Source organism: Pseudophryne corroboree, chromosome 4 (assembly GCF_028390025.1).
Source record: "Pseudophryne corroboree isolate aPseCor3 chromosome 4, aPseCor3.hap2, whole genome shotgun sequence".
In the NCBI taxonomy this organism is placed as follows: domain Eukaryota; kingdom Metazoa; phylum Chordata; class Amphibia; order Anura; family Myobatrachidae; genus Pseudophryne; species Pseudophryne corroboree.
In genome coordinates, this window is record NC_086447.1 from 747640420 (window position 1) to 747928777 (window position 288358).

The 288358-nt window shown below is 45.4% G+C and overlaps 2 protein-coding genes and 1 pseudogene across 5 annotated transcripts; 2 read left to right on the top strand and 1 right to left on the bottom strand.

The window, feature by feature from the left end:
* Positions 1–45842: 45842 nt before the first annotated feature.
* Positions 45843–189175, bottom strand: SNX5 (sorting nexin 5). Its single transcript, XM_063918139.1, has 13 exons — positions 189009–189175; positions 124926–125030; positions 123238–123348; positions 122124–122245; positions 81728–81851; positions 78998–79093; positions 72699–72804; positions 64830–64905; positions 62376–62415; positions 62186–62272; positions 61935–62094; positions 61424–61509; positions 45843–46271 (listed from the first exon to the last, which is right to left on the bottom strand). The coding sequence occupies exons 1-13, from the start codon at positions 189045–189047 to the stop codon at positions 46221–46223; spliced, it is 1203 nt and encodes a 400-aa protein (XP_063774209.1). The 5' UTR covers positions 189048–189175; the 3' UTR covers positions 45843–46220.
* A 34-nt stretch (positions 189176–189209) lies between these two features.
* MGME1 (mitochondrial genome maintenance exonuclease 1) lies at positions 189210–232288 on the top strand. Of its 4 annotated transcripts, none has more exons than XM_063918142.1 (5): positions 189210–189311; positions 206963–207549; positions 207915–208137; positions 228774–228906; positions 231047–232288. In XM_063918142.1, exons 2-5 carry the CDS (start codon positions 207003–207005, stop codon positions 231191–231193), a joined length of 1050 nt encoding a protein of 349 aa, XP_063774212.1. In that variant the 5' UTR covers positions 189210–189311; positions 206963–207002; the 3' UTR covers positions 231194–232288. The 4 variants fall into 4 exon arrangements, with proteins under 4 accessions (XP_063774212.1, XP_063774214.1, XP_063774211.1 ...); XM_063918144.1 differs by lacking the exon at positions 231047–232288 and adding an exon at positions 230171–230298 and having other exon boundaries at positions 189220–189387; XM_063918141.1 differs by having other exon boundaries at positions 189222–189387.
* Positions 232289–260435: 28147 nt separating this feature from the next.
* LOC134912254 (5S ribosomal RNA) lies at positions 260436–260553 on the top strand (annotated as a pseudogene).
* The last annotated feature ends 27805 nt before the right edge of the window (positions 260554–288358 follow it).

Here is a 288358-nt window from a genome sequence, read left to right on the forward strand (position 1 = left end):
TCAGTGTCCTATCAGCGGAGATAGTGGCCATTAACCTCAGAGAGTTGGACACTACCCCTCCTCCTAAGTCCCACGAAGCAGGGAGGCTGTTGCCAGCAGCCTCCCTGTGCCTAATTACTCTTAAAAAATAAAATAAAACCAAAGAAGCTCTAGGAGCTCCCCTAGCTGTGACCGGCTCCTCCGGGCACATTTTCTAAACTGAGTCTCGTAGGAGAGGCATAGAGGGAGGAGCCAGCCCACACTATTAAAGTCTTAAAGTGCCCATGGCTCCTAGTGGACCCGTCTATACCCCATTATACCCCGTAGTACTAATGTGGACCCCAGCATCCTCTAGGACGTAAGAGAAAATGGCAATCATATATAGTTATGACATTATCTCAAGACCCACTTCACCAAACTCTCATCCTAACACTCTGTCCTATACTCAATATCTACCTCATCTGTGTCACCCCTGTCTGTCTGGCCCTGCCCTTTAGAATGTAAGCTCTCACGAACAGGGCCCTCTTCCCTGGTGCTGTTCTTCTCTTACTTAAGCCATCTTCTATTCCATACCCCCCTTTGTTAGCACCAAATCCATTGGTTTTCTGCCACCGTGATATTTATTTCAGTGTTGTCTGCTTATGCAGCTATGTTTATATACCCTGTACTTGTCCTATATTGTCTTGAACTGTAAAGGTGGGTACACACTGGAAGATATATCTGCCGATCAATTGATCGGCAGATATATCTATGGACGGATCGGGCAGTCTGTAGAGCATACACACTGGCCGATCCGTCGGGGACTGACGTCCTGAACTGGACAGGCGTGTACACACGCCCATCCAGTTCAGCTGTCAATCACTGCCGACTGCCGCAGCATGTGTACGGGCGGTCAGCTGACTGCCCGTACACACACAGCGACGCGCCAATATATCGGTAGATATATTGTCCGTCGGCTGTGCTGCGGGGCCGACGCGATATGTCTGTGAACGATGGAGTTCACAGACGTATCGGCCGTACACACTGGCCGACGGACCCACGATATATCGGCCTTTCAAGAGAACGGCCGATATAGCGGCCAGTGTGTACCCACCTTAAGTCACTGTTTTCTTGTTTTATTTATTATTATTTATTACGTTATTTATATAGTGCACACATATTCCGCAGCGCTTTACAGAGAGAATTATGGTCCATTCACATCATTGCCTGCCCCAGTGGAGCTTACAATATATGTTCCCTACCACATGTACACGCACACACATTCACGCTAGGGTTAATTTTGTTGGGTTCCAATTGACCTACCAGTATATTTTTGGTTTGTGGGAGGAAACCGGAGCACCCGGAGGAAACCCATGCAAGTATGGGGAGAACATACAAACTCCACACAGTTAGGACCATGGTGGGAATTGAACCCATGACCTCAGTGCTGTGAGGCAGTAATGCTAACCATTACACCATCCGTTTTCCTTACTTGTGTATCTACTCTGTAATTGGGCACTGCGTATCCCTTGTGGCGCCATATAAATAAACGATGATAAAATAATTATCTCCATGTAACATCAAAAATAATTGCATTGTAGCTTCAGGATTGAAGAGTCTCTTAGCAACAAATAAAAAACAAGTAAAACATTTTAAAAGGAAAAATGGATTATAGAGCCAGTTTCTTAGGGGGTGTGTTTAATTTGCCGACTGTCAGAATCCCCACGGTCAGGACTATTCCCACTCATAAATGTCCACGACACGCATAGAGGGGGAATAGAACCTGTGGCGAGTGCAACGAGCCACCAAGCCCACAAGGGGATTCTTTGCGTTTGCCCCGCTGCCGGCATTCTGGCGGACGGGATGCCGCTGTCGGGATATTGACAACTGGCATCCCATCCACCGGTCATCTGTACTGAATTCTTTCTTAGACCTCCGTATCACGGTTAGGCTTTGTGTTTGAGACCCTAGCATAACGTAGACCGAGCTTGTCATTTAGTATGTACAGTATATAAATAAACACTGGTAAACTGGTGTCACTTACCAGCAGCAAGACCCTTTTTTAGGCTCTTAGACAAAACCGCAAGACATATGCATAAGCTAAGGTTACCTTAGAATAGCATTTAGCAGAGATTTATTTAACACACATTTTATCTCTTGCGATTTCACGATTTGAAGTGAAAAAGTAAAACTTTTTGATTGGCAGCGGTGTTCACGTAGTATACTAAAAATAGCACACCTAATTTACAGTGGTCTAAAGTGTACCAATTAACCATTGCAAAGTGCAGGCATCTTAGGTACATCTAGCTTGCAGTCTAAACTAACATTCATTACTAAGTAGCCCAAGTTGGAATGTAGTCAAAAGGTCAACAATAATGATTTGACAGTATTAAAATATTGACAAGCATCGTGCCAGCATCCTCAGAATGTCCACAGGAGACAGAATGTTGACATTAGGGTTAGGCTGTGAGCGGGAGGGTTAGGGTCAAGCTGCAAGGGTTGGGGGAGGGGTATTAGGGTTAGGCACTATAGGCAGGGCTGGCAACAGAAATCTTGGAGCCCGGTACAGTGATATCTCTATGGCCCCACTCAGATTATATATGACACTCTTAACATGGGGAAAGACTCACCTGCGCTGCACTCCCCAGTAATTAGACCCGAACACCGCACAGCAGGTACCATGCAGCCCTCATATCCCACCAGAAGAGGCCGGCGCAGGGTGCGGGAATCCTGGCCAGGGGAGCTGCCATGTCCCATAACTGAGCTAGACCCGGAAGAGCGGGTGCACACTCGCGCCGCACAGTCATTGTGTGTGAGAGGCTCCTGTCACTCCACCTACAGCTCGCTGCCCTATTTGGACAAGACGGCTCACATCACTGCCGGCCACTAAATGGCGTATCCTTGGGGCCCCTCTTAACCTTGGGGCCCGGTACAGGTGTCCCCTTTGACCGCCCCTGTCGCCGACCCTGACTATAGGTAGGGTTAGAGGTAGGTATTATGGTTAGGGATGGTGGAGAAATATTTACCAGAACGCCAGAGGATCTGACCCAGAAGCAATGGTCACGTGACTTCTTGGACCCAGAAGACGCCCCTGCAGCCATTTGGAGAAGGTGCGTCACTGCTGGGCCACCAGAGACAATAATCTAACATGTCATCAGTGTCTACAAGGTGAAAGTTGACATACTCAATGTTGACATTACGGGGTAGAATTCAATTGGGTGCGAGGTTTAGCGAGGTAAAAAAGACCTTGTGTACCTCACGCCCAGTTTTGGATTACTGCAGGTATGCTCGCTTCTGATACCCACATTATCCAATTTAAAAATTAAATGGCTGCAGGGTTTTCAGCACTGAAACCCTGTGATACGAGAATATATAAAAAAAAAAGATACTCACTACCCTCCGGTGGTCTTTGCGGCTCCCAGTGGTCTCCCCTTTCCATCTTCCCACTGGGGAGGGTGCTGTTGGGAGTCTTGGGGCTGCTAAGAGGCTCAATGATTGCTAGTAGATTTAGTTCCCCCAGCGGTTGCATCCAGGAGGAAATGACACTCATACTGTGAGGGGGAGGGGTCACACACCAGGGGTCACACACACACTTACACACACTACAAACTCACTGCTACCGGGTACCAATGCTGGATGAAGAAGATAACACTTCAGAAGGTGAGTAATTACAGACTAATTAAGCTAATTGGAAACTTACAATTGCTTAAATAGTCCTCGGGAGGCAAACTCAAACTTGTTCTGGAGGTGCGAGAAAAAAAGAATCAGTAATTTCTATAGAAATCACTGCTTCCCATTTTCTGTCCATCAATAGAATAGCAATTTTTGAATTTCCCGTCCTCAATTGAATTCCCCCCTATGACTGCTGACATAGTGTACCCAACCAATCTCAGTTCACAAGGAACTAAAAAAGGGTTTTGATAATATCAGTGCCACAGCTACATAGTGTTTACGAAGACAAGCTAAGGGCTCTATTTACTAAGCCTTGGATGGAGATAAAGTTGCTGAAGATAAAGTACCAGCCAATCGGCTCCTAACTGCCATGCCACAGACTGTGTTTGAAAAATGACAGGAGCTGATTGGCTGGTACTTTATCTCCGTCCACTTTATCTTCATCCAAGGCTTAGTAAATAGACCCCTAAATTCTAAATATAAATTTACAAGATTATTTTAAATCTAAAACAAATTGCGGATATAAGTGGTCATTTATGAAAGGGTGTAGCGCACTCCCTGACCTTCTGTAGTTCTCCTGTTTTATGAATGTAGATTATTTTAATCTCAGATTTTATTTAATTAATTTTACTGTGTCTGTGATAACAATACATGGGAGAAAAGAAAAACAGTCAAAGAAATAAAAAGAAGCTCTGACAACCACCCATTCTTAGCTCTAACCCTCCTACATTCAGCCAATCATATGCTGTGTAAGACCGGTCTAAAATGTTTCATTGTTGTCATACAGCCAAGAATTTATTTTATCCTTACAGCAGGTTGAATATATAGGCCCTCATTCCGAGTCGTTCGCTCGTTCTTTTTTTTCGCATCGCAGTGAAAATCAGCTTAGAGCGCATGCGCAATGTTCGCACTGCGACTGCGCTAAATAATTCTGCTATGAAGAAAGGATTTTTACTCACGGCTTTTTGTTCGCACCGGCGAACGTAGTGTGATTGACAGGAAATGGGTGTTACTGGGCGGAAACACGGCGTTTTATGGGCGTGTGGCTGAAAACGCTACCGTTTCCGGAAAAAACGCAGGAGTGGCCGGAGAAACGGGGGAGTGTCTGGGCGAACGCTGGGAGTGTTTGTGACGTCAAACCAGGAACGACAAGCACTGAACTGATCGCACAGGCAGAGTAAGTCTGGAGCTACTCTAAAACTGCTAAGTTTTTTTTGTTCGCAATATTGCGTAAACTTCGTTCGCACTTTTAAGATGCTAAGATACACTCCCAGTAGGCGTAGACTAAGCGTGTGTAACTCTGCTAAATTCGCCTTGCGACCGATCAACTCGGAATGAGGGCCATAGTTATTACATTTAAAGTTTCTTACATTGTCCACCTAATCTACATATGAGTTATGTGTGCAGCTATTTTGGGAGTATTGGCAATGATCTGCAGTGAATTGAATGTGGGCTGCTAATATAATGATCCAGCTCCAGTTGGTGTTTGTGAAATATTTTAAAAAGGGATCATTATTGAAATGGGGAAATGTACAGTAGTAGAAGCAATATGTTACTGGATTTCATACATATAGTTAAACACTGTAGCAAGAAAATAAATGACCAAACACTTACATTTTTTTCATTATGCAAATAACATCATGTATTTCTGGCACATCAAATATTTACTTAGAAGGTGGTAAAGGAACCATTGTCACACACAAGAATCCGGTTAACTTTAAAATGAATGTAATAGTATTTAGATCACAACTTTAATGAACAAGTCAATTCTTGATACACGTATCTGATTGCAACATGAGGTGTAACGTTTTGTCATACAGCCAGTCTCCAAGCTGTCCTTGTTTAGGTGGGACATCTTAGAACTTAGATGCTTAAGGACTGTCCTGCTGTCCCACCAGTCAGGGCTTTTGTCCCAGTTGCTTTAAAGATGAGAAGAATATTCTGTTCATGGACATTGTGCAACTACTGTGTATATCACAATAATGCATTAAAAATCTAGCAGGTACATGACTGAAACATTTCTGCTGCCTAAGTTTCACATTTGGGCCATATTGAGCTTCAGTGAGCAAGAACCGGGGAGTGAGCTACCACTAGGCAAAGCACCTTGGTACTAATTCAGCATGGATCGCTATTCTGAGAAATTGCAAATGTATCGATTATCAAACGACTGCGCATGTGCAGTGTTCGTATTGAGCATGCGCGAGTGGTAATAGCGCCAGAAATTGCATCTAGATCATAATTGCAATGCAGCCGCTGTTCAACTGACAGGAAGCCGGCGTATCTCAGCAGGAATCCTGCTATTTTCTGGGTGTCAGAAAAAACGCAGGCGTGCCCAGGTATTTTTGTGGAGGGTCTCTGACCACTTCCAGGCTGTCTCAGTCGCAGATTAGTTGCAGCCTCAGACCTACTTACATTTGCTCCGACGGCAAAAAATCTTTGCTGTTCCAGAAATTGCGTATGCATCTGTGAATGGATAGCACTCTGCAATGAATTCGCAAACTTGCAGGGGGCGTTTTTTCTTCCTGTCGGAGCAGCGCCTTACGATCCATACTGAATTAGGCCCCTAAAACACTAAATGATTAACATAATCTTACCCATTCAGCGTTTCTCTTTTTCACGCAGAAACTAGCCATAGTCCCTTCATCACTGACTGACAGATGGACAAGAGATCGTGATTAATAATATAAACACTTTCTGTCTAGACCTCTTTATTCCCTACATTGCTCTACTTGTAAAAGGTCTCTTGGGTCACAAGATCATACTTATTACACTGCTTGCTGCTGCTCCTCCATATTGTATGCTGGGAGCATGAAGCAGTACTGTGATGTCCCCAAGCAGCATTATGTTCCCTGTCACTGACATGGAGGAGCAGTAACAAGCTGCATAATGTGTATATCACACTAGGGCGGGCTGTACTAAGCCGCTGCGGTAAATCCCGCCACTTACTGCATTGATACTAATCACCTACGTACTAACATATGCGAATAGTATCGCAAAGGACAGCTCTCCTGATAAGAGCTGCCCTTTGTGATAAGCTGCCAGCACTGAGCAGTACTTCCAAGGGAGCCCAGACACCAGCTGCACCCCAGTAGCAGTCCCCAGGGCTCAGCCACGAGAGGAGGGATGGACTTGTGTGCATGTGACGTGTCCGGCAGCCTATGTGGAGTAGATGAGTGTGCGGGTATATCCCGCCCAAAGAACTGCACACAGCTGACACTGGGGTACATAGAATTTCCAGGCTAAGTGACTGGTGAGTGATTTGGAGGGAAGACCATGTGGCAGTGTCAGCCCTTCCATGTACCTCAGGCAGCAGGGTGAGAAGAGGCACAGGGTGAAACTTCACCAAGGATGCAGAATAACCTAGTTCCATAACAACATAACACAAACTTCTAGGCCTGTGCAATTCTGCTTATCCTCATGGTAGACACAGCCACCAGCTCTTTCCTTCATATAATAGCTAAATGTAAATGATTATGTGACGGACAATCTCGTTACCTTCTTTTGTTCACACATTCCTTCAGGGATCCACCGACGGAAGGGGAGCTAATGTCTTTTCCGACGATCTTCACGGATTCAATACACTACTCCTCAATCGACCACGACGGCTTATTAGAGTCAAGAATTTACACCTGGTTCACCAGATAGATTTGTTTTATTAAACTGGAATCGTAGTTGCAGGTCTGGTGTCTTACTGATAACAACGCATGAATACAATACAACTTAACGTTATACTATTTACTTTACTCTGGAAAGATCAAGGGCTCTTTAACAATTATGGATAATAGCAATAACGATACTCTATACTTTCTAGTACTACCAGATCATTTCTACTATAACAAAATGCTATTTTACTTCTGCTCCCAGACCAATACCCCCCCGCTGATCAGCAATAGCTAACTTTCCTTTCCGCCAGCGCAACCACCCCGGTCCGTTTGTCCTTCCCCAAAGTTCAGCTGATTAAATGAACGTTGGTGCACGTTGGGTACCTTAGGTGGATGTCATACAAACAACAGGAGGCTCGTTTTTTTTGTTGTGGGAGTTATTAATAGGTAAAATCCCAACAGGAGTTGAGTATATGGACATGCATATAATATTCCGGGTACAATAAAGGCTTCAGGCTAAACTGTGAGCTATAATCCGCCGGATAGGCTAGGTCTATATGATAGGGTCAATGACAATCAGAACTTTCTATGCTGCGGGTATGGTCAGTGCTCACTACCACACACATTAATCGCTTGGTATCATCTTTTCCGTTTAGTGTTCGCGTTATGATGGAGAACCGGCTCGATTAATTACGTGACGGGATGCTACTGGAAGAAAGGAGTACCGGCAAAGGTCAGTCTATTCTAAGTAGCGGTTTCCAATATCAAGGCCACTCCACTCTACGGAAGCAACGTTCTGGATTCTCTCTCTCTCTCTCTCTCTTCACCCGAGCAAGGTTGGGTGTCACACTTAATAGCTGAGAGGGGTTATTAGATTAGCTGAGTCATACTTAAGCAGCTGAGAGAGAGTTAATTTTACTGAAGCAGCTGAGAGGTAGTAAGAAGCTGTTTGACTTCGTGTGCTGTCTCTTAATAACGGAGAGGTGTTATGTGAGTGGCTGAGTCAGTGTACTGTACTTAGGCAGCTGAGAGATATTAAGAAGCTGTTTAACTGTTTAACTCAATGTGCTGTCTCTTAGTAACTGCGAGGTATTAGGCTGCTGACTGACTCAGTGTGTGGGCTGTGACGATACAATCCTACCTCTCCTGCAGAGTCTCATTAATTTCTTGCTTTCATTTGCTCCGCTGACCTGGGCGTCACTTAGCGGCCACAACTCCTCCCTCTAACCTGTCTCTGTCCTGGGGGCGTTGATCCTGAGTGCTGCCGCCTCCCAGTCTCTGTCTGTGGCCACCTCCCGGTCTCCGCCTCCCGCACGTCACCGGACCTCTGTACCTCCGTCCTGCGAGCCGCCGCCGCAGCTTCCCCGCTGGTTCCTGACTACAGCGGCCGGGCGCAGCTTTATCCAAGGGGTAGACGAAGGGAATCAGAGATCACCGGCCGCCGATCACTGAAGCCAGGTACTCGATCCTCTCCTCCACTGCTCACTTCAGCTCCTGCTTCTCTCTCCTCAGCGGTTCTAACCGCTGCCGCCCGCTCCTCCTGTTTTTAACTGTTCTCTCCTAGTTCCCCGGATCTTTCCCGCCGGGGACACGAGCCACTCAGAACGGACACGCGGAAGGTGCTGCCGCAGTAGCCCCCACGTGCCAGCCCGCTTTGCCCTGTTCCCATACCGCGGCAATGTACAGTTCAGGGGCTATAACACTGGGGTTACCATTCTATTAAATAAACACTAAATAAACACTTATTTATTGAACATCCTGGGGTAATTCACTGTGAGGCATCACAATTAGACAGTTGATGTTACACGGCTAAATGATAGACGAACACTTACACTCAAAGAGGGTAAGTTTTACTAATTATTCAATACAGTGGATACAGTAAAAGTCCTAGATATCTTCCAGAAGAGTTTAGGAGGTTATACAATTGCCAACTGTCCCTAAATTCAGGTCCATTGCAATTGTCTTTTTTTCTGCACATTGGATGCGTTTGTCACTATTATTGTACTGTATGAATGCTTACAAAGACATAATTATTGGGTTCATAGTGCACCAAGGGTCTGATATCCTAGACCAGGCACGCAGAGGTGTCTCTGAAATTAATTTTAAAATATTCCTAACTAACTACAAGAAGGGCCACTTACCTGTACTAACTGGCATTACCAGTTCTGCTCTCTAGCTCACCGGGCATCAGGCGTGCAGATATTTGTGCTGGCATATTAAATAAGGGGAGTGGATACTTAGCAGAGACATCATATACACTAAAGCATTCATAACTGATTTTGAGGAGGTCATGCATATTTGGCAACCCACCACCAGCTTATAGCAATGCCCAAAAGACTATTGACTCTGATATTTTATAGGTAATAAAGAAGCTCAGTTCCACTTCATATCAAAGGTAAAGTCAGGAATCATATTTAAGGTTCATTTGACTGGGGTCTTTTTTTGTCATAATTATTTATGACCCACTCTTTTGGATGTCCTCAGCTTTAAAGTTTGCTTAAAGGCTAGAACAACCTACAGCCAATCAGAATGGTCACAGCAGCACAGGTTGCGAGAGACAGTGACCTGCTCACTAGTGTCATTGTATAATTGAAGGCATGGCGGAATCTCATAGGAGTATTGTCATCATGCATTGCCGTTTCTAGCGGTGGGTGAGCCGTGCAACCGCACGGGGCACCCGCCGCGGCACTTTGCAGGTCCTTTTCCCCCTCCTCCCCCTTCCCGAGTAATCCTGTTCGGGGGGCGGAGTTTCGCAAAATGATGCGGTTGCGTCGTGACGTCACGATGCAATCGCGTTATTCCGCGAAACTCCGCCACCCGAACAGGAGTACAGATGACAAGAGGAGGGGGAGCCAGCTGGAAGGAGGAGGCAGCCGGCACGGGCCGAAGAGCGGGAAGAGCGTCTTCATACTGTATGTAAGTATTCTCTCTCTCTCTCCCTCCCCCCCCCCTCCCTCTCCCTTCCTCTCCCCCCACTTGACACTTGCCTGCAATGCTGTGTAAAATGGGGACTCTTGCCTGCAATGCTGTGTAAAATGGGGACTCTTGCCTGCAATGCTGTGTAAAATGGGGACTCTTGCCTGCAATACGGTGTAAAATGGGGACTCTTGCCTGCAATACTGTGTAAAATAGGGACTCTTGCCTGCTGTACTGTGTAAAATGGGGACTATTGCCTGCTGTACTGTGTAAAATGGGGACTATTGCCTGCTGTACTGTGTAAAATGGGGACACGTGCCTGCCGCAATGTGTAAAATGGGGACACGTGCCTGCCGCAATGTGTAAAATGGGGACTCGTGCCTGTATACTGTGTAAAATGGGGACTCTTGCCTGCAATACTGTGTAAAATGGGGACTCTTGCCTGCAATACTGTGTAAAATGGGGACTCGTGCCTGTATACTGTGTAAAATGGGGACTCTTGCCTGCAACACTGTGTAAAATAGGGACTCTTGCCTGCAATACTGTGTAAAATGGGGACTATTGCCTGCTGTACTGTGTAAAATGGGGACTATTGCCTGCTGTACTGTGTAAAATGGGGACACGTGCCTGCCGCAATGTGTAAAATGGGGACTCGTGCCTGTATACTGTGTAAAATGGGGACTCTTGCCTGCCGTACTGTGTAAAATGGGGACACTTGCCTGCCGTACTGTGTAAAATGGGGACTCGTGCCTGCCGTACTGTGTAAAATGGGGACTCGTGCCTGCCGTACTGTGTAAAATGGGGACACTTGCCTGCCGTACTGTGTAAAATGGGGACTCGTGCCTGCCGTACTGTGTAAAATGGGGACTCGTGCCTGCCGTACTGTGTAAAATGGGGACTCGTGCCTGCCGTACTGTGTAAAATGGGGACTCGTGCCTGCCGTACTGTGTAAAATGGGGACTCGTGCCTGCCGTACTGTGTAAAATGGGGACTCGTGCCTGCCGTACTGTGTAAAATGGGGACTCGTGCCTGCCATACTGTGTAAAATGGGGACTCGTGCCTGCCGTACTGTGTAAAATGGGGACTCGTGCCTGCCGTACTGTGTAAAATGGGGACTCGTGCCTGCCGTACTGTGTAAAATGGGGACTCGTGCCTGCCGTACTGTGTAAAATGGGGACACTTGCCTGCCATACTGTGTAAAATGGGGACTCTTGCCTGCCGTACTGTATAAAATGGGGACACGTGCCTGCCGTACTGTGTAAAATGGGGACTCGTGCCTGCCGTACTGTGTAAAATGGGGACTCGTGCCTGCCGTACTGTGTAAAATGGGGACACTTGCCTGCCATACTGTGTAAAATGGGGACTCTTGCCTGCCGTACTGTATAAAATGGGGACTCGTGCCTGCCGTACTGTATAAAATGGGGACTCGTGCCTGCCGTACTGTGTAAAATGGGGACTCGTGCCTGCCGTACTGTGTAAAATGGGGACACGTGCCTGCCGCAGTGTGTAAAATGGAGACTTTTTTTTCCCTGTGGTGGGCATGATGATATCAGATGAGGCCACGCCCATTTTAATGAGGCCACACACCCTTTCCGGGAGCGCGTGCGCCTTTGGCGCTTGCTTGCTTTTTCTTTTTCTATCTATGGGGGGGGGGGGGGGCATATATATATTTTTTTAATGTCAATGGGTGGGGGGGGGGGGGGCGCATTTTGAAATCTTGCACTGGGAGCCAAATTGACTAGAAACAGCCCTGTCATCATGTGACTGTAGAGGGCAAGCCACTGACTGGCAGATACTGAGAAGGAGCAGGGTCACTGATAGCACTTCATGTCATATCGATGCAGGGAGAATGTATGAGCAAAGTACGTTCACCAGGCTTGTGTAATATTTTATCACTTTATATTACTGAATCCTATGAAGCATGTATGCGTTAACGCCAGGGATTTCCAAGTGCTTATATCTTACCCCACTCAATAACGTTATCTTGCTGTGTTTCTGTTCTTTTGCCAGCGCAAGACACCGAAAAGAGCAACATTCCATTTCTCCAGACCACCCATGACGGCCCCACTTCTGTTTTTCCTGGCTGCCAGCCCATTACACACAGTGTCTTTTTTCAGGAATTACAGACAGCTTCATATATTTTTTGTTAATGATAATTACAATTTGACAGTACATGTTTTCTCTAGACTGTTTAAATACCATGGCAAATCTTAGCTACACATGCAATAAAAGCTATGAGAAATAGAATTAGATTCAGTTTTAATATTTATATCATTTCCACAGTTACTGCTCAAGTATGTTATACTGTATGCACACTCAGGCTGGTTATTACATAGGGCATCATATTTAGCCAGCCATACTGTACATGCCTCCATTAGGACATTTGTGGCTCCATGTAAAAGCCTTTCTGGAGGTGCAGGAATATTGTGCAAGTCTGCCCTTTTTTTTTAAAGCAGCAATCATTTACTAGGCAAAAACTTCTAACAATTGGTTTATCTTGTTAGACAGAAGGAGGCTAAGAAGGTAATCAGATGTGCTAAGGCACAAGCAGAGGAGAAAATGTCCAAATCAGTAGGTAAAGGAGGCAATATATAAACGAAAGGTGAAAAACAAAAGGCGAAATAATAAGACTAAAGACAGAGAGTGGGAGTCTTGTTGAGGGAGACAATGTAATAATAGCAGATCATCTTCATAATTATTTGTGCTCAGTATTCACTACTGAAAGAGAGGGGAAGGGGCTACAGTATAGTTATAAAAATTAGGTAGAATCCAGTACATTTACAGAGGAGAATGCCCTAAAACTGAAAGTGGATAAATCAATGGAACCAGATGGTATACATTCAAGGATACTAAAAGAGCTTAAAGGGGTGCTGGTAGCACAAGTAACAGAATTATTCAACCAATTACTAGGTACAAGAGAAATTCCAGAGGACAGCAAAAGAGCGAACGTAGTCTCACTGCACAAAAGTGGAAGCAAGAAAGGCATGCAACTACAGACCAGTGAGCCTTACATCAGTAGTAGGTAAATTGATGGAAACACTCTTAAAAGAAAAAGTTGTAGAATATCTCAAATCCAGCAATTTACAGTATCCCAAGCAGCATGGATTTACTAGGGGGATATCATGTCAAAAATTTTTATTGATTTTTCTGATGGATGATAAAAGTAATAGATCAAGGGGGAAGAGGGCAAATATGTAGCTTATCTAGACATTATTAAGGCTTTTGACACTGTCCCACATCGCAGACTGTTAAATAAACTTGAAAGCTTGGGATTGGATTCCAAGATGGTTGAATGCATTCACTGAGGGAAAGGCTACCAGTTGAGTACCCCAGGGATCTGTACTTGGACCAGTGCTTTTTAATATCCTTATTGCTGACATGTCAGGAATCAGCGTTCAGTGGTATTTCACCAGCACGCTGGTGCGCGGGCCTATTGAGGTCATGACCCCAGCTTGATGCTGTATGTGTGCCCAGTCCACGGTGCACAGAACCCACTACCTCTGTGCACCCCTGAATTCCATCTGGCATGTGCCCCGCTGTGTTCTGCCATCTGCACTGCATGGGCACCACCATGACACTGGCGGTCAGCTGATTCAGTAACATCCAATCCTGCGCTGTGTCTGCACACGACTTAATCCTCCAATGGCTGCTGGCCAGGGGGTATAAAGCCAGAACACTGGCTCAGTATCATTGCCTTGAACAACACATTGCGTCCAGTGCATAGCATCTCCTGGCTCCTGTCTTCTGAGATTTCCTTGTGTCAGCTCTTCCGTGGAACTACAGGCACCAGCCATCCAGCTCGGCCACAGCTCCTTCTACCGTCTGCTACCACAACTATTTGCAGTGAGAGACTCTCTCCAGGTGCTGCCTTTCCATACTCACCTGTGTGTTATTACTCTGCATCAGCACTGTGCTATTCCACCTGCACTAAAGCATCCTGCTTAAAGCTACCAACTGTCTCCTGCAAATAGCTAAGCCTGGCTCTGTGGTTGTTATGCATTGCCAATTGACTGTGTGGTCCTGTCACATATTACTATCTGTTTCCAGGCCAATTATCAGTGTTACCAACTGACTGTACTATCCTGTTACAAATCATCATCGGTTTCCAGGCCGATTGTCTGTTGTACTACGTACCTGCAAATTATTGTTTCAAGTTGCCATTGGCTTCCAGGCCGACTATCGATATTGCCAAGTATCTGTGTAAAGTTCAGTTCATGTTGCCATCGGTTTCCAGGCCCACCATCGTTATTTGTCAGTTGTTATCAGTTTCCAAACCGACCGATTATATGTGACTGCTTATCTAAAGACTCTGTCAGCCTCCACGCTGAGATACACCTGTATTTGCCATTGCTCCAGTGATCATTACATTTTCTGTCTGCTCTCAATAAACCTCATTGCGCACATGCGCAGTAACTTATTGCACCATCTGTTATGAGCCACGGCTGTGGCTCATTCCTGTTTTGCAGTTCTGTTTTGTATTTCATGTTATACTTCTGTTTATGTTCCCCGTAGGTGTCATGGGGTGCTCGGAGCTCACCCTTAAGGAGGGGATACTGTAACTGTTATGAACCACAGGTAGTGGTTCATTCCTATTTTATGTTTATAAAGTTGTCTTGCATGCCAGGATTTCCTGTTGCTCTGTTTTAGAATACTCTTGTCTGCTGCCGCTGGTGAGTCTGTGTAATTGCAGCTTGTTCCCTTGTGTTCAGCCTCACCTGGCTGCTAATTGCATCTGGTCAGTTGGAATCATCAACAAGGCAGCTGCATGGGATTATTAATTAGGCCTCTCTGTTATATGCTGGCTGTTTGCAATTCACAGATGCTGGTGATATTCCTGGGTTTTCAGTCTGCTTGAGTTCTGAGCTTGGTTCCTGCTAGTTCCTGAGCTTCCTGTGTCAGTCCCTGTGTCGATTCCTATGTCTGATCCCGTGTCCTGCCGTGAGGCGTTCCTGTCCTGAGGTCCAGTACCTTTGCCTGTGCAAGTTTCTGGCTTCTTGGTGTCCACCGGTCTGTCGTTTGGGATTCTGCCTGTCCTCCAGTTCTGAGAGTCTGTGTCAGCAGCATTGGGAGTTCCTGTCCGTTTGCCAGTATTCGTAGCGGTTCCGTGAGTAGCGGCACAGCCGCGTCCGTTGGCGTAGGCCGCTGTATTCCCTTATTATTTCTGTCACTGGTGTTTTGCAGAGGGTTCTGCTTATGCTGTCACCGCCGGTACACGAGTATTGTGTCGGTGTGTGGTCAGCATTTCCTTTGTTGTTCTTTTCCTTTGGCGGCAAGCCGCACATACTTTGGTTTTAGGTTAAAAAAAAAAAAAAAAACAACAAAGGAAATGCTGACCACACACCGACACAATACTCGTGTACCGGCGGTGACAGCATAAGCAGAACCCTCTGCAAAACACCAGTGACAGAAATAATAAGGGAATACAGCGGCCTACGCCAACGGACGCGGCCGTGCCGCTACTCACGGAACCGCTACGAATACTGGCAAACGGACAGGAACTCCCAATGCTGCTGACACAGACTCTCAGAACTGGAGGACAGGCAGAATCCCAAACGACAGACCGGTGGACACCAAGAAGCCAGAAACTTGCACAGGCAAAGGTACTGGACCTCAGGACAGGAACGCCTCACGGCAGGACACGGGATCAGACATAGGAATCGACACAGGGACTGACACAGGAAGCTCAGGAACTAGCAGGAACCAAGCTCAGAACTCAAGCAGACTGAAAACCCAGGAATATCACCAGCATCTGTGAATTGCAAACAGCCAGCATATAACAGAGAGGCCTAATTAATAATCCCATGCAGCTGCCTTGTTGCATGATTCCAACTGACCAGATGCAATTAGCAGCCAGGTGAGGCTGAACACAAGGGAACAAGCTGCAATTACACAGACTCACCAGCGGCAGCAGACAAGAGTATTCTAAAACAGAGCAACAGGAAATCCTGGCATGCAAGACAACTTTATAAACATAAAATAGGAATGAACCACTACCTGTGGTTCATAACACCATCCTTGTTTCCTCCACCGCACCAACACTGACCCACTAGTGCCCCCTCCAGGAACAGACATAGACCTGACATGACATTGCAAGTGTTATTGAAGGATATTAATACATAGATTACAAAGATTGTACAAAGAATGGCAACTAAACTGGTGCATGGCCTACATCACAAAATTTACCCGGAAAGACTGAAACATCTTAATATGTATAGTTTGGAGAGAGAAGGGAAATAGGGGCTATGATAGAAACTTTCAAAAATATCAAAGGTTTTAACAAGGTGCAGGAGGGAGACATTCTTCAAAGGAAGAGAACTGATAGAACACGAGAACATGTACTGAAACTAGAGGAAGGTAGGTTCAGGGAAATTTGAGGAAAAATTACTTCACAGAAAGGGTAGTGGACAAGTGCAGAAAGGGTAGTGGACAAGTGGAATTACCCCCCCCCCCCCTCCCTACATCGGAGGTGGTAGAAACTAAATTTAAACATGCTTGGGATAGGCATAGGGTTATCCTTACAAATAAGGATCACATAGAATTTGAGGTAACAATATGGTTAAAAAAAGGGGCAGACTAGATGACGCAAAGTGGTTTTTATCTGCTGTCAAATTCTCTGTTTCAATGATGCATTTAATTAGAGGACTCAGGCCTGCCACAGCAGATCTCCAAGAAGGGTTTGAAAGTTCTAAATATTTATAATAAAGTCTTTAAAGATACTGAAAAGGCCTAGCTCCATATTTGTTGCAAGATTGCTATCATGGCACCTAAGTTTCCCTTTACAATGCTTTCCACAATCCTAATGCCCATATTTTTCCAAAATAAACAAAAAGTTAAAGGGTGTGCTAAAACAACATCTGAATCATCGAACATCCAAAGATGAGATGAGTATGATGCCAAACTAGACAACCTAAAAGTGAAATCTATAATTGTTCCGGATTTCTCATGAATAACTAACCTCTCCTTTGGTTTAGGAACTTACAGCTCTTCTGCAGCAATGAAAAAGAAGCTTGTCTTGGCCAGTGGAGTACTGATGATGAAGAAGGTCTTACAGACTACTTAATCAAAATGTGAAATCTTTGGTTCATCACGCAAGGCTTTAGTATACCGCCGAGTTGGCGAAAGGATGGTGCAGAGTTTATTTACTAAGCAGCGGTTTATAAAAGCCATCGCTTTCTGATGTGTTTAAGCCCAAATTTTAAAAGATCAATGATGTTAATAGCAAAACACCTCAGGCAGTACCATGCAATACTCACTGATCTACACCTGGTTGGTCATGGGTTCACTCTACAGCAAGAATATGGCCCAAACATACCTCCAGGTTGTAACAGAACTACCTTTAAGCAAAATAACAAGACAGCAAGCTTCAAATCACCCTCAGGGTGCCCGTTAAACCACGAGTCACAGAACTGGAGCAGTGAATACAGTAGGTTTATTGTGGGAAATTCCAATGGTATCAGACTGCAGGTAAACTTCATATGCAGACAAACCTAGAAAACACAGATTACTGGAAACTGCATGAATACTGGGGATGTGGGTACCTAAGCAATGCAGATATATTTGATGAACTTGTCTAGTCTTATAAACTTTGCAGAGCAGATGAGCCTGAAAACTTGAATAGTAATAACAGCAGCAGAGTCCAAAAACAAAAAGCAGAATGGTAACCTGATTAATGGCAGAGTTCCTTTAGCTTGGCAGCCACAGAAGCTCACAGCGACATACACAGGTGCATGTGTCCAGGAATCTTGGCAAGGCAAAACATGAAATAAAAGTCCAAACTGAAGTTTCTTGGCTTGGGAGATCCATAAAACATGAAGAGGTAGCACTAATGACCCACCCCTAAATGCTGGGCTCAGACAGACTAAATAGGCAGCTGCTAGGTGTAGTCCATGCTGGTAATGATAACATCCATTACCCAACACCTCAGCGCCGAACAGAGTCCAAAGAGCAGCACCTCTGGTAAGGATCGGTACTGCAGCTCACGTAGCAGGATCCTCTGGGAAACATACTGCCGGGAAAACACAATAAAACAGAAAGAATTCTAACATTAAACTCCATTAAGTTAATGTAGGATGAGCTGTATAGAAGGGTAACAGCACAGCAAACTACTGTACAAGTGCAGCACATTTGTAGGACCTACTGTAATAGTGTAGGAAAGAACTTACCAAACAGAATGTCACTAGTAGTTCCCAAACTCAGTCCGGAAAGTGCCATAACAGTGCAGCTTTTAAGAATATCCATGCTTGAGCGCAAGTTACTTATTTAGAATGTAAGCATTTACGAGCAGGGCCCTCTTCCCTCAAGTGTTTTTTTGTATCTTTCTTAACCTATCTTCTTTTCAATCCGCCCTTTGACGGCACCAAATCCCTCTGTTTTCTGCAGCCCTGATACTTATTTCAGTGTGGTCTGCTGACACAGCTATGTTCATATACCCTGTACGTGTCCTATATTGTATTGAATTGTAAGTCACTGTCTTCATGTTTTGCTTGTTTGTTTACTCTGTAATTGGGCGCTGCGGATCCCATGTGGCACCATATAAATAAAGGATAATAATAATAATAATTAGTACCTCTTTCAATTTCATTTAACCATCTGTGCTCAACCAAGGTTATCCTTAAAACCTGGACTGTCAGGATGCATTGAGAAGCGAGTTTGTGAACCACTGTGTTAGGTGGCTATACCTTCAAAAGGTGGCTACCTTGAGAAGTCAAAAATTTTGAGTAATTTTATTAACCACTTGCGTGGTGCAACCACACCAGACTGTGTGTTATCTGACCTGGTTGCAAACAATGTGACCAGTCTGAAACACATAGTAGCTGTCTACCGGAAGATAATCTTCCTGCAACCACCAGTCACAAGGGGACCTCCCGATTCCCCTCCATCCCTGCATTCTCCCCCCAGTGTCTGCCATGCTGCCGATCACTGCTGAATAGTCAGGACCTAGTGTGTACCTGGTAGGTACAGCCGCTGGGGAAATCAAAGTCGCAATGTTCCAGTGTTTGAAAAAACAATATTTTACAACTGTTCAAAATAATAATAAATTATTTTTTTAATAAAAATTATTTTGGAAAAGTTTTAAATATACGGGGCCGGATGTAATGCCACCCGAGTTCGGTGCTCGTGCGGGATGCCGGCCGAACTTGGATGTTTTTTTAAAGGGGCAATCACTAACAAGGCATGGTTTTGCCTTATAAGGGATTGCCCCTTTAAAAAAACTTCTGCGTTCGGCCAGCATCCCGCACGGCTGTCGAACTCAGGCAGCATGGTCTACCATTCTTATAAAAATACCCTGGACACTGCCAAACAAACATATTTCCAAACTCTTATCTCTGCTCAAGCCTCTAACCCCAAACGACTCTTTAATACATTTAAATCACTTCTGAATCCTCCCGCACCTACCACACCCGCCATTATCAAGGCACAGGATCTTGCTTCCTACTTCAAGGAGAAGATTGATAAGATCCGAGATGAAATGGTATGCTCTTCGGCAGCCAGTGACCTGCTCCGTTCTTTACCTGAACCCTCTGGCACTCTTTCTTCATTTGATCCCACAAGTGAAGATGAAGTATCATCACTCTTCTCATCCTGCTTCTCTACTACCTCTCCTCTTGATCCTTTACCCTCACAAATAAGTAAAGCTCTGTCTCTGGTGCTCATCCCTACCTTAACTAACATCTGTAATCTCTCTCTCTCTACTGGTATTTTTCCTTCACTCTTCAAGCATGCAGTGATTACTCCCATTTAAAAAAAACGAAATTCTGACCCTAATGCTCTCTCAAACTACCGCCCTATCTCTCAGGTACCTTGTCTCTCTAAGCTACTTGAGAGACTTGCCTACACTCGACTCACACACTTTCTTAACTCATACACTTTATTGGACCCACTTCAGCCAGGCTTCCGTTCCCAACATTCCACAGAGACAGCACTGACTAAAGTGGTTAATGATTTGGTCACTACGAAGTCTAAAGGCCACTACTCACTACTTATTCCTCTAGATCTATCTGCTGCATTTGACACTGTAGACCATTCTCTTCTCATACAGACACTACAATCCCTAGGTCTTAAAGACACAGCCCTTTCTTGGTTCCTATCGTACCTATCTAATCGCTCCTTCAGTGTTCGCTTCTCTGAATCTACCTCCTCTTCGCTACCTCTTTCAGTTGGAGTACCGCAAGGCTCAGTCTTGGGTCCTCTGCTTTTCTCTATCTATACCTCATCTCTTGGGAAACTAATCAGCTCTTTTGGTTTTCAGTATCATCTGTACGCAGATGATACTCAAATCTACCTATCCTCCCCTGACTTGTCCCTATCTGTACTGGACCGTGTCACTGAATGCCTTTCTGCCATTTCATCCTGGATGACATCTTGCCACCTCAAACTGAATATTTCAAAGAAAGAGTTAATTATATTTCCACCGGCCAATAGTATGTACCAACCTGATATCTCTATCACTGTTGAAAACTCGACTATCTACCCTACCCCAAAAGCTCGCTGCCTAGGTGACATCCTTGACTCTGATCTGTCCTTTGTTCCCCACATTCAATCTGTCTCAAGATCATGTTACATGCATCTAAAAAACATATCCAAAATACGACCATACCTTACACAAGACACTGCAAAAACTCTAATCCACGCTCTCATTATCTCCCGCATTGATTATTGCAATAGTCTCCTAACTGGTCTTCCCAAAACGAGACTCTCACCACTACAATCCATTATGAATGCAGCGGCGAGGCTCATCTTCCTCGCTAGACGTTCATCGTCTGCAGATCCACTCTGTCAGTCCCTCCATTGGTTACCTGTACTCTACCGCATTCAATATAAAATACTTTTACTCACACACAAGGCCACTAACCAAACTACACCAACGTACATCACTTCACTTATCACAAAATATCTCCCAACCCGACCTCTTCGCTCTTCACAAGACCTGCGTCTCTCATCCACACTCATTACTCGCTCCCACTCACGACTGCAGGACTTTCATCGGGCTGCACCCACTCTGTGGAATGCCCTACCACGCACAATAAGACTCTCCTCTAGTCTCCAAACCTTCAAGCGTTCCCTGAAAACTCACCTCTTTAGGCAAGCGTATCAAATTCCAGAACCGCCCACATAACTTTCATAAACCTTCCTATCAAATTGCATCCACTCTGTACAGTCCACACATATCCTCACATGTCTTCTCATTCTATGCAATAGATAGGCATATGTACACAAGGAAAGGTGCTATTTCCCTATAGATTGTAAGCTTGCGAGCAGGGCCTTCCTACCTCTATGACTGTTATCACCCAGTTTGTTATTGTTATTTCAAATTGTAAAGCGCAACAGAATTTGCTGCGCTATATAAGAAACTGTTAATAAATAAATAATAATTGTTTGACCTAATATACTGTAATCATAAAAAAATTACACTTTGAGTGTTTTTTGGGGAAAAAATTGGCAGTTAAGTGGTTAAATAAAATGATTCTACCATTTATCTTTTATATAAATTTGGTTATTTGTTCTATACTTTCATTTCAGAGGGCAATGAGGCATTGAACTGCGTAAATTTGAATAAAAACTAGAAAATGGGGGTGTCAGAGATTGGACCATATTACTAGCAATTTGTGGCCAAAGACATTGCAGATTTTAATTTGCAGCCCATAGAGTTAAACAAGGAAATGTATCATATCAGAATCAGAATCAGCTTTATTGGCCAGGTATACTTGCGTATACTAGGAATTTGTCTTCGGTTTGCTATACAACAGCCAAGTAGGTAACAGGTAAGCAGGTGTGTGTGTGTGTGTGTGTGTGTGTGTGTGTGGGGGCAAGTAAAGTTACACAGATAGGTATACCGTAGGGACACAAGTTAGTTACATGTACGTCTAGTCAGTCAATGTTCAGGAGTTCAGCAGGCGGACCGCTTGGGGAAAGAAACTTTTGAGGCTTCTGGTGGATCTGGCGGGGACAGCCCTGTAACGCCTGCCTGAAGGAAGCAAGTTAAACATGCTGTGGCCGGGGTGTAGCTGGTCTTTTACTATCTTCATTGCCCGCTTTTTAGCTCTGGACAAGTACAGGTCCTGGACTGAGGGAAGGTCGGCCCCGATGATCTTCTCTGTGGTTCTGACCACCTTTTGGAGCCTGCATCTGTCCCTCGCGCTGGCGGAGCTGTACCATACGAGTATCGAGGAGCACAGTACCGACTCCACAATCGCGGAGTAGAAGAGGAGCAGAAGCTTCTGTGGGATGTTGAACTTCCTTAGTTGCCTGAGGAAGAACAACCTCTGCTGCGCTTTCCCAACAGTGGTGTCAGCGTTGGGTCCCTGGAGATTGTGGTCCCTAGAAACTTGAAGGAGTCCACTAGCGATACCACACTGTCAGCAATCGTTAGCGGAGGTGCACTAGATGACTTCTTCCTGAAGTCCACTATCATCTCGACAGTTTTGAGGGGGTTGAGCTCAAGGTTGTTGTGGATGCACCACTGGGCCAGCCGGTCTACTTCCCGTCTATAGGCCGATTCGTCCCCATCCTTGATGAGGCCGATGACGGTGGTGTCATCGGCGAATTTGATGATCCTTACTGATTGCGCCTCTGAGGTACAGTCATTTGTGTACAGGGAGAAGAGCAGGGGTGAGAGGACACAGCCCTGAGGGGCCCCTGTACTAATGGACCGCGCTTGAGAGGTGAATTCCCCCGCTTTCACCACCTGTGTCCTATCTGTCAGGAAGTCTATTATCCATGAACAGGTAGCTTCTGGGACCCCTAGGTGAAGTAATTTTGGGTGGAGGATGCTGGGGACGATTGTATTGAAGGCCGAGCTGAAATCGACAAACAGGACCCTCGCGTAGGTACCGGGAATGTCTAGGTGCTGTAGAATGTAGTGCAGGCCCAGGTTGACTGCATCCTCGACACATCGATTCGAGCGATAGGCGAACTGCAGGGAGTCCAGTTGGGGGCCAGTCACAGTTTTCAGGTGATTCAAAACCAGACGCTTGAACGTTTTCATGACCACAGACGTCAGTGCTATCGGCCTGTAGTCGTTCAGGTTCGTGATAGTGGGTTTCTTGGGGACCGGGACTATAGTAGACCTTTTGAGGCAGGAAGGGACTTTCTGTAGCTCCAGCGATTTATTGAAGATCTTGGTGAATATGGGGGCGAGCTGACCCGCACATGCTCTTAGGGCAGATGGTGACACTCCGTCAGGACCCGGAGCTTTCCTGGTTTTGGCCCTTTTGAACAATGCCTCCACCTCTTCTTGGGTGACTTGCAGTGCCTGGGGTTGGCCGTCGGTGTTCGGGGCATCGTAGAGGTGATTGTTTGGGTTGCAGGGGACTTCTTTTGCGAACCTACAATAAAAGTGGTTCAGTTCATCTGCAAGGTCTTGGTGCATGGCGGTGGACTTTGATGTTTTCCTATAGTTGGTTATGGATTGCATTCCTTTCCATACAGATACGGGGTCATTGGTGGAGAGATCGTTTGTCAGCTTGTCCGAGAACCGCTTTTTTGCTAGCCTGATTCCTTTAGTCAGAGAGTTCCTAGTACGGTTGTATAGTGCTCCGTCACCGCTGCTATAGGCCTCCTCTTTGGCTCGACGAAGTTGCCTGAGCTGGGCATTGAACCAGGGCTTGTTGTTGTTGTAAATGCGGTAAGTCTTGGTAGGTACACACATGTCCTCACAGTAGCTGATGTAGGATGTGACAGTGTCTAAGTCAAGTCATTCAGGTCAGTTGCCGAGGCTTCAAAGACCCCCCATTCCGTGCAGTCAAAGCAGGCCTGGAGCTTCATCTTGGCCTCATTGGTCCATTTCTTAACAGTCTTAACGACAGGCTTAACTGCTCTCACCTTCTGTGTATAGGTAGGGAGTAGGTGGACGAGGCAGTGGTCAGATAGGCCGAGTGCAGCACGCGGGATAGACCGGAAGGCAGACTTGAGGGTAGTGTAGCAGTGATCAAGGGTGCGCCCTTCTCTAGTGGGACACGTGACTTGTTGTTTGTACTTAGGTAGCTCCTTGCTCAGGTTAGTTCTGTTGAAGTCACCCAGTACTATAAGCAGAGAGTCTGGGTGTTTTTGTTCTATGTCAGATACACATATGGCCAGGTGGTGCAGGGCTTCGTGCGCGCAGGCGAGGGGGGGGATGTACACTCCCACAAGGACAATTGAGGCAAATTCCCGGGGGGAATAGAAGGGGTTGCAGTTGATACTCAGCATCTCCAGGTGAGGGCTGCATGATTTGCCTATGATCGTGACATTGGTGCACCATCCATCGTTGATGTAGAAGCAGATGCCACCACCCTTCGTTTTTCCTGAGAGAACCTTGGAGCGATCGGCCCTGAAGAGACTGAAGCCCGGCAGAGACATCGGGTTGTCTGCAATATGGTCGTCCAGCCACGTCTCCGTAAAGCAGAGGACGGATGACCCTGTAATGCCTGACCCTGCGCTGCCCAGAAGGAGGGACAATTCGTCGAACTTGTTTGCCAGTGAGCGCACATTCGAAAGCAGGATCGCGGGAAGTGCAGACCGGTGCCCTCGCCGCCGCCGCCACCTCACTAGGGCGCCTGTGCGTCAGCCTCTCCTCTGAGTCCAGGTCCTTCTACTAGGGCCGACATGAGGGCCTCCGTCATTCTCTTTCCGGGGCCGGTGATCCATCCGCCAGTCGCCACCTGGGCTGCGGGGGGGCGCGGCCGCTCGGTCATCCACTTCGGTGTCCACAACGTCTGCATCCTTCCCACACAGGGCAGCGAGGGCTGCAAGGGCCGCTGATCCGCCCGCCGACAGGCCCGAATGTGTGGTAAGCACCTCAGGAGCGCCCCAACTTAGGAGGGCTTCCCTGCTGTATTTGGTCACCGGTGGGGTAGACAAGGCAAGGGAAAACAAGGGGAAACAGGTATTTTGGCTGAGCTGCGTAGCTCCGAGGCAGCCATCTGCGGCGCCATCTTAGATTGTAATCGCTATAATCGTTGTTGCTGTAACCTATTGCTGCTCCTTAATACAATGAGTATATTTAAAACAAGTGATACTGTAAATAAAATAATTTCTTTTTCTGTTGCTGATTTAGTCAAAAGCAGACTTGTGGAGAGGTGTTAGAATCCAATTCCTGATGTGTAGGTGTGAAAGATCTCAGTGTGAGAGGCCTTTGAAGTAAATTTCTTGTGGGGGTAGTGATAACATGTGTCCTTTGGAATGGCTCTTGCAAATTGAAGTGAGCAGTGACCCTTCAGTGATTCAGAGCCTGAATATGCTGTATATTAGTTGATTAATGCAAGAAGTCAGTTATTTTTTGCTCAGAGAACAGAGGTGAATGATGTCTAAGTGAGGGGCTGGATGGAGCCAAATATACAGTAGGTTGTAGTTCACAGTACCTTGTCCGGGATGTCCAATGCAGAGCACAATAGATTCCAAACTGAAGGACTTCTAAGTGGAGAGTTGCAGAGGTTTCAATCTAGTGTGTATCTCAGCGCAGGAATGCAATCCGTTGGTTTTGATCAGATGTCCGCGTAGAGTAGAACAAGTTAAAGGTAAGTCCTTGGATATTTACGATGATTTATAGGTCAATTGTGGTGAATTTCAGCTGTTTTATGGAGATGATCAGGAGCATGCAAAAGGTGATGCAGCCATCTTGGTGTTAATAGCTATCTAAATATAGCTCAAATGTAATTCTAGGCAATGTTGGATCTATACGAAAGGCCATATAGGCACTTTTATTTCAGACATAGGGCGGAATTAAATTAGCAGTGGTAGAATACCGCTGGATAATTGGTCTCCCGGGGCCATCCAATTAGCCCGAAAGCCAGTAGTTATCAGGAATTTTTTCACCTGCCTCGGGTCGATAAAAAATCCTTGATAACCATCAGGTTAAGGTGCCGCGGCCCTGTTAACGCACAAATCCGTGAGCTGTACATGGATTCTGTGTGTTTACATCCATTAACCTGTGTTAACGCCAATTAACACACTACTTTAATGAGTGTTAACAAAGCTATTAATCTAGAGTCCAATAGACTAGACCCAGGAGTTAAAGTCTGAGGCTACTTCCATTTTTTACACATGGTAATTGAATACCGGCTATAGTCTTCCAAAGAGGAGAGAGTCATATTTGCTTGGGCCAAGTACATTTAAAATCTTACGTCAAATAAAAACTCAATACAATATGTAAATCAAGGTATCTCACAAATAAAATTACCTCCTGGTGGCCACAGTATAACCATGGCTGCAAGCTTTCTATAACAAATCTGCTGATCTCACTTCCCAATGTACTTAAAGGGTTACAGCATTATAACACCCCCAGGAACTTTAGACCTGTCAATTCCATCTAGTTCAAGAATTATTATTGACATACTGTAGAATTTACTACGTTAGACAGTAACCGTTTCTTGGTTGAATAGTCCATTTTTTCAAGCCTTAAATTTGCTATACCAAATTCTGGGGTCTATTCATGAAACAGTGAAAAGTGTGGAGAAGTGTGCCTGTGGAGAAGTTGCCCATGGCAACCAATCAGCTGCTCCGTACAATTGTATAGTATGCAAATTATAAATATTACTTCAATGCTGATTGGTTGCCATGGGCAACTTCTCCACACTTTTCACTGCTTCATGTATAGATTCCGTAGTAAGTTATGCAGTTTGGCAAGGAGCAAGCTCATGCTGGCAAATTCCATCACATCTGGAAGTTCTCATACATAGCTGGAATAACTATGCACATTAGAATATCACTGTATTTTTCTGAATCCATCAATCCCTCAGTGAGAACAAGGTTTACAGTGCTGCAAAAAGGTAACAAAAAGAATCCTCAAGAAATTTCTCTTTCTATTTTACGGCCTGCTGAAGACGTCCATATTGAAAGGGTGTAGCGTTGCTCCTCCATACAACTTTTCTGTACCTTCAGCACAATGAAATGTTTTTTTATCAGATAACATTATTTGTCCAATTCTTATACTTTTTCACCCACTGCAAAGCATGTTTGCTTTTTAGTTGTAAGAAGTTGCTTTTTCTACGTCTTCTTGTATTTTTTCCCACCATACTGATGAAGTATCAAACAGTACAGCACCAGCTGCTTAGTAAGCTCTTACTTTATTTGGACAAATAACATCATTCTTTTTTAATCAGCCACAGACAACCTTCCCGGTCATTCCTTGAATCCACCACTACCTGTTATGTGGATAGAATGCTGGAAAACTATGGGCCTAATTCAGTAAGGATTGCAAATTCTGCTAATTAGCAGAATTTGCAATCCTTTGGATGGCATGCTGGAGGCCGCCCATTGCAGTGCAAGGCCGCCCAGCATGCTGACCGGCGCCTCCCCCAGTTCACCAAGCAAAAATTGCGGAGGCATCGCAATTCGTGCTTGTTAGCAGAAACTGTGGAAGCCTCCTGTCGGCGCAGCTTATTTGCGCCCGCAGGAGTCCCGCCGCCAATCGCGGCAGCTGCATGTAACGTCACGCAGCCACCATAATCGCACCCCAACACGCCCCCATTCATTCCGCACTGCCCCAGCAACGCTCCCTCTCCTCCCTGGAAATGGAGCAGCGACTGTATCTGCCTGATTGACAGGCAGAGGTGATCGCATTTTGTGCAGCCCCCCGCAGAAAAGCGCCCGCATCTTTTTCTCAAAAATTACGGTTGGATCGCACACTGCAATCCAACCTGAATTATGCCCTATATACGCTCATAGAGTTACTAAATGAAAAATTAGTAAATTTGGTTGGGTCTAGGTGCCAGGACATCTGTGGGTAAATTGAGATGGGTACATACAATATTAGCAAGGGAAATCGCTTTGCCATTTTTAATTACCCCTGTATTGACAAGAATATAAGCCATTCAGAAAAACCTAAAATTACGTTATGGGCGGGATGTAATGCCACCTAAGTTCGGCTGACGTGTGGGAATCTGGCCAAACACAGATGTTTTTTTTAAAAGGGCAATCACTTACAAGGCATGGTTTTGCCTTGTAAGTTATTGCCCCTTTAAAAAAACGTCGAGTTCGGCCGGAATCCCACATGTTGGCTGAACTCGGGCAGCATTACATCCCGCCCCACGTCAGTAACTAATAGGAAAAAGGTTAAACATCAAATGAAATTTACTAAAACAAGATTTAAGTACGGAGTGAGAATGTTGCATAAAACCTCAGCTAATGCGCAGTTTTAAACTATTGTATAAGTACTGTTATTTTAGTGTTCTCAATTTAACCATCTGTCTCTCATTACAAATTATCAGACCCATATGGAATGTGGACTCCATGAAATTTTATTTTTGATTTTTACTCTTTACTTGGAACAGCATACATTTTTTTAAATATATTAATGGTACATTTCCTCTACAAGTCTGGAATCACTTTACACTGTACAGAAAGTGACCCAGTACAGTTACTGCAGCGTTGACTGCTGCTAAGCTGTTTATTTTTTTAGGTTCTTGGTACAAAATCTCTTCTATAAAGGAATGGAAAATCTATTATATCGGCAAGCTGTAATAAGGAGCAACCAAATGGAAGCGGTCCTCTAGCACATGTGCGCTACCACTGACCACGCATGTGCGGCTATTGCCAGGGAGGATTCCGGAGAAACCCTCTGCTGGCTACTTATGTGAAGTGTATCTCATAGGCTATGTATAACGGGCCTCACATTCCGGAGCTTGGTCAATCTGGCAGCATTGCATCCCCTATAGAGACCTATGGGGACTGCAGCTGCAGTCAGCAATGGAGAGATCGAGTCATAAATTAGGGGATACTAAATATTTGTGGTTCCCCCTTTTTGGGGACTAGATCACAAATATTTAATGATAAATGGGCCGCTCAGCACTTGTCCTAATGCACCCATCTCCCTGTACACTACACCCTCTGAAGTCCTCCCTGACAAAGCAGCCCCAGCCATTTCACATTGTCTCCAGCATTCCAACCACCACCTGAGTTCAAACTCGCTACCTACAAAGTACTCCCGCTCTGCCCAGTGCTAATGGAGATCTTACGCTCACTACAGTACATCCACATGCCGGTGATTTCTCTACTATGCATGGGGATATCGCTGGGAAAATGGTGCCAGTTCCATTTTCCTAGTGATTTCTGCAGCATTTGCGGAAAGGAAAGTATAGACTACAGATGCATATTTAGAAGAGGGGGCGCCCTTTACTCAGGGGCCCTTGTGCATTTAACTCCTTGCACCCATTATAGATACACCCCTGCGTTTTGAAATATCCTCCTGAGTCCCAACATTACTACCTCCTCATCTCCCTACCTCACTCTACTTTCTTCCCCATCTCTTTCAAACTCTCTTCCAATCTATTCCTTCTAGCATCTGCCACTCCCAATACTTGCCTGCACTTAGCTCACCTCTTCAAGTTATCCCTCTCAAATAGCACCTGCTAATCCTTCAAACATGCTCCCATATCTCCTTTTCTGTAGAAAAATCTCTAGACTTTTTAAATTGCTTGTCTACATTCGTCTGACCCAATTTCTCTCCACCAGTTCTAGGCTCCCTTCATTCTACTGAAACTGATCTCACTGAAGTGTCTAATGATCTACTTTTAGCCAAGTCTAAAAAGCTAGTTACATAGTCAGTGATTTTTTGATTGTACTGACAATCGGCACTGTTTGTATGTCAATGGAAGGTCCCAATATCGTTGCTACACACTAAGCAATTTTATTTGACCGTTTTCTGACACACAACACTTAATTTGCATATGTCCGCCCACAAGGAAAATTGAGTATTCTGGAGTAATTGCAGGAAATATTGGAAGATTATTGAGAATGGCCACACATTGTACGATAGGACCTTTGGCTTCTTTCTTCTGGCATGTCTGACTGATTCGATCATTGAACCTAACCGTTTCTGCCCATTTCTGGACTGTTTTATCTACATTTGGACAAAACGGTCATGCTACACACTACACCAAAAACTTTCAGATCACCAGATTCTTGACAAATAAGTCCAATAACTGTATAGTGTGTACCTAGCATAAGGGTTACCTCTCTATGCTCATACTACTGTACTTGACTTCCCTGCCGCTTTCAACACTGTTAATCATCTTTAACTTCTTAACACCTTTCCCTCCCTTGCCCTTAGCAGCACTGACTGACCCAGCGGTGTCTCTTCTTCTGACTCACGCTCCCCTACTCTTCCTCTGTCTGTTGTGGTTACTCAACACTGTACTTGCCACTCTGTTCTTCTCTCTGTACACCCCTTCTCTGGGTAAACTCAGACTCATTTGGACTCTTCTCTTCTTTCTTATCCCATGTGTCATCTGCCTCTCTTTATGTAGCTCTCACCACCAGGTCCTCTCCACCCTATACTGTATGTGCTACTTTTGTAATGGTGTTTCTATAATTAGTACATGACTAGAATGTACATGTTTTGCCATTTAGTTTAATTCATATTCATGCAATTTGTACTTTATGGCACCATACAAAAAAGTAGTTCGGGTTTTATGGGGGCTGCGCTTACACTTGGTGGTTATGAAAAGTAGCTGCTATGGAGAACTTAAGGTTTCCACTGATCTTAGAAGTACAATGTTGCAAAAAGTTAATACCCCCAGTGCTCACTCTTTACATACTCATAAAGGCAAATTAAATTTCAAAAAACGAATTTATTTACTCTTAAAATACAAATATATCAGGGATGTTGTATATAAATAGTATAAAATCCTAATACCGGTATATACATGTAATAATGCAGTTGACAAAACACAAAACAATGTGAAATTTGGAAGAGAGAAAGAGAAAGAAAAAATGAAAAAGAAAAAAAATGGAAAAATAGAAGCAGAGGGAAGGGATGAAGTGGATAGATACGCTAGTGCGTTTTACTCTGTCCACCGCTGGCAAGATTTATAGAATCAATTGTCTCTATTTTGTGAGCTTGGTGTTTCTAAGGCCAATAATGGTTATGTTGGCTGAGTAGAGTTCTCTCTGTTCCTCTAGTGCAATCTCTGCATAAGCAGCTGATGAGATGGATATAGTCACAGAGTCTCAGTTCAAAAAAGTATCAATGGAGGTTGTAACTCACTGACTTGTTGGTTACAGTCAGAGGTGCCTGTCTGCACTGGTCCGGAGTGAATCTCTGTACACTGTGCTTCAGCTGGCTTGCTGTCACTGCTGGAGGTGCATTGACGTACTTGTCCAGGGTACGTGGTTGTCTGCCGGCAGACTGAATGGAGCTGTGCTGCGGGGGGACAGTGTGATCTGTGTCCAACGTTGCCGCTGATCAACGCGTTTCACCTGCAGTCTCAGGCTTCGTCAGGATGTCCATTCCTTCCGTACTCCGTCTTTTTATCCCCGGTTTGCCCTTCCTTGTGAGTTTAGTGTGATGCATCACTTCCGCCCTCGCTTGGTGCTTAATCATACAGTTCTCAGTTATTACCCTGTTAATTCTTATATCTTTCATTTTCTGCAAGTGTGCAGAAAAGAAACACAGTTAAATATATTTAAATAAATTTAAATACCTGGTTCAGTTTAATTGCTATAAACTCTTGCTATGGGTGTTCGTGTCATTCAGAGAAGTATTTTAATTTTCTTTATAATTGCTAGTGGGACGCTAGTCACAATTGCCTTCCGATTAACCTAGTTCATCCGAAAGTTATTGGACTCATAATAAATATATAGAGATATAAATTCCAACTTAATTATACAGATTGAAATTATAAGGCTCAAGAATCAACTGCAAGATAAATACATATAGTAAGAATAAAATACATATATAATAAAAATACATCTATCCGTTAAAAATAGATAGTCTCAGATAGCGCACGTTAAAACATATACAGCACATATAGCATACTGGAGAGTGGAGATTACTGCAGCCTTCTTTGTCTAATGGACTCTCAAGTTTTTAAAAAGGGATGCAGTTCGAAATCAGCATTTAATCCCTCTGGTATCAAAGTGGCTAGTTCAAAAATAAGTTTTGATTCCTCCTTCAACAGATTTATATCCCAATAACCACCTCTCCAGGGTTTCTTTATAGGTTTGAGACCTGTAAAAATTTGTGTTGATGGATCGCTTCCATGTTTAAGTTTAAAATGCTTGGGGATACTGTGATTTTCTTTTTCATTTCTAATGTTGTTTAAGTGTTCATTAATCCTAACATACAGTTTGCGAGTGGTTTTTCCTACATATTGTAGTCCACAGGAGCAAGTAAGAAGCTAAATTACTCCTGTGGTATTGCAGGTAATCTTATCTTGTATTTTGAATTATTTGCTGTTACTCTTTGATGAAATGCTTTTCACAGGTTTAGTGGTTGTTGTTTTAGTTTTTTATATGCTGCACAATTGTTGCATCCGTAGAAGCAAGGTACTCCATATTTTAGCCACATATTATCATCTTTTGGTTCTGTTTTAAGATGGTTCTTTATTAGACTCTTCCCTATGGTTGGGGCACGTCTGTAAATAATTTTTGGTCAGGGTGATAATATTATTTTCAGTTCTTTATCAGTTGTAAGGATATGCCATTGTTTTCTTAGACTTGCTTCTATGAGTTTCCTTTGTCCATAGTAGTTGGTGATTAATAATAATTCCTTATTCATTTCCTCCTCCTTCTTGATGTTATATTGTAGGAGATTATTTCTATTTATGGCTTCCATTTCACATTTATCTTTTTCCAGTTTTTATTTCGTATAATTCTTTCTTTTGAAGTGGTTCATAAGTTTAATTGTCTGATTGTCGCAGTCTTCTTTCCTGGAGCAATTTCTTCTGATGCTCCTCATTTGCCCTTTGGGAATATTGGAAAGCCATTGAGGATGATGGTTACTCCTGGCATCCAGATAGTTGTTACAGTCTACAGGTTTCATGTAGGTCTTGGTTTCAATACAATTGTTATGGATGAAGATGGTCAAGTCAAGGAAGTTTATACTGTTGCGGCTTATTTCGTGTGTGAATGTTAAGTTGTCCATATTCTGATTGATCTTTCCCAGAAACTCTAGTAGAAATTATTCTTCACCATCCCACACTATTATCACATCGTCTATATATCTTGCCCATACCTTCAAATTTGGAAGATATTCGTTGTTCGTCCGTATCTTTTAGTTTTCCCGATGTGCAAGGAACAGATTGGCATATGATGGTGCAAAATTAGTCCCCATCGCGGTCCCTTGTGTTTGGAGGAAGAATTACTCCCCGAACCAGAAATAGTTGTGGGTCAGGATGAATATGATTACTTCTATAATGAAAGTGACTTTCATTATAGAAGGAATCAGTTCTTCTTTAAGGTTTGACTCTTCTATTAAAATTCTTTCAACATTTCTGCATCCATCTTCATGTCTAATGCTGGTATATAAAGATTTTATATCACATGTTGCCAAGATGTACGAGTTCTTCCAAGTTAGCCCATTTAATAAACTGAGAACTTGTGAGGTGTCTTTCAAGTAGTTCCGTTGTTGTGCTACTAATGGTTTCAAAAAATGATCTATGTAGCAGGGAAGATTTGAAGTCAGAGTTAATTCCTGCTACTACCGGTCTCCCTGGTGGGTTTTGTTGATCTTTATGGACCTTAGGTAGGTGATAAAATATGGGAATTATGGGATGATCCTGTTTCAGGAAATTTTCTTCTTTTGCTAGTATTTTATCTTCCATGGCCTTTTTCAGTACATCTGTTAATTCTTTACTGTATTCTATGGTGGGGTCCTTCTTGAGGGGTTGGTAGGTTTGGTCATCTCTTAAGAGGTTCCAAGCTTCTTCCTCATATTTTTCTCGATCCATGATAACTACACCTCCACCCTTGTCTGCTTGTTTAATAACAATTTCATTATTTGCCTTCAAGCTTTTCAAAGCGTCTTTCTCTTTTTTGATAGATTCTGTGTGTATTTGGATCCTAGATTCTCAGGAATCACATTGTTTTTTGTTTTGTCAACTGTATTATTACATGTATATACCGGTATTAGGATTTTATACTATTTATATACATCTCTGAAATATTTGTATTTTAAGAGTAAATAAATTAGTTTTTTTAAATTTGGTAAAGAGTGAGCGCTGGGAGTATTAACTTTTTGCAACACCATACAAATAAGAGCTGCTGACAAAGGCCTGCAATGCTCTACTATGTGTGCAAGTGTTCCCTCTTATCCAGCAAGCACCATGGCTAGCCTTGCATGTAGGATAAGTATACCCTGCTACCATTTTAGGACCAGTATCTTCATTAAATGTAACTCTTAGATTTTTCTCTAAATTACTGTTGGAGTAAGCCTAATTTACAGTTTGAAGGGACTTTGTGGTTGTACAGAATGGGGCAGTTTATCTAGTGTAGAATGTGCTTTTCTGTACAACACATGCACACAACAGTAGGAGTGTTTTTATGCATGTATGTTGTTTTGTTTACATCTGGCACTTGTACGTCATACAACCGGGGAGTTGGGGGCTGGGAAATGATGGTAAGGCAGACCCACACATAAGGGGAGATGTATTATTCCTGCAGTTAAAGTTTGTTAAATGCATGGCCCTGCTACAACCCTTATGACGGAGAAGCAGGGCCAATTACATTAGTGTTGCATTATAAAAACATTTGCTGAAGAGGGAGAGTGTTAACACATCTCTGCGGTGAATTGCACTCTCCCTCTTTCAGCATCTTTGACTAGCACTTGCATTGAACCTACGCAAGTGCCGGTCTAATCTACCTTGCGGCACCTGCAGCTGACATGTTAGGATATGGCGTGCTCTGTACCTGTCTCCTTCTATGTACCAGTCTATGGGTGCATCCTCTAGTGTCAGATCTCTAGTGACAGGAGGTGGACTTATATGATGTAGTTCCTGTTCGTCCATCTCAGAGAGAGGGAGGAGTGTGTGACACAGAGAAACTGAGAGACAGAGTTCTGTGTATACAAGTGTGCAGAGCGGAGACTGGGAGCAGATATCAGCTACAGAGACTCACAGATTTCCAGTGCATGCATCATCTTCTCTAAAGTGGGAGTGAGACTGCACAGCTGTGCAGTCCTCCGTACTTTACCACCACAGACATCTTCTGATAAGTACCATTATCTAATGCTGTTACCTTGTGTGATATATGGGCTCCTGATTACAGCTATTAGTGTTACATCAGCGTCACCTATGTACACTAAATAAACCTGCATTACTATTAAAGTCACTAAGCGTGTGGACTGACGTCACTGCACCAGATGGCCCAGAACACTCTGCCAACATGACAAACATTGCTTGCACACAGGAGCGGTTCTAGGCACGGGCAAGCGGAGTGGGAGCTAGGGGCGCTGCGGCAGGCGGCTGCAGTCATCCCGCAGGCACCTGCCACCCACCCGCACCCCTCATCCTGCACCCAGTTCCCGGCTGCAGCAGGCACCGTGGGCTGTGTGGGCGCCCGCTGCAGCCAGCTCAATCATCAGACACTAGAGGTCATAACTGACCTCTAGTGTCTGTGCGGCGCTGCTATGGGAGAGAGGTAATGAGAGAGGAGCTGGCGGAGCCGCAGCGGCAGCAGAGATGGAGCAGCAGCAGTCGGGAAGCAGGAGCGGGGCTGGTATTGGTTTTTTTTTTAGCATTTGTTAGCGACAACACCAGGGGGCACAGCTACTCTGGGCACAACTACAGGGGGCAAATCTACAGGGGCACAGCTATGCACCCTATGAAGCCACACCCCTATTTTTTGGCATGCACTATGTTCGACCTGGGGGGGGGGGTGCTGAAGGAAACTTTTGTCCTAGGCGCCACGAAGTCTACAACTGTCCCTGCATGCACAACTCCTGGCTGAAAATCCAGACAGCCAGGGACAGCGCTGTGTGTGTATGAGAGCACCAGCCGGAGCTGGCGTAATGGATAACCACGATCGGCAAAATGTTTGGTGCGGCTGACCATTTGTAACTTGCAAAACAAGATTGGTACCCTAATTAGTTAACAGTGGCACCAATACTGCTGGAATATTACATAGAGGGAACCTGTAACTGCAGAACACAGCATGCGCCGTAACCACAACTACATAACACATCTTCATACATCTGCCCCATAAACAGAAATAGGCCAGTCAGTAGCCTTACCACTTATGCCTTTACTACTTTTCAACAATTTATGAATGAGATGTACTGTATTTAGAGTTTTGTTGGACCGCTTTAAAGTAGCATACATGCATAGGCGTGTACAGATGCTGACACGTGGGTGCTGCTGTGGGACTTCCGCCATCCGCTGGGTAACTGACCACCTCCTCCGCCCCTTCATGTGGGACATAGACTGCTTACCTGGGGAGCCCAGGTGATCAGTCTATGTCCTGGACTGGGGGGAAGGGGAGGAGACCATAATGCAGTGGCAGAGGGTCCCAGAGTAGCACACCTGTGTTTGGTAACTGCGAACGCCTATGCATAAAACAGGATTTTAATTACCTACCAGTAAATCCTTTTCTCGTAGTCCGCAGAGGATACTGGGGTTCCATTTAGTACCATGGGGTATAGATGAGTCCACTAGGCGCCATGGGCACTTTAAGAATTTGATAGTGTGGGCTGGCTCCTCCCTCTATGCCCCTCCTGCCAGACTCAGTCTAGGAAACTGTGCCCGAGGAGACGGACATACTTTGAGAGAAGGATAGATAAGGATAGTGGTGAGATTCCACACCAGCACACACAAACAAGAGGAAAGCCATGCTAACCAAACTTGAAACAGGAACAGCAACAGCTGAACCAAACAACAATACTTAACCAAGTAACAGTGCAGGAAGAACGAAGCACCGGGCGGGCGCCCAGTATCCTTTACGGACTACAAGAAAAGGATTTACCAGTAGGTAATTAAAATCCTATTTTCTCTTACGTCCTAGAGGATACTGGGGTTCCATTTAGTACTGCTCCCAAACCGGGTGGGAGAGTGCTGAGGTTCCTGCAGAACTGATTGACCAAACTGAAGGTCCTAAGAGGCCAAAGTATCGAACTTGTAAAACTTTGAAAAACGTGTTCGAACCTGACCAAGTAGCTGCTCGGCAGAGCTGTAAAGCCGAGACACCCCGGGCAGGCGCCCAAGAAGAACCCACCGACCTAGTCGAGTGGGCCTGAACAGATTTCGGAACCGGCAAGCCTGCCGTGGAATAAGCATGCTGAATAGTGAGGCTGATCCATCATGCAATGGACTACTTAGAAGCAGGACACCCAATTTTATTGGAATCATACAGAACGAACAGCGAGTCGGATTTCCTGTGACGAGCTGTCCTCTTTATATACACCTTCAAAGCCTTCACAACATACAAAGACTTTAAAGGAGCAGAGGTGTCCATAACAGCCGAAACCACAATAGGTTGGTTGATCTGAAATGCAGACACCACATTAGGAAGGAATTGCTGATGAGTTTTGAGTTCAGCTATGTCCTCATGGACTTTGTGAGACAATGCCCCTAGCTCCGACACGTCTTCAAGAATCCAAGGCCAACACTGTGACTGTCTTCCACGTAAGATATTTAACATCTACCTCCTGTAATGGTTCAAACCAGTCTGATTGGAGGAACTGCAGCATCAAATTAAGATCCCAAGGTGCCATAGGAGGCACAAAGGGAGGTTGGATGTGCAGAACACATTTCAAGAATGTCTGGACCTCAGGAAGAGAAGCCAATTGTTTCTGAAAGAAAATGGACAAGGCCGAAATCTGGACTTTTATGGAGCCCAGACGTAGGCCCACATCCACACCCGACTGCAGAAAAAGCAAGAAATGACCCAGATGAAAATCCACCGCAGAATATTTTCTGCTCTCACACCAAGAGAAACGTATATCTTCCAAATACGGTGATAATGTCTAGATGTTACCCCCTTCCTTATTTGGATCATAGTTGGTATGACTGTCATAGATGCCTCTCTTGGCAAGAATCAGCCGTTTAACTTCCATGCCATCAAACGTAGCCGTGGTAAGTCCTGATAAACGAACGGGCCCTGTTGCAGAAGATCCTCGTGAAGAGGTAGAGGTCACAGATCTTTGAGGAGCATCTCCAGGAGGTCCGCGTACCAGGCTCTTCTTGGCCAGTCCAGAACAATGAGAATTGCTTGAACCTTTTCCTTTTTTATTATTTTCAGAATTCTTGGGATCAGAGGAAGTGGAGGAAACATGTACACCATCTGATAGACCCATGGAGTCGTCAGAGCGTCCACTGACACTGCCTGTGGGTCTCTCGACCTGGAACAATACCGCTTGAGCTTCTTGTTGAGACGAGAGGCCATCATGTCGATTTGTGGACATCCCCATCTACTTATCGAAAACCTGAACACCTCTGGGTGAAGGCCCCACTCCACAACACATCTTCATACATCTGCCCAGTCGAGAATTCTTGACATCTGACATTGCTGCTCTGCTCATTGTTCCACCCTGTCGGTTTATGTACGTCACTGCCGTCATATTGTCTGACTGGACCTGAATGGCCTGATCTTGAAGAATATATGAGGCCTGCAGAAGGGCGTTGTATATGGCCCTCAGTTCCAGAATATTGATTGGAAGGACAACTTCCTGCCTTGACCATCTTCCTTGAAACTGCACCCCCTGGGTCACTGCTCCCCAACCTCTGAGGCTTGCGTCCATGGTCAGCAGAATCGATTTTGAATCCCGAACCTTTGGCCTTCGAGCAGGTGAGAAGTCTGTAGCCACCACAGAAGGGACAGCCTGGCCTTTGGTGACAGACGGATCCTCTGATGCATGTGAAGATGCGATCCAGACCATTTGTCCAGCAGACCGAGTTGGAAGGGTCTTGCATGAAACCTTCCGTACTGGAGAGCCTCATAAGAGGCCACCATTTTCCCCAGAAGATGAATGCACAGGTGCACCGATATCAGGGTTGGCTTAAGGACATCCCGGACCATCGACTGGATTACCAATGCTTTTTCCATCAGAAGAAAAACCTTCTGCAACTGTGTGTCCAGTATCATTCCCAGAAATGGGAGCCTCCGAGTTGGCTCTAAGTGAGACTTCGGAAGATTCAGAATCCAGCCGTGATCCCGGAGTAGTTTGGGTGTGAGGCCAATACTGTTCAACAACTTCTCCCTGGACAGAGCCTTTATCAAAAGATTGTCCAGATAAGGAATTATGTTCACTTCCTGCCTGCGAAGGAGAAACAACATCTCTGCAATCACCTTGGTGAACACCCTCGGTGCCGTGGAAAGACCAAAAGGTAGGGCCTGGAATTGGTAGTGACAGTCCTGTAGTTCAAACCGTAGATCAGCCTGGTGAGGCGGCCAGATCGGAATGTGACGGTATGCATCCTTGATGTCCAGACACACTAGGAATTCCCCTTCCTCCAAACCCGAGATCACCGCTCTCAGATACTCCATCTTGAATTTGAACACCCGTAGGTACGGGTTCAATGATTTGAGATTCAGTATCGGCCTTACCGAACCATCTGGTTTCGGTACCACAAACAAGTTGGAATACTATCCCCTGTTGGGGAGATGAGGTGGAACTGGAACAATGACCTGCATTTATACCAGTTTTTGAATGGCATCTTGTAAAGTTATACTTGCCTCCTGTGAAACTGGTAAGCCTGATTTGAAGAATCTGTGAGGTGGGAGTTCCTGAAACTTCAGTCTGTAACCCTGGGAAATAAGATCTATGACCCAGAGATCCTGGCATGTCATCATCCAGATGTGACTGAAACTTTTTAGTCGGGCTCCAACCTGCCAGTCTTCCAGGCATCGTGGTCCACCATCATGCTGAAGGCTTTGAGGAAGCAGAGCTGGAGCTCTGTTTCTGAAAACCGGTAGTTGCTGGTTTGCATGGTTTACCTCTAGCGCCTCTGTTGGCTGTAGAAGATCCTCTGGCTTTGCCCTTAAACTTGGCAGTCCGAAAGGACTGTCGAGTAGGTCCTGAGTAGGTCTTCCTGGTTGGGGGAGCTGCAGAAGGAAGATATGTGGTATTACCCACAGTAGCTTTGGAGATCCATTTGTCTAGTTCGTCTCCAAATAAGGCCTCACCTGTGAAGGGTAGGCCTTCCACGCCTTTCCTGGAGTCCGCAGTCCACTGGCGTAACCATAGGCCCCTGCGTGCTGACACCTTGCCATAGCCGTGGCGCGTGCATTAAGCAAACCCACTTCTTTTATGGCTTCCACCATAAAGTTCGCAGAGTCCTGTATATGTTGCAGGAGTAAAATGATCTCACCCCTAGGTAAGGAATTCAACCCCTCAATTAGGTTACCTGACCATCTAGCAATGGCTTTAGTAATCCACGCACATGCTATAGTTCAGGGCTGGCCAAACCGGTCCTCGAGATCTACAAACAGTTCATGTTTTCCAGGCCTCCTGGAGATCTGTAGAATGGTCAGTTAGTAATGAATGCAGCACATCTTAATTAGTAATTACTACACCTGTGCACCAGCTAGGAGGTCAGGAAAATGTGAACTGTTGGTAGATCTCGAGGACTGGTTTGGCCAGCTCTGCTATAGTTGGTCTCTGGGCCACCCCAGCAGCCGTGAATAAGGATTTGAGTGTAGTCTCAATCCCGCAATCAGCCGTATCTTTCAGGGAGGCTGCACCAAGGCCAGGCAACACTATTTTCCGTGACAGCCTGGATACTGATGCATCCACTATCTGTGGATTTTCCTATTTTTTCCTATCCTCCGGAGGAAAAGATGAGATTAAGCTTTAGTGATCTGAAATTTCTTATCAGGATTAACCCACGGTTCTTCAAACAGGGTATTCAATTCCTTTGACACAGGCAAAGTGACTGAGGATTTCTTTTTTACATTAAACTAAGATTCCTCACACTCCTCTGCCACTTTATCAGGAATTTGCAGAACATCTCTGATAGCTTCTATAAGAGCATCTATTCCCTGTGACGGAGCAGCGTCCCCCCCCTTCTAAATCCACCTCACCCTTCTCCATGTCTGACCCCTCAGCATCAGAGTCAGACTGCAGGATATGGGCCAGTTCGCTTTTGTAGACAAATGGCAGGGGACTGAGACGCTTGTTTGGGGGCTGAGTCTCTATGCATAATCTCATCCACAGACTGTCTTAAATATTGCGTCTCTTTCTCATGGTGAGACAATTTATTAGATATATTGGAAGTCATTCCTTTAATGGAATCCAGCCATGCTGGTTCAGCCCCGCTAGCCTGAGAAGGTGCACTACATGGAGTACATAGAAGTGAGCTCCCTGGGGAAGAGGAACACTCCGCCGTACATGAAACACACTCTTTGCCTGACATAATGTAAATGTGACAGCACACAGGAAAGGTTAAAAGCACAATTAACCCACAAAGAGCCCTTCCAGGGAGACACAGAGCATGTTGGAGCCAGCCACAGCGCCCTTCTTGGACTCAGACCGGAGGAGCTGCACGTCCCTGTCAGTCAGCGTCTGTGTCCACTGCAAAGGGAAAATGATGCTGGTGAGCTGCTAGATCCTCTCATAGTGAAGCCCCGCCCCTTCAATGGCGCGCGGTCTTCCCGCTCTTTTTATACTGGCTGAGGGAATTTTTGTGCTTAAAATGGAGCAGATCTGTTTTAAGGCTGTGTTTGCCAGTTTGGGTACTGTGTACTGAAACGCAGTTGTGTACCGAGTCTGGAGACGCAATCCACCACGGTTAGAAGCCGTGCATCTCTGTACCCTCGTGCCACCATAATGGCCGGCGACCTGCTAGCCGGGACACCGGCTTAGTACTCACCACTCTTCTTACTTCTGGCTCTATTAGGGGTGGCGACGTGCTGCGGGAATGTACGCTCGCCGTGTTGGGGCTTGTGAATAATTCCCTCAGGAGCTAGCGTCCTGTCAGCGGGGAACGGGACCACTAACCCTTCAAGAGGCTGGGCCATCCCCCCCCCCCCTTAGTCCCACGAAGCAGGCAGGCTGGTGCCAACCAGTCCTACTTGAAAATATCAAAAATAAATGCAGAAAACTCTTCAGGAGCTTCCATAAGCGTGACCGGCTCCTCCGGGCACATTTTCTAAACGGAGTCTGATAGGAGGGGCATAGAGGGAGGAGTCAGCCCACACTATCAAATTCTTAAAGTGCCCATGGCTCCTAGTGGACCAGTCTATACCCCATGGTACTAAATGGAACTCCAGTATCCTCTAGGACGCAAGAGAAATAAGGTGTCCTACTCTCAAGTCTTTACCAGAGCGCATTCTGCAAGTTGTATTGACTTGTCTCCAGTATTATATTTTGCCAATCTAAGAAATTGTGCCTTTAAGCAAACATCTTTAGAATTCTGGCCACATCATTTGACCCACGAGATAAATAGAAATGGATCCTGTTAAAACAAAGACAATTAATGACTTGCCTAGCTATATAGCAAATAGTACAGTTTTACTTTTAACATCTACTTTCAATCTCTTCCTATCTGCATAATAACCTCACTGACGACCTATTATTGTGTTGAATCACCAATCACTTACTTGTTCACATTTGATCCCTGTTCTCCAACTTCAACTACTCTTAGTGGCCTTTTTATTAGGTACACATATAAACCTACTCATTGATCAGGTGGCAGCAGCTCAATGCACACATGGTCAAGAGGCTAAGTTGTTGTTCAGATCCAACCGCAGAATAAGGAAGAAACGAACTCTAAGTAACTTGGGTTTAGACGTATTAAGCCTTGGAGAGTGATAAAGTGGAGAGAGAGAGAGATAAACTACCATCCAATTAGCTCCCGTCATTTTTCAAACACAGCCTTAAACATGGCAGAAGGGAGCCGATTGGCTGGGACTTGATCACCGTGCTATTTATCACTCTCCAAGGCTCAGTACATCTCCTCTTGTGTGTGATAATTGTTAGTGACATATGGGGTGGTTTGAATATATACTGCATAAAACCTGGGATTTTACACTGAACAGTGGTCAAAACAAATATCTTCCAGTGAGCATCAGTTCAGTGAGGGGGAAAGTTCTTGTTACTGAGAGAGGTCAGAGGACTATGTAGCAGTCTGAGGGAAGAATTTGGGTCTGGTAAATGCGTATTGGAAACTGTAGACTTTGCTTGAGGAGGAATAATGATATGGGCTCTTAGTTCAAGTGAAGAGAGATCTTAATGTTACAGCACACAATCACATTCTAGAGAATTACGTGCTTCCAACTTCTGAGGCAACAGTTTGGAGGAGGCCCATTCCTGTATCACCACGTCAGTGCTCTCCTGCACAAAGTGAAACTTGGTTTGCCGAGTCTTGTGTGGAAGAACTAGTCTGTCCTGCGCAGAGTCAACCTCATTGGTTACCTTTGAGATAAATTGGCGTGGCAACTGCAATCCAGGCATAAATACAAAACATCACTGCCAGACATAATGCTATTGTGAGTGAATGTATGCAAATACCCACAGTTATGTTTACAAAACTGTCAGAAAGCCTTCCCAAAAGGGATCAGGATGACATCCCAGTGCACGGGATCCCTGTGTTCGAAACACCGACACTGGGATCCCGCTTATAAAAAAGCTGACCGGGGTAAGGGGTATACTCCCACCGCCCTTTTCCCCCTAACCCTCCATACCCGCAGCCTAACCTCCCACTGGTGGTGCCTAAACCTAACCTCCCCCATCCACACTGCCTAAACCTAACCCTCCCCCGTAGCCCAACCCTAACCTCCCCCTACGCGGCTTACCTCTTCAGTGCCGCGGTGTCTCTTTGTTCGGCATCCTGGCTGTCTGGATTCCGGCGCCGGGATGTTGCACCCATTCTGGATGTTGGTGTAGGCATTCAGAATGGCGTCGGGATTCTGACTGCCAATATCTAGACAGCTAGGAACCTGACTGCTCCCCTCCCAAAATAGTAAAGCATGTTAGAGAAGCAAAGGGAAGATTATTGGCCTAATTCTGAATTGGTAATAAAGCAAATAAGAATAAGTAATTGTGCATCTGGGCAAAACCATGTTGCAATGCAAGGGGTGCCAATGCAATTATTTTGTTATTTGCATGCAGAGTAAATAGTGGCTGTTTATGCATGTCGCCTATATTTTTACACAGTAATTTAGATTTGAGTTTGGACACGGCCCTCTCACATCAAGATCTCTCTGCACGTTACATCTGGCCCACCTGCAGTGCAACATGGTTTTGCCTAAGTACAAAGGCACCTGCTTCTTTTTGCTTTTTACATCCCCCTCAGAATCAGGCCCTAACTCCATATTAATACCCAACGTTTTGGAATCAGATGCTCAACAAGAACATATGGGTGTGACGTTTAGGTGCTCACATACTGTATGTTTGTCCGTGTACTTCCTATTCATTGTATAGCTCTCAACATGAGAAATATGGCTATGGCTGCTTAAATCTCCACTCCCATTTCCAAACTCTGGCTGTGTAGATAAAGCTCTCCCTTCTGGCCTTCCACAAAAAAGACAAAAAAAACTAGAAGATCATCCTGGTGCTCGCCATATGTTCCAGCTTTGCTGGAGTTGTCCATGGTAAGCAGTGTACAGACCACATGAAGTACAATTTACACCAGAATCAGTCTATCTGTATTGCTGCCGTAGAACTACAAGCCCCAGTACATTGAGCATAATGGACCTTGCAGATCAACAATAAAATATTCATGTTGCCTTTCATGTAGATATTTTTTTAATAGTGGCATGAATGCTAGGTTACACTAGTTAAAATGTATTTATGTAATGATAACCACACGCTTTGATAAGGGCTGTTGTCCAAACCCGACCTCTACTGTAACTGCTTAGCTTAACCAGATCGGCCCGGTATAGCGGATATGCTCCAATTCTGCCACCTGGGGGTATATACTATAATGTGTGCTTACAGAAGTTGAGATGTCGCCCATAGCAACCAATACGATGCTAGCTATTATCTTCTAGAAGGTGCTAGATAAATAAGTAGAATCTGATTAGTTGCTATGGGTATAAAAACCCGCACTGTGGGGCCAAATTCTACTCTGATCTAACAATTTGGCAACATGGCATCGTCAGAGCGATATCTTCTGGTTGACCCTGCCGCAGGGCCGATCAGAAGATGTCACCTGTGACCACGGGAGCATGCAAATCGGGCATACACACTTAAGGATATGACTGATATGTCGCTCCAACCTGTCCAGAAATGACAAATCGGGCCAATATCGTTCCAGTGTGTACCCACCCTAACATATAATCAGGTTATACTGTATATTATGTAGGTATGTTTAGCCATATGAGTAGGACCTGTCTGTAGGCCCGCCGGATTTATTTTATTATTTAAGCAGGTAAACTGTGGGCTCCTTTATTATGTAGTGAACTATAAAAAAATTGAAAAAAACCTCAAGACTACTTGACAAAGAAGGATGTGCAGTTCTTGCTTGTGAGCACAGGGCAATCTGATAGATGGTAGCGGAACTGAAATTATGCCAGTATAGAGAAAGCACATTACCATGCCAGCCGGCCAAGAAAACAAGATGCCCTTTACTAGGCAAATGGGACTTTTTTTTTTTTACTATGTACACAGAGGGTGATTCAAAGGTTGATGGTACTGCACACATCAGCTATGTCCCAAAGATGCAGCTGCTGTGGGAAAATATGCTAATGCCTGCAGGAGGTGTTTGAGTGAAAAAGACGCCTCCTGCCAGAATCTCAGTTACAAATGCTGCGTCTGCAGACACGGCATCGGATCACCATCGCGATATCGGCAGCAATAGCCGTCTGTGTATGCCTAAGCTTACTCGGACTGGCCACGCAGACACTGGCCTCACCACTCCCAGACAATGGGGCTGATACACTCCCGGTTTCTGGAAACACTGGCAGCACTGCTCCCACCTTGCCCCTAAACGGCCGCAGCTTTTGTGCATGCGCAGTCAGACATACATCGGAGATGTACTTAAACCATCAGGTTTATGTACATCTCTGAACCAGGCCTATAGTGTACAAGGCACAAAGTAGTAAATGAATAAAAGGACAAAATCCAAATGACGGGCTCTCTCTAAATTTGACCATTTTATTACTAGGTAAAGCAGTATTTTCAAAACAAAGGAATATAAATTTAGAACCTAGTGTATAGCTTTATATATATACAATGCAGAAAAACGTATTTCGCTGAAAAAATAGCTCAAGCGAAAAATACTTTGAAAATATCAGCGTAAACTTTTTTATGAAAAGATTAAAGAAAATATGTCATCTCTAGAAGAAGTAATTTTAGATTTTTCCATCTTTACAAACATTGACGAGTGGACTTATACCATGGTAATCTTCTAAGACACAAAGGTAAGATCACATGTAACTACGCAGCTGCTCTGCTCAGGATGGCGGAAGTGCAATTTGCTTCTTGAGGTCATCATCTCACTCAGTTTAGCTGTTCTTAAAGAGATCAATGCAGCTTTGTAATAAGGAGATGTTATTCTGTAACAAAGCAGATCAGTAACCAGAATTACATGTAGAAAGTAAGTTCACACTTAGCTATCCTTATGGATACGAGTAAAAAATATTAATAATATGGGTTTATTCAAACAAAAGTAAATATATTATACCAAAGCGTTTTTTTGTTGGTGGCTAATTAATTCACTAGTTTGAGATATAACCTGAAAAGAGACTGAGGCTAGACATAAAAAAAACTTCAGGGTCACAGATGAATGTAATATTGTTTCCACTCGAGACAGACCATTGACACTTTTGCAACAGAACAGTTTTATATATGGCTATCAACAGTAACCTCTCGTGTGTCCAGGTTTTCCCAAGGACAGCCTCAGTTTTTGCAATTAGAGAGGTTTACTACTTTTGGACAATTCCTTTTTAATTCCACCATCTATGGTGCAGCATCAGTGCCCACTAGCTACGGCAAAACTCAGGGCCGCTATCAGGGGGGTACTGGGGGCACAGCTGTCCCGAGCCCAGTCTCTCTGACAGAGAGGGGGGTGGGCCCAGGCCGCTCATGACGCCCTCCTTAGCCCCCGCCGCTGTTTGTCCCCATCCGCCGCAGCAATCTATTGAAAAAGTCCCTCCCAAAAATGTCCGCCACCACAGAGGAGACAGTTATTCAAGATACTAGAGGAGGCCTCCTCTAATATCTTTAATAACTGTCTACTCTGAGGCGGCAGCCATTTTAGGAGGGATGTTTTCAATAGTTTAAAGCTGGCAGAGGCGAAGAGCAGTCTAGGGGGCGGGGAATCCCCAGACAATGAGCAGGTACTGGGCATAATATGGTGACAAGGGCATTACTGTGTGGGGCAAAATATGATGACAGAGGCATCCAGTGACTGTGGGGGCATAATATGATGTTACGGTCATTACTGTGGGGACTTAATATGGTGCAAGGGGCATAATTTGGTGTTGCTCCATATGTGCAACATTTGTTCTTATAAAAATATTGATTCACAAATATATTGATAAATCAGTATTTCCACCCTGATCAGGACACACTAGGGGCAGAGCTGTGGGTGCAGGGGGCCAGGAGGTCCCCCTGGAATTACAATTTCTGACTGGTCGCATAATTTGTGACTACACCAGGCAAGTGGTTAACATGCCACCGGTCTGAAAACATAGGGGTCATCTCTGAGCCAACCCCATTAGGTGGTTCTAGGACACAAATCGCTCTTAATGTTGTTCACTGCATACAGCAACACAGCATTTCGCCACTTACAGACTTATCTTACACAATTATCCATATCTCTTTATTAGAACTCACTAAAACAGATATAGACGTTATGGTAAGAACTTACCGTTGATAACGTGATTTCTCTTATGTCCACAGGTATCCACAGGATAACATTGGGATATGCCGGAGCGACAGCGGAAATGGCACCAAACGGTCACGAGCTTTCTGGCCTCCCAGGATGCATCGGGGCTTCACCATATAATCCCGCCCACTGACTCAGTCAAATCAGTTCTTTCCACAGCAATTAGGCAGGAGCATCAGGTAGAAACCTATTCAGGCGATAAGAACACACATGCACACCCTTCCATACAAGAGGGAAGAGGTTTAGTGAGTGTAAGGATCCTCAAATCAGGTGCGTCAGGGTGGGACCCCAGTGGATACCTGTGGACATAAGAGAAATCACGTTATCAACGGTAAGTTCTTACCATAACGTCTATTTCTCTGGCTGGGTCCACAGGATAACATTGCTGAAGCACCCTGTTGTGCTGCCCATGAAGGACCTACCTTACGTGTAGAGTGAGCAGAGACATTAGCCGTAGCAGGGAGATCTGCATGAGAATAAGCTTCTGATATTACCATTCGGAGCCATCTTGCCAGCATCTGTTTACTAGCAGGCCATCCTCTTCTATGAAATCCGTACAGGATGAAGAGAGAATCTGTTTTTCTAATGGCACTAGTACGATCTATGTAGATTCTTAATGCTCGGACTACGTCCAGCGACGCTTCTCCCGCAGACAGTCCCGATACCTGAAAAGCTGGGACTACAATCTCTTCATTAAGGTGAAACTTTGAAACCACCTTCGGAAGATAACCAGATCTAGTTCTGAGAACTGCTTTATCTGGAAAAAAAAACTTAGGAAAGGAGACTTACACGACAGTGCTCCTAAATCTGATACTCTTCTAGCTAAGGCCATTGCCAGTAGAAAGAGTACTTTAGCCGTTAACCATTTAAGATCTGCTCTCTTAAGTGGTTCAAACGGAGGTCCCTGAAGGAATTTAAGAACTAGATTCAAATCCCAGGGAGCTGCAGGAGGAACAAATGGATGTTGAATATGTACAACTCCCTGAAAGAAAGTACGCACATCCTGTAAATCAGCAATCTTTCGCTGAAACCATACAGTTAATGCTGATACTTGAACTCTCAAGGAAGCTACTTTCAAACCTTTATCCAATCCTGCTTGAAGGAAATCCAAAATCCTGGATACTTTAAAAGATCTTGGATTCAAACTTTTTTCACTACACCAATGAATATAGGCTTGTCATATTCGATGATAAATACGAGCTGAAGAAGGCTTTCTTGCTCTAAGCATAGTTTGAATTACTTGTTTTGAAAATCCTCTAGCTTCTACGAATGAGGTTTCAACAGTCACGCCGTCAAAGACAGACGATCCAGATGGCTGTGACAACAAGGACCCTGCATTAGTAGATCTGGACGTTAAGGGAGCAGTATTGGTGCTTCCACGGACATCCTTAGAAGATCTGTGTACCAATGCCTTCTTGGCCAAGCTGGAGCTATTAGAATTATGGCTCCCTTTGCTTGCTTCATTTTCCTCACTACTCTGGGTAACAGAGATATTGGAGGGAACAGATATGCCAGATTAAATTTCCATTTTACTAACAGAGCGTCTACAAAGATCGCTCCGGGATCCTTTGTTCTTGATCCGTACCTTGGAACTTTGTTGTTTAGACGAGACGCCATGAGGTCTATCTCTGGTAGACCCCATCTGTTCACTATCGTCTGAAACACTTCCGGGTGTAATGCCCATTTGGTTTCCTGAATGGTGTGTCGACTGAGAAAATCCGCTTCCCAGTTCAGTACACCTGGAACAAACACTGCTGACAATGCTGGAAGATGGAGCTCTGCCCACCTTAGTATGGGAATTACTTCCTCCATCAATCTTTTGCTGTGAGTTCCTCCCTGATGATTGAGGTACGCTACTGCTGTTGCATTGTCTGAGCGAATCTGGACCGGTCTTCCTTGCAGACTGTCCTTTGCCTGAACTAGAGCCATATAAATGGCCCTTATTTCCAACAGATTTATCGGCAGGCGACGTTCCCTTACGGTCCATTTTCCCTGGAACCAAAGGCTTTCGAGTACCGCTCCCCAGCCTTGAAGACTGGCATCTGTTGTCAGGACTTGCCATTCCTTTATCCAAAAGGGTCTCCCCTTGTTTAAATGGTCTGCCTGTAGCCACCACGCTAGAGACCTTTTTACGTTTACTGGAAACTTTATCATCTGCTTTTTTATTGTCTGATGATTTCCGTTCCATTCGGTCAGAATAAGGTGCTGTAGTGGTCTGGAGAGGAATTGCGCATATTCTACCATGTCGAAGGTTGATACCATCAGACCCCACAGTCGCATTGCTGCATGGACTGACATTGTCTGAGTGTGCAACGCTTCCTGAGTCATGACCTGCACCGTGACTATCTTTTTCTCTGGTAAGAAAACTCTCTGTAGACCTGAATCCAATATGGCCCCCAAATGAACCATCCGCTGTGACGGATTCAGAGACGACTTTTCCCAGTTTATGAGCCACCCGTGTCTCTGTAAACAAACTACTGTCTGTTGAAGATGGCTCAAAAGTAACTCCTGCGAATGTGCTAGGATTAACAGGTCATCGAGGTATGGAAATATTCTTATCCCCTGCTCGCGGAGATAAGCTGCCATCACCACCATAATTTTGGTAAACACCCTGGGTGCTGTTGCAAGCCCGAAGGGCAAGGCTTGGAACTGAAAATGTTCCTGGAGGATGGCAAACCTGTGGTAACATTGATGAGACCTTGCTATAGGCACATGTAGGTAAGCATCCTGTATATCCAGAGATACCATGTAATCTCCCGGTTACATAGCCAACATTACGGAGCGTAATGTCTCCATGTGGAACCTTGGAATCCAAATGTATTTGTTTAACATTTTGAAATTGAGAATTGGTCGGAATGACCCATTTGGATTCTGAATCAAAAATAGATTGGAGTAAAAACTCTGTCCCCTTTGTGATGGAGGTACTGGGACAAACTGAAGCAGTTTTTGGACTGCTTCTTGTAGGGCATTGGCCTTTGACTCTATACGAGACGGGCTGGTGCAAAAAAATCTTTGAGGAGGCTGCCTCATGAATGGGAACCCATACCCGGCGAGATACCACCTTCTGCACCCAAGCATCTGTCGTCGACTGTTGCCATATGTGTGCAAAATGAAGGAGTCGCGGCCCCCAACCCTGGAATCCTCCGGGCGGAGGCCCGTCTCTTCAGGCTGATGGTTTCTGTTCAGGCTTGGAAGTTGGCTTTCTAGTAGCCCATTGCTTCCTACCCCTGGTTGATCTATTGAACTGGGGTTGCTTAGACTCCTCTTTAGCATTCGCTTTGCCTTGCCATCGAAATGGCCGAAACTTTGAACCCCTAGTCTTAGGGTTATAACTAGCCGTAAATCTGACCTTTTTGGATTCAGCTTCCGATTCTAGAATATCAGACAATTGTTTCCCAAACAATATATTTCCAATGAAAGGCAATGCTTCCAACTCTTTCTTGGATTCTGCATCTGCTTTCCAAGTGCGTAGCCAAACTGCTCTACGAGCGGCTACTGTCAAGGCTGATGCTTTAGAAGCAATCGTACCCATATAAATTGCTTCCAGCTTCCAAATATTGGGCAGCTTGTCTTAAACGTCCTAAATGATACTCCTGCTCCCTATTAGGAGGGGAGAGGCCATGCTCTAGTTCCTCCATCCATTCTACCATTGCCTTTGCCATCCAGGCTGAAGCCATAGCAGGCCTTACCACTGCTCCTGAGAGAGAAAATATATTTTTCAAGAAGCTATCTACCCTTCTGTCTGTGACATCATTTAAAGAGGTAGACGACAATGGCAAAGCAGATTTATGCACGAGTCGCAGTACATGCGCATCTACTTTAGGAGGAACTTCTCTTTTTGAACAATCCGCAGCTGGAAATGGATAATAAGAATCCCATTTTTTTCGGAATCTTATATTTTTTACTGGGCGTCGCCCAGGATTCTTCCATCATTTCCGTCAGATCCTCTGACGCTGGGAATTCAGTCTTAACTGTTTTTGTTCGTTTAAACACAGGTGTTTTAGATTTCGACACTGTTTTGGCTGTTTCCTCCAAAGAGAGAATAGCCTTCATTGCATCAATAAGTTCAGCTTCATCCTCTGAGCTGAAACTCTGCGATTGATCATCATACGGAGTATTTGAATATACTGTATCATCATCTGTTGTATCATCTTGTGTAGTCTGCAACATAGATGTATCTGTCTTAGTCTTACCTGTACCTTAGTTACTTGTAGAGGCTACTGGAACCAAACCGTAGGAAGGGAGCTGCATGTATGGGTTAATAGTGTAACCTATTCCCTGGGGTGGTGCTGCCGGAGTTAACCTGTCCGCTATTGAAGACAGTCTGTGCGAACATACTCCATGGTGGCTCTGCTGGTTGTTGAACCAATTCCTGTTTTTTACTTTGCTGAAAAGCAAAACAGTTTGCACATAACCCCTCATAAGTGACCAACTGGCCTATACCAATTAACCCTGTTTTACAAGATAAGCATGTTAGGGATGTAGGAGTGCCTGATAAATTCTCCTCGTCACTTTTGCCGCTCAGAGACATGGTAATATTCTGTATATGACTACACAATTTGTGACTGAAAATCACCTATATATAGATATATAGAAGTGAGATCAATCTGACCACAACCGTGCACCTGAATTGAGGTTCAGAACAGGACTGACAACATAAAAAAGTCAGCACACATACTAGCAGTCAGTCACATGTTAAAACATTAAACATTGTCATATGAGAATACAATCACCATCATAATAACTTACAAGTAAGTAGGAAAATTGTATTTCTGTTTTTAACTGTTTTTTTTCAAACATAACATGCAGAAACAACAGTAATATACAGGTCCCATATGCAATATGTACCAAAATTAACAATTCATACTAACAAGTAGAGAGAATTTTAGTACTGTATAACCCTTCTTCCATAGAGCGGGATACAGGGAGACTCGCCACACTTCCATATCCATCAATACGCTCGCAAGACGCTGAGTGGATTCAGACGCTACTGGTGTACACTGCTGTTTGATAACTGATGAAAAGACACGGACGCTCAGTGATTGCCACGTGTATGCAGACGCTAAGGCCTGCGACTCGGTCCGGCAATTTCTAGTGTACACAACACAGAGGACTCGTGGACACTCGCTCAGGTTAGAGGAGAGGAGATTCCGCACAATACGGCGTAAAGGCTTTTTCACGGTAAGGACAATACGTGTTTGGAATTCCCTGCCCGAGGGAGTTGTAATGGCGGAATCTGTCAACACCTTTAAGAATGGGTTAGATAAATTCCTATTGGATAAGGATATCCAGGGGTATGGTGCATAGTCATGCATTATAGTTACTATAAATAGGGATAAAATGCAATGGCTGACAGCAGCATCAGTCAGAAATTTTAGTCAAATCATCATGCATAGGACACCACAAATAGGTTGAACTCGATGGACAATTGTCTTTTTTCAACCTCAGATACTATGTTACTATAACCGCAGCGTCTAAGCTGCGACCGAGTACCCTCATGGTAGCGTCTGAGACGGAAGTGAGGTCATTCAGTTCACGGACGGGAGACACGCGGAAACTGGTCATGAACTTGGGGGAAGGGCGGCCAGGAGGGTCTAATTCCCCCTGTTGACTTAAACTCTAAGGATTGTGGCCTCAACCTAGTCCTGGCGCCTATGATCCCTAAAGCATAGCACTGTCGCACCTAAGAGTGGTCGGCGCATCAACACACTGTTTGTAGTCTCCACCAATACAGTGTAGCTGTGTCCGGAACCCCTAGTAAGAGGAAATCCATAGACTTACCTTCTCCCCATGCTCCGGCCACAGCCTGGTTATGCCTGCTGGACCTGCTAGAATCATCTGACACAGACGCCCGTCGAGACAGCACTATACCGCGAAGGTAAGCGTTGTTGCGACCCGGTGGGGAGTTGTTGGAGCGACTCTTTCTAATATGCGTTTAAGACGCTGTTTAGAAAAGTCACTCAAAAAAAACATAGTAAGACTATAAACATAAAATAAAAGCTTCAGGCTGCTTTATTAACAGCAGCCCAGTTACCATGGTTCGGCTCCTGCCGCACCAAACAAAAAACGGATTTGACTGAGTCAGTGGGCGGGATTATATGGTGAATCCCCAATGCATCCTGGGAGGCCAGAAAGCTTGTGACCGTTTGGTGCCATTTCCACTGTCGCTCCGGCATATCCCAATGTTATCCTGTGGATAACCTGTGGACCCAGCCAGAGAAAAAGACATTCAGTCCTGTGCTATATGGCTTGAGGTTATGAGTGGGAGCATCAGAAATTGTGGGGCCCAGGACTGAAAAAATAGGTAGGGATTCCTCCTCCCACATACACTGCCCCATAGCCATACTTCCCAGTCTGTCAATGACGCCCCCACCTCCACATCCCACTGTTTCTTAGTGACACCACCAAATTCCCCTCTGTCTCCCTGCAATTGCCTGTTTCTCAGTGACCCCTTCCTCCCCCAACATTCCACTCCTGTTGGTGAAATTAATATAAAAGTCCTCCCCAGGTGCAGGTGTCCGCAGCTTTCTTCAACCACAGCCAGCCCCTCAGGAAGATCTAGCCATGGGGTTGCCTAGGGTGGGGCAGAAATCAGGTTATATGAGTGTAGGCCACTCTCCTGGCTCTGAAACGTCTCGTTGTGGGGCTGGCTGGGAGCAAAAAATGAGGGCGGGGTTAAGCTGTGTCTGAGTTGGAAGATGAACTCAGTGCGGCCCAGCCAGGTGGTAGGTGTAGCATCAGCCCCCCACTCTATTCGGGAGTGGAGCTCCTCTCCCAGCAGTCCTCCCCTGATGGCGAACCTGCCTCCATGGTCCTGACTATTCAATTGAAGACATGGCAACATCTATTGTTCTATAAGCGAGATGGTATGGACAGATCTATAATGGGTGCAGGGTGTACAGTGAGGCCCACACCGCACACCCTACACCTATTCAAAACACTTCTCAGTCAGCGCAGCAGATATCTCTGGCAACATAGTGCAAGCGCCATGTATCCGGAGATCCGTGCAGCACATATCACCAGAAAAACACATAGGCATAATACTTCTGGAGAGATATGCATGTGCACTATATAAATCACAAAGAAAATGGTGTCCAAGACATTTTCACGGTGATCGGCACTTGCCAGGACTATACTGCAGGAAAAGACAGTGAAGGGGGTGTGGGAGTGGGGGTGGCACATGGGCCCTGCTCTCTTTTGATCCGCCCCTACAAGGCGGCATCCCATTTGAAGCCGCAATGTAAACAAACAGACCTTCCTGTTCCTCTTGTTACTAAAACTTGTTAATTTGATCTAGAAGGCAGCATCACACATATGCAGCTGTATCCATGTATTCTGCACCACACACAGGGAGCGGCATCAGAGTTCATGCAACTCCATCAATTCACTGGATAGAGATGTGGTGTATTCATTTAATTCTGTCATACGTGGCAGCTTGCAATTTCTGAGCATTTTTAACCCAGAAAGTTTAACTGCCAATCATGTCAAAAGCACAACATGGCTAAAATATTCGTAAATGTACTACTGATATGTTGCCTTGCAGTTCTGCACTTTATCGAACAAACAGAAAAGAAAAACGAGTTTTATGGTAAGAACTTACCCTTGTTAAAACTCTTTCTGCGAGGTACACTGGGCTCCACAAGTCTGGACAATGGGGTGTAAAGTAGGATCTTAATCCGAGGCACCAACAGGCTCAAAGCTTTGACTGTTCCCAGAATGCACAGCGCCGCCTCCTCTATAACCCCGCCTCCCAGCACAGGAGCTCAGTTTAGTTAACCAGCCCAATGCAGTAGCAGGAAAAGAGACAACGGTTAGTAGCCACATACACCACACTCTCACGACAAGAGAAGTGTCAGCGGCTAATGCCATATCAACCCAAAGAAGCTAAGTGCGTCAGGGTGGGCGCCTTGTGGAGCCCAGTGTACCTCGCAGAAAGAGTTTTAACCAAGGTAAGTTCTTACCATAAAACTCGTTTTCTGCTGCGGGGTACACTGGGCTCCACAAGTCTGGACAATGTGGATGTCCTAAAGCAGTTCCTTATGGGAGGGGACGCACTGTAGCGGGCACAAGAACCCGGCGTCCAAAGGAAGCATTCTGGAAAGCGGCAGTATCGAAGGCATAGAACCTTATGAACGTGTTCCCGGAGGACCACGTAGCCGCCTTGCACAATTGGTCAAGGGTCGCACCACGTTGGGCCGCCCAAGAAGAACCAACAGACCGAGTAGAATGGGCCGTAATGTTAACAGGAGCTGACAAACCAGCCTTCACATAAGCATGTGCAATCACCATTCTAATCCACCTGGCCAGGGTCTGCTTGTGAGCAGGCCAGCCACGTTTGTGAAATATAAACAAAACAAAGAGAGAATCAGGCTTTCGAATAGAAGCAGTTCTCTTCACATAGATACGGAGAGCCCATACCACATCCAAAGACCGCTCTTTGGAAGACAAATCAGGAGAGACAAAAGCTGGAACCACAATCTCCTGATTAAGGTGGAACGAAGAAACCACCTTAGGTAAATATCCGGGACGAGTCCTAAGAACCGCCCGGTCACGGTGAAAAATCAGATATGGGGAACTACAAAACAAGGCACCCAAATCCGACACTCTTCTAGCAGAGGCAATAGCCAGCAAGAACACCACCTTAAGGGAAAGCCACTTAAGGTCAGCTTGAACCAAGAGGTTCAAATGGAGGCTCCTGCAACGCCTCCAAAACCACCGACAAGTCCCAAGGAGCCACAGGCGGGACATAGGGAGGTTGGATATGCAACACACCCTGAGTGAAAGTATGAACATCAGGTAAAGTCGCAATTTTTCTCTGAAACCACACCGACAAGGCAGAAATATGAACCTTGAGGTAGGCCAGACGCAGGCCTAAATCTAGGCCCTGCTGTAGAAAAGCCAAAAGTTTGGCTGTACTAAACTTGGAAGCGTCATAATGGTTAGATGCGCACCAAACAAAGTAGGAATGCCAGACCCGATGGTAAATCCGAGCAGAGGCCGGTTTCCGGGCCCGCAACATAGTTTTAATGACCTCTTCAGAAAAACCCTTAGCTCTTAAGACGGAAGCTTCAAGAGCCACGCCGTCAAAGACAGCCGCTCTCGGGGTCCTGGTAGACACAGGGGCCCTGAACGAGGAGGTCTGGGCGTTGTGGAAGTAGAAGTGGACGCTCTGACGATAGGCCTTGCAGGTCTGAGAACCAGTGCCATCTGGGCCACGCCGGAGCTATGAGAAGCAGATTTCCTTTTTCTTGCTTGAACTTCCGAATTACCCTGGGCAGGAGTGACACCGGAGGGAACACGTACGGCAGCCGAAACCTCCACGGCACTGCCAGCGCATCCACGAATGCTGCTTCAGGATCCCTTGTCCTTGCTCCGAAGAACGGAACCTTGTGATTGTGTCGAGACGCCATCAGATCCACATCTGGAAGACCCCACCTTTCCACGAGGAGTTGAAACACTACTGGATGGAGGCCCCACTCGCCGGCATGAACGTCCTGACTGAGAAAGTCCGCTTCCCAATTCAGGACTCCCGGAATGAATATTGCCGGTAGATGGCGTTCTGCCCAACGTAGAATCCGTGAGGCTTTCTTCATTGCCAAATGGCTTCGAGTGCCGCCTTGATGATTTATGTAAGCCACTGTGGTGGCGTTGTCCGACTGTACTTGAACAGGACGGTTCTGAATCAAATGCTGGGCTAGGTTCAACGCATTGAAGACCGCCCGCAATTCCAGAATGTTGATCGAGAGGAGAGATTCCTCCTTGGTCCACCGACCCTGCAAGGAGCGCTGCTCCAGCACCGCACCCCAACCTTTTAGACTGGCATCTGTCGTCAACAGGACCCAGTTGGATATCCAGAAGGGACGGCCTCTGCACAATTGTCGGTCCAGGAGCCACCAGAGCAGCGACAGACGGACCTCCGGAGTCAAAGAGATCATGTGAGACCTTATCCGGTGAGGCAGGCCGTCCCACTAGAATCAGCTTCTGGAGGGGGCGAGAATGGAATTGAGCATACTCCACCATGTCGAATGCTGAGACCATGAGGCCCAGCACCTGCATTGCCGAATGTATCGACACTTGCGGACGAGAAAGGAAGCAACGAATCCTGTCCTGAAGTTTCAGGACTTTCTCCTGAGACAAGAACAACCTCTGGTTGTGAGTGTCCAACAGCGCTCCCAGATGCACCATGCTCTGAGCAGGGACCAGGGAGGATTTCTTCCAGTTGATGAGCCACCCGTGGGCTTGTAGAAACCGGACCGTCATATCCAGATGACGCAGGAGAAGATCTGGGGAATTTGCCAGGATTAACAAGTCGTCCAGATACGGCAGTATCCTGACCCCTTGACGGCGGAGTACCACCGTCATCACCGCCATAACTTTGGTGAAGACTCGCGGAGCCGTTGTTAAACCAAAAGGTAATGCCCGAAACTGGTAATGGAGGTTGCCAATAGCGAACCTTAGGTATTGTTGATGTGACACTGCTATAGGAATATGCAGGTAAGCATCCTGTATGTCCAGGGAGACCATGTAGTCCCCAGGTTCCAAGGCCAGAACTAGAGAGCGAAGGGTTTCCATACGGAACTTGGAAACCTTCACAAATTTGTTCAGTGCCTTGAGGTTGAGACTGGGCCGGGAGGACCCATTCAGTTTCGGGACTAGAAACAGCTGAGAATAGTACCCCCGGCCCCTCTGAGCAAGAGGCACCTGTACTATGACTCCTGTATCCAGGAGGGTCTGTACCACCGAATGCAGAGTGTTTGCCTTTGTCTGGTCCGACCGGACGTCTGTCTGGCAAAATCGATGAGGGGGTCGGTTTTTGACGGCTATGGCGTAACCTCGAGTGACGACTTCCCGTACCCAGGCATCTGAAGTGGTCTTCAACCATTCCTGGGTATACCCTAGAAGCCGGCTCCCCACCCTGGGATCCCCCAGGGGGAGGCCCGCCCCGTCATGCGGCAGGCTTATCGGTCTTGGCTGCTGGCTGACGGGCAGCCCAGGCTCTTTTGGGCTTCGGCTTACCAGGTTTGGAAGTGCGGGCCTGCTTATGGTACGCCTGACCTTTTGCTTTACCTGAAGGACGAAAGGGGCGAAAGGACGTGCCTTTGGCCTTCGACACAGAAGGAGCTGTATTAGGCAGACAGGCAGTTTTGGCAATAGCCAAGTCAGCCACTATCTTATTTAAGTCCTCCCCAAACAGAATATCCCCCTTGAAAGGGAGTACCTCCAGGGTTTTTCTAGAGTCCAGATTCACAGACCAGGATCTCAGCCACAATATCCTGAGAGCCAGGACTGACGTAGTAGAGGCCTTGGCTGCTAGGATACCGGCATCAGAAACCGCCTCTTTAATATAGCGAGAAGCTATGACAATATATGACAAGCATTGTCTAGCATGGTCAGAGGAGATTTCAGCCTCTAACTCCAAGGCCCATGCTTCAATAGCCTCTGCCGCCCATGTAGCTGCAATAGTGGGCCTTTGTGCAGCACCCGTGAGGGTGTAAATCGCTTTTAGACAACCCTTGACACGTTTATCCGTAGGCTCTTTTAGAGACGTGACGGTAGTGACAGGTAGAGCTGAGGAAACTACCATCCTAGCCACATGAGTCTACTGGAGGAGGCGTTTCCCAATTCTTAAACAGCTCTGGGGCAAGGGGATAGCGAGCCAGCATCTTCTTTTGAGGCACAAACTTCGTACCCGGGCTTTGCCAGGGTTCCTGACGTATATCCACTAGGTGGTCAGAGTGAGGTAAAACTTGTTTAATCACCTTCTGACGCTTGAACCTATCTGGTTTCTTAGGAGGAACGGATGGCTCGGGATCATCCGTAATCTGCAGAATTAATTTAATAGCCTCCAAAAGATCAGGAACATCCACATGTGAACTACCCTCCCCATCAGCCGTATCCGAGTCTGAACCTGTGGGGTCAGTGTATGTGCTGTCTTCATCAGATGAGGTGTCAGTGACAGCAGTGGATTGTGAGGAGACGAGCGCTCGCTTAGAGGACCTCTTGGACTTAGGCGAGCATTGGTCAGACTTTTTAATAGTCAAGGACTGGTTCAACTTCTTTAATTGAGCAGATAAATCGTCCGCCCACGGCGGGTTAGCTGCAGGGACCACATACGGTTGTACCGACATTGGGGGTCCCATAGGGGGAGTTAGTTTATGAACTAGCGTATGCAGAAGCGTGGAAAAAGCGGCCCACGGAGGGTCAGTATGTGCCTCCGTTGCCACAGTCCCACTGGGGGGCAAGGAGCCCCCAGAACCAGAGCCCACAGCTGCTATATTCTCCCCATATGTGCCTGTGGCTTCAGCAACACCAGCAGTGTGTTACGCCCCAGAACCCTTACCCTCAGAAGCAGACATGATATAACTTGCAGTATGAGGTAACACAGTACAATTATTAGCAGCACTATATCCCTAAACCCAAACACCTGTGCAGTGTAGTCAGCACCAGCAGAGATAAAGGAGAGATATGGTGACTAAATCACAGAGAAAAATACGTAATACAGTATATCTTTGTGAAAATCCTATATTAAATAACACCTGACGCACCAAGCCCCCTGAGGTTATAGAATATAGGGATAGCAAGTTGAGTGAAAGACACAAGATGGACACCACTCAGCTATCAATGCACACACAAATAGTCACAGTTTGTACAATGCAGAGGTTATTACAGACAATAATACTGTACTGGACTAGCTTACAAAGCTATATAGTCAATAGATATAACACTACACAGTAAGAAACTGGATGTATATCACAGGGTAATTGTACTATAAACCCCTGACTAAATGCACTCTTTCTTAACTAACACTGACTAAAAAGGCAGGTAGAATACTTAAGTGTCATGTAAAGTCACAGCACTGACAACCAGGCGGCTTTACATAGGAGGATTTGCCCAAGCAGTCCCAGGAACAGTGAGCTGAGGAGTAATGGCGCCACAGACACTGACAGGGAGTGAGGAAAGACAGAGATGCAGCTCCAGGGCAGGAACACTTGCTGGAAATGGTGCCCTGGGGCTGGGGGAGGGGCTTCAGGTTTAAGCCTTATCTCCCTTGCTGGCAAAACCAGCGGGTACTGTGGGCAATATTAAAATCGGTTTTAAGAGAAAACCTGACCTGCGCCCATGCCCTGGTGATCTAGTGGGATCGCCTGTATCCACTGCAAGCGCACGGCCCACCTCCCACTGACCGCGCCGGATCGCGATAAAGACCGTGTCCCGTGAGCGGGACCCACTTACCACCTCCCGAAGTGCGGCCACGCAATCCTGGAGAGCCCCAGCCATGTGTCCCTAATGTGAAGTAAACCGGAGCCTCCGCTGTAGGTACCCGGCAACCAGGGCTCGGGAGTGTATAGCGCCACTGGGGAGAGCTGGAGCTGCAGCAGAGAATGTCAGAAGACATTTACCCCTGCTGCTGCCCTTGAAGTCTTCACTTTTTACCTCATAAAAGGCTTTTCTTAGGGCTGCCTGGAGAAGCCCCTCTGTTAAGTGCCTGCTTACTGCAGCACCAACTGAAAAACTGAGCTCCTGTGCTGGGAGGCGGGGTTATAGAGGAGGTGGCGCTGTGCATTCTGGAAACAGTCAAAGCTTTGAGCCTGTTGGTGCCTCGGATTAAGATCCTACTCTACACCCCATTGTCCAGACTTGTGGAGCCCAGTGTACCCCGCAGCAGAAATGCATTTGCCTTCTTTTTTTTATTTTTACAAATCAATATATAGTAAAGTCTTGGGCAGCTGACTTAACCTGTTACTCAGCATTACAATTTGGAATCACATGGAGTAGAAAGCTAACGGTCACTGAAGCCGCAGCAGTAGTTACACGTACCTTGGCATGCTTGATTTCTAGTTCTGTCATCTCCACAAGGTTTTTCCGAAAGGCGGATACTCTCCTTCGTTTGAAGCTAATCAGCTCTGCAAAACACACACTATTCAGATGAGGCTTTAATGAAATTTACAAACAGCATAATTCACCTTATGTGTAAATTGTAATAATAATGGAAGAACACACAAAGGAGGTATACAGCTGAAGACCAGAGAACTGTATAAGGAAACTTATGTTCTCTACATAATATACCATACATAGGCAGGCTCTCTCTTATGTAAACATGTAGAGTAGATAGGTGTTTTTTTCCCACTGCTACTGTATCCCTCTATGTATTCGAAATCAAGGAGATGTTTGCCATAGGTGAGGTTGTGGACACACAAATTCACATTGCTTCGTTCTATGGGTATGAGCCACATTAATAATCTGTTACTCCAAACCAATTTCTATCCACTTATGGTGGCCGTAATGCCTTATTTTGGTCTGTTTTGTTCCTTTTTATTAGTTTGCCAACCTTGTTTCCCAGACTCTGAGAGCTTCTCAAACTTCTGGCAGCACTCTTGCTGATGCAACTCCGCCTGTTTCACGTCTTTGCTTTTCAACCTAGCTTTATCAAGAGCTTTGTTAGAATTCTCATATTCACCCAGTCTCTTTGTCCTTCTGTGCAACAGGTCCTGTAACAGGGCGAAGGGAAAAATAAACAAATACATGAAGTTTACTTAAACATTTTTTTCCCACTTTTGGAACACAGGTAAAACAATTTACCTTGGCTGCCTCAATATTGAGCACGTAGTATCTTAACAGTTCAGACAGTTTTAAGTCTTCATCTGATGCAACTCTGGCCTCTACTTTCTGAAGATTATGCCAAAAACATAAGACACAGATAAATACATTTAAAAAAAGCAAACTAATGAAAGAAATAAAATATAAAAATATAAAAAAATACAAGACTTACCCGGAGTTTTTCAAATAACTCTGCCAGCTTTAGTAAGTATCTGCAAAGAAGAATAAATACAAAACAAAGCAAAGCACACTTGTCAGTTTTTCTTTTAAAATAGATTAAAAGCATTTATGTAAAGTTAAACAAAAATGGCTGCTTTGGAATAGATTTAAGGAGTGCGTTATTAGATATCACAGAATCATTTCATAATAATAAACGTGTGTGTGTGAAGCTGCTTTCCTTTCATTTCACAAATTCTCTCAACACTTTGGGGAGATTCAATGAAGTGCGAGGTTCCGGTGCGATGTGCGACTGCACCCATTGCGGGTAATTACAGGAGGAAAACCTTAACCTTTTTTCATACCTTTGCCCGTCCCAAAAAGACCTCACAACTAATTAAGGGATCTATTCATGAAGTAGTGAAAAGTGTGGAGAATGAACCAGTGGAGAAGTTGCCCATGGCAACCAATTAGCTGCTCTGTATAATTTTATAGTATAAAAATTATAAATGTTACTTCAATGCTGATTTGTTGCCATGGGCAACTTCCACACTTTTCACTAATTCATGAATAGAACCCTATATCTAGCTCGTTGTCTGGTAATTTCTTCTGAAACGGCTACAGTCAAAAACTTGGAAAAAACAGATATTAAAGCATCCAACAAAGATTATGGTTTTTGTTTTTATGGCTTTGGTATTTATACATATTTAAATATACTTAACACATTTACAGGAACTGTGCGGATATGGACAAATGTACTATTTGCTCTGCCCTGGACTTTGTATTTTCGTGATGCTGATCAAACAGTACTGACTGGGTAATACACAAGTCTGTCTACGATAAATTGGTGAGGTCTCCAATACACACACGCTAAGAAATCATCATGGTAAATAGGATAGATAGAATTATTAAATTATTATACATATACCAAATATACATATTCCACAGTGATGCCAATCACTATGAATACCAAGGTGGTAATCATATTGGCTTCGTTGTTCAATGCGATCACACTGACCTCAAAGGGTTCCGCGTGTGGACAATTTCCGACTAGGCTAAAACAAGCACCAGTGTTACAAGTAAAATATATGTGCGCCCAACTTGGGTAATGTGTGGCCAGCTTACTGTACTGACAAAAGGAAGAATCACTTTGGTGAATGATTTAAAAAAGCAAGGAGACAGTGGCAGTAAGGATTTACTGTAAATGTTTGTTAAAGGATGACATATAAATGGAGTTGAGACTGATTGGGTAACACAGCAAGAACGTTACATGACATTTCAGGAGGGGGATGAGGTGATCTGTAATGTTCAGCCAATAATCTGACTATGTAAAGCAATAAATGCTGATGTTACACAAGTCAGGTGATGTATGGGGACCTGCGTCTCCAGTGTCCATGCAGATTCCAGGCACAAACGTGTTATGGGGCAGATGACCCTCGGGTCAAAAAGAGCAGTCCAGAGATCAGACAGATAAACGCGGGAAATCATCCCATACAGAGGGTGTCTGCGCCATGCATGCAGTGACAAGTGTCCTTTACTGACATATAAAACACAAGCGTTTTTGGAGAATTAAAGAATACACAAATTATTAAGGAACTATAATAATCAGGCACCGATATAGTGATGTAGACCAAAAACTTTAGGTCTGTGATTAATGATTTTGTTCGGCAGACTTGTAGTTAGAAAAAAAATAGATATTGTGAAAAGAAAATACTATTATTACCGTAATAATAATTATCATAACAGTAGTAGTAATAGGTCTAAATAAATTACATATATACAAACACAGAAATGCATATTTATAACGTGTTCATTGCAAATACTTAAATGTTGACAAGACCTCTATATATCTAGCTGCTGTTTTTGGCACATATTCATCATTCATTTTCCCACTTAGGTATTAGTCTACAAAACCTATGGTTACCACCTGAAAAATAAGGATAACTTTCATCTAAACTAAACTACAATCCCTCCTTTACCACGAACACTTTCACCATTACAGTTTCACCGAAATGCTGCTTCATCATGTTTGAAAATCCTTTTTTAAAGGTTCTTACAAATGTGTAGAAAACAGTATCTGTCATAATGATACAAGGGCCTATGGAACACTTGTGGCACTATATAAATAAAGGATGATAATAATAATAATAATAATAATAATACATTGGAAAACATGCTCTACTACATAACTTCAAACATTTTAAACACAACCACACAAGGGACAGAGAAGTGTAATTAAAAAAAAAAAAACAACAAACATAAGCAATGTCGCCCTCCGGTGGTGTATCTCAGATGACAGACATGCCTTTCAGGGCTCAGTCTAATCTATAGCACATGCACACACAGTGTGGTATTGTGAGAATGTGCGGGCCTCTGCTGAATGGAATGTGTTTACTCAACAACAGGGAAGTCATAAAATGGACTTCCTACTCCAAATTCTTTTCTGCCTACTACTGACAGTCACACTTACTTTCTAACTGGAGTGTTCTCCTCATCAGCTAGTGAGGTCAATGCAGCCGAAATATGGATGTAGTCATCAGCAACATCTATAAAAGAGCATTAACTGTAATATATGTAGTAATACAAAGGCTTTCAAGTTCAGGAGGACTGGTATATATGAACATTGAAGTTAGGATTTTTTTTTTTTTTTTATGTACTGTTAATGTAGATGCACAAAATGTAATGTGCAAGTACTCTCTTCACATAGATGTTGGTACACTATGGGGTGGGTATACACTAGAATGACATTGGGACGATTTGCCATACTGCAACGACAAATAGTCTACATCGTCTAGAGTGTACACACAGTTGCGTGCTCCTTCAGGTCACATCCAACATCATCTAGTTGGCCGGGTAGCAAGGTCAATCAGACAATACTGTATGCCCAGATGTTCAGTGTACTGAAGGACGGAACGAGGTATCGTTCTGTTGTTCATTACATTGTGTAGTGTGTACGGCCAGTCTCGCATGGCCTGGGCCAAATTCCATTGGGACGACTGCCTGTGTTGTTTTTTTGCAACAGTGAGATCCACTGATACTAGCTGGGTGGTCGGCTCATGCAGCATCATTTATCTATCATCTTCGCAGACACACATGGCGCGCCCGCTGTTCCTAACAAAAACTCCTACAATATGCAACTCTTCTGTTTCATTGGCCCTCATTCCGAGTTGTTCGCTCGCTAGCTGCTTTTAGCAGAATTGCACACGCTAGGCCGCCGCCCTCTGGGAGTGTATCTTAGCTTAGCAAAATATCGAACGAAAGATTAGCAGAACTGCTACTTAATAATTTGCTGTAGTTTCTGAGTAGCTCCAGACCTACTCCTAGACTGCGATCATATCAGTCCGTTTAGTTCCTGGTTTGACGTCACAAACACGCCCTGTTTCGGCCAGCCACTCACCCGTTTCTCCAGCCACTCCTGCATTTTTACCTGGCACGCCTGCGTTTTTTAGCACACTCCCTGAAAACGGGCAGTTTCCGCCCAGAAACACCCACTTCCTGTCAATCACACTATGATCACTCGAGCGATGAAAAAACGTCGCTCGACCTTGTGTAAATCTACAATGTTTTGTGTAAAAGTACTTAGCGCATGCTACCATGCGCATGTTTGCCGTTTTTTTACTTAATCGCTGCACTGCGAAAATCGGCAGTGAGCGAACAACTCGGAATGACCACCATTGTTCTTGTATTTGCTAATCATATGTTCATGTTGTACAGCCACAGTGTAAAACATGATAATAACCAGACATAGGATTTTTATTTTCACAAAAAATAGGATTTTGGTACTTACCAGGTAAATCTTTTTCTTTGAATCCATAGGGGGCACTGGAGTACTCTTGGGGATATGGACGCCTTTAGCAAGAACAGGGCACTGAATATTTAAATTTAGAACTCTCCATATCCCAGAGTACCTCAGTGTTTTTTACGGAGCCGAACATGAGCTATAGAGAGGTTGACAATGGAGAATTACATATAACATAACGGACAACAATAAAGTTGACACATCACGTTACGACAACTAAACAGTTGACACCATAACCGATAGAACTTGAAAATTTGAACCAGTCGGTGAGAGTGTGTTACCATAAGATCCCCTGAACTTACCACAAACCAGGTAAACTGCTCTGGGTGGGCGTCCAGTGCCCCCTATGGATTCAAAGAAAAGGATTTACCTGGTAAGTACCAAAATCCTATTTTCTTTTTCATCCACTAGGGGTCACTGGAGTACTCTTGGGACGTACCAAAGCTTCCCTCGTGGGCGGGAGAGCTGTTTGGCACCTGTAACACTAGGCGGCCAAAGCTAGACGCTGATGCCGCAAACGTATCAAACTTGTAAAATCGCACAAACGTGTGCACTGATGACCATGTAGCCGCACGGCAAAGCTGCGTCGTAGAAGCCCCACGACCAGCTGCCCATGAAGTTCCCACAGAACGTGTGGAATGAGCTGTTAATGATGTAGGCGGCTGTAACCTAGCATGAAGGTAAGCCTGACGTATGGTCAGTTTTATCCATCTGGATAAGGTCTGCTTAGAAGCTGGCCAACCCATCTTGGCAGCATCATAGAGAACAAACAACGTATCCGTCTTACGAACTGTAGACGTTCGGGATACATAAACGCGTAATGCGCATACCACATCCAAAGTTCCAGAATTTCCTGTTAACACAGGAACTACTATTGGTTGATTGATGCGAAAAGATGACACTACCTTTGGTAAGAAAGCGGGATTCGTCCGAAGAACCGCTCTGTCATCATGAAACACCAAATACGGTGGCTTGCATGACAAGGCACCCAAAACTGAAACACGCCTTGCTGAAGCTAAGGCTAGAAGAAAAATTGTTTTCCAAGTGAGAAACTTAATATCCACTTGTTGTAAGGGTTCAAAATATGAAGACTGTAAAAAAATCTAAAACCAGATTCAAGTCCCATGGCGCTGTAGGTGGAATGAAAAGGAGGTTGTACTCTGAGGACACCTTGCAGAAAAGTGTGCACAGACGGCAATAGAGCCAAACGTCTCTGAAAGTAAATTGACAAGGCAGAGACCTGTACCTTTAGTGTAGATAAACGCAGTCCTCCATCCAACCCTGTCTGTAGAAATAACAAAAGACGGGATAACTTGAAAGATGATGTCGGAAACTTCCGAGCTTCACACCAACCTATATAGGCACGCCAAATTCTGTAATAATGAGCTGCCGTAACTGGCTTCCTAGCACGTAACATGGTTGGTATAACCGATTCTGGAATGCCCTCTCTTCTTAAGAGGGCGGTCTCAACGGCCACCCCGTCAAACGCAGCCGCGCTAAATGGGGGTAAAGGAACGGACCCTGTTGTAACAGTTCCGGACGTAGCGGGAGCGGCCAAGGATAGTCTGCGAGTAGCCCGCAGAGATCCGAGAACCAAGCTCTCCGAGGCCAATGAGGCGCCACTAGTATGACTGTGGCGGACTCTCATTTGATCCGTTTTAGCAACAGAGGAAGCAGCGGAAACGGTGGAAACAGATACACGAGGCAGTACGGCCACGCGATTGTGAGAGCATCCACCGCCACTGCCTTTGGATCTCGCGTTCTGGACACATACTGGGGCGTTTGAGGATTGTGGCGAGATGCCATCAGGTCCACCTGAGGGTAACCCCACCTCTGGACCAACATGTGAAACACTTCTGGATTTAATGACCATTCTCCTGGATGAAAATCCCGACGGCTTAGATAATCCGCCTCCCAGTTGTCCACTCCCGGAATGAACACTGCCGACAATATCACTTGGTGATGCTCGGCCCAATTGAGGATTCGAGCTACTTCCCGCATTGCCATGCGGCTTCTCGTTCCTCCTTCTTTGTTGATGTACGCGACCGCTGTTGCGTTGTCTGACTGCACCTGGACAGTCTGAGACCGAAGCATGTGCACTGCTTGTCGTAGCGCATTGTAATTTGCCCGGAGTTCCAGGACATTTATAGACAGCAATCTTTCGTGATCCGCCCAGAGACCCTGGAGCTGACAATTTTGAACTACAGCTCCCCAACCTCTGAGACTCGCGTCCGTCGTTAGAATTATCCAATTCCAGGCGCCGAACCGTTTCCCTGCGGTTAGATTGTGTACTTTGAGCCACCAGAGTAGAGATACCCTGGCCCGTGGCGACAACCTCACCCTGTGGTGAATCTGCAGATGCGAGCCTGACCACTGTGCGAGCACATCCAGTTGAAAAGGACGTGAGTGAAATCTTCCGAACTGAAGCGCTTCGAAAGCCGCCACCATTGTGCCTAAGAGGCGAATGCACAATTGTACCAAGACTGTGCGTGGCTTGAGCACTAATTGTACCAGATGACGAATAATCTGTACTTTCTGTTCTGGTAGGTAAATTCTTTGATTTACCGTATCGAGAATCATACCTAGGAATTGAAGTCGTTGAGACGGAATTAGATGTGATTTCTTGAAGTTGACAATCCAACCGTGCTGAACTAGTACATTGTACGTTAGCAACGCATGTTGGAGGAGCATCTATTGAGACGGAGCTTTGATCACTCCCAGGGATCTGAGTTGAGCTATCATCACAGACATCACTTTGGTGAATACCCGAGGCGCTGACGAGAGGCCAAATGGTAGAGCCTGAAACTGGTAATGGTACTGCCGTATCGCAAAACGCAAGAACCTCTGATGAGGTGGCCAAATCGGAATGTGTAAGTACGCATCTTTGAGATCTAGCGCAATCATGAATTCCTGTGGCTCTAAACCTGCAATTACTGACCGCAGAGATTCCATCTTGAATCTGTAGTAAGTGACTTACTGATTGAGACCCTTTAAGTTCAATATTGGCCTGACGGAGCCATCCGGCTTTGGTACCACAAACAGACTGGAATAATAACCCTGACCTTGTTGGTGTACAGGGACCGGAATCAAAACTGCTGAATCCAGCAGGGACTGAATGGCAATTTGCAGAACCGCCCTCTTGTCGTCCGACAGAGGCAGTCCTGTCTTGAAAAACCGCAGTGGCGGGAGACAGTCGAACTCTATTTTGTAACCTTTTAACACTAAATTGCGGATCCACCCATCTGTGGATGTCTGGAACCACGCAAAATGGAACGTCTGAAGGCGTGCTCCCACAATTGGAGATCCGAGATGGGCTGGGAGCCAGTCATGCCACCGGCTTGTCGGTGACCTTAGCGTCCTGACGACTGGTGTTGGTTTGTTGGAAACCACGTCCTCGACCGCGTATACCAGCCGTGGCTGTTCCTCTACCACGGCCTCGAAAGGGCTGAGGTCTAAAGGATTTGAACGCCGGGCCAGAGTATTTCCGTCTAGGTACTGTTGGAGGCAATGGTAGGAAAACAGACTTTCCTCCCGTGGCCTCAGAAATCAATTTGTCCAATTCAGTACCAAACAACTTCTCGCCACCGTAAGGTAACGCTTCTATACCTTTTTTGACCTCTGCCTCCGCTTGCCAAGAACGCAGCCAGAGTGCTCGTCGTGCTGAAACTAGAGACAATGAAATGCGAGAAGTGAGCTGAAAGACGTCAGTAGAAGCTGTACATAGATACTCAGCAGCTTCACAGATTTGATCAGCGAGAAGTATAAGGTGATCGTCATTGTAGGGCAGACTTGAGTTCTGTTATCCATACCATTAGCGCCTTAGTTACCCAAATGCCAACCAACCCAGGTCTAAGCAACACTCCTGCTGCAATATACATGGAATTTAGCATAGCTTCTATTTTACGGTCTGAAGGGTCTTTAAGCGTAGTAGCAGTTGGTACTGGTATGGTTCATTTCTTTGTTAGTTTTGACACAGACGAATCCACCATTGGCGGATTCTCCCATGTACATGTCACAGACTCTGGAAACGGGTAACTAGACTTAAATCTGCGAGGTATAGAAAACCGTTTATCCGGATTCTTTCGTGTTTCTACTAACATCTTATTAAGAGATTCCGAAACAGGAAAACACATTGGAGATCTCTGTCGTTTAGTAAAGACGACTTCAACATTTGTCAGAGGCTCCTCAGTTTCCGTAAACTTCAGAGACTGACGCACCGCTCTGATGAGATTATCAATGCCTGGGCTGTCAAAATCTTCACTATCTGACTGCTGGGTCCACTTCGCCCTCCTCCCCCTCATCTTGTGCAGTGAGGTCTGGCATAGAATCGTCAGAATGCTACATAGCAGAAACTGGTAAATCATAAGACAAATGAAATTTATCCCTTCTACCCAAAATGGACTTGGACTTTTGGCAAGGCTGAGACCCCTCCGGTAGTTCTAGCGGTCTCACCCTAGACTCAGATCTTGCCGCTTCCCGCTCTTGTCGAGCGGCGGCCAATTCTAATTGCAATCCAGCCATGACATCTGTTAGCATAGCCCATGGAGGGTCCGGTACTGAAACCGGCTTTGAAACCGGAGCAGAAATTGTATTCGTAGCTGAATCCACAAAACATACTGTACATGTGGTAGATCCATCCGGTAACACACTCTTACAGACATAGCAGTGAAACTGCTTTTTAGTTTTTGCTGGTGCCTTACTCATTATGCAGACAGACAATACAATATACAAAGACAGACAACTTGCACGACTCAGTAAATTCCCACTAACACCCCTGCGCCATCCGGTGGAGTAGAGATGTAGGACAGGAATGTTCTGGAATCAGAAACAGAAAGAACAGGAAGCATGGTTAAAAATGGCCCCTATGCCATGCTTACAGTTAGAAACATAGTCTAGGTTATTTACACTGTTACTAACTCCCTGTTTAAAAAGCTGAACAGCCTATGACTTAATAACCCATGCAGCCTTGCTATATGGTGCTGCTGCTATGGGCATTTACTCCCCCTCACCCCCCCTGCAGCTGCGCTGCTTGTGAGGTAGCTTCTCCCCCCTACTGCTCCCCTCGTATACCTCCAGCGGACGGGAGTAGGTGCAGGGAGCCGGGGAGCGCTATGCAGAGCGCCGGGGAGCTGCGGTCCGGAAGAGCGGCCGGCGTCTCTGAGTGACATGCGGCCGCTCCGAGCGGTGTCCCCGTAGACAGCGGCGGTGTAGAGCGGCTGGCTCGGCCGGCCTCGTACAGCCGTGGCCGGGTAATCAGCGGCAGGAGCGGGCGCCTGTAAACAACAACGGGAGCGGGCGCCTGTAATCAGCGGCGGGCCGGCGGTAAAGGAGCACTTTCCCAACACAGCGGGGCAGCAGCCCTGACCCCCCAGCATACCTTGCTCGTTGTGCCGTATGTAGTGAGGGGCTATGACGGAGCTTCTTCTGTAAGCTCCGTCCAGCCTTTCCAGCAGGTGTGATCTGCGTGTGGCTGTGAGGGTGCTCTTTGTGAGGACCGACACGCCATGCGCTGCCTCCGTGCAGCGGCACTATCCCCACGTTTTTTTTTATAAACTGGGAAGGGATGTGCTAATTGCAAAAATAAAAAGTAAAAATGAAAAAGTAAAAATGAAAAATTAATAAAATATTCAACTAAGTGTGGGAGCTCCATACAAGCCTGTTAGTGCTGTGAGCACAGAAAAAACACTGAGGTACTCTGGGATGTGGAGGGGAGGAGAGTTCTAAATTTAAATATTCAGTGCCCTGTTCTTGCTAAAGCCGTCCATATCCCCAAGAGTACTCCAGTGACCCCTAGTGGATGAAAAAGAAATAGAATTTGACAGATACACTTGGCCCATCTAGTCTGGCCATGCACACACTTACACACTAGCAGTCCTGCATGTACTAAACTTCTGTATCAATACATTTTGATCAAACAGGACCATATCAGAGCATCGCCTTCCTTTGTTCAAGAGAAGATGGTTATTTCACAGTCTATGGATCAGCAGGCACATTGTTTTTTTATAGAGCATCTCAAAATAGTAACCAGCACTCAGGAGAACGTATGAACAGTGGCGTCACTATGGGAGTGTAAGCCGCACCCAGGTGTCATCCCCTGAGGGCGACACCAAAATGCCGGCTCCTCCTCACTCACAGGAGGCAGGTGCTGCACTGTAACATTACATGCTGCACTTGGCTCCTGTCACAGTGCTGGAGCTGGCAGTGCGGCCAGACAGTCTCCCAGTGCAGCCCAGTATGTCCGGGACCCCCAGAGTGATGAAAACAGGGGTCGGACCGCTAGGCCAAGCCCTAATTCCAGTGAAGCCATGCCCCTTTTTTGCTGGCATGAGCAGGGGAGATTTCAATCACAGCGGGTGTCCCATAGTGACGCCCCTGCTTATGAGGACTTTTTGGGCCCTACAAAGCTGAAAATCCTGCAATGAAATAGTGACTTGTGTTCATGAACCACCAATTTCTGCCCAGAATAGTGGATTACAACTACTTGCAATTCATGAAATTAATGAGAAGAGAAATATTGACTAATGCAGCAAAAATACAAACTTTTGTGGGATCTTGTCATTTTGTCAGCTTTAATACAGGAATCCTTGATCCTATTGTGGTAATTGACAAGGAACATTTTTTCTTGCTCAAAGAATTCATCAACTTCCTGTGCAAAGTAAAAACAAAATAGAGATAGCATAATGAGTGGGCAATTCTAATTAGTCACTGATAAACTAAAAAAAAAAAAAATGTAAGAAAAAGAAAATGAAATTAATCAATTGTAATTCTAAGTAAAATGTGTTTAGTCCTTCACCGGTGTTTGTCAATTACCCCGTCCTCATTGGCAAGTTGGTGAGCCGGAGTTTTGGGGAAAAAAATGCACTCTTCACTAAAGTTAGCAACTCACAATGACAAGATCAGTGCAAATATCTTGCAGTAGGCCACACATCTGGGTCACTTTATTGTGGTCAGTCTGACAGGGGTTATCTCCTGACACATTTACCAGCATGCCTGATAGTGACCCATTCCATAGTGGTTATCTTCGTCCCCCACGCATTGAGATATCAGCCCAATTGTCGGATATTGCAGCATATCTCGGCTCTGGACAGAAAGCATTCTACAAGAAAGGACTTGCTAAGGCATAAAAAGTTGCTGTTTTTGTGAAAAAAAATGGGGGCTGAGAAAATAATATAATGGAAGAAAAAAAAAATAAGAATTTACTTACCGATAATTCTATTTCTCGGAGTCCGTAGTGGATGCTGGGGTTCCTGAAAGGACCATGGGGAATAGCGGCTCCGCAGGAGACAGGGCACAAAAAGTAAAGCTTTAGGATCAGGTGGTGTGCACTGGCTCCTCCCCCTATGACCCTCCTCCAAGCCAGTTAGGTACTGTGCCCGGACGAGCGTACACAATAAGGGAGGAATTATGAATCCCGGGTAAGACTCATACAAGCCACACCAATCACACCGTACAACTTGTGATCTAAACCCAGTTAACAGTATGATAACAGCGGAGCCTCTGAAAAGATGGCTCACAACAATAATAACCCGATTTTTGTAACTATGTACAAGTATTGCAGATAATCCGCACTTGGGATGGGCGCCCAGCATCCACTACGGACTCCGAGAAATAGAATTATCGGTAAGTAAATTCTTATTTTCTCTATCGTCCTAGTGGATGCTGGGGTTCCTGAAAGGACCATGGGGATTATACCAAAGCTCCCAAACGGGCGGGAGAGTGCGGATGACTCTGCAGCACCGAATGAGAGAACTCCAGGTCCTCTTTTGCCAGGATATCAAATTTGTAGAATTTTACAAACGTGTTCTCCCCTGACCACGTAGCTGCTCGGCAGAGTTGTAATGCCGAGACCTCTCGGGCAGCCGCCCAAGATGAGCCCACCTTCCTTGTGGAATGGGCCTTAACCGATTTAGACTGTGGCAGGCCTGCCTCAGAATGTGCAAGTTGAATTGTGTTACAAATCCAACGAGCAATCGCCTGCTTAGAAGCAGGCGCACCCAACTTGTTGGGTGCATACAGTATAAACAGCGAGTCAGATTTTCTGACTCCAGCTGTCCTGGAACATATTTTCAGGGCCCTGACAACTCCTAGCAACTTGGAGTCCTCCAAGTCCCTAGTAGGTGCAAGGCACCACAATAAGCTGGTTCAGGTGAAACACTGACACCACCTTAGGGAGAGAACTGGGGACGAGTCCGCAGCTCTGCCCTGTCCGAATGGACAAACAGATATGGGCTTTTTTGAGAAAAAACCACCAATTTGACACTCGCCTGGTCCAGGCCAGGGCCAAGAGCATGGTCACTTTTTATGTGAGATGCTTCAAATCCACATATTTGACTGGTTTTAAACCAATGTGATTTGAGGAATCCCAGAACTACGTTGAGATCCCACAGTGCCACTGGAGGCACAAAAAAAGGGTTTGTATATGCAATACTCCCTTGACAAACTTCTGGACTTCAGGAACTGAAGCCAATTCTTTCTGGAAGAAAATTTACAGGGCCGAATTTGAACCTTAATGGACCCCAATTTGAGGCCCATAGACACTCCTGTTTGCAGGAAATGCAGGAAACGACCGAGTTGAAATTTCTTTGTGGGGCCTTCCTGGCCTCACACCACGCAACATATTTTCGCCACACGTGGTGATAATGTTGTGCGGTCACCTCCTTTCTGGCTTTGACCAGGGTAGGAATGACCTCTTCCGGAATGCCTTTTTTCCCTTAGGATCCGGCTTTCCATCGCCATGCCGACAAACGCAGCTGCGGTAAGTCTTGGAACAGACATGGTACTTGCTGAAGCAAGTCCCTTCTTAGCGGCAGAGGCCATAAGACCTCTGTAAGCATCTCTTGAAGTTCCGGGTACCAAGTCCTTCTTGGCCAATCCGGAGCCATGAGTATAGTTCTTACTCCTCTACGTCTTATAATTCTCAGCACCTTAGGTATGAGAAGCAGAGGAGGGAACACATACACCGACTGGTACACCCACGGTGTTACCAGAACGTCCACATCTATTGCCTGAGGGTCTCTTGACCTGGCGCAATACCTGTCCCGTTTTTTGTTCAGACGGGACGCCATCATGTCCACCTTTGGTATTTCCCAACGGTTTACAATCATGTGGAAAAAACTTCTCAATGAAGTTTCCACTCTCCCGGGTGGAGGTCGTGCTGAGGAAGTCTGCTTCCCAGTTTCCATTCCCGGGATGAAAAACTGCTGACAGTGTTATCACATGATTTTCCGCCCAGCGAAAAGTCCTTGCAGTTTCTGCCATTGCCCTCCTGCTTCTTGTGTCGCCCTGTCTGTTTACGTGGGCGACTGCCGTGATGTTTTTCCCACTGGATCAATACCGGCTGACCTTGAAGCAGAGGTCTTGCTAAGCTTAGAGCATTATAAATTTACCCTTAGCTCCAGTATATTTATGTGGAGAAAAGTCTCCATACTTGATCACACTCCCTGGAAATTTTTTCCTTGTGTGACTGCTCCCCAGCCTCTCAGGCTGGGCTCCGTGGTTACCAGCATCCAATCCTGAATGCCGAATCTGCTGCCCTCTAGAAGATGAGCACTCTATAACCACCACAGGAGAGACACCCTTGTCCTTGGATATTGGGTTATCCGCTGATGCATCTGAAGATGCGATCCGGACCATTTGTCCAGCAGATCCCACTGAAAAGTTCTTACGTGAAATCTGCCGAATGGAATTGCTTCGTAGGAAGCCACCATTTTTACCAGGACCCTTGTGCAATGATGCACTGTTTTTAGGAGGTTCCTGACTTGCTCGGATAACTCCCTGGCTTTCTCTTCCGGGAGAAACACCTTTTTCTGGACTGTGTCCAGAATCATCCCTAGGCACAGCAGACGTGTCGTCGGGATCAGCTGCGATTTTGGAATATTTAGAATCCACCCGTGCTGATTGTAGCAGTATCCGAGATAGTGCTACTCCGACCTCCAACTGTTCCCTGGACTATGCCCCTATCAGGAGATCGTCCAAGTAAGGGATAATTAAGACGCCTTTTCTTCGAAGAAGAATCATCAATTCGGCCATTACCTTGGTAAAGACCCCAGGGTGCCGTGGACAATCTAAACGGCAGCGTCTGAAACTGATAGTGACAGTTCTGCACCACGAACCTGAGGTACCCTTAGTGAGAAGGGCAAATTTGGGACATAGAGGTAAGCATCCCTGATGTCCCGGGACACTATATAGTCCCCTTATTCCTGGTTCGTTATCACTGCTCTGAGTGACTTCATCTTAATTTGAACCTTTGTAAGTGTTCAAAAACAAATTTTTAGAATAAGTCTCACCTAGCCTTCTGGCTTCAGTACCACAATATAGTGTGGAATAATACCCCTTTTCTGTAGTAGGAGGGGTAATTTAATTATCACCTGCTGGGAATACAGCTTGTGAATTTTTTCCCATACTACCTCCTTGTCGGAGGGAGACTTGGTAAAGCAGACTTCAGGAGCCTGCGAAGGGGAAACGTCTCGACATTCCCATCTGTACCCCCGGGATACTACTTGTAGGATCCAGGGGTCCTGTACGGTCTCAGCGCCATGCTGAGAACTTGTCAGACGCGGTGGAACGCTTCTGTTCCTGGGAATGGGCTGCCTGCTGCAGTCTTCTTCCCTTTCCTCTATCCCTGGGCAGATATGATCTTATAGGGACGAGAGGACTGAGGCTGAAAAGACGGTGTCTTTTTCTGCAGAGATGTGACTTAGGGTAAAAAACGGTGGATTTTCCAGCAGTTGCCGTGACCACCAGGTCCGATGGACCGACCCCAAACAAGTCCTCTTCCTGTATACGGCCATACTGTGCCGTTTGGAATCTGCATCACCTGACCACTGTCGTGTCCATAACATCTTCTGGCAGTTATGGACATCGCGTTTATTCATGATGCCAGAGTGCAAATATCCCTCTGTGCATCTCGCATATATAGAAATGCTCTATAGTCAATAAAATACTGTCCCTGTCAAGGGTATCAATATTTTTAGTCAGGGAATCCGACCAAGCCACCCTAGCTCTGCACATCCAGGCTGAGGCGATCGCTGGCCGCAGTATAACACCAGTATGTGTGTATATACTTTTTATTATATTTTCCAGCCTTGTCAGCTGGTCCTTGAGGACGGCCCTATCTATAGACGGTACCGCCACTTGTTTTGATAAGCGTGTGAGCGCCTTATCCACCTTAAAGGGTGTTTCCCAACGCGCCCTAACTTCTGGCGGGAAAGGGTATACCGCCCATAATTTTCTATCGGGGGGAACCCACGCATCATCACACACTTTATTTAATTTATCTGATTCAGGAAAAACTATGGTAGTTTTTTCACATCCCACATAATACCCTCTTTTGTGGTACTTGTAGTATCAGAAATACGTAACACCTCCTTCATTGCCTTTAACGTGTGGCCCTAATAAGGAATACGTTTGTTTATTCACCGTCGACACTGGATTCAGTGTCCCTGTCTGTGTCTGTGTCGACCGACTAAAGTAAACGGGCGTTTTAAAACCCTTGACGGTGTTTTTGAGACGTCTGGACCGTACTAATTGTTTGTCGGCCGTCTCATGTCGTCAACCGACCTTGCAGCGTGTTGACATTATCACGTAATTTCCTAAATAAGCCATCCATTCCGGTGTCGACTCCCTAGAGAGTGACATCACCATTACAGGCAATTGCTCCGCCTCCTCACCAACATCGTCCTCCTACCTGTCGACACACACGTACCGACACACAGCACACACACAGGGAATGCTCTGATAGAGGACAGGACCCACTAGCCCTTTGGAGAGACAGAGGGAGAGTTTGCCAGCACACACCAAAAACGCTATAATTATATAGGGACAACCTTATATAAGTGTTTTCCCTTATAGCATCTTAATATATATATAAGCATATCGCCAAATTAGTGCCCCCCCTCTCTGTTTTAACCCTGTTTCTGTAGTGCAGTGCAGGGGAGAGCCTGGGAGCCTTCCCTCCAGCCTTTCTGTGAGGGAAAATGGCGCTGTGTGCTGAGGAGATAGGCCCCGCCCCTTTTTCGGCGGCCTCGTCTCCCGCTCTTAACGGATTCTGGCAGGGGTTAAATATCTCCATATAGCCTCCGGAGGCTATATGTGAGGTATTTTTAGCCAAAATAGGTATTCATTTGCCTCCCAGGGCGCCCCCCTCCCAGCGCCCTGCACCCTCAGTGACTGCCGTGTGAAGTGTGCTGAGAGGAAAATGGCGCACAGCTGCAGTGCTGTGCGCTACCTTTAGAAGACTGAGGAGTCTTCTGCCGCCGATTCTGGACCTCTTCTTACTTCAGCATCTGCAAGGGGGCCGGCGGCAAGGCTCCGGTGACCATCCAGGCTGTACCTGTGATCGTCCCTCTGGAGCTGATGTCCAGTAGCCAAGAAGCCAATCCATCCTGCACGCAGGTGAGTTCACTTCTTCTCCCCTAAGTCCCTCGTTGCAGTGATCCTGTTGCCAGCAGGACTCACTGTAAAATAAAAAACCTAAGCTAAACTTTCCTAAGCAGCTCTTTAGGAGAGCCACCTAGATTGCACCCTTCTCGGCCGGGCACAAAAATCTAACTGGCTTGGAGGAGGGTCATAGGGGGAGGAGCCAGTGCACACCACCTGATCCTAAAGCTTTACTTTTTGTGCCCTGTCTCCTGCGGAGCCGCTATTCCCCATGGTCCTTTCAGGAACCCCAGCATCCACTAGGACGATAGAGAAAAGAGACTAGTAACATTTGGGGGGGGAGTTATTTTATTATTTTTAAAACTTTTTTGTTTTACTGTAGCTCCCTTTAAGTTTCATTATCTACTTGTGATAAATGCATGGAGGCTGGAAAGGACATCTAAACGGAAAACACCTCTCACCTTTACTCCAGAAAGAAGAACTTCATCTGCACTTTTCACCATGCTTCGGAAAAATCCACCAAACATCTCTTTGGTATTTTTCCTCCTCACACTCAACTAAATGAGGAGTATACAAAGATTAAGGGTTACACCTTCGAAAGCAACCCTAAAAATAGTTTATTCAGGTTGTTCTTATAATATTTTAGTACATACAGTATAATGGTTCTACCTACAAAATAGCACCTCCGTTCTGGTGCACATAACAATTCTGATGTGTAGACAGCATTAAGCACATCTTTACCGTTATTTGGAGACGTTTGCATGTTTAAATGTCTGTGGTATATTGTACGAATAGTTTTTTGTTTGTGAAAAGTACAAATATACCGTTACCTGCAACATGCAATCGCCTTTAATTGATCCAAGTTATTAAAGATAGCAAATGCTTGGCTGGCTCCTGCGGTTTTCTACATTTCAGCTTGTTAGTAATTAGTCCTGTATATATGCAACATTACATTAATCGCCCAATGAGGATTAAAAACATAAGGACTAAGTAAACCTATGTCACTGTGCTGCCTTCCAGGGAAGGGAAAGGTTGTTTGTATGCTATACATTCAGGAGCCTTTTTATCAAGTTTTGTTTACATAACTTTATGGTTATTGTTGCTATGTACTAATAGCCTAATGCCGGAGATTTCACAGAAAACTCCTGCAGAATACTAATTAGCGCTGCAGATCGCACTCCCCATCATCATCAATGTGGACTGCAATCTGACCCCTATGTACCAAATGCTGAAAAAGCAAAGTTTTTTTTTAGAGTTTGGCCACGTACCTTTATACCATCTTCAAATGTTGAAAACTGCTTTAAGCCTATGGAGGCATATTCACAAGAGAAATCTTCCAATCCCCCACCTGCAGCCTCTGATTTCAGACACTAAAGGTGCGTACACACCGGCCTATATATCGTCCGTTCTACTGAATGGTCGAAATATCTCAGGTTCCTTGGCCAGTTTGACCGAGCGATATGACTGTGCATGCTGCCATTCAAAGATATATCGTGCCGGCCCTGCAGCACAGCAGACGGGCAATATATTTAACGATATAATGGCGTATCGTGCTGTGCCCGTACACTTGCGGCAGATGCCGGCAGTGATTAACAGGACAACTTCGCGGGCACATGTAAATGACCGCCCAGTTCATGACGTCGGTCCCGACGGATCAGGCAGTGTGCATGCATAACACACTGCCCGGTCCGTCTGTAGATATACAGGTTGAGTACCCCTTATCCAAAATACAACATTTTTCGGTCCCCTACTGAGATAATGACATATATATTGTATATTATGTGTATATACAGTATAGATATATTATATAGATATATAATATAATATATATGTATGTGTGTCATTATCTCAGTAGGGGGAACAAAAAATGTGCGATTTTTAATTTTGGGAAAGGGATACTCAACTTGTATCTGCAAATCAATGTACCTAGCATTACACTTGTGCATATGCACAGTGTCAGATTCCACTGAGCAGTGTTTCACAAATGTGAAAAATTCCTCCAAAATACTGGGGACAAAACTCGCAGGCAGAGCGGTTATCACTACTGCTATGTCTGCGAGTTTTACTTTGTACATAGCAGGGACATTATAACTACCCGCAACGAAATGGAATGTTAATAATCGCTGCTTTGCAGAGTTTATTAATACATAAGCCACTTAGAGAACAATAAAACCACAGTTACCGACATTCTGGCGGCCCCATGTGGTAACCAGGTCGGTAAAACAGGGGGCGTGGCCTCATCATAGATAGGCAGTAGGGGGGCGTGGTTGCACGATTGCATCACTCCCGCCCCCTGCTATTCAATGCCCAGATTACCAGCACTGAATAGCAGGGGCCAGGACTGTGATGATGCGTTACAGCGCGAATCGCTTCATCTGCCTCCCCGGACCGCCCACTTTGAACTACGGCTGAGAAAAGTGCAGGTGGCTGCGAGGGGGATGAGGCTGCTCCGAGAGACTTGCCTGCCCTCCTGAGGGGCCGGGAGCACCACCCGATTTTCAGGAGCCTCCCGGACGACATGGGAGAGTAGGCCAGTATGAATGAAATGATTATGAATAAAACATGTATGACTGACCGCTCCTTGAGTGTTGCTCCAATATAGTAAAAACAAACAGTTGCTACACTTGTAGTCAGGTCACAGTGTCAAAGAAACACTAGTAATGCTTGAAATGGGGTATTATCTCTCTGCTCTAAGAACCTTCAGCGGTGGAAACATTATAGATTATGTGCGCACAAAGAAGTAATGTGGAAGCTTCCAAAAAAACCTAAGCGCATTGGTGACAACACTGGAGTCCAGAAAAATAATACAGTCCTATCTATCGTTACATAGTGGTGAGCTAGATAACCCTCGGAATAAACAAGTATTACATTACGTCAAAACTGCATGTGCGTTTTTTTGGTGGGTGGGGTTTACAAAGCAAATTATCTTTTACACAAGCTCTGCAATAAAACTTGTACACATGTAACGTCTGAAAGTGAGTCAATATTTTACAATAGCATGAAAACAGGATTGAAGGACTAATAAAATAAACAGAAGAAAGTAACAAGGATGATTCTATCCCGATTCCAGAGAAATAAACTAAACGGATTTGCATGATTTTGCAACTAATGTAAAATGGATATGTCAGCAAATAAAACAGCTGTCTCAACATCCCAGGCCGACATTCTACACAGGAAGGAAGGGTGCTTACATCTTGGTCATATTCCAGGAATATATGGAAGTTGTGGTCTTTGCTCAAGATAGGGTGAGAGGAAAGTCTCTGGAGAAAGACTTCGTGGACCGATACAGTCTTTTTAAACACCGCCAGATATTCACTGTCAGGACAAGAAACAGAAAGTCATAAACTGCAGAATGGCAATAACCTGTGTACAATACATTTTGTCTATCGAATACACCAAGCAAAGCTGCCCATGTCCGTGTTGTTTGTAAAGCAAATAAAATTTTTACAGAAAGGAAATCAAACTAGCTGGTAGTGCGGCAGTGTCACGCTGCACACACCTGGTATGCCAGCAGTGAGCTCCACACTGTATGCACAAGACGGCTCCATCCCAAGAGAGTGGGGTATTCAATTTAGTGTTGTTTTTTCAACTGGCATTTTCGTCTGTTTTTTAATCCGTTTTCACCCATGCCGTTTCACTTATTTTTTTGTTGAATTGCGCCAAAAACAGGTAAAAATGCCCACGAATTCGCCAAAACACGTGCATCAGCGGCAAATTCGCCGATACATGTGGTTTCCGCCACTGGCGGATCTTTCGACCGATCGAAAAAAACGGTACGGGCATTGAATAGGTTGAATGAAAAATTAGAAAAGTGCAAATACTGCACTAACTGAATAACCCATTATGTGTATGCAACAGAAAACCTGGACATATAGAGGATTTATAATGAAAACGACAAACTAATGTGCATCTACCACAGACTCATTCCCGTTCATACCAGTAAATCCCAGCTGCTGATTAATATGTAAAGTAATATACTGTAAGGCAATGTAAACTACGCTGCTGCAGTAACATCCTCTCCAATTACCGGTAAATGCTACATGCAGTCAGACGGGTCAGGGCAGGTAACCAAAGGAAGGCGCATTCTTGCCCACGGCCAGTTACCCCATCGAGCTGGTTTGGGATGAACTGGGCATGAGGGTAAAAGCAATGCTATCTACAAGTGCAACACATTTGTGGAAACTTCTGCAACAGTGTTGGGAAGAACATAAACAGTATCTGATTTTGATTGTGGTTCTATCTCCCAAAAAGTGGGGAGTCAATTTTTTTTTTTTAAATCTCCATTGGTTTGTTTTATGCTTTAATTTTAGAGTACACTGAAACAATAACGTGTGTAAATTTCAATAAAAATATAAAATTTTATGTCAGTGTTTGGGTGTGTATTATGTAATTTCTAACAATGTGCCACTTCCTCCCCTCAGACTTTTAGACACAGCCTAACTTCTATCTTCATCCCAAGCAATGTTAGGACAAGATAAGATAAGAATAATTTATTGTCTCTGTACATGGACATGTATAGCAAAATTACATACAGTTGTCATGTCATATACATCAGATAAAATACATCACATAAGTTTAGCAAAGTTGAGAATACAAACCAACAATCACAGAAGGGAAGAAACTATTCCTTAACCTAGTGGTACGACATCTTAAACACCTACAACGTCTCCCCAATGGCAAAAGGGAAAAATAGGATTTTAATACCTACCGGTAAATCCTTTTCTCTTAGTCCGTAGAGGATGCTGGGGACACCAAAAGAACCATGGGGTATAGACGGGATCCGCAGGAGACATGGGCACTTTAAGACTTGAAAAGGGGTGTGCACTGGCTCCTCCCTCTATGCCCCTCCTCCAGACTCCATTATAGGAACTGTGCCCAGGGAGACTGACAAATTTCGAGGAAAGGATTTATTGTTAAACTAAGGTGATATTCATACCAGCACACACCGCAAACACGCCGCACAACGTGGCATTCAACAGAACCCAAGCCAATGGCATGAATCAATGTCAGCAACAGGCTAACTATAAACATAACACAACATGCTTGTAACCAGAATTAATAACTGCAGAAAGAGTACGCACTGGGATGGGCGCCCAGCATCCTCTACGGACTAAGAGAAAAGGATTTACCGGTAGGTATTAAAATCCTATTTTCTCATACGTCCTAGAGGATGCTGGGGACACCAAAAGAACCATGGGGTAATACCAAAGCTCTAGAACGGGCGGGAGAGTGCAGATGACTCTGCAGCACCGATCGACCAAACTCGACGTCGTCATCGGCCAGGGTATCAAACTTGTAAAACTTTGCAAAAGTGTTCAAACCCGACCAAGTAGCAGCTCGGCAAAGTTGCAATGCCGAGACCCCTCGGGCAGCCGCCCAAGAAGAGCCCACCTTTCTAGTAGAATGGGCCTTCACCGATTCCGGTAATGGCAATCCGGCCGTGGAATGAGCATGCTGAATCGTGTTACAGATCCAGCGTGCAATGGTCTGTTTGGAAGCAGGACACCCAATCTTGTTGGGAGCTTTCAGGATAAACAGAGCTATGGTTTTTCTAACCCGAGCCGTTCTGGCGACATAGATTTTCAGAGCTCTGACCACATCCAAAGATTTTGACTCAACGAAAGAGACAGTAGCCACTGGCACCACAATAGGTTGGTTCATGTGGAAAGATGAAACCACCTTCGGCAGAAAATGTTGCAGAGTCCTCAACTCTGCTCTATCTTCATGAAAATAAGATTTTACTTACCGGTAAATATATTTCTCGTAGTCCGTAGTGGATGCTGGGGACTCCGTAAGGACCATGGGGAATAGCGGGCTCCGCAGGAGACTGGGCACTCTAAAGAAAGATTTAGTACTATCTGGTGTGCACTGGCTCCTCCCTCTATGCCCCTCCTCCAGACCTCAGTTAAGGAAACTGTGCCCGGAAGAGCAGACATTATAAGGAAAGGATTTTGGAATCTCGGGTAAGACTCATACCAGCCACACCAATCACACCGTATAACTTGTGATAAACTTATCCAGTCAACAGTATGAACAACAACAGGGCATCAACAATGGATGCCAACATAACATAACCCATTATTAAGCAATAACTATGTACACGTACTGCAGAAAGTCCGCACTTGGGACGGGCGCCCAGCATCCACTACGGACTACGAGAAATAGATTTACCGGTAAGTAAAATCTTATTTTCTCTGACGTCCTAGTGGATGCTGGGGACTCCGTAAGGACCATGGGGATTATACCAAAGCTCCCAAACGGGCGGGAGAGTGCGGATAACTCTGCAGCACCGAATGGGCAAACTCAAGAGCCTGCTGAATCGTGTTACAGATCCAGCGGGCAACGGTTTGCTTTGAAGCAGGAGAACCCAACTTGTTGGGGGCATAAAGGATAAACAGCGAGTCAGTTTTCTGGACTCCAGCCGTTCGGGCTACATAAATCTTCAAAGCCCTGACTACATCTAGTAACCTGGAATCCTCCAAGTCACGAGTAGCCGCAGGCACTACAATAGGTTGGTTCAAATGAAAAGATGACACCACCTTTGGCAGAAATTGGGGACGAGTCCGCAATTCCGCCCTGTCCATATGAAAAACCAGATAGGGGCTTTCACATGACAAAGCCGCCAATTCTGACACACGCCTAGCCGAAGCTAATGCCAATAGCATGACCACCTTCCACGAGATACTTTAGCTCCACGGTCTTAAGTGGTTCAAACCAGTGACTATAACCTGATTTGGACACAACTTTTGTATGGCGTTGCAAATTTTCTCCCTGTCCGGAAGAGAAACTGGCAAGGCCGATTTGAAAAATCGGTGAGGGGGGACGTCTTGAAACTCCAGTTTGTACCCTTGGGATATTATTTGTAAAATCCATGGGTCCAGGTCCGAACGAACCCAGAACTGACTGAAGAGTTTGAGACATGCCCCCACCGGTGCAGACTCCCGCAGAGGAGCCCCAGCGTCATGGCTGGTGATCTTTTACCCTTTCCCCTTCCTTTAGCAGCATGGAAGGAAGAACCTCGCCCTTTCTTGTATTTATTGGGCCGAAAGGACTGCATTTGATAGTGGTGTGTCTTCTTTTGTTGCGAAGGCACATAAGGCAAAAATGATGACTTACCCGCAGTAGCCGTAGATACCAAATCAGCGAGGCCGTCACCAAACAAGACACCACCTTTGTACGGTAGGAATTCCATATTTTTCTTAGAATCAGTATCAGCATTCCACTGATTGAATCCACAATGCTCGCCTAGCTGAGACTGCTATGGCATTGGCCTTTGATCCCAAAAGGCCAATATCCCTTGCAGCTTCCTTTAGGTAAACTGCTGCGTCCTTGATGTAACCGAGCGTCAAGAGGATGTTATCCCTATCTAGGGTATCTATGTCAGATGACAAGTTATCTGCCCACTTTTCAATAGCACTACTCACCCACGCAGAGGCAATGACCAGTCTGAGTAGTGTACCTGTGGTCGTATAAATGGATTTTAAAGTAGCTTCCTGCCTACGATCTGCAGGGTCTTTAAGGGCTGCCGTGTCAGGTGACGGAAGAGACACCTTTTTTTTAGACAACCGCAATAGGGCCTTGTCCACAATGGGGGGTGACTCCCACTTTTCCCTATCCCCAGTGGGAAACGGATAAACCACCAGAATCCTTTTGGGAATCTGAAATTTTCTGTCAGGACTTTCCCAGACTTTATCAAATAAAGTATTCCGTTCATGAGAGGGAGGAAACGTTATTTCAGGTTTCTTTTCCTCATACATACAGACCCTTTTATCCGGAACAGCAGGGTCCTCAGTGATATGCAATACCTCTTTAGTAGCCACAATCATGTACTGAATGCTCTTTGCCAATTCAGGATCTAATCTGGAATCACTATAGTCGACACTGGAATCAGTGTCCGTGTCGGTATCTGTGTCTGCCAACTGGGTAAACGAACCTTTCTGTGACCCGAGGGGACCTGAACTTGTAATAACATATCTTCCACAGATTTCTTCCATGCTTGGGTCTGAGACTCAGACTTGTCCAATCTTTTACTAATACGAGCTACATTAGCATTCAATACATTCACCCAATCAGGAGTCGGCGGTGTCGACATGGTCACCCCCACCGCCTTTTGCGTCTCTAATACAGTCTCCTCCTGTGAAGAGCACTCAGCCTCAGACATGTCGACACACGTGTAATACACACCCACAGACACACTGGGCTTATAGGGGACAGACCCACAGAGAAGCCTGTCAGAGAGACACAGAGGGGATTTACCAGCTCACACCCCAGCGCCAAATCAATGGGTCAGAAGCGTTAACTGAAATGCCCCAGACCTGTAGCGCTTTTTACAATATATAATATTGCACCAAATAACCTGCCCCCCTCCCCCCCCCCCTTTTGCACCCTGATACTTGTTCAGCAGTGTGAGGAAAGACCAGCGTTTCTGCAGCCCGCGGAGAGGTAATGGCGCCAAGTGAGCTGTGGGGACGAAGCTCCGCCCCCTTAATGGCACGCTTCCGTCCCGCTCTTTTATATATGGATTATACTGGCGGGGGTTAGGACAGTGTTGTACACTAATGTCCCCTCTGCCAGACTTTCACTGAGGTATTTTAAGCTGCCCAGAGCGCCCCCCCCCCAGAAGTGCTGTGTGTTGTGAGCGGGAGCTTGGCGCGCAGCGTCTGTCCGCTTTCGCGGTACCTCAGGAGAATGCCGTCACTGAAGTCTTCTTTCTTCTTCTACTCACCTGTCTTCTGGCTCTGTAAGGGGGGTGACGGCCGGCTGCGGGAGCGAGCATCTAAGCGTACCCAGCGATCAAACCCTCAGGAGCAAATGGTGCCCTGTAGCCAGAAGCAGAGCCCTTAAAATCACTAGAAGTGGGTCATACATCTCTCCCCTCAGTCCCACAAAGCAGGGAGGTTGTTGCCAGCAGCCTTCCTGAACATAAAAAAACCTAACAAAAAAGTATTTTCAGAGAAACTCAGTAGAGCTCCCCTGTAGTGCGTCCAGTCTCACTTGGCACAATTCTAAAACTGGAGTCTGTAGGAGGGGCATAGAGGGAGGAGCCAGTGCACACCCCTTTCCAAGTCTTAAAGTGCCCATGTCTCCTGCGGATCCAGCCTATACCCCATGGTTCTTTTGGTGTCCCCAGCATCCTCTAGGACGCATGAGAAAAACATATTACAAGGGCGACCCTTATCTTTAATCATCTTGGTTGCCTTCGACAGACTCCTCGCGGTGAGTACATCCGCCAACCTAGGCAAGGGTTGGCCAATGATCCTCTCCGCGGATTTAATCACTCTGTGGTCCTTTCTGTCAGCACCTGCAGCCAGTACCTCTGCAAGGGGTCTGCTGGTGGTAGTGGGAGAAGCTGCTGACAGGCGTTAACAGTCCTGTTCTTATTTTGCCTCCGAGACTGACAGCAGATGGAAAGGAGGGGGTGGAGGATAGGGGGAGACAGAGATAATAGACAGGGAAATAAGGACATGAGGGGAATACAGTTGAGAAACAGATGTGGGTATAGAGATGAGAGACATGGGGAGAGGTGAAGCAGACAGATGAGAGACACAGAGAAGGGGAGGGGTGAGGGGGCAGATGATAGATGGAGTGGTAGAGGGATAGAGATGAGATGCGGTAGGATTGAGGCAGAAAGAGATAAGAGACAAACACAATGCAGAACCCCAATTATCAGGAGGTTGCGCGGGTAATCAAGTCCACAGTTATTCCTATTGTATTATATTTAGGGTTAATGTGGACATTAATTACTGTGTAGCCAAATCAGAAAGTAGAATACAATATAGGGATGTAGTATTTACCTTGAAAACAAGATAAAGGAAGAGATTGTTTCAATTTACTGCCTTTAAGTCAATAGTATCAAAAGAAGGCAACTTACTTTCATAAGGATGGTATTTGTAGCCCAATACTATAGAAAACACAACCAGGAGTTTGCACAAATGCAATATACCTTTTTTAGTCTAGTACAGAGGTTCTCCAACGCGGTTCTCAATGCACCCCAACGGTCCAGGTTTTAAGTTTATCCATGCTTGGCCACAGTTGACTTAATTATCTTCTCAGTCAATTTGATTTAACCATCTTCTGTGGCGAGCCATGGATATACCTAAAACCTGAACCTTTGCGGTGCCTTGAAGACCGCATTTGAGAACCTCTGGTCTAGTAGATGAATTTGATATATCGTATATACTCGAGTATAAGTCGACCCGAATATAAGCCGAGGCACCTAATTTTACCACAAAAACCTGGGAAAACTTATTGACTCGAGTATAAGCCTAGGGTGGGAAATGCAGCTCTACCCGTACACAGACCTCATAGTGCCAGATATGCCCCACAGTACCAGATATGCCCCACAGTGCCAGATATGCCCCACAGTGCCAGATGTGCCCCACAGTGCCAGATGTGCCCCACAGTGCCAGATGTGCCCCACAGTGCCAGATGTGCCCCACAGTGCCAGATGTGCCCCACAGTGCCAGATGTGCCCCACAGTGCCAGATGTGTCAGATATGCCCCACAGTGCCAGCTATGCCCCACAGTGCCAGCTATGCCCCACAGTGCCAGGTGTGCCCCACAGTGCCAGGTGTGCCCCACAGTGCCAGGTGTGCCAGATATGCCCCACAGTGCCAGATATGCCCCACAGTGCTAGATACTTACCCTCCGTCGCTCCCGCGCTGTCTTCTGAAGGAGGGACACGGAGAGCGCAGCGCGCGGCTCTCCTGTGTCCCTCCTGCGTCTCCGGCGGCAGCGGCGTGTGTTAAAGGAAGTGCCGCTTCGTGCACTTCCTTTAACACACACGCCGCTGCCGCCGGAGATGCAGGAGGGACACAGGAGAGCCGCGCGATATGCTCTCCGTGTCCCTCCTAACGCTGACTCGAGTATAAGCCGAGGTGGCTTTTTCAGCACAAAAAAAAAAGTGCTGAAAAAGTCGGCTTATACTCGAGTATATACGGTAAGTACCACAAGATTCTTTCATGAAATTATAATTGTGTATAATACAGAACCTCTACTTAGATTAAATCACGAGAGGGCATATAAACGGGATAGGTATGGGATCCCGGCGGTCGGGATCCTGGAGGTCAGGAGACCGACGCCTGGAACCCAACAGCAAGAATCCCGGCAGCGAGCGGAGCATGTCCCCTCGCTGGCCTGCTGCCCTCGCCATCCTTCGGGCCCGGTGGCAACCAACACTATTATATTCCCCCTTCGGTGGTGGCGTGGACCACCACCCGAGTGGGAATAACGGGCTTGGGACGGTATTCCGACCGCCGGTATTTCGGCATCGGTATCCTGACCGCCGGGATCCCGACAGCCGGTAATTTAACCACATACCATATAAAGAATTGTGGCAATAGGGGCAGTGTGCTACAAATGAACCAGGTGTGTTTATCAGTTAAGCCCTGGGAAGACACGCATTGGGAGAACAGGAAAGGTTTCTCCTACATGCTTGATTAACTTCAGTGCATTTCTCCCTTGCAGCCTGGGGCAGCTGAAGACATGTAACTAATCAAACAGAGCAGCTGTTATGAACTCCCTTAAGAAGGCTATGTGGGAGTGTTGTTTTCTTGTCAGTCTGGGAGGAGTTGTCGTCTAGGGTATAAAGACTTGGGACATTTTTCTGTATGACCAACGCCAGGAAAGGGAGTAATTCTCAGTTAGATAGTGACAGGGCCGTCAACATTTATTGTATGGCCTAGTAGAACGATTTAACAGGTAATGGCAGTATGTTTAGATATGTATTATTAGACTTCATTGGTGTGCTATAATCCTCCACTGCATTTTAATGAAATTTAGCTTTTTTTAAATAATGCGTCTGTTTAGGGGTAGATACGATGGTGTATTACATCAGTTTTATAGTTATGTCATTATAGCAGTGCCTCCGCAGTTTGTTTACAATTATACATGTTCCAGTGTCCGATTGATATAAGGGGTTGTTTATGCATGTCACTATGACAACTGCAGTGGAATCACCAGTGTTTGCATATCGCTGTAATAGTTTTATTATCACCCAAGTATTTAAACAGCAATGTCACTATAGCTACTAGAGGAGACTCTGATAAAGCCAGAACTTCTTTCAGCAAGCCTTGTGTCTGCACGGACATACTGTAGCAGATGTGCATCATGTCACTATGGCAACCGTAAAGGAATCTGATAGAGCCGAAACTGATCAGCAGTCCAGTGCACATAATATAGTTACTTCCTGGACGCAAGATTAACATCCGGTCCAGGAAGATTTAAGAGCACCATACAGTAGTTCATTCACTCTCCTACCTTGAAAAAGACCCCATCTGAGGTCAAAACGCGGTGGATAGGAGTACAGTAAATGGGACCAAGTATTTTGTCCAACATCAGACGGTAGCAGGTCTCCAGCCGGCCCTATGCCATTAAGGCAATATACTTACCCATCGTATCTGCACCTTCTGCTTACCAATGCCCACTAACTGCCTGTATATATTTTTATATCCTCTCATGTGTTTATTCTGTGTTTTTATTTAAAAATGTCTATCTTCAATGTAGCAAAGTTTATTCATAGTTGCACGTTATATGCTACTGAGCCTTAGTGAAACAGAGTAATATTATTTATTAAGTTTCTTATATAGGCCCTCATTCCGAGTTGATCGGTCGCAAGGCGAATTTAGCAGAGTTACACACGCTAAGCCGCCGCCTACTGGGAGTGAATCTTAGCTTCTTAAAATTGCGACCGATGTATTCGCAATATTGCGATTACTAACTACTTAGCAGTTTCTGAGTAGCTCCAGACTTACTCTGCCTGTGCGATCATTTCAGTGCTTGTCGTTCCTGGTTGACGTCACAAACACACCCAGCGTTCGCCCAGGCACTCCCACCGTTTCCCCGGCCACTCCTGCGTTTTTTCCGGAAACGGTAGCGTTTTCAGCCACACGCCCCTGAAACGCCGTGTTTCCGCCCAGTAACACCCATTTCCTGTCAATCACATTACGATCGCCGGAGCGAAGAAAAATCCGTGAGTAAAATTACTTTCTTCATAGTAAAGTTACTTGGCGCAGTCGCAGTGCGAACATTGCGCATGCGTACTAAGCGGATTTTCACTGCGATGCGATGAAAAATACCGAGCGAACAACTCGGAATGAGGGCCATAGTGCAGAATATTCTGTTGCACTTTACAATTGGAAACAATGATCAAACAAAACAGGGTAATAACAAACAAACAGTCATAGAGGTAGGAATACCCTGTTTGCAAGTTTACCATCTATAGGGAAAAAGGCATTGATGCACAAGGATAGGTGCTCTATTGCATAACGGTCTACCAGATTGCAAAGGTTCTTGGTGGACTGTATGATAAAGTCACACAGTGATGTTGGCCTGGGGAAGTGAAGAAAGAGAAAATATGTGAAAAAATATGTGTGGACTGTACAGTCGAGATGCAACTGGATAGGAAAGCTTATGAAGGTTGAGTGAGCGGTTCTGGAATGTGATAAGCTAGCCTGAAAAGGTGAGTTTTCAGGGAACATTTGAAGGTTTGGAGACTAGGGAAGAGTCTGATTGTGCATTGTAGGGCATTCCACAGAGTGGGTGCAGCCCGAAGAAAGTCCTGCGATCATGAATGGGAGCAAATAATGAGCGTGGATGAGAGATGTAGATCTTGTGAAGAGTGAAGAGGCCGGGGTGCAATACATTTTGAGATAAGCGAAGATATGTACATAGGTGTAGTTTGGTTAATGGCCTTGTGTGTGAGCAAAAATAGGATTTTAATCACCTACCGGTAAATCCTTTTCTCGTAGTCCGTAAAGTATGCTGGGGTCCACATTAGTAGACGGGTCCATTAGGAGCTATTGGCACTTTAAGAGTTTGAGAGTGTGGGCTGGCTCCTTCCTCTATGCCCCTCCTACCGGACTACGTCTAGAAACTGTGACGAGGAGACGGACATCGTCGAGAGAAGGATTTTACACAGATAGTGGCGAGATTCACACCACTTCACACACAAGGCAAACCAAGCTAACTAGCTTGAAATATCAGCAACGGCTGAACAGGATTACTTACCAAACAAAACCGTACTTCCCAAGAACTAAGCAGTACTGAACTAAATAACCACTGCAGGATTACGAAGCGCTGGGCGGGCGCCCAGCATCCTCTACGGACTACGAGAAAAGGATTTACCAGTAGGTAATTAAAATCTTATTTTCTCTTACGTCCTAGAGGATGCTGGGGTCCACATTAGTACCATGAGGATGTACCAAAGCTCCCAGAACGGGAGGGAGAGTGCGGAGGCTCCTGCAGAACAGATTGACTTTAGGTCCTCAGAGGCCAAAGTATCGAACTTGTATAACTTTGGGAACGTGTTCAACCCCCGACCAAGTAGCTGCTCGGCAGAGTTGTAATGCAGACACCCCGGGCAGCCGCCCAAGAAGAACCCACCTTACGAGTAGAGTGGGCCTTAACAGACGTAGGACACGGCAAGCCTGCCGTAGAATACGCATGCTGGATAGTGAACCTGATCCAGCAAGAGATAGTCTGCGTAGAAGCAGGACACCCAATTTTCTTGGGATCATACAGGACAAACAGAGTCCAACTTTCTGTGACAAGCAGTCCTCATCACATAGATCTTTAGAGCCCTTACAACATCCAAGGACTTTGATGAAATTGAGGAGTAAGTCGCAACTCTACAGCTTTATCTTCATGGAAGATCAAGTATGGGCTTTTACATTACAAAGCCCCCAACTACGACACACGTCTAGCAGAAGCTAAGGCCAACAAAGTGACAGCCTTCGACGTGAGAAACTTGACCTCAACCTCCTGTAGGAGGTTCAAACCAGTCCGACTGGAGGAACTGCAACACCACGTTGAGATCCCAGGGCGCCGTAGGCGGTACAAAGGGAGGTTGGATGTGCAGAACTCCCTTCAAAAAAGTCTGAACCTCAGGGAGGGCAGCCAACTGTTTCTGGAAGAAAATGGATAGGGCCGAAATCTGGACCTTTATGGATCCTAACCTCAGGCCCATAGCCACACCTGCTTGCAGGAAGAGGAGAAACCGTCCCACTTGAAACTTCACCGCAGGAAAATTCTTGGACTCACACCAAAATACATATTTTTTCCAAATACCATGGTAATGTTTTGACGTTACTCCTTTCCTAGCCTGCATCAGGGTAGGAATAACCTTGTTCGGAATGCCCTTCCGAGTTAGTATCTGGCGTTCAACCTCCATGCCGCCAAACGTAGCCGCGGTAAGTCTGGATAAGCGAACGGCCCCTGCTGCAGTAGGTCCTCCTGAAGAGGAAGAGGCCTCGGCTCTTCTAGCAGTAGATCCAGATGATCCGCGTGCCAAGCCCTTATTGGCCAGTTCGGAGCAATGGGGATTGCCTGAACTCTTGTTCTATTTACGAGTTTGAGAACTCTTGGAATGAGTGGAAGTGGAGGAAACATGTACACCAACTGGAACACCCACGGAGTCACTAGGGCATCCACCGCCACTGCTTGCGGGTCTCTCGACCTGGAACAATACCGGCGAAGCTTCTTGTTGAGATGAGAGGCCATCATGTCGATCTGGGGTACGCCCCAAAGATCTGCTAGCTCCTTCAACACCTCCGGATGGAGTCCCCACTCCCCTGTGTAGAGGTCGTGTCTGCTGAGGAAGTCTGCTACCCAGTTGTCTACTCCCGGAATGAAGATCGCGGACAGCGTCCATGCATGTTTTTCTGCCCAGAGGATGATTCTTGTTACCTCTGACATTGCAGTTCTGCTCTTTGTTCCGCCCTCTCGGTTAATGTAAGCCACTGTCGTTACATTGTCCGACTGCACTTGAATGGCCCGATTTCTCAGAAGATGGGCCACTTGGAGAAGACCATTGTAGACGGCTCTTAAATCCAGAATGTTTATGGGCAGGCTGGCTTCCAGACTTGACCACCTTCCTTGGAAGGTTTCCCCTTGAGTGACTGCGCCCCAGCTCCAGAGACTTGCATCCGTGGTTAGAAGGACCCAGTCCTGAATCCCAAACCTGAGGCCCTCCAGAAGGTGAGGTAATTGCAACCACCAGAGGAGTGAAATTCTGGCCTTTGGCAACAGAGGTATTCTCTGGTGCATGTGTAGATGGGATCCTGACCACTTGTCCAGGAGATCCAGTTGGAAGGACCGAGCTTGAAACCTCCCGTACTGGAGAGCCTCATAAGAGGCCACCATCTTCCCCAGAAGGCGAATGCACTGATGAATCGACACCCGGGCTGGCTTGAGGACATCCCGTACCATTGTTTGCATCACCAACGCTTTTTCCTCTGGAAAAACACCCTCTGCACTTCCGTGTCGAGGATCATTCCCAGAAAGGATAACCTCCTGGTTGGTTCCAAATGTGATTTTGGAAGATTCAGGATCCAACCATGTTCCCTGAGAAGCTGGGTCTTAAGAGCTGTGGACCGTAATAGCTTCTCCTTGGACGATGCATTTATCAGCAGATCGTGCAGATATAGAATTATGTTCACCCCTTGTCTGCGTAGAGAACCATCATTTCCCCCATCACCTTGGTGAATACCGTCGGTGCTGTGGAGAGGCCGAATGGCAGGGCCTGGAACTGAAAATGACAGTCCAACAGTGCAAACCGGAGATAAGCTTGATGCGGCAGCCAAATCGGAATGTGGAGGTAAGCATCCTTGATATCCGGGATACCAGGAATTCCCCCTCCTCCAGACCTTATATCACTGCCCTTAGAGACTCCATTTTGAACTTGAACTCCCTCAGAAAGGGGTTTAGTGATTTTAAGTTCAGAATGGGCCTGACCGAGCCATCCGGTTTCGGAACCACGAAAGGTTTGAATAGTAACCTTTGTTTTGCATCTGGGGAGGGACTGGTACAATAACCTGTGCCTCCACCAACTTCTGGATGGCTCCCTGTAGGGTAGCCCCGTCTGCCGGCAGAGCTGGCAAGCCAGATTTGAAGAACCGGTGAGGAGGGAGATCTTGAAATTCCAACCAGTACCCCTGGGACACAATATCTAGTATGCAAAGATCCAGGCCGGACGACACCCAGATGTGACTGAAATGTCTGAGTCTCGCCCCCACCGGCCCTACCTCCAGGCCGCGCGGTCCTCCGTCATGCTGAGGACTTTGGAGTACTAGAAGCAGGCTTCTGTTCCTGGAAACCCGCAGCAGCAGGTTTCTTGGATTTTGGTCGACCACCTCTAAAGAAGGTGTTTGACGGTTTGGCCTTTCTTGGTTTAGTAACTCGAAAGGACTGTGATGCAGCTGAAGAAAAAGGTTTCTTCATAGTAGGTGCAGCTGAGGGAAGAAAAGGTGACTTACCCGCTGTAGCCGTGGAGATCAACGCATCCAACGCTTCCCCAAAGAGAGCCTAACCTGTGTAGGGTAGGAGTAAAATCAAAAAAATGTTGTCTGCGCTAATGTAAAAGCAGCTCAGATAAAATGGATAATCGTAGGTTTAAAACGAGCGCTAAATTATGCGTGTAGAAAGTGAGTGTGGCACCTGTAAAAAAGAATAATGATTAATACTTAAAAACTTCTGTTTACAGCTCTTTTGATAAATGGTTAGGTTGGTGGTATCCAGATATAGATGTAAAAGTCCGGAATCTAACTGTCCCTAACTTACCCACGGGGATTCCTCAGCCGTTGGTATCGCTGTGAGGGCTGTCCGTGGCCGGCTTTGTGAGTCGCGGCTCTCACCGCTGCGTCCAGCGGGAGAAGGATGTTGTAGAAAAGCCGGAAATAGCGACGTCAGTTCGAGTCCGCAAAGCGGCGTAGATGTTCTGGTCTGTGATACCACTTGTCCACCAACGCGTTTCGTGCTGTTCAGAGCACTTTTTCAAGTTGGTTGCTTGGTTTAAAGGTCGTTTATTTATAGTAAAACTTTATTGTTCCCATCTGGAAAAAACGGAACTTCCGGGACTTCCGGACCGGACGTGACATCAAAAATTGCGGGAAGCACATGGGGAAAAAATTTTTTTTTTTCTTTTCTTAAAATTTGAAGATTTAAGGGTTGGATATGTTTAAAACAGGTGCTGTGTAGGGTAGGGTCTCCACACCTCTCCTGGATTCCGCGTCGGCAGACCACTAGCGCAGCCACAAACCTCAACGAGCCGAGACCGACATGGAAGATATTCCTGCAGCCATTGAACCCAGGTCTTTCATGGATTCCACCATAAAACCTGCAGAATCCTGAATGTTGCGTAAAAACAATTCAACGTCACTTTTATCCATTGTATCCAAATACTCAATAAACGTACCTGACCATTTTACTATAGCTTTGGAAATCCATGCACAGACAACAGCAGGACGTAGTATCGCCCCTGAAGCCGTGTATATGGATTTGAGCGTAGTATCAATTTTGCGATCAGCCGGCTCCTTTAAGGCGGTATATCCTGGTACAGGTAAAACCAACTTTTTCGAGAGTCTGGATACAGACGCGTCCACTATGGGTGGGTTTTCCCACTTTTTCCTATCCTCCAGAACCTTTCTAGGGATCTGGAATTTTTTCTCCGGGTTTTCACAAGCTTTTTCAAAAATAGCATTTAATTCTTTGGACACAGGGAAGGTTAGCGAGGCTTTCTTATGGTCAGTGTAGTAAGCCTCCATAACCTGCTCAGGTGTTGTATCAGCAATATTCAACACATCCCTGATAGCCTCTATCATCAACTGCACCCTTTTAGTAAGAAATGCGGCCCCCTTGAGCACATGCCCATCACTGTCTGCCATGTCAGAATCGGTATCCGTGTCATCTTGCATAATCTGGGCAAGAACACGTTTTTGGGAACCTACAGAAGGGGGTCCTGAGCTAACAGAACCGGAACAAACTGCTACCGCTGTGCCCCGGAGCGTAGTTAGTACTGCGCGCCACACCCTGTTGCCGCCATCTTCACACCGGCTCCCCTCTTGCTGGGGGGGCCGGTGACTGACTCGCCACTGATCTTCTGGCTCTGTAAGGGGGTGGCGGCATGCTGCCAGGGTGAGCGATCCCCTGTGGCGGGGAACGTTCGACCCCCTCAGGAGCACAGTGTCCTGTCAGCGGAGATAGTGGCTCAGACCCCACAGGGCAGACACTACTCCCCTCCTTAGTCCCACGCAGCAGGGAGGCTGTTGCCAGCAGCCTCCCTGTAAAATAATAAACTCTAAAATAAACTTTTAATAAATAAACTCTGTAGAGCTCCCCTAGCTGTGACCGGCTCCTCCGGCACATTTTCTAAACTGAGTCTGGTAGGAGGGGCATAGAGGGAGGAGCCAGCCCACACTCTCAAACTCTTAAAGTGCCAGTGACTCCTAGTGGACCAGTCTGTACCCCATGGTACTAATGTGGACCCCAGCATCCTCTAGGACGTAAGAGAAAGTATTTTATATTGAATACGGTAGAACACAGGTAACCAATGGAGGCACTGACAGAGCGGATCTGCAGTCGATGAACGTCTTGCGAGGAAGATTAACCTGGAAGCTGTATTTAGAATGGATTGTAGTGGTGAGAGACTCTTTATGATAAGACCAGTAAGAAGACTATTGCAATAACCAATGCGGAAGATAATGAGAGCATGGATTACAGTTTTTGCAGTGTCTTGTGTAAGAAGGTATGGTCATATTTTGGATATGTTTCTTAGATGCATGCAACATAATTCTGAGACAGATTGAATGTAGGGAACAAAGGACAGTTCAGAGTCTGGGATGACACCTAGGCAGCGAGGTTGTGGGGTAGGATTGATTGTCGAGTTCTCAACAGTGATGGCGATATCAAGTTGGTAACTACTATTGGCCGGTGGAAATAGAATTAACTCTGCTTTGAAATATTAAGTTTGAGGTGGCGAGATGACATCCAAGATGAAACGGCAGAAAGGCATTCAGTGACACGGACCAACACAGATGGTGACAAATCTCGGAGGATAGGTAGATTTGAGTATCATCTGCGTACAGATAATACTGAAATCCAAAAGAGCTGATTAGTTTACCAAAAGATGAGGTATAGATTGAGAAAAGCAGAGGACCTAAAACAGAGCCTTACGGTACTCCAACTGATCAAGGTAGCGAAGAGGAGGTGGATTCAGAGAAGCGGACACTGAAGGAGCGATTAGATAGGTAGGATAGGAACTAAAAAAGGGCTGTGTCTTGAAGACCTAGGGATTGGATAATTATCAGTGCGCTCTAGAAATAGGCAGCTAATTAAATGTACAAATCACACAGAGGTAACTCTCATATATACCTCCACCAAGAGAAAAGATCTCAAGTAAACTGCAACAAATTGTAATAATACATACAAGCGCCCATATGGAGGGACCGACTGTAGTACAGAATTCCTCCGGATGATTTTCAATGTTATATAACAAAGAAAAAATGCATATAGTGATGTACCGTTTAAAAATTTAATATACAATCACATATAACAACAGAATAATAAAACAATCAGTGCATGGTATCCAAGGTGCAGAGAATCCAAAGTGCGTCATTACCAGCAGTAAGTAAGAACTGTCTCACGGCAGTTCTAAGAGCATGAGGATTTGTTTTCCACGGCAACTGCAGCTGTAGCTTCCTCGGTCTTCTGGTATGTTTTCAAATGCACACGGTGTCCCCTTGGATATAGAAGCCAACGCGTTTCTACCCTTTGCGGGTCTTTGTCAAGGCATCCAGCAGAATAAAACTCTTTCCCTGTCCTTCGTTATTTAAATGAATTGCTACCAATGGTCGTGAGGCGGGCGCAGGTGGCTCCTATACAGATAATTGCCTACAAGTCCCATGAGCCTTTTCCGCGCCTCGCCGTCACTTCCTGCCTCCGACTTCCGGCATCTCTTAACTCCCCTTCTCTTCCACGACCGTTACTCTATGTGGCCGGCCGGATGTTAGCATATGAGTCTGTATCCATGGCAACGCGGTCCTGCGTGTCTCCCATAGTGACGGAGGTATATTTATAACAGTGTCATTCGTGACAAGTCCCCTTGGTGTGTTGATTGAGACAGGCACATCATAGGAGGAAGATGTTAAAACAAAGTAATTAATACAATGAATAAAAATGATTATAATTAATATCGGCACGGGTAACTAAAGTGTCAAGGTGCATATCATATTTTCCAAAAGTGCATGCATAGTGCAAAATCCATCTCTATGCAATGACCACCAATCACAATTTTATACAATAAAATCAAGAAGAAAGAGCACCATCTAGTGAAACAGATAGAAGAATAAAAAGATTTTATAAGAACCATTTAATTTCGAACTCCAGGTTGAGCCCACCTGGTTGTAAAGTGCCTAGCTCATATATCTGCTTCAATTCAGCCTTAGCCAACTGAGTCGAGAGATCTCTCTGTCTCCAGTGGCCCTTAACCCACTGTAGACCTAAAAATCTTTTTATTGCAGAGGTAGATTTCTGGTGAAACTTACAAAAGTGATCTGATAGGGCCGTTTCTTATATTGCGCAGGTGTTCACTTATCCGAACCTTTAGGGGTCTTGAGGTCCTCCCAATGTAAAATAGCCCACATGTGCACTCTATAGCATACACCACATTTTTTGTGTTGCAGGTTATAAACTCTGCAACATGAAATTTCTTCTTGTTGATGGTAATATCACTGGTTTTGTTATTTCCATCATCTCTTATGGTGCGGCACCCCATGCACATACCGCATAGAAAAAAAACCTTAGATTTGATGGTAGGCATGGATTTTGTTGGGGGCAAGGCACCCCTAACCAAAGTACTACCTAAATTAGGGGCCCTTCTATAAATGCATTTGGGTTTGTTAGGGAGTTTATCCCCCACAATGGGATCTCTTTTTAATATCCCCCAATGCTTTTTTAATATTTTTTCCAGATCTCTATATTGACTATTGAAGGACGTAATGAAGGCCCATTCATATGGGGTCGATTGTGCTTTGGGTTTGGTCCTCTTATGCAGTAAATCCGTCCTTGCAATTTTGCCTATTTTGTTTGTGGTATCTTTGATTGTGTCTAGATTGTACCCCGACGCAACAAAGTTATCCTGCATTTCAGTCACTTGTTCTTCAAAGATGTTAGTTTCCGTGCAGTTTCTACGCAAACGGCGTAATTGGCCGCATGGAATGGACCCCAGCCAGTCTGGATGATGGCAACTATTTTGTTTTAAGTAGGCTCTGGAATCGGTGGGTTTTCTGTAGTTTTTGGTCTGTAATGAACCATCCTTCGGGTACACCGTAACATCCAAAAAATGTAATTCCTCATTACTCATTTCAAAGGTGAAGGAAATGTTAACAGAGTTCTGGTTCAGATATTCACAGAATTCTTTCAATAAATTACCATCACCCTTCCATATAAAAAACACATCGTCTATATATCTTGCCCAGGACACCAGGTTCGCTCCAAAGGGATTGTTATCCCAAATATGAAGATCTTCCCACAACCCCATGAAGAGGTTGGCATAACTTGGAGCGAACCTGGTGCCCATGGCCGTGCCCACCTTCTGCAGATAGAAAGTATCCTTAAAATGGAAATAGTTGTTGTTTAAAATGAACTCTACTCCTTCCAATATAAAATTTTGCTTTCCACTCGGTAAATCACTTTTTTCTACAGCTACTTTAATGGCTGTAATGCCATCCTGATGGTTTATCATAGTATACAGCGACCTCACATCCGCCGTTACCATAATATAGTCGTCTTCCCAGGATATAGCGGTTAGTAGATTAAAAAAAATCAGTGGTATCCTTTAGGTGAGACCTGTTCTTCAATACCAGCGGCTGCAGGTGAAAATCTAGATATTCAGACAAATTACAAGTCACAGAATTTATCCCAGAGACAATTGGCCTCCCTGGTGGTCTAGGTGGGTCTTTGTGTATTTTGGGTAAAATATAAATTATTGGAATGGCCGGTTCCTCATTGAATAAGAATTTATATTCCTTTTCCTCTAGGATATTCTGTTCTAGATACCTATTTAGTAAACCTTGTAACTTATCCAAGATCTCTTGCGTGGGGTCTTTTTTTAAATTTAACATATGTCTCCTGATCTCCCACCTGTCGTAACACTTCTTCCTCATACATATGTTTATTGAGGACCACCACCCCTCCCCCCTTATCGGCAGGCTTAATGACCAAGTCTGTATTTTCCTTGAGGGATTTTAAAGCTCATCTTTCTTTCCAGGACATATTGTGGTTTATTTTCCCATCAGGTAATTCTCTAAGATCCTGATGGACCAAATCATAGAAGGTATCAATATATTTACCCTTCATATGAACCGGATAGAAGACCGATTTCGGCCTAAACGGGGTAGCTGTTCATTACCTTCCTTATTAATAAAAAAACGTTTCAAGGTTAATTTTCTAACAAACCTGTTGAGGTCTACGAAGGTGGAGAACCTATTCATAGGAACAGACGGGGCAAATTTGAGTCCCTTTACCAAAACGGATATTTCTTCCTTAGCTAAAATATGGCTACTCAAATTGAAAATTTTAACTGTGCCCTCTCTCCTATCACATGTCCTTTCCTCATTCTCTCCCTCAGTAGTTATTGACCCCCTTCTTCTAGATCTGTTAGTTTTCTTTCTTGGTCTTTTTTTTAGGTTTCCCACCTCTACAGCCCCTTCTCTTCACTTGAACTTGTGAGTGGCTCGCCCCACTCCTAAAAAAGGAGACCCCTCGTTCCTGTTATTGCTAGTCGGAGAGTGTCGTGATCGTGCTGGTTTGGAGACTGCATTACGTCTCTCCCAATATGATCCTGGTAATCTCGGCGGAGTGCCACCTGGTCCATCTCTCTCTCTTATTTGGACTGATGTTTCTTCTTATCTGCAATATTGTCTCTGTCCAGCATCTCTCCGACGATAGACCCTTTGGGGGAGAGGTCTATCCTGTATATTACCACTATTTTCCTCCCTTTCCTTGATGTTCCTACTACCTCCTTGATTTCGTAATCCTGTTTGGTTCTTTCTATTTAACACACTTCTCTTCTGAATAGTGGAGTTAAGGTTGTTCGGAGTATCTGTAGATACTCTCTGTTCTGATTTCTGTCTTCCATTACGGTCCCTATTGAATTTCTTTACTTTTCTTTCCATCAATATCTTTTCATTCCTCTTTAAATTGACCTCAATCCTGCTTTCAAACGTTTTGTATTCCTGAGTGTCTATAAAACGTGCTGTTGGGATAAAATATTACAAACTTGTTCCTTCTCACTTATAAAATTAATCATAGACGATAGAAGGAAAGAATTAAGTAAACTGGAGGAGGCAATTACATCTCAAAAAAATTTGACAGCACGTTTTATAGACACTCAGGAATACAAAACGTTTGAAAGCAGGATTGAGGTCAATTTAAAGAGGAATGAAAAGATATTGATGGAAAGAAAAGTAAAGAAATTCAATAGGGACCGTAATGGAAGACAGAAAGCAGAACAGAGAGTATCTACAGATACTCCGAACAACCTTAACTCCACTATTCAGAAGAGAAGTGGGTTAAATAGAAAGAACCAAACAGGATTACGAAATCAAGGCGTTAGTAGGAACATCACGGAAAGGGAGGAAAATAGTGGTAATATACAGGATAGACCTCTCCCCCAACGGGTCTATCGTCGGAGAGATGCTGGACAGAGACAATATTGCAGAAAAGAAGAAACATCAGTCCAAATAAGAGAGAGAGATGGACCAGTTGGCACTCCGCCGAGATTACCAGGATCATATTGGGAGAGACGTAATGCAGTCTCCAAACCAGCACGATCACGACACTCTCCGACTAGCAATAACAGGAACGAGGGGTCTCCTTTTTTAGGAGTGGGGCGAGCCACTCACAAGTTCAAGTGAAGAGAAGGGGCTGTAGAGGTGGGAAACCTAAAAAAAGACCAAGAAAGAAAACTAACAGATCTAGAAGAAGGGGATCAATAACTACTGAGGGAGAGAATGAGGAAAGGACATGTGATAGGAGAAAGGGCACAGTTAAAATTTTCAATTTGAGTAGCCATATTTTAGCTAAGGAAGAAATATCCGTTTTGGAAAAGGGACTCAAATTTGCCCCGTCTGTTCCTATGAATAGGTTCTCCACCTTCGTAGACCTCAACAGGTTTGTTAGAAAATTAACCTTGAAACGTTTTTTTATTAATAAGGAAGGTAATGAACAGCTACCCCGTTTAGGCCGAAATCGGTCTTCTATCCGGTTCATATGAAGGGTAAATATATTGATACCTTCTATGATTTGGTCCATCAGGATCTTAGAGAATTACCTGATGGGAAAATAAACCACACAATATGTCCTGGAAAGAAAGACTAGCTTTAAAATCCCTCAAGGAAAATACAGACTTGGTCATTAAGCCTGCCGATAAGGGGGGAGGGGTGGTGGTCCTCAATAAACATATGTATGAGGAAGAAGTGTTACGACAGGTGGGAGATCAGGAGACATATGTTAAATTAAAAAAAGACCCCAAGCAAGAGATCTTGGATAAGTTACAAGGTTTACTAAATAGGTATCTAGAACAGAATATCCTAGAGGAAAAGGAATATAAATTCTTATTCAATGAGGAACCGGCCATTCCAATAATCTATATTTTACCCAAAATACACAAAGACCCACTTAGACCACCAGGGAGGCCAATTGTCTCTGGGATAAATTCTGTGACTTGTAATATGTCTGAATATCTAGATTTTCAACTGCAGCCGCTGGTATTGAAGAACAGGTCTCACCTAAAGGATACCACTGATTTTTTTAATCTACTAACCGCTATATCCTGGGAAGACGACTATATTATGGTAACGGCGGATGTGAGGTCGCTGTATACTATGATAAACCATCAGGATGGCATTACAGCCATTAAAGTAGCTGTAGAAAAAAGTGATTTACAGAGTGGAAAGCAAAATTTTATATTGGAAGGAGTAGAGTTCATTTTAAACAACAACTATTTCCATTTTAAGGATACTTTCTATCTGCAGAAGGTGGGCACGGCCATGGGCACCAGGTTCGCTCCAAGTTATGCCAACCTCTTCATGGGGTTGTGGGAAGATCGTCATATTTGGGATAACAATCCCTTTGGAGCGAACCTGGTGTCCTGGGCAAGATATATAGACAATGTGTTTTTTATATGGAAGGGTGATGGTAATTTATTGAAAGAATTCTGTGAGTATCTGAACCAGAACTCTGTTAACATTTCCTTCACCCTTGAAATGAGTACTGAGGACTTACATTTTTTGGATGTTACGGTGTACCCGAAGGATGGTTCATTACAGACAAAATACTACAGAAAACCCACCGATTCCAGAGCCTACTTAAAACAAAATAGTTGCCATCATCCAGACTGGCTGGGGTCCATTCCATGCGGCCAATTACGCCGTTTGCGTAGAAACTGCACGGAAACTAACATCTTTGAAGAACAAGTGACTGAAATGCAGGATAACTTTGTTGCGTCGGGGTACAATCTAGACACAATCAAAGATACCACAAACAAAATAGGCAAAATTGCAAGGATGGATTTACTGCATAAGAGGACCAAACCCAAAGCACAATCGACCCCATATGAATGGGCCTTCATTACGTCCTTCAATAGTCAATATAGACATCTAGAAAAAATATTGAAAAAGCATTGGGGGATATTAAAAAGAGATCCCATTGTGGGGGATAAACTCCCTAACAAACCCAAATGCATTTATAGAAGGGCCCCTAATTTAGGTAGTACTTTGGTTAGGGGTGCCTTGCCCCCAACAAAATCCATGCCTACCATCAAATCTAAGGTTTTTTTTCGATGCGGTATGTGCATGGGGTGCCGCACCATAAGAGGTGATGGAAAATAAGATTTTACTCACCGGTAAATCTATTTCTCGTAGTCCGTAGTGGATGCTGGGGACTCCGTAAGGACCATGGGGAATAGCGGCTCCGCAGGAGACTGGGCACAGCTAAGAAAGATTTAGGACTACCTGGTGTGCACTGGCTCCTCCCACTATGACCCTCCTCCAGACTTCAGTAAGGATACTGTGCCCAGAAGAGCTGACACAATAAGGAAAGGATTTTGAATCCCGGGTAAGACTCATACCAGCCACACCAATCACACCGTATAACTCGTGATATTATACCCAATTAACAGTATGAACATAACAGAGCCCCTCAACAGATGGCTCAACAATAACCCTTTTAGTTAACAATAACTATGTACAAGTATTGCAGACAGTCCGCACTTGGGACGGGCGCCCAGCATCCACTACGGACTACGAGAAATAGATTTACCGGTGAGTAAAATCTTATTTTCTCTAACGTCCTAGTGGATGCTGGGGACTCCGTAAGGACCATGGGGATTATACCAAAGCTCCCAAACGGGCGGGAGTGCGGATGACTCTGCAGCACCGAATGAGAGAACTCAAGGTCCTCCTCAGCCAGGGTATCAAATTTGTAGAATTTTGCAAACGTGTTTGCCCCTGACCAAGAAGCAGCTCGGCAAAGTTGTAAAGCCGAGACCCCTCGGGCAGCCGCCCAAGAAGAGCCCACTTTCCTCGTGGAATGGGCTTTTACAGATTTAGGCTGTGGCAGGCCAGCCACAGAATGCGCAAGCTGAATTGTGCTACAAATCCAGCGAGCAATAGTCTGCTTTGAAGCAGGAGCACCCATCTTGTTTGGTGCATACAGGATAAATAGCGAGTCGGTTTTCCTGACTCCAGCCGTCCTGGAAACATAAATTTTCAAGGCCCTGACTACGTCCAGTAACTTGGAGTCCTCCAAGTCCCTAGTAGCCGCAGGCACCACGATAGGTTGGTTCAAGTGAAAAGCTGATACCACCTTAGGAAGAAACTGGGGACGAGTCCTCAATTCTGCCCTATCCATATGGAAAATCAAATAGGGGCTTTTACATGACAAAGCCGCCAATTCTGACACCCGCCTTGCCGAAGCCAAGGCCAAAAGCATGACCACTTTCCACATGAGATATTTTAAATCCACGGTTTTGAGTGGCTCAAACCAATGTGACTTTAGGAAACCCAACACTACGTTGAGGTCCCACGGTGCCACTGGGGGCACAAAAGGAGGCTGAATATGCAGCACTCCCTTGACAGAAGTCTGAACTTCAGGCAGTGAAGCCAGTTCTTTTTGGAAGAAAATCGTCAGAGCCGAAATCTGGACCTTAATGGAACCCAATTTTAGGCCCATAGTCACCCCTGACTGTAGGAAGTGCAGAAATCGACCTAGCTGGAATTCCTCCGTTGGGGCCTTCCTGGCCTCACACCACGCAACATATTTTCGCCATATGCGGTGATAATGTTGTACGGTTACATCTTTTCTAGCTTTTATAAGCGTAGGAATGACTTCCTCCGGAATACCCTTTTCTTTTAGGATCCGACGTTCAACCGCCATGCCGTCAGACGCAGCAAGTCTTGGAACAGACAGGGCCCCTGCAGCAGCAGGTCCTGTCTGAGCGGCAGAGGCCATGGGTCCTCTGAGATAATTTCTTGAAGTTCCGGGTACCAAGCTCTTCTTGGCCAATCCGGAACAATGAGTATAGTTCTTACGCCTCTTCTCCTTATTATCCTCAGTACCTTGGGTATGAGAGGAAGAGGAGGGAACACATAAACCGACCGGTACACCCACGGTGTCACTAGAGCGTCCACAGCTATCGCCTGAGGGTCTCTTGACCTGGCGCAATATTTTTCCAGCTTTTTGTTTAAGCAGGACGCCATCATGTCCACCTGTGGCCTTTCCCAACGGTTTACAATCAGTTGGAAGACTTCTGGATGAAGTCCCCACTCTCCCGGGTGGAGGTCGTGCCTGCTGAGGAAGTCTGCTTCCCAGTTGTCCACTCCCGGAATGAACACTGCTGACAGTGCTAACACGTGATTTTCCGCCCATCGGAGAATCCTTGTGGCTTCTGCCATCGCCGTCCTGCTTCTTGTGCCGCCCTGTCGATTTACATGGGCGACAGCCGTGATGTTGTCTGACTGGATCAGTACCGGCTGGTTTTGAAGCAGGGGCTTTGCTTGACTTAGGGCATTGTAAATGGCCCTCAGTTCCAGAACATTTATGTGTAGGGAAGTCTCCTGACTCGACCAAAGTCCTTGGAAGTTTCTTCCCCGTGTGACTGCCCCCCAGCCCCGAAGGCTGGCATCCGTGGTCACCAGGACCCAGTCCTGTATGCCGAATCTGCGGCCCTCTCTGAGATGAGCACTCTGCAGCCACCACAGCAGAGACACCCTGGTCTTTGGAGACAGGGTTATCAACCGATGCATTTGAAGATGCGATCCGGACCATTGGTCCAACAGGTCCCACTGACAAGTTCTGGCATGGAACCTGCCGAATGGAATCGCTTCGTAGGAAGCTACCATCTTTCCCAGGACTCGCGTGCAATGATGCACCGACACCTGTTTTGGTTTCAGGAGGCCACTCACTAGAGACGACAGCTCCTCGGCTTTCTCCTCTGGGAGAAACACTTTTTTCTGGACCGTGTCCAGAATCATCCCCACAGTATACGTGTCGCCGGAACCAGCTGAGACTTTGGAATATTCAGAATCCAACCGTGCTGGTGTAGCATCTCCTGAGATAATGCTACGCCGACCAACAACTGCTCTCTGGACCTTGCCCTTATCAGGAGATCGTCCAAGTATGGGACAATTAAAACTCCCTTTTTCCGAAGGAGTATCATCATTTCGGCCATTACCTTGGTAAATACCCTCGGTGCCGTGGACAGGCCGAACGGCAACGTCTGGAATTGGTAATGACAATCCTGTACCACAAATCTGAGGTACTCCTGGTGAGGATGGTAAATGGGGACATGCAGGTAAGCATCCTTGATGTCCAGAGATACCATGTAATCACCCTCTTCCAGGCTTGCAATAACCGCCCTGAACGATTCTATCTTGAACTTGAATTTTCTTAAATATGTGTTCAAGGATTTCAAATTTAAAATGGGTCTCACCGAACCGTCCGGTTTCGGTACCACAAACATTGTGGAATAGTAACCCCGTCCTTGTTGAAGTAGGGGCACCTTGACGATCACCTGCTGGGAATACATCTTGTGAATTGCCTCTAACACAGCCTCCCTTTCTGAAGGAGTCCTTGGTAAGGCAGATTTGAGGAAACGGCGGGGGGGGGGGGGGGGGGGGTGTCTCGAATTCCAGCCTGTACCCCTGAGATACCACTTGAAGGATCCAGGGATCTACCTGTGAGCAAGCCCACTGATTGCTGAAGTTTTTGAGACGGCCCCTCACCGTACCTGGCTCCGCCTGCTGAGCCCCAGCGTCATGCGGCGGACTTAACAGAAGAAGCGGGGGGGGACTTTTGTTCCTGGGAAGTGGCTGTATGCTGCAGCTTTTTTCCCCTGCCTCTGGGCAGAAAGGATGCACCTCTACCCAGTCTGTTCTTTTGGGGGCGAAAGGACTGCACCTGATAATACGGCGCTCTCTTTGGTTGTGAGGGGACGTGTGGCAAAAAAGCTGACTTCCCAGCTGTTGCTGTGGACACTAAGTCTGAAAGACCATCCCCGAACAACTCCTCACCCTTATAAGGCAAAACTTCCATGTGCCTTTTGGAATCTGCATCCCCTGTCCACTGCCGGGTCCATAGCCCTCTCATGGCACAAATGGACAGTGCACTTATTTTTGATGCCAGCCGGCAAATATCCCTCTGTGCATCTCTTATGTAAAAGACAGCGTCTTTAATATGCTCTACGTTTAGCAATATAGTGTCCCTGTCTAGGGTGTCAATGTTCTCTGACAGGGAGTCTGACCATGCAGCTGCCGCACTGCACATTCATGCTGAGGCAATAGCTGGTCTCAGTATAATACCAGTGTGTGTATATATAGCTTTTTGGAGAGCCCCCTGCTTTCTGTCAGCAGGTTCCTTTAGGGCGGCCGTATCTTGGGACGGCAGTGCCACCTTTTTTGATAAGCGTGTAAGTGCTTTATCCACCTTCGGGGGTGTTTCCCAACGTGACCTATCCTCTGGCGGGAAAGGGTACGCCATTAGTAATTTTTTTGAAATTACGAATTTTTTATCAGGGGAAGCCCATGCTAGTTCACTCACGTCATTCAATACTTCAGAAGGGGAAAAAACTACTGGTAGTTTTTTCTCCCCAAACATAATACCCTTTTTTGTGGTACCTGGGGTCACTTCAGAAATGTGTAAAACATTTTTCATTGCCTCAATCATATAACGAGTGGCCCTATTGGACATTACATTAGTCTCTTCGTCGTCGACACTGGTATCAGTATCCGTGTCGACATCTGTGTCTGCCACCTGAGGTAGCGGGCGTTTTAGAGCCCCTGATAACTTTTGAGACGTCTGGGCAGGCACGGGCTGAGAAGCCGGCTGCCCCACATTTGGCATGTCGTCAAATTTTTTATGTAAGGAGTCGACACTTTCGCGTAATTCCTTCCACAAGTCCATCCACTCCGGTGTCTGCCCCGCAGGGGGTGACAACACATTTATAGGCACCTGCTCCTCCTCCACATACGTCTCCTCATCAAACATGTCGACACAGCCGTACCGACACACCGCACACACACAGGGAATGCTCTGACAGAAGACAGGACCCCACAAAGCCCTTTGGGGAGACAGAGAGAGAGTATGCCAGCACACACCAGAGCGCTATATAATACAGGGATTAACTAAATTATATCCCCTTATAGCTGCTATATATGTATTTTGCGCCTAAATTTAGTGCCCCCCCTCTCTTTTTTACCCTTTTCTGTAGTGTAGACTGCAGGGGAGAGCCAGGGAGCTTCCTTCCAGCGGAGCTGTGAGGGATAAATGGCGCCAGTGTGCTGAGGGAGATAGCTCAGCCCCTTTTTCGGCTGACTTTTCTCCCGCTTTTTTATGGATTCTGGCAGGGGTATTTATCACATATATAGCCTCTGGGGCTATATATGTGATATATTTGCCAGCCAAGGTGTATTTATTGCTTCTCAGGGCGCCCCCCCCGAGCGCCCTGCACCCTCAGTGACCGGAGTGTGAAGTGTGTATGAGGAGCAATGGCGCACAGCTGCAGTGCTGTGCGCTACCTTGGTGAAGACTGATGTCTTCTGCCGCCGATTTTCCGTTCTTGCTTCTGGCTCTGTAAGGGGGTTGGCGGCGCGGCTCCGGGACCGAACACCAATGGCCGGTTCCATGCGGTCGATCCCTCTGGAGCTAATGGTGTCCAGTAGCCTAAGAAGCCCAAGCTACCACCAGTTAGGTAGGTTCGCTTCTTCTCCCCTTAGTCCCTCGCTGCAGTGAGTCTGTTGCCAGCAGATCTCACTGTAAAATAAAAAACCTAACATATACTTTCTTTCTAGGAGCTCAGTAGAGCCCCTAGTGTGCATCCAGCTCAGCCGGGCACAGGATTCTAACTGAAGTCTGGAGGAGGGTCATAGTGGGAGGAGCCAGTGCACACCAGGTAGTCCTAAATCTTTCTTAGCTGTGCCCAGTCTCCTGCGGAGCCGCTATTCCCCATGGTCCTTACGGAGTCCCCAGCATCCACTAGGACGTTAGAGAAATAACAAAACCAGTGATATTACCATCAACCAGAAGAAATTTCATGTTGCAGAGTTTATAACCTGCAACACAAAAAATGTGGTGTATGCTTTAGAGTGCACATGTGGGCTATTTTACATTGGGAGGACCTCAAGACCCCTAAAGGTTCGGATAAGCGAACACCTGCGCAATATAAGAAACGGCCTAGCCACTCATGCCCTATCAGATCACTTTTGTAAGTTTCACCAGAAATCTACCTCTGCAATAAAAAGATTTTTAGGTCTACAGTGGGTTAAGGGCCACTGGAGACAGAGAGATCTCTCGACTCAGTTGGCTAAGGCTGAAATGAAGCAGATATATGAGCTAGACACTTTACAACCAGGGGGGCTCAACCTGGAGTTCGAAATTAAATGGTTCTCATAAAATCTTTTTATTCTTCTATCTGTTTCACTAGATGGTGCTCTTTCTTCTTGATTTTATTGTATAAAATTGTGATTGGTGGTCATTGCATAGAGATGGATATTGCACTATGCATGCACTTTTGGAAAATATGATATGCACCTTGACACTTTAGTTACCCGTGCCGATATTAATTATAATCATTTTTATTCATTGTATTAATTACTTTGTTTTAACATCTTCCTCCTATGATGTGCCTGTCTCAATCAACACACCAAGGGGACTTGTCACGAATGACACTGTTATAAATATACCTCCGTCACTATGGGAGACACGCAGGACCGCGTTGCCATGGATACGGACTCATATGCTAACATCCGGCCGGCCACATAGAGTAACGGTCGTGGAAGAGAAGGGGAGTTAAGAGATACCGGAAGTCGGAGGCAGGAAGTGACGGCGAGGCGCGGAAAAGGCTCATGGGACTTGTAGGCAATTATGTGTATAGGAGCCACCTGCGCCCGCCTCACGACCATTGGTAGCAATTCATTTAAATAACGAAGGACAGGGAAAGAGAGTTTTATTCTGCTGGATGCCTTGACAAAGACCCGCAAAGGGTAGAAACGCGTTGGCTTCTATATCCAAGGGGACACCGTGTGCGTTTGAAAACATACCAGAAGACCGAGGAAGCTACAGCTGCAGTTGCCGTGGAAAACAAATCCTCATGCTCTTAGAACTGCCGTGAGACAGTTCTTACTTACTGCTGGTAATTACGCACTTTGGATTCTCTGCACTTTGGATACCATGCACTGATTGTTTTATTATTCTGTTGTTATATGTGATTGTATATTAAATTTTTAAACGGTACATCACTATATGCATTTTTTCTTTGTTATATAACATTGAAAATCATCCGGAGGAATTCTGTACTACAGTCGGTCCCTCCATATGGGCGCTTGTATGTATTATTACAATTTGTTGCAGTTTGCTAGGGATTGTAGTGTTTGTATGAGAAGAGAGTGGTCAACAGTATCAAAAGCAGCAGAGAGATCTAGAAGAGTGAGTAATGACCTTTGGACTTGGCAGTGACCAGATCATTCACTACTTTAGTCAGTGCTGTCTCTGTGGAGTGTTGTGAACGAAAGCCTGACTGAAGTGGGTCCAATAAGTTGTGTGAAGTAAGAAAGTGTGTGAGGCGAGTGTAGGCAAGTTTCTCAAGTAGCTTGGGACACAAGTGTGTAACCTAGAGAAACCCAGATATGAGGAACACCGTTATGGGTTTAGTGGAAATGGTACGCACAACTTCCTGAATGCTTTATCTTTATGCTCACATGGTGGAAGTGGATGTGTTTAAAGAAATCTTTACATGACTGTCTTCAATTGTCACCTGTGAGGTTTGGTATGACTGCAGTTGCACAGATATAAAAGGGACTTGTTTTGGCCATTTCCTCTCCTTTCTCCATCACTCCTATAAACATTTGGAAAATCACCATGGGTGTCTGCATTCATTTGTAAAGACATACTACACCATGATTTGTTCTTGTTTGTTTTCCTTACATACTTGAGGCATTTTGTTCAGGGAGAGAGACAGCACTGGAGATTTTAACACCCTTGTATGCTGTGACTTGACTGAGCACCATTACCAGTTAAATTGTTCTGTTATATTTCCCATTCAGATGAACAAGTGGTCCTCTCTTTTTCGGGTGATTGCATAAGTGACTGTGGTGCCTTGGGTTCCTAACGGTCCATTTTGTATTCTATTTACTGTATGATGGTTGCTAGTCTGTGGTCACCCTGACTGAATAAATCGTAGTGGACAAGTGCTGAGTCAGTGGGGTATATATACCAAGAAGCAGGTTTTTAGGAGTGGAGATGATGCCCATAGCAACCCATCAGACTCTAGTTACTATCTTCTAGAAGGATCTACATAAATTATTGGTTGCTTTGGGCAACATCTCCACTTCAAAAAAACAAAACAAAAAAACTAAAAAAAACACTTAATAAATATACCCCTGTGTGTGCTTCTATTATTATTAATTCCACTGTCCTAGATGAAAGAAGTTTAGTTACTACTAATGGCAATAAAACAGAATGTATTATATATTGGCTTCATAGCGACTTATTGCCAGTATCTGCAAACAATACATCCTGTGCTTGCCAATTTCTTTTGGACAAGATTCTCTGTTTTTATAAGTAGGCTGGTATGAGAGTATATTTTCCTAATCCTTTCCTTACTCCTAAGAACTATTCATATTAAATCAGCCAACAAAGATAGATGGAAAGTAACAGATTACAAGAAAAAACAAAACTAAAAAAAACTAAAAAAAAACTACTATAGTGCATGGGAAAATAAATGATAGAAAATTTTAGCTTTAAACCATGCTATCTAAGCAAAAGGTGCCCTGATTGACAGTAAAAGTTATCAACAGCTCTATCACCTGTCAAATTGTCTTCTAAAGTCAGGCAAGTGTTAATTTCTGCATGCTGCCATCAAGTTGTTTCCAAAAGACTATTATAGGACATAAGATTTTTGCACCTACCATTACATCATTTTCTCTTACATCCTCTTTGGCAGACACTACTAGCCTTTGGGATGTCCCAAAGCTGTCACTAGTGGAGGGTACAAAGCAGTGTAACACTGAAAGCATTAACCAAAGCAAACTACTTTGGAGACAAAACACCATACACTAACATTTTAGAAGTGTGGACAGGGAACCTGCCAAGTTAGGGCTCTTTACCATAACGCCAAGGAAGCTCTTGTCAGCCACAAATTTTTGATCATGGGGCCCTGAAAATTAGCTAACACAACACTTGCCTGACCAGACTGTGGCGTCTAATGTGTGGCACTCCTAAGAGGCCAAAAGAACATAAGACAACACGAAAACAAAGTCCAACAATTACACATATAATGAAGAGAAAAGGTTACACAGTACAGCTTTGCCAATTGTCACCCTTCACCTCCCCACTCTGGAGAACAAAACCAGGAGTACAGACTTAACAGCTACAGCAACAGTACATTTCTCAGCCACCAGATAATAGGATTTTAATTACTTACCCGTAAATACTTTTCTCGTAGTCCGTAGAGGATGCTGGGGTCCATTTAGTACCATGGGGTATAGATGTGTCCTTTGGGAGCCACTGGCACTTTAAGAGTTTAATAGGGTAGGCTGGCTCCTCCCTCTATGCCCCTCCTACCAGACTCAGTCTAGAAACTGTACCCGAGGAGACGGACATACTTCGAGAGAAGGAAATACACAGATAGTGGTGAGATTCACACCAGCTCACACATAACAAAAAGGAAAGTCAAGCTAACCAACTTGGAACAATTCAGCAACGGCTGAAGCAACAATACTGAACCAAGTAAAAATGCAGGAATACGAAGCACTGGGTGGGCGCCCAGCATCCTCTACGGACTACGAGAAAAGGATTTACCGGTAGGTAATTAAAATCCTATTTTCTCTTACGTCCTAGAGGATGCTGGGGTCCATTTAGTACCATGGTGATGTACCAAAGCTCCCAGTACGGGAGGGAGAGTGCTGAGGTTCCTGCAGAATAGATTGACCAAACTTTAGGTTCTCAGAGGCCAAAGTATCGAACTTGTATAACTTAACAAACGTGTTCGACCCACACCAAGTAGCTGCTCGGCAAAGCTGTAAAGCCGAGACACCCCAGGCAGCCGCTCAAAAAGAACCCACTTTGAGTAGAGTGGGCCTTAACAGATTTTGGACACGGCAAGCCTACGGCAGAATAAGCATGCTGGATAGTAAACCTGATCCAACGAGAAATGGTCTGCTTAGAAGCAGGACACCCAACCTTGTTGGGATCATAAAGGACGAACAAAGCATCAGACTTCCTGTGACGAGAGGTTCTCTTCACATAATTCTTCAAAGCCCTCACCACATCCAAGGACTTTGAGGTAACTGAGGAGTCAGTAGCCACTGGCACCACATTAGGTTAGTTGATATGAAAAGCTGACACAACCTTTGGAAGAAACTGCTGATGCATTCTAAGCTCAGCCCTATCTTCATGGAAAATAAAATAGGGGCTCTTGCATGACAATGCCCCTAATTCTGACACACGTCTAGCAGATGCCAATGCCAACAGTGTGACCGCCTTCCAAGTAAGAAACTTAATGTCCACCTCCTGCAAAGGTCCGAACCAATCCGATTGCAGGAACTGCAGCACCACAAAGGGTGGTTGGATGTGCAGAACCCCTTTCAAGAATGTCTGAACCTCAGGGAGGGCAGCCATTTGTGTCTGGAAGAAAATGGACAAGGCCGAAATCTGGACTTTTATAGAGCCCAAGCGTAAGCCCACATCCACACCTGCCAGCAGAAAGAGGAGAAACCGTCCCAGTTGAAACTCCACCATTGGAAACTTCTTGGATTCACACCAAGACACATTTTTTCCAAATTCGATGGTAATGTTTAGACGTAATTCCCTTCCTAGCCTGAAGTAAGGTAGGAATGACCTTTTTCAGAATGCCCTTCCGGGGCTAAGATCTGGCGTTCAACCTCCATGCCATCAAACGTAGCCGCTGTAAGTCTTGGTAAGCGAACGGCCCCTGCTGAAGGAGGTCCTCGCGAAGAGGAAGAGGCCTCGGATCCTCCAGGAGTAATTCCAGAAGATCCGCATACCAAGCCCTACTTGGCCAGTCCGGAGCAATAAGGATCGCCTGAACTCTTGTTCTTTTTATTAGTTTGAGAATCCTTGGGATGAATGGAAGTGGAGGGAACACATACACTGACTAGAACATCCACAGAGATACCAGTGCGCCCACCGCCACTGCCTGTGGGTCTCTCGACCTGGATCAATACCTGCGAAGCATCTTGTTGAGGCGAGAGGCCATCATGTCTATCTGAGGTATGCCCCAACAGCTTATCACCTCTGCGAATACCTCCGGGTAGAGGCCCTATTCTCCTGGATGGAGATCGTGTCTGCTGAGGAAGTCCGCTTCCCAGTTGTCCACTCCCGGAATGAAGATTGCTGATAGCGCCACCGCGTGCTTTTCTTGTTACCTCTGACATTGCCGCTCTGATCTTCGTTCCGCCCTATCGGTTAATGTAGGACACTGCCGTTACATTGTCCGACTGAACCTGAATGGCCCGATCTTGCAGAAGAAGTGCCGCTTATAGAAGGCCGTTGTATATGGCCCTTATTTCCAGAATGTTTATCGGAAGTATGGATTCCAGACTTGACCACCTTCCTTGGAAGTTTTCCCCTTGGGTGACTGCAACCCAACCTCTGAGACTTGCATCCGTGGTTAGGATCCAATTCTGAATCCCGAACCTGCAGCCCTCGAGTAGGTGAGAAGTTTGCAGCCACCAGAGGAGTGAAATTCTGGCTTTCGGCGACAGGCGTGTTCGCTGGTGCATGTGGAGATGTGATCCCGACCATTTGTCTAGCAGATCCAGTTGGAAGGACCTCGCATGGAATCTTCCGTACTGTAGAGAGTCTCGTAGGAGGCTACCATCTTCCCCAGAAGGCGAATGCACTGATGAACCGATACCCGGGCTGGCTTGAGGACATCCCGTACCATTGATTGGATCACCAACGCTTTCTCTACTGATAAAAACGCCCTCAGCACTTCCGTGTCGAGTATCATCCCCAGGAAGGGCAGTTTCCTTGTTGGCTCCAAATGCGACTTTGGAAGGTTCAGGATCCACCCATGATTCTGGAGCAGTTGAGTTGCAAGAGCAATACTCTGCAACAATCTCTCCCTGGACGATGCTTTTATCAGGAGTTCGTCCAGATATGGAATTATGTGCACTCCTTGTCTACGGAGGAGTAGCATCATTTCTGTTATGACCTTGGTGAACACTCAGTGCAGTGGAGAGGCCAAACGGCAGCGCCTGGAACGGATAGTGACAATCCAACAACGCAAATCTGAGATAAGCCTGTTGAGGCAGCCAGATCGGAACATGAAGGTACGCATCTTTCATATCCAGGGATACTAGGAATTCCCCCTCCTCCAGACAGACCTGAGAACACCGCTCTCAGAGACTCCATCTTGAATTTGAATTCCCTCAAGTAGGGGTTCAATGACTTTAGGTTTAAAATCGGCCTTACCGGACCATCCGGTTTCGACACCACAAACAGGTTTGAGTAATAACCCTTGTGTCTCAGGTGAGGTGGAACTGGAACAATGACATTTGTTTGGAACAATATTTGAATGGCTTCCTGTAGGATAGCACTTTCTGTCAGCGAAACTAGTAAGCCTGATTTGAAGAATCTGTGAGGTGGGAGTTCCTGAAACTCCAGTCCATAGCCCTGGGTGACAATGTCTGTCACGCAGGGGTCCAGGCCTGATGACGCCCAGATGTGACTGAAATTTTTTAGTCTCGCTCCGACCTGCCCGATCTCCAGGCTGGGCGTACCACCGTCATGCTGAAGATTTTGAGGAAGCAGAACATGGTTTCTGTTCCTGAGAACCTGTTAGTGCAGGTTTTTGGATTTTCCCCGACCACCCCTAAAGAAGGTGGAAGGGGATTTGGATTTTTTAAATTTTGCGGTCCGAAAGGACTGCAGTGTGGATGTAGAATAAGATTTCCTAGTTGGTGGAGCTGCTGAGGGGAGAAAGGTTGACTTTCCCACAGTTGCCGTGGAAATCCACGCATCAAATGCGTCCCCAAACAGAGCCTGACCTGTGAAGGGTAGGTTCTCCACACGTTTCTTGGATTCTGCATCCGCAGTCCATTGGCGTAGCTAGAGTCTTCTGCGTGCTGATACCGCCATGGAAGTAGTCCTTGCATTCAGCATTCCAAGGTCTTTCATGGCCTCCACCATGAACCCAGCAGAATCCTGTATGCGACGCAAAAATAAATCAATGTCACACCTATCCATAGAATCTAAGTCCTTTAGTAATGTGCCTGACCACTTTACTATGGCTTTAGAAATCCACGCACAAGCAATAGTGGGCCTTAAAGCCACGCCTGTAGCAGTGTATATAGATTTGAGCGTAGTCTCAATCTTGCAGTCAGCCGGCTCCTTTAGGGCAGTTGAACCAGGGACCAGTAAAACCACCTTTTTAGACAACCTAGATACAGAAGCGTCTACTATAGGTTGTGTTTCCCATTTCTTTCTATCCTCTTCAGGGAAAGGGAAAGCAATGAGAATTCTTTTAGTGATCTGGAATTTTTTCTCTGGGTTTTCCCAGAATTTTTCAAATAAAGAGTTCAGCTCTTTTGAAGCAGGAAAGGTGAGAGAGGCTTTCTTATTTTCTGTAAAATAAGATTCCTCTTACGGATCAGGTACCTTCTCAGTAATATGCATAACATCCCTAATGGCTTCAATCATCAACTGCACCCCCTTAGCAAGAAATGCATCCGCCCCCTGCATATCCCCATCACCGTCCCCTGTATCAGAGTCGGTATCAGTGTCAACTTGCATTATTTGGGCAAGTGTACGTATCTTAGAGTATGTAGGTGGGGTATGGGAGGGATTAGGAGCTGAATACTGTAAGCCCTCTACAGATTTCCTCAAAAACTGCGTCTCTTTTTCATTATGTGACATCCTAGATGAAATCTGTATTATCATTCCCCTTAAAGAATCCACCCATTGTGGTTCGGATTCGACAGGCTGGGAAAGCACATTGCAGTCCTGAGTACATGGGATAGACTCTTCAGGAGAAGATACACACTCTGCAGCACAGGATACAGAGCCTTTAGACATGGTAATGTGGATATATACACATACACACAGGAAAATGTCAGACACAGTTTCCCCCAGAGTACCTTCAGAGAGTCACAGAGTATAAGGAGCCAGCCACACAGCGCCCCAATAGGCAGTTAATAGAATAAACGGCCGGCGCTTACTGAGTAACCTTGATCGGGATAAACAGTTCTTATAACACTCTCCCCCGTCTATAACACCCTAGTACCGCAGAGGTATGCTGGAGTTATGAGGAGGGCAGCGCTGCCTGTCAGCGGCTCATCTGTGTGATCTGCAGGGAGAAAATGGCGCTGGTGAGTGCTGGATCCGCTCTGAGGAGAAGCCCCGCCCCCTGTAATGGCGCATCTTCTGGCACTTAGCAGTACAAATACTTCAGGCCAGTATAATCTATTAACAGCGGGATTAGCCCCTGTTAACATGTCTGACCAGTGTAGGGTATGTACGCTGGCCCAGTGATGCTGGTCACAGCGCCGTACACCAAGTGCCGCTGAGCCTTCCGGAGCTCAGCCTGTCAGAGCTGCGCTCCCACCCTTGTGCCGCCATTCCTGCCGGCGACCCGCTTCCCGGGCCGCCGGCGTCCTACTCACCACTCTTCCTTCTTCTGGCTCTGTTAGGGGATGGTTGCCGTGCTGTGGGATTGAGAGGTCGCCTCGTGAGCTTGTGATCAGCACCATCAAGAGCTCAGTGTCCTGTCAGTGGAGATAGAGAACCATTAACTTCTAGAGTTGGTTCCTACTCCCCCCTCCCCCCAGCCAGGAGCCTGCATGTACCTAACTAAACCCAGATAATAATAAAACTAGAAACATTCCTAAGAGCTCCCTTAGCTGTGACCGGCTCCTCCAGGCACATTTTCTAAACAGAGTCTGGTAGGAGGGGCACAGAGGGAGGAACCAGCCCACACTATTAAACTCAAAGTGCCAATGGCTCCCAAGGGACCAGTCTTTACCCCATGGTACTAAATGGACCCCAGAATCCTCTAGGACGTAAGAGAAAAAAGGATACGTGACAGAAGTGAAAAGTATACAATGCACGCATGCATACTGCACTTTGTGATCAACTTATCACATGTACATGGCCCAGATTTACCTCATTACTGCTAAGGACTAGTGGACTGCTCCTAATATATGCAAGGGTTCAATTGTAGGGGGAGGGGAGAACTTACCTAAAAGTATTCCCTAAACAGTTGATGGCACTGGGAGACAGGAGGGAGTGGGACTTGATAACTTCATTGCATAGGAGCACAATGATATGATTAAGGGGGGGAAAAAAAAAAAAAAAAAAAAAGAGTGCTCTATCTCACCCATTCTGGTGCCCACAGATTCTGGGGACTCTGGGGTAGATGTATTAACCTGGAGGAGGAATGAGGAAGTGATAAACCAGTGATAAAGCAGTGTTAAGTGCAAGGTGATAACGCACCAGCCAATCAGCTCCTAACTGTTAATTTACATATGGGAGCTGATTGGCTGGTGTGTTTATCACCTTGCATTTATCACTGGTTTATCACTTCCTTATGCCTTCTCCAGGTTAATACATCTGCCCCTCTGTTTGAAAGACTTTGGGAAGTTATTCTCTTGTTACTCTACGTTATCTTCAGTAAACTCAGGGATACCTCCCTTTCAATCATCTGCATGTCTGCAGGTAATGGACAGCTCTGATGGCTTTGTCTGAGGAGTTTCGACCACGGGAAGTCGGACCGGGGCATAAAGGGCCCACCAGGGAATGCAGTGCTAGGGGCCCATGCTTAAGGGAGTGTGGTGTGGCCAACCACCATAGAGACATTTAGATGAGGGGATTGGGCCCACTGGGGATTTCCCCTGTACTCCTGAGGGGTAGTGTGACACTGATCACAGGCCACAGATAGTGTACAAATGGCAAGAAAGTGGTCTCCGTAATATAGATAATATATATATATATATATATATATATATATATATATATATATATATATATATATAGAGATAGAGATAGAGATAGATAGATATTACACACACACACAATGTATAATATATATATATATATTTATTTAGATATATATATTACACACACAATGTATAATATATATATGTATGTGTATATATATATATATATATATATATATATATATATATATATGTACGTACACACAGACACATACATTATATATATAAACTTACATACACACACACACACACACACACACACTGTATATATAAACACTCCGTTTCATGAAAAAATATCCACAAAAAAAAGAGAACTCACGTTTATGCAGCTTTTATTTTTAAAAACCCACATGGAGTCCATGAAAAGTCCAACAATCGTTTTAACCAACTTGCTGTGGTTTTCCTCAGTGGCTTGACCCTTTGCTTTTAGTCATGCAAGTGAGTGTGAGTGTGTTTATTTTTTCATACGAACCTGGTACCGCGCACCTGTATTTGTCAAGGAGTGCTGTCTTACACACACACACACACACACACACACACACACACACACACACACACACACTGTAATTCTGAATGCAAAACACAGTTTTGTCTTACATCTCCTTATATACAAAACCACATGTTGGCAGACAGTAATAAGTAAAGTGCTATAAATTAACATCACTGAGAAAAGCACAGGGAAGGAGAAAAGGCCATGGTGTAATCAAAGCAGATTAAGTTTTAAATTCTCAGTTGGCAAAATTATTAAACTCCTCATTTACAAATAACATTCACAACCTTAAGAGACTTTCCAAAGCAAACAGAATTACCGTGAAGCGTTACATTTCTGCCACAGCTGATCAGGGGACTTAAATGGCAAATCTATTAAGGCAATGTCAGAAACTGTATGGTGCCATTCATTGTACAATCTGCAAGTAACTAGTGAGAAAACAGTGCGGTGTTGCAAGGACAAGTCATGGCAGTCAGAATAGGACCCACAGGACATCTAGCTATTATCAGTTATCTACTTAGAATGTGAAAGCGCTTACTTATTCTTTTATAGAAAAACAAGTGACCCATACAGAAATAGAGGATACAAATATACTAGATAAGAACAAAAATGATTTAATCGCAGTCAATCAATATGGCAGAACCCCACCTGTTATAGACACATGACCATACTGTCAGAACTGTATAATACATGATCTTAGCCAAGACTGTCTATCCAATTAGTAGCCGTAATGAGGATAATGGTGACAAGTATGATTAGATTAGCTCTATCTCTCTAAGTACTGGAAAGAACGTAATTATCTCAAATACGTACGCTTCTAATTCCTGTTTCATTTTGGCAAATTCATCCTTTGTCATGGATCCCTCTCCTTCACCCAGCTTCTGCATTTTGTCTCTGGGTCCATCAAAGTCAGGTTTTGCAGGTGCTGGTGGAATCTACAGGGAAAAAAATGTATATGTTTACATGCTAACACAACCACAAGCAAAAATTAAGGGTTTCCCCCCAAAAAACACAGTTATGGAGGAGGGATGCATTCTTAAAAGGGACAATGTAATATGCTGCATTGCAATTTCTTTGCTCTCCAAGTCGCAAACAATGCACTAGTTGAGGGAACTGCATAGAGTGGAAACCACAGGAAACAGATGCACCCATGGAATACAACATATTTGGTCCAAAACTGACCAGATGACCAAACCCAGAGGTTTTCCTGCCAGTCTTTATTAAATAAGACAAATAAAACATGTGCTACATCCATACTAACTATAATCAGACCAACCAAGAAAATAATTACCACACCTACAGATACGGTATGTCCTCATACATCTTTGCTGTAGTTACGCCAAACAGTCCCTCTTGGCACACCAGGTCACGTGAGAATCTTCTAGCTTGAGGAGTCTTTTTTTGATGTAAATGCGCCTTAGTCGTAACGCAATGTGACAAGGACACACGACGAGACTGTGCTGAGGTAATTTGCTATATGAAACTTGTATATCTGTGCGCCAAGACTCCTAGTCTGTACACAAAGAGCTACAATGTAGCAGCCGCAGCTTTTTCCAGTGAAAGTTCTGTTCTGCTCCGTATAGACTCAATCACAAGCAACCTACAATTGTATATATCACATTAATCAGCACAGTCTCCTTGTGTGTCCTAGCCGCATTGCAACATAAGACGCATTTTTGGCACAAAAAAAAAAAAAGACAACCGATATTAGCAGAACTGCACAGGACACGGCATACCACAGTGAATGGTGTATTGAGGCTAGATGTAGGAGGACGCATCTGTATCATTTAAGATATATCAATATAAGCTTCAGCCACATAGCAAATTTGGAATAATAAAATGCCAGGGTGGATTTTGCCCAAATATTAGCCCCTGGAAGATAAAAGCATTTGGGCAGATATATGCCCTGCTTATGTGGAGGACTCACAATAAAACCCGCATACTCCTCAGTTTCGGTAAGAGCATCATGTAACCAGATGAAATCTTCATGCTGACGTATCACGGAGAACTCCGGACTCTGAAAAGTGCTTAGTGTGGTCTGAAATACAGTTGTGAAACATGCTACATTAAACTTTGAAATATGGACCCCCATATAGTGTTTGTAACAATGATAAATTTACTTACGCCATAACATGCTCTATAAGGAACCACCAAGACCACTAATATACACAATTAAAAAAACTGGAGATCAGAATTTATAGCTATGCAATGAGAAGCACTTGTTCCACCCATCTGTTAAAACAAAAAAGCACACCCTGATTTGCTAGTAGGGTCGGAACTGGCCTGCAGGGGTACAGGGGAAATCACTGAGGGCCCGGTGGAGCAGGACCAAAGATGAACATAGGTGTTTGGTATGTTTCCATGGAAACTACACCAAGATTAGCCCTCTTGCCAATCAAAATTAGTGATTGCATTAACAGATCTTAAATGTTCTTGTCTAAAAATAACATATTAAAAAAACAGCTAAGAATGTAAAAAGTAACCAACACTTATGTGATCTCACAGGATCATTCAATTAGCCGCAGGGTTTACACCGCAGCTAATTACATGGGCAGGGCGATTCAATTAGTGGGGATTCACCCGCATGTGAAATCCCAATGTTATACTTTTCGGGGCAGCGTCAGAAGCTGTGAGAAAAAGACACAATCGGGGCTTCACGTGCGGCGAATACACTTTATTTCCGCATTTTCTGTGGAATCAGTGAGTTTCCGACACGGTAATCCATGATTTTTGGCATGGGGAAAAGGCTAATGAATTGAATAGTTTTTCCCCGTGCTAATTGCTAACTGAATAGCTTTTGTCTGTCAGTTAGATAATACAATTTTTTTTGTTCACGTTGCATCTATTTATCCTTTATTAGACCTTATGCAGTCCTAATTGACTGCTGAGGATGAAGTCCCCCTTCACATGTACAGGACCTTGGGGGGACATTTACTAAGCAGTGATAAGAGCGGAGAAGTGAGCCAGTGGAGAAATTGCCCCATCAACCAATCAGCAGCTCTGTATCATTTTATAATATGCAAATTATAGATGTTACTTCAGTGCTGATTGGTTGCCATTGGCAACTTCTCCACTGTCTCACTTCTCCACTCTTATCACTGCTTAGTAAATGTCCCCCGTAATGTGGTATTTATAGACAGGATCATCATCGTGTGCTTTATAATACATGTTACATAACACTCAGGACTATGTTGGAGAGAGAGAGAGAGAGAGAGAGAGAGAGAGAGAGAGAGAGAGAGAGAGAGAGAGAGAGAGAGAGAGAGAGAGAGAGAGAGAGAGAGAGAGAGAGAGAGAGAGAGAGAGAGAGAGAGATTGATTAACGGTTAGCCAATCCTTCAGCATGGGACATTGGGGCAGATGTATTAAGCCTGGAGATGTGAAAAAGCAGTGATTAGTGGAAGGTGATCATGAACCAGCCAATCAGCTCTTAACTTTCATTTTTCAAATCCTGTAATAATTGACTGGTGCATTATCACCTTCCACTTATCACTGCTTTATCACTTCTCCAGGCTTAATACCCATTACCACTACATGCCCCTAGTGGGCCCTTTATGACAAAGTCTGACACTAGCTAGAAGAAATTAAAGACAAAATCACATGCCACTACCAGCTCACCTTTGTATGGACAGTGAACTTGACTTTGTCTCTCTCACTCAGGGCATCTGGAATATCAATCTGCAGAGATGGGTCAGTGTTCAGATCGACAGATACCGACCGCACCTGAAAGTAGAAATGGACCGATTTAGAACAAAGACCTACAGTTCTATTTTCAGAGTGTGTAACATACACGAGTCGTTTCACATCAGCAAACCAGTATTCCACACAACCAAACCCACATTTTATTTGATTCAATCTCTTTAAATAGGATTTTAATTACCTACTGGTAAATCCTTTTCTCGTAGTCCGTAGAGGATGCTGGGGTCCACATTAGTACCATGGGGTATAGATGGGTCCACTAGGATCCATTGGCACTTTAAGAGTTTGAGAGTTTGGGCTGGCTCCTTCCTCTATGCCCCTTCTACCAGACTCAGTCTAGAAACTGTGCCAGAGGAGACTTTACACAGATAGTGGCAAGATTCACACCAGCTCACACATACAAGGCAAACCAAGCTAACCCGCTTGAAAACTCAGCAACGGCTGAAAAGATTACTTAATCAAGTAACAAAACAGTACTTAACCAAGAACTAAGCAGTACTGAACTAAGTAACCAGCATCCTCTACGGACTACGAGAAAAGGATTTACCGGTAGGTAATTAAAATCCTATTTTCTCTTATGTCCTAGAGCAGTGGTTCTCAAACTCGGTCCTCAGGACCCCACACAGTGCATGTTTTGCAGGTAACCCAGCAGGTGCACAGGTGTATTAATTACTCACTGACACATTTTAAAAGGTCCACAGGTGGAGTTAATTATGTCACTTGTGATTCTGTGAGGAGACCTGCAAAACATGCACTGTGTGGGGTCCTGAGGACCGAGTTTGAGAACCTGTGTCCTAGAGGATGCTGGGGTCCACATTAGTACCATGGGGATATACCAAAGCTCCCAGAACGGGAGGGAGAGTGCGGAGGCTCCTGCAGAACTGATTGACCAAACTTCAGGTCCTCAGAGGGGTGGTATTCATGTGACTGGCGGTCGGGAGACCGACAGTCACATGACCTCCTCCACCATCCCGACGCCTCACTATCCCGATGGTCGGCATGCCGACCAACAGGGACTATTTCCACTCGTAGGTGTCCACGACACCCATAGAGAGGGAATAGAACCTGTGGCGACCGTAGGTCCCCACCGCGCCCGCAGCGTGGCGAGCGCAGCGAGCCCGCAAGCGGCTTGCTGCACTGGCCCCTTCCCGCCGGGATCCCGGCGTCGGTATGCTGCCGGGATCCCGGCGTCTGTAAGCTGACCGGCGGTCTCCTGACCGCCGGTCAGCCATACTACACCCCCTCAGAGGCCAAAGTATCGAACTTGTAGAACTTTGCAAACACGTTCGACCCAGACCAAGTAGCCACTCGGCAAAGCTGTAAAGCCAAGACACCCCGGGCAGCCGCCCAGAAAGAACCCACCTTACGAGTAGAGTGGGCCTTAATAGATGTAGGACACGGCAATCCTGCCGTAGAATACGCATGCTGGATAGTGAACCTGATCCAGCGAGAGATAGTCTGCTTACAAGCAGGACACCCAAGTTTCTTGGGATCATACAGGAGAGAGTCCGATTTTCTCTGACGAGCAGTCCTCTTCACATAGATTTTCAGAGCCCTTACAACATCCAAAGACTTTGATAAAATTGAGGAGTCAGCAGCTACTGGCACCACAATAGGTTGGTTGATATGAAATGCCGACACATCCTTCGGAAGGAACTTCTGACGTGTCCGGAGCTCAGCTCTATCTTCATGGAAGATCAAGTAGGGGTTCTTACAAGACAAAGCCCCCAACTCCGACACACGTCTAGCAGAATCGAAGGCCAACAAAGTGACAGCCTTCCACGTGAGAAACCTGACCACAACCTCCGGTAGAGGTTTGAACCAATCCAATTGGAGAAACTGTAACACCACGTTAAGATCCCAGGGCGCCGTAGGCGGTACAAAGGGAGGCTGGATGTGCAGAACCCCTTTCAGGAAAGTCTGAGCCTCAGGGAGGGCAGCCAACTGTTTCTTGAAGAAAATGGATCAGGCCGAAATCTGGACCTTTACGGAACCCAACCTCAGGCCCATATCCACACCTGCTTGCAGGAAGAGGAGAAACCGTCCCAGTTGAAACTCCACTGTAGGAAACTTCTTGGACTCACACCAAGATACATATTTTTTCCAAATGCTATGGTAATGTTAGACGTTACTCCTTTCGTAGCCTGTATCAGGGTAGAAATAAACTTGCTCGGAATACCCTACCGAGCCAAGATCTGGCGTTCAACCTCCATGCCGTCAAACGTACCCGCTGTAAGTCTTGATAAGCGAGCGGCCCCTGCTGCAGCAGGTCCTCCAGACGAGGAAGAGACCTCGGCTCTTCCAGCATTAGATCCAGAAGATCTGCGTACCAAACCCTTCTTGGCCAGTCTGGAGCAATGAGGATTGCCTAAACTCTTGTTCTCCTTATGAGCTTTTGAATCCTTGGAATTAGTGGAAGTGGAGGAAACATGTACACCAACTGGAACACCCACGGAGTTATCAGGGCGTCCACCGCCACTGCTTGTGGGTCTCTTGACCTTGAGCAATACCTCCAAAGTTTTTGTTGAAGCAGGTGGCCATCATGTCTATTTGAGGAACGCCCCAAAGATTTGTCACCTCCGTGAACACCTCTGGATGGAGGCCCCACTCTCCTGGATGGAGATCGTGTCTGCGTAGGAAGTCCGCTTCCCAGTTGTCCACTCCCGGAATGAAAATTGCGGACAGTGCTAACGCGTGCTTTTCTGCTCAGAGGATGATTCTGGTCACCTCTGACATTGCAGCTCTGCTTTTTGTTCCGCCTTGTCGGTTTATGTAGGCCACCGTCTTTACATTGTCCGACTGCACTTGAATGGGTCGATCTCGCAGAAGGCGAGTCGCTTGGAGAAGACCGTTGTATACGGCTCTTAGTTCCAGAATGTTTATTGGAAGACAGGATTATAGACTTGACCGCCTTCCTTGGAAGCTTTCCCCTTAAGTGAATGTGCCCCAGCCCCGGAGACTTGCATCCGTGATTAGAAAGATCCAGTCCTGAATCCCGAACCTGCGGCCCTCCAGAAGGTGAGGCATTTGTAGCCACCAGAGGAGTGAAATCCTTGCTTTCGGCGACAGACGTATCCTCAGGTGCATATGTAGATGAGAACCCGACCACTAGGAGATCCAATTGGAAGGATCGAGAATGAAATCTTCCATACTGTAGAGCCTCCTAGGAGGCAACCATCTTCCCCAGAAGGCGAATGCACTGATGAACGAAAACCCGGGCTGGCTCAGGACATTCCGGACCATTGTTTGTATCACCAACGCTTTCTCCGGTAGAAACACCCTCTGCACTTCCGTGTCGAGCATCATCCCCAGGAAAGACAATCTCCTTGTCGGCTCCAAATGTGACTTTGGAAGGTTCAGGATCCAACCATGGACCCTGAGCAGATGAGTCGTGAGAACAATGGACTGCAACAGCTTCTCCCTGGACGACGCCTTTATCAGCAGATCGTCCAGGTATAGAATTATGTTCACTCCCTGCATGCGGAGGAGAACCATCATCTCTGCCATCACCTTGGTGAACACCCTTGGTGCCATGGAGAGACCGTATGGCAGTGCCTGAAACTGATAGTGACTGTCTAACAGTGCTAATCTGAGATAAGCCTGGTGCGGAGGCCAAATCAGAATGTGGAGTTACGCATCCTTGATATCTAGGGATACCAGAAACTCCCCCTCCTCCAGATCTGGGACCACCGCTCTCAGGGTTTAGCGATTTCAAGTTCAATATTGGTCTGACCGAACCATCCGGTTTCGGTACCACAAAAAGGTGTGAATAGTAACCCACACTGTGCATATGAGGTGGAACTGAAAAAATGACCTCTGCCTTTTACAATTTTTGGATAGCTTCCTGTAGGACAGTTCTGTCTGACAGTAAAGTTGGCAAGCCTGATTTAAAGAATCGGTGAGGTAGGGTTTCTTGAAACTCCAGTCTGTACCCCTGGGACACAATATCCTGTACCCAGGGATCCAGGCCGGACGACACCCAGACGTGGCTGAAACGCCCGAGTCTCGCCCCCACCAGCCCGTCCTCCAGGTTGTGTGGTCACCGTCATGCAAAGCTGTAATGCAAAGCTATAATGCCGAGACCCCTCGGGCAGCCGCCCAAGAAGAGCCCACCTTCCTTGTGGAATGGGCCTTAACTGATTTAAGCAGCGGCAACCCAGCCGCAGAATGAGCCTGCTGAATTGTGTTACAGATCCAGTGAGCAATAGTTTGCTTTGAAGCAGGCGCCCCAAGCTTGTTGGAAGCATACAGGATAAACAAAGATTCTGTTTTCCTGACCTTAGCCGTTCTGGCTACATAAACCTTCAAAGCCCCGACTACATCCAGTGACTATGAATCCTCCAAGTCAGTAGTAGCCACAGGCACCACAATAGGTTGGTTTATATGAAAGAATGAAACCACTTTCGGCAGAAATTGTGGGCGGTCCGCAATTCTGCTCTATCCGCATGGAAAACCAGATAAGGGCTTTTATGTGACAAAGCCGACAATTCTGACACACGCCTAGCCGAAGCCAAGGCTAATAGCATGACCACCTTCCACGTGAGATATTTTACTTCCATCGTTTTGAGTGGTTCAAACCAGTGTGATTTCAGGAAACTCAACACCACGTTAAGATCCCAAGGTGCCACTGGAGGCACAAAAGGGGGCTGAATATGCAGCACTCCCTTCACAAACGTCTGAACTTCAGGCAGAGAAGCCAGTTCTTTTAGAAAGAAAATGGATAAGGCCGAAATCTGAACCTTATTGGAACCCAATTTAAGGCCCAAAGTGACTCCCGACTGTAGGAAGTGAAGGAAAAGGCCCAGCTGGAATTCCTCCGTAGGGGAATTCCTGGCCTCACACCAAGCCACATATTTTCGCCATATACAGTGATAATGTTAAGCCATCACATCCTTCCTAGCCTCTATCAGCGTAGGAATGACCTCATCCGGAATGCCTTTTTCTGCTAGGATCCGGCGTTCAACCGCCATGCCGTCAAACGCAGCCGCGGTAAGTCTTGGAACAGACAGGGCCCCTGTTGCACAAGTCCTGTCCTAGAGGCAGAGGCCACGGGTCCTCTGTGAGCATTTCTTGCAGATCTGGATACCAAGTCCTTCTTGGCCAATCCGGAACAATGAGTATTGGTCTCACTCCTCGTTTCCTTATGATTCTCAGCACCTTGGGTATGAGAGGAAGAGGAGGAAATACATAAACCGACGGGAACACCCACGGTGTCACCAGTGCGTCCACAGTTATCGCCTGAGGGTCTCTTGACCTGGCGCAATATCTCTGCAGCTTTTTGTTGAGGCGGGATGCCATCATGTCCACCTGTGGCAGTTCCCACCGACTTGCAATCTGCGTGAAGATGAAGTCCCCACTCTCCCGGGTGGAGGTCGTGCCTGCTGAGGAAGTCTGCTTCCCAGTTGTCCACCCCCGGAATGAACACTGCTGACAGTGCGCTTACGTGATTCTCCGCCCAGCGAAGAAATCTGGTGGCTTCTACCATCGCCACCTGCTCCTTGTGCCGCCTTAGCGGTTTACATGAGCCACTGCGGTGATGTTGTCTGACTGAATCAGAACCGGTTGGTCGCGAAGCAGGGACTCCGCTTGACGTAGGGCATTGTATATGGCCCTGAGTTCCAGGATGTTGATGTGAAGGCAAGTCTCCTGACTTCACCACAGCCCTTGGAAATTTCTTCCCGTGTGACTGCCCCCCACCCTCGGAGGCTTGAATCCGTGGTAACCAGGACCCAGTCCTGAAAGCCGAATCTGCGACCTTCGAGAAGGTGAGCACTCTGCAGCCACCACAGGAGAGACACCCTGGCCCTGGGGGATAGGGTGATTAACCGATGCATCTGAAGATGTGATCTGGACCACTAGTCCAGTAAGTCCCATTGGAAGGTCCTCGCATGGAACCTTCCGAAGGGAATGGCCTCGTATGATGCCACCATCCTTCCCAGGACTCGAGTGCAGTGATGCACTGACACCTGTTTTGGTTTTAATAGATTCCTGACCAGTGTCACGAGCTCCTGAGCTCTCTCTATCGGGAGATAAACCCTTTTTCTGGTCTGTGTCTAGGATCATGCCTAGGAGAGGCAGATGAGCTGTAGGAACCAACTGCGACTTTGGAATATATAGACTCCAGCCGTGTTTCTGTTACACTTCCAGAGTAAGTGATACGCTGTTCAGCAACTGCTCTCTTGATCTCGCTTTTATGAGGAGATCGTCCAAGTATGTGATAATAGTGACACCTTGCTTCCGCAGGAGCACCATCATTTTCGCCATTACCTTGGTTCTCGGGGCCGTGGAGAGACCAAACGGCAACGTCTGAAATTGGTAATGACAATCCCGTACCGCAATTCTGAGGTACGCCTGATGAGGTGGATAAATGGGGACATGAAGGTATGCATCCATTATGTCCAGAGTCACCATAAAATCCCCCCTTTCAGGCTTGCAATGACCGCTCTTAGCGATTCCATCTTGAACTTGAACCTTTTCAGGTATATGTTCAGGGATTTTAAATTCAATATGGGTCTGACCGAACAGTCTGGTTTCGGGACTACAACATGGTCGAATAATAACCCCCTCCTTGTTGAAGGAGGGGAACCTTGACCACCACCTGTTGAAGATACAATTTTGTGAATTGCAGTTAACACTGTTTCCCTCTCGTGGGGGGAAGCCGGCAGGGCCGTCGGTGCATCTCCTCAAAGTCCAGCTTGTATCCCTGTGACACAATATCTATTGCCCAGGGATGAACCCACTTGTGGCTGAACTTACGAAGGCGTGCCCCCACCGGGCCTAGCTCCGCCTGTGGAGCCCCAGCGACATGCGGTGGATTTTGTAGAGGCCGGGGAGGACTTCTGTTCCTGGGAACTAGCTGTGTTGTGCAGCTTCTTTCCTCTGCCCCCGCCTCTGGCAAGAAAGGACGCACCTCGGACTTTCTTGTTTCTTTGTTCGAAAGGCTGCATTTGATAATGTCGTGCTTTCCTAGGCTGTGCAGGAATATAAGGCAAAATATCAGAATTACCAGCTATAGCTGTGGAGACCAGGTCCGAGAACCCTTCTCCACACAATCCTCAGCCTTCCATATGCCTCTTAAGTCGGCATCATCTGTCCATTGCATATTCTACAGGACACGTCAAGCAGAAATCGACATAGCTTTGTCTCTAGGACCCAGCAGACTCATGTCTCTTTGGGCATGTTAGATAGATATCTATCTATATATATATATATATATATATATATATATATATATATATATATATATATATATATATATATATATATATATATATATATATATATATATATATTACATACTAGGGTCTCAATCTCTGCTGATAAGGTACCTGTCCACGCTGCCACAGCGCTATAAACCCATGCCGACACAATCGCCGGTCTGAGTAGTGTACCAGAATGCGCACGCTATCTGCAGGATCCCTGAGAATAGCTGTTACGTCAGGGCTACCTTTTGGGCAAACGTGACACCCTAGGGGAAGACTCCCATCGTATCCTGGCCCTAGTGGAGAAAGGATACTCCCTGAAAATTCATTGTGGGAAACTGCAGTCTCTTGTCTGGAGATTCCCGCTCTTTTTCCTCATGAGAGGAGGGAAATTTACCTCAGCTTTCTTCCCCTTAAACATGTGTACCCTTGTGTCAGGGACAGATGAGTCATCAGTGATATGCAAATCATCTTTTATTACAATAATCATATATTGAATACTTTTCTGCCATTTTGGCTGTAACTTTGCATTATCGTAGTCGACACTGGAGTCAGACTTCGTGTCGATATCAGTGTCTATTATTTTGGATAGTGAGCATTGAGAGACTCTGAAGGTCTCTGCGACATAGGGACATACATGGGTAGATTCCCTGTCTGTTCTCTAATCTTTTGTGCAATAAATTCACCTTCGCACTTAATTACACATATCCAAACAGGTGTCGCCGTTGTCGACGGAGACACCCTCTCACACACATATTTGCTCCATCTCCTCCTTAGGGGAGCCTTTTACCTCAGACATGTCGACACACACGTACCGACACACCATACACTCAGGGAATGCTCATCTGAAGACAATTCCCCCATAAGGCCCTTTGGAGAGACAGAGAGAGAGTATGCCAGCACACACCCCAGCGCTATTAACCCAGGAATAACACAGTAACTTAATGTTAACCCAGTCGCTGCTGTTTATATTGATTTCTGTGCCTAATTATGTGCCCCCCCCCCCCTCTCTTTTTACCCTCTTCTACCGTGTAACTGCAGGGGAGAGGCTGGGGAGCTTCCTCTCAGCGGTGCGGTGGAGAAAAAACATGGCGCTGGTGAGTGCTGAGGAAGAAGCCCCACCCCCTCGACGGCGGGCTTCTGTCCCGCTTTCATGTACAATTTTGGCGGGGGCTCATGCATATATACAGTGCCCAACTGTATATATGCCCACTTTTGCCAAGAGGTCCTAATTGCTGCCCAGGGCGCCCCCCCCCCCTGCACTCTACAGTGACTGGAGTATGTGGGTGTAGTGTGGGAGCAATGGCGCACAGCTGCAGTGCTGTGCGCTACCTCAGTTTGAAGACTGGAGTCTTCTGCCGCCGATTTCAAAGTCTTCTTTCTTCTTTCACCCGGCTTCTGTCTTCCGGCTCTGCGAGGGGGACGGCGGCGCGGCTCCGGGATCGGACGACAAAGGGTGAGATCCTGTGTACGATCCCTCTGGAGCTAATGGTGTCCAGTAGCCTAAGAAGCAGGACCTATCTTCAGAGAGTAGGGCTGCTTCTCTCCCCTCAGTCCCACGATGCAGGGAGTCTGTTGCCAGCAGATCTCCCTGAAAATAAAAAACCTAACAAAATACTTTCTTATAGCAAGCTCAGGAGAGCTCACTAAGTAGCACCCAGCTCGTCCGGGCACAGTTTCTCAAACTGAGGTCTGGAGGAGGGACATAGAGGGAGGAGCCAGAACACACCAGAATCCAAATTCTTTCTTAAAGTGCCCTGTCTCCTGCGGAGCCCGTCTATTCCCCATGGTCCTTACGGAGTCCCCAGCATCCACTAGGACGTTAGAGAAAATATGAATTGGTCCTGGATAAACCAACCCAAAGCACCCCTGCAAGTGCCCCGACACACAGTTTCAGAACCACTGCCCTAGTCTGTAGAGCTCTCGCTGTCAGGGCTGTACAAGGGATTCATAGGGATACAGTACTACTGTGTTCACCCGATACAGATGTATAGAAAATGTATACATACAACTTTACATTGTGCAATAATTGCCTGGGTTGATTCCAGGATCAATTCCACAAAGAATATGAATCTATGCAGCAGGATTATGTCAGGGGAATAGCTAGAAATGACTTGACCTAGAGCATAAATGGAAACATGTGTCACTTCTACTGCAAGCAGTATGACCCCTACCTGAAATAAGGAGATTTATGGTAAGAACTTACCTTCGTTAAATCTCTTTCTGCGAGGTACACCGGATTCCACAGGGAATAACATCGGGATGTTATTCCCTGTGGAATACAGTGTACCACGCTGCAGAAAAATCATACTGCCAAACTGAAGTAAGCTGTAAAGGAACGGGTTCCTATGAGGGGAGGCAATCACGTTATCAGCTGTAGGGATCCCCGCGGTCGGGATACAGACACCGGAATCCCTACATCCGGTGAAATGCCCACGCCACCACCTGTAGTTGGGAATATTAGTGTAGCGACCGAAGGCAGCCACCGGACCTGAATCGTGGCGAGAGCAGTGAGCCCGCGCCGGGATCCGGACAGCTGGGATATGAGGTCTGCACTATAAAATGTGACTAAAAGAGTTCTACTTATAAAAAATAGCACTGCCCTACCCTAGCAGGAAAGTATAACAAATAACAAAATAAAGCATCATTATGCTCTCATGGAGGATGGCTAACCAACCGGAAATATAGGGCAATGTACTTTTTATGAACATTTCTCTGACTATTTAACCAGATTAGTGAGCTGCTGGTGACTTATTTTCTTTTATACAGTTACGCCCTAGCCTTGTGCAGTGATTTCCAGCAAGTGTGGCTGTCAGAACAGCAGGATGGCTGAACAACAACAAATTTAGAGAGGATACAGGAAATCCATTAAGAACATTTGACAGATTTTAAAAGTACATCTTAATTACTGTACAAGAGAAATTTCACTGAATTTCAAACCATCAAAACACTTCATAAATGTATTCCATACAATGCTTGTGTCTTTAACTACTAAAAGGGCAACAGAGGACATATTGCGGCTGCAGACATTATGGGGCAGATATATTAACCTGCAGAAGGGATAAGGAGGTGATAAAACGGTGCAAGGTAGTACACCAGCCAATCATTACGGATTTGAAAAATGACAGGAGCTGATTGGCTGATGCATTTTCACTTTGCACTTATCAATACATACCCTCCAACATTTGACACATAAAAATAGGTACAAATGAGGAAAGGGGGCGTGGTCATGTGTAAAGGGGGCGTGGCCACATCCCCTTTCCTATACTTTCAATGAGTCAAGAATAGGTACAGACCATAAAAAAAAAAGGTACTGTACCTGCCAAAAAGGTACAGTTGGAGGGTACAGTATGTCACTGCTTTATCACTTCTTTATCCCTTCTCCAGGCTTAATACATCTGCCCCATTGCTCTGCTATTGCAGGCAGCCCTGAATCCAATTCTGGATGCTATGAAGACAGAATACAGCAGAAGTCACATGAAACAAGTAATCTGCTACATGAACCAATAATTGTGTTAGGAAATACACCTGACAGCATATCCTGCAGCATCTTAACTAGGATTCAGCAGGCATAGCTTTATATAAGAACACTCGGGTCACAACTACTAATAACAACTAATGTAAAAATAAAAAGGCGAGTGAAAAAGAAACTTTTTAGCCGGCATATCTACTCTGACCCAGCAGACTATACATATTTAGAACAATTTGGCATTTGTCCATCTCTGCTTTCTCCACAGAATGCTCAGTTTACTCTACCAAGACACAATGACCTTAGTTACCATGCCCTACCCGTGTTTCACGAAAATTAAAGTTCAACTTTAAATTGTTCAAGTGGAAAAAGAATCACATGTATTTATCTAAGGAGGCTGCTTTGCAGTTAGAAATGGAGAAGCTGTAGCAGATATTGGAGATATGTTCTGTGGTCCCCCCATCTTAAATCTTGGGGTTCCTTAAATTTTGTGGGGATCCCCTGAAAACAGGTGATACCCAGCTGAGAAATGAGAGAAGATAGTTCAGCTGCGAGTTTTCTTTAGCCCTAGTGGGGGAGATGTATCAAGCCATGGCGAGAGATAAAGTACAAGCAAATCCATAGTTGCCTACCTTACCGCATCCTGCAGAAGACTTCAGATTCTTAGCATAGTCTCCCGCTGCCCCGAAATACTATAGAATCTCCCCGGATTCCCCACGGCCAGTGAGCTCAGCACTGGTTCCTCTGCCTCAGCTGTAATGTGTATTATGAGAACTGCCTGCAACAGCGTGTACCGGACACTGTGCTCCTCCCGCCAGCATGATTACCTGGGGACCCGGGATGTTATATTCTGTACACCCTACTGCAAGGGCCGCTGTGAGTGAGGGCAGTACAGGATCCTCTCCTATGTATTACTGGTCAGGTCACCACAGTCAGCAGGGGTGGTATTCAGTATACCGGTTGTTGGGATCCCGGCGCACAGTATACCGGCGCCGGAATCCCGACAACCGGCATACAGACACCTTTTCTCCCTCTTGGGGGTCCACGATCCCCCTGGAGAGAGAATAGATAGCGCGCCACCGTGCCCGCACGTGGAGAGCGCAGCGAGCCCGCAAGGTCGGGATCCTGGCGCCGGTATGCTGGCCGCCAGGGACCGGCCGTCAGCAACGTATACCACACCCAGTCTGCAGGAGTCAGGGTGGAAAGTGACGGGGAGGAAAAGTTTGCCTCCTGTTGCTGGTGTGATCAGGGCTGGAATCCAAGCTGCACAGTGAGAGTCCCAGGGAAGTAGCTAGAATGGCTGCAGTGTATGTACAGTGTTTGTTCCCTGCATGTATCTTATATGAACTGTCCAACCAATGACAGGCAAAGCCACCCACAGCGTGCACTACCCTTGGAAAGGGGTGCTCCTCACCTGCCTGTCCAGGGGTTAACCACAGGTGGGGGATAGGCAACCTGGCACTAGGGGAGGGGGTATATGGGGTATATTAAATTAGTGTTGTATCCTCTTCGACGGAGAAGATCTGACACTTCAGTATTCTATATGCGGGCATTTCTGACAGGTTTTTGCCCATTTTTGACAATGCTGATCTGACATTTTTTAAAGTCGAATCCGCATTGTCAAAAACGACCCAAAACCTGTCGGAAACGCCTGCAAATTCGACAAAATACATGGATCCGCGGCTAAACTGCCGAACCACGTGTTTTCCGACAAGCCAGAAAAACGACGCTGGATTTGAATAGGCCGAATTCAGATTCAACCTAAAAGTTGGAAAGTGCAGTTTTTCCGACAAGTAGGGAATTCCGAGAATAACTGAATTGTGTGTATATAGGGATATTTATTATATCTACCCTGTACTAAGAATGCATAAAGATATTCCATGTAAAGGGTGTGCTATTGGAGTGTAGCAGGCATGGCTTTGGACTCTGATGCTTAACCGTGTACATTGGAAATCACATTCTGCCAGAGATTCTGCACATAGCATACGATTGGTTGAAGTCCCGGTACTGCTTCTGATAGTTGCGACTAATAGCATTAGCATAAAGTAACATATGCAACCAGTAAAATATGCTTTAAAAAAAAAACCTATGGGTGAAGCTAGACACGCCCTTTGGGAAGGGCATGGCACACTTCTTTGCATTGCACCTACTACTTCCAACTAGAAACTCCTTGAAACTAGTTTTCAAAAGTGGGCACGTATGAGCAAATCTGCTCCTAACTGCCAGGTTACAGTGGTGTTTGAAAAATGGAAGTTACAAGCTGGTTGATTGGTATTTTGTCTCTCTCAATTGCTTGATACATCTCCTAGGAGCTGGGCATACACCATACAATTATCTGGCAGATCATCTGGAATGAAAATCTGGTAATGGATGAGAGCAAAAGTGGACTATGAAAAGAAAGCTTTTTATAGTGATTCCAAACACAAAGGAACAAGGTTTTCCCTCTATAGTGGCATCACAAGGGGGGTGCGGCCCACTCCCGGGTGTCACCAAAATGCCGGCTCCTGCTCAGTGACAGGAGCAGAGTGCGGCACTGTTACATTAAGTGTAGCACTCTGCTCCTGTCACTGTGCAGGTGCCTGCACTGCAGGCACAGCACTCCCCGGGAGTCAGCCCCCACCTCTCAAACCCCCAAGTGACAGAAAAAACTGGTGTCGGCACGTGAAGCCCCGCCCCTCCCCACAAAACCCCACCCCTTTTCTGTCATTCAAGTCTAAAAACGGGTGCCAAGCCGTGTAGGCCCGCCCCAAATATAAACCACGCCCCTTTTTCCTTGCCGCCGCAAGAGGTGTCCAGGAGGCGAGTGTCGCCTCTGTCCCTCTATATTTTATTTTCTCCTATAAAAAGGCAGCTAAACTACTATTTTCTGAATAACAGGAAATAAATACAAAGCTACAACAATAAAATACCACAAGTTTCAACAAAATGATTAAATCCCTCCTGATATGAGGAACATTTCTCATATATAATATAACACCATAAAGTGTTATTAACATCTGCTGAAACTAGAGAAACAGTTGCAAACCATTAAATATATCATGTTCCTCATATTGATACAAAGGCTGGACAAATCCCAGAAGCCAGGTAAGACAATGGCCCTCATTCCGAGTTGTTCGCTCGCTAGCTTTGCACACGCTAAGCCGCCGCCTACTGGGAGTGAATCTTAGCATAGCAGATTGCGAAAAGAAATTTCTTTGCAGTTTCTGAGTAGCTCGAGACTTACTCTGCCACTGCGATCAGTTCAGTCAGTTTCGTTCCTGGTTTGATGTCACAAACACACCCAGTATTCGCCCAGACACTCCCCCGTTTCTCCAGCCACTCCCGCGTTTTTCCCAGAAACTGCAGCGTTTATTCGCACACACCCATAAAACAGCCAGTTTCCGCCCAGAAACACCCACTTCCTGTCAATCACACTCCGATCACCAGAACGAAGAAATTTCTTCGTTAAGCCGTGAGTAAAATACCAAACTTTTTTGCTAATTTACTTGGCGCAGACGCACTGCGAACATTGCGCATGCGCAGTTTGCGACTAATCGCTCCGTTGCGAAAAACACTAACGAGCGAACAACTCGGAATGAGGGCCAATGTGCCTAAAAAAAGGACTTTGACTTTTAGCTTACTCCTAATGAGGTTGATAGAAGCTTCCATTGTGCACTAAATGATTCTGTAAACTTCTAGAATTGTCTGATTTTTCTACAACAAGTTTACTATACATACACACTATAACTTACCACCCCTGTAGTAGCAGGTATTTAGTATGGAACAAGATATCCTATTATAACTAGTATAATACTTTACTCTTGAACTTCCTACTTACCAACCTACTACTGCAATGACCTGAGCAAATGAATGAGAAGGTCCAGGGCCATCTTTTCGTATGGGCTCAATGGGCACTTCCCAAGGGCCCCAGGAGTATAAGGGATCTAGGCTGACAGCTGAGGGTCCCCTCTTTCCAGGGGTATCAGATTTTTGAAAATAGGTCCTAGGGAACCAGAGATATCCAACTTCAAAGCAGTGGTCCCCATGCATGCCTGTCAAATAGCTGTTTCCAGCCAGATATCTCAGGTTCTGTCTGACTTAGAGTTTTTCTGAGGGGTTACTGCAAAAGATGCGACTCCCCTTTTGGTGGACACTGACAGCTTGTCTCTAAAATGTCCAGAACCAGAGATATAGGCCCTCATTCCGAGTTGTTCGCTCGGTATTTTTCATCGCATCGCAGTGAAAATCCGCTTAGTACGCATGCGCAATGTTCGCACTGCGACTGCGCCAAGTAACTTTACTATGATGAAAGTATTTTTACTCACGGCTTTTTCTTCGCTCCGGCGATCGTAATGTGATTGACAGGAAATGGGTGTTACTGGGCGGAAACACGGCGTTTCAGGGGCGTGTGGCTGAAAACGCTACCGTTTCCGGAAAAAACGCAGGAGTGGCCGGGGAAACGGTTGGAGTGCCTGGGCGAACGCTGGGTGTGTTTGTGACGTCAACCAGGAACGACAAGCACTGAAATGATCGCACAGGCAGAGTAAGTCTGGAGCTACTCTGAAACTGCTAAGTAGTTAGTAATCGCAATATTGCGAATACATCGTTCGCAATTTTAAGAAGCTAAGATTCACTCCCAGTAGGCGGCGGCTTAGCGTGTGTAACTCTGCTAAATTCGCCTTGCGACCGATCAACTCGGAATGAGGGCCATAAACCTTTCAGCAGCTGGTCCCTGCTCCAGCTCCACATGCCTAATATGCAGTTTTATATTTCCGTTGGTGGATTGCTCTGGCTCCTAAACTCTGATCCCAAAGTCTCAGTACCTTCTGAAAGGTGGGACTCTCTAGTTTATTATCCCATTCAAAGCTAAGAAATCTATTTCCAGGAACTAGAGATATCTGCAGCCAAGCAAGCTGCCCTCCCACCAGAAAATGATGAATATTAAGCCCAGTCCACTATCCACCCCTCCCCTGAGTATTAAACACCCGCTATCACCCTAGAAGTCATGTACCGGGGGCCCTTCATTTCAGGCCAATGCCCACTTCTACAGTTTAGTGTTCTCCCTCCCACCCCATCTGTGTAGTAAAGAATTAATTAGCAGAAATTACTGCACCAGGTCCTTTATGCTGAGCGGAAGATAGAACACTCCCTACTGCCCGCGGGACATCAAAGCTGCCGCTGATAGCACCCCCCACCCCTACTGAAGGATGGGTATGGGACACAGTGCATTGCTGTGCCCAAGGGCCTTCAATGCTGTTAAGATGGCCCTGGGAATGTCGGTAGTATACATAAGAAGGGAAATATGGGGAAACCATTTTCTACCAGGCTACATATGTTGGCAGATAATACCAATATTGTGTATATAAATAGAGCAGTGGGAAAGTTAGGGGGCTTGAGGATGTGCATTTAAACGTTATAGTCTTATGTGGAGAAATTAAAAGATAAGCAAAAAATACACTTATTTAATATAATACATATAGTAAAAACTACAGAATCTGCTCATACAAGGCTCACATATTAATTTCTTATTTCAGCAATAATTGGATCTAAAATAAACAAACAGAAACTGCTGAATATGAGGGAATCAAAAGATAAGTCGAACGCACCAACATCCTATTAGATAAATGTCAGGAAACAGACAGGAATCAGAGCAAACCATGGATTTATTTAAAGGTACAGGGCCTAACTCTTAGTCTCATGTAATGTGAACACAATTCCAAACAACCGCTGCAAAAACGAGTTTTATGGTAAGAACATACCTGTGTTAAAACTCTTTCTGCGAGGTACACTGGGCTCCACAAAGATAGACATTGGGGCGTAGAGTAGGATCTTGATCCAAAGCACCAACAGGCTCAAAAGCTTTGACCTTCTTCCCAAGATGCATAGCGCCGCCTCCTATATCACCCCGCCTCCGTGCACAGGAGCTCAGTTTTGTTAACCAGCCCAATGCAGTAGCAAGTAAAAGAGACGATAACTGCCAGCTGCCACAAACACCACACTCTCCCAACACGAGAAGTGTCGGCGGCTATTGCCATACCAACCCAAAGAAGCTAAGTGCGTCAGGGTGGGCAGCTTGTGGAGCCCAGTGTATCTCGCAGAAAGAGTTTTAACAAAGGTAAGTTCTTACCATAAAACTCGTTTTCTGCTGCGGGGTACACTGGGCTCCACAAGGATAGACATTGGGGATGTCCTAAAGCAGTTCCTTATGGGGGGGGACGCACTGTAGCGGGCACAAGAACCCGGCGTCCAAAGGAAGCATCCTGGGAAGCGGCGGTATCGAAGGCATAGAACCTAATGAACGTGTTCACTGAGGAACACGTAGCTGCCTTGCACAATTGTTCAAGGGTCGCACCATGGTGGGCCGCCCAAGAAGGTCCAATAGACCGAGTAGAATGGGCCGTAATGTGAGCAGGAGCTGACAGACCAGCCCTCACATAAGCATGTGCAATCACCATTCTAATCCATCTGCCAAAGTCTGCTTGTGAGCAGGCCAGCCCCGTTTGTGAAATCCAAACAGAATAAAGAGAGAATCAGATTTCCTAACAGAAGCAGTTCTCTTCACATAGATACGGAGAGCCCGTACCACATCCAAAGACCGCTCTTTGGGAGACAGATCAGGAGAAACAAGTGCCGGAACCACAATCTCCTGGGTAAGGTGGAACAAAGAAACCACCCTAGGCAAATAACCGGGACGAGTCCTAAGAACCGCCCAGTCACGGTGAAATATCAGATATGGGGAACTACAAGATAAGGCACCCAAATCCGACACTCATCTAGCTGAGGCAATAGCCAGCAGAAACACCACCTTAAGGGAAAGCCACTTAAGATCAGCTGAAGCAAGGGGTTCAAACGGAGACTCTTGTAACGCCTCCAAAACCACCTACAAGTCCCAAGGAGCCACAGGCGGGACATAGGGAGGTTGGATACGCAACACACCCTGAGTAAAGGTATGCACATCAGGTAAGGTAGCAATTTTTCTCTGAAACCACACTGACAAGGCAGATATTTGAACCTTGAGGGAAGCCAGACGCAGGCCTAAGTCCAGGGCCTGCTGAAGAAAAGCCAACAACTTGGCTATACTAAACTTGGAAGCGTCATAATCGTCAGATGCACACCAAACAAAGTAAGAATGCCAGACCCTATAGTAAATCCGAGCAGAAGCCTGTTTCCGGGCCCGCAACATAGTTTGAATGACCGCCTCAGAAAACCCTTTAGCCCTCAAGACGGAAGTTTCAAGAGCCACGCCGTCAAAGAGAGCCAGGCTAGGTCCTGGTAGACACAGGGGCCCTGAACGAGGAGGTCTGGGCGTCGTGGAAGTAGAATTGGACGCTCTAACGATAGGCCCTGCAGGTCTGAGAACCAGTGCCGTCTGGGCCACGCTGGAGCTATGAGAAGCAGATTTCCTTTTTCTTGCTTGAACTTCCGAATTACCCTGGGCAGGAGTGACACCGGAGGGAACACGTACGGCAGCCGAAACCTCCACGGTACCGCCAGCGCATCCACGAATGCAGCTTGAGGATCCCTTGTCCTTGCTCCGAAGACCGGAACCTTGTGATTGTGTCGAGACGCCATCAGATCTACGTCTGGAGGGTGTGGCCTGGCTGTGGATGCAGGAGGTGGTGCAGCACTTAAGCTCCTGTTACAATAGCAGTTTTAACTGCTCATTTGCCACACAGACTTAACAGGGACCCTTCATATATCCTACCCGGACCCCCCCAACACTACACAGGGCGGTCGCGGAGCCGGCGGGTGCCCCCTGGACCCGTGCGGGTTGCGGCCTTTCCTGCCAGCTGGAGCCGGGACCTCGCGTTTGGAGCTGCCCCGGACCGGAAGTGCGGCGCCCTGCGGCGGAGAGACGGGCTGGAGCTATTCCTTACACCCCCGGTGCCCCCGCACCACGCGTCACCCCGTCCTGGTGAGTCTGTACCTAGACGATACGCTCTGCGCGGCGGGTCCCTGTGTGCCCGGCGGCTGGCTCCGTAGCGAGAGTGCGGCGCCGGTCACGTGATACCGCTCCCGGGGCCGGACGCGGCCACTGGGATAATTAAAGCTCACACCGTGCCCCAGGAGACCCCACCTGGGCTCCGGGGACGCCAGCCACTGCCACCACTGAAAATATCCCGCAGACAGGAGATACATAAGGCTCATTACAGGCACCTAGAGACAGCAGCCTGGCGACGCCATTTTAGACCCTGGCAGACATCACTGGCAATTGGCAAAGGCACCCATTCTAAGAGAAGCTGCTCTGGGGTGCTTTATAGTCCTGCTGCCAAATAAGGTGTAGGTGACAGGGGCTGTTAACACAAGATTCCAACCACCCCACTAGTTATAGGGGATGAGCTGCACATTCTTTGCCTGACATAGGGAACTGAAGCTCCCCCTGGTGGACCCTTGCTACATCTCACCTCCCCTACTGCTACACTTGCTTGTATTATAACAAAACAAAATTGCCTACAACTAGCCACCGCTGTGTGACCATCATGTCCCCACCCACAAGGAAATAGACGCCTCCTCCTGCAGTCATGTAGGGCCGTCTCGGGGGATGATGGCGGACGCCTTCTAACACGTTCCACTACCAAAATGACCACAGATCTGTTTTGCTGACTCTGCAATAACTTGCTAGACCCGACACGATAACGCATCCACCCGGACATGTCTGTAACCGCGCGATTCACCGAACGCATCCACCACTGCACCTGACACTCTCTTCCGTATGGTGGCGACTTAGGGATCAATGAATATCAGCCCCAAGCTCTGGGATATGGGACCGAGGGAAAGCTCAAAGTGTGACCTGTGATACTGAATCGCCCAATACATCTGCCCCAACGCCTGTCGCACTGGTTTCGACGCCCACATCTCCTTCTTATTACCCATGAGTCGCAGGAAACGTAGGGGAGTGAAAACCTCTATTCGTCAGTCTGAAGTCACCCCCCGCTCAGACCTAAGGCGGTTTCTCAATCTCCGGAAAGATACAGTTATGTCGACTCCACCGACGCCTCCCTCTCCGGCACACTCCGAGAGGGCGGAGAAGCAAGGCGAAACCAAGGTGACTACACCAGATAGGAACTCCTCTGGACAGCAAGACATGCAGAAAGTCCTCACCCTCCTGCAGACCCTGCCCACTAAGGCGGACTTCACATCTTTGGAGAGTAAACTCCGAGATGTGGTCCACTCTGAGGTGTCCTCACTACGGTCTGAACTGACTCAGCTGGGTTCTCGAATTGAAACATTGGAGACCAGGGGGGATGAATCCAACGCTTTCCAACACGCACTGGTAGATACTATCAGACTTCAAGCAGAAGAGATTCAGAACCTGCACGACCATCTTGATGATATAGACAACAGGGGACGTCGGAATAACCTGCGAGTGAGGGGCATTCCCGAAGACATACCACAGCAAAACATCTCAGATGTCCTCAACAAGATCTTTGGTGCAATCCTGGAAACCGACCCGAACGACCCCATTGTTTTCGACAGGGCACACAGAGCACTGCGTCCCAGAGGCTTGCAGTCCGAACGGCCAAGAGACATTATTTGCCGACTTCACTACTACAGCCAAAAAGAAGAGATAATCAGGAAACTCCGGAACGCCGGAGACCTAGACTTCAACGGCGCACCTATCCAGGTCTTCCAGGACCTTTCTCGCCACACCCTACAGTCAAGACGTCAACTAAAACCCCTAACAGATGCTCTCCGTAAAAACAACATCAAATACAGGTGGGGTTTTCCCTTCAGCATCACAGCAACCAATGACGGCAGGTCTGCAACGATTCGGACCCCCGAGGATGTCGCCCCCTTCTGCTCCACCCTATCTATTGACCCAGTACAGGTCCCTGAGTGGCAATCCGTAGGCTTGAGGATACGCCCCCCCCAACCTCCCCGGGCTGACATACCTTTCCAAACAGTGGGATCTCCTTCAGCAGCACAGAAAAGGAATCGCTCCCTTCCGTCCCCTCAATCTTTATCTTCTCCCTCGGCTGCGAAGACCTGATCGCCCCACCTTTAAAATGGCAACCTCTCCTCGCTACGCAGGACTGACGGGCACGGAGAGGACTACTTCATTATGTCAAGTCCCTATAGGAGGGTCCATGGCTCCTATATGAAGACTGCCTCCCTTGAGACACCATGCAGTTGAGGGGCGCGTTGCCTCTCGGACTCCCGCCTCTACATTTGACAGTCCAGTCACGCCCGAGGGACTTAGACATTTTAACTTCCCGAATAGAGTGAGATTTAAGCAACTCTGACACGGTATCTACTATATTATTGTAGCTCGGGCAATGCACTGTTCCGAATGTGATGGCATGCAATGTTCATATTATTGTGGTTATTAATTATGTTCCATTGATATAGTTCGTGTGGGAGGGCGGATCCATCCCCCCCGTTGTTACCCCATTTGCACCGCAATGTTTGGTCCTGGAGCGACCGATGGGGTCATTGTCCCCGTTGTTCGTATCGCCAGGAGCGGTGTTACGTCTTCACATGTTCAACTGTTCTATATTGCTATGCTTTTCTGTTCTGTTGTTCTCCCTCTATCCCTTTCTTTCTCCCCTCCTCTCCTCCAGGTTCTCTCTTCCCTTCCAAAATTACCTAGACTCACCAATACCCAAACCCTACTCTATGCTGCTGGGATCTCGGTAAGACCAGATGTACTATTTCTTTTTGGAACGAGTAAATGGCATTACTAACAGTGGTTTCTATTAATGCCCGGGGACTCAACATTCCTGAGAGGCGGTCAAGGGCCTTACGTGAATTGAAAGCTGAAAAAGCAGACGTTGCCTTTGTGCAAGAAACTCACTTTAAAGAGGGAGTGGCCCCCTCTCTCGGAAATCGAGACTTCCCTACAGGGTATTTTTCCAATAACGTTGAAGGTAAGACATTGGGGGTAGCGATTCTGATCGCCAAGCATGTTACCCTCGCTGAGGTTGTGTGTCACCAACTGGTCCCCGGCAGGGCTCTACTTGTAAACTGCAGCATCGCTAATAGAGCTCTCACATTTCTCAATGTTTATGCCCCCAATAAGGCACAGCCAGGCTTTTTGGAAAGAGTCCTAACGCTAGCCCAACCCCATATTAATGGGATTCTGCTTTTTGGCGGGGATTTAAACTGGTCTTTGGAGCCCCGATTAGACTCCTCCAACCCCTCCCCAAGGTATTCGGATAAATTACACCGTAGGGTCCGGAAGATCCTACATAACTTCCAACTTATAGATGTCTGGAGGATACAACACCCCTCCACTAGGGATTTTAGCTTTTATTCACACCCTCACAACACTTACACTAGGATTGACTACTTATTTATCCCGCATAGATTTTTGCACCTGGCCGAAGTATCTGCTGTGGGCAACATGTCCTGGACAGACCATGCTCCCGTCTCTCTGGGGGTTCGCCTGTCCCCTGCCCGCCCGAACTCCTACACGTGGAGACTAAACGAGATGATCATCCGGGACCCCAGTTGCCAGCAGCAGATCAGAGAGGCGATAGCCGATTATATTGAGGTTAACGACACAGAGGAGATCTCTAAAGTGGTAGTTTGGGAGGCACACAAATGTGTAATAAGAGGAAAACTCATTCAACTGGGCGCCCATAGGAAAAGACAACATATGGCGGCACGGGAAGCCTTGTTACACAGAATTCAAGCATTAGAACTTCTCCATAAATCCACCATGTCAGATGAAAACCTTCAATCATTACTAATGGCCCGGTAGGAATTAGACTCGCTTATGTCCCACAGATTGAAGTTAGAGGCTAGAAAATGTCGCAGTCGCTATTTCCTATGGGGGAACAAGCCTGGGAAGCTGCTAGCGCGGGCTCTCCAGGCTCAACGCGCAGCATCTTTTATATCTAAAGTAAAATCCCATACGGGAACAACACAACACACCACGACAGAGATAGCAGCAGCTTTCCGACATTATTATACCCAATTATACAATCTAAGAAGCTCCACGGAGGCGGAATCTGATCTTCCCCGACAGGCCTACATTGCAGAGTTTTTAAGGGAAATTAATTTCCCCACTCTTACACCTGAAGAAGTCGAGTCACTCGAGAACCCCTACACTCTGGCAGAGCTCGAAGAAGCGGTTAAGACCACCCCAAATGGCAGGAGTCCGGGCCCAGACGGTTTCTCTCTAGCCTACTATAAGACATTTGGAGATGTTTTGCTACCTATGATGCTTAGAGCTTTTAATCAGGTTTCAGACCAGTCCTCCTTCTCCCCCCAGTCAATGCTCGCACACATCACAGTGATTCATAAAGAGGGCAAAGACCCGTCACACTGTTCCAGCTATAGACCCATTTCCCTACTAAACGTAGACCTGAAGCTCTTCGCCAAATTAATGGCGAATTGCTTAAAACTCTTCCTTCCAAAACTGATACACTCGGACCAGGTGGGTTTCGTCCCGGGCCGCGAGGCCAGGGACAACACCACGAAGGTTCTTGATTTGATTCATTATGCCTCAACTTGTAAATCCCCCTCCATTCTCCTCTCAACAGACGCAGAAAAAGCGTTTGACAGAGTTGACTGGGATTTCCTATTGGGGGTGCTGGAACACATGGGCGTGGGCATGGTGGGCCTCCAGAGAATTAGGGCCCTATATTCTGACCCCGCTGCTCGCGTACGTATCAATGGTGAACTGTCAGACCCGTTCCAGATACGGAATGGGACTCGTCAGGGGTGTCCTTTGTCACCACTTATTTTTGTGTTATGTATGGAGACCCTGGCGAGGGCCATTCGCCAGAATGTTTACATCACAGGGCTGCAGGTGGGGAAGACGGAGTACAAGCTTGCCCTATATGCAGATGACCTCCTTGCAGTGATTTCTAATCCTTTGACCTCTATATCCTATCTCCTTAAAGAGTTCAAGCGATTTGGCACTCTCTCCAATTTTAAAATAAATTTATCAAAATCTACAGCAATGAATCTAACACTAGACCAGACTAGCCTCCAAGTATTACAATCTATCTCGCCCTTTGCATGGCATCCATCACAATTAAAATATTTAGGAGTAATCCTTCACAAGGATCTTTCCCAAATTTACCAATTGAATTTCCCCCCACTCCTATCAAAACTCCAATTTGATCTCTCCAAATGGGGCGGGGAAAAAATTTCATGGATAGGGAGAATAGCAGTAATCAAAATGAATATTTTACCCAGAATTCTTTACCTATTACAAACCCTGCCTGTCACTATTCCTCGACCATGGTTCCTCTCACTACAACGAAAAATCAGAGACTACATTTGGGCGGGGCGAAAACCCCGATTTAAGCATGAGATCCTCTTTAGACGGAAACATCAAGGAGGTCTCCAACTTCCTCACTTTTTATCCTATTACCATGCAGTACTCCTTACGAGAGTCATGGAATGGAGTAGTGAACTCCACAGGAAACAATGGGTAGACATTGAACTGGCCTCTCTTCCCTCTCTTAGCGTGAACTCCCCCTGGCTTTCTAAAGTCCCCCAGGTAATGCACCCACTGGCTGGCCCCATCTTTTCGTGTTGGCGTCTTCTGCGCTCCCTCCCACATATTTCAGCACATCCCTCCCCACTCTCACCACTGTTTGGGAATCCTGAATTTCCCCCTGGATGCCACTCCCTGTCGTTCTATGCATGGCAGGAAAAGGGCATCCGGAGAACGAATCAAATGCTGGACTCATCTGGTATAATACCTTTTCCCGAACTGCAAACTAAATGGAATCTACCCAATAAAGAAATCTGGAGATATCTCCAAATTAAACATTACCTACAGACCTTTTGCTCTTCTGGAAAGGGTATACGAGCTCTGACTCTATTTGAACAGATGTGCCTCTCTCACACATACCCTAGACACACTCTTTCCACGTTTTACAAGTGGATCGTGAATCATAGATTTTCTTCCCAACCGAAATTTGTCAGAGATTGGGAATTAGACCTGGGAGGTTTGGTGACCACGGATGATTGGGAAGGGATCTATAAAAATACCTTCTCATTAACTACCAATGTGCTAGTCTTGGAGACTCACTACAAAGTACTTACAAGATGGTATAGATGCCCAAATATCCTTGCGAAAATCTATCCTGGAGTACCCAACACGTGCTGGAGATGCGGGACAGCAGTAGGCACCCCACTACATATATGGTGGGAATGCTCTCTCTTGCAACCGTTTTGGCGCAAGGTGGTGGAGACAGCTAGCATTATCCTCGGTGAGGACTTACCCTTTTGCCCCAGCTTTTGGTTATTAAATCTCACGCGTACACCTAGATATCATCTCAAGAAATCACTACTTCGCCATATTTTGAGTGCCTCTAAGGCAGTGATCCCAGTCCACTGGAAATCAACAGTGCCCCCCACCATGAAAGAATGGACCGCCCGATTAGACCACTATATGGCAATGGAAGATCTCATTTTGTCTCTAGAAATGAAAAACACCTCCTTCATCGCTACTTGGAGCCCATGGCTGGAATACAAAGCGTCAGCCCATTACAAATCTTCTCTTTAAGAGAAACCCCCCCCTTTCTTACCTCCAGTAGCCATATGTAATCAATCATGCGTTAAGCCCCTTGGGAAGGGATGAGAGAACCTCCCCCCCCCCTCCCCCCCTTCCTAAACCTTAACTCCCTAAGTAACCTTTCTTTCTCCCCCTCTACACAGAGTAATACTACCCCATATCCCTATATCTTTCTCTTTTCATCTCGATACTCTTCTTTCCTCTCCTACTTCTACTCTCTCCCTTTTGCATCAAGAAGTTGCAATTTATGAAACGTTTATAGTTCTTACTCCTTTATGCTCTATATATTGTTCTTTCCCAGGAATTATGATCCGTTTGTGGAAAGAGGACATCCCCTTATACAGTCTTTTCTCTTTTTTTTCTATTATTATACAAGGTGTTAAGTTTCTCCAGATGATGTACCTCTGACAATCTTAGAAGCTACTGTATTGTTTCCGCAACTTCCTGGTTTCGTATATTTGAAATTTTAATAAAAATCTATTTGCAAAAAAAAGATCTACGTCTGGAAGGCCCCACTTTTCCACTAGGAATTGAAACACTTCTGGATGGAGGCTCCACTCGCCGGCATGTACATCCTGACGACTGAGAAAGTCCGCTTCCCAATTCAGGACTCCCGGAATGAATATTGCAGATACACCCTTCACAAAGGTCAGAACCTCTGGGAGGGCAGGTAACTCTTTTTGAAAGAAAATAGACAAAGCCGAAATTTGCACTTTGATGGAACCCAAATTCAGGCCTGCATCTACGCCCGCCTGTAAAAAGTGGAGAAAACGACCCAAGTGAAAATCCTCCGCAGGAGCCTTTTTAAGCTCACACCAGGAAACATACTTCCTCCAGATACGGTGATAGTGTTTCGCCATAACCTCTTTCCTAGCCTTAATGAGAGTTGGAATGACTTCCCTGGGAATACCCTTACAAGCTAAAATCTGGCGCTCAACCTCCATGCCGTCAAACGCATCCGCGGTAAGTCTGGAAACACGCATGGACCCTGCAACAACAGATCCTCTCTTAGAGGAAGCGGCCAAGGATCTTCCACCAGCAAGTCCTGAAGATCCGGGTACCAGGCCCTTCTTGGCCAGTCTGGAACGACGAGAATCGCCTGAACCCTTGCTCGACGAATGATCCCCAGCACCTTTGGAATGAGAGGAAGTGGAGGGAACACATACACCGACTGGAAGACCCACAGAGACACCAGGGCGTCCACTGCAGTGGCTTGTTGGTCCCTTGACCTGGAACAATACCTCGGGAGCTTCTTGTTGAGCCGAGACGCCATCATGTCTATCAACGGAATTCCCCAGCGTCTTGTCACTTCTGCAAATACCTCTTTGTGCAGAGCACACTCTCCCGGATGGAGGTCGTGTCTGCTGAGGAAATCCGCTTGCCAGTTGTCCACCCCCGGTAGGAAAACTGCTGACAGTGCGCTGACGTGTTGTTCCGCCCAGCGAAGGATTTATATGGGCCACCGCTGTGATGTTGTCTGACTGTACCAGGACCGGTCGATCCTGAAGAAGACTTCTTGCTTGGAGCAGGCTGTTGTAAATGGCTCTTAACTCGAGAATATTTATGTGGAGACAGGCTTCCTGGAGCGACCATTTTCCCTGGAAATTTCTTCCTTGGGTGACTGCGCCCCAGCCCCGGAGACTTGCATCTGTCGTCAGAAGTACCCAATCCTGCATACCGAATCGGCGTCCCCCCAAGAGGTGATGAGCTTGTAGCCACCACAGGAGAGAAATTCTGGCTCTGGGAGATAGACTTATCTTCCGGTGAATGTGTAGATGAGATCCGGACCATTTGCTCAGCCAGTCCCACTGAAACACGCGGGCGTGAAATCTGCCAAATGGAATGGCTTCGTACGCCGCAACCATCTTCCCCAGAACCAGAGTACAATAATGGATCGACACACTCGTCGGCTTCAGAAGTTCTCTGACCATCGTCTGCAGTTCCCGAGCCTTTTCTTCTGGAAGGAATACCTTCTGTAACTCCGTGTCCAGAATCATGCCCAGAAAAGGAAGCCGAGTGGTCGGAATCAACTAGGATTTCGGCAAATTGAGCACCCAACCGTGCTGTCGCAGAACCGATAGTGACAACTCTACACTTCTCAGCAACCGTTCCTTGGACCTCGCCTTTATCAGGAGATCATCCAAGTACGGGATAATTGAAACCCCTTGTTTGCGAAGAAGAACCATCATTTCCGCCATGACTTTGGTGAAAATCCTCTGAGCCGTGGAAAGCCCAAACGGCAACGTCTGAAATTGGTAATGAGAATCCTGTATCGCAAACCTGATGAAAGCCTGATGCGGAGGATATATCGGCACATGTAAGTAGGCATCCTTTATGTCGACTGACGCCATAAAATCCCCCCCCTCCAGGCTGGCAATCACCGCTCGAAGGGATTCCATCTTGAACTTGAAGACTTTCAAGTATGGATTGAGGGATTTTAGATTTAGAATTGGTCTGACCGAACCGTCCGGTTTCGGTACCACAATGAGGCTCGAGTAGAACCCCTCCCCCCGCTAGGACGGAAAGACGAGAACAATGACCTTCTGTAGACACAATTTTTGAATCGCCGCCCGGACCACCTCCCTGTCCGAAAGAACCACTGGTAATGCTAAAATTAAGAACCGGTGAGGGGGCATCTCCTGAAACTTCAGTTTGTATCCTTGAGACACGATTTCTAACACCCAAGTATCCCGGTCTGGCTGAATCCAGACCTGGCTGAATACCTGAAGACGGCCCCCCACCGGTCCGGACTTCCCCAGGGAAGCCCCAGCGTCATGCGGTGGACTTGGTAGCAGCCGGGGAGGACTTCTGTTCCTGTGCGCCTGAGGCTGCAGGAAGTTTTCCTCCCCGTCCTCTACCCTTTGAGGCGGGGAAAGACGAACCTTTCCCACGCCTGTATTTATTGTGACGAAAGGACTGCATTTGTTGCAGTGGTGCCTTTTTCTGTTGTGTGGGAACATAAGGAAGAAAAGAGGACTTACCCGCAGTCGCGGTCGAGACTAGGTCCGCCAGGCCGTCCCCAAACAAGACAGTACCTTTAAAGGGTAGAGCTTCCATAGACCTCTTGGAGTCGGCATCAGCATTCCATTGATGGATCCACAAGGCCCTCCTGGCAGATATCGACATGGCATTGGTCCTTGATCCCAAGAGACAGACGTCCCTTGGCGCGTCCTTTAGGTAATCCGCAGCGTCCTTAATATAATCGAGAATTAGAAGGACATTATCTTTATCAAGAGTATCCATGTCACTAGCTAAATTCTCAGCCCATTTAGCAATAGCACTACTCACCCATACCGACGCCACAGCAGGTCTGAGCAATGCACCCGTATTAGCGAAAATGGACTTCAGACACGTCTCCAACTTGTGATCCGCCGGATCCTTGAGAGCTGCCGTGTCAGGAGACGGAAGCGCCACCTTCTTAGACAAACGGGATAGAGCTTTATCAACAGTTGGAGATGTCTCCGATTTCTCCCTGTCTTCAGAGGGGAAAGGATACGCCATATAAATCCTCTTGGGAATCTGCCATTTCTTATCCGGCAACTCCCAAGCCTTTTCACAAAGAGTATTCATTTCATGAGAGGGGGGAAACTTCACCTCAGGTTTCTTTCCCTTGAACAAGCAAATCCTTGTTTCCTGTAACGCAGGTTCATCAGAAATTTGCAAAACATCCTTTATAGCCACAATCATGTACTGAATACGCTTAACTAATCGTGGATGTAACGCAGCCTCAGTGAAATCGACCTCGGAATCAGAGTCCGTGTCGATATCCGTATCCCCCACCTGAGTAAAAGGCCTCTTATGGGACCCGGATGGGGTCTGTACCTGAGATAAAGCCTCCTCCATGGACTTTTTCCACACCTGCGTCTGTGACTCAGACTTATCTAACCTCTTAGATAAAGAAGCTACATTGGAATTTATTGTATTAAGGAGTGCTAGTAAATCAGGAGTCGGCTGCGTTGACAGTGCTACATCTAGCCCCGCATCCCCACCTCCCATAACCTCCTCTGGTGAATAACATTCAGGCTCCGACATGTCGACACGTAGTACCGACACACAACACACACATAACCGTCCCAGCAAGGTGACGGGCCCACAATGCAGCCCAGAAGAGGAGACAGAGGGAGTATGCCAGCTCACACCCCAGCGCCTGTATATTGGTACACGAATATATGTACCCAGCCCTGCCTTATTATCAAAAAGACTGGTACCCCACTGCGGCTCCCCTCTGGAGATGCCCCCTTTACTTGAAATCAGCGTGGAGGTCCCGGCAGCGTCTCTCCCTCCGTCTGGTGCAGGAAGAAAATGGTGCGTGTGAGCCGCGGACCGAAGCTCCGCCCCCTTCCCAGCGGCTTCGGCCCGCCAAATTCAAACTCATGTAAAATGCCGGCGGCGGTCTGTAAAAGGTGCCTCGGCACCCACAATCATATGCCGCCCTTACAAAACTTCAGTAACATGCCTCCCAGGTGGGGGGGAAGTTAGGGTTAGGCTGTGGGTAGGGTGGGTTAGGCACCCCCAGGTGCGGTTAGGCTATGGGGAAGGGAGGGTTAGGTTTAGGCAGCAGGGACGGAGGTAGGATTAGGCACCTCCGCGGGAGGGTTAGGCGCAAAGGAGGGAGGTTAGGGTTAGACTGCAGACAGGCAGGGTTAGGGGGGTGGGGAGAGGGGAGAACACCCCTTACTCACCCAGTCGGTCTTTTCTGTACTGGGATCCCGGCACCGGTATGACAAACACTGGGATCCCATGCCCTGGGATAGCATACTGACCCCTCTATTAGTACACCTCTTAATGCCCAGAGGGAAGGGCGATCCTGAGGCCATGGTTCCCCAGAGGTTTCCCCCCAAGGGGGTTTTCCTCTCCTGAGTGCTGAAGGATGACTCTTTGTGAGTCCAGAGGTGTAGCTTTTATGCCATAATGAGTACCAATCTCATGCCCGTCCCTGCAATGTATAAGAAGTAAAATAATTGCTAATGCGATCACTTAACTTCTGGGTTTAGACCCCGGCCGCGCTTGTTCACATGTGCAATCGTCAGACTCCGTATGTGAGAGCAGACAATAATGTAGAGGGATACCAAGGAACCTTCTCCTGGGAATTATTGCATAATGTAGCCCACAGGCTACAAAAGCCATTTGGAAATAGCATTAGCTGCCTGTCCAAGCTCAGAAATGCTTTGCATTCTGGAGCTTGGTGAGTTTCACAGTTTACCAACTGCCGTAGAAACTTTTGGTGGCTGCTTTTGTGTTCAAAATAGGAGGAACGCATTAGATATCTCAAATATCCATTGCAGTCCCCAATACATACATTCAGGGGCTGTTTAATATTTGTGGGCAGCCCCCAAAACCGACTGTTTTTGGAGAGGTCTCACAAATATTATTTATTAAATATTCCACTTAATAAACTTTTTATATTTTAACAAACTAAAAAATGTTTGATGTATTCATTGACTGAGTCTCCCGTCTTTACTGAATACTAATTTCACAGGGTCCACAAATTATTACTGATATGACTGTTACTCTACTGTCCTGCTGGTGCTCCTGGCCTGCTGTATAGCAGCCAGACATATTTTATATACAGCACTCTTGGGGAGATTTATCAAGCCTTGGAGAGAGATAAAGTGTAGATGTCCAAACCACCCAATCATCTTCTGTCACTTATCTAGCACAGTACATGAAATGATACCTGTAGTTAGAAGCTTCATTCGATTTGGGCAAATACTCAACGTTATCTCTCTCCACGGCTTGATACATCTCCCGGAAAATATCATTTCTTCCTTTCACTTAATTAACAAGTTAAAATAATTAATAGTCTTGGAAACAAGGTAAGAAATTCACAGTATAAGATAATGTTATAAAGGCTTGTCAATACCTCCTGGTACATTTACATTGATTTATCATTCACATTTCTTCCATGCCAAACAGGGGTGGATTGGGAATGTAAACTGGCCCTGGAAATATATGAAAAGTGGCCTCATGTAGGGTTGGAGTAAGTCAGCTATAAGCGGGGCCCAACACAAATTGGGCTTAAGCAAACTGTTAGCATTACCCACATTGGTAGTAAGCAAGGCTAATGCAGCACAGTAGGCAGTCACAGTACCTATGGTAGCTACACCCCTATATATAACACATGTAACATGGAAGGTGGCCTCTCTCAGCTCCGGGCCCCATAGTATATGTGTGTATATATATATATATATATATATATATATCACAAGTAAAGCGGCACTCTAAGTCTGTCAAAACGTCAAATGTATTTCACACACAAAGTGATCCGACGTTTCGGGGTCCAAGCGCCCCTTTGTCATTGTTCACCTTGACAAAGGAGGGGCGCTTAGACCCCGAAACGTCGGATCACTTTGTGTGTGAAATACATTTGACTTTTTGACAGACTTAGAGTGCCGCTTTACTTGTTTCCACTATCCATCCCCACCTGAGATGGCACCTAAGCACTGAGTCTTGGAGGGGGGAGTGCCGGTCCTCACAGTCTTTATATATAGATATATATATATAGATAGATAGATATATAGATAGATATATTACACACACACAATGTATAATATATATATATGTACACACAGACACATACATTAATATTATATATATATATATATATATATATATATATATTTTTTTTTTACATACACACATATATACACACACACACACACACACTATATATATTATTATTTATTTTTATTTATTTTTTCATATATAGGGGTGTGATATATTGGGAACAGTATATAGCCCAGCAACACTCTTGCTGGCACAGTCTAAAGATTTCATGCAGGTTAAAAACAGTACACACTATTATCTTTGCCTTTTTTTCTTGTTTCATGTTACCATGAGTTACTATAGGTCTGATGACCGAAGACTTCATTATTGAGTTGAGTGTTTCAGAGCCTTCCCAGTATACTTGTCAAAAAAATCTATTCCTAAGTGGTAGTTAGGGGGAAACCAAACACTTTTTTGGTCGTTTTAGGTAGATCATACTAGTTAATTTTGTAAAAAATTTACAGTCAGGTCCATAAATATTGGGACATTGACAATTCTCATATTTTGGGCTCTGTACACCGCCACAATAGATATGAAATGAAACAAACAAGATGTGCTTTAACTGTAGACTTTCCGCTTTAATTTGAGGGTATTTACATCCAAATCAGGTGAATGGTGTAGGACTTACAATGGTTTCTATATGTGACTCCCACTTTTTAAGGGACCAAAAGTAATGGGACAAACTAAAACATTCCTAAATCAAACTTTCACTTTTTAATACTTTGATGCAAATCCTTTGCAGTCAATTACAGCCTGAAGTCTGGAACGCATAGACATCACCAGACACTAGGTTTCATCCCTGGTGATGCTCTGCCAGTTCTTTACTACAAATGTCTTCAGTTCCTGCTTGTTCTTGGGGCATTTTCCCTTCAGTTTTGTCTTCATCAAGTGAAATGCATGCTCAATCGGATTCAGGTCAGGTGATTGACTTTGCCATTGCATAACATTCCACTTATTTGCCTTAAAAAAACTCTTTGGTTGCTTTCGCAGTATGCTTCGGGTCATTGTCCATCTGCATTGTGAAGCGCCGTCCAATGAGTCCTGAAGCATTTGATTGAATATGAGCAGATAATATTGCCTGAAACACTTCAGAATTCATCCTGCTGCTTTTGTCAGCAGTCACATTATCAATAAATACAAGGAAACCAGTTCCATTGGCAGCCATACATGCCCACACCATGACACTACCACCGCCATGCTTCACTGATGAGGTGGTATGTTTTGCATCATGAGCAATTCCTTTCCTTCTTCATACTCTTCTCTTCCCATCACTCTGGTACAAGTTGATATTTGTCTCATCTTTCCATAGGATGTTGTTAATGAACTATAAAGGCTTTTTTAGTTGTTGTTTGGCAAACTCTAATCTGGTCTTCCTGTTTTTGTGGCTCACCAATGGTTTACATCTTGTGAACCCTCTATATTCACTCTTGTGAAGTCTTCTCTTGATTGTTGACTTTGACACATATACACCTACCTCCTGGAGAGTGTTCTTGATCTGGTCAACTGTTGTGAAGGGGTTTTTCTTCACTATGGAAATAATTCTTCTGTCATCCACCCCAGCTGTTTTCCGTTGTCTTTTGGTGTTGCTGAGCTCTCCGGTGCGTTCTTTTTAAGAATGTTCCAAACAGTTGATTTGGCCACACCTAATGTTTTTGCTCTCTCTCTGATGGGTTTTGAATTTTCAGCCTAATGATGGCTTTCTTCACCGATAGTGGCAGCTTTTTGGATCTCATATTGAGAGTCGACAGCAACAGATTCCAAATGCAAATGTCACACCTGGAATCTACTCCAGACCTTTTATCTGCTTAATTGATGAGGACATAACGAGGGAATAGCCCACTCCTGTCCATGAAATAGCTTTTGAGTCGATTGTCCCATTACTTTTGGTCCCTTAAAAAGTGGGAGGCACATATAGAAACCGTTCACCTGATTTTGATGTAAATACTCTCAAATTAAAGCGGAAAGTCTGCAGTTAAAGCATATCTTGTTTGTGTCATTTCAAATCCATTGTGGTGGTGTATAGAGCCCAAAATATGAGAATTGTGTCAATGTTACAATATTTATGGACCTGACTGTCTTCTGAAAATAAACCAGACAATACATAAATTGTGTGGGTACTGCATAAACAGATTACTGAAATTTATGCTGGAGTGTGACTAGCCCAAAAAATTTGCAACACAGGCTCAGCAAAGGAGTGAGGAATCCATCGGCGGCAATGGGTTTAACAGATTGCAATTTATATACACAGAATTGTGTTAAATAAGCCCTGAAAGATGAAAAATATAGACCAGGTGCATATACTAAGCGGAAATAGTAATATAACAAGGGGGGTAATTCAGAGTTGATCCCAGCAGCAAATTTGTTAGCAGCTGGGCAGATATAAACACGTGCAGAGAGAGTTATGGCCCATACACACGGTGAGATTCGGGATATGTCCAATTCTCACTATGCAACAGGGGCTAGATCGGGACATAGTCAGTATCGCAAGAACATAATGAGTGCGATAATGTGCGATTTTGGCTAAGTGTATATTTTGACTATCTCTTCTATAGAGATAGTCAAAATTGACTTGGCTGCATAGTCTATTCGTGCGATGCCGACGTGCATCGGCATCGAATTGGGATCGCAAGGTGACTATCACCTTGCGATCTGCACTAACTTTTCTTACGATTTTGAATATATAGTCAAAATCGTAAGAAAAAACCTCACCGTGTGTACACATCATTAGATTTGGGTTATTTTGTTTCTGTGCAGGGTAAATACTGGCTGCTATATTTTTACACTGTAATTTAGATTTCAGTTTGAACACATCCCACCAGGGCTGGCTCTAACTAATATGATGCCCTAGGCAAGATTTTGGCTGGTGCCCCCTAGCACCGCCACTAGTTCTGCCTCTGACTCTGCACCATCACCCCTCACCCATAGCAGTCCTCATTTTGGTGCTCCTACCCCTTAAATTTTAAATAGGAAGAGTGCGCACATTTGGCGCACAGCTCAAAAAATAATAATTTACTTACCGATAATTCTATTTCTCGTAGTCCGTAGTGGATGCTGGGAACTCCGTAAGGACCATGGGGAATAGCGGCTCCGCAGGAGACTGGGCACAAAAGTAAAGTTTTAGGACTACCTGGTGTGCACTGGCTCCTCCCCCTATGACCCTCCTCCAAGCCTCAGTTAGGATACTGTGCCCGGACGAGCGTACACAATAAGGAAGGATTTATGAATCCCGGGTAAGACTCATACCAGCCACACCAATCACACCGTACAACCTGTGATCTGAACCCAGTTAACAGCATGATAACAGAGGAGCCTCTGGATAGATGGCTCACAACAACAATAACCCGATTTAGTTAACAATAACTATGTACAAGTATTGCAGACAATCCGCACTTGGGATGGGCACCCAGCATCCACTACGGACTACGAGAAATAGAATTATCGGTAAGTAAATTCTTATTTTCTCTGACGTCCTAGTGGATGCTGGGAACTCCGTAAGGACCATGGGGATTATACCAAAGCTCCCAAACGGGCGGGAGAGTGCGGATGACTCTGCAGCACCGAATGAGAGAACTCCAGGTCCTCCTCAGCCAGAGTATCACATTTGTAGAATTTAGCAAACGTGTTTGCCCCTGACCGAATAGCTGCTCGGCAAAGTTGTAAAGCCGAGACCCCTCGGGCAGCCGCCCAAGATGAGCCCACCTTCCTTGTGGAATGGGCTTTTACAGATTTTGGCTGTGGCAGGCCTGCCACAGAATGTGCAAGCTGAATTGTATTACAAATCCAACGAGCAATAGTCTGCTTAGAAGCAGGAGCACCCAGCTTGTTGGGTGCATACAGGATAAACAGCGAGTCAGATTTTCTGACTCCAGCCGTCCTGGAAACATATTTTCAGGGCCCTGACTATGTCCAACAACTTGGAGTCCTCCAAGTCACTAGTAGCCGCAGGTACCACAATAGGTTGGTCCAGATGAAACGCCGAAACCACCTTAGGGAGAAAATGAGGACGAGTCCTCAATTCCGCCCTGTCTGAATGGAAGATCAGATAAGGGCTTTTACAGGATAAAGCCGCCAATTCTGACACGCGCCTGGCCTAGGCCAGGGCCAACAGCATGACCACTTTCCATGTGAGATATTTTAACTCCACAGATTCAAGTGGTTCAAACCATTGTGACTTTAGGAACCCCAAAACTACATTGAGATCCCAATGTGCCACTGGAGGCACAAAAGGAGGCTGTATATGCAGTACCCCTTTTACAAACGTCTGAACTTCAGGAACTGAAGCTAGTTCTTTCTGGAAGAAAATTGACAGGGCCGAAATTTGAACCTTAATGGACCCCAATTTTAGGCCCATAGACACTCCTGTTTGCAGGAAATGCAGGAATCGACCTAGTTGAAATTCCTCCATCGGGGCCTTACTGGCCTCGCACCACGCAACATATTTTCGCCTAATGCGGTGATAATGCTTTGCGGTTACATCCTTCCTGGCTTTGATCAGGGTAGGGATGACTTCATCCGGAATGCCTTTTTCCTACAGGATCCGGCGTTCAACCGCCCTGCCGTCAAACGCAGCCGCGGTAAGTCTTGGAATAGATAGGGTCCTTGATGGAGCAGGTCCCTTCTTAGAGGTAGAGGCCACGGGTCCTCCGTGAGCATCTCTTGAAGTTCCGGGTACCAAGTCCTTCTTGGCCAATCCGGAGCCACGAGTATAGTTCTTACTCCCCTCCGTCTTATAATTCTCAATACTTTTGGTAAGAGAGGAAGAGGAGGGAACCCATACACTGACTGGTACACCCACGGTGTTACCAGAGCGTCCACAGCTATTGCCTGAGGGTCCCTTGACCTGGCGCAATACCTGTTCAATTTTTTGTTTAGGCGGGACGCCATCATGTCCACCTTTGGTTTTTCCCAACGGTTTACAATCATGTGGACGACTTCTGCTGAGGAAGTCTGTTTCCCAGCTGTCCACTCCCGGAATGAACACTGCTGACAATGCTATCACATGATTTTCCGCCCAGCGAAAAATCCTTGCAGCTTCTCTACGTGGGCGACTGCCGTGATGTTGTCCGACTGGATCAGCACCGGCTGACCCTGAAGCAGAGGTCTTGCTTGGCTTAGGGCATTGTAAATGGCCCTTAGCTCCAAGATATTTATGTGAAGTGATGTCTCCAGGCTTGACCACAAGCCCTGGAAATTTCTTCCCTGTGTGACTGCTCCCCAGCCTCGCAGGCTGGCATCCGTGGTCACCAGGACCCAGTCCTGAATGCCGAATCTGCGCCCTCTAGAAGATGAGCACTCTGCAACCACCACAGGAGGGACACCCTTGTCTTTGGTGACAGGGTTATCCGCTGATGCATCTGAAGATGCGATCCGGACCACTTTTCCAGCAGGTCCCACTGGAAAGTTCTTGCGTGGAATCTGCCGAATGGAATTGCTTCGTAGGAAGCCACCATTTTTCCCAGGACCCTTGTGCACTGCTGCACTGACACTTGGCCTGGTTTTAGGAGGTTTCTGACTAGTTCGGATAACTCCCTGGCTTTCTCCTCCTGGAGAAACACCTTTTTCTGGACTGTGTCCAGGATCATCCTTAGGAATAGAAGACGTGTCGTCGGGATCCGCTGCGATTTTGGAATATTAAGAATCCAACCGTGCTGCCGCAACACTACTTGAGATAGTGCTACCCCGACTACCAACCGTTCCCTGGATCTTGCCCTTATCCGGAGATCGTCCAAGTAAGGGATAATTAAAACTCCCTTCCTTCGAAGGAGTATCATCATTTCGGCCATTACTTTGGTAAAGACCCGGGGTGCCGTAGACAAACCAAACGGCAGCGTCTGAAACGGATAGTGACAGTTCTGTACCACAAACCTGAGGTACCCTTGGTGAGAAGGGTAAATTGGGACATGGAGATAAGCATCCTTGATGTCCAGAGACACCATATAATCCCCTTCTTCCAGGTTTGCCATCACCGCTCTGAGTGACTCCATCTTGAATTTGAACCTTTGTATGTAAGTGTTCAAGGATTTCAGATTTAAATTAGGTCTCACCTAGCCGTCCGGCTTCGGTACCACAAACAGCGTGGAATAATACCCCTTTCCCTGTTGTAGGAGGGGTACCTTGATTATCACCTGCTGGGAATACAGCTTGTGAATGGCTTCCCATACCGCCTCCCTGTCGGAGGGAGACGTCGGTAAAGCAGACTTTAGGAAAACGGCGAAGGGGAGACGTCTCGAATTCCAATTTGTACCCCTGAGATACCACCTGAAGGATCCAGGGGTCCCATGTAAGTGAGCCCACTGCACGCTGAAATTTTTGAGACGGGCCCCCACCGTGCCTGAGTCCGCTTGTAAAGCCCCAGCGTCATGCTGAGGACTTGGCAGAAAACGGGAGAGGGCTTCTGTTCCTGGGAACTGGCTGTTTGCTGCAGCCTTTTTCCTCTCCCTCTGCCACGGGGCAGAAATGAGGAGCCTTTTGCCCGCTTGCCCTTATGGGGCCCAAAGGACTGCGCCTGATAATACGGCGTCTTCTTATGTTGAGAGGCTACCTGGGGTAAAAATGTGGATTTTCCAGCCGTTGCCGTGGCCACCAGGTCTGTTAGACCTACCCCAAATAACTCCTCCCTTTTATAAGGCGATACTTCCATATGCCTTTTGGAATCAGCATCACCTGACCACTGTCATGTCCATAACCCTCTTCTGGCAGAAATGGACAGCGCACTTACTCTTGATGCCAGTCGGCAAATATCCCTCTGTGCATCACGCATATATAGAAATGCATCTTTTAAATGCTCTATAGTCAGTAATATACTGTCCCTATCTAGGGTATCAATATTGTCAGTCAGGGAATCCGACCAAGCCACCCCAGCACTGCACATCCAGGCTGAGGCGATTGCTGGTCGCAGTATCACACCCGTGTGAGTGTATATACATTTTAGGATATTTTACTGCTTTCTGTCAGGTTCCTTAAGGGCGGCCGTATCCGGGGACGGTAGTGCCACCTGTTTAGACAAGCGTGTGAGCGCTTTATTCACCCTAGGGGGTGTTTCCCAACGTGCCCTATCCTCTGGCGGGAAGGGGTATGATGCTAATAACTTTTTTAGGAATTAACAGTTTTTATCGGGGGAAACCCACGCATCATCACACACTTCATTTAATTCCTCAGATGCAGGAAAAACTACAGGCAGTTTTTTCTCACCCAACATAATACCCTTTTTAGTGGTACTGGTATTATCAGAAATGTGTAAAAACATTTTCCATAGCCTCAATCATGTAACGTGTGGCCCTACTGGAAGTCACATTCGTCTCTTAATAGTCGACACTGGAGTCAGTATCCGTGTCGGCGTCTGTATCTGCCATCTGCGGTAACGGGCGTTTTAGAGCCCCTGATGGCTTTTGAGACACCTGGACAGGCACAGGCTGAGTCGCCGGCTGTCTCATGTCATCAATCTTTTGTAAAGAGCTGACTCACATAATTCCTTCCATAAGCTCATCCACTCAGATGTCGACTCCCTAGGGGGTGACATCTCTGTTACAGGCAATTGCTCCGCCTCCACCTCATTTTCCTCCTCATACATGTCGACACAACGTACCGACACACAGCACACACACAGGGAATGCTCTGATAGAGGTCAGGACCCCACTAGCCCTTTGGGGAGACAGAGGGAGAGTATGCCAGCACACACCAGAGCGCTATATATATATATATATATATATATATATATATATATATATATATATATATACAGGGATAACCTTATAAGTGTTTTTCCCCTTATAGCTGCTGTATTGTTATACTGCGCCTAATTAGTGCCCCCCTCTCTTTTTTAACCCCTTTCTGTAGTGTAGTAACTGCAGGGGAGAGCCAGGGAGCTTCCCTCCAACGGAGCTGTGAGAGAAAATGGCGCCAGTGTGCTGAGGAGATAGGCTCCGCCCCCTTCTCGGCGGCCTTTTCTCCCGTTTTTCTGTGGAATCTGGCAGGGGTTAAAATTCATCCATATAGCCCTGGGGGCTATATGTGATGTATTTTCGCCAGCCAAGGTGTTTTTATTGCTGCTCAGGGCGCCCCCCCCTAGCGCCCTGCACCCTCAGTGACCGAAGTGTGCTGAGGAGCAATGGAGCACAGCTGCAGTGCTGTGCGCTACCTTGGTGAAGACAGGATGTCTTCTGCCGCCGATTTTCCGGACCTCTTCTTGCTTCTGGCTCTGTAAGGGGGCCGGCGGCGCGGCTCTGGGACCGGACTCCGAGGCTGGGCCTGTGTTCGGTCCCTCTGGAGCTAATGGTGTCCAGTAGCCTAAGAAGCCCAATCCACTCTGCACGCAGGTGAGTTCGCTTCTTCTCCCCTTAGTCCCTCGATGCAGTGAGCCTGTTGCCAGCAGGTCTCACTGAAAATAAAAAACCTAAAACTAAACTTTCACTAAGAAGCTCAGGAGAGCCCCTAGTGTGCACCCTTCTCGGCCGGGCACAAAAATCTAACTGAGGCTTGGAGGAGGGTCATAGGGGGAGGAGCCAGTGCACACCAGGTAGTACTAAAGCTTTACTTTTGTGCCCAGTCTCCTGCGGAGCCGCTATTCCCCATGGTCCTTACGGAGTTCCCAGCATCCACTAGGACGTCAGAGAAAGGGGTGTGTTTTTGTTGGGAAGGGGCATGGCCACACAATAGTACCCCCAATTCCAATTACGTTACACAGTAGTGTAACTTTATTCAAATTTTATCATGTGATAGTGTCCCTAATTCACATTACATCACACAGTAGTACCACTTTACCTTATACGTTATTCCTCACAGTAGTGTCCCTTATTCACGTTACATCTTACTGAATTGCTCCTTATTCACATTACACCACACCATATTGCTTTTTATTCACAATAGACTACAGTAGTGCCTTTTCTATAGATTATGCCACACAGTAGAGCACCTTATACACATAATGCCACTCATTAGTAATGGCTTTATACACAATACCACACAGTAATGCCCCTTACACATGACACACATTATTAATGTCCTTATAAACATAATGCACCTTACACATTATGCCAACCTTTATTAATGCCCTTATACACATAATGTCCCTTACACATATGCCACAGATTATTAGTGCCCTTATACATATGACACACATAGTGCCCCTTACACATTTGCTGCACATTATTAATGCATTTATACACAAGACACACATAATGCCCCTTACACATATGACAACCACTATTGCACAACCAACCCACTCACACGGCCGCTAACACTGTGACCTCTGCCTCTGCTTGGATACAGATGTGTCCTCCTACATCTTGCCTCTATACGCCATGTAGCAGGAGATGCCTGGCAGGAGTCAGCTGGCAGCTCTGCTAACGTCAGGAGTCTTTTTTATGACATGTCTTATTTGCTTTGCTATGCGACTAGGATGCACAAGCAGCTTCTGTTGATTAAAATGATATGAGACATGCCTATATTGCATACGAAATGCTACGTTACAGTGATTTCCAGGAATACACTGTTCTAACGTAGCATTTCGTATGCAGATACAGCTGCAGTCACACACAGAATATAGGCATGCCACAAATCATTTTAATCAGCAGAAGCTGCTTGTGCCCCATTGCATACCAAATGCCCTAGGCATTTGCCTAGTTTGCCTATGAGTAGGGCCGGCTCTGCACCCCACCCAAATCTAACTCTCTCTGCCCCGCCACTGCAGTACACATGGTTCTGCCCAACTGCTAACAATTTTGCTGCTGCGATCAACTCTGAATTACCCCCAATATTGGGGGCGATTCAATGGTTTACTTTCGGTGCCTGTCGGAGCAAATCAATTGTTGCTCCGATCACCGATTACTGACTGTTGAAATGCCCAAAAGCACCAGGTTTAAGCCAAACCCGACTCAAGTCCTGATCAGGCCATGAAAACTGCCATTTGGGTGCCCAAACGGGACACGTCACACATTTCTGCTCACCAGCTTGGGAGGTTGCAAGCAGAAATGTCGGCGCTGGCTGCATGCATACCCGTATGGCAAAACAATTTAATTGCTGCTGGCAGGCACCCACTAGTGGAGGAGCACCCAAACAATTGAATTGCGCCCATTGTGTATAGGGATGGGCAATCCGAGATTTTTCAGGGGCTATATGTGCACACCTTTAAACCTGTAACCATTAATCTCATTAATAAGGTAAGACTTCATTTATCCATGGAAAGGCACCTATCGGTTATACCAAATCAGACAGCTCTTTCAACAAGTATTACAAAGTGTAATGAAGGCTCAGGGGGGCCGCATGTGGACCACCACTAGTTCAGAGGATAAAGCTAACCTGTAACTGCTAGAAGTTACTGCACAGCACATTTGTCCAGATTACACCATATTATTAAATCCTTGTTACTTATGCTCAGACAAAAACAAAAAGGATCAGCTAATCTGCTCACTTCCAGGATTACTAGAAATGTTCTTTATTATTCACTGGCACAGGAAAGACGACTACATACTGTAAATCTCTACAATAACTAGAACAGGATCTCCCAGCTATGTACAGGGTGATATCAGATATATGGTTTCTGTGCTACAATGCACATTCCAGTATCTGACGAAATGTAAAGGAGAACCTCTTATAATGCTTCAGATGTATGAGCACAGATCTAAAATAAAAATTATATCAATAAAATGCCACCTCTATATACATTTTTCACACTCTCCTGTACAAGTGACAAACAGAAAGAAAACAAAATGTAGCTGAAAATTCCTTAAAGGGCTGATAATTATTTATTTATTTTTTTACCTAAAGTTGCAGTATATAGAGAGCAAGCGATAGAGGCGAGTGAGAAGCTCAATATAAAGGACGAATAGTCCATCTGAGTTATCATTACATAAACGTTGCTTAATGTATACATGGCTAACAACTCCTATTGAGACAATACTGTAATCCTGTACCACTGCCCTAACATTTTATATGAGTGTGCTTAAACATTCAGGAGTTGTGGGTTCTCCTGGGTATAGCCTCATTTCCACATTTTTGCAGGCACCATGACATAGGCCAAGTGAAGGTGTCAAGCACTTTGGTGTGTTTTATGGATAGTCACAGCACTGCAAAAAGGTCTTCTCAAGAAACGGTTATCCTTATTCAGTGTTAAATGTAAAATTCCCATTGGAACTTACCTCTACAAGGTAGTCCTGTTGGTGGATTCTTTTTTTCAACATTTTATTCACAAATCTGTCCTCAATGTGCCTAAAGGTGTGTACACACGGTGAGATAAATCTGTAAGATTTTGACTATATAGTCAAAATCTTATGAAAAGTTAGTGCATATCTCAAGATGTGTGGTAGCTTGCGATACAGATTCGATCCCGATGCGCACTCCTGTGGGGTCGGTATCGTAAGGCTATAGAGACTGTGCAGGCAAGTCAATCTTGACTATCTAGTACAAAGTATAGTCAAAATCGTACATAGCGAAAATCTCAAGCACAGTCGAAATCTGTACTATCTGTCCTATCTGGGCTCTGTGGGAGTTCAAGGGAAATCGCATAGTCAAAATCGGACATAGCAAGGATCTCAACGTGTGTACAAACCTTAAGGGGTAGACATTTACGCTGTGTTTTATTTTGAATATGATTGTGACATTAAAGTCCCTATGTAATCACCCCAACGGGTGTTTTCCATTTCAGATAACACATACAGGAATCTTTGTGGCTCACCACGTTCTTATTCAATATAAGATTGGGTTCTTGGCCAGTAGAAGCACATGACACACAAAGGTGAAGACACAATGCAAACTGCTTTTTGATGACACCCTGCTACTTTTGTGCCATCACAGGACATGGGTGTGCAGAGCTAGAAAGCAGCATTTCCATGACCACCTAGAGGTGTTGGGCAGACTGAGTGCATTAGAGCAGATGCAAAGTTTAGGTGTAATTCGGTGTACACATATTACTGGAGATAAAGGGGCGGAGAGCTTGCATTTGTAGTTTTATTTCTCAGAAGGCTATGCAGCCATTTCCACTCTGCAAAAGAGCTGGTGGACTTTAGGACTTGTGTTTTTAATGAGGTGCATTTTACACCTTCCAGGGGCATTTCAACAGAGAGTATTTCTGGGTGATCTCAGCCCAAAGTGAAAAACTGCAAAATGTAACAAAGCCAAGGACATGATGGTGCGACCCAGCTATGCAGTGATGTAACAATACATCACATATAGTGTACGACGCACAATGTACTTGCTGTATATAACTACACCATAGTCAGTGGAATCGTACCACTGGACGTGCAGTACATCCAGTGGGATGATTCAATGAATGACAGCTGGGTATGACAGATCAGGGTACACCCTACATGATCTTAACAACATATTGTTACAATAGATCCTATAGTGTGTACCCAGGTGACTAATATAGCTGATTAAAGCTATGAATGGAGCTATACAGCTGTATTTTCAAACAAAAATGTGTAACTGAAGTGATATGAGGCTGGACTACGATATGAGGCATGTCTCTTCAGACTTATCCACCTCCATGCGCTAAACAGAAGCACTTCTACTTTTATTATGCGACTCCCAAGCCGAGATTAGATGTACACCCAAGGGTATGCTGTGCAGACCACTTTGCTGCACCAGTACAAAAGCAGGTATTGCAAAATATATGCACTGTTCTTCATAAATGAGGGGAAAAGAATAGCTAAAAACCAGGACAATTTCAAATTTTTACAAAACATAAGGTTTAGCTGCATTTTAAGCAGTTAAAAAAAAAAGTTTCTTTTTTTTTTTAAATTCAACTACTGTAATATTATAGGAGTATTAGCAGCATATGTAACATTTCCGTATGATTATCATTGAGAGCTGAGAGAAGAGATTTCTTCACTGCATATGCACCAAAATGTAATGTGCACAATACATTCAGTGTGAGTGAGGCGGTTTAACTTGGACACATCTTGTGTATCACTCCATTGGCATTCTGCTCCTTTTCAAAGCAGTCTTTCAGCTGTCCACATGACATAAAACCTTTACTTGCCAAGTTCAATAGAGTTGAAGCACCCTTCAGCAGTTAAGGGTCGTCCACTCAGGATATGGTTGACAGAAACCTCTGCTCAGTGGCGCAACTACCATGGATACAAGGGGTACGTCTACTACGGGGCCCCGGCTGCCTCCAGGGCCTGCCACTCTCCCTGCACCCAGTCACTTCGGCCAGAGAAGGATTACGTTAGGTGTGACATTTCCAGAATTGCTGCATTAGCACATTATTTACATAGAGAGCGATTAATGATGATGACACAGTCACATGACACAGTCTATAGGCCATATGGAGTTAGCTGGTGATACCCTATCCATTACATGACACAGGCTCCTATATGATGTGTGACAGCGAGTCCATTGCTTTAGACCACCCACCATGCTCAGCTGTTGCCCGGGCACTGTCTGGGCGAGGTGACGTGGTGTCATAGATCACATTGCTGTACAGTGTACACTGTCCCTGCCCTTACAAAGTGTAGCTGCAGGGCAGACGGTGGTGAAGACTGGGACTGGAGTTGGGCTATGTGGTTCCGAGAGGATGAGCAGCAGTCAGCCAGCAGGTATTGCGCTGCAGTGGGGTGCTGAGGGACTGATCCTGCACTGCAGGGTATGTTGTTTTTTTAATTGAGGGGCAATGTATTTTTTTTATGTGGGGGCAAATGTGTGTGTTTTTACCTCTCAATGCCAATAAATGTTTATTTACCTTTATGTACCTCCCATATAACATAGCACTAGTTCCTCTACCACAGCTGTACTTACAAACAAGTTTTTTTGCATTATGGATGCAATGCGTGATAGAAATTAATTGCCTCTCTTGTGGTGTCCATATAATTTTGCCTTCACATGTATCTAATATTACAGGGGCAACCTGCGGCAATTCAGCTTTTTAGTTTCAGTTTTGCTGTTAGGGAATGCTAAAACCGTGGCAAGGCATGCTGGGATAAGTAGTTCCATAGCAGCTGGAATACCACAAGTTGCCTACCCCTGTGATAATACCAGGTGCTAAGCAATGACTCTAAATTGCTATATGAAAAGATTACCTGTCAGCATTCAGAAACCATCCAGGTACGTCATAATTTTATTTAAACACTTTATAGTGATCACTTTATTAGTACTCCTTTAAAGTGCTCCTAGAAGTTTCCCTAGAAGAGCCTGAATCCTTTGTGACACGGATTCAACAAGGTGCTAAGGGAGGACAGAAACCTCCCGTGGAGCAGAAGGGCATTTGTCACCTGCACACTCCTGCTGTGTGAATTTCCAGTTCCAATGGAGACCTGCGGGTAAGTTTAGTAAGGAGCGGGTCATCACAGCTGACGATAATCAGCAAATATTACAGTTCATTTCAAAAACAGCAATACGATTAAATGCTAAAGTGATCGGCGGCTTTGATATACAGTACTGCTCCTTATACCCCTTTTACACTCGCAGAAAAATCCCGGGATATTGCACGTGAACGCGCATTATCCCGGGATTTTCCTCAGTGTGAATGGGTACAGGGACAATTTCCCGGGACGAGCATCCCGGGATTTCATCCCAGGTCTCGACCACGGTTGAACCCGGGACCGTCCCGGGAAGCTGGCAGTGTAAATGGGTATACCGGGTCAAGGCGACCCGGCACCCGTTCTCTTCATAGGAGGAGATTAAATAAGATTATCTCCAAGCACCGCCTCTGGGAGACTCAGCGGTGACGTCACTGACCCGGCAATATGCCGGGTCAGCCCACTAATGTGAAATCAAATATACTGGGACACATTCCCGGGAATGAACTTTCCTGCGAGTGTAAAAGGGGTATTAGTAAATCCTGGTGACTATGACATGCCTGTACCTCATCCACTTCAACACGGCTGTGTGTTCAGCAATGCTGTTCTGCAGAAAACTACCGCATGGTCAATTCTCTTCTGATCGCTCTTATTGACAAGGTGTTGTCACCCGTAGAACTGCTACTCACTGGATGTTTTTGTTTAATGCATCACTCACAGTAATCTCTAGAGACTGTTGGGTGTGATGTCCCAGGACATCAGCAGCTCCTTAGATAACTCAAATCACCCAATCTGACAACAGCAATCTTTCACCAGTCAAAGGAACTTTGAATTATTTAACTAAAATGAAATATATGCCCTATGGTTACAAACACAATCAGTTTGTAGCTTATGTAGTAACGCACTAGATGAAGTCTACTACTCAGCAATGGCACTGTGTTTTTGTATTTCTTATTTCATATTCATTCATTAAAGTCTGATCTCTGAGAAGAGATGTAGTGAAAAATATATCTCCAGAATCTAGATACATGTAGCAATGACCTATAGCTTATTAATGTTGCCTAATGAAAATGGTCTACCTGCCGGAAGCGGCGTAGGATCATCAAGTACTCACGGTCAGCTGAACACCACACCGTGAAAACAACTCCGGAGCCACCGAACAAAGTAAGTATTCATTGGACCACCAAGAACATTTTGCTGGTATTCCAATTATGTCGATAATCTATCAGTGCCAAGTAAGTCGACATTACAGACAAGTTCACATGATACATGTTGATAATAATATACCCAAACCACAAAAAAACAATGTTTCTCCTGAAACACAATATGCAAAACTAAAGTTAATTTGGGAAACAGAAACAATTATTAAGTTACTGAGTTCTATCAGACAAAACAAATCAATAAAAACTTGCTGTTCATATTTACTCTAAACAAGTTATTTATTTACAAACAATCACAAAGACTATAAAGCAGTAAGGCTAGGGCCACACATAGCAGCCAAGCGGGTCCCGTTCTGGTCAGGAGAAGGGATGCAGCAGAACGGCACAAGCGCACTGTGTGAACACATACAATGAAATGAATGTGTTCACATTGAAATCCCGCCGACCTGTCATCCGGCCCAACCCCAGCATGGTTGGATCTGGCGGCGGCAGGACTGCCGCATACGAGTGGGCGACTGCATAGGCGCCTGTGTGCAATCTCTTACCGGCCAAGTGGGTCCCACTGAATGGGACTCGCTTGGCCGCTATATGTAGCCCTAGCGTAAGGGCTTTTTATTTTTATTTTAATGTATAAAGACAACTTTGATTCCATCCACCATCCATTTTTAAGCAGGATTCAACTTCTCTTTCATCCAGTTCACAAATAGGAAATCTTCCAACTCATTTAATTAACAAGATGATCACAAGAATGGGATTGTGTTACCCTGAATTACTTATCTCCAAGCTGCCTGGTTCTACAGAATTGTGACTGAGGTCTGCTTTGCAGCACTACTCAGTTGCCACTCTCACATGACTTTGACCGAAGATGTGAACAACATAATTAGCTTTTTCTTCGAAGAAGCATATACACTATACTACTAATATTATTATTATTAGAATTATTATTATTATTATTATTATTATTATTATTATTATTATTGTTGTTGTTGCTGCAACTACTTGGCCCACTAATGCTTTCATTAAAGGAGAAGGACGCCCCAGGAGTAATGTTATCAATTCCAATTTCTAACCCAGCCACAATATATTTCATTTTGAAAACAAGTACCCCGTTTTTTTAAGCCATAATGCGTACTGTATATGTGGGTACATGTAGGGAATAGATTGTGAGCTCCACTATTTCCAGTGTATTTACAAGATATAAATGCTCTGAATTAAAATACAGAAGCTCATCAATTAAAACAGAGAAACGTAAGGAAGGTAATTGCTGATAGGAGTACTTGTTTACTGCTATTACTTACCTAAATAAACTAAAATTTATTAAAATACAAGAGCACATATTAAAAGGTGTTTTTTGAATACTACTAACCGAGATTTGAAATCTGTGTTACACCACAAATTTTTTTTTCAAATTATTAACGTACACCTCCAGGAATCGAATATAAAGATACCGTTATAGGAGTTACACAACATCCTGAATTGTGAGTTAGGGTACGCTCTATTGGATTGCTATTCCTCCCCTAAAAAGAAACCTTGATGTGTTTGCCACCTATCTCTCGAGTGAGTTTCGGGGTACGCTCCAGTCTATCTTCTGTTAACACCACGGGGCACACTCTATAGCTAGATAGAGACCACTGAATACCACGCTGGGTGCAGTACAAGTAGGAGAAGTCATAGGGGTATATTTACTAAGATGGCAGTTCTACTTAAGATGGGATGTTGCCCATAGCAACCAGATTCCAGGTGTTATCTTCTAGAAGGTGCTAGATAAATGAGAAGTAAAATCTGATTGGTTGTTATGGGCAACATCCCATCTTATATAGAACTCCCATCTTAGTAAATTTACCCCATAGGGGTATATGCCATTGCGGTCGAATTCCCGAAAATGTCGAAAAACTGGACTTTTTCGCCCCCTCCCCCAAAAAAAAAATTAAAAAAAAAAAAAAAATCGACAATGCAATACAGTACTTTTCGTCAAAAAAAAAAAACGGACTTTTCAAATTCGACTTTTTGAAATTCGACATTTGACAAATTCGACATTTCTGCAATGGTACAAATGCGGCTGTTCGACAAAAGTATATTCAATTGAAGTATGTAAATTCGACAACAGTGCTTTTCGACAGTAAATTCGTCATTTTCAATCCGCCTCACTTTGCTGGCGGAATGTAATAAAAAATTTCAAAAACATGTTTTTTTTGTGTTTTTTTTTTTATTGCTAATAGCATATCTATTTATATTAGAAGGGATTAGGTACTTGGTTTGTCTATTTAGGAGGCACAAGTATTATTTATATATTTTTGAAAATATTTTTTTTTTTTTTTATGGAATGGGTTAAAAACCTGAAAAAAAAAAAAAGTGTGGGGTCCCCCCTCCTAAGCATAACCAGCCTCGGGCTCTTTGAGCCGGTCCTGGTTGTAAAAATACGAGGGGGGGAAATGACAGGGGATCCCCCGTATTTTAACAACCAGCACCGGGCTCTGCGTCCGGTCCTGGTGCCAAAAATACGGGGGACAAAAGACGTAGGGGTCCCCCGTATTTTAACAACCAGCACCGGGCTAAACTAGCTGGGGAGATAATGCCACAGCCGGGGGACACTTTTATATCGGTCCCTGCGGCCGTGGCATTAAAACCCCAACTAGTCACCCCTGGCCGGGGCACCCTGGAGGAGTGGGGACCCCTTCAATCAAGGGGTCCCCCCCAGCAACCCAAGGGCCAGGGGTGAAGCCCGAGGCTGTCCCCCCCCATCCAAGGGCTGCGGATGGGGGGCTGATAGCCTTGCTGAAAATTAAAGAATATTGTTTTTTGCAGAACTACAAGTCCCAGCAAACCTCCCCCGCAAGCTGGTACTTGGAGAACCACAAGTACCAGCATGCGGGGGGGGGAATGGGCCTGCTGGTACCTGTAGTTCTTCTGCAAAAAAAAATACCCAAATAAAAACAGGACACGCACACCGTGAAAATACAACTTTATTTCACACATGCGGACACATACATTCTTACCTATGTTGACACGATGTTCGGTCCACTTTTCCAAGTAGAATCCATGGGGTACCTGAAAAGAAAAGATAATTATACTCACCTAAATCCAGTGTCCAGTGATATTTGTAATCCACGTACTTGGCAAAAAAAAAAAAAAAAAAACGCATACCCGATCCACACGGACTGAAAGGGGTCCCATGTTTACACATGGGACCCCTTTCCCCGAATGCTGAGACCCCCTGTGACTCCTGTCACAGAGGGTCCCTTCAGGCAAGAACTACAGGTACCAGCAGGCCCATTTCCCCCCCGCATGCTGGTACTTGTGGTTCTCCAAGTACCAGCTTGCGGAGGAGGCTTGCTGGGACTTGTAGTTCTTCTGCAAAAAACAATATTCTTTCATTTTCAACAAGGCTATCAGCTCCCCATCCGCAGCCCTTGGATGGGGGGGGGACAGCCTCGGGCTTCACCCCTGGCACTTGGGAGGCAGGGTAGGGACCCCTTGATTGAAGGGGTCCCCACTCCTCCAGGGTACCCCGGCCAGGGGTGACTAGTTGGGTATTTAATGCCACGGCCGCAGGGAACGGTATAAAAGTGTCCCCCGGCTGTGGCATTATCTGTCCAGCTAGTGGAGCCCGGTGCTGGTACAAAAAATACGGGGGACCCCTACTCTTTTTGTCCCCCGTATTTTTTGCACCAGGACCAGGCGCAGAGCCCGGTGCTGGTTGTTAAAATACGGGGGATCCCCTGTCATTTTTCCCCCCGTATTTTTGCAACCAGGACCGGCTCAAAGAGCCAGAGGCTGGTTATGCTTAGGAGGGGGGACCCCACGCAATTTTTTTTCGGGTTTTTTACCGTTTTTTGAACCGTCTGAAAAGTCGATTCAAAATCCGTCAATTGGTCCGTTTTTCGACAGCGGGACTGTCGAATCCGTTTTTTATTGAATATGTCGAATTCCGGCACCCGCCGGCCGGAATTCGACGGTCGAATTGTGACGAATTTAAAAACGGGCGAAAAAGTGCCGCAATTCGCCCGGAATTGCATATACCTCATAGTGTCCTAAAAAGAAACCTTGATGTGCATATGATTATCTAACTAAAGTGTGAGTGGGGTACGCTTTAGAATCACTCGTAGACTCTTGAAGTCACTATTATCCATTTATCTGTAAAAGGAAAAAAAAAAAAAAAAAAAAAAAAACTACTACACATTGGTTGTTTTTAGTTTTATGTCTTTGTATGCTGGAGATCCTACATCAGATATTCTGAATTGAAGAAAAGATCCAGTCAAAGGAACCCTTCACTCTGCCAAAAGGGATGTAATGGTGATATCTTATGTGTGATACATAGTTTATTAGCGCTTGTGATGTAACACAGATTTCAAATATCGGGTAGTTGTATTCATATCTAAATGTGGTGACATTATCTGAAGTCTGTAACATCTAAGCTGCTTTGCGCCAGTTCGGACTACTCCCAAAATCTCTTTTCCTTTTTGTTTTTTGGGTACTGCTGACATTACCTAGAAAACAACATATGAAAGGATCAGCTCAAATTTTGCTTAATATCATATTTAATAGGTGAAGCAATTGCATAATCAGGGGAAGGATGCTGTGTATTTGAAAAATTGTGGGTACAGCACAGTTTGGATTATTGTAATTCAAAATGTTGTTTACCCGAATCCTCTGTGAGAGCAATACTAGGAGATAGGAAGCTGCATATACTATAGGTAGCAGGACATGTTACTAACTCGGTCTCCTTACCTTTATAAAGGGAGAGGAAGGGAGGGTGCTGTCGGGCATAAATTAGTGGGATTGTATTATGGATATGGAATGCAGCCAAGATGCCAGCTGTCGGGATCCCAACAGTCGGAATACAGACACCAGAATCCCGACAGAGTTAGGAGGCTGATGCCGGAATCCCAAAAGCTGGCATCTCGACCGTAAGTATAGTGGGTGAGCTAGGGTTAGGGCTGGAAGGTGTGTAAGGGGGGGTTTGTTGGTTTAGACACCACCTGGGGGGTGTTGGAGGTTAGGGTTAGGCACTAAGGGTTAGGCTGAGGGAAGGGAGGGTTAGGTGGTACGGGAGAGGGGAGAATAATTTCACCTCCCCTTTATCAGGATTTACACTATCGGGATGCTGGCATCGGGAATTCTGACCGCCGGTATCCAGTCATACGGATTATCATGAATCCATGGATACTGACAATTTAAAACTTTTCTAATCTCCACCAGGAGAGATCACAAAAAAATTTTTTAGGAAGGGACATCTAACTCCTTGAAGGATCTTACAACCAAAGACTGATTGACTAAAAACAAATCTGCAGGACTGCTCATGGCAAGCTCAAACTTTCTGTTTCCAGTTTTTCTGATGGGTACTTCCTAACACGTCTGGTATTTTGTGCTTTCCCTGGAATGAGGAGGTTACTATCCTTTATCCAATGTTCTGTTGCATAAAGTGCATCAAAAAGCATCTATTTACATAAAGGCAATGAAATTCTTTTTCCTGTTTTGTTTTGGGGTGAGGGCAGCACACACCTAAAGCTACCATGAGCCTTTAAAATATTAAGGGTCATTTCAAAAGGTTTTTTTAGGCGCCCAACACTAAATGGCGCCTAACAGCAACAACTCCATTGTTCTGCCCTTCGGGCACAATTACCGCTGGCGCTGACATTTCTGCTCACAGTCTCCTGAGGTGACGAGCAGAAGTGTGTGAAAAAGGACTTTTCGCATTGCGGACACTATTTTAGTCAGGTTTAGCCGCTTTGCAGTGCTTTTGGGCTCTTAAAAAGCAATAGGCATCCAATCGGAGCAAAAATTGCTCTGATGGGCGCTCAAATGGTTAGAATACGTCCTATGCATCCCCCACCTTTGGTTAAATGGATTCAATGGCATACACATTATAGGGCACACAATGGCATATATTAAAAAGAGGAGGCAGCCCCTGTGCAGTCTCCATGTGGGAACCCTCCTGTACCATATAGAAGGCTGCTAGTAATCATTAAGAAAGCACTGGATGTTTTTAATAGGTGTCAAATGGATCATTTTTTTTTTTTTTTTATTACTGCTAGAAAATAATTTAACCATCTTAATATAAAGATTTTCTCTACATCTTCACCTGCTGAGGTGGAGGGTGACTTCAAAAATTAGATTGCAAACATAATTTGCAGTTTGAAGTCGCCGCGAAACTCTCACACATGACCCAAGTTGCACCCAATTGGATTAATCCCTTAGAATAAGTTTGTATACTCAGTTCAAAGTTCTATTGGACAGATAGATAACACAAAGTAAGCTCCTAATTTGTAGTATACATACAACACCCCTCCCCCTCAAAAAAAGAAGATAAGTCAATCCTCTATATTCTGTTTTAGTTGCACTTTGAAAGCAGTGCAGTATGAAGCCACTGTATAAATAACATTGACTTGTTTACAAAATGGCTTACAAAATAGAATAAGTTCATTTTACAGGTACAGTACACGTGCATTTCCATGAAACACCACAATGAGATCAACCAGTATCAAGTTATGTTTTTAGAAGAACGTTGGCAACAGCACAGAGCTTTTGTCAAGAAAAGGGTTGTTTATAGGGGCTGAGAGCAATTGTGCATGGCAGCAACACAAGTGAAATAACAGGGTGACAGGCGTGATACAGAAGAAAGACATTATAAAAGGTAGACAGTGTCAAAAAGGTCAACACAAAAAAAAAATTGTTTTTTATTTTATGTTATTTTGTATTTTCAAACATATTTCACAGAAATTTATGAAATCCCCCCCCCCCCCCCCTGCATGCCACGCTTCAGGCTCAGTGGCTCGCTCCACTTCGCTTGCCACAAGGTTACAAAAGGTAATAGCTTGTGACATGGATAGTAAATGCAGCAAAAGTTGTAAATATATGGAAAAAAAAACCCTTAAAAAACCATGTGTCAGCCATATGTTTGTCAAACTTTTTTCATGTTGACCTTTTGACCCTGTCAACCTATTGACTGTCGACCTTGTAACTATCTATCAACTACCTCCCCATGGTGACTATGTAGTAATAATAATAATAATAATAATAATAATAATAATACAACAACAACTTAATTTATATAGCGCTCTCTCACATAGAACTCAAGGCACTTTATAGACCTGTTACAATTGATCAAGTATTACGGCAAATAGAATAACCACACCAAAAAGAAGTAAGACAAAGAAAACCTAGAGAGCCCTTAATACAGGTTGGGTATCCCTTATCCAAAAAGCTTGGGACCAGAGGTATTTTGGATATCGGATTTTTCCGTATTTTGGAATAATTGTACACCATAATGAGATATCATGGTGATGGGACCTAAGTCTAAGCACAGAATGCATTTATGTTTCATATACACCTTATATACACAGCCTGAAGGTCATTTAATACAATATTATTAATAACTTTGTGTATTAAACAAAGTTTGTGTACATTGAGCCATCAAAAAACAAACATTTCACTATGTCACTCTCACTCAAAAATGTATGTATTTCGGAATATTCCGTATTTCGGAATATTTGGATATGGGATACTCAACCTGTACAGGGTTGGCGCAATAATTTTGGGTAATAAATTCCACAGGTTACATATTTTCCCCCACAAAAGGTACCAGGTGAGGCAGCCATGTTGGGTGCACTACATAGGATTACCCTGGGTGGTATAGGTCATGCCTAGAAGAGATTACACAAATGAGGTGATTGCATTAGCCTAAATCTAGGAGTAGGTTCCTAACATAACCAACAGGTCCATGTATTTTTCATCCCATACACGCTGTGTGAGATAAGCCATACAAGGACCCCAGGCATACATGGGAACAACTGACAGGTGTAGCATGAAATACCCTGTATGAAGAGATCAGCCTGTAGTGCATCCTGCCCATGCAGACTGCTGCTGGCGGGGTGTACAACTAGTACAGAGGTAAAGCATACAGTGGGGGTTGCATGGAGAAAGTCTGAGAAATAAAAGGTATGAGAAAATAAAAAATATGAGCCCTGCAATCCAAATATTGGGAACAGGGGGGATGGAGTGGGTGAAACCTGTTAGCCAACGAGGGCAAAATGGTGGCAGGCAGGAGAGGTCCTGGTGTTTTCAAAGCTCAGCCACGGGAAAAGAGCAGGAGCCAGGCAGCGCTGACAACAGAGACACAACAGCAGTGAAGTAAAATGACTCAATTTTATCCAAAGAGGAGAATGTAATTAGATTGGTAATTCATCACTTAATTTTTTGAGACAAGCTTTAAAGAGATCCCGTCTGCAGATCCAATGTATTAGGGGTTGATTCAATTGTTTGCAGCGCCTCTCGCTGTGTGTTCTAAACTAGTGTGCACCCGACGGATCAATTCCATTTTTGCTTCGCTTGGGCGCCCCTTGACACACCCAAAAGCACTGGGTTTAGCCGCACAAAATACTTCACCCTTCTAAAGCAGTTACTACAGAGCCCAAACCACAAACTGCACTCATTTCTTCTCACACCTCAGAAGAAATGTATCTCCCATGGCTAATGGACACCTGAACAGAACAACAATTGAGTTGCTGCGTCAGGCCACCATTAATTTATAGTTTAGATGTCCAGCGGGGGGGGGGCACAGCAAACAATTGAACAACACCCCCCCCCCCCACACCCCTCCCCGAGGCTGTCTCAATAGCTTGTGTTTAAAATGGAGTTGAATTCCTACATCTGAACTAATGCTATAACAATATGAAATACATAACAAGAATTAATTTAATTGGTTATGATTGATAAAAATTTGAATCAAGGTTAGAAATCCTAAATCCGGTTTAGTGGTTGTAATAACAGTTCAGTAATGTTTAATCTGCAGCTTAAATTAAATGTACTTAGCCTTATTCCATGTAGCATAGCCCTGCACATAGGGGGTTATTAAGAGTTGATTACAAATTTTACTAAATTAGCAAAAACTGCGATCGTACGATTCACATGCTGCACCCAGCACAGGGCAAGTTCGCCCAGCATGTATGGCGCTGCCTCGAGATGCGATTGCAATTCAATTTTAATAACATTGCAAAAAACAAATAGAGGCTGGCTGCATAGGCATGCACAGAGCCGACATGTTTCCTATCACAGGAAACGCAGACGACAGCATTGGCTGGCCCCGAAATTATAGCCATGACATGCCTGCGTTTCCTGCACTCCTCCCACTAACACAGCATCGCCACCCCTGGACGCCCATTTGACTGTCAATCATGATGTGAACGCATCCTTCCGTGATGTGATCGCATCATGATAGCCGACGCACTGCGGCCGCTGTGAGCAATTGCAGCCATAGCAATCAACTCTGAATAAGGCCCATAATCCCTTTTTGTACTTGTAATCCAGACATGGGTAACCGATATACTGTAAGTGTTATATGTGTGGCCCTCTAAGCTTCAAAAGGGGCATACATTAATCTTCCGTTCAGTATTTAAAAAAAAAAAAAAAAAAAAAAAAAGCGCAAAAACATTGTCATATCCCTCACCACTAAATGCCTCTCATTTGCTCCAAAATGACCACGCTCACCACTCAGACTTGGCACGTATAGTAATATAAAATTCACCCACAGGCTACAACATGGCAATAAAATGCCATAACCTGCCTTTAGACCTCCATTTGCTACAAAATGCCACGATAGGCCTTTAGACACTCCTAATGTCTACAGATTGCACATCCTCCAACAAACCCCACTCATACCCGATTAAAGCACCATGTAGTGCAGAATACGCTGCACTCACTCTACTTTCTACTCTGCTTTGTAAGAGCGCAAATGACAAAGAAATGGGCTGCCTCCATTCAGTATTCTCTCTGCTGTCTGACATAATAAGTTAGAGTAGGGGCACACAACTGTTAACTCCAGGAAAAGTTCACCAGGGAGCTGTAGCCCACCACTGATCCAAAGCTGGGTACACACCTATGAAATTATTGGGCCAATCCCCAACCTCCCAGCCCCTTTGATAAAAGCATGCAGTCACCTAAAAATAGCCCTGTGTGTACTGGGAGCACACCGATTGGATAATCAGTTCAAGGATGGGAGTGTTTCTCCAATCTGCACAGTGATATACAAACGTGTGTACCCAGCTTAAAGAACCAATATTTTGTAAGGTACAGTATCAGGAAGGCTACTACATGTATCACTGCTATCCCAATTGGGCCCTTTCACAGAAGAGGTAGGGAAAAAGAGGAAACATAGTATGGTCCGCACTTTTTTTTTTAACAAAGCTTTTGTAGCATGTTCCAGTAGTGTAGCAAAGTGTGCCAAGCACTACAGGCAAAATAATGATACACGAAGAGCTGTACGCACCAGTATCCTATTAGTATGGTCAGGTTACATATCATTATGTCTAGTGCATAAAATAGATTCTGATGTCATTATCTTAACCAAGGACACTCTCCAGATAAAAACACATATACTATGTGAAAAAAATGTGAAAGGGGAAAAGGAAAGTATTAGTAGGGGGACTCCAAAGCATTCAAGAAAAGGAATGAACTATAGCTTATCCTTTATGATTGTTAGAGACAGATGCATCTGATTTCATTCTTACCAGCCGTGATTTCATAAATCAAAGAGATGGTCTACAACTATACAATAACGATAGCATCATTGTAACTAATCCACATCTATATAAATTGTATCACAGAACATAGATAAAAGAATGATTTAAACGATTCTAACATATCGTCCTGAGGAAGTTACCCCAATACTAAACATCTTCAGCAATAACCCTTGCACTACCCTTTGCCCTTTGGCTGCACCATGCAAACAAGAGTCTTGCAGGCAATAATAAAAGGTTTATTTTAATATTAAAGAAACTGAATTTATACATTTAGCCTTTAATCTCACGTAATGCAGATCTATCCACAAAATAGAGATTATTAGTTAACGTAACAAAGTATGCAATCATCAGTATACATTTTAATAATTTGATGTGTTTTCTATTTTCCTTTAAATTATCATTAACAAAGATTACATTTTATTACAAAACCAAAAAAAAAACCACACACACATTCCTTCTACAGAACACCAATTCCCCCACCCACTTTTTTTTTTTTAGTCCGGAAGCAAACATGTCCTGACTTTTATTTTCTACTAACCTTAGAGGAGAAGTCATAGTTTAGTTCCTTCCTTTCCTTGAATGCTTTAGAGTGCCACAGCTAAAATCATACTTTCCCTTTTCTATTTTTTATTGCCGGAATGCCAAAAGTGATCCAAGCAAAAAGCAAAGTGAATACACACGTGTATTCTCTATATATTTGTAATTATACATTTATAAATAAATAATCTATTTTTAGGGATTTTACCCAGCTTTAAGAAAGTGTTACACTAATGAAAATATTCAATTAGCCACTAATAACTGCCTCACACGGGAAAGGCTATTCAATTAAATTGTTTTTACCCCACGCTGAAAATCAGTGATTAACATGCAAAAACTCACTGATTCTGCATAAACTGCGGAGTCAATGTCAATTGTTTTTATGGGCATCTAAACTAATGGGTGTCTATCTGAGCTATTCAATTGTTGCTCCGATAAGACGCCCATTAACTACAGCAGACACATTTTAGCTCACACACCGCAGAGGTGATGAGCTAAAATGCGTGAACAGCTGGCTGCTTGGGAACCCATACAGCACTTTCCCCTTTGCATCCATTAGTTTAGTCGGATTTTGGCAATTTACAGGGCGAAACCCTATCTAATTGAGCGTGATAAGTGTGATAATTAAAAGGCACACAAAACAACTGAATTGCAACAATGGGCGGCGATTAATTATTGTGGCTTAAAAGGTCCTGAAGCTGCAAGGAAGAGTATACCCCTGGGGATTAACGTGCAGGTAAAGCCCTTATAATTACATCAGCCAACGTGGTAACTAAATGTGAATATGCCCCTAAGGGGGGTATCCAATTAGCCGTGGTAATTAACCGCAGCTAATGGATATGCCTCCAAGCTATCCTATATTCCCTGAAAAGCCGACGCAAGGTGCAGTTTATCAGAAAAACAAAATCCTTGATAAGCTCCAGTTTTTCGGGGACACAAACGTGAAAACACTCAAGTTTCTCTGAACCTGTGTGTTTTCAAACGCGAACGTATTTTTTTGTTTAGGCGTCCAAACAGGATTGCGGCTTGTCACCCATAACTGGATACCCCCCTAAGTGAGCATTTGGCAGAACTGACTCAACCATTTTTGTGGTGTAATCAGGTAATTCGACCCAAGATACAGTACATACAACATTTCTTCCACACAGTTCTTAGCATTTATTGATAGGCAGTTGACATTCTAATGAGTAGCAGGGAATCATGCCTGGGGTATGGTATGAAATGTTGACATGGACGGGAGGTCAACATGTCATTATGTCATGTCAACATTGTGAATGTATACCTATGCCTGCTATTGGCTTGTTCACACAAGATTATTTAATTAGTGTGAAGTAAATTGCAGTGCAGGGTCATTTTGCACGACCGTCAAATGATATTATTACTATACACACACATTTCAGTGTGAGGAAAAAAAAAAGTTTGAAACAATAGACAATTTAGTAATGACTACACATGGCTAGGATATTATGCTGATCTGTCATTATCCAGAGACTTGTCAGATTTTCAACGAGAGCAGATTATTGAACTTGAGCTCCAAACAAAGAAGAGGACTACGTTTAGAACTCGGTCAACTACTGCTGTTGTAAATGTGACAGCAGGATTCAATCTACAGTATGTCATCTTTCTGCAAAAGAGTTAAAAAAAATCCAACATCCATACTAGAGCTGCAATTGCCAAATCTCCGATTACAGACAACGCTAAAAGATGAAAATAGGGTATCCAGATTAGATAAACAGGACGTTTGAGGTTTGGAAACATGTAATATGGTTAATCATCTTTCACACTGTTCCCAACACCAGGACGGGCTTATGTGGAGAGAACACCCAAAGAAGCCTACTTATATGAAAATGTAACAAACCAAAACTAATACTGGACTGTAGATTTTACAAACGTACTAACAACTTTATTAAATTGCTAATTGTCTCATACAGAGACTCTGTCAGCAGCAAAACAAAGTCATGTAATCTCACAAAAAAAACTAAACAACAATGGGGCAGATGTATTAACCTGGAGGAGGCATAAGGAAGTGATAAACCAGTGATATGTGCAAGGTGATAAACACACCAGCCAATCAGTTCCAATATGTAAATTAACAGTTAGGATCTGATTGGCTGGTGCCTTTAGCACCTTACACATATCACTGGTTTATCACTTCCTTATGCCTTCTCCAGGTTAATACATCTGCCCCAGAGTTACATCACAGCTGAACAAACTCAATAGCATAATATAAAAAAAGAAAAGAAAAAGAAATCAGTGACGTTTTAACAAACGAGGGTCCCATGTGCAAGTTTTTGTGTGTGTCCATTACCTCCAGAATAATGGCACTGGCGCATGTGCCAAAAAATAGCAAGGATTCTGTCACTGTGCTAGAGTTTTTTCTATCTCCTGAGCAAGCACCATATTTCCATCATTGGGGGTGATAAACTGTTTATAACACCAGATTTTCCATCTAAAGTGACGGGGGATTGGTATTCAAATGTTTTGTTTTTTCTCGAGCTGATTGCGCCCAGTCAGCCCGGATTTAGTCACTTAAAATGGCTAAACACACCCAAAGTGCTGGGCGTGACGCAAAAAGTGCTGTTTGGGCGCTCAAATGGGTCACTCTTCACTCATTTCCGTTCGCCAGCAGAGGAGGCTGCAAGCTGAAATCTGTATCCCACGGCTAAGTGCGCCAGAATGGAGGAACAATTGAATTGCTCCGTTGGGTGCCATGTAGTGGTGGCAGCGGGGGAAAATAATTGAATTCCTCCCACTATCTTCAGAAATATTGCTCCATCTTTTAAATATATAATCTAAAAAAGGGCATTTCGTTAACAAGATCAGACCTTGTTCTGGGTGCATGGAGTATGGTGGGGGGCCCCTTAACTCATGTGCCCATGGGGGCCCAATCGCAGCATACATCCTGCACCCATTATAGATATACGCCCTAGAAAAGAACTCTAATATAAAGATCAACAGCAAGAATCTACTGTTCAGGGTAACCTTGCAAACTCATTAAACATTCCAATACTTTAACTGCATTCAATTTTCCCAATTTATTTAATCAGTGCCAAGCAATCTAATGTGGCAAAAATTGGTAATCAAAACAGAACACTGGTGATATGTAAATTGGTCAGTTCCTAAAGACGACCCTTTAAAACTACTGTATTACAGCAACATGTTTCAGTTACTTAGCATTGCATTGGGAGTTTGAATTATCTGAAAATAAGTTTTTCAAAGACTAATAGGAAACCCAGGCAACACACCTGCACTGAAAATTCGTCTCTATTGGATTCTATAATTTTTTGGTTATCTTTTAATTCTCTATGTGCAAAATTTGGCCAGCTCTTCCCAGAAGATTTATAAAGTGTCATGTTTCTGTGTGCAGGAAATAGTCATTCTATCTTTTACCAATAATAAACAGTGTCTTGCTTAGGTCACTGCATGTTTCACATAATCAGCGAGGAACAGCCATCAAGCCACACCTAGCAATATTTTTCTAACATATTATCAATTAACTTATAAATATGTCAGATATATCAGTTTATATACCGTCACAAGACCAGAGAATAATGTAGTACAATATTTTCTAATGTACTACAAATAATGCAGTGTTGGCTCAACTGAATTAGGGGTGAGCTGCCATTGCAAGATTTTCGAAATACCAGCAGTGGCACTTTCCCCCCTCGTAGCCCAACATAACAAAAATGTACTTGGCATAGAAGGAATACCTACAGAGATATCTACATACAGCCAAACAGTCTTGTTTGGCGTCCCACAGACTTTGCAACTTTTACCACTTTCATATCTAATACCCAACTCCAACCCAATGACAATGAATACGGGTTTGGACCCGGGTTTGGACACACATGTGGATTCCCGGGCCGTCGCCATTCACGGGTCTTCCGTCAGATAACAGTGGATGTTTGGAGATGACATTATCTCCAAGAGTAAAGGGCCCTACACACTGGGCGATGTGTATAGGAGATATGAACGATCTCATTCAGCTATGAACGATAAATCGTTCATATTGCTCAGTGTGTATGCATCAACGATGAACGATGCACGGCCCCACGATCGTTCATGGTTGATCTATCGTCGTTTAAACATGCAAGTCAATTTGGACGATATAGATGTGATGTACTCTCATATCGTCCAATTTGACCATCAATATCGTACAGTGTGTAAGCTGAATCGACCATCGATGTATCGTTGAGCGATATATCGTTAGTCAATTACATCGCCCAGTGTGTAGGGCCCTTTAGTAGCCTGCCAATCAGCTCGTTTTAGGCATTACCCAGGTCACCATGACCTGGCTCATACCTTTCCCATCGAAGGCTACTCGGGTGAGGGCTCGGAATAACCATGGTAGCCAAGTGCCAGGGTTGAGGCCCTGCCAATGTGGACCTGGGTAGGCCTGTTCACACTCAGTCAGGACCCGGGTTGCCCAGGCAATATACTTGGTTTTTCACTCAGTGTGAAAGTGGTATTAGCTGCGCCACGTGACTTTTTCTTAAAATATGCAACATAATCTGGTCCTTTATACAAATTTTCTGGAAACAAAAATCCTATATATATACTATTAGCGAAGTAATGCGCCCTACACATTAGGCGATGTGCCACCGAGGTGCCCGACGGCCGATACGGCCGACAGGCGACCCAGCGGCGGGGGGGGGGGGGGCAGTGACGGGGGGAGTGAAGTTTCTTCACTCCTCCCGTCACCCGGCTCCATAGACGTGCAGGCAAATATGGACGATCTCGTCCATATTGGCCTGCATGCACAGCCGACATGTCACCAGCGATGAACGAGCGCGGGGCCGCGCATCGTTCATCGCTGGTGACTCCACACTGCACGATATGAACGTTATCTCGTTCATTAATGAACGAGATCGTTCATATCGTGCAGTAATATCGGCATGTGTGTAGGGCCTATAAGATGCAAAACTCAAGAAAAAGTTCAAATCTGGGTAAAAAGGCACAAGACAGAAGTTTGATACGTCTTCTGCGCATTTAACCTGCTACTTTACACCAATTCCTTCACAACAAAAAAATATTAATCCTAAATGCTTGTGGGGGGAGGTATCCAATTTACGGCTGGTGAAAATGGCCAGATATCGCGATTGATGACTGATTGTCATTATTGTGGTATCCTAGTACAGTCTGCTTTCTTAAGCCAAAACTGGACCCACGAACGTGCAAAAACACATTATCGCACCTGAGGCACCCTATTCATAATCCGCAATAAGTGTCAGCATCGGGGGGAGTTCACCGCATTAGGGCTAATAGAATAGCCCCCGGCGATACAATTACCTGCGGTAATCGACTGCAGGTAATTGGATACCCCTCTTAGTACACAATTAGCCAATGAAGATGCAAAATTCAGTAATAAGTACGCAATCACTGAATTCGATGGCGGAATGTCTGGCACCATATGGCACAAAAAGCATGTTCATGAAGCCATGTCTGTATTATTCTGTGAATTTAAGGAGTCTTCGAAACCAAATTATTTTTTTTATTTAAACTGCAGAGTGCAATAGTCTAAAAGACTTCCAGAAATGCTGAACTCATGCCTCATTCCATGCAAAAGTTTCAGTAAGATCCTTAACTAGCCACATAATAATAATAATAACTATTATAATAATAATAATAATAATAATAATAATAATAATAATAATAATAAACACCCTAAACTACCTTGCTGCAGAGCACGGGAGCATGTAAATACAGCTAGTCTGTGACACCCCTGGTATAATGAGTAAACTCCAGACAGATAATGTTACTGCACACTGTATAACACACAGGGAGCAGCCACAGGGCTTGGGACCAGGAAGTGCACAATGCCCCTTTGCTGCATACTGGGGACGTGGGTGAGCCAGCAGTGAGAAGCAAGGGATCTGTACCTTGTAGGAGCCGCTCTCCTCTGCTGTCAGAGAGGCCATGCCGCCGCTGCACAACCCGTGTGTCAGTCAGAGCCCGCCGGGATAACTGGCTGCTGGATACTGGGGGAGCTTCCTGATAAGCAGCAGCCACCGTCTCACAACCAAGCACAAACCCCGCCCCCAGTGTCAGAGAGGCACGCCCAACGCCTCTATAACCACGCCTCCATTAAAACCATTCACTGCAGTCGCTTGTGGCTGGCGGCGTGTGACGGCCTCTGAGTGTCAGGCGCATCGCTGCAGCGTCGTCACGTAGCTGCAGCAGAGGTACTGTATGGAGGTGGCAAAACGAACGAAGCATTTCCGCCCGTGAGTGGAGACACTAGGCACAGTGTGAGGAAAGGTATAGACAAATTAAGGGGGGATGCAGGGCATACTATACCCCGGGTCTCCTTTGTCAGGGGCAGCCGGCCAAAGCACACTGATATCATGGGAATCGGTGAAGACCGGACCAAATTCCGCGGTCCGGATTTCACCGATTCCCCTGATATTGTGTGTACCAACTGTGCACAATTCAGAAGAATTTGGACCATCTACTGTTCTTTTATTCAGCACATTATACTGCTTAAAAAGGGAGTTAAACGTGGCGTGTCACATTGAATTTTAGCCAGTAACCCCTAATTGTATACAAGGGGCTCATCCCTATAATGTGTACCTGACTTGGAGCACATTAGTAATAGCCACACTGCATGTTGTCTATTTTGTATACCAGTATTAGATTTCCCTGATTTTATCATTTCCTATTATGGAACTTTTTAGCATGATTTACGAGTTACTGTATTTGTTACTTTTTAAGATATATATATCTCAGTATTTCAGTGTTGGACTGCATTTTATTTAGAGCTTGACAGGGTATTCACTGTGTTTATTTTCGATAGCTATTAATATTGTTCTACAAGGCCCTCTTCACTCGTGCTTATCCTTTTCTTACTTTCTCTAACGTCCTAAGTGGATGCTGGGGACTCCGTCAGGACCATGGGGGTTTAGCGGCTCCGCAGGAGACAGGGCACAATAATAAAAGCTTTAGGATCAGGTGGTGTGCACTGGCTCCTCCCCCTATGACCCTCCTCCAAGCCTCAGTTAGATTTTTGTGCCCGGCCGAGAAGGGTGCAATCTAGGTGGCTCTCCTGAGCTGCTTAGAATAAAAGTTTAAATTAGGTTTTTTATTTTCAGTGAGTCCTGCTGGCAACAGGCTCACTGCTACGAGGGACTTAGGGGAGAGAAGTAAACTCACCTGCGTGCAGGATGGATTTGCTTCTTAGGCTACTGGACACCATTAGCTCCAGAGGGAGTCGGAACACAGGTCTCACCCTGGGGTTCGTCCCGGAGCCGTGCCGCCGACCCCCCTTGCAGATGCCGAAGTTGAAGAGGTCCAGAAACAGGCGGCAGAAGACTTTCAGTCTTCATAAGGTAGCGCACAGCACTGCAGCTGTGCGCCATTGTTGTCAGCACACTTCATACCAGCGGTCACTGAGGGTGCAGGGCGCTGGGGGGGGGCGCCCTGGGCAGCAATGTATTATACCTTTTTTATGGCTAAAATACATCACATATAGCCCTTGAGGCTATATGGATGTATTTAACCCCTGCCAGATCTCACAAACTCCGGGAGAAGAGCCTGCCGTTTTAGGGGGCGGGGCCTATTCTCCTCAGCACACGGCGCCATTTTCCTGCTCAGCTCTGCTGTGAGGAAGGCTCCCAGGCTCTCCCCTGCACTGCACTACAGAAACAGGGTTAAAACAGAGAGGGGGGGCACTTATTTGGCGATATGATTACATATGTGAAAATGCTATAAGGGAAAACACTTGTATAAGGGGTTGTCCCTGTATAATTATAGCGTTTTTGGTGTGTGCTGGCAAACTCTCCCTCTGTCTCCCCAAAGGGCTAGTGGGGTCCTGTCCTCTATCAGAGCATTCCCTGTGTGTGTGCTGTGTGTCGGTACGTGTGTGTCGACATGTAGGAGGACGATGTTGGTGAGGAGGCGGAGCAAATTGCCTGTATTGGTGATGTCACTCTCTAGGGAGTCGACACCGGAATGGATGGCTTATTTAGGAATTACGTGATAATGTCAACACGATGCAAGGTCGGTTGACGACATGAGACGGCCGGCAAACAAATTAGTACCTGTCCAGGCGTCTCAAACACCGTCAGGGGCTTGTAAAAACGCCCATTTACCTCAGTTGGTCGACACAGACACGGGCACTGACTTCAGTGTCGACGGTGAAGAAACAAACGTATTTTCCTTTAGGGCCACACGTTACATGTTAAGGGCAATGAAGGAGGTGTTACATATTTCTGATACTACAAGTACCACAAATAAGGGTATTATGTAGGGTGGGAATAATCTACTTGTAGTTTTTCCTGAATCAGATAAATTAAAGTGTGTGATGATACGTGGGTTTCCTCCGATAGAAAATTATTGGAGGTATACCTTTTCCCGCCAGAAGTGAGGGCGAGTTGGGAAACACACCTTAGGGTGGATAAGGCGCTCACACGCTTATAAAAACAAGTGGCGTTACCGTCTCCAGATACGGCCGCCCTCAAAGAGCCAGCTGATAGGAAGCTGAAAAATATCCTAAAAAGTATATACACACATACTGGTGTTATACTACGACCAGCAATCGCCTCAGCCTGGATGTGCAGCGCTGGGGGGGCTTGGTCGGATTTCCTGACTGAAAATATTGATACCCTTGACAGGAACAATATTTTATTGACTATAGAGCATTTTAAGGATGCATTTCTATATATGCGAGATGCGCAGAGGGATATTTGCATTCTGGCATCAAGAGTAGATGTGATGTCCATATCTGCCAGACGATGTTTATAGACACGACAGTGGTCAGGTGATGCAGATTCCAGACGGCACATGGAAGTATTGCCGTATAAAGGGGCGGTCCATCGGACCTGGTGGCCATGGCAACAGCTGGAAAATCCACTTTTGTTACCCCAAGTCACATCTCAGCAGAAAAGGACACAGTCTTTTCAGTCTCAGTCCTTTCGTACCCATAAAGGCAGGCGGGCAAAAGGCCAGTCATATCTGCCCAGGGTTAGAGGAAAGGGAAGAAGACTGCAGCAGGCAGCCCATTCCCAGGAACAGAAGTCATCCACAGCTTCTGCCAAGTCCGCAGCATGACGCTGGGGCCATACAAGCGGACTCAGGTGCGGTGGGGGGTCATCTCAAGAGTTTCAGCACGCAGTGGGCTCACTCGCAGGTGGACTCCTGGATCCTACACGTAGTATCCCTGGTGTACATTGGAAATTCGAGACGTCTTCCCCTCACAAGTTCCTGAAGTCTGCTTTACCAACGTCTCCCTCCGACTGGGAGGCGGTATTGGGAAAAAAATTCACAGGCTGTATTCCCAGCAGGTGATAATCAAAGTACCCCTCCTACAACAAGGGAAGGGGTATTATTCCACACTATATTGTGGTACTGAAGCCAAACGGCTCGGTGAGATCTAAAAGATTTGAACAAATACATACAAGGGTTCAAATCAAGATGGAGTCACTCAGAGCAGTGATAGCGAACCAGGACGATATGGTGTCACTGGATATCAGGGACGCTTGCCTACATGTCCAAATTTTGCCCTTCTCACCAAGGGTATCTCAGGTTCGTGGTACAGAACTGTCACTATCATTTCAGACGCTGCCGTTTGGATTGTCCACGGCACCCCGGGTCTTTACCATGGTAATGGCCGAAATGATGATTCTTCCTAAAAGAAATATGGACGCTTTCCTGATAAGGGCAAGGTCCAGAGAACAGTTGGCAGTCGGAGTAGCACTATCTCAAGTAGTTCTACGACGGCACGAGTGGATTCTAAATATTCCAAAATCGCAGCTTTTTCCGACGACACGTCTAATGTTCCTAGGAATGATTCTGGACACAGTCCAGAAAAGGATGTTTTCTCCCGGAGAAGAAGGCCAGGGAGTTATCCGAGCTAGTCAGGAACCTCCTAAAACCAGGAAAAGTATCAGTGCATCATTGCACAAGGGTCCTGTGAAAAATGGTGGTTTCTTACAAAGCGATCCCATTCGGTAGATTTCACGCAAGAACCTTTCAGTGGAATCTGCTGGGAAAATGGTCCGGATCGCATCTTCAGATGCATCAGCGGATAACCCTGTCTCCAAGGACAAGGGTGTTTTCTTCTGCGGTGGCTGCAGAGTGCTCATCTATGAAAGGGCCGCAGATTCGACATTCAGGACTGGGTCCTGGTGACCACGGATGCCAGCCTGAGTGGCTGGGGAGCAGTCACACAAGGAAAAAATTTCCAGGGAGTGTGATCAAGTCTGGAGACTTCTCTCCACATAAATATACTGGAGCTAAGGGCAATTTACAAGGCTCTAAGCTTAGCAAGACCTCTGCTTCAAGGTCAGCCGGTATTGATCCAGTGGGACAACATCACGGCAGTCGCCCACGTAAACAGACAGGGCGGCACATGAAGCAGGAGGGAAATGGCAGAAACTGCAAGGATTCTTCGCTGGGCGAAAAATCATGTGATAACACTCTCAGCAGTGTTAATTTCGGGAGTGGAAAACTGGGAAGCAGACTTCCTCAGCAGGCATAACCTCCACCCGGGAGAGTGGGGACTTCAGCGGGAAGTCTTCCACATGATTGTAAACCGTTGGGAAAAACCAAAGGTGGACATGATGGCGTCCCGCCTGAACAAAAAACTAGACAAATATTGCGCCAGATCAAGGGACCCTCAGGCAATAGCGGTGGACGCTCTGGTAACACTGTGGGTGTACCAGTCAGGGTATGTGTTCCCTCCTATGCATCTCATACCAAAAGTACTGAGAATCATAAGAAGGAGATGAGTAAGAACGATACTCGTGGTTCCGGATGGGTCAAGAAGGACTTGGTACCCGGAACTTCAAGAGATGCTCACGGAAGAACCGTGGCCTCTACCTTTAAGAAAGGACCTGCTCCAGCAGGGGCCTTGTCTGTTCCAAGACTTACCGCGGCTGCGTTTGACGGCATGGCAGTTGAACGCCGGATCCTGAAAGGGCATTCCAGATGAAGTCATCCCTACCCTGGTCGAAGCCAGGAAGGATGTAACCGCAAAACATTTTCACCGCATTTGGCGAAAATATGTTGCGTGGTGTGAGGCCAAGAAGGTCCCTACAGAGGAATTCCAACTGGGTCGTTTCCTACATTTCCTGAAAACAGGACGGTCTATGGGCCTAAAATTAGGGTCCATTAAGGTTCAAATTTCGACCCTGTCGAATTTCTTCCAGAAAGAACTGGCTTCAGTGCCTGAAGTTCAGACGTTTGTAAAAGGGGTACTGCATATACAGCCTCCTTTTGTGCCCCAGTGGCACCTTGGGATCTCAATGTTGTTTTGAGTTTCCTAAAGTCACATTGGTTTGATCCACTCACCACTGTGGAATTAAAATATTTCACATGGAAGGTGAAGATTCTATTAGCCCTGGCTTCAGCCAGGCGTGTGTCAGAATGGGCGGCTTTATCATATAAAAGCCCTTACTTAATTTTTCATTCTGACAGGGCAGAATTGAGGACTCGTCCTCAATTTCTCCTTAAGGTGTTTTCTGTTTTTCACATGAACCAACCTATTGTGGTACCTGCGGCTACTAGGGACTTGGAGGACTCCAAGTTACTTGACGTTGTCAGGGCCCTGAAAATATATGTTTCCAGGACGACTGGAGTCAGAAAATCTGACTCGCTGTTTAGCCTGTATGCACCCAACAAGATGGGTGTTCCTGCTTCTAAGCAGACGATTGCTCGCTGGATTTGTAGTACAATTCAGCTTGCACATTCTGTGGCAGGCTTGCCACAGCCAAAATCAGTAAAAGCCCATTCCACAAGGAAGTGGGCTCATCTTGGGCGGCTGCCCGAGGGGTCTCGGCTTTACAACTTTGCCGAGCTGCTACTTGGTCAGGGGCACACCCTGACTGAGGAGGACCTGGAGTTCTCTCATTCGGTGCTGCAGAGTCATCCGCACTCTCCCGCCCGTTTGGGAGCTTTGGTATAATCCCCATGGTCCTGACGGAGTCCCCAGCATCCACTTAGGACGTTAGAGAAAATAAGAATTTACTTACCGATAATTCTATTTCTCGTAGTCCGTAGTGGATGCTGGGCGCCCATCCCAAGTGCGGATTGTCTGCAATACTTGTACATAGTTATTGTTACAAAAATCGGGTTATTCTTGTTGTGAGCCATCTTTTCAGAGGCTCCTTCGTTGTTATCATACTGTTAACTGGGTTCAGATCACAGGTTGTACGGTGTGATTGGTGTGGCTGGTATGAGTCTTACCCGGGATTCAATATCCTTCCTTATTATGCACGCTCGTCCGGGCACAGTATCCTAACTGAGGCTTGGAGGAGGGTCATAGGGGGAGGAGCCAGTGCACACCACCTGATCCTAAAGCTTTTATTATTGTGCCCTGTCTCCTGCGGAGCCGCTAAACCCCCATGGTCCTGACGGAGTCCCCAGCATCCACTACGGACTACGAGAAATAGAATTATCGGTAAGTAAATTCTTATTTTAATAATCCTCAACTGCCTAAATCCCACAGTTTTGTGGCCACCTTGGAATTTATCTCTATGTCGTTTACTGGTGTAGTTATGCTTGGTTACCCTGTACTTGTCCTTATAACTGTAAGTCACTGTTTTCCTGTTTTGATTATGTGCATATGTACTCTGTAATTGGGCGCTGCGGAAAGCTTGTGGCGCCATATAAATAAAGGATAATAATAATAACAAGTAGGACATCTGCTGTGGGACTACAAATGTCAGAATGCTGAGCAGACAGGACTTGCTGGGAATTTTAGTTCCACACCAGCTGGGGAACCATTATACATTACCATCTCATCATATGCACAATTATGGTATGTTAATGTGTTTGTGCACAAACTGGACTTTGGCACGTCTTCAGTGCAATTTTATGACCCTTGATGCGGGATGTAATGCCGTCCCAGTTGGCTGGAGGTGCGCATTGCCGGCCAAATTCAGAGGTGGTTTTTTTTTTTAGTTTTTTTTTTTTTTAAAGCTGCAATCATTTACAAGGCAAAACCATGCCTTGTAATTGATTTGGCATTTTCCAAAAAAAAAAAAAAAGTCTGAGTTTGGGCGGCAACCATTACCTCCAGCCAACTCGGATGGCATTACATCCAGCCCCACATATTTATTGGAAATAACTAATTCTAATCTGTGGATCACTTTGGTGTTTTTCTTGTATGGCGTTAGTTGTTTATGCGTGTATTTATGAAATGAAGAAAAAGCGCATAGACAACATTGTATTGCGCATATAGCGTAACACTTGTCAGTGTCCATGTTGACATTCATGTCAATCGTTGAATGTCAACGGACATCATGTTGAAATGCACAGAATGTCAACATGTACGCAATGTTGTCAAATCGGAACGTCACCATGTGACGACATTGGGGGGTTTCGATTGAATGCAATGTTGTTTAGCTTCGGAAATGAGTACCTGGAGCTATTCTATTGGCCGTGCTGTAAACCCGCAACTTTCCTGAGCCGCGAGCAGACATCCGACTTAACTAGTCCACAATGCTAGTTGCGGGGCTACAATGTGCACGAACAGCATCTGGCACAGTACTTAGTTCGGAAAATGCAGTTTATTGCGACTAAAACCCGCGGTGCAATAAACATCTTCCTTCTTAAGTACAGGGCATGATGTGGACAATTGAATAGCTCCAGGTACTTTTTCTCAAGCTAAACAATATTTCATTTAATTGAATTCCTCCATTTTCAGAATGCCAATGGTTAGGCGCCGCTGGGGGGGTATAGAGATAGGCGGGAGGGGGAGGTGAGTATGTAGTAATTATTCCAAGATATAATCATCTTCGTACCCAGTAACTGCTCCTTATGAAGTTTAACCTTCTTTTTTTCTTTTTTTTTCCTAAACATTATTCTTTGTTATCCAAAGAAACACCAAAATGCGCCACTATAATTTTTTTTATATTTTTTATAAAAGGTGAAAAGATTATAATTCTTACTATATACACTGATGCAGAGGTGAGGAGTTTTCAGTGAACCATCTCAGGGTTGTAGTTTAGAAGAGTCTTTTAGTACCAGGGAAAAAAAATTTAAGAGTGGAGGCTGCACGTTAAAAATCCTATAACCAAAAATAGGAGTATATAATGCACAGTGTGAAGATCAGCAACGCTAAATTATAATATCTACAAAGCTTTACATAAATCCGACGCATTCCCCCCCCCCCCCAACAAAATAAACTAAGAATTTAGAAAAGAGCAATGCCTCATTCTCCATGCTCCCCTTAAGTGCCCTACCTGTACACCTGTGTGCTCAGAAGTATTATTTTATAATTTATTAGCATTAACAGAGGGACTGAGCATTGTAGAGCTACAGGCCTATAAATAAGTGTTAACCCACTATCCATGAGAACCTTGCAACGCAATGAAATGCAGCCTCTATGGCCAGTTAAATAGGGCTAGAACAATTTGGTTGCCACAGTAACTATGGTATTGCTTATTTACCTAATAGACTAACTAGGCAGCTTTTAAAAGACAAATGTAAAAGTTGTAGCATTCACACGAACATTATACCAGACTGCAAATCTTTTCCATATTCTTCAATGGTTATACCTCGCATGACAGTTTTGGGAAAGAAATGCACTTTGGGAAGATTAAAGATTAAAAAGAAAAAAGAAAAGGAAAAAAAAACTGCACCGTTTTATATATTTTAAACATGTATGTCACTTTGGGATCTATTCAATTCAGCGCGCTGTGAATTGCGCTGATAAGGAGGTCCCAGAGATATTCAGTTCAGCGCTATGTTATGTCCTAGAATGCCGGTGTCTTAAACCAGGTGTTTAGTTGCGAGAATGGGCATTGTACGACTTAAATGCCATGCCACGATGCTGTTTGCACTGTGCTAAGGCACAAAGCAGCATTGCCGCATTGGTTTTGTCGCATTTTTGCTTGTACCTCAGGAGGGGTGCAAACAAATCCTGTAGTCAATTGAATTGACCCCAATTATTCTGTGTTGCCGTAAAGTGCTCACATTTGTTTGGTCACACTTTTTTTTTCTTTTCTTTTTTTTTTAAATATGATTTGTGCACACCCATGTGATCTAAATCTGACAGACTTCATGTGGGGAGCATGTGAACATTTAAAAAATGGATCACTTAAAATGACCACACAACGCCAAACCCACCATTTCAGTTGGCACATTATCAGACACTGCAGTTATCGTAGGGCCTGATTCAGAGATGTACACAATGTTTACATTGTTGCGCAATTATCTGCAGTCTGCGCTTGTGTCGCATTACACATTTGTCGCAATGGTCTTAAGGGACCGTTTATATGTGGTAACAAGGTAGTGGCGGCAAAAAATGCGGACGTGTTGTGACTGTTTTTGTGGCGTGTCTCAGCCTGCGATCTGATACGCAGTAACGGTGGCTCCAGCATCTCACTTCCTGCGGCCATGCTGTGCTACCGTAAAGCTACTTGGAAGTCCAATTATTGACTGATCTGCGAGCAATGCTGCATCTTTGTACACAACCCCTGAGGTTTGCAAAGACGCATCTCCGTACAGATCCCATCCGTAGCGACATTTGCATATTTTGGCACAGTAGCAGAGTACACATTTGCAGTTGCGCTGCAGTAGCCAACATCTCTGCATCAGTCCCTTAGAACCATACATGTTGCAATATCAGAGTCTATAGCCAGCATTATGATCTTTTCATCTACTCAATCAGTGATCGCGCTGAGCCCAAAAAAAAGTGGGTCCCAGGGACCACTCACTTTTAAAAATTGGGGTCCTACCGGTCCTTTTCTGGGTCCCATCGGAATTAAGGTTCTTATTAATCTTAAACTTGTTGCAAGGTGGGGGGGTATGGGGTGACCGTGCTGCTGGGCTGTGTAGCATGCAGGGCACCCTGCACCAGAGCTGTACCTAGACATTTTGGTGCCCTTTGGTAGAAAGTGAATTGGTTCTCCACCTCCTAGAACCTAAAGTTTAGGCAGTGTGCGCCAAACATTTAGGGGCGTGACTTAATGGAGAAGGGGCGTGACCACATAATAGTACCAATTCACATTATATCACACAGTAGTGCTGCTTATGCACATTGCACCAGGTAGCACCTCCTATACGCACTGCGCCAGGTAGAACACGTTATACACTTTGCTCCAGGTAGAGCATGTTATTAGCACCAGGCAGAGCACGTTATACACTTAGCGCCAGGCAGAGTATATTATACATATTGCACCAGGTAGATGACAATATGCAGACTGCGCCAGGTAGAGCACAATATTCACACTGCACCAGGTAGAGCACGTTACACACACTGCACCAGGTAGAGCACGTTATACACATTGCGCCAGGTAGAGCACGTTATTCACACTGCGCCAGGTAGAGCATGTTATACTTTGCACCAGGTAGAGCACGTTACACACACTGCACCAGGTAGAGCACGTTATACACATTGCGCAAAGTAGAGCACGTTATTCACACTGCGCCAGGTAGAGCACGTTATACTTTGCGCCAGGTAGAGCACGTTACACACACTGCACCAGGTAGAGCGCGTTATACACATTGCGCGAGGTAGAGCACGTTATTCACACTGCACCAGGTAGAGCACGTTATACACATTGCGCCAGGTAGAGCACGTTATACACATTGCGCCAGGTAGAGCACGTTATTCACACTGCGCCAGGTAGAGCACGTTATTCACACTGCGCCAGGTAGAGCACGTTATTCACACTGCGCCAGGTAGAGCACGTTATTCACACTGCGCCAGGTAGAGCACGTTATTCACACTGCGCCAGGTAGAGCACGTTATTCACACTGCGCCAGGTAGAGCACGTTATTCACACTGCGCCAGGTAGAGCACGTTATTCACACTGCGCCAGGTAGAGCACGTTATTCACACTGCGCCAGGTAGAGCACGTTACTCACACTGCGCCAGGTAGAGCACGTTACTCACACTGCGCCAGGTAGAGCACGTTACTCACACTGCGCCAGGTAGAGCACGTTACTCGCACTGCGCCAGGTAGAGGGGCAGAGAGATAGGGGTGTGAGGAGGTTACACTGGGCTGAGTTGGGGAGGGGAATCAATGTATCTGGACTGACAGATGGGAGGGCAGTGAGATAACACAGTAGGCTGGTTGGGGAGGGAAGGTGGAAACACTGGGCTGGCAGAGTCAGTAATGGTGGGGGGACACTGGGCTGGCAGACACTGTTAAGGCAGCATTGGCCTGCTGCTGTTCAGTTTCTGCCTGGCCTTGCACACTGGCTCAGCACTCACACCCCTTCCCCAGTGTCCCTGCATCCTCAGACCCCAGCTAAATTACCTCTGCACTGCCAGCTCTGTGCAGAGATCTGTTCCCAGGTGGCGGGTCCGGCTTGCTTCATCACTCTGCTGGGTGATGTCATCTGGCGGCGGCTCCGGCACCTCCCGTATCATCGGTAATCGTGCGTCGCGGACTGACCCCACCTCTCCCCGCCCGTGGACTAGTGCAGACAGGGTAGCGTCTAGATTCTCTTCGCGCTAAGGACCTTTCCCATAACCCCCTGGGTCCATGTCACAATCTATTTGGAATAGTAAAGTGTGGCGAGCGGAGCGGAGCGAGACACCGAGCCCGATGCGTGGCGAGCGTCCAATGCTGCATAGAGAAATACATTTGCCCCAAACGATTCGAGAACGAAGGAGACATTTAGATGCTGTAAGGGCGGAAGTGCTCTCCTGCCCTCTCGTTTTGTCACGTCCAGGTCCTTAGCACGAAGGCAACATAGACACAACCGTGCAGACAGGGAGAGGGTGACAAGTGTGGATCTAGCCCCGGAGCGCCGCGCTGCGGCTTCCCGTGGCTTGGCGATAACGGCTCAGTCCTCTCAGCGTGTTAACAACTCCCGGCACCGCCAGCATCTTCCCGCCCAGCAGCAGCTGCCGCCTGACACACTTCTGACCAATAACGTCAGAGAGCAATTCCAACGGAGCGCGTCCCCGGGGACCCGCCCATTCTTAAAAAGTGAGTCCCCAGTCTTCATTTTGGGGTAAAAAATGAGCTAGTTTTATGCCATTTTATGCAAAAAAAATTCTCTGACGTCCTAGTGGATGCTGGGAACTCCGTAAGGACCATGGGGAATAGCGGGCTCCGAAGGAGGCTGGGCACTCTAGAAAGATTTAGGACTACCTGGTGTGCACTGGCTCCTCCCACTATGACCCTCCTCCAAGCCTCAGTTAGATCTTGTGCCCGGCCGAGGTTGGATGCACACTAGGGGCTCTCCTGAGCCCTTAGAAAGAAAGTATAGATTTAGGTTTTTTATTTTCAGTGAGACCTGCTGGCAACAGGCTCACTGCAGCGAGGGACTAAGGGGAGAAGAAGCGAACTCGCCTGCTTGCAGCCGGATTGGGCTTCTTAGGCTACTGGACACCATTAGCTCCAGAGGGATCGACCGCAGGCCCAGTCCTTGGTGTTCGGTCCCGGAGCCGCGCCGCCGTCCCCCTTACAGAGCCAGAAGCAAGAAGAGGTCCGGAAAATCGGCGGCAGAAGACATTAGTCTTCTCCAAGGTAGCGCACAGCACTGCAGCTGTGCGCCATTGCTCCTCTCACACACTTCACACTCCGGTCACTGAGGGTGCAGGGCGCTGGGGGGGGGGGGGGGGGGGCCTGAGAAGCAATTATAACACCTTGGCTGGCAAAAATACCACAATATATAGCCCTAGAGGCTATATATGTGGAAAATACCCCTGCCAGAATCAAGAAAAAAGCGGGAGAATAGGCTGCGGAAAAGGGGCGGAGCTATCTCCTGCAGCACACTGGCGCCATTTCTCCTTCACAGATCCACTGGAAGGAAGCTCCCTGGCTCTCCCTTGCAGTCTACACTACAGAAAAGGGTAAAAAAAAAGAGGGGGGGCACTAAATTTAGGCGCTGTATAAATTATATATAAAAAAGCAGCTATAGGGGACATAACTCAGTTAGTCCCTGCATTATATAGCGCTCTGGTGTGTGCTGGCATACTCTCTCTCTGTCTCCCCAAAGGACTTTTGTGGGTCCTGTCCTCTGTTGGAGCATTCCTTGTGTGTGTGCGGTGTGTCGGTACGGCTGTGTCGACATGTTTGATGAGGATAATGATGTGGAGACGGAGCAGATGCCTTTAGAAGGGATGTCACCCCCTGCGGGGCAGACACCTGAGTGGTTGAGCTTATAGAAAGAAATGAGTGCACGTACAGACTCCTTACATAAGAAATTTGACGACATGCCAAATGTGGGACAGCCGACTTCTCAGCTCGTGCCTGCCCAGGCGTCGCACAGGTCATCAGGGGCTCTAAAACGCCCGCTACCGCAGACCCAGATGTCGACACTGATACTGACACCAGTGTCGACGACGATGAGTCTAATCTGATGCCCACTAAGGCCATTCACTGCATGATTGAGGCAATGAAAGAGGTGTTACACATTTCTGATATAAATACAGGTACCACTAAAAAGGGTATTATGTTTGGGGAGAAAAAACTACCCGTAGTTTTTCCCCCATCAGATGAATTAAATGAAGTGTGTGAAGAAGCGTGGGCTTTCCCTGATAAAAAATTGGTAATTCCTAAGAAGGTACTAATGGCGTTCCCTTTCCCGCCAGAGGATAGGTCACGTTGGGAAACACCTCCTAGGGTGGATAAAGCGCTCACACGTTTGTCAAAAAAGGTGGCACTACCGTCTCCGGATACGGCCGCCCTCAAGGAACCTGCTGATAGAAAGCAGGAGGCGATCCTGAAGTCTGTATATACACACTCAGGCATTATACTTAGGCCAGCTATTGCGTCAGCTTGGATGTGCAGTGCTGCCGCTGCGTGGTCAGATAAACTGTCAGAAAATATTGACACATTAGACAGAGACACGATCCTGTTAACCATAGACCATATAAAAGACTCAGGGGTAGATTTATTAAGCCTGGTGAAGTGATAAAGTGGAAGGTGATAACGCACCAGCCAGTCAGCTCCTAACTGTCATTTTTCAAACCCAGCCTGTAACATGGCAGTTAGGATATGATTGGTTGGTCATTTATCACCTTCCACTTTATCACTTCACCGAGCTTAGTAAATCTACCCCTCAGTCTTATATATGAGAGATGCACAGAGGGAAATCTGCCGACTGGCATCTAAAGTTGGTGCATTGTCCATTTCTGCTAGGAGAGGCTTATGGACTCGCCAGTGGACAGGAGATGCAGATTCTAAAAGGCACATGGAAGTGTTGCCATATAAAGGTGAGGAATTATTTGGGGATGGTCTCTCGGACCTAGTTTCCACAGCAACGTCTGGGAAGTCAGCATTTTTACCCCATGTCCCCTCACAGCCTAAGAAGGCGCCGTTTTATCAGGTTCAGTCCTTTCGGACCCAGAAAAACAGGCGTGGAAAAGGCGGGTCTTTTCTATCCAGAGGCAGAGGTAGGGGAAAAAGGCTGCAACAATCAGCAGGTTCCCAGGAGCAAAAGTCCTCCCCCGCTTCTTCTGCCAAGTCCGCCGCATGACGGTGGGGCTCCACAGGCGGAGCCTGGTACGGTGGGGGGCTGCCTCAAGAATTTCAGCGATCAGTGGGCTCGCTCACAGTTGGATCCCTGGATCCTTCAAATAGTATCTCAGGGGTACAAACTGGAATTCGAGGCGTCTCCACCCCACCGGTTCCTAAAATCTGCCTTGCCGATTGCTCCCTCAGACATGGAGGCCGTGCTAGCGGCAATTCACAAGCTGTATTCCCAGCAGGTGATAATCAAGGTACCCCTACTTCAACAAGGCCGGGGTTACTATTCCACACTATTTGTGGTACCGAAACCGGACGGTTCGGTGAGACCCATTTTAAATTTTAAATCCTTGAACACATACATAAAAAAATTCAAGTTCAAGATGGAATCGCTCAGGGCGGTTATTGCGAGCCTGGAAGAGGGGGATTACATGGTATCCCTGGACATCAAGGATGCTTACTTGCATGTCCCCATTTACCATCCTCACCAGGAGTACCTCAGATTTGTGGTACAGGATTGCCATTACCAATTCCAGACGCTGCCGTTTGGACTGTCCACGGCACCGAGGGTATTTACCAAGGTGATGGCGGAAATGATGATACTCCTTCGAAAAAAGGGAGTTTTAATTATCCCGTACTTGGACGATCTCCTAATAAAAGCGAGGTCCAAGGAACAGTTGTTGGTGGGATTAGCACTATCTCAGGAGGTGCTGCACCAGCACGGCTGGATTCTGAATATCCCGAAGTCACAGCTGGTTCCGACAACACGGCTACTGTTCCTGGGTATGATTCTGGATACAGTCCAGAAAAAAGTGTTTCTCCCGGAGGAGAAAGCCAGGGAGTTGTCATCTCTGGTCAGAGACCTCCTGAAACCAAAACAGGTATCAGTGCATCGCTGCACGCGGGTCCTGGGAAAGATGGTGGCTTCTTACGAAGCAATTCCCTTCGGCAGGTTCCATGCCAGAATCTTTCAGTGGGACCTGTTGGACCAGTGGTCCGGATCGCATCTTCAGATGCATCGCTTGATAACCCTGTCTCCAAGAACCAGGGTGTCTCTACTGTGGTGGCTGCAGAGTGCCCATCTTCTAGAGGGCCGCAGGTTCGGCATACAGGACTGGGTCCTGGTGACCACGGATGCCAGCCTTCGAGGCTGGGGGGCAGTCACACAGGGAAGACACTTCCAAGGACTATGGTCGAGTCAGGAGACTTCCCTTCACATAAATATTCTGGAACTAAGGGCCATCTACAATGCCCTAAGTCAAGCAAAATCCCTGCTTCTACACCAGCCTGTGCTGATCCAGTCGGACAACATCACGGCAGTCGCCCATGTAAATCGACAGGGCGGCACAAGAAGCAGGATGGCGATGGCAGAAGCCACAAGAATTCTCAGATGGGCGGAGAATCATGTACTAGCACTGTCAGCAGTGTTCATTCCGGGAGTGGACAACTGGGAAGCAGACTTCCTCAGCAGACACGACCTCCACCCGGGAGAGTGGGGACTTCATCCAGAAGTCTTCCAGATGCTGGTAAACCGTTGGGAAAAACCACAGGTGGACATGATGGCGTCCCGCCTCAACAAAAAGTTAAAAAGATATTGCGCCAGGTCAAGGGACCCTCAGGCGGTAGCTGTGGACGCTCTAGTGACACCGTGGGTGTACCAGTCTGTTTGTGTTCCCTCCTCTGCCTCTCATACCAAAGGTATTGAGAATAATAAGAAAGAGAGGAGTAAACACCATTCTCGTGGTTCCGGATTGGCCAAGACGAGCGTGGTACCCGGAACTTCAAGAGATGCTCTCAGAGGACCCGTGGCCTCTACCGCTCAGACAGGACCTGCTACAGCAGGGGCCCTGTCTGTTCCAAGACTTACCGCGGCTGCGTTTGACGGCATGGCGGTTGAACACCGGATCCTAAAGGAAAAGGGTATTCCGGAAGAAGTCATTCCTACGCTTATTAAGGCCAGGAAAGATGTTACGGCAAAGCATTATCACCGCATATGGCGGAAATATGTTGCATGGTGCGAGGCCAAAAAGGCCCCAACAGAGGAATTTCAACTAGGTCGATTTCTGCATTTCCTGCAAGCAGGAGTGAATATGGGCCTAAAACTAGGCTCCATTAAAGTACAGATCTCGGCTCTGTCGATTTTCTTTCAAAAAGAACTAGCTTCAGTACCTGAAGTTCAGACATTTGTGAAAGGAGTGCTGCATATTCAGCCCCCATTTGTGCCTCCTGTGGCACCTTGGGATCTCAACGTGATGTTTAGCTTCTTAAAATCACATTGGTTTGAGCCACTAAAAACCGTGGATCTGAAATATCTCACGTGGAAAGTGGTCATGTTATTGGCCTTGGCTTCAGCTAGGCGAGTGTCAGAATTGGCGGCTTTATCATGTAAAAGCCCTTATCTGATTTTCCATATGGATAGGGCAGAATTGAGGACTCGTCCCCAATTTCTCCCTAAGGTGGTGTCAGCGTTTCACCTGAACCAGCCTATTGTGGTGCCTGCGGCTACTAAGGATTTGGAGGACTCCAAGTTGCTTGACGTTGTCAGGGCCCTGAAAATATGTTTCCAGGACGGCTGGAGTCAGAAAATCTGACTCGCTGTTTATCCTGTATGCACCCAACAAGCTGGGTGCTCCTGCTTCTAAGCAGTCTATTGCTCGCTGGATTTGTAGTACAATTCAGCTTGCACATTCTGTGGCAGGCCTGCCACAGCCAAAATCTGTGAATGCCCATTCCACATGGAAGGTGGGCTCATCTTGGGCGGCTGCCCGAGGGGTCTCGGCTTTACAACTTTGCCGAGCAGCTACTTGGTCAGGGGCAAACACGTTTGCAAAATTCTACAAATTTGATACCCTGGCTGAGGAGGACCTGGAGTTCTCTCATTCGGTGCTGCAGAGTCATCCGCACTCTCCCGCCTGTTTGGGAGCTTTGGTATAATCCCCATGGTCCTTACGGAGTTCCCAGCATCCACTAGGACGTCAGAGAAAATAAGAATTTACTCACCGGTAATTCTATTTCTCGTAGTCCGTAGTGGATGCTGGGCGCCCATCCCAAGTGCGGATTGTCTGCAATACTTGTAAATAGTTATTGTTAACTAAAGGGTTATTGTTGAGCCATCTGTTGAGAGGCTCAGTTGTTTTCATACTGTAAAACTGGATATAGTATCACGAGTTGTACGGTGTGATTGGTGTGGCTGGTAGAGTCTTACCCGGGAATCTAAATCCTTCCTTATTATGTCAGCTCGTCCGGGCACAGTGTCCTAACTGAGGCTTGGAGGAGGGTCATAGTGGGAGGAGCCAGTGCACACCAGGTAGTCATAAATCTTTCTAGAGTGCCCAGCCTCCTTCGGAGCCCGCTATTCCCCATGGTCCTTACGGAGTTCCCAGCATCCACTACGGACTACGAGAAATAGAATTACCGGTGAGTAAATTCTTATTTTTTTTTTTATTTTTTTTTATTTTTTATAGGTGATTAATAATCCTGTCTCCGTGTGAAGGATCTTTATTAATGTTTTCCGCAATGAAACCTCTTCAGCTAATAAACAAAAACTTCAAAATGCTAGGATGCATTCTGCTCCAACAGGGACCCGTTCCAGCTTTCCTGTCTACATCCTGCCTTTCCCTTAGCAGGAAGAAAAAAGTAAATGGTTATGAGCACGTTGACCAAGAGAAATATGCAAATTTGTTGAGGATGGTCACAACTTCCAAGGCCAGTTCTCGGACACCAGAGGGGATATTTGAAGAAGACGGTTTCTTGTATGGCAAAGTGGTGAAGTCAAAAGTTCCATCCCAAGAATCGGAACCTAAGGTCCCCCAGAACCGTGTTTCGCTGAACAACCCTAACAAAGTTTTGGCGCCTGTGGAGAACACAGATCCCAGCATACCAATACATATTAGTCTACCATCCAGGAGTCAAATGACAAACGACAGACTGCCAAGTGTCACCCGAATCCTACAGCAGACCATGCCGATGGAGCAGGCATTTTACTTAGAAAGGTGGAAACAGAGAATGATAATGGAACTGGGGGAAGAAGGGTTTATAGAGTACACAGCAGGTATAGTAATCTATTCTAATGAATAATATCCTTATTGTTACATATTGTAGAGCTTTTCCTGCTGATTTGATGACAATTCTTATACTGGGACAAGTATTCATCACTTGTGTTTTTTATTTTTCGTTACCATTCTTTATCTAATTTATGAGATATGGAGAGTAGAGTAAAAGAAAAATAAACTCCTGAAAGACAGCATCTTGAAACCTTTGAAGCGTCATATTCCTTGCTAGGAGTATTGCAAATTACTTTTAATTAACAATCTTTTGGGTATGGTGTAATAATTCCCCAATAAAGCATTGCTATGTGCAATACATATGCACACGTTGAGTTACCATAGTTCTAACAGTTGTTCAATTTGTTTTAAGCTATCTTCTCCCAGGGAAAGATGTTTCATGCAAGGCTGGAGTATCTGCTTTTGTCTGGAGATGAGTTTACCCGGAAGCAGGAAGAAACCAAAGAGCTGTCTGGGTATCTGGCCAGTGTGGAACATGTCCTGTCTGACGTTGCAGAAATAAAGACTCTGGAAAGTGCTGTTGTGCACTCTGAGCTGAATTATTTGGGATTTGTTGACTGTGTGGCTCAGTATAGGTAAGAAATTTATTTATTTTAATTTTTTTTTTTGTAGTTTAGGAAATGCATTCACAAGAAGCTGACTTTCCCTACTGTCTCATAGCGAATCTGCTCCAGGTTTACTGAAGCAACATCTAAATAATCCTGAGATCCAGATGTTTGCTGTGTGGTAGAAAATGTTACATGGGGTATGGCATATTTTGTCGACAGCATAATGTTGACACGTTCGGAATGTTGACATGTCAAATGTAATTGTTATCTGATTGTGCCTACTAACTTCATAACTCTTATTTACTAGTACAGATTTGTCCACAGTTAATTATGTCGACACTTAATAACATTGCGAACGTCAACTGTCAATCTTACTCCGAGCCTAACTAATTGCAGCCTAATTCTAGTCTTAATTTCTCTAACGTCCTAGTGGATGCTGGGGACTCCGTAAGGACCATGGGAAATAGACGGGCTCCGCAGGAGACTGGGCACTCTAAAGAAAGATTTAGTACTACCTGGTGTGCACTGGCTCCTCCCTCTATGCCCCTCCTCCAGACCTCAGTTAGAATCTGTGCCCGGCCAGAGCTGGGTGCTTTTAGTGGGCTCTCCAGAGCTTGCTAAGAAGAAAGTATTTTAGTTTAGGTTTTTTTATTTTCAGAGAGCTTCTGCTGGCAACAGACTCTCTGCTACGTGGGACTGAGGGGAGAGAAGCAAACCTACTAACTGTGGCTAGGTTGCGCTTCTTAGGCTACTGGACACCATTAGCTCCAGAGGGATCGAACACAGGTACCTAACCTTGATCGTCCGTTCCCGGAGCCGCGCGGCCGTCCCCCTCGCAGAGCCAGAAGTACAGAAGCAGCAGCAGCATGAAGACATCGAAATCGGCGGCAGAAGCTCCAGAGGGATCGAACACGGGTACCTAACCTTGATCGTCCGTTCCCAGACCATTAGCTCCAGAGGGATCGAACACGGGTACCTAACCTTGATCGTCCGTTCCCGGAGCCGCGTCGCCGTCCCCCTCGCAGAGCCAGAAGTACAGAAGCATGAAGACATCGAAATCGGCGGCAGAAGACTCCTGTCTTCACTCAAGGTAGCGCACTGCACTGCAGCTGTGCGCCATTGCTCCCGCAGCACACCCGCACACTCCGGTCACTGTAGGGCGCAGGGGGGGGGGCTCCCTGGGCAGCAATTAAGGTACCTTTTGGCAAAATAACACATATATCCAGTCAGGCACTGGATATATGTTCGAGCCCCCGCCATTTTTTACACACAGAAGCGGGACCGAAGCCCGCCGCTGAGGGGGCGGGGCCTTCTTCCTCAGCACACCAGCGCCATTTTCTCTTTACAGCTCCGCTGGAAAGACGCTCCCCAGGCTCTCCCATGCAGTTTCCAGGTGCAAAAAGGGTAAAAAGAGAGGGGGGGCACATAAATTTAGGCGCAAAACGATCACAAACAGCAGCTACTGGGTAATCACTAAGGTACAGTGTAATCCCTGGGTTATATAGCGCTGGGGTGTGTGCTGGCATACTCTCTCTCTGTCTCCCCAAAAGCCTTTGTGGGGTCCTGTCCTCAGTCAGAGCATTCCCTGTGTGTGTGCGGTGTGTCAGTACGTCAGTGTCGACATGTTTGATGAAGAAGGATATGTGGAGGCAGAACAAGTGCAGGTGAATGAGGTGACGGTGCCGACACCTGATTGGATGGATATGTGGAAGGTGTTAAATGATGATGATGTAAGCTCCTTACATAACAGGTTGGATAAAGTTGTAGCCTTGGGACAGTCAGGGTCTCAACCCATGCCTGTTCCTACAATGCAGAGGCCGTCAGGGTCTCACAAGCGCCCACTATCCCAGATGGTTGACACAGATGCCGACACGGAGTCTGACTCCAGTGTCGATGACGATGATGCAAAGTTGTAGCCTAAAATGACTAAAGCCATCCGCTACATGATTATAGCAATGAAGGATATATTGCACATATCAGAGGAAAACCCTGTTCCTGACAAGAGCGTTTATATGTATGGGGAGAAAAAGCAAGAAGTGACTTTTCCCCCTTCACATGAATTAAATGAATTATGTGTAATAGCGTGGGATTCCCCTGATAGGAAAGTAGTAATTTCCAAGAGATTACTGATGGCGTATCCTTTCCCGCCAACGGACAGGATGCGCTGGGAATCCTCCCAGAGGGTAGACAAGGCGTTGACACGCTTATCTAAGAGGGTGGCCCTGCCATCTCAGGATACGGCCGCCCTAAAGAATCCTGCAGATAGAAAGCAGGAAGCTATCCTGAAGTCTGTTTATACACATTCTGGTACTCTACTGAGGCCAGCAATTGCTTCGGCCTGGATGTGTAGTGCTGTAGCAGCTTGGACTGATAATCTCTCGGAGGAGATAGATACCCTGGACAGGGACACTGTTCTACTGACCCTGGGACATATCAAGGACGCTGTCCTATATATGCGCGATGCCCAGAGGGACATTTGCCTGCTGGGCTCTAGAATAAACGCAATGTCCATTTCTGCCAGAAGGGTCTTATGGACTCTGCAATGGACAGGGGATGCCGACTCTAAAAACTTATAAGGGTGAAGAATTATTTGGGGACGGTCTCTCGGACCTAGTTTCTCTGACGTCCTAGTGGATGCTGGGAACTCCGTAAGGACCATGGGGAATAGCGGCTCCGCAGGAGACTGGGCACAACTAAAGAAAGCTTTAGGACTACCTGGTGTGCACTGGCTCCTCTAGTGTTCACTCTAGGCTGTTTTAGCAGGGCGCCGCGCCCTGCCCGGTTTTTAACAGGCAAAACCCGCCCTGCCCCTTTTGCGGCGCCCTGCTAGAACAGCCGCCCGCTCCCTGCCCTCCCGGCGTGTATAGATGCCGTGCGCATGCGCGCGGCATCCATTTACGCATTGGGAGAGGGCTGGGGGAAGCCCAGCACCGACGGAGGTGCTGGGCACGCCCCCAACAGTGACGTCGCCGGCCACAGACGCTCACTATAGTAGCGTCTGTGGGCCGCACCGCCCCATAAAATGACGGAGGCGTGGCCACGCCCCCTAATTTGCATGGCCGCGCACACATGTGCCCCCGGACTCCGGCGCCCTGCCCCATTTCACTCCTAGAGTGAACACTATCCTCCCACCATGACCCTCCTCCAGACCTCGGTTAGAATCTTGTGCCCGGCTGAGCTGGATGCACACTAGGGGCTCTCCTGAGCTCCTAGAAAAGAAAGTATATTTTAGGTTTTTTATTTTCAGTGAGATCTGCTGGCAACAGACTCACTGCTACAAGGGACTAAGGGGAGAAGAAGCGAACCTACCTGACTGGAGATAGTTTGGGCTTCTTAGGCTACTGGACACCATTAGCTCCAGAGGGATCGAACACAGGACCCGACCTCGATCGTTCGGTCCCGGAGCCGCACCGCCGTCCCCCTTACAGAGCCAGAAGCATGAAGATGGTCCTAAAAATCGGCGGCAGAAGACTTCGGTCTTCAACAAGGTAGCGCACAGCACTGCAGCTGTGCGCCATTGCTCCTCGTGCACACCTCACACTCCGGTCACTGATGGGTGCAGGGCGCTGGGGGGGGGGGGGGGGGGGCGCCCTGAGCAGCAATATTAACACCTTGTCTGGCAAAATAAGCACAATATATAGTCCTAGAGGCTATATATGTGTAAAATACCCCTGCCAGGATCCATAAAAAAGCGGGAGAAAAGTCAGCCGAAAAAGGGGCGGGGCTATCTCCCTCAGCACACTGGCGCCATTTTCTCTTCACAGTGCAGCTGGAAGACAGCTCCCCAGGCTCTCCCCTGTAGTTTTCAGGCTCAAAGGGTTAAAAAGAGAGGGGGGGCACTAAATTTAGGCGCAAATCTGTATATTTTAGCAGCTATAAGGGAAAAATCACTGTGGGTAGTGTGAATCCCTGCATTTATATAGCGCTCTGGTGTGTGCTGGCATACTCTCTCTCTGTCTCCCCAAAGGACTTTGTGGGGTCCTGTCCTCAGTCAGAGCATTCCCTGTGTGTGTGCGGTGTGTCGGTACAGCTGTGTCGACATGGTTGATGAGGCCTATGTGGAGGCGGAGCAGATGCCGATAAATATGATGTCGCCCCCTGTGGGGCCGACACCAGAGTGGATGGTTAGGTGGAAGGTATTAACCGACAATGTCAACTCCTTACATAAAAGGCTGGATGACGTAACAGCTGTGGGACAGCCGGCTTCTCAACCCGAGCTGGCCCAGGCGTCTCAAAGGCCATCGGGGGCTCAAAAACGCCCGCTACCTCAGATGGCTGACACAGATGTCGACACGGAGTCTGACTCCAGTGTCGACGAGGTTGAGACATATACACAATCCACTAGGAACATCCGTTGCATGATCTCGGCAATGAAAAATGTGTTACACATTTCTGACATTAACCCAGGTACCAAAAAAGGGGTTTTATGTTTGGGGAGAAAAAGCAGCCAGTGTTTTGTTCCCCCATCAGATGAGTGAATGAAGTGTGTGAAGAAGCGTGGGTCCCCCCGATAAGAAACTAGTAATTTCTAAAAAGTTACTGATGGCGTACCCTTTCCCGCCAGAGGATAGGTCACGTTGGGAGATATCCCCTAGGGGGGATAAGGCGCTCACACGTTTGTCAAAAAAGGTGACACTGCCGTCTTAGAATACGGCCACTTTGAAGGAGCCTGCTTATAAAAAGCAGGAGGCTATCCTGAAGTCTGTATATACACACTCAGGTACTATACTGAGACCTGCAATTGCCTCAGCATGGATAGTGCTGCTGCAGCGTGGTCTATTACCCTGTTAGGACAGGGATACTATTTGCTAACCATAGAGCATATTAAAGACGTCGTCTTATATATTAGGGATGCACAGAGGGATATTTGCCGGCTGGCATCCAGAATTATTGCAATGTCCATTCTGCCAGGAGGGTATTAGGGACCCGGCAGTGGACAGGCGATGCTGACTTTAGAAGGCACATGAAGATTCTACCTTATAAGGGTGAGGAATTGATTGGGGATGGTCTCTGGGACCTCATATCCACAGCAACAGCTGGGAAGGAAAACATTTACCTCAAGTTTCCTCACAGCCTAAGAAAGCACCGTATTATAAGGTACAGTCCTTTCGGCTTCAGAAAAGCAAGCGGGTCAAAGGCGCTTCCTTTCTGCACAGAGACAAGGGAAGAGGGAAAAAGCTGCACCAGACAGCCAGTTCCCAGGATCAAAAATATTCCCCCGCTTCCTCTGAGTCCACCGCATGACGCTGGGGCTCCACAGGTGGAGCCAGGTGCGGTGGGGGCGCGTCTCGGGAACTTCAGCGACCAGTGGGCTCGCTCACAGGTGGATCCCTGGGTTCTGCAAGTGGTATCGCAGGGATACAAGCTGGAGTTCGAGGCGACTCCCCCTCGCCGTTACCTCAAATCAGCCTTGCCTGCTGCCCTCGAGGAGAGAGAGTACTGGCGGCAATTCACAAGCTGTACTTCCAGCAGGTGATGATCAAGGTACCCCTCCTTCAACAAAGCCGGGGTTACTATTCCACAATGTTGGTGGTACCGAAACCAGACGGTTCGGTGAGACCCATTCTAAAATTGAAATCCTTGAACACTTATATACGAAGGTTCAAGTTCAAAATGGAATCGCTCAGGGTGGTTATTGCAAGCCTGGACGAAGGGGATTACATGGTATCACTGGACATCAAGGATGCTTACCTGCATGTCCCCATTTACCCTTCTCACCAGGAGTACCTCAAAATTGTGGTACAGGACTGTCGTTACCAATTCCAGACGTTGCCGTTGGTCTGTCCCCGGCATCGAGGGTATTTACCACGGTAATGGCCGAAATGATGATACTCCTTCAAAAAAAAGGGAGTTCTAATTATCCCGTACTTGGACGATCTCCTTATAAAGGCGAGGTCCAGGGAGCAGTTGTTCGTCGGAGTAGCACTATCTCGGGAAGTGCTACAACAGCACGGCTGGATTCTGAATAGTCCAAAGTCGCAGCTGGTTCCTACGACGCGTCTACTGTTCCTGGGTATGGTTCTGGACACAGAACAGGAAAAAGGGTTTCTCCCGGAGGAGAAGGCCAAGGAGTTGTCATCTCTAGTCAGAGACCTCCTAATACAAATACAGGTGTCGGTGCATCAATGCACGCGAGTCCTGGGAAAGATGGTAGCTTTTTACGAAGAAATTCTATTCGGCAGGTTCCATGCAAGGATCTTCCAGTGGGATCTGTTGGACAAGTGGTCCGGGTCACATCTTCAGATGCATCGGCTGATAACCCTGTCCCCAAGGGCCAGGGTGTCGCTGTTGTGGTGGCTGCAGAGTGCTCATCTTCTAGAGGGCCGCAGATTCGGCATACAGGACTGGGTCCTGGTGACCACGGATGCCAGCCTTCGAGGCTGGGGGGGCAGTCACACAGGGAAGAAACTTCCAAGGACTATGGTCAAGTCAGGAGACTTCCCTACACATAAATATTCTGGGACTAAGGGCCATTCACAATGCCCTAAGTCAGGCTAGACCCTGCTTCAACACCAGCCGGTGCTGATCCAGTCAGACAACATCACGGCGGTCGCCCATGTAAACCAGCAGGGCGGCACAAGAAGCAGGATGGTGATGGCAGAAGCCTCAAGGATTTTCCGATAGGCGGAAAATCATGGGTTAGCACTGTCAGCAGTGTTCATTCCCGGAGTGGACAACTGGGAAGCAGATTTTCTCAGCAGGCACGACCTCCACCCGGGAGAGTGGGGACTTCATCCAGAAGTCTCCAAAATGATTGTACACCATTGGGAAAGGCCACAGGTGGACATGATGGCGTCCCGCCTCAACAAAAAGCTAAAAAAATATTGCGCCAGGTCAAGGGACCCTCAGGCGATAGATGTGGACGCTCTGGTAACACCGTGGGTGTACCAGTCGGTGTATGTGTTCCTTCCTTTGCCTCTCATACCCAAGGTACTGAGAATACTAAGACGGAGAGGAGTAAGAACTATACTCGTGGTTCCGGATTGGCCAAGAAGAGCTTGGTACCCAGAACTTCAAGAAATGATCTCAGAGGACTCATGGCCTCTGCCATTCAGACAGGACCTGCTGCAGCAGGGGCCCTGACTGTTCCAAGACTTACCACGGCTGTGTTTGACGGCATGGCGGTTGAACACCGGATCCTAAAGGAAAAAGGCATTCCGGAGGAAGTCATTCCTACGCTGATTGAGGCTAGGAAAGATGTGATCGAAAAACACTGCATATGGCAAAAATATGTTGCATTGGTGTGAGGCCAGGAAGGCCCCAACGGAGGAATTTCAACGGGGTCGATTTCTGCACTTCCTACAGTCAGGAGTGACTACGGGCCTAAAATTGGGTTCCATTAAGGTCCAGATTTCGGCTCTGTACATTTTCTTCCAAAAAGAACGGGCTTCACTGCCTGAAGTTCAGACTTTTAAGGGAGTGCTGCATATTCAGCCCCGTTTGTGCCTCTAGTGGCACCGTGGGATCTCAACGTGGTGTTGGATTTCCTGAAGTCGCATTGGGTTGAGCCACTTAAATCCGTAAAGCTAAAATACCTCACGTGGAAAGTGGTCATGCGGTTGGCCTTGGCGTCGGCCAGGCGTATATCAGAATTGGCGGTTTTTGTTATGAAAAAGCCCTTATCTGATTTTCATATGGATAGGGCGGAATTGAGGACTCGTTCCCAATTCCTTCCTAAGGTGGTATCGGCTTTTCATGTGAACCAACCTATTGTGGTGCCTGCGGCTACGTGGGACTTGGAGGACTCCAAGTTACTGGACGTAGTCAGGGCCCTGAAAATATGTTTCCGGGACGGCTGGAGTCGGGAAAACTGACTCGCTATTTATCCTGTATGCACCCAACAAGCTGGGTGCTCCTGCTTCTAAGCAGACTATTGCTCGCTGGATCTATAGCACGATTCAACTTGCACATTCTGCGTCTGGACTGCCGCACCCTAAATCTGTAAAAGCCCATTTCACGAGGAAAGTGGGCTCTTCTTGGGCGGCTGCCCGAGGGGTCTCGGCTTTACAACTTTGCCGAGCTGTTACTTGGTCGGGTTCAAACATTTTTGCAAAAGTCTACAAGTTTGATACCCTGGCTGAGGAGGACCTTGAGTTGCTCATTCGGTGCTGCAGAGTCATCCGCACTCTCCCGCCCGTTTGGGAGCTTTGGTATAATCCCCATGGTCCTTACGGAGTTCCCAGCATCCACTAGGACGTCAGAGAAAATAAGATTTTACTCACCGGTAAATCTATTTCTCGTAGTCCGTAGTGGATGCTGGGCGCCCGTCCCAAGTGCGGATTGTCTGCAATACTTGTATATAGTTATTGCCTAACTAAAGGGTTATTGTTATGAGCCATCTGTTACTGAGGCTCAGTTATATTTCATACTGTTAACTGGGTATAATATCACGAGTTATACGGTGTGATTGGTGTGGCTGGTATGAGTCTTACCCGGGATTCAAAATCCTTCCTTATTGTGTCAGCTCTTCCGGGCACAGTATCCTAACTGAGGTCTGGAGGAGGGTCATGGTGGGAGGAGCCAGTGCACACCAGGTAGTCCTAAAGCTTTCTTTAGTTGTGCCCAGTCTCCTGCGGAGCCGCTATTCCCCATGGTCCTTACGGAGTTCCCAGCATCCACTACGGACTACGAGAAATAGATTTACCGGTGAGTAAAATCTTATTTTCCACTGCTACGGCAGGGAAGTCAAATTTCTTGCCTTATGTTCCCTCACAGCCGAAGAAAGCACCGTATTACTAAATGCAGCCCTTTCGTTCGCAAAAGAGCAAGAAAGTCAGAGGGGCATCTGTTCTTGCCAGAGGCAGGGGTAGAGGAAAAAAGCTGCACCATGCAGCTAGTTCCCAGGAACAAAAGTCCTCCCCGGCTTCCACTAAATCCACCGCATGACGCTGGGGCTGCACAGGCGGAGCCAGGAGCGGTAGGGGCGCGTCTCCGAAATTTCAGCCACCAGTGGGTTCGCTCACAGGTGGATCCTTGGGCTATACAAATTGTGTCTCAGGGATACAAGCTGGAGTTCGAAGTGACGCTCCCTCACCGTTACTTAAAATCGGCCTTGCCAGCTTCCCCCATTGAAAGGGAGGTAGTGCTGGCGGCAATTCACAAGCTATACCTCCAGCAGGTGGTAGTAAAGGTTCCCCTCCTTCAACAGGGAAGGGGTTACTATTCCACTATGTTTGTGGTACCGAAACCGGACGGTTCGGTCAGGCCCATCTTGAATTTAAAATCCCTGAATATTTATCTGAGGAAATTCAAGTTCAAAATGGAATCGCTCAGAGCGGTCATTGCAAGTCTGGAAGAGGGGGATTTCATGGTGTCTCTGGACATCAAGGATGTTTACTTGCATGTCCCCATTTATCTGCCTCATCAAGAGTACCTCAGGTTTGTGGTACAGGACTGTCATTACCAATTCCAGACGCTGCCGTTTGGCCTGTCCACGGCAACGAGAATATTTACCAAGGTGATGGCGGAGATGATGGTGCTCCTTCGGAAGCAAGGAGTTACAATTATCCCATACTTGGACGATCTCCTCATAAAGGCGAGGTCCAGGGAGCAATTACTGATCAGCGTAGCACACTCTCAGGAAGTGTTGTGGCAGCACGGCTGGATTCTGAATATTCCAAAGTCGCAGCTGATCCCTACGAAGCGTCTGCCCTTCCTGGGCATGATTCTGGATACAGGCCAGAAGAAGGTATTTCTCCCAGAGGAGAAGGCTCAGGAGCTCGTGACTCTGGTCAGGGACCTCCTGAAACCAAAACATGTGTCGGTGCATCACTGCACGCGAGTCCTGGGAAAGATGGTGGCGTCATACGAAGCCATTCCCTTCGGCAGGTTCCATGCCAGGATTTTTCAGTGGGATCTGTTGGACAAGTGGTCCGGATCGCATCTTCAGATGCATCGGCTGATCACCCTGGCCCCCTCAGGAGTGACTATGGGCCTAAAATTAGGGTCCATAAAGGTCCAGATTTCGGCCCTATCCATTTTCTTTCAAAAGGAACTGGCTTCACTGCCTGAGGTTCAGACGTTTGTTAAGGGAGTGCTGCATATTCAGCCCCCTTTTGTGCCACCAGTGGCACCTTGGGATCTTAACGTGGTCTTGGGGTTCCTGAAATCCCACTGGTTTGAGCCACTTAAGACCGTGGAGCTAAAGTATCTCACATGGAAAGTGGTCATGCTATTGGCCTTAGCGTCGGCTAGGCGTGTGTCAGAATTGGCGGCTTTGTCATGTAAAAGCCCCTATCTGGTTTTTCATATGGACAGGGCAGAATTGCGGACTCGTCCGCAATTTCTACCAAAGGTTGTGTCTTCGTTTCATTTGAACCAACCTATTGTGGTGCCTGCGGCTACTCGTGACTTGGAGGATTCCAAGTTGCTGGACGTGGTCCGGGCTTTGAAGACTTATGTTAACAGAACGGCTGGAGTCAGGAAGTCTGACTCGCTGTTTATCCTGTATGCAGCCAACAAGCTGGGTGCTCCTGCTTCAAAGCAAACTATTGCGCGCTGGATCTGTAACACGATTCAGCGGCATTGCCGCATCCAAAATCGGTGAAAGCCCACTCCACAAGGAAGGTGGGCTCTTCTTGGGCGGCTGCCCGAGGGGTCTCGGCATTACAGCTTTGCCGAGCTGCTACTTGGTCGGGTTCAAACACTTTTGCAAAATTCTACAAGTTTGATACCCTGGCTGAGGAGGACCTTGTGTTTGCACATTCGGTGCTGCAGAGTCATCCGCACTCTCCCGCCCGTTTGGAGGCTTTGGTATAATCCCCATGGTCCTTACGGAGTCCCCAGCATCCACTAGGACGTTAGAGAAAATAAGATTTTACTCACCGGTAAATCTTTTTCTCGTAGTCCGTAGTGGATGCTGGGCGCCCGTCCCTAGTGCGGACTTTCTGCAATACGTGTATATAGTTATTGCTTAATAAAGGGTTATGTTATATTGGCATCCTTTGGTTGATGCTATGTTGTTTGTTCATACTGTTAACTGGGTAAGGTTATCACAAGTTATACGGTGTGATTGGTGTGGCTGGTATGAGTCTTACCCTGGATTCCAAAATCCTTTCCTTGTAATGTCAGCTCTTCCGGGCACAGTTTTCTTAACTGAGGTCTGGAGGAGGGGCATAGAGGGAGGAGCCAGTGCACACCAGGTAGTACTAAATCTTTCTTTAGAGTGCCCTGTCTCCTGCGGAGCCCGTCTATTCCCCATGGTCCTTACGGAGTCCCCAGCATCCACTACGGACTACGAGAAAAAGATTTACCGGTGAGTAAAATCTTATTATAACCCTAAAATCGGGTGTAAACTTTTAGAAATAAACATTCTGACAATGTCGGCATTATGCCAGTGTCAACATAATGCATTGTGTACATGTAAATCAGAGTTGTGGAGTTAGTAGGCACAATCGGCTAAGAATTGCACATATCTCTCAACACTGCCACCTCTCAAAACTGTACTAAAAAATAATGTATAGTAAACTCTAATTCGTTATCCAGGAAAACTTTGATATATATCCCTCACTTAGAATCCTGATATGGATGGCATCCATCCAACATAACCTTTGGTAAACTGATAAATGTTTATGGAAATATAGATGGGATCCTGCCTTTAGGTCGACAGCACTTAGGTTGACACTCATTAGGTCGACCACTGTTGGTCAATATGGAAAAAGGTCGACATATTTTTTTTTTTTTTCTTTTTTTTTTTTTCTTTTACTTTTTCACACTTTCTGATCCATGTGGACTACGACTGGGAATAGTAATCAGCGAGGCACCTTGCCCGAAGCATGGTGAGCCATGCGAGGGGATACTGTGCACTAATTGGGGTTCCCGGTCTCTTTACGAAGAAAACGACACCCACATTTTTTTTTTAAACTCATGTCGACCTTTTTCCATGTCAATCTGGCCGTGTCGACCTAGTCACTGTCGACCAATAGTCGTCGACCCTATGAACCACACCCATATAGATAATGTCCATATTTGCTACATCCGTATTAGAAAAGGTCTTTTATGTTTGGCTTCTTTGACCATGTGTCACACATCTCCCCTGTTGTATATCCAGAACTGATAGATTTTAGTGTAACTTTGACCTAACAGCAGCTACTATGTCATCCACTGTTACTAATAGGCTGCCCCTGTGCTCCACCTTACGGAACAAAATCTCTAATCACGTTCATTTGTAGTGTTGCTAAACAGTGACGCATCTACTATAGATACAGGGGATGCTTCTTATATGGGGCCTGGCTTTCCTATCAAAGCTCCATACACAAAGGGGCCCTTTAAAAATTTTATGAGGCCCAAAAATGTTTGTTCACGTCCTTGCTGGTAAAGTTTGATTTAGCACAAAGCCCGGCTGCCCAAGTGGTTTGCAAATAGGCGACAACAAGGACCCATGAAACGTGCAACAAATGAAGATTTTTATTTTTTTCCTGATTCTTCCTTTTTTATAAAAAAATTTTTATTTATTTTTTTTTTTTTTCCATTTCACAAAACCATTTTAGATATCTTTGACTATAGAAGGGCTCCTAATTGTGCAATGATGTCACTGATTAGTGGTGAACTGTTCTGCGTTCTCATCAGTTCTGGTTTAGTATAGAGCGTGGCTATTGCTTCTGTTTGTCCATGATCGATCCATTTAAAGATGCACCAAATACAACTAATGCTTACCAGCAGAAGAAATGAGGAGCTTTTTTAGGACTAAGTATAATTACATAGCAAACAACTGGTTCTATTCAGGGTGCAAGACCACAAAAGCAAAACTAAAGCCACGAGTAAAAATATATACGGGGAGATGTACCAAGCCTTGGAGAGTGATAAAGTGGAGATAGGAAATGATTGACTAGTACTTTCTAACTGCCAAGTTACAGGCTGTGTTTGAAAAATGACAGTCATGAGCTGATTGGTTGGAAGTTTGTCTCTCTTCACTTTCTTTCCAAGGCTTAGTACATCTGCCCCATCTTCACATATAAAAGTGAGTTCTATGACCATATATATTTTCTAAAAAATATTTTCTGCTGCAAACTAAGAATGCTTTGCAAATATTTCTCTAACGTCCTAAGTGGATGCTGGGGACTCCGTAAGGACCATGGGGAATAGCGGCTCCGCAGGAGACTGGGCACATCTAAAGAAAGCTTTAGGACTATCTGGTGTGCACTGGCTCCTCCCCCTATGACCCTCCTCCAAGCCTCAGTTAGATCTTTGTGCCCGAACGAGAAGGGTGCAGACTAGGGGCTCTCCTGAGCTTCTTAGTGAAAGTTTTAGTTTAGGTTTTTTATTTTCAGTGAGACCTGCTGGCAACAGGCTCACTGCATCGAGGGACTAAGGGGAGAAGAAGCGAACTCACCTGCGTGCAGAGTGGATTGGGCTTCTTAGGCTACTGGACATTAGCTCCAGAGGGACGATCACAGGCCCAGCCTGGATGGGTCCCAGAGCCGCGCTGCCGGCCCCCTTACAGAGCCAGAAGGCAGAAGAGGTCCGGAAAATCGGCGGCAGAAGACGTCCTGTCTTCAACAAGGTAGCGCACAGCACTGCAGCTGTGCGCCATTGCTCTCAGCACACTTCACACTGCGGTCACTGAGGGTGCAGGGCGCTGGGGGGGGGGGTGCCCTGAGACGCAATAAAAAACACCTTGGATGGCAAAAAATGCATCACATATAGCTCCTGGGCTATATGGATGCATTTAACCCCTGCCAGAATACATAGAAAAACGGGAGATAGGCTCCGCCCCCTTATCGGCGGCCTTATCTCCTCAGCACACTGGCGCCATTTTCCCTCACAGCTCCGTTGGAGGGAAGCTCCCTGTCTCTCCCCTGCAGTCACTACACTACAGAAAGGGTTAAAAAAGACAGGGGGGGCACTAATTACGCGCAGTATTAAAGATACAGCAGCTATAAGGGGAAAAACACTTATATAAGGTTATCCCTGTATATATATAGCGCTTTGGTGTGTGCTGGCAAACTCTCCCTCTGTCTCCCCAAAGGGCTAGTGGGGTCCTGTCCTCTATCAGAGCATTCCCTGTGTGTGTGCTGTATGTTGGTACGTTTGTGTCGACATGTATGAGGAGAAAAATGATGTGGAGACGGAGCAGATTGCCTGTAATAGTGATGTCACCCCCTAGGGGGTCGACACCTGAGTGGATGAACTGTTGGAAGGAATTACGTGACAGTGTCAGCTCTGTATAAAAGACAGTGGTTGACATGAGACAGCCGGCTACTCAGCTTGGGCCTGTCCAGACGTCTCATAGGCCGTCAGGGGCTCTAAAGCGCCCGTTACCTCAGATGGCAGATATAGACGCCGACACGGATACTGACTCCAGTGTCGACGGTGAAGAGACAAATGTGACTTCCAGTAGGGCCACACGTTACATGATTGAGGCAATGAAAAATGTTTTACACATTTCTGATAATACGAGTACCACCAAAAAGGGGTATTATGTTCGGTGAGGAAAAACTACCTGTAGTTTTCCTGAATCTGAGAAATTAAATGAGGTGTGTGATGATGCGTGGTTTTCCCCCGATAACAACTGATAATTTCTAAAATGTTATTGGCATTATATCCTTTCCCGCCAGAGGTTAGGGTGCGTTGGGAAACACCCCCTAGGGTGGATAAAGCGCTCACACGCTTGTAAGGGCTCTACCCTCTCCTGAGATGGCAGCCCTTAAGGATCTTGCTGATAGAAAGCAGGAGGGTATCCTAAAATGTATTTACACACATACTGGTGTTATACTGCAACCAGCAATCGCCTCAGCCTGGATGTGCAGTGCTGGGTTGGCGTGGTCGGATTCCCTGACTAAAAATATTGATACCCTAGATAGGGACAGTATATTTTTGCCTATAGAGCATTTAAAAGATGCATTTCTATATATGCGTGATGCACAGCGGAATATTTGCCGACTGGCATCAAGTCTAAGTGCGTTGTCCATTTCTACCAGTAGAATGTTATGGACACGTCAGTGGTCAGGTGATGCGTATTCCAAACGGCATTTGGAAGTATTGCCTTATTAAAGGGAGGAGTTATTTGGGGTCGGTCTTTCAGACCTGGTGGCCACGGCAACAGCTGGGAAATCCACGTTTGTACCCCAGGTCGCCTCTCAACATGAGAAGACTCAGTATTATCAGGCGCAGTCTTTTCGTGGACAAGCGGGCAAAAGGTTCCTCATTTCTGCCCCGTGACAGAGGGAGAGGAAAAAGGCTGCAGAAATCAGCCAGTTCCCAGGAACAGAAACCCTCTCCCGCCTCTGCCAAGACCTCAGTATGACGCTGGGGCTTTACAAGCAGAATCAGGCACGGTGGAGGGCCCGTCTCAATGAATTTCAGCGCGCAGTGGGCTCACTCGCAAGTAGACCCCTGGATCCTTCAGGTGATATCTCAGGGGTACAAATTAGAATTCGAGACGTCTCCCCCTCGCCGTTTCCTAAAGTCGGCTTTACCGATGTCTCCTTCTGACAGGGAGACAGTTTTGGAAGCCATTCACAAGCTGTATTCCCAGCAGGTGATAATCAAGGTACCCCTCCGGCAACAGGGAACGGGGTATTATTCCACACTGTTGTGGTACCGAAGCCGGACGGCTCGGTGAGACAGATTCTAAATCTAAAATCTTTGAACACTTACATACAGAGGTTCAAATTCAAGATTGAGTCACTCAGAGCAGTGATTGCGAACCTGGAAGAAGGGGACTACATGATGTCTCGGGACATCAAGGATGCTTACCTTCATGTCAAAATTTGCCCTTCTCATCAAGGGTACCTCAGGTTTATGGTACAGAACTGTCACTATCAGTTCAGACGCTGCCGTATGGATGGTCCACGGCACCCCGGGTCTTTACCAAGGTAATGGCCGAAATGATGATATTCCTTCGAAGGAAGGGAATTTTAGTTATCCCTTACTTGGACGATTCCCTGATAAGGGTAAGATCCAGGGAACAGTTGGAGGTCGGTGTAGCACTATCTCAGGTAGTGTTGCGGCAGCACGATTGGATTCTCAATATTCCAAAATCGCAGCTGGTTCCGACGACTTGTCTTCTGTTCCTAGGGATGATCCTGGACACAGTCCAGAAAAAGGTGTTTCTCCCGGAGGAGAAAGCCAGGGAGTTATCCGAGCTAGTCAGGAACCTCCTAAAACCGAGCCAAGTCTCAGTGCATCAATGCACAAGGGTTCTGGGTAAAATGGTGGCTTCCTACGAAGCAATCCCATTCGGCAGATTCCACGCAAGAACTTTCCAGTGGGACCTGCTGGACAAATGGTCCGGGTTGCATCTTCAGATGCATCAGCGGATAACCCTGTCACCAAGGACAAGGGTGTCCCTCCTGTGGTGGTTGCAGAGTGCTCATCTTCTAGAGGGCCGCAGATTCGGCATTCAGGACTGGGTCCTGGTGACCACGGATGCCAGCCTGCGAGGCTGGGGAGCAGTCACACAGGGAAGGAATATCCAGGGCTTATGGTCAAGCCTGGAGACATCACTTCACATAAATATCCTTAAGCTAAGGGCCATTTACAATGCTCTAAGCTTAGCAAGACCTCTGCTTCAAGGTCAGCCGGTGTTGATCCAGTCGGACAACATCACGGCAGTCACCCACGTAAACAGACAGGGTGGCACAAGAAGCAGGAGGGCAATGGCAGAAGCTGCAAGGATTCTTCGCTGGGCGGAAAATCATGTGATAGCACTGTCAGCAGTATTCATTCCGGGAGTGGACAACTGGGAAGCAGACTTCCTCAGCACGACCTCCACCCGGGAGAGTGGGGACTTCACCCAGAAGTCTTCCACATGATTATAAACCGTTGGGAAAAACTCGACCGGTATTGCGCCAGGTCAAGGGACCCTCAGGCAATAGCTGTAGACGCTCTGGTAACACCGTGGGTGTACCAGTCAGTGTATGTGTTCCCTCCTCTGCCTCTCATACCCAAGGTACTGAGATTGATAAGATGGAGAGGAGTAAGCACTATATTAGTGGCTCCGGATTGGCCAAGAAGGACTTGGTAACCGGAACTTCAAGAGATGCTCACGGAGGATCCGTGGCCTCTACCTCTAAGAAGGGACCTGCTCCAGCAAGGACCCTGTCTGTTCCAAGACTTACCGCGGCTGCGTTTGACGGCATGGCGGTTGAACGCCGGATCCTGAAGGAAAAGAGGCATTCCGGATGAAGTCATCCCTATCCTGATCAAAGCCAGGAAGGATGTAACCGCAAAACATTATCACCGCATTTGGCGAAAATATGTTGCGTGGTGCGAGGCCAGTAAGGCCCGACGGAGGAAATTCAACTGGGTCAATTCCTACATTTCCTGCAAACAGGAGTGTCTATGGGCCTGAAATTGGGGTCCATTAAGGTTCAAATTTCGGCCCTGTCAATTTTCTTCCAAAAAGAACTAGCTTCAGTCCCTGAAGTTCAGACGTTTGTAAAAGGGGTACTGCATATACAGCCTCCTTTTGTGCCTCCAGTGGCACTTTGGGATCTCCATGTAGTTTTTGGGTTCCAAAAGTCACATTGGTTTGAACCACTTAAATCTGTGGAGTTAAAATATCTCACATGGAAAGTGGTCATGCTGTTGGCCCTGGCCTGGGCCAGGCGCGTGTCAGAATTGGCTGCTTTATCCTGTTAAAGCCCTTATCTGATTTTCCATTCGGACAGGGCGGAATTGAGGACTCGTCCTCATTTTCTCCCTAAGGTGGTTTCAGCGTTTTCACCTGAACCAACCTATTGTGGTGCCTGCGGCTACTAGGGACTTGGAGGACTCCAAGTTGCTAGACGTTGTCAGGGCCCTGAAAATATGTTTCCAGGACGGCTGGAGTCAGGAAAACTGACTCGCTGTTTATCCTGTATGCACCCAACAAGCTGGGTGCTCCTGCTTCTAAGCAGACTATTGCTCGTTTGATTTGTAGTACAATTCAGCTTGCACATTCTGTGGCAGGCCTGCCACAGCCAAAAATCTGTAAATGCCCACTCCACAAGGAAGGTGGGCTCATCTTGGGCGGCTGCCCGAGGGGTCTCGGCTTTACAACTTTGCCGAGCAGCTACTTGGTCAGGAGCAAATACGTTTGTAAAATTCTACAAAATTGATACCCTGGCTGAGGAGGACCTGGAGTTCTCTCATTTGGTGCTGCAGAGTCATCCGCGCACTCCCGCCCGTTTGGGAGCTTTGGTATAATCCCCATGGTCCTTACGGAGTCCCCAGCATCCACTTAGGACGTTAGAGAAAATAATAATTTACTTACCGATAATTCTATTTCTCGTAGTCCGTAGTGGATGCTGGGCGCCCATTCCAAGTGCGGATTGTCTGCAATACTGGTACATAGTTATTGTTACCAAAAAAATCGGGTTATTGCTGTAGTGAGCCATCTTTTCTAGAGGCTCCTCTGTTATCATGCTGTTAACTGGGTTCAGATCACAAGTTGTACGGTGTGATTGGTGTGGCTGGTATGAGTCTTACCCGGGATTCAAGATCCTTCCTTATTGTGTACGCTCGTCCGGGCACAGTATCCTAACTGAGGCTTGGAGGAGGGTCATAGGGGGAGGAGCCAGTGCACACCAGATAGTCCTAAAGCTTTCTTTAGATGTGCCCAGTCTCCTGCGGAGCCGCTATTCCCCATGGTCCTTACGGAGTCCCCAGCATCCACTACGGACTACGAGAAATAGAATTATCGGTAAGTAAATTCTTATTTTTTCTCAATTAACAAAATGCATGAGCAATCAACAAAGTGAATGACCGGAGAGAAATCTAAATCAAATCAATATTTGATGTGACCACCATTTGCCTTCAAAACAGCATCAATTCTTCTAGGTACACTTGTACTCCGTGTTGGAAGGAACTCGGCAGGGAAGTTGTTCCAAACATCTTTGAGAACTAATCCTTCTGTCTCTTCATGTAATCCCAGACAGACTCGATGATGTTGAGATCAGGGATCCATATCATCACTTCCAGGACTCCACTTGCTGGATGTTATGCCTGTTGGAAACACGTGTCAGGACTCGGACTAGGCTCTCACCATCCAGCCTCCCATCCCCATAAGGCCAGGGAGGACAAGCTAAGTGGAGGGCTCACTGTCACTCTGTACAGTTAACTATTGATGCTGCGAAGTCTGGTCAAGATAACGTTTAAAGGAAGTACTAATCTCTCTTAAATATTAGCGCACCTATCTGATCCATCCTTCTTCACGTTTGTAGTCTGTTTTGGTATTGGGGAATACCACTGGTCGGAGAGGTGCTGCTGATTTCTTTGGGTCACTCCTTTAACTCTGTTTATTGTTTGCATAAATCCCCATCTCCATTTGCTGAAATGCAGCACCAAACTTGCAAGGAACCTCCACCATGTTTCACTGTGGCCTGCAGACACTGATTATTGTACCGCTCTCCATCCCTTCGGCTAACAAACTGCCTTCTGTTCCAGCCAAATATTTCAAGCTTTTTGGCTTATCAGTCCAGAGCACCTGCTGCCATTTTTCTGCACCCCAGTTGTTATGTGTTTGTGCATTGTTGAGTCGCTTGGCCTTGTTTCCACGTTGATGGTATGGGTTTTTGGCCGCAATTCTTTCATGAAGATGACTTCTGTGAACAGTAAATGGGTGTACCTGGGTTCCACTGGTTTCTACCAGTTCTGAGTTGATGGCTTTACTGGACATCTTCCGATTTAGAAGGGAAGTAAGCATGATGTGTCTTTCATCGGAGGCATTAAGTTTCCTTGGCCAACCACTGTGTCTACGGTCCTCAGTGTTGCCCGTTTCTTTGTGCTTCTTCAGCAGAGCTTGAACAGCACATCTTGAAACCAGTCTGCTTTGAAATATTGGTGGTCATTCCAAGTTGGTCGCAGCAGCAATTTTGTTAGCAGTTGGGCAAAACCATGTGCACTGCAGGAGGTGCAGATATAACATGTGCAGAGAGAGTTAGATTTGGGTGGGGTGTGTTCAAACTGGAATCTAGATTGCAGTGTAAGAATAAAGCAGCCAGTATTTACCCTGCACAGAAACAAAATAACCCACCCAAATCTAACTCTCTCTGCAAATGTTATATCTGCCCCCCCCCCCCCCCCCCCCTTGCAGTGCACATGGTTTTGCCCAATTGCTAACAAACTTGCTGCTGCGATCAACTCCGAAATACCCCCCATTGGCTGGGAGATACCTTGCTGATACAGTATAACTACTGTCTTGTTGCTCTGTTCAGTCTTGACATGAAACGGTCTTCCACAACCTCACCCTTGTAGAGGAGTTTGCCTGTTCCTCAGCCAGTTTTAAGCCTCCTACACAACTGTTTCAGTGAAGGACCGTGTTTAAACCTACTTATGAAAATGATGATCATTATCACCGGTTTGGTTTGATTGGTTAAAAAAAAAATATATATATATATATATATATATATATATATATATTATACATACACATACACACAAAATACTATATTCCTACAAAATCCCTGACTTTGTGCAAGTGTACCTAGAAGAATTGATGCAGTTTTGAAGGCAAAGGATGGTCACACCAAATATTGATTCGATTTTAGATTTCTCATCTGTTCCTTCACTTTGCATATTGTTAATTGATAAAAGAAACTATTAACCCTTCTATTTTTGAAAGCATTCTTACTTTGCAGCATTTTTTTTACACCTGCCTAAAACTTTTGCACAGTATTGTATGTCACAGTATAGCTTGATTTAACTGTCCTTTTAATAAAATGTCTTGAAATCCTTTGCAGGGAGAAGCTGTGCTTGATAGACTGGAAAACCTCTGAAAAGCAGAAACCACAATTAAAGAACACATTTGACAATCCTCTACAAGTTGCAGCATATATAGGCGCTATAAATCATGACCGTAATTATAACTTCCAAGTAAGTAAAGTGGTATTTTATATTTTCTCCTTCCCTTTTTTTTTTTTTTTTCTCTTTTGTGACAGAGCCATTATTAAGTACCAAGACTGCCAAAAATACAGCTTTCTAGACAATGTATGCATTTTATTTAGTTGTTTGGGCAGACCAATAAAATGAAGAGTAGAAGGGCAGGTTAGTTCTGGATGTAGAGGCACACCAGAATAGTGGTGATCAAACAAAAAGGTTCTCAAGGCACCCCAACAGTCCAGCTTTATAGGATTGAGCACAGGTGAATGAATTAGTACAGCAGTTATTTTGATCTAATTATCTGTGCTCAGGCATGGATATCCTTGAAATTTAAATTTTAGAAAGCTCTCCACGAGTCTTCCAACAGATCATGTGTCAAGGATTTCTTTTTTATTACATGAGTGAATGGTCTGGCTAATTCTTATTTCACAAGGAAGTTTTGGTTTGTTGAGATGATATAGAAATGAATCTGGGGAGCCCTCGGTGTCTGGTGAAGAATACAGTTTGTGCATGTCAGAAAGATATACTGTAAGATGTGAGGGACTATTTAGTGGTGTTTGAATGGATACACGCAGAGATATTGTGGGACTTGCATTAAGGTAGGATGTAAAAGATGCTGGGGAGCATTATGAGTAGTGTGATGGAATCTGATAGTGAAAAGGATGGAGCACTAATGATAGTGTAATACCCTTTTCAGAGAGACATCCCTGCATTTCACTGCTGTCGTTTTGCCGGTCTCTGCCTGACCCCCCCGCCCCGCCCCATCTTTTCCACAGAGAAGCAAATTACCGGATCAAGAATTTCTACCATGTAATTTGCGGATCAAAATGGGTATTTCATCTGTGTTAAAGGGTCAACCTGGGTAGAAATTTTCGGGTCTCCAACCCTGGTAAATTCCTGGGTCGATGTCCCGGGAATTTCAACCCGGGTTGACCCTTTCACACAGAAAAAGGACCAGTTTTTATCAGCAAATTACCGGGTGCAACTGCTTCACCCAGTAATTGAATTTTCTGTGTGAAAGGGGTATTAGTAAACTCTAGGATTTTTTTTCAAGCAGGATTCTGATCACTGAGGAGGGCGCATTTAATTGTGATGGACAAAATTTATGGATGCAACATGTTGCGTCCTTTTAAAATGAAATATACTTCTTATACTTAATTCTCCAAAACACACCTTATTCTTTAAAAGAAAGATTTGTAGTCTGTAGTAACTAAATACATTTTAATATGAATAAACTCCATTATTTTCTGTTCTTGAGGTTCAGGTGGATGGTCCTTTCACAGACTCCAGTGCAGTGATGTGTGTTGCAGAGTGCACTTGTTGCTGTAGCTAACGATAGATGTGAGGCAACCTCTGTGCATTTGCTTTGAAGGTACTCACCCCTACAACTGACCTGAGGATTTCCAAACCCTCCAGACAGATGATAGTTGCCTGAGCAGGTCTGTGTTGCTGCATGTAGCCTCCTGTCTGAGTAAGCACTTGGTGTTTTGAGTAGAATTTTTGTTTTTTGTATTTTTAAGTGTGTAAAAAGTGGTAATGAATCTATCAGGACTATGATTATGCCTCAGATAGTAGGAGTTGTTCAGGTAGATATCTGCCCCTCTGATTGCTGAGCACTGTCTTGATTTTGGGCACTGAAAGTCATCTGAGGCGTAATCTGGAGATGGAAGAGAACTCAAGTATCATTAGACTCAGATATGCATTAGGAGGGGGCTCCTTGTGACAGTTGTGTGCATAGATGATATTGACCTGGTTATACCGCCAAATTGGGGGGTGGGGGAGCTTGTAGTCCCCTTGTGACCCCTGCTCATGGAAACTGGTGTCATCAGAAAAATGCAGGAAATCAACATTCGCTATAAATGTAGGGCCTGCAGTATAGGAGAATGGACATGAAGGGGGTGAGGCATGGATGACTGGATTTTGCGGTGTTGTTTGAATGAGTGGTAAGACCTGTATAATATGAACACTGATGGTATGGTGCGTTCTCTAGCTTAGTATGACAGACATTTGGCTATCCTGTAATTTTGCTTTCTTATATGGTCTTAGGTTGCAGTTCTGACATCACTAGGCTTGACCATTTCATTTGATGTAGTTCTTGTGTTGGAAATGAAACAGAGATAACTTTATCTTTCAGGTTGATTGTGGACTCATAGTAGTGGTTTATAAAGACGGATCCCCTGCACATGCACATTTTATGGACCCCAGCGCTTGTTTACATTACTGGGACAAGTGGCTGCTACGTCTGGAAGAATATAAAGAGAAAAAGGAGGAAAAACAATAGTAACATAATGGCTATATACAGTATGCCGTATAGTAGAAGGCTTTATCGCATTTGTGAATGTAAAGGTCTCGATCAGGTTATTTGGAGTGTAATCTTCGTTATTGGGAGAGCTGGACTTTTCCGGTGCACTTCTTCCTTCCTCTGTAATGGAGCTTCTCAGTAGAAAAGTGCGGAAAACCACCTGATAAAATAAAAACGATAAAGTTAGCAGTTATTAGATATTATGTAATTAAATATCTTACATTTTTACCAGGTCGTTAGTTTTTTATTCGATTAAAGGGAACTGTTTTTTTTTGTTGTTCTTTTTTTTTAATCTGAAATATTAGTATTGTTATTGATCTAATTGGTACTGATTAAATATGTAAACACTTCAAAAGATGCTTACTTTATTCTAAAACATGCGAGTATTGGTTTAATCTCTGTCCGAGACATCAGTTGACTTGTGGCATGGTGCCCTGCTGATACACTGGCCGAAAGGGTATGGTGTACGTACGTGTACCTTCATGGGAGTGCAAGGATCATCTGCACAAATACTTGAGTGATACTGCATAGAGTGCACATAGATAAATGGTTACATTCTGCACTAGTGAGTTTTAATCCGGAATGGTCAGATATGCTAAATTTCTAGGTGGGCCTGGCTGCTTGGTCAGGTGTTGACAATTACAAGTCATGTATATTTAGTGCTAAATTAATCACCCATCATAATTATCAAATTAAATCCAACACCATTGCCATTCATTGTTATATTATTTAAAAAAAATACTTATATGATGTGCAGTCAGTGTTGATTATATAAATACGAAGTTATCGTATCATTAAAAACCTGTTACATATCACAGATTTTCTAATTGTTGAATAATAAACACAAACATTAAAATGGCACTCTGAGCAATGGAGTGTCTTTAAGCTGATCTCAGAGGTAGAAATGGTCTGAGATATAGATCTCAGTCCATTGTTCCAAAGGCCATCCCTTTGGTAAAGGGTGGCTAATTTCTGTGTACATCTGATGCACTGCATTGTAGCAATAATACATTTGAAGAATGAAACTGTGTTTGTTTGTGATTTGCTTCAATAAAAAATGTTGCTAGAAAAGTTTCTGCTGTACAAAGAGTCAGATACATTGCATTTAATGTACTGTATATGGTGAGGGTTTTTTTTTTCTTTTTTAATCTGTTTGAACAACTTATACCAAACCACCAAATAATATTGCAGAAGGTCTATGATCTTATTGTGTAGAAATATTACACCTGGTTTTCTTGTATGTCAAAGTGTAAGGGATTAGTTCATTCTTCTGTATCTTTCCTTTTTTTAGAACATAGTTTTATTAAGAAGAAGGCAAGGAGTACAAAACAGCCACTGTTGTACAAAGGTTGAAAATAAAGCATCACAACAGTAGTATATCAAAATTGTATAAAGGTGTCATTATACTTCCATCTTCCTCAGTTTTTGTATTTTATTCTAAAATAATAATAGACAAAAAAAAAATTAAATCAACAATATTGAACCTAAAACAGCACAGAAGAAGGTAAGGAAAGAGAGAGAAGAAAGAAAAGAGAACGAGAGAGAGAAAAAATCACTGCCTATCTGTGTGTAATAAGTTGAGAACTTATGTATTCGGTGGTCTATAGTGAACATACATCAAAAAGCATACACAACGATAATTGGTAAGAACGATTGAGACCGGTTACTTATCAATGACCAGGACGTATTTTCAAAAACTTGTATTATACGGGTTTACTGAGAAACTGGTAAGAACGCAAGGTACATTCCCCATCTGGCGTAAAATCTAGATACACCTTTCTCAATATCCATTAATGCAGTGCGTCTATCAAAATATAGGATGGAAAGCAATTCCTGAGTCCAGGGGCCTGTCTAGATATCCATTTCTACAGAACAGATTTACTAACAATGGTAATCAACACAGTCAAAAATGCAACTGGGGAAGGGTAATCAGGAGTAAATGGCCATGTAGATAAATCCGCTAATACAAAGGCTTCCCATAAAAAAAGGTTCAGAGGTACCCATTACCTGTTTAATAAATGAGTGTATTTTAAACCAAAACTTAATTTTAGGGCAATACCATACATTGTGTGCAAAAGTGACTGAGATAGCTGTACACTTTGGACATGCACCCGATTCTTCAGCTACCACATGTCTCCTCTGAGCTTGGGAAAAATAAGCCATATTTAGAAACTTAATATGGGTCTTTTGTAATTTTGCTGAGATGTTTCAGAGTGGTCGGCAAAAATGTCAAGAGGCGTTCTTAGTGTCGAAAGTCAGGAAAAACTATGGTCCAAGATTTCCAAATCATAGGCCATAATCTGTCCATGTTACTGGGTAATAAATCCGTATATAAATAACGTTGTTTAAATTTGGAGAGGATAGATAATGTAATAGAGTTTGCAAAGGACACTGTGTTATAGGTTAACAGTGGGTATTAGGGGTTAACTTACTTAAAATATAATGCCTAGATTGTAAGTACAGAAAAAAAATTGGTATTGTGGGATGTCAAACATGGTTCTCAATTGCTGATAAGAATAGAGAGTGCCACCTGGGTCAAAAATATCACGAATTGCTGAAATACCCTTTTCATTACAGGTTTTGTCATGAGAAATGTTGAGAGGGAGAAAAATCAGGGTTTCCCCAGACAGTTAAATATTTATTTATTTTTCGAGTATTTTTATTCAACAAAATAGTTAACGATACAGACATGGCAGTGTATGCTGGGAAACGCAATTGGCATTATACAATACACTGGGTCAAATACCTCCCCCATCAATATAGATACATAATAATAGACATTCCAGGAAGATACAGTTCCAAATACTTTCAACCCACATTATACAGATTTTCTGAAGTCCGTAATCAGATCATAATCCGCATACTTAACATTTTCAATTTTCTCCCCGAAATATTTTAAGAAACATCCCAACTAGCGGGCCAGATATAGCCCACAACCCCCCTGAGAGAAAGGAAAAAAAAATAAACACAAAACCTTCAAGCCTAGAGATACATAATTGTATGAGGTGAGGTACAATGACAATATAAATAGAATAAGGGGAGAGGAGTCCGGCTCTGTACCACGAGGCCCAGAGAGCACACTACCGGTAGGGCCAATAAACCCTAAATCTAAAGGGCAAGGGATGAGTATGATGAGCTGATCCAAGGGGACCATATTTTCTCGTATTTGGTAAGAGCATTATTTTTCATATATATATATATATATATATATATATATATATATATATATATATATAATATATATATATATGTAGAGGCACTCTCCAGAATTTGTAAATATGCAAAAAGGTAATTTATTATACTATACGTTACATAGTCCACTTGAATAGTGTCCTTAATGAATCCTCAAGCGCTTTCGGCCCATAGAGGGCCTTCCTCAGGAGGCTGTGTACAATAATTCCATCAGATCATAAGACCAAACAACAGGTCTACCCAGACATCCAGCAGTATACTGGGTTATGCCTGACAGGCTCTATATACACCTATGTTCAATTAAAATTTGGCGCCAAAGACGCCCCCAGTATGACCTCATATCAATGCGACATAATTCTATGTATAACAATCTTAAACTATCAATACAAAAACTGTGCAAAATCTTCCCAAACGGGAAGGAATACTGTGGGGCACACTCACACTCAATAGCCAGGATCAGTTCTACGTATTCAGGCGGGTCCCGCAGGTCGTATCCGGTGATCGTGAACACGAACTGTTCACAGCAGCTGGGTACGGAGGGAAGGTAATGGCGTGCGTAACTAAGCAACGGAACATACTTCCCGTCTGTGAAGCGCACGCGTCACAATGACGGAAGTATAGCTGAACCGCACGACGCGCAAACCGGAAGTCTCCCCGTCTGAGCAAGAACGTTCAGCTCGCCATATACAAGGCAAACCTATATGGGCACATTCCGCAACAAAAATCTATATTTATATATCCATGCTAGACAAAAGGATCCTAGCTAATTGAGTGTGCACCCCACAACTCCGGTGTCAAGAGCCAATCGGCTGCAGATAAACATATCCCCAAATAGTAAAACAATAAAGAGGAAAAATAAAACATGACAAAACAAGAAAAAAACATACACTGTGGCCACCAATTAGGCGGGCAGGTACGACCATTCTCTATTTATGCAAAAGGTTTATAAATATATCAAAATTCACAAAAAAGGTGAAGGAAGGTCTTACAACACCATCCATAGGTGGCCACAGTCCACCAATGATAAATAAAAAAGTCAACATGCATAGTTAAAATACTCTAGTTGACCTACACTGCACACTCAGTGCAGATATAGATCTCCATAGGGCAAATCTATCAAATTAGGTCAAGGATATAACCTCATGAAATATACATATATGTATGTGTGTGTCGGTCAGAATATCACTCTAATAGCATAGGGGGTACCCTTGAAAAAGGACGGGTAGTAAGGGTATGATTGCATTATCAGAGTCTCCATTCCTCACCGCAAAAAAAGGTTTAGAGGATTAGATTCATTAAGTCCATAGGGAGACACTGAGCCCAGTCTGTGAATCCACCTTGCTTCCAGCTTTTTTAATAGGAGTGATCGGTCCCCACCCCTCTTAGGCATCGGGACCCAGTCAATAATCCGACACTTCAGAGATGCCACTTGATGTCCTGCTGTCAGAAAGTGCTGGGCAACCGGTTTGTCAGTCTGTCCTGTCAACAGTGCTTTGTGAATAGAGCTCCGGTGGTTCGCCATCCTCTCCCTAAAAGTACATGTGGTCATCCCCACATACGGGAGGCCACACGGGCAGAGCAACATATAAATTACATGATCAAGTCGGCAATGCAACCGAAATCTGATGCCAATCATTTTCCCACTTCGGGGATGCGGGAATTTATCCCCAACCAGCATGGAGCGACACATCACACATCCCAGGCATTTCACACATCCCTTCTTTTGTGTTTTTAACCAACCACCTTCTTCGTTGGTAGGCTGTTTTACTGGGTGCATGAGAAGCTGCTTGAGGTTACGGCCACGTCTGTAAGCCATCATAGGCGGTTGTTCAAACAGTCCCTTCAATTTAGGGTCAGACTTTAATATTGGCCAGTGTCGTCTTAATGATGTTCCAATGTTGGTTGATTTACCATCAAATTGTGTGACGTATATCATTCGTGCCTCTTTTGGTGGTTCAGACTGTATGCATTTTAACCGTGCTTTCGCCAGGCAGTTATTAATCGTGCTTTTTTTGTACCCCCTTTCCAAGAAACGGGTTTTCATCTCCAAGATTTGTGTCTCTGCAATTGCTGGATCGGTGTTATTCCTCAGTACTCGCATAAACTGGGAAATGGGTAGGCTTGACCTAAGTGCCGGTGGATGGTTACTCGTAGCATGCAAGATCGTGTTTCGATCTGTCTCCTTTCTATATAAGGTGGTACCCAATTTAGTCCCGTTACGAAAAATGGTAAGATCCAAAAAATTGATGGAGTCCCCACTAATATGGCCAGTAAAGCGTACTGTAGAATCCAAATTGTTTAAATGTTCCAACATACTATTGAATTCAGACTCGGTGCCGTCCCACAGCATAAATATATCATCAATAAAACGTTTATAATAAATAATTTTGCTGCCGTATGTGGGTAAGATATTGGTCGTCTCATATTGGTGCATAAAAATGCCTGCATACATGGGGGCCACGTTGGACCCCATAGCTGTTCCCGAGCACTGTATATAGTAGTCACCCTGATACATAAAGTGATTTCGTCAAGATCAATTCCAAAAATTCCAACAGCCCCTCAATGGGGATTGTCAATGTGCCCACTGAGATAAGTAAATCCCTTACTGCTTCGAGGCCCAAACCGTGGGGAATTATGGTATATAGTGACGACACATCAAGTGTCACCAACATAATTCCCTCATCAATATCTCCAAGTTCCAGGATTTTAGTTAAAAAATCCCCTGTATCTTTCAAGTAACTTGGGATAAATGGGATTAATTCCTGTAAAAAGGAGTCTACAAACATCGCTAGAGGTTGTAAGAGGGACCCCCTGGCTGATATGATCGGTCTGCCCGGGGGGCTAACCAAGGATTTATGAACCTTGGGCAAGGTGTAAAGCATTGGGCAGATAGGGTGTTCCACCTTCAAGAAGAGGGATATTTGCTCAGTCAGCCACCCCTGGCAGACCGATCTATCAACCAGAGTGTCAACCTTCTTTTTAATAAGTGGCATCGGATTGACATCACATTTGGTATAGGTACCTACATCAGATAACTGGCGCCTGACCTCCGCGTCATAATCTTTGAAGTTCTGAATGACCACGGCCCCGCCCTTATCGGCGGGCCTGATAACAATCCCATCATTGGTACGTAGGTCATTCAAGGACTTGCGTTGTTCAGGCGTCAAGTTACCAAATGTTCTATCAGGCATGTTATTAAAATCGTTCTCAGTCATTCTCAGGAATGTACGTATACTAGGGCTACAGGTCGGTGGATCAAAAACACTAGGTTTCTTCAAAACAGAGGATTGCTAAGCAAGAGATGATGATTTTAACCTAGCGGTTGACCAATATAAATTTGGTCGGAAGCTAAGGTTGAGGGAATTCTTTAGTGATAAAACGGGGAACCTAGGGGCTGAAATGACTCGATCCTCTGTTTTGAAGAAACCTAGTGTTTTTGATCCACCGACCTGTAGCCCTAGTATACGTACATTCCTGAGAATGACTGAGAACGATTTTAATAACATGCCTGATAGAACATTTGGTAACTTGACGCCTGAACAACGCAAGTCCTTGAATGACCTACGTACCAATGATGGGATTGTTATCAGGCCCGCCGATAAGGGCGGGGCCGTGGTCATTCAGAACTTCAAAGATTATGACGCGGAGGTCAGGCGCCAGTTATCTGATGTAGGTACCTATACCAAATGTGATGTCAATCCGATGCCACTTATTAAAAAGAAGGTTGACACTCTGGTTGATAGATCGGTCTGCCAGGGGTGGCTGACTGAGCAAATATCCCTCTTCTTGAAGGTGGAACACCCTATCTGCCCAATGCTTTACACCTTGCCCAAGGTTCATAAATCCTTGGTTAGCCCCCCGGGCAGACCGATCATATCAGCCAGGGGGTCCCTCTTACAACCTCTAGCGATGTTTGTAGACTCCTTTTTACAGGAATTAATCCCATTTATCCCAAGTTACTTGAAAGATACAGGGGATTTTTTAACTAAAATCCTGGAACTTGGAGATATTGATGAGGGAATTATGTTGGTGACACTTGATGTGTCGTCACTATATACCATAATTCCCCACGGTTTGGGCCTCGAAGCAGTAAGGGATTTACTTATCTCAGTGGGCACATTGACAATCCCCATTGAGGGGCTGTTGGAATTTTTGGAATTGATCTTGACGAATAATCACTTTATGTATCAGGGTGACTACTATATACAGTGCTCGGGAACAGCTATGGGGTCCAACGTGGCCCCCATGTATGCAGGCATTTTTATGCACCAATATGAGACGACCAATATCTTACCCACATACGGCAGCAAAATTATTTATTATAAACGTTTTATTGATGATATATTTATGCTGTGGGACGGCACGGAGTCTGAATTCAATAGTATGTTGGAACATTTAAACAATTTGGATTCCACAGTACGCTTTACTGGCCATATTAGTGGGGACTCCATCAATTTTTTGGATCTTACCATTTTTCGTAACGGGACTAAATTGGGTACCACCTTATATAGAAAGGAGACAGATCGAAACACGATCTTGCATGCTACGAGTTACCATCCACCGGCACTTAGGTCAAGCCTACCCATTTCCCAGTTTATGCGAGTACTGAGGAATAACACCGATCCAGCAATTGCAGAGACACAAATCTTGGAGATGAAAACCCGTTTCTTGGAAAGGGGGTACAAAAAAAGCACGATTAATAACTGCCTGGCGAAAGCACGGTTAAAATGCATACAGTCTGAACCACCAAAAGAGGCACGAATGATATACGTCACACAATTTGATGGTAAATCAACCAACATTGGAACATCATTAAGACGACACTGGCCAATATTAAAGTCTGACCCTAAATTGAAGGGACTGTTTGAACAACCGCCTATGATGGCTTACAGACGTGGCCGTAACCTCAAGCAGCTTCTCATGCACCCAGTAAAACAGCCTACCAACGAAGAAGGTGGTTGGTTAAAAACACAAAAGAAGGGATGTGTGAAATGCCTGGGATGTGTGACGTGTCGCTCCATGCTGGTTGGGGATAAATTCCCGCATCCCCGAAGTGGGAAAATGATTGGCATCAGATTTCGGTTGCATTGCCGACTTGATCATGTAATTTATATGTTGCTCTGCCCGTGTGGCCTCCCGTATGTGGGGATGACCACATGTACTTTTAGGGAGAGGATGGCGAACCACCGGAGCTCTATTCACAAAGCACTGTTGACAGGACAGACTGACAAACCGGTTGCCCAGCACTTTCTGACAGCAGGACATCAAGTGGCATCTCTGAAGTGTCGGATTATTGACTGGGTCCCGATGCCTAAGAGGGGTGGGGACCGATCACTCCTATTAAAAAAGCTGGAAGCAAGGTGGATTCACAGACTGGGCTCAGTGTCTCCCTATGGACTTAATGAATCTAATCCTCTAAACCTTTTTTTGCGGTGAGGAATGGAGACTCTGATAATGCAATCATACCCTTACTACCTGTCCTTTTTCAAGGGTACCCCCTATGCTATTAGAGTGATATTCTGACCGACACACACATACATATATGTATATTTCATGAGGTTATATCCTTGACCTAATTTGATAGATTTGCCCTATGGAGATCTATATCTGCACTGAGTGTGCAGTGTAGGTCAACTAGAGTATTTTAACTATGCATGTTGACTTTTTTATTTATCATTGGTGGACTGTGGCCACCTATGGATGGTGTTGTAAGACCTTCCTTCACCTTTTTGTGAATTTTGATATATTTATAAACCTTTTGCATAAATAGAGAATGGTCGTACCTGCCCGCCTAATTGGTGGCCACAGTGTATGTTTTTTTCTTGTTTTTCTCTTGTTTTGTCATGTTTTATTTTTCCTCTTTATTGTTTTACTATTTGGGGATATGTTTATCTGCAGCCGATTGGCTCTTGACACCGGAGTTGTGGGGTGCACACTCAATTAGCTAGGATCCTTTTGTCTAGCATGGATATATAAATATAGATTTTTGTTGCGGAATGTGCCCATATAGGTTTGCCTTGTATATGGCGAGCTGAACGTTCTTGCTCAGACGGGGAGACTTCCGGTTTGCGCGTCGTGCGGTTCAGCTATACTTCCGTCATTGTGACGCGTGCGCTTCACAGACGGGAAGTATGTTCCGTTGCTTAGTTACGCACGCCATTACCTTCCCTCCGTACCCAGCTGCTGTGAACAGTTCGTGTTCACGATCACCGGATGCGACCGGCGGGACCCGCCTGAATACGTAGAACTGATCCTGGCTATTGAGTGTGAGTGTGCCCCACAGTATTCCTTCCCGTTTGGGAAGATTTTGCACAGTTTTTGTATTGATAGTTTAAGATTGTTATACATAGAATTATGTCGCATTGATATGAGGTCATACTGGGGGCGTCTTTGGCGCCAAATTTTAATTGAACATAGGTGTATATAGAGCCTGTCAGGCATAACCCAGTATACTGCTGGATGTCTGGGTAGACCTGTTGTTTGGTCTTATGATCTGATGGAATTATTGTACACAGCCTCCTGAGGAAGGCCCTCTATGGGCCGAAAGCGCTTGAGGATTCATTAAGGACACTATTCAAGTGGACTATGTAACGTATAGTATAATAAATTACCTTTTTGCATATTTACAAATTCTGGAGAGTGCCTCTACCTTCCTTTCTATAATTAGAATGCTTTGCATTTGGAGTGATCACCCCAGTCGTTGTTTCTGCTGAAGATGTGAGTGCGACCATCACTGGGAATATATATATATATATATATATATATATATATATATATATATATATATATATATATATATATATATATATCTCGGTCATTCACCAAAGCTTTAAATGTGGATACCGTAGGAGAATGCGGAGCCATCCATGTCTGCGCAATGCACACCTTGGCAAGGGCGCACATACTACGGGCATATATGCCCTCCTGCCCAGAGTCTGGTCCGCCCACCCCCAAAATACAAAATCTCGGGGTCAGCATATCTCTCATTATCCCCGTATGTTCCAGAATCGACCCGCCCCCCGCCCAAAACGCCTGTAAGGATGGACATTCCCACACAAGGTGCCAGAAGGATCCTCCAGCAGCCCCGCATTTGGGACAACTGGCAACTCCCCCAAATCTGGTGAGTCGATTTGGTGTCCTATATGTTCTATGCAGAATAAAGAGTTGTATCTGTTGTAACCGTAGTGATTTGGTGACCTGGCTCGAGTTCCCCAGCGCAACCTCCCAATCTTCCACATCTATGGGGCCCAAGTCGTGCTCCCAGCGCTCCCGAAGATTCGAGAGCGGGTCTGCATGAATTATTGTAAGAAGGTACGAGTAAGTGAAGGAGATCACCTTAACTCGACCCAGTGACTGCAAAAAGGTTTTTATGGGAAAGGGGAGGAGCACCGGGGGGGAATCCCGGAACTGCGATTGCAAGGCGTGCCTGAGCTGCAGAAATCTATAAAAATAAGAGTTCGGGAGACCAAACGCCTCCCTTAGTTGCTGAAACGATTTCATTGCTCCAGCGCTATACAGTTGGGATATAGAAATTATGGAATACGGGGCCCATACTGACCCACCCTCCAGAGACCCCAGTTCATGGAGCGATGTAGAGTGCCAAAGGGGAGTGTCCGGGTCCATACTATCATACCTGAGCAGACCCTTCATAGCTATCCAGATTTTTATGGCCTGAAAAACAATAGGAGACGAAAATCTGGAAGCGCTCCCTCCCACTAGAACTTGTGCCGGGGAGAGATCCGGATAATAACACCTAAGAAACGCCCAGTATAAACCAGCATCCTCCCCTCCTCGGAGCCAAATACCTATATGTGTCAACTGGGCCGCATAGTAATATAGTTGGAAGTGAGGCAAGGCCAAGCCTCCATCAACTTTTTGTCTGGTGAGTGTATTTAATTTTATTCTAGGCCTTTTATTGGCCCAGATCAAAGACGTTAATATACTATTTAATTTCTTAAAAAAGGCCGGAAAGATGTACACAGGTGATTGCGAGAGAACATACAATAGTTTGGGCAAAACTACCATCTTAATGAGGCTAACCCTACCCGTCATTTTTAGCGGGAGTTTACACCAGGTTCTTGACTGGCGTACAATTAGCTGTACAAGTGGGTCAAGATTCAAGGGTATAAAGTCCGAGGGGTCGTTAGTAACCTGGATTCCAAGGTACTTAAACTGGCCTGTCCAGCATAGCGGCAGGGAGAGCCTCGGGACCTGGGGAGGAGAGCCCATAATGGGCATTATAGATGATTTGGAGCAGTTTATGCGGAGACCAGAAAAATCACCAAATTTCTCTATGACCTGCAACACGATAGGCATATCCACAACATAATCGTGGAGGAATAACAACAGGTCATCCGCATAAAGGGCTATTTTGTCAGTGCAAGGGCCCGTATCAACTCCCCAAATGCCCTGGTGCGACCTAACCAAACAAGCCAGAGGCTCGATGGCTATGGCAAACAAGGCTGGAGAAAGGGGGCAACCTTGTCTGGTGCCCCGTGACAAAGAAAAGGAGGAAGAAATGTAGCCGTTGACCAAGATCCTGGCGCGCGGACTTTGATATAGCAGTTTGACCCATCGTATAAAATTAGGGCCGAAGCCCATACAATCCATGACTCCCCAGAGGTAGGACCATTCGACGCTGTTGAATGCCTTAGCCGCATCCAATGAAACCACAACTGCATCTGAGGGGAAGTCATGAGGAGCCTGCAAAATAGTGTACAGCCTGCGCAAATTAATGGACGTGGATTTCCCCGGCATGAAGCCGGATTGATCCGGATGTATTATAGATTTAATAACTAAGTTGAGTCGGACCGCAAGAATTTTCACCAGGATCTTGGCATCGGTAGGGATAAGTGAGATCGGCCTGTAGGACTCCAAGAGTCTGGGATCCTTACCGGGCTTTGGGAGTACTATAATAACGGCCTCGGACATTGAGGGAGGAAGTTGATTAGTGGTAAATATATCAGCATACATTTCATGCAGCTTAGGGCCAAAGAACTGTATGTACTGTTTGTACAGCTCAGTGGGAATACCGTCGCTTCCCGGGGACTTTCCATTGGGAGACATCTCCACCGCCGCCGTCACCTCCTCCAAAGTCAAGGGCGCGTCCAGAACGTCTCTAGCCTCGAGGGAAAGTTTGGGAAGGGGTATATCGGTCAGATACATGTCTAAGTCCTCCATGGATCACGTCAGCTGAGTGTCATAGACCTCTTTATAGTATGAGAGGAACAGCTGCGCAATGTCAGGGGTGTTATCTACCGTGGAGCCGTCCGGACTAGACATCTGCACTATCGTGGTCCCAGGACTGTCATAATGCACCAAATGGGCCAGTAAGCTACCCGGTCTGTCCGCCTGCATATGGATATTAGTGGCCCTAAACAAAAGGGAGCGTGCATTTTTATCCGAAAGGTGAGCTAAAGACAGTTAAATATTTGGAGAAATAGGGATTTGTGTATAAGCTTTTATTAATAAAGACCCATGCTTTATAAGTGTCTCTGAAAAGCAAATTGAACAGTATTCCTTTAGGGATTGTGGCATAAGGCAAATGTAAGAGAGTGACGGGGGAATACGGAGAAAACATCTCCTCTTCTAAGTTCAAATTAGTACAGCTGTTCAAACATAAGCACCAGTCAGAAATGTATCAAAAGGCTGCAGCCTTAGAAAACATCTGGATATCAGGGAGGCCTAAGCCACCACTAAATTTCCGTTGTATCATTCTTGCTTTAGAATTTCTTGGCTTCTTATTCTTCCATGTAAGTTTCAAAAAAGATTTAGTACGGGGCGTGGCCTAGCCAGTGAGCTGTAAGGACGTGCGTTCTGTGAGCTCCTACTGACCCTGCTTTTAAAATACAATACCTCCGGGATCCCTCTCTAATTCTTGCTGCAAGCCTTATCTGGGACCTGGTGAGGGGCCCTTCATCACTTTTTTATATTGAGGCCTACGTCCCCGTTCCTCGGCCGGGACCTAAAGTTCGGGGCCTGCCCGGACGCGGGTTCCAGGACCGGATCGCGGTCGCACCGGGACCCCTGGCGGCTCCCCCTTACCTCCGAGCCGGGTCTCTCCTCACCCCTTGCCCGCTCTGGACCCTCTGCAGCTCCTGCATCTCCCCCGGCGGTGGCCATCTTGATCCACCGGCCTGCCCATCAGCCGCAGCATCCCGCTCACACGAGCGCCGGCTGCTACCCGGAGCCCTCCTACCTCATAGCCGCCCCCCTCTGCGGTGGAATAGAGGGGTCTGCTACCTCCCTGGGTGCCCCTGTAGATTGAGGCCTACCTGGGAACCGCGGCCTAGATTAGATGTGCAGCCCCATTGGAAGTGCCATGCTTCTGGAGGAGGCATGTGAGTAGCCTCTTCCTCTCCTATTGCAGTGGTGGTCAGCTTGGGTCTCCTCTGTGCCCCATTCATACCTCTTGGCTTCTGCATAGCGACGTGGGAGTATACCTGGAGGGGTGAGTGGCCACCCGGTGAGGCACGGTCCATTTAACTCCTGTGCTGGCTGGGTGCCTGACTCCCTCCTCTCTGCATGTGGGGAGTCTGCTCTTTAGGCACTGCGGGCACCTGATGGTCGACTACCGGGCCCCTTGTGATACCGTCCTCCTGATGTAGTCCAGTTCGTCCTTACACCACCACCCTTGGCCTTTATGCTTACCTAATCCTCCGCTATATATATTCTCCGGGATCCTCGACCTCTCCGGCACTGCCGCCTCGCCTGCATACTTACGCTTTTCAGAATGCCTCCAAAAAAGGTTAAAGAGGTGCTGCCTCCTCTCAGAAAGCGGCTTCTACCTCCTCTGTGCGGAAGTCCCCTGCGGCAAATTCTGCGCAAGATACTACCTGCAGCCCTGCTTCTGTACCGGGGTTTGTTCCCGACTCGGACGCTCCTCTCACGGTCAAAACTCTGCATCAAGCCCTCTCAGCGTTTAAAACAGAGTTGACTCAAGATCTCACAGCGGCTGTTCGAGAGGTTAAGACGGAATTGCACGCTTTAGGAGAACGTACAGACCATTTGGAATGGAAAGTAGATGAATTGGCCTCATCTCATAACGACCTCATAACGGCCCACGATCAACAGCAAAGTGACCTGGAGGCGTTTAAAGTCAAGATCGCAGATACTGAGGACCGATCTCGACGTAATATCAAAATTCGAGGCATTCCCGATTCCGTGCAGAATTCTGAGCTGGAAGATTACGCTACCGCGTTATTCAGGAAGCTTTTGCGTAGAGTTGATATCAGAGAGTTGCTCATAGACAGGATTCATAGACTGCCTATACCACGCTCGGTTCCCGCGGGATATGCTCATGAGAGTGCACTTCTTCACGACGAAAGAACACATCCTGAGAGCGGCTAGAGACTCAGATTCTGATGTGCTTGGCGGATTACAGCTCTTTCCGGATTTTTCTGCTGTGACTTTGGCTAAAAGACAATCGTTTATCCCTATTACTCTGGCGCTTCGTGACCAAGAGATCAATTATCGATGGGGTTTTCCGGTGAAGCTTATCACCTCGTATGAAAATAAGTCTTACACAGTTGCCTCTTTGGAAGCTGGAGTCAATTTGCTATCGGAGTGGGATATTTCTGTTACAATGCCTCCGGGATCCAAGAAACAGTCAACTCTCCAATCGGAGTGGGCCACTGCTTGAAGTCGACTCTTTGGGTTCGAGCTTCGACTATGGCTGTTACGATCTACAGTTATCCCAGATTGGACTCAGTTGTTATCTCTGATGTGGTCACGTGAGTTACCCTGTTAGTAGTTTTGGTGCAGGAGTCCTGATTCCGGGTACATAGTTGAGTTCCTACGCATCTATTTTCTGTTGTCATTATGTGGTTGGTAAGTATATTTGTATTTGTCCCTGTTTCTCTTTTTTTTTTTTTTTTTTATTTAGGTTCTTGGCTAGGCCACATGTTCCCCTCTGTTAATGTACTACTGCATTTTTTTTGCTTTCCTTGCAGTAGTTATACCGTCCCAATGTACTGGGTCGTTTTGGTTTGTTCTTTCCCCTTCTCCTCCCACTATTCCCTCCCTCCCCCCTTGTTATAACACTGGTGTTAACTGAGACAATTTTTTTATATTTTTATATATATATATATATATATATATATATATCGAGATATCTTACCATTTATGGCATTCTTTAGTTTGCTTTGATGGTTCATGTTCTGTCAATGAATGTTAAGGGGTTAAACTCCCCTAATAAGCGAAGGTTGGCATTGGGCTATTTTGCTAGACACAAGGCAGATATTGTTACACTGTAGGAGACACACTTTTCCTCTTTGGCGCCCCCTATTTTTAAAGATCGCAGATTTCCTTTGGGTTATTTTGCGGACGGCGCTTTTAAGAGGAACGGTGTGGCTATATTGTTTAAGAATTCCGTTTCTTTCACTTTACGTTCCCAGTTAGCTGATAAAAATGGCCGCTATCTTATCCTGAGTGGCCTTTCAAATGAAAAGCCGGTCACCCTGGTTTCAGAATATGCCCCTAATTCAAACCAAGTAGCTTTCTTCCGTAAACTCTGTTTGGCTATCTAGAATATCCGTACAGGTTCGCTTCTCCTCACAGGGGACTTTAACTTGGTCCTTGACCCTAAGTTGGACAGATTTCCCAGGCCCTCTTCCTCCTCTTTAGCCTCCTCTAACGCCCCATCCCTAGCCTTTCGTAACCTCTTAGCTGAATTTGACCTATACGATATTTGGCGAGTGCAAAACCCCTCCGGCCGTGAGTACACCTACTATTCTCCTGTCCACAACTCCTATTCCCGTATTGATTTTTTGTTTTCAGATAAATGGACCCTTCAAGTTGCCAGACGGTAGATATTCTCCCAATAACCTGGTCAAAAAAAATTATAATAGACAGTATCACGTCTTACTTGGAATTTAATTGCCCCTCGGACACGTCCATCCTGAATTTTTGGTGCGCACTTAAAGCCGTTGCTAGAGGGGCGGCAATACAGGCGGGAGCACAGCTTAAAAAACTCCAGCAAAAACGTCTGAATGATTTGGAGTTTACATGAAAGGAATTGGAGGACAAAAATCAAGCTAGACCCTCAAAATCCCTCCAGAAAGAGTTAGTTGACACTAGATCCCAACTCCAGACATTGCTTATGGCGCGCACCCAGGCTTCATTGAACAGGATGCACCAGAAATTTTATTTGGCAGGGAATAGACCAGGGAAACTGCTTGCTCATAAACTTAGAGTGCAGCAAGCTAGGAATAGAGTTAAACTTATTGTATCCCCCTCGGGCCCCAAAGTATCTAACCCTTTGGATATATCTAATCAGTTTGCTGATTTCTATTCCCAACTTTATAATCTCTCGACTGACCCCTCTACCCCGCAACCTACTCTTTCTTCTATTAATTCCTTTCTCGCTGATTTGAAACTCCCTTCCATTACCAATAAACAATTAGGGATGCTGAATGCTCCTTGGTCCGCTACGGAAACTTTTAGGGTGATTAAGTCCCTTCCTAAAGATAAAGCGCCAGGCCCCGATGGCTTTATTAATGATTTTTATACCTCACTCCAGGATCTTCTAGTTCCCTCTCTGGTGGTTGTCTACAATGAAATTACCTCTCGGGGCCCTCTCCCAAAGGAGTCGCTGGAGGCTTGCATTGTCACAATCCCCAAACCAAAGAAGGACTTGACTTCTTGCCAAAACTACCGCCCCATTGCGCTACTAAATGGGGACATTAAAATTTATGCTAATCTAATAGCTGGCCGGTTGAATGCACTTCTCCCCTCCCTGATACATCCTGACCAGGTCGGATTTGTGCCGGGAAGGCAAGCATTTGACAATACCCGTAGGGTATTTAATCTCATAGACTCCTTAGCCCGTGAGCAAGGTCTCCTTCTGTTATCTCTAGATGCGGAGAAGGCCTTTGACCACTTAAGCTGGCTTTACATACGGGAAGTATTACTAAAATTTGGCTTTCGCGATCAAATTCTGTTGTCTATACTAGCCCTGTATAGCTCTCCCTCGGCCCGGGTCTTTAGTAATGTTTTTTTATCTTCTCCTTTTCCAATTTCCAATGGCACCCGCCAGGGCTGTCCTCTCTCTCCTCTTATTTTTGTCCTGGCAATTGAGCCTTTAGCAGCTAAGATCTGAGTGGATCTGCAATTCCCAGGACTTCAGTTCAGCTCCACCCCCCATAAACTTTGTATGTTCGCAGACGATGTTCTCCTATTTGTAACTGACCCTTGCACCACACTCCCTCATTTACACAATATTTTAGATAGGTACTCTGCAGCATCCTATTATAAACTAAACACAACTAAAACTGATGCCCTGCCTATTAACCTCACCCACTCCCTTGCCGCCTTGCACGCTAAATACCCCTTTAATTGGCAAACGACCTCAATACGATATTTGGGTATCTCTATCCCCTCATCCTCCTCCTCTGTTTTTGAAGTTAACCTACCTCCTATGCTGACCTCATTACAGTTGTTCAACAAATCGTGGCTTAACTATGAGATATCTTGGCTGGGGCGTCTGGCCGCTTTCAAAATGTCGTTGCTTCACAAATTAATGTTCTTGTTTCCTACAATTCCCTTTGTCTTCCCAAAGAAATATTTAGATAAGGCTACTACTATTCTCACTAGTTATATTTGGTCTTCACGTCCGCGTAACTGGCCCGCGCGAGGATGCCAGACGCCATTTTTTGTTTTCTGTTCTTTTGAAAGTGTAAATGATGGAAATAAAATCAAACTTTTTTTGACATGTTATAAGAATGTCTAATCTGTAATTTGATGCCTTTTGGAGATTTTTCCATCTTTCCTTGGCTTCTTTTTGCACATTAAAATTAATTTTTGCCTGGGGTGCCCAAACTTTCAATCCCCACTGTAAACACTTTTTTTAAATCAAGTCCAAAAACATGCATCACTCCTATTGACCTCTTTCACTGGGAAAACCTCAAAAGATGGATATAGAGGAAACTCCTATTAGTAAGTGGTACTTCACAAATGAAAAATAATACTGTTTACTCACATCAATAGTAGTACTGGTCCCACATGTACATCAAATCCACAATACTTCATATATGAGTCCCCAGTTTATTGCATCATCAAATAGAAGCATAAAGGAGGGAGCCCCACATAGTGTAAAACCAATTACATTTATTAAATAGTACCAAAGATAAAATTGGACCACCACTCAGGGTAACTGCATACCAGAAACAACCTTAGTATAAGGCACAATATCACACACGAAGTCCTTCACTCAGGTAAGGTCACTCCATCCAAGAGATATGTATTCCCTGCACAGGTCCTGATGTGGGTCAGTCTCCCCAAGAGTTCCACCAAAGCGTTTCTGCTATCAGGCTTCCTTAAGGTGTACTGAGGTGGTCACCTAACACCATATTTATACCCATCCATAAAACCCACTCTATTACCACACTTCCTGTGGGTATGATTTGTCCATACATTATTCAAACAATGAAAAATCATAGAATACACAGTATACATGGGTCTGGGACTGAGGGTCGACAACAAAAAGGTCGACACACCTTAGGTCGACGCCAATTGGTCGACACACCTTAGGTCGACATGGACAAAAGGTTGACATGGACAAAAGGTCGACAGGAACAAGGTCGACATGGAAAAAGGTCGACATGAGTTTTTTTGGTGTAGTTTTCTTCGCAGAGTGACCGGGAACCCCAATTAGTGCACTGCGTCCCCTCGCATTGCTCGCTTCGCTCGCCATGCTTCGGGCATGTTGCCTTCGCTCCGCTTCGCTCGGCAAAGATTACCGTTCCAATCGTAGTCCACGTGGATCGTTAAGTATGAAAAGGTTCAAAAAAAGAAAAAAATATATAAAAAAACTCATGTCGACCTTTTTCCATGTCGACCTTGTTCCTGTCGACCTTTTGTCCATGTCGACCTTTTGGCCACGTCGACCTAAGGTGTGTCGACCAATTGGCGTCGACCTGGAGTCCGGATACCGTATACATACACTGATGAATATGCAATGCATAAATATATTACACCCTTGGTATCCATTATGATCTAAGTGTAATAAAACATCCCCATTTTCACTTAAAACCACTTAAGTGGCATGGTCAGATTTCATGCAGCTGCGCCGTCCCACCCTGTCCCCCCGTTTTTGATGAAGAGATCCATTCTGCAGATGTGCATAATATAATGTTTAAATATTTAGAAAAATACTTTTTAAACTTTATTAAATAAAACATATTTTAAAAAACAATGTTGTTACGTTTTGAAGGGAAAAATCGTCAGTTAAGTGGTTAATTGATTTGTTAATCCACCGCTCAAACTGGAAGCCCACGATTCACACGGACTTATTGTAACTGTTGGAGTGCACTACCCTTCAGCGAATTTCGTGTTCCACCTCCAGGAAGAGGGCACCTCTCATATACAGTATGCTATGCTCTCCATCGTCCCGGCGGTGATATCACACCTGAAACCAGAAGTCACATGACTATTGGAGCGCACCGCTGCTACACAGACTCTGCGTTCCAAACATATCTCCGTCCTCTATAGTATGCGTTCCACCATTCTGGAAATAGTCTAAACTTAGGGGTCAATTCACTAAAATATACAATTAACCAATTTAAAAACCAGATAGCAAGTTTGTAAGCATCAATATAACACCACCGTTTAAAATGAATCAATAAAAATAAAAACTATAAAAACCACTTGAGTTCAAACTCATTATTTAAACCCAATGGCTCCAAGGGTTTAAGCTCATATATATACTCTTCATTTCTGCCTTTGCTAAACTGTTTTCTATTCCCTTGCTTCTCCAATGTGGTTCAATTTTTTTAATACCAGTCATACTTATTGGCATACTTTCTCTTAACTTACGTGTGGTCTTACCTACATATTGTAACCCACACTTACATTCGATTATGTATATGCAATTAATGGTATTACATGACATGAAATCATGAATTTTATATTCCTGCTTGGTAGAGTGTGAGGTATAGTGGTCAATCTTCGATTGCTGTTTTGAATGAGTTCTACGTGAAATACATGTTCCACACCTTTGAAAACCCCTAGTTTTGATCCTGCCACTACGTTTTTCATGTACTGAGCTTTTCACTATCTTATCCTTCATATTCTGTGCTCTTCTGTAAACAACTGTAGGCTTTGAAGGAATGATATCCTTTAAAACGGGATCTTGTAAAAGTAGATACCAGTTTTTATTAATTATTTTTTCCACAGCTTTATACTGACTATTATAGGTTGAGATGAATGGTACCTGTAAACAATTTTTTTCTTTTTGTGCATGCTTATTTTCTAAGCACTCCTCCTGGGTATGATCAAAGAATTTCTCAGTTATCTGATCTATTTCCATTCCAACATATCCTTTAGAAGTAAATTTATTTTTTAATTCTCCCGCTTGACTTCGGAATACCTCTGTATCCATACAATTACGTCTAATCCTTTGGACTATTTTTCAACCATCTAGGATGGTGATGACTCGTACTCCCAATATATGAGTTACTATATGTGGGTTTACTGAAATATTTTGTAAAAGTTCATTCTTTTTTTTTTATATATCATCATAAGATCTAAAAACTGGATGACCGTTTGACTCATGCTGAATGTCAACTTGATATTTAATGTATTCTTATTCAAATATTTACAAAAGCTTAATAAATCCTCACTACCCTTCCAAATGAATAATATATTGTCAATTTATCGGATTCATAATGCTATATTGACCACAAACAGATTATTAGACCATACTGAGGAGTCCTTCCACCATCCCATGAATACATTTGCATAGAATAGTGCAAAACGGTCCCACGCCTTTGCAAAAAAAATTGACCATTAACCCAAAAATAGTTGTTCTGCAATATGAACAAAACTGCATCCTTAATAAATTGTAACCTGTTGTCATTGTCGGTAGCTTCAATCTTCTCAAAGGCATGGTCAATCCCCATCAATCCTGATTCATGTTCTATAATAGTGTAGGGACCACACATCGTCTGAAATTAAAAAATCTTCCAAAGATATTTCAACATCCTTTAATCATCTAATAACGTCAATTGTGTCCTTGACATGAGAACATACTCTGATGACCTCTGGCTGTAATAATGCATCAATGAAGTGTGACAGATTTGCTGCTATAGAGTCACTGCCTGCTGTAATTGGACGCTCTGGAGGGTTATGAATTTTAGGTAGTACATATATCATCGGTAAAACCGGATTATCCTTAATGATATATTTAGATTCCTCCTCTGTAATTATACCACCATTTACATATCCAGAAAATAATTTCTGTTGAACTTTTTTCTATCCGTTCACTTGGATTACCTTTCAATAACATGTATGTATTTTTATCACTTAGCAAAACAAGTAACACGGCAGCTATAGCTATTACAAACAGTAATTAAGGGGGGAGGGGGGGGGAGAGAGTATTGAAATACGCTAATGTGTCTTGAGCAGAAGTAAAATCCTTAAATTTTTTGCCTTGGAAGATCCGTAAACTGGCTGGAAATAGGAGTAGAAATGATGTCTAGGATTGGATGAGCTTGGCGAAGACTGGGGTCATATCTTTCCTAGCCCGAGACACCTCAGCAGAATAGTCCTGAAACAGTAGTAATCAATCATTATTCCATTCAATATGACCAGCATTACAGGGACATTTTGTCTGTGGAATTCAAGCAGTGAAATATGATAGTTTGTGGACGTGCAGAATCTCTTGGAGGGCCAAGTCGGTGTGCCCGCTCTATAGTGAAGTTAGGAATGGAATTAGATAATCCCAGCATCTGGGATAGAGTAGAATGAAGGAAGTCTTCCAGGCCAGGGCTACGGAGCCTTTCAGGCAGACCAACGATTCATAGATTCGTTCTTAAGATCGTCGACCTTTTTAAGTAATTGTTGGTTCTCCGGTAATACAGACTGCATTTGAGCCTGTAAGTTAGTAATGGTCTGGTCATGTTCACTCAGTTTCAACTCATTTGCCACTACTTGGATTTCAGACTCAGATTGAGATATCAGATCTTTGACCGCTTTAACGAATTGGAGAGCTTGTTATTGGAGGATAGGAGCCATAGTGTCCTTGATAGCACAAATTATGTCATCATATAAAAGAGGGAATGAGGGGGCTTCAGGAGAACCTGCATTTGGCTGTAGAGAGGAAAGGTCCATAGTAGCAACTTGTGGGTCTGGTGCAGGTGCTACAGAATCTGTATCAGAAAGCTCAGCAGAGGTCCCAGCATCACTTTTCTTCCCACTCTGGTGTGAGAAAGTCTGGCAGGAGTTTTGGAAGTAAGAACTCTATCCATTTGCCCACTAGATGACAGCAGACACCAATAGATATGGTAGATTGCAGTGGAAAACCTCAGTAATACAAGTAGTGAAATAAAGCTCAAAATATATGTAAAATAGTTAAAGAATCCGAAATAAAAATAGAAATAAAGCCTTCCACTCAGGAATAAAGTATTAAATATCCCGGATTCACTTCCAGAAAAGAGTTCATTACATTATATATCAAAGGCAACAGCAGTTGAGCCAGGTGTGTGATGAGAAAAAGAATAACGGTATAGTACAACAAATAACAGAGAGTATCTGTAGAAATGGTGCAGGTGGTGATATATAATTAATGCAGACAGTTCAACTTATGTGGATTAAGCTTTACAGCTGTTGCCAAGAAGTTTGAGAAGCTTGTGCTGTATGCACTTTCCAGAGAGGGCCAGAGGAGAAAAGAGAAAAAAATATGGCTGCCATCAGCAGCACAACCACAACACAGAAGACATCCTCCCAGGCAGGAAGAGAGGACCAGAAACATCCAGTAGGGCAGAGGTGGGTGTCGGGTAAACAAGCCAGCGCTTTCCGCTGTGGGTATTAATACCGCTGGTAGTGAAGAGTGTTGGGTTTGGATGAAGAGGCTACAGTAGGTTCCAAGACATATGGGGAGCCGCGGGGTAGCACCGAGCTCAGCTACTGGGACATAAATGCACACTCAGGGTGTGCCCCAGGTGTTTAGAGAGGCAGGACAACGCCATTATGTGAAACAGGTGCCGTTAGATTATAAAACGGCTGCCACGGACAGAGCTCCACTTACCAGTGTGTACTCAGCTTGGTGTCCAAGCCTCGCCCCCTTCTGTCTTTTTTTTTAATTTCCTTTTGATAAATTAGATTCCTATTCTTTACCGGTTTTGAAATATATGTAGCATGTAACATTCTAACCGTTTTTATTTATTTTTAGGAAAATTAAACTCCATCTCCATTTTGTGATCTTTTGTCAACTGTCCTATATAATGTATACACTGACCTTTAGGAATCATAGGCTTATAATCAATGATTTACTGTGTAATCTGCCCATGGTTTGCCCAAGACAAAATTCACTGTAGTTTTGAATACAGACCAATAGCAGTGGATAGTTTCTTAAGACATTTCTTCAGTAAGATCTCAAGAAAAAAAAATATGAATTCCATATTTATTATTAGCACGTTCAAGGAAAATATAACAGTATTTTCCATAAAAGTATCTAAGGGACTATTTCAGCATGAGTTGTAGTTTTGCGAAAAATTGCAAAACTACAACTTCCACTAGCATGCGGGGGGGGCCGCCTAGCACAGAACAAGGCCGGGCCGCATGCCGTGTCTTTCCCCCCGCTAAAGTGCGAGCATCTTTTGGGTAGTCCCCTACCTTAGCAGCATAGCTGCAAAGGCAGTCGCAGGGCTGCCATGTTTTGGGTCACAGCTGCTATGTGTGACATCATGCAGCCGCAATGGCCCTCACATGTCTATGTTGTCCAGTCCGCGCCCCCGCCGTCACTTAGACTGAGATCGCAATCGAAGTCCTCGTGCATGCACAAATCGGCATGCGCAGAAGTGCGGAAATCGCTGATTAGTGATTTCCACACTTCAACAACTCATGCTGAATCGGCCCCTATGTGGGGGTGTGAAGGCGATCCCTTATTGGTACCTTGTAACTAAAAGTTAGTCTTTCATTATTAAGTTTCTTGGCTTTATTTCTATGTAACTGCTTATTTCAAAATATTATTGTACCTCATTTATTATCTCTCTTAGCCAAGACATTCTCATTTGTTTGCATATTCAGAATATTTTTTAGAATTACTTGTATCTAGATTTTCTTCTTCAGAGAGTACCTTCTTATTCATTAGTGTCTAATGCAGGACAGTTTTTTATTGTGGTAAATCTACTTTCATATGCGCATTGTTGCACCATTTTCTATGTATAAAGTTTATTAGGAAACTATTATCTGAGGATTGTCTAACATGAACACATTTGTAGTACTTAATGGTCAAAGTCGACTTCCCAAAATAGGCTTACCGTATATAAAATAAATAAAATAACTGTAATTTAGTAATTTCTACTTTAACAGTTAAACATGACCTTGTGATAATGTACACATCTCCATACTTTGGGCTTGATATGGTTAAGGATTGCAACTGCGAATGAACGCACAATGATTGCGATCGCAAATCTGCAAAGATATATAGCCAAACCCATAATCGCATTTGCATATACTACAACTCTATCGCAAATATAGCCTACTGCTATTGCACACGTAGCTACAAACACAACATTGTGTACATTCACTCAAAATTACGAGAATAGATGAATCTCTTATACATCGCAGTCAACACAAAACAATGTATATTAATTTAGAAATTATTTGTACATTAATAATGTAGCGATGTTAAAATATGGGGCCGGCTGTAATTACACTCGAGTTCAGCGGCCATGCAGGATGCCAGCCGAACTCTGACTTTTTTTTAAAGGGGCAATCATTTACATGGCATGGTTTAGCCTTGTAAATGATTGACCCTTTTAAAAAAAGTCAGAATTTAGCCGGCATCCTGCACGGTTGCCGAACTCAGGTGTCATTACATTCAACCCATTGTGTTCAAAAATCTTATTGCAATAAGAGGATTTTAATTACCTACCGGTAAATCCTTTTCTCGTAGTCCATAAGAGATACTGGGGACCTTAGTACAATGGGTATAGAAGGGGTCCAAAGGAGCTGGTGCACTTTAAATTTCTTCCACAGGGTGTGCTAGCTCCTTCCTCTATAACCTCCCCTACAACTCAGTCTAGGAAAACTGTGCCCGACGGAGATGTACATACTTGAGAGGAGGACACATGACAAACAATGAGTGGTGAGATCAATGAACCAGCACACAACACAACAATGAGCTAGCAACAGCTAGCAAAACACAACAGAAACAGCTGTTGAAACAACTTCACACAAGAACAAAACCTTGCAGGAAAGTCGCAGCACAGAGGCGGGCGCCCAGTATCCCTTATGGACTACGAGAAAAGGATTTACCAGTAGGTAATTAAAATCCTCTTTTCTCTAACATCCATAAGGGATACTGGGGACCTTAGTACAATGGGGACGTCCCAAAGGTCCCAAACAGGGTGGGAACGTGCTAAGACGCCTGCAACACTGTACATCCAAACTGGACATCCTCTGCAGCCAGGGTATAAAACCTGTAAAACTTGACAAATGTGTCTGTCCCTGACCAGGTAGTGGCCAGGCAGTTGTAGGGCCAACACTTCCCAGGCAGCCGCCCAGGAGGAACCCACAGACCTTGTGGAGTGGGCCATGATAGACAGAGGAATAGGCAAGGCCGCCGAAGCATAGGCCTGTTGAACAGTAAGCATAATCCATCAGGCAATGGACTGTTTTGAAGCAGGACAACCCTTATTGAGAGCATCATACAGCACAAAGAGGGAATCTGATTTTCTGACAGCAGCAGTCCTCTTGATATAAATTCTCAGGGCTAGCACCACATCCAATGACTCAGGAATTGAGGAAGAGGCTGAAGCCGCTGGGACCACAATAGGCTGATTCAAGTGGAATGCAGATACCACCTTAGGTAGGAACTGTTGTTGAGTCCGGAGTTCCGCTCTGTCATCATGAAAGACCAAGTAGAGACTTTTACAGGACAAAGCACCAAGTTCGGAGACATGCCTAGCGGTAGCCAAGTCTAGGAGCATAACCATCTTCCATGTAAGGTATTTGTCCTCCACCAACCTCAGAGGTTCAAACCCTGCAGGAAAGTCTGGACTTCAGGCAAAGCAGACAGTTTTTTCTGAAAGAAAATGGACAAGGCCGAGATCTGAACCTTTATGGAGCCCAACCTTAGTCCCATATCCACACCAGCTTGTAAAAAGCGCAAAAATCGCCCCAGGTTAAAAACCGCAGGAGGATATTTTCAGCCCTCACACCAGGAAACGTATTGTTTCTAGATATGGTGGTAGTGCTTTGACGTAACCGGCTTTCTGGTGGTAATAACTTTGTCCGGAATGCCCTTCTCAGCTAGAAGGTTCCGCTCAACCGCCATGCCGTCAAACGAAGCCGACGTAAGTCCGGGTAGACGAACGGTCCTTGTTGAAGAAGATCTTCCCTTAGTGGTAGGGGCCAGGGGTCTTCTATCGCCATCTCCAGAAGATCCGCGTACCAAACCCTCTGAGGCCAGTCTGGGGTGATGAGAATTGCCTGAGCTACCTCTCTTTTGATTCACTTTAGAACCTTGGGGAGCAACGGAATCGGAGGAAACAGGTACACCAGCTGGTAATCCCATGGAGTTGTCAGTGCATCCACTGCGGATGCCAGAGGGTCCCTTGTTCTGGAACAATAGCACTGAAACTAGTTGTTGAGCCAAGAGGCCATCAGATCGATCTGTGGGCAGCCCCACAGATCTGTTATCAGTTGAAACACCTGAGGGTGAAAACCCCATTCTCCTGGTTGGAGGTCGTGACGGCTAAGGAAGTCTGCTTCCCAGTTGTCGACTCCTTGAATGAATATGGCCAACACCGCCCTTGCATTCTATTCAGCCCAGCGGAAAATCTTGGATACCTCCCTCACGCAAGCCCTGCTCTTTGTTCCACCTTGTCGTTTGACGTAAGCCACAGCCATGGCGTTGTCCGACTGTGCCTGAATGGCCAGGCCTTGGAGCAGATGAGCTGCTTGTAGTAGAGCATTGTAGATCGCTCTGAGTTCCAGTATGTTTATAGGGAGGCGGCTTTCGAGGAGTGACCATCAGCCCTAGAACTGTTGTCCCTGGGTTACCGCTCCCCAGCCGCGGAGGCTGGCGTCTGTGGTCAAGAGAATCCAATCCTGGATCCCGAAGCTCCGCCCCTCCAAGAGGTTGGAGGATTGCAACCACGGCAGGAGGGAGATCCTGGCCTGTGGTGAGAGATGTATGACCTGGTGCATCTGCAGATTTGAACCCGACCATTTCTTCACAAGATCCAGTTGGAATATCCTCAAATGGAATCTGCCAAATTGAATGGCCTTGAAGGAGGCCACCTTCTTCCCCAACAGACGGGTGCAGAGATGTACCGAGACTCTGTCCTACTGCAGAACGGCCCGAACCAACTTCTGAATTGCGTTCGCCTTGTCCGTAGGGAGGAAGACCTTCTGAGCCACCGTGTCCAGGATCATCCCAAGAAACTGGAGATGCTGGGTTGGCTCCAGGTGGGACTTTTAAAAGTTCAGAATCCACGCGTGTAGTGATAGCAGGGATGTAGTGCGGGAGATGCTGTCCAGCAGTACTTCCCTCAATCTTGCTTTGATCAGCAAATCATCCAGGTAGGGGACAATGTTCACACCTTGAATCCTGAGTTGGAACATAATTTCCACCATCACTTTGGTGAAAACCCTTGGGTCCGTGGATAGGCCGAAGGGCAGCGCCTAGAACTGGTAATGTTCCTGCAGCAGAGCAAACCTGAGGTAAGCTTGATGAGGCGGCCATATCAGTATATGTAGGTAAGCATCCTTTATATCCAGGGATACCAAGAACTCTCCCTCCTCCAGACCTGAGATCACTGCTCTCAGAGACTCCATTTTGAACCGGAAAACCCGCAGATATGGGTTTAACGATTTGAGGTTTAAAATGGGTGTCACTGAACCGTCCTTTTTTGGTACCACAAAAAGGCTGTAGTAGTATCCCTCGCCATGTTGTTGAGGTGGCACAGGAACAATGACCTGGGTCTGGGCTAACTTTTGAATGGCCTCCTGCAACGTGAGGCGCATGGTTTCTGAAGCTGGTAAACCCGACTTGAAAAACCTGAGAGGTAGAAGACTTTCGAATTCCAGCTTGTAGCCTTGGGAGATAAGATCTTTTACCCAGGCGTCCTGGCAGGAACTGTTCCAGATAGAGCTCAAGAATCTCAGACGAGCTTCCCACCCTGAGGTACCCCTGGAGTGGAGGGACACTGTTATGCTGAGGGTTTGGAGGAGACAGAGCTGTTCCTGGGTAGAGGAGGTGGCAGGTTTACGAGACTTACCTCTTGAACCTCGTGCCGCATTGGAGGCACCTCATGCTTTACCTTTAAAGCGCGGCATCCGAAAGGACTGCAGAGACGGCCCAGTGTAGGAACGTCTAGCCAGTGGAGCAGCCGAGGGGAGGTACGTGGACTTACCAGAAGTAGACTTCGAAATCCAGATATCCAATTCACCTCTATCTGTATATGACTAAAATTTCAGCACACTCTCAGTAGTATCTGATATTCAAGATATACTTGATACATTTAATCAGTTTCAGGGCCAGCATTGAGCTCATTTTCTGTGAAATCAGCTATGAGCTCTGCTTTGGTGTGAATATAATCACGGGACATTTTTTCTGTGATACAGAAGATTGACGTTACACTTTTTAACAATAATTTCTTTGGGTCCAGCCTTGAGCTCCTCCTATCATACTTCACCCATTATCTAGAGTCAGATACACCTCATATGAGCAAATGAAATCTAATGACCGGGGTGACCATATAACAAACTATTAAATTGTGCTACTGAGTCTCTAAATTGTTTCTTTCTTCTCATCACTCTCTCATCTGGTTAATGGTTAGTCTGGTTTTAAGCCCAGTGCTTACCCCAGTTGAATATACCATTACAACAGAAAGCAGAAGTGCACTTTAATACTTTCTTCACCCCTGGTCATTAAATGACCAGACTCTATTTTTCTTTTTGAACATCTCCTTCATACACCCTCTCATTTGGAAAGCATAGGTTCGTTTTGTACAAAAACTGACTGATTTGTGAGTACAAAAAGCAGAAGTGTCTATCTTCCTTCAACCCTCCATGAATACTTGCCCACGGCCATACTATCCTGAATATGCTCGATCTTGTCCAATTTCGGAAGCTAAGCAGGTAAGGCCTGGTCAGTACTTGGATGGGAGACCACCTGGGAATGCTAGGTACTGTGGGCATTTTCTATAGGAGGAAATCCTAAACAGTCCAAGGTTCTCTCTTTGGCCCTTTTTTCTTTAAACTCTCTTCAAACGTATCACGGTATACCAAATATTTCCCAGTTATACAGTGATTGTTTATGATTCCTGGTAATATCAAATCTGTATAGGAATCTAACTTATTAATACTTCACCCAAATATTCACACTGTGATCTTGAACCTTATTTGTTCAAAAGGCAATCAAGTTTTATGACTTTGTGATCATTTTACCCCAGGGAATAATAAAGGTTACGTTTTAGAAACACAGCATCTACCTGATATTTAATTTTCTTATATATTTATCTTTGTCAGCAATAAGGAGAGCTCCCAAAACAGTTTTTTTTTTGTCTATCTCTTTTTGATTATGGATTTCTTCTAGTCAGAATAATGGGGGTAATTCTGAGTTGATCGCAGCAGCAAGTTTGTTAGCAAAACCATGTACACTGCAGGGGGGGCAGATATAACATTTGCAGAGAGAGTTAGATTTAGGTGGGTTATTTTGTTTCTGTGCAGGGTAAATACTGGCTGCTTTATTTTTACACTGCAATTTAGATTTCAGTTTGAACACACCCCACCCAAATCTAACTCTCTCTGCAAATGTTATATCCCCCCCCCCCCCGCAGTGCACATGGTTTTGCCCAACTGCTAACAAATTTGCTGCTGCGATCAACTCAGAATTAGGCCCAGTAGGCGGCGGCTTAGCGTGTGTAAAGCTGCCAAAAGCAGCTTGCGAGCGAACAACTCGGAATGACCCCCAATGTTAGGCAGGCATTAAGGGTCATGTGTTGCTTACAATAGTAATAAGTTATGCACAACACTGCCAAAATGAGCATATACATGACAATGAGCCTAATTCAGACCAAATCGCTCCTCTGCAAATTTGCAGAGGTCTGCGATCAGATAGTCGCCGCCCAGACAGAGTGAAAACCCGCCCCGTACAAGTGTGTGAATGCATGCGTACACCAGACACCAGAGTTGCAAATCCGTTTGCAACTCACTCACCATCTAATGATTTTTTCAGTCTGTGCATAGCCCAGGACTAACAACTACAGTGCAGAGCCGGAGCTGATGTCACACACCCTCCCTGAAAACGCTTGGGACCGCCTGCGTATTTCCTGACACTCCCAGAAAACGGGCAGTTACCACCCACAAACGTCCGCTTCACGTCAATCACTTTGCGTACGCCTAGAGCTCTAAATTTTCGCACACATTCTGTCGCTGTTTCGGTTCGTGCCTGCACATTGTGGTGCATACGCATGAACAGTCATTTGATAATCGGCCGCTGTGCGATTTTTCACAACAGCAATCAGGTCTGAATTAGGCCCAGTATACATACCTAAAGAAAAGTGTTATTCAGTAATTTGTATAAAGCTAATTTATTTAATTTGGCATGCAGCACAACATTCTGTGCATCACTCTCTCTGCAAATGTTATATCTGCGCCCCCCCCCCCCCTGCAGTGCACATGGTTTTGCCCATCTGCTAACAAATTTGCTGCTGCGATCAACTCTGAATTACCCCCAAGGTCCTATGACTGCTTTAGTGCTTGATTATTCCTATACATCAATTTCCATGTTTCTGTTGGGGAGTTTGCAGGCAATGCGGGCAAATTGCCGCTGCCGCAGTGATGAAACATCAGTGGCCGCAGCAGCATGATTTGCACCCTTCACCTGGTTGAGTCACACCCCTGTTCACTCAAAAGTGCTCACTAACCTATGGGATAGTGAACTTTTTTTTTTTCATCAATAGTTTTTATTGAGAGAAAAACTGTTTTTATGGGGTACAGAAAAGAAAAAGGGAGGGGACGATAGGGAACATTGGAGAAGGGGAAGGGGGGGGGGGGGGGGTGCATGTGGTAAATATATCCAGATAGAGGTACATTCATTGTAATAATAGCAAGGGAAGCACTGATAGAAAGGGAGTCACATGGGGAACAAATGTACTCTAGACAGTTGGTGCGAAGTACTGGTAATGTGGAAATTAATATCCTATACAGCAATATATACATAAAATTGTGTCCCAAGAAATCCAACGGGCAGCATAATGAGGACGAAAAGGAGAGGAAATATCGAAGTACAAAGTGGAGGTCTCGTTTAGACTAAATTGGAGTGGGTCACTTTGTGGTGCGTTTGGGAAATAATTTGATCCCTCACCTACTGTCACATATGTGTGCCAATGGGACCAACGTTCTAAGGGAGAGGGAGCAGTGTTTGAGTAAGGGATAAATTCAGTTTCCATAAGGAAATGGTCTCACGATCCTGACTGTACTCATATTTGGTGACTTACCCCTGCCATCTGTCCTGGATCCTGTGTCTCTTTGCTCACTGGGATAGACAGCTTGTCAGTACCATGAGTTTCCTGAGTGCAGAGTTAACGAGCTGCACCTGTGGTGATTAATCTTCTGTGTGAATCTGAATTCAGCAATCTGAATTTAGGCCTAAAAGCCAGCATCCTCTGTTCATTTGCAGAAGTTCAGGCTTCAGTGTTCTTTTGGCCTGCTAGGCCTCACTCCACATCAGAGCCTAGTCTAGAGTACTCACGTGACAGTGACTGTCACCTGACTGTTATGCACACCAGTGCCTGCAGGAATGTACTGGTGTCTGAACTGTTATGCACACCAGTGCCTGCAGGAATGTACTGGTGTTTGAACTGTTATGCACACCAGTGCCTGCAGGAATGTACTGGTGTCTGAACGGATAGGGATGCAAAACAAATGAACTCACAGACAGACTGGGGAATATGACATTACGTACACAGAAGGTGATAGGGTAACAAAATAAACACAAAGTGAACAGAGAAGCCCAGAGGCTAAGGAACTGGGTGTCTCCCTAGTATTAGTAATGCTCAGATGGAAAAAGCAAGATGTTGTGTTTTAATACGTAGAGAGCCCGAAATGCTGTTGCTAAGGGCAACAGCAAAACCCTAAAGGGTTACCAACGGGTGTGGCAGTAAACTCCTTGGTCAGATATGGAATGATAGACACAAGGAGAGTCTCCACAATCCTAATCCTCACTTGCAGTGCACAGGTTCAGCTTACTGACACCTGAACACCTTGCACAGTGAGACAGGATTTTGGCAGGCAAATCTGAGAATACAGCCGCAAACTTGCTAAGTTCACAGAGTAGCAAAGGAACCCCAGCAAGTTAAACGACTGACTCCAGTCTTACTGCTAGGTCTGGATTCCCCAGGCCTATTTGCAGTAAGCAACAACAAACACAAAGCTACACAGTACTGGCTAACTTTCAGCAACTGACTAACCAACAAAGATTCAGCAGCATCTGCTTAACCTGAGAAGAGGCCTTATATAGCAGGTGCTGTCCACGCCCCACTCAGACCTCACAGACTGTGAGCACAAAAACCAGCACCGGATCCCCTGCCATGCACAGAGCCTGTAACCACTGCACAGCAAAAGACCCGAACCGGAGTATCAGCTGCGCTCAGGTTACTCCGCTAGCACTTGTCTCCCGGTTGCCATGACAACGTGGCAGCACAGGGCAGGAGACCCTAACAGTACCCCCCCTCTGACGAGGGGTCAAAGAACCCCTACCACCGGGTTTATCGGGGAACTGCGAGAAGAAAGAGCGTATCAGTCTGGGGGCATGAAGATCACAACTGCGCACCCACGACCGCTCCTCCGGGCCATACCCCTTCCAGTGCACCAAAAATGACAGCCGACCCCGAACCATCTTGGAGTCAAGAATCCTTTCAACAACAAACTCCCTCTGGCCACGTATCAGAAGAGGGGAAGGTCTTCCACTGGAAGAAGGATTACTAATCGCCCGTTTTAAAAGGGAACAATGAAATGTTTTATTGATACCCAAAGAACGGGGCAGATCTAACTGAAATGCCACCGGATTGATAACCCTGGTGATCTTATAAGGGCCGATGAACCGGGGGCCTAACTTATGAGATGGCTGTCTCAACTTCAAATTCTTGGTAGACAACCAGACGAAGTCTCCTAATTTGAAGCTGCAGGGTCTTTTCCGCTTATCAAAAACCCTTTTGGTCACTAATGACACAGACACAAGGGCTTTCTTCACTTTCCTCCAAATACCTCTAAGGACCGAAACCACAGAGGAACCACCAGGCGTGGAGTCCAGGGGGTCAAAAGAATTGGCCTTAGGATGATGCCCATACACACAAAGGAAGGGAGAGATCCCTGTAGCAGAGTGAGCCGCGTTGTTATAGGCAAACTCCGCCATGGACAGATGAGCAACCCAGTCAGTCTGACACTTGGAGACATAACACCTGAGGAACTGCTCCAAGGACTGGTTCACCCTTTCAGTCTGCCCGTTAGACTGCGGATGGTAGCCTGACGACAAGCTGACAGAAATCTGGAGATCGGAACAAAATGCCCTCCAGAATTTGGCCACAAACTGGGATCCGCGGTCAGAGACCACATCAAGTGGCAACCCGTGGAGACGCACAACATGCAGCATAAATAATTCAGACAGGCGTCTGGCCGATGGCAGCCCAACCAGTGGAACGAAGTGCGCCATCTTCGAAAACCTGTCAACGACAACCCAGATGGCTGTCATCCCCGAGGATTTGGGCAAGTCCACCACAAAATCCATTGAAATGTGGGTCCATGGCTTAGATGGGATAGAGAGTGGATGTAATGGGCCAACAGGAACCCCTCTAGGAGTCTTATTTCGGTCACAGATGTCACATGCCCGAACCCACTGATCCACATCCTTAGCCACCGAGGGCCACCACACCGCCCTAGATAGCAACTCCCGAGTTCTGGCAATACCCGGGTGACCTGCCGACTTCTTGGCATGGAATTCCAGGAACACTCGCTGTCTTAACCTAGGAGGCACAAACAAAAGACCTACTGGAAGGTCTGGAGGAGCCTGCTCCTGTGCTCTAAGGACTAATGATAAGAGGTCCTGGGTAATGCCCACTTTAATACATGATGGGGACACAATGGGCAACGGCTCCTCGGTGGTCTCCTGGATTGGAGCAAAACTCCGCGAGAGCGCATCAGCCTTGATGTTTTTTGACCCAGGGCGATATGTTATCAAAAAATTAAAGCGAGCAAAAAACAAAGCCCATCGTGCCTGCCTGGCATTGAGACGCTTCGCTGACTCTAAATATGCCAGATTCTTATGGTCGGTGAGAATTGAGACCACAAACTTAGCCCCCTCAAGCCAGTGTCTCCACTCCTCGAGTGCATCCTTAATAGCCAACAATTCCCGGTTACCCACGTCATAATTCATCTCGGCAGGCGAAAATTTACGGGAAAAGTAAGCACAGGGATGAAGGCGATTATCAGACACTCCCATCTGAGAGAGCACTGCCCCAATACCCATCTCAGAGGCATCCACCTCCACCACAAAAGGACGCTCTGGATCTGGGTGTCGCAGCACCTTGGCCGATACAAATGCCCTTTTGAGACGGGCAAAAGCCGCTTTAGCCTCACAAGACCAGTGAGCAACATCCGCCCCTTTCTTAGTGAGTGCCACCAAGGGCGCCACTATAGACGAAAATCCAGCGATAAATCGTCTATAAAAATTTGCAAAGCCCAGGAAACGCTGAAGCGCCTTCAAACTAGTGGGCTGCACCCAATCCAGGACTGCCTGTACCTTGGAACCCTCCATTTGGAAACCTTCTGGGGAGATAATATATCCTAGAAATGCGATTTGCTGAACTTCAAATTCGCACTTCTCCAGCTTCGCCCCAAGCCGGTGGTCTCTGAGTTTCTGGAGGACTAAGCGTACATGCTTCCGATGTTCCTCCAGGGAATGGGAGAAGATTAGGATGTCATCTAAGTATACAACTAAGAATCTATCCAAATATTCCCTGAGTACATCATTCATGAAATCCTGGAAGACTGCCGGGGCATTACAGAGCCCAAAAGGCATCACCAAATATTCATAATGCCCTGAGTGGGTATTAAAGGCAGTCTTCCATTCATCCCCCTCTCTTATTCGGATTAGATTTGTACGCACCGCGTAGGTCAATCTTAGAAAAAATGGTGGCAGTACGAAGCTGGTCAAACAAGACCGAAATGAGAGGCAGTGGGTATGAGTTTTTAATCGTGATACGGTTCAATTCCCTGAAGTCGATGCAGGGTCGCAATGAACCGTCCTTTTTACCCACGAAGAAGAACCCCGACCCAACTGGAGACTGTGAAGGTCTGATAAATCCCTTAGCCAAGTTCTCCTGAATGTACTCTGCCATAGCCTGAGTCTCAGGACGTGATAGGGAGTACAACCTGCTCTTGGGAAGCTTAGCATTTGGCAACAAATCAATGGCACAGTCATAGGGGCGATGGGGAGGTAGTACCTCTGCAACTTTTTTGGAGAACACGTCCGCAAAATCTGCATAACACCCTGGCAATCCTGGCAAACTTAGCTGCGAGAGCCTGACTGGAAGGCTCAAGCAACTCCTGAAACAATCAGTACCCCAACTAAGAATCTCCCCAGATACCCAGTCAAATTGAGGATTGTGGGCCCTTAACCAGGGTAACCCCAACACCAATGGGGCAAAAGTACAGACAGTCACATAAAATGACAATTTTTCAGAGTGTGTGGCTCCAATAAACAAAGAAATCTGGCTAGTGCAAGAGGTAATTTTACCTTGGGATAATGGTTCCCCGTTTAACCCACAAATCTCAATTTCCGATGCCAAGGGTAATAAGGGAACAGAGTGTTTCAGGGCGAATTGGCGGTCCATAAAAACCCTGTCAGCCCCATTGTCCACAAAGGCCTCAGTCTTGACAGTTTGACCGAGGATCTTCAAGGTCACCGGAATGATAAAAGTCTTCTTGGGAAATTCTGACTTCTGGCCTGACAGGATATTTCCCATCACCCTCAGGCCCTGAAGTTTTCCGGCTTTTCTGGGCATGGTACTACCACATGACCTTTATTCCCACAGTACAAACACAACCCCTGCTGTCTCCTCCGCGTCTTCTCACGCGAGGAGAGGCGGGTAGCCCCAATCTGCATAGGCTCCTCGGAAAATTCCTCAGAGTCTGAGGTTCCCTTGGGAAAGAAGGAAACCTCGGTCTCCCTTTCAAGCCTACGCTCTCTCAGCCGTCTATCCACCCGGATGGATAACTGCATGAGCTGATCCAAGCTATCAGGCAAGGGATATTGTACCAGTTGGTCTTTTATCTGGTTAGAAAGACCTCTTCGGTACTGGTGTCTCAGGGCTGGGTCATTCCACTGGGTATCATGGGCCAACCTCCGAAACTCCGTACAGTAAACCTCAACTGGCCTTCGCCCTTGCTTAAGGATCGAAATCTGAGCCTCGGCTGAGGCCGTCTTGTCAGGGTCATCATACAACATGCCCAGTGCCGTAAAAAAAGCATCAACACTTTTAAGCGACGGACAGTCAGGCTGCAACCCATATGCCCAGACCTGTGGGTCTCCTTGTAGTAAGGAAATCACTATGCCCACCCGCTGAATCTCCGACCCAGAAGACTGAGGCCTAAGCCGGAAGTATAGCTTGCAGCTCTCCTTGAAACAAAAGAACTGCGAGCGATCTCCAGAAAAACGATCCGGGAGATTTACTTTCGGCTCCTTAACCCCTGAAGGTGCTGCTGCTGCGGGAGCTCCGCCAGCGGCCTGGGAGGTGTGCATTTTAATGGACAAATCATTAAATTGTCGAGTCAGGACCTGCACGTGATCGACCACCTGTTGCAACGTATTTTGAGGGGTATGCTCCATATTCCCACAAAATTTCAACAGGAGTATTAGGCTGCTGAATATGTTATGCACACCAGTGCCTGCAGGAATGTACTGGTGTCTGAACTGTTATGCACACCAGTGCCTGCAGGAATGTACTGGTGTTTGAACTGTTATGCACACCAGTGCCTGCAGGAATGTACTGGTGTCTGAACGGATAGGGATGCAAAACAAATGAACTCACAGACAGACTGGGGAATATGACATTACGTACACAGAAGGTGATAGGGTAACAAAATAAACACAAAGTGAACAGAGAAGCCCAGAGGCTAAGGAACTGGGTGTCTCCCTAGTATTAGTAATGCTCAGATGGAAAAAGCAAGATGTTGTGTTTTAATACGTAGAGAACCCGAAATGCTGTTGCTAAGGGCAACAGCAAAACCCTAAAGGGTTACCAACGGGTGTGGCAGTAAACTCCTTGGTCAGATATGGAATGATAGACACAAGGAGAGTCTCCACAATCCTAATCCTCACTTGCAGTGCACAGGTTCAGCTTACTGACACCTGAACACCTTGCACAGTGAGACAGGATTTTGGCAGGCAAATCTGAGAATACAGCCGCAAACTTGCTAAGTTCACAGAGTAGCAAAAGAACCCCAGCAAGTTAAACGACTGACTCCAGTCTTACTGCTAGGTCTGGATTCCCCAGGCCTATTTGCAGTAAGCAACAACAAACACAAAGCTACACAGTACTGGCTAACTTTCAGCAACTGACTAACCAACAAAGATTCAGCAGCATCTGCTTAACCTGAGAAGAGGCCTTATATAGCAGGTGCTGTCCACGCCCCACTCAGACCTCACAGACTGTGAGCACAAAAACCAGCACCGGATCCCCTGCCGTGCACAGAGCCTGTAACCACTGCACAGCAAAAGACCCGAACCGGAGTATCAGCTGCGCTCAGGTTACTCCGCTAGCACTTGTCTCCCGGTTGCCATGACAACGTGGCAGCACAGGGCAGGAGACCCTAACACTGACCCAGAGATGTCCAATCCTGTGCCAGCCTGAGACTCTCTGAATCACCTGACACTGCTCACCAATCACCAAGGACCAGGAAGTATAAGTTAGGAGACTTGAGTTGGAGACTCTGCCAGTTCCTTGTGTCACACACAGCTCTGTGTGAGCTTTGAAGCTGAGCTCCCTAAAGGTAACACTTGTACTTCGGTTCCTGTAAAACTCTGCTCTTTTGCTACCCAGTCTGGATTACAGTTGTGTTACCATTGATATCCAGTATTTCTATAGCCCAATCTTAAAGACACAGCTGCAGTATTATACAGTCTCATCTTAAAGCCACAGCTGCAGTATTCTTCAGTCTCATCTTAAAGCCACAGCTGCAGTATTCTTCAGTCTCATCTTAAAGCCACAGCTGCAGTATTCTACAGTCTCAACTTAAAACCACAGCTGCAGTGTTCTTCAGTCTCATCTTAAAGCCACAGCTGCAGTATTTTACAGTCTCATCTTAAAGACACAGCTGCAGTATTCTCCAGTCTCGTCTTAAAGCCACAGTCGCAGTATTCTTCAGTCTGGTCTTAAAGCCACAGCCGCAGTATTCTTCAGTCTCATCTTAAAGCCACAGCCGCAGTGTTCTTCCACCTTGTCTTAAAGTTACAGCCACAGTCATCGTTCTTCTTTCAGTTGCGTTTCCAGTTACATCCGGTACCAGCCTGGATTACAGTTGCATTCCAGTATACTGGTACAACAGCCCGGTTCATAGTGCGGTTCCCAGTCTCACTGGTAACCAGCCTGGTTCTCAGTCTCACCAGTAACCAGTCCGGTTCTAAATCCAGCCAGTAACCAGCCTAGTTCTGCGTGACTCCAGAGAAACTTTTTCATAATAACCTTGAGTACACAAGCACCCACTCCTGTGACAGTATATCCAGTTCAATCTCACCAATACATTCACCATCCTGCTATCAACACCAAGTCCCTGGTGATCCAGTGGTCAGGATACGGCTTCCTCTACCGAGGCCCGGGTTCGATTCCTGGTCAGGGCTTGCTCCTTCTTCTCACTGATTCCTACAGACCAGCCTAATATACACATAGTCCTCCAGTTGCCCGCACAGACTTCACTAACACCGGGTTCACAAAAATCACGGCCATGACAAATGGTAGTTTGTTTTATGGATTACTTTCAGAATCGTCAGGGATAAAGGCTGTTTCCATAGTTGAGCTTAGGATATTGCCCAAGACGTACCTGCTGGAGGGGGGGACAGAATGAGGAACAATGTGAAGTAGCGCCAATGTTGGATCTGGAGAGATATTTAGGTCTAATACTTTATTAATTAAGACAAAAACTTCGGACCAATAGTTAGAGATCACTAGCCAAGACCAAAACATATAGATATGGCCCACATTACCACATAGTCGCCAACATATGTTGCTACATGAGGGCCAAAATGTATGCAACCGGTGCGGGGGCAAATACAATCTATGAACTAGTTTTATATGCATTTCAGTGTGGTTTAAACACCGGGGATATGGAGTAGGAGGACAAGAAGACTTTTTGCCATTCAATCGGCGACAGCGTTCTGCCAATATCTGATTCCCATTTCAGTTGGGCAGTGGACTTGGTAGGGAAAGCAGGAGTTATTAACACTCTATACCAGAATGAAATATAGCCGCTAGAGTTGAATAGGGAAGGTCAGGTAAGAAGCTTTTGTGAGGTAATGTCCGGTGAGATTAAGGCAGGGGGGAATGATTTCCACCAATGTGCTATTTGTAGATAGTGGAAGAGTTCCGAGGAAGGTAAGGAGAATTTCTGTTGGAGAGATGAGAAAGGTAGTAGGAAAATACCATCTAATAAGTCTCCAAGCAACGTTACAGCCTCAGGTGAGGGGATGTAGACCCTTGTGTGGCTACTATAAAAATGTGGTCTGGAATCAGACCACAGTAGAAGTCTATAGATTATGAAAAACGGGACATTATTCCACGTTTTAGATATAACTCCTCAGGTGAGATATCCCCAAGCGGTCATGTGTTTACTAGATATGTGAATAAACACATTATTAAACTAATTTCTGGTATTTTATAAATGTATTAACATATGGTTTATTGTGGACATATATGTCTGTCATTAATTGGTCATATTTTGAGATGAGTTGGTTAATCACAATCTATTATGCAAATGAGCAGCCATATTTGTTGGGTATATAAACCCTTACTTACAGCCCAGTTTAGCACCTTGAAAAAGTTGTGTGAACACAACGAAACGCGTTGGTGTGAGCTGCTCTCTTACATCACTCCCTGGACCTACAACAATTTGGAGACAGAGGACCTGAACCAAGCCCCCACACGGAACCTCATGTACCTTTGCTGGAGGTAAACCATCTGAACTGAGGAACCTACTTTCACCACTACACCAAGGAACTGCAAAACTGCGGGATGCAGAGCCGCTTAATAATCCTTGACCATCTGTGGTAACTATTGCTAACAAAAGACTACTCTGTTGATACATTTGGATACAGAAGGGGACTCTTTATATAGGAACAGGTCCTAACACCTCCTCCATCTTTTAGCTAATTGTGACCTGGAGTTATGCCGTACACCCTTTTCTAGGGTTTATTAACACTTTATGTTGTTATTGTCTATTCTATGGACGTTTTAGTGAATTTTATATGAACTAAATATGTTTGTGTATTAATTTGCTCATCTCATATATGACCGTTTAGCGCTAGAATCCTACTGTTGCTATTTTATATGAGGTCTGACCAACCTCCCTCTTTTTAGCTGCTGTGCCGACCTTCCCCGATCAGCGCCTGGAGAGAATCACCTTAGGGTGGTTTTTTCCTTTTTTTTAAATGTTACAACTAGAGCTCTCCATTTGGCGAGATTCATGTGGGGTATTAGTTTTGTGAGTGTGGTGATGGAGATCTGTGGTACAGCGCAGGCAGGGGATGACATAGTGGCAGATAATTTATCCCAGACTTTCAGAGAGGCCTGTGTAGAGGGGAGCAGGTTGGGGAGGTGGGGTCGGAATGATTTAGGAATACAGAACAGATTTGTAAGGGGGAAAGAGCAAGCAAAGGATTGCTCAAGCTCTACCCATCCTATTTGCAAGTTAGAGTTAAAATAATTCTTAATGGAAGCTAAGAGGCAGGCTTCTTGGTATAAGTATGTCAGGTAGGTTGAGTCCCCCTAGTGCCTTTAGCAGTACCATTTAGAGCGTGCTAATGTAGGAGGTTTCGAGGACCAAACATACTTTGTTAGAATGGAAGAGCAGGTCTGGAGGGACTTTTTTGGGAAAATATATGGAATTGTGCGGAATAAATACATTAATTTAGGCAAAAGGGACATTTTAAAAGCAGCCATGCGACCTAGCCAGGAGACATCGTACGGCCGCCAGGAGGTTGTTAAGGCCTCTAGCGTCGCTACTAGAGTGGAGAGATTAGAGGTGAAGACTTCGGAAGCGATAGTAGGGATGTTGATGCCTAAGTATTTTATCATGTCTTTCTGTCAATTATATATGGGTAAGAGGTTTGAAGAAGAGGCAGGGAGGCGGTTAGGTTAATAGGTAAGGCATCTGTCTTTGTGGTATTAAGTTTATAATAAGAGGCTAAACTATAGGTATCAAGGATAGAATGAAGGGAAGGGAGAGTGACAGTGGGGTCAGAAACAAAAAGGAGGACATCATCAGCAAAAAGGTTCAGTTTGTGGCAGGAAGGACCAATCTTCAGACCTGGGAAATTTGGATCGTTACGTATAGAAATGGCAAGGGGTTCGATCGATAAAACAAATATTCAAGGGGATAGAGGACATCCTTGCCTCGTACCATTTGTAATAGGGAATGGATCGGACAAAAATCCATTGCTGAACACCCGGGCCGTGGGAGAGCTATACAAAGATAAGATAGATGATAAAATGTGATCTTTAAACCCAAAGCAAGTAAGAACTGCATGGATTTAAGACCAGTTAAGCCTGTCAAATGCTTTTTCAGCATCAAGTGACAGCAAGAGAAGGGAGCGACGGAATCAATTACTCTGCGTGTGTTGTCTGATGACCATCTCCCTGGAACAAAGCCGGTCTGGTCCGGCTGTATCAGCAATGGAAGAAATTTATTAATACGGTGTAACACTGTAGGGGAACAGGTGCCATCTCCTGGGGTAAACAGTAGTGTGCAGCAGCTGAGAGACCATACAAGTCCAGTTTTGTGGTGCAACTGGCCGCAACCAGTTTTATTAAACAGAAAATAAAAATAAACCTCAAAAGAAAATGCCTTGCCTGTCCGGCACTAACTATACACAAGATGTACCTGACTGTCTCTAAACAAAACACAGAGTTTTTCCAGTAAGTACTGTGTGGCTCACTTGTATAAGGACGCAGGTTTCCCTCGCAAAGATTCTGCAGTTTCTCCCCAGGCAGTCTGCACACACTGATCAGGCTAGCAGCCCTATAACACTCTTACACAGCTGGAAGCCCTGATTAGCCCTCTGTGAGGCCAAAGATCCGAACTGGGCCCAATGGCTGGAACTTGACCCCTCTCTCTCTCCCAGAACCATTATCCAGCTTTTCCAACAGACTGAAAAGCTGCTAACAAAACAAACATTTTCCTGGAAGTTTCTTTTTTCTAAAACATGTAGGACAAGAACCTGGGACAAACATACTTGCCCTCAAACACTATTCCAGTGTTCCTGTCACAACGGGTAGCTATTAGTTTGGCATATAGTTTAACATCACAGTTAAGCAGCGCAATAGGGCGATAGTTGTGGCAATAGGATGGGTCTTTCCCAGGTTTGGGGATGGTTACAATACGTGCTTCTAATAGTTCCATAGGGAGGGTGCCTAGTGTGGAGAACTCATTAAAAAGGTCAGTCAAGTAGGGTGACAACAGGTCACGAAATGAGACAAAAATCAGTGACAAAACCGTCTGGGCCCTACGCCTTGCCTTGGGGAAGTGACTTAATAGCCGTAAGAATTTCTGTGGAGGACCATGGAGCATTAAGTGCAGATAGTTGTTCTGGGTAAGAGTGGGTAAAGACAGTTTGTCTAGGAAAGAGGAAATAGAGCAGGCCTGTCCAACCTGCGGCCCTCCAGCTGTTGAGAAACTACACATCCCAGCATGCCATGACACAGTTTTAGCATTCTCTAACAGCAAAACTGTGTCAGGGCATGCTGGGATATGTAGTTTCACAACAGCTGGAGGGCTGCAGGTTGGACATGCCTGCAATAGAGGATGAAGTAGGTTGGGGGGGGGGGTGGAAGGGTCAGATATTAAATTGTAGAGTTGAGAGTAGTATTGTGCAAAATGGTTCGTAATGTCTTTAGTAAATATATTTAATTCTGTGCCTAGTTTGTTGAGCTCGAAGCTTGCAGGCCAACATTCTACCTGATCTATTACCTAAAAGGTAAAACTTTTGTCGCATTCTATATAATGCCGCTTGCGTACGGGCTAGGAGTAGTTTTTGAAGTTGGCTGCGGACACTTGAGAGTTCTTTCTTGAGAGCTCTGGAGGGATTGATCATATTCTCAGATTCTAGGGTCTGTAGTTTAGCCTATAAATCTGATTGTAGTTGGATGGCTTGCTTTTTAAGAGTGGCTCCAGCTTGAATGGCAGCCCCGACTGCCTTGAAAGCACACCAGTGGTTTATAATAAACATATCTAGAGGGGAGTTGACGGCCATATAGGAATTTATGGAATCTAGAATAATCTTCTTGGACAGGGGGTTCTTTAGGAGGTGGGGGTAGAGACGCCATTGTTGGGATGGAGTCTGGGTAGTATTGGAATTCCATTTCCAGAGAATAGGGGCACAGTCAGACCAGGTAATAGGCAGGATATCGATATCTTTAGTTTTTTGAAGAGACCATTTATCACATAGGATCAAATCGATTCTAGAATAAGAGTTGTGCACTGGGGAATAAAATGTATATTCTCGACCAGATATCGTACAAATCAAATTCAGTAAGCAAGTTGCAAAAGGTCAGGAAGGGGCCTGTCAAGGAAGATGGGGAGGCATGAGAGGGGCAATAGGATTTGTCTATCTTGGGGTCCAAAACTAAATTATAGTTGCCTAGTACAACCAGGGAGCCTTTTTTTTTAGATCAACAATTTTATTTGTTTTTAAAAAAAATACAAAAACAGAAAGGACCTTCGAGATACAGGAATACATGACTGATAAAAGACTTGTACAATCTAAAAAAGGCAGTATGTGACTGTGTCAGGAAAAATTGAAAGAAACAGCAAATGTATAATATTATATCCTGATAGTAACTGTGCCAAGGAAAATCAATCTTGAGCCAAATTGATGACCTGGATAGGTCACACAGATTGCTAACATCAGTCATAATAAAAGAAATGGTCTATCTGTCGGCTGTATCAGAGAAAACACAAATATACATGAAAGGTGTCAGAGAAGGCCGACAGAGAAAATACAAATATACATGAAAGGTGTCAGAGAAGGGGAGAAATGAGGGTGTGGGGGGGGGGGGGGAGGGGTGAACATGAGGGGAAAGACAAGACAAATGTAACTCTAACAGGAATGAGTAGCAGCTACAGATATCCAGAAAATCAACCGGCTAGAGACGGTACGTGAGCATACTAAGCGGCATCAGGAAGAGAGCAAATGCGTTATACTTATAACATCAGATATATTTCAAAACAGAACATAATATATTGTGAAGGCTAAAAGAGCAACAGGAAACTCTGGAGAGAGAGTAATAAACAGGCACAGGTAATTTAAGAAACACCATCAAGTTGTCGATACAGGTACCACCTAGTGGTCTCAAACAGTTTATAAATATATTCTTGTACTGCAGGGTCTAGAGCAGGGGTGGGCAATTATTTCAGCTGGGGGGCCGCTTAACACTTCCAACAAATATTCGAGGGCCACACACAAAATACTCAAAAAGAGTCCCCTTTTTACACATTACGGCAGATAGCGTCCCCTTTTTACACATTACGGCAGACATCGTCCCCCTTTTTACACATTACAGCAGACAGCGCCCCCGTTTTTACACATTACGGCAGACATTGTTCCCCTTTTTACACATTACAGCAGACTGCGTCCACTTTTTACACATTACGGCAGACATCATCCCCCTTTTTACACATTACAGCAGACAGCTGCCCCGTTTTTACACATTACGGCAGACATTGTCCCCCTTTTTACACATTACGGCAGACTGCGTCCACTTTTTACACATTACGGCAGACTGCGTCCCCTTTTTACACATTACGGCAGACATTGTCCCCCTTTTTACACATTACGGCAGACTGTGTCCACTTTTTACACATTACGGCAGACATTGTCCCCCTTTTTACACATTACGGCAGACTGCGTCCACTTTTTACACATTACGGCAGACTGCGCCCCCTTTTTACACATTACGGCAGACATCGTCCCCCTTTTTACACATTACAGCAGACAGTGCCTCCGTTTTTACACATTATGGCAGACATCATCCCCCTTTTTACACATTACGGCAGACAGCATCACCCTTTTTTACACATTACGGCAGACAGTCCCTCCCCCCCTATCCCCTCCCTCCCCTAAACCCATATTGTAGTTTTTAACTCAGCTGCCTCCCCACCCCTAAACCTATATGGCAGCTTAAGCAGTGATCCAGGGGCTGGCAGGACAGGGGGTTTACCTGTTCGTCACAGTGGCAGACGATCCCCGCTGTCCGATGATGCCGCCTGGAGTCACTGCTGATGTGGCCTCTTGCTCCCGCTCGCTGGCCGCTGCTTCTTCTCCTCACTCAGCCGCCAAGCGCAGTGCCCGCCCCCCGTGCCGCCCAGCGCGCTTGGTAACAGAGGAAATCCCGGTCAGCTGACCTTGTGACGTGACCGGGATTTCCTCAGCGGCGCCTCGTCTGAGAACAGTGCAATGACAAGCGGCCTGTCGGGCCGCTTGTCATTGCACTCTAATGGGGCACAGCGGGCCAGGCACGATCGGTCCGCGGGCCGCATCCGGCCCGCGGGCCGCCTGTTGCCCACCCCTAGTCTAGAGTATTGATATACCTTTCACATTTTTTGGCAAACCGTCTAACCCCCGTTCTACATCAGGGAGAGAGGCACACCTCTCGAAGTAAAGAATCCTAAGGGTCATATGTTTAACTGCCATTAGAGAGGGGGTAGACAGTTTAATCCAATGATTAAGAATTTGTTTCTTCGCTATCGTCAGAATGACAGACAGCACCGGAACAATATTCCTTTCCTCGGGCCCTAAGGCAGAGCTGGATTAAGGCAATGGGGGGCCCGGAGCACTTAAGACAGGGGGGCCCTAAAGTCAAAATTTTAAATCATAGCGTTGTAAATATTAAAGATTCTCTATGAATTATTTATAGTTAATGCAAAAGAAGTATATATACACACACATATTTGAGTGCTCCTGTGCCTTCCTACGAGAGAACCAGTCCCCCCACATGTATCGGCCGGAAATAGGTGGCACTAGGAGACTTTTCAGTGCATAAAGTGCTTTAATGTGGATTAAAGCACTTTATGCACTGAAAAGTCTCCTAGTGCCACCTGTTTCCGGATGATATATACATATATATATATATATATATATATATATAATGCATACATGCGGTGGGATGTAATGGAGTGCTGTTTGTGTTTCTGTATACGTATATATGTTGGTGTGTGTGTTTGTCTCTCCGGCCAATCTTGGACGTTTTTAAAGGGGCAGTCACTTACAAGGCAAAACCATGCCATGAGAGAGACACAAACACACCAACATATATATAGAGATACAAACACACCCATATACTGTATATATATATAAATATATATATATATATATGTAACAAGAAGATGAATCAGCACTCACCATAACAAGGGAGAAAATTGCTCTGGTGCCATCTAGAAAGAGTCTATAAAACAATACATCAAACAAGCAGCGGCACTCAGAGACATAATGAAGAAATAACTGTATTTATAACATCACTTCAATCCATCCAACGTTTTGGGACAGTATAGTCCCTTTGTCAAGGTGAAACAGTGAATAACCTTAGTCACTGTATCACCTTGACAAAGGGACTATACTGTCCCAAAACGTTGGATGGATTGAAGTGATGTTATAAATACACAGTTATTTCTTCATTATGTCTCTGAGTGCCGCTGTTTGTTTGATGTATTGATATATATATATATATATATATATATATATAAAACGTCTTCCAACGACAGCACTCAAAATAACCACACCAGGCAGTAGATTTCTACGACATTTCAATGCTCCTTGTTTGGCATTTTTGTCAGGGTGTATAACGAAAATGCCAAACATGGAGCATTGAAACCTTGGTAGAAATTTACTGCATGGTGTGGTTATTTTGAGTGCCGCCATTGGAAGACGTTGTATTATGCTGCATGGAATCATACAGCCTATTTTGGAGGGCACCAATTTTTAAAGGCATTTGCTACATTTATTAAGGTTTGAGGAGTGACGCTTTTGGAAATATATATATATATATATATATATATATGTGTATGGGGTGAGCTGACAGCGCCAAAAAATGTAGATATAATTTTTCACAGTATGTCTATTACAATCCCTTGTGGAAAGTTCTCTATGATACCACTCCCCTTTCTGTATGGGGCGTCTGCTCAATCTCAAATAAAACCTACACTTGTACGTGTGAAGGATATAAGAAATATGGAAAAAGTGGATGAGATCAGAGCGACCACCGGTGGTAAAAAGTATAAAACTAGAGAAGTATCTTTAAAAGTATAGGCGGGATTTATTCAAAACGAACGTATACAATTTAAAAAAAAATTTTTGACACACATGTCAACATCTATAAAAAAGGGGGGGGTTATATTTTTAAAAAAGTTTTCTGTTTAAAAGTAAACAGTAAAACATATACACAGAGAAAAAGGCATAAAAAGGACATAAAAAGACATAAATACGTAAAAAACGGGTCCTTATGGTCATAAAAAATATATTGTGCGAGGTATAAATATATCTAGAATTAGTTAGAACAGAGAATTAATGAATAGAATGAACAGCTTATCTTTGGATTTTCAGTAATAGCAGGAATCACCCAACGCGTTTCGTCTTATGTGACTTCATCAAGGGGTAGTGAGTTCAGTGGGACATGTCATTTATTTATACCCCTATGGGTCAGGAAGTAATTAGTGACCTCACTTCCTGTGACAGGATGTGAATTTTAAAAAACGTTATTGTGTTTCAGAAATATACTATAAATAGTCTCTGTATATGGGGATATTGGTAGCATACAAAAGCGCCTTAATTGCGCTGAGAAATGATGTCCAGAAACTGCAGAAAATCAGAAATACTTCTTGTTTACTGAAGTCCGGTTTGGTGACGCGAATTGCGTCATTTCCGCCCCACTTCCGGTGTCAGTGGATCCGTCCCGCGCATGCGCCGGTAGTTGTAGCAGGAAGTGCGGCGGCCATTTTCTTGAAGTCCGTACCGGCAGACCTCTGACCAGACTGGAAGCAGATGTCGGCGGCCATTTTTTCATAGTTCATATGCATAGGTTTTTGCAGTTTATAGGTGCTGACTCCGTCTCCACACCGGAAATCATAACATAGGGATGGGGGAAACAAGTGTCAGTAGAACCGCAAATGCATTAAAAATGTGTCATTTTACTGTCCTTATTTATACAGAACACTAATTTGGTTAAAGATTGTATTGGAGCTGTGCATCACCCTAGTAATCAATGGATCAATAAAAAATATATATTTTGATGCGAACGGTAAACTGACGTATTTTTCGCGGCGTCAGATACTTTCTATAGACTCACATGGATAAATACAGTTTTATATTAAATGAAGGAGAATTTTTCGGTGATAGTGGCATTACAATTGAAATCATAAATGCTTATGCATAGTTTATGCAGTCATAAGAATAATGAGTTTCATTAGATAAATTAAATACAAATTAAGTGCGGGTGAAGGGTGGGGGGGGGGGGGGGGTGGGAGGAACGTGAGCGGAAGGTGGGGGGGGGAAGGGGAGTTGGGGTAGGGAAGGGGGGGGAAGGCGTAGGGGATGGAAAGACATTATAGAAGGGGCACTGACCCATGTTCCAACTACTATTACAGTACCCGGTGTTCTTGGGATGTGCCCATACCCAATACTGGCCGGGCCAACACTGCTTGGCTTCCAAGATCGGACGAATTTGGGCATATCCAGTGTGGTATGACTGTAATCTGTGGTTAGGGTAGTGGAAGAAGTGGTCCAGAGGTTGGGGTGCCCATTGCTCCGTATTCCAACCCGGACTGAGCTAGAAAAAAAGGAAAGAGGGGGGGGGGGGGGGGGGGGGGTGCAGATGAAATCAGGAGTTCAAAGAATCACGCTTACGTTTATAGAAAGGGGGCTATTTCGTAGCCTTCGTTCAGTCCATTCGGATGGAGGGATTTCAATTCGTGTATCCAAAACATTTCTCTCCTCGACAGGAGGTTGGAGAGGTCCCCCCCTCTTTCTCCTAGTGCCACTAATTCCAGACCTTTGAACGTGAGTTCTTCTGGGTTGGAACCGTGATGTTGTAGGAAGTGTCTGGAAACTGCGTGAGTTTGGACCCGGTTCTTTATATTCCTTATATGTTCCTGTATGCGGATTTTCAGTGGTCTTTTAGTCTTTCCAATATACTTCTTTTTACATGAGCATTCCAAAAGGTATATGACGGAGCATGTGTTGCAATTAATGAAGTGCTTAATTTTGTATTCCTTAGTGTCACCCGTGTTCTTGAAGGTTTTCCTGTTGGGGTTCACAAATTTACAGATATTGCAGTGACCGCATTTGAAGCATCCCACACATTTTGGTAGTGTGTTTCTTGGGGTGTTGTAGTTCTTTATCATGCTTGGTGCAAGGAGGTCCTTTAGATTTTGCGATTTCTTGAAAACAACTTGCGGTTCAGTTGGTAGGTAATCTTTAAGGATGGGGTCCATTAATAATATGTTCCAGTGTGTTTTAAGTGTTTGTTTGATCAGGTTATCATGTTTACTGTAGGTGGTAATGAATCTAACCGTGTCTTTAGCATTCTCCTTCGGTTTGTATTCCAGGAGTTTGTTTCTTTCCAGGGTTTTTGCTTTTGCATTGGCAGCTGCTGTAATGCGTTCAGGGTATCCTTTTTCTTTAAATCTCTCTGTGTAGACTGTTAGTTGGGCATCACGATCATCCGTCTTTGTACAGTTACGTGCAATTCTTGTAAACTGGGATAGGGGAATGTTATTCTTCCATTGTTTATGGTGGTTGCTATGATAGTGGACATAGCTGTTTGTGTCCACTTTCTTAATGAAGTTCTTCGTGATGATTTCATTTCCTTGGTGAGTCAGTATTAGGTCCAGGAATTCTATCTGTTCCGTGCTGTTATTGGAAGTGAATTTCAAATTCCTGTTGTTATCGGATATATATACGAGGAAGTTGTTGAAAGAGGTTTCATCTCCGTCCCATATAATCAGGATGTCATCAATGAATCTTTTATAAAATATTAGTTTTGTGTTGTAGGGATGATCCGTATAAATGAAATCATTTTCCCAGTGGCCCATGAAGAGATTAGCGAAACTGGGCGCGAAAATTGTTCCCATCGCTGTCCCGCAGGTCTGGAGGTAAAATTGGTCCTGAAATTTAAAATAATTGTGTTTTAAAATATACTCCATAATATCACAAATAAAAATCCGGTGGTCGTCCTTGATAAAAGTGTCCTTTCTCATAAAAAAGTCGCATGCTTGAATCCCTTGGTCATGTTTGATGCACGTGTATAAAGACTGTACATCTACAGTGGCCCACCTGTAAGTATCTTTCCATGTTTGTAATTCCATTAGGTTCAAAACTGATGTAGTGTCCTTGAGATACGCAGGTAGGTCCATGACATATTTTCTGAGAAAGATATCCACGTATTCTGACAGGTGGGATGTTAGGGAGTCTATTCCTGCCACTATTGGCCTCCCTGGTGGATTAGTCATAGATTTATGCACCTTTGGGAGGAAGTAAAAAATGGGGGTGACGGGGTTAGTGCTAAGGAGATATTGGTATTCTTCCTTAGTAAGTGTCTCGTTCCTGAGGCCTTTGAGGAGGATGGCTCTAAGTTCCTCCACGTACAATTCTTTTGGATCTGCTGCTAGTGGTTTATAGGATGATTCATCTCCCAATAGTCTTTCAGCTTCCGTGATATATGCTGTGCGGTCCATAATCACTAGCCCCCCCCCTTTGTCAGCTGGTTTTAAAATGATGTCTTTATTTCCCTGGATTTGTTTGATTGCTTGTCTTTCTTTATTGGTTAGATTCTTCTCTTTAATTGGTTGGATCTCTGCCTCACATAGGTCTTTTACCACTAAGTCGTAAAACATGCCTATGTTGTTCCCCTTGGATTCCAGGGGGTAGAATTTCGAGATCGGTCTTAATCCTGATTTAGATTGGTCATAGTTTCTTATGACCGCGTCTTCCTTCCTTAAAAAATGGCGTTTCAGAGTGAGTTTTCTCACAAATTTGTTCAGGTCTACAAACGTGTCAAATTTATTCATCCCTTTTGTTGGTGCAAATGATAGCCCTTTATTCAAAAGGGAGATTTCGTGCGTGGTAAGGTCATGTTCTGATAGATTAAATATGCCTTTAGGTGTAGAATCTTCTACTGCACATATCTCCGTTTGAATAGGCTTTTTTCTAGTACCCCCACGGCATCCTCTTCTTCTAGGTGCCTTTTTCGTGGTGATGCGTAGCTCGCTCCCTCCTTGGTGGTTGTGGTCGTGTCCCTGACCTTTGTACTTGGTCCTTGGGATAAAAAAACCTCTCCTGTTGAGTCTAGCTTGCGTAGTGCTGTAAATCTGTTTGAGGTTTGTGTAGGTCTCCTTTCTTGTAAAGCTCGGCTTGATAATCTCCTTTTTCCTTTTTGTGATGCTGATTGCCAGTACTCCTTTCTCACCTTCCGTTCTTGTGGTTCCTCATGGTTGAACCTATTCCAGTTTTTCACTTTTTTAGTTTCGTAATCCTGTTTGTCCCTGCTGAACTTTTTTTCTTTATTCCTGATTACTGTGTCCTCAATGTGTTCAAGCTTCTTATTCAGAACCTTCTCATTAATTTTAAAGTCCTCTTTGTCCTTGAAGCTCTCGAAACCTTTCTCCGTTTCTTTAATTTCCGTTTCTAGGTTGACTAAGATGCGTTTTTTCTCTGATATGAGCAATCTCATTAAGTTGATGGAACAATTGTGTAAGGTGGTGTCCCATTCTTTCATAAAGGCTTGGTTTTCAGTACCAAAGGTAGGTTGCTTCAAAATCCTAAGACCTCTGGGGACTCTATCCACACTTACATAATGTTCTAAACCTTTAACGTCCCACCATGCTTTTATTTCCTTAACAAGGAGTCTCTCAATGTCCCAGAACATATTATCCAGATTAACTGATGTGGGTATTTCGTCTGGCTTGTTGGTTTCATTAAAGATTTTATTACACAAATTGCTCCTTTTATCCGTACGTTCATTTATTCTGAACATGCTGTGTGAATCTACTGGCCCAATTTAAGGCGGCTGTAAGAAATAGTACAGAGATATGTGTGTATGGGGTGAGCTGACAGCGCCAAAAAATGTAGATATAATTTTTCACAGTATGTCTATTACAATCCCTTGTGGAAAGTTCTCTATGATACCACTCCCCTTTCTGTATGGGGCGTCTGCTCAATCTCAAATAAAACCTACACTTGTACGTGTGAAGGATATAAGAAATATGGAAAAAGTGGATGAGATCAGAGCGACCACCGGTGGTAAAAAGTATAAAACTAGAGAAGTATCTTTAAAAGTATAGGCGGGATTTATTCAAAACGAACGTATACAATTTAAAAAAATTTTTTTGACACACATGTCAACATCTATAAAAAAGGGGGGGGTTATATTTTTAAAAAAGTTTTCTGTTTAAAAGTAAACAGTAAAACATATACACAGAGAAAAAGGCATAAAAAGGACATAAAAAGACATAAATACGTAAAAAACGGGTCCTTATGGTCATAAAAAATATATTGTGCGAGGTATAAATATATCTAGAATTAGTTAGAACAGAGAATTAATGAATAGAATGAACAGCTTATCTTTGGATTTTCAGTAATAGCAGGAATCACCCAACGCGTTTCGTCTTATGTGACTTCATCAAGGGGTAGTGAGTTCAGTGGGACATGTCATTTATTTATACCCCTATGGGTCAGGAAGTAATTAGTGACCTCACTTCCTGTGACAGGATGTGAATTTTAAAAAACGTTATTGTGTTTCAGAAATATACTATAAATAGTCTCTGTATATGGGGATATTGGTAGCATACAAAAGCGCCTTAATTGCGCTGAGAAATGATGTCCAGAAACTGCAGAAAATCAGAAATACTTCTTGTTTACTGAAGTCCGGTTTGGTGACGCGAATTGCGTCATTTCCGCCCCACTTCCGGTGTCAGTGGATCCGTCCCGCGCATGCGCCGGTAGTTGTAGCAGGAAGTGCGGCGGCCATTTTCTTGAAGTCCGTACCGGCAGACCTCTGACCAGACTGGAAGCAGATGTCGGCGGCCATTTTTTCATAGTTCATATGCATAGGTTTTTGCAGTTTATAGGTGCTGACTCCGTCTCCACACCGGAAATCATAACATAGGGATGGGGGAAACAAGTGTCAGTAGAACCGCAAATGCATTAAAAATGTGTCATTTTACTGTCCTTATTTATACAGAACACTAATTTGGTTAAAGATTGTATTGGAGCTGTGCATCACCCTAGTAATCAATGGATCAATAAAAAATATATATTTTGATGCGAACGGTAAACTGACGTATTTTTCGCGGCGTCAGATACTTTCTATAGACTCACATGGATAAATACAGTTTTATATTAAATGAAGGAGAATTTTTCGGTGATAGTGGCATTACAATTGAAATCATAAATGCTTATGCATAGTTTATGCAGTCATAAGAATAATGAGTTTCATTAGATAAATTAAATACAAATTAAGTGCGGGTGAAGGGTGGGGGGGGGGGGGTGGGAGGAACGTGAGCGGAAGGTGGGGGGGGGAAGGGGAGTTGGGGTAGGGAAGGGGGGGGAAGGCGTAGGGGATGGAAAGACATTATAGAAGGGGCACTGACCCATGTTCCAACTACTATTACAGTACCCGGTGTTCTTGGGATGTGCCCATACCCAATACTGGCCGGGCCAACACTGCTTGGCTTCCAAGATCGGACGAATTTGGGCATATCCAGTGTGGTATGACTGTAATCTGTGGTTAGGGTAGTGGAAGAAGTGGTCCAGAGGTTGGGGTGCCCATTGCTCCGTATTCCAACCCGGACTGAGCTAGAAAAAAAGGAAAGAGGGGGGGGGGGGGGGGGGGGGTGTGCAGATGAAATCAGGAGTTCAAAGAATCACGCTTACGTTTATAGAAAGGGGGCTATTTCGTAGCCTTCGTTCAGTCCATTCGGATGGAGGGATTTCAATTCGTGTATCCAAAACATTTCTCTCCTCGACAGGAGGTTGGAGAGGTCCCCCCCTCTTTCTCCTAGTGCCACTAATTCCAGACCTTTGAACGTGAGTTCTTCTGGGTTGGAACCGTGATGTTGTAGGAAGTGTCTGGAAACTGCGTGAGTTTGGACCCGGTTCTTTATATTCCTTATATGTTCCTGTATGCGGATTTTCAGTGGTCTTTTAGTCTTTCCAATATACTTCTTTTTACATGAGCATTCCAAAAGGTATATGACGGAGCATGTGTTGCAATTAATGAAGTGCTTAATTTTGTATTCCTTAGTGTCACCCGTGTTCTTGAAGGTTTTCCTGTTGGGGTTCACAAATTTACAGATATTGCAGTGACCGCATTTGAAGCATCCCACACATTTTGGTAGTGTGTTTCTTGGGGTGTTGTAGTTCTTTATCATGCTTGGTGCAAGGAGGTCCTTTAGATTTTGCGATTTCTTGAAAACAACTTGCGGTTCAGTTGGTAGGTAATCTTTAAGGATGGGGTCCATTAATAATATGTTCCAGTGTGTTTTAAGTGTTTGTTTGATCAGGTTATCATGTTTACTGTAGGTGGTAATGAATCTAACCGTGTCTTTAGCATTCTCCTTCGGTTTGTATTCCAGGAGTTTGTTTCTTTCCAGGGTTTTTGCTTTTGCATTGGCAGCTGCTGTAATGCGTTCAGGGTATCCTTTTTCTTTAAATCTCTCTGTGTAGACTGTTAGTTGGGCATCACGATCATCCGTCTTTGTACAGTTACGTGCAATTCTTGTAAACTGGGATAGGGGAATGTTATTCTTCCATTGTTTATGGTGGTTGCTATGATAGTGGACATAGCTGTTTGTGTCCACTTTCTTAATGAAGTTCTTCGTGATGATTTCATTTCCTTGGTGAGTCAGTATTAGGTCCAGGAATTCTATCTGTTCCGTGCTGTTATTGGAAGTGAATTTCAAATTCCTGTTGTTATCGGATATATATACGAGGAAGTTGTTGAAAGAGGTTTCATCTCCGTCCCATATAATCAGGATGTCATCAATGAATCTTTTATAAAATATTAGTTTTGTGTTGTAGGGATGATCCGTATAAATGAAATCATTTTCCCAGTGGCCCATGAAGAGATTAGCGAAACTGGGCGCGAAAATTGTTCCCATCGCTGTCCCGCAGGTCTGGAGGTAAAATTGGTCCTGAAATTTAAAATAATTGTGTTTTAAAATATACTCCATAATATCACAAATAAAAATCCGGTGGTCGTCCTTGATAAAAGTGTCCTTTCTCATAAAAAAGTTGCATGCTTGAATCCCTTGGTCATGTTTGATGCACGTGTATAAAGACTGTACATCTACAGTGGCCCACCTGTAAGTATCTTTCCATGTTTGTAATTCCATTAGGTTCAAAACTGATGTAGTGTCCTTGAGATACGCAGGTAGGTCCATGACATATTTTCTGAGAAAGATATCCACGTATTCTGACAGGTGGGATGTTAGGGAGTCTATTCCTGCCACTATTGGCCTCCCTGGTGGATTAGTCATAGATTTATGCACCTTTGGGAGGAAGTAAAAAATGGGGGTGACGGGGTTAGTGCTAAGGAGATATTGGTATTCTTCCTTAGTAAGTGTCTCGTTCCTGAGGCCTTTGAGGAGGATGGCTCTAAGTTCCTCCACGTACAATTCTTTTGGATCTGCTGCTAGTGGTTTATAGGATGATTCATCTCCCAATAGTCTTTCAGCTTCCGTGATATATGCTGTGCGGTCCATAATCACTAGCCCCCCCCCTTTGTCAGCTGGTTTTAAAATGATGTCTTTATTTCCCTGGATTTGTTTGATTGCTTGTCTTTCTTTATTGGTTAGATTCTTCTCTTTAATTGGTTGGATCTCTGCCTCACATAGGTCTTTTACCACTAAGTCGTAAAACATGCCTATGTTGTTCCCCTTGGATTCCAGGGGGTAGAATTTCGAGATCGGTCTTAATCCTGATTTAGATTGGTCATAGTTTCTTATGACCGCGTCTTCCTTCCTTAAAAAATGGCGTTTCAGAGTGAGTTTTCTCACAAATTTGTTCAGGTCTACAAACGTGTCAAATTTATTCATCCCTTTTGTTGGTGCAAATGATAGCCCTTTATTCAAAAGGGAGATTTCGTGCGTGGTAAGGTCATGTTCTGATAGATTAAATATGCCTTTAGGTGTAGAATCTTCTACTGCACATATCTCCGTTTGAATAGGCTTTTTTCTAGTACCCCCACGGCATCCTCTTCTTCTAGGTGCCTTTTTCGTGGTGATGCGTAGCTCGCTCCCTCCTTGGTGGTTGTGGTCGTGTCCCTGACCTTTGTACTTGGTCCTTGGGATAAAAAAACCTCTCCTGTTGAGTCTAGCTTGCGTAGTGCTGTAAATCTGTTTGAGGTTTGTGTAGGTCTCCTTTCTTGTAAAGCTCGGCTTGATAATCTCCTTTTTCCTTTTTGTGATGCTGATTGCCAGTACTCCTTTCTCACCTTCCGTTCTTGTGGTTCCTCATGGTTGAACCTATTCCAGTTTTTCACTTTTTTAGTTTCGTAATCCTGTTTGTCCCTGCTGAACTTTTTTTCTTTATTCCTGATTACTGTGTCCTCAATGTGTTCAAGCTTCTTATTCAGAACCTTCTCATTAATTTTAAAGTCCTCTTTGTCCTTGAAGCTCTCGAAACCTTTCTCCGTTTCTTTAATTTCCGTTTCTAGGTTGACTAAGATGCGTTTTTTCTCTGATATG

Excerpts from the sequence above, each read along its gene's own strand:
- SNX5 (XM_063918139.1), bottom strand. The coding sequence starts at position 189,047 with ATGGCCTCTCTGACAGCAGAGGAGAGCGGCTCCTACAAG. Across the intron at positions 79,094-81,727 it reads TCCTGGAATATGACCAAGAT|TTGAGTGTGAGGAGGAAAAA; the intron begins GTAAGCACCCTT and ends CTCCTCATTTAG. Across the intron at positions 72,805-78,997 it reads TTCTTCTTTCTGGAGTAAAG|GAAGTTGATGAATTCTTTGA; the intron begins GTGAGAGGTGTT and ends TACTTTGCACAG.
- MGME1 (XM_063918142.1), top strand. The coding sequence starts at position 207,003 with ATGTTTTCCGCAATGAAACCTCTTCAGCTAATAAACAAAAACTTCAAA. Across the intron at positions 207,550-207,914 it reads GTTTATAGAGTACACAGCAG|CTATCTTCTCCCAGGGAAAG; the intron begins GTATAGTAATCT and ends ATTTGTTTTAAG. Across the intron at positions 208,138-228,773 it reads GACTGTGTGGCTCAGTATAG|GGAGAAGCTGTGCTTGATAG; the intron begins GTAAGAAATTTA and ends AATCCTTTGCAG.